The 250,423-nt window shown below is 40.2% G+C and overlaps 15 protein-coding genes across 28 annotated transcripts in view; 8 read left to right on the forward strand and 7 right to left on the reverse strand.

The window, feature by feature from the left end:
- Positions 1-17,066, reverse strand: part of gpc5c (glypican 5c) — a 112,840-nt gene extending 95,774 nt beyond the window's left edge. The window contains exons 1-2 of the mRNA XM_059344104.1: positions 16,628-17,066; positions 6,931-7,092 (exon numbers count right to left, since the gene is read on the reverse strand). Of these exons, the coding sequence (XP_059200087.1) occupies positions 6,931-7,092; positions 16,628-16,805 (340 nt within the window). The 5' untranslated portion in view covers positions 16,806-17,066. The remainder of the gene's footprint in view (positions 1-6,930; positions 7,093-16,627) is intronic.
- Positions 17,067-22,400: 5,334 nt separating this feature from the next.
- Positions 22,401-49,497, forward strand: nyap2b (neuronal tyrosine-phosphorylated phosphoinositide-3-kinase adaptor 2b). Its single transcript, XM_059344487.1, has 7 exons — positions 22,401-22,441; positions 31,566-31,767; positions 36,046-36,362; positions 40,264-41,328; positions 44,612-45,874; positions 45,981-46,084; positions 47,169-49,497. Exons 2-7 carry the CDS (start codon positions 31,589-31,591, stop codon positions 47,454-47,456), a joined length of 3,216 nt encoding a protein of 1,071 aa, XP_059200470.1. The 5' UTR covers positions 22,401-22,441; positions 31,566-31,588; the 3' UTR covers positions 47,457-49,497.
- Positions 49,498-49,585: 88 nt separating this feature from the next.
- On the reverse strand, positions 49,586-61,712 carry LOC131980270 (collagen alpha-4(IV) chain-like). Its single transcript, XM_059344488.1, has 33 exons — positions 61,635-61,712; positions 61,489-61,533; positions 61,334-61,405; positions 61,215-61,256; positions 61,081-61,134; positions 60,747-60,810; positions 60,369-60,473; positions 60,063-60,221; positions 59,402-59,553; positions 58,065-58,171; positions 57,767-57,960; positions 57,604-57,675; positions 57,297-57,404; positions 56,922-57,140; positions 56,602-56,766; positions 56,229-56,396; positions 55,901-56,022; positions 54,867-55,045; positions 54,684-54,738; positions 54,514-54,577; positions 54,170-54,244; positions 53,939-54,046; positions 53,446-53,553; positions 53,193-53,264; positions 52,726-52,854; positions 52,475-52,582; positions 52,166-52,321; positions 51,958-52,065; positions 51,702-51,839; positions 51,484-51,600; positions 51,132-51,320; positions 50,748-51,031; positions 49,586-50,660 (listed from the first exon to the last, which is right to left on the reverse strand). The coding sequence occupies exons 3-33, from the start codon at positions 61,373-61,375 to the stop codon at positions 50,400-50,402; spliced, it is 3,924 nt and encodes a 1,307-aa protein (XP_059200471.1). The 5' UTR covers positions 61,376-61,405; positions 61,489-61,533; positions 61,635-61,712; the 3' UTR covers positions 49,586-50,399.
- A 3,327-nt stretch (positions 61,713-65,039) lies between these two features.
- On the reverse strand, positions 65,040-69,171 carry LOC131980271 (collagen alpha-4(IV) chain-like). Its single transcript, XM_059344489.1, has 6 exons — positions 69,031-69,171; positions 68,711-68,803; positions 67,808-67,850; positions 65,984-66,055; positions 65,673-65,807; positions 65,040-65,111 (listed from the first exon to the last, which is right to left on the reverse strand). Exons 2-6 carry the CDS (start codon positions 68,749-68,751, stop codon positions 65,040-65,042), a joined length of 363 nt encoding a protein of 120 aa, XP_059200472.1. The 5' UTR covers positions 68,752-68,803; positions 69,031-69,171.
- A 99-nt stretch (positions 69,172-69,270) lies between these two features.
- Positions 69,271-99,849, forward strand: LOC131980003 (collagen alpha-5(IV) chain-like). The gene is made up of 52 exons (XM_059344123.1): positions 69,271-69,506; positions 71,275-71,328; positions 72,176-72,265; positions 72,482-72,526; positions 72,630-72,674; positions 72,771-72,833; positions 72,953-73,006; positions 73,156-73,182; positions 75,266-75,334; positions 75,531-75,593; positions 75,691-75,726; positions 76,158-76,202; positions 76,376-76,453; positions 77,032-77,085; positions 77,200-77,265; positions 78,520-78,561; positions 78,645-78,695; positions 78,792-78,833; positions 78,993-79,077; positions 79,188-79,223; positions 79,394-79,570; positions 80,083-80,172; positions 80,418-80,501; positions 80,661-80,731; positions 80,815-81,003; positions 81,119-81,290; positions 81,383-81,472; positions 81,586-81,693; positions 87,747-87,841; positions 88,445-88,595; positions 88,752-88,865; positions 89,097-89,261; positions 89,422-89,508; positions 89,836-89,979; positions 90,235-90,333; positions 90,421-90,519; positions 90,795-90,934; positions 91,110-91,236; positions 91,340-91,420; positions 91,641-91,739; positions 91,866-91,913; positions 94,064-94,246; positions 94,492-94,622; positions 94,942-95,014; positions 95,218-95,292; positions 95,477-95,602; positions 96,263-96,358; positions 96,669-96,878; positions 96,988-97,165; positions 97,861-97,975; positions 98,072-98,244; positions 99,257-99,849. Exons 1-52 carry the CDS (start codon positions 69,435-69,437, stop codon positions 99,369-99,371), a joined length of 5,022 nt encoding a protein of 1,673 aa, XP_059200106.1. The 5' UTR covers positions 69,271-69,434; the 3' UTR covers positions 99,372-99,849.
- Positions 99,850-109,453: 9,604 nt separating this feature from the next.
- On the forward strand, positions 109,454-172,492 carry parla (presenilin associated, rhomboid-like a). Of its 3 annotated transcripts, XR_009395166.1 has the most exons (13): positions 109,454-109,699; positions 138,770-138,943; positions 163,136-163,327; positions 165,067-165,250; positions 165,353-165,457; positions 165,567-165,699; positions 165,792-165,887; positions 167,030-167,179; positions 167,911-167,981; positions 168,067-168,168; positions 168,363-168,424; positions 168,529-168,626; positions 171,259-171,301. XR_009395166.1 is itself a non-coding variant. In XM_059344107.1 (12 exons), the coding sequence occupies exons 3-12, from the start codon at positions 163,248-163,250 to the stop codon at positions 171,413-171,415; spliced, it is 1,167 nt and encodes a 388-aa protein (XP_059200090.1). In that variant the 5' UTR covers positions 109,468-109,699; positions 138,770-138,943; positions 163,136-163,247; the 3' UTR covers positions 171,416-172,492. The 3 variants fall into 3 exon arrangements, 2 of the variants coding, with proteins under 2 accessions (XP_059200090.1, XP_059200089.1); XM_059344107.1 differs by lacking the exon at positions 167,911-167,981 and having other exon boundaries at positions 109,468-109,699; positions 171,259-172,492; XM_059344106.1 differs by lacking the exon at positions 168,363-168,424 and having other exon boundaries at positions 109,469-109,699; positions 171,259-172,492.
- fgf12a (fibroblast growth factor 12a) lies at positions 115,476-148,180 on the reverse strand. Of its 5 annotated transcripts, none has more exons than XM_059344119.1 (6): positions 141,281-142,417; positions 139,948-139,995; positions 136,192-136,302; positions 129,967-130,070; positions 118,022-118,217; positions 115,476-115,832 (listed from the first exon to the last, which is right to left on the reverse strand). In XM_059344119.1, exons 1-6 carry the CDS (start codon positions 141,474-141,476, stop codon positions 115,717-115,719), a joined length of 771 nt encoding a protein of 256 aa, XP_059200102.1. In that variant the 5' UTR covers positions 141,477-142,417; the 3' UTR covers positions 115,476-115,716. The 5 variants fall into 5 exon arrangements, with proteins under 5 accessions (XP_059200102.1, XP_059200101.1, XP_059200104.1 ...); XM_059344118.1 differs by having other exon boundaries at positions 118,022-118,220; XM_059344121.1 differs by lacking the exons at positions 139,948-139,995; positions 141,281-142,417 and adding an exon at positions 147,877-148,180 and having other exon boundaries at positions 118,022-118,220.
- A 738-nt stretch (positions 172,493-173,230) lies between the features above and the next one.
- Positions 173,231-176,524, reverse strand: extl2 (exostosin-like glycosyltransferase 2). 3 transcript variants are annotated; one of them, XM_059344110.1, is made up of 7 exons: positions 176,507-176,524; positions 176,268-176,337; positions 174,968-175,419; positions 174,802-174,872; positions 174,531-174,646; positions 173,826-174,432; positions 173,231-173,726 (listed from the first exon to the last, which is right to left on the reverse strand). In XM_059344110.1, exons 2-6 carry the CDS (start codon positions 176,270-176,272, stop codon positions 174,033-174,035), a joined length of 1,044 nt encoding a protein of 347 aa, XP_059200093.1. In that variant the 5' UTR covers positions 176,273-176,337; positions 176,507-176,524; the 3' UTR covers positions 173,231-173,726; positions 173,826-174,032. The 3 variants fall into 3 exon arrangements, with proteins under 3 accessions (XP_059200093.1, XP_059200094.1, XP_059200092.1); XM_059344111.1 differs by lacking the exon at positions 176,507-176,524 and having other exon boundaries at positions 173,973-174,432; positions 176,268-176,356; XM_059344109.1 differs by lacking the exon at positions 176,507-176,524 and having other exon boundaries at positions 176,268-176,356.
- On the forward strand, positions 175,523-181,141 carry zgc:110366 (uncharacterized protein LOC550476 homolog). 5 transcript variants are annotated; one of them, XM_059344116.1, is made up of 9 exons: positions 175,523-175,602; positions 176,609-176,712; positions 176,902-177,002; positions 177,722-177,970; positions 178,152-178,253; positions 178,349-178,440; positions 179,393-179,575; positions 179,675-179,734; positions 180,432-181,140. In XM_059344116.1, the coding sequence occupies exons 3-9, from the start codon at positions 176,927-176,929 to the stop codon at positions 180,525-180,527; spliced, it is 858 nt and encodes a 285-aa protein (XP_059200099.1). In that variant the 5' UTR covers positions 175,523-175,602; positions 176,609-176,712; positions 176,902-176,926; the 3' UTR covers positions 180,528-181,140. The 5 variants fall into 5 exon arrangements, with proteins under 5 accessions (XP_059200099.1, XP_059200097.1, XP_059200096.1 ...); XM_059344114.1 differs by lacking the exon at positions 175,523-175,602 and adding an exon at positions 176,269-176,381 and having other exon boundaries at positions 180,432-181,139; XM_059344113.1 differs by lacking the exon at positions 175,523-175,602 and adding an exon at positions 176,348-176,381 and having other exon boundaries at positions 176,531-176,712; positions 180,432-181,139.
- A 4,565-nt stretch (positions 181,142-185,706) lies between these two features.
- rc3h1b (ring finger and CCCH-type domains 1b) lies at positions 185,707-202,489 on the reverse strand. Of its 2 annotated transcripts, none has more exons than XM_059344102.1 (20): positions 202,331-202,489; positions 200,257-200,675; positions 198,441-198,561; positions 197,323-197,562; positions 197,019-197,194; positions 196,666-196,866; positions 196,402-196,534; positions 195,858-195,976; positions 195,586-195,698; positions 195,209-195,454; positions 194,577-194,791; positions 194,050-194,459; positions 193,775-193,933; positions 193,520-193,675; positions 191,863-192,085; positions 191,433-191,520; positions 191,173-191,269; positions 190,632-190,856; positions 189,928-190,031; positions 185,707-189,650 (listed from the first exon to the last, which is right to left on the reverse strand). In XM_059344102.1, the coding sequence occupies exons 2-20, from the start codon at positions 200,485-200,487 to the stop codon at positions 189,494-189,496; spliced, it is 3,414 nt and encodes a 1,137-aa protein (XP_059200085.1). In that variant the 5' UTR covers positions 200,488-200,675; positions 202,331-202,489; the 3' UTR covers positions 185,707-189,493. The 2 variants fall into 2 exon arrangements, with proteins under 2 accessions (XP_059200085.1, XP_059200084.1); XM_059344101.1 differs by having other exon boundaries at positions 191,433-191,523.
- A 2,160-nt stretch (positions 202,490-204,649) lies between these two features.
- On the forward strand, positions 204,650-215,795 carry si:ch211-13f8.1 (uncharacterized). The gene is made up of 10 exons (XM_059344490.1): positions 204,650-204,690; positions 204,831-205,228; positions 206,858-206,933; positions 207,964-208,110; positions 209,430-210,601; positions 211,647-211,794; positions 213,276-213,495; positions 214,021-214,133; positions 214,238-214,428; positions 214,631-215,795. The coding sequence occupies exons 1-10, from the start codon at positions 204,650-204,652 to the stop codon at positions 214,822-214,824; spliced, it is 2,700 nt and encodes an 899-aa protein (XP_059200473.1). The 3' UTR covers positions 214,825-215,795.
- A 1,366-nt stretch (positions 215,796-217,161) lies between these two features.
- Positions 217,162-221,804, forward strand: tal1 (T-cell acute lymphocytic leukemia 1). Its single transcript, XM_059344108.1, has 4 exons — positions 217,162-217,320; positions 218,596-219,144; positions 219,491-219,609; positions 220,488-221,804. The coding sequence occupies exons 2-4, from the start codon at positions 218,633-218,635 to the stop codon at positions 221,015-221,017; spliced, it is 1,161 nt and encodes a 386-aa protein (XP_059200091.1). The 5' UTR covers positions 217,162-217,320; positions 218,596-218,632; the 3' UTR covers positions 221,018-221,804.
- Positions 221,805-227,947: 6,143 nt separating this feature from the next.
- Positions 227,948-230,975, reverse strand: otol1a (otolin 1a). The gene is made up of 5 exons (XM_059344105.1): positions 230,461-230,975; positions 229,908-230,362; positions 229,743-229,832; positions 229,524-229,595; positions 227,948-229,048 (listed from the first exon to the last, which is right to left on the reverse strand). Exons 1-5 carry the CDS (start codon positions 230,790-230,792, stop codon positions 228,189-228,191), a joined length of 1,809 nt encoding a protein of 602 aa, XP_059200088.1. The 5' UTR covers positions 230,793-230,975; the 3' UTR covers positions 227,948-228,188.
- Positions 230,976-232,934: 1,959 nt separating this feature from the next.
- On the forward strand, positions 232,935-243,470 carry ppm1la (protein phosphatase, Mg2+/Mn2+ dependent, 1La). Its single transcript, XM_059344846.1, has 4 exons — positions 232,935-233,843; positions 237,933-238,107; positions 240,160-240,321; positions 240,640-243,470. The coding sequence occupies exons 1-4, from the start codon at positions 233,445-233,447 to the stop codon at positions 240,993-240,995; spliced, it is 1,092 nt and encodes a 363-aa protein (XP_059200829.1). The 5' UTR covers positions 232,935-233,444; the 3' UTR covers positions 240,996-243,470.
- A 3,610-nt stretch (positions 243,471-247,080) lies between these two features.
- LOC131980863 (ADP-ribosylation factor-like protein 14) lies at positions 247,081-247,943 on the forward strand. The gene has a single exon (XM_059345172.1). The coding sequence runs from the start codon at positions 247,272-247,274 to the stop codon at positions 247,800-247,802; it is 531 nt and encodes a 176-aa protein (XP_059201155.1). The 5' UTR covers positions 247,081-247,271; the 3' UTR covers positions 247,803-247,943.
- Positions 247,944-250,423: the final 2,480 nt, after the last annotated feature.

Genomic DNA, 250,423 nt, shown 5'->3' on the forward strand with positions numbered 1-250,423 from the left:
CCTCATATTATTTTAGGCTTTGGATGTAATATTGGGGAGCATGGGTGGTTGCTGAGGAACACTGAGGCTGTTGGGGAGTGAAATAATAATGACAAAGAAAAATGTAAAGAGACTTTTTGGGGTGAAGAAGAAGATGGAGAAGACTTTGTGTTTATGGTATTCGTTCTGTGGAGCGCACTCTTGGCAGCTGGGTTATCTTTGAGACATGAGGGTTCCCTGCAGCGCACATGCCAGCACGCAAGCTGTTGGCATGGGGCCCACATGGACCCAGCATGCTCTTGTTCAGCAACCAATGCTGGCAAAGCATGGACCACAGACAGAGAGAGACACCCAGGAGGAAAGAGGGGGGGTTGTCAGAGAGAAGAAGTGAGTCTACAGGGCAAAAACCTGTTGATTCAACTTTCTTTACAGGCAGGCCGCGCTACACACACCTGATAGGACCACATTCAAACACACCTGCGTACACTTTCACTGAAACCACTCATTTTTTCTGTTCTCACTCTCTCTTGGCCCAAATCCCGACTCCTCTGCGGTCTCGTATATTCATTCTGAGGTGAGAGGGGCAGATGAAAAGCTGAGGTAATTAGGGAAGCTTTGAGTGTGACTTTATGACTGCGAGAGGCTTTGAGCTTTTCCCCTTTCTCCTCCCTCCTTCTCTTTGTTCTTTCCCCCCCATTCCCCCAGCGAGCCTGCAAACTCTGAGGGATACACATCCTGCCCTTATGTGTCATGTCTGCTCAGGAGACTAGAGAGGCGTAGATAAAACACAAACATGCTTAGGATACGCACGCACATACACACTACACACTCAAATACGCAATATATTCGCTCCCACTATTAGGTCCATAAACACGTTTCCCCTCCGCCCTGTATGATTAAATGAGACGTGTAGGGATGGATTCCGGATATCCTCCCTAATTTGAGCATGAGCTCATGGTGCAGTGCAATGTCATCCCGTGTCCAAGCATCAGCCTCTAGAGCAATAACCCTGTCGGTCAAAACATCTGCAGAGAAAAATACATGCAGACGTGAAGTGAGAGAAGTGAAAAAAATGTATGATGTGAGAGAGGACGGGCTAAAAAAGATCACAAGCAAAATGAGTGAGAGAACTTTCAGACAAATAACAGAGAGATTGCAATATAGATAGAGGGATTTGTGACTGATGAAAGAATGAAGATAGGCCGCCGCAGCCAAGTGATTCATCATTCCTATCACTTGCGCAAAACACATGCCCATGCAAACACACATAAACCACCGCTATTTAATAAATAAGACAGTTGCCTTTGCTTCGGGTGTCTTGTTTAAGCCACCCAGGGTGATCCTGACAGTAAAAGTGAGAACAGAAATTTTCATCTGGGTTGGCTTATAGACAATGAGGCTGTAGGCAAGATGTCTGTGTCTAAATGAGAGACATTCAGTGGTAGGGGCGCAAAGATCAACAGACATGGAGAATACCGTCTACTGTATCCAAGCAGGCAATCAGGAAGGCTGCAAATTCCCAGGGGGCAAAGAGACAATTACAGTAAGTTGAAATCAGCCACCTGTGAAAGCCTGGGGGGGCAAACACAGGAGGGAGATGCACCAGCAAAACATAGAGCCAGTGTTTATGTCTTTCTTTGTTAATTCTCCTTTTATTCTGCCACTAACGGCCGAAGCCTTCAAATATCCCTGTGTCTCAGGTTATTGTTTTCATCACTTTGTCTCCCAAGATGGGGGGGTCTGGAGAGTTCCTGGATGATGAGACAACGATCGGCTAATTATGTCGCCTCAATGAGGAAAAGCGCCGTCCTTGCCACGGCCTCTTTCTCTCCTCTGTCTTGCTTTCCTCTATGTCACTCTTTCTCCAATGAACTCCTTGTCCCTTCATTGAAGGGCACATAAAGTTTTAAATGCGATGTACTCTCATTGATGATAGAGAGCTATCTAGGCCAGCAGAATACATTTCTCTGCAAAGCATTTGTCAACTCCTGCGAGGACAACTTGAGCCCCGAGGTGGTCATGATGACTTGCAAGGGTGGTAAATATTGTACATGCTCACATGTCTTTGGTACACATGTATGCACACACATACACAATGATCAAGATGTACAAAATGCTCAAACACCCACATTACGCACACACAGACACACAAACACAGATGTCATGGCCTTTAGCTGTGGGCCAGGTTCCCCTCATATCGGTGACACTAGTGATCAAAGGTGTCAGCATTTTCTTGACATCTGCTCCCCAGCAGTGTGAGTATATAGTATACCCAGATACTTACTCTCCTGCTCATCATTGCCAGCTGTCATGCACACACACACACACATTGGATTGCCTTCACAACAATTTTTCCAACATGAGATTGCTTCATATTGGACTTAACAAGTAATTTATATGAGGGTTTCTTCTCTAAACCAACAGATCTACTGAGTTACTACTTGCATGGGCAAACAAGAAAAAGATTCTAGTGGACAATCCATCTGTTCAACTTCTCTCAGCCAATCAGGAAGCAACAGAGAGGTTTCCGGCCAGTCAGATTACTCCAGATCTGATTGGCTGATTGGCCTGACAGGCCAAAGCTCTTGATGCCTAAGCCAGCCCAGCTTAGACTAGGGTGTTTGGTTGACACCTACACACCATTAAGCCTGATTTCCACCGGGCGCGTTACTGCAGCGTCAGGTCAGCGTTGCGTACGCCGTTGCAAATAGGTAACACTCTAATCAATGAGAGCATTTCCACCGGGCGCGCTGCGTAACGTTACAGCAGCGTCACGTTACAGCAGCGTCACGTCAGCGTCTCTAAGCGAGCATTAGGTAGGACAGAGCACATCGCACCAGACAGGAAGTCCGACTCAGAATCAGCGTAAAACACTTCCGCCCCTTTCAAAATAAAACACAATACGCAGTTCATGCAGCCTAAAACTACTTCACATGTTATGACCGGGGCACCAGATGAGCAATCAATCAATCAAAGGGTCTCAGAGGATCGGCGACACGGACGACAAGAGACTGATTGTTGAAGTGGAACATCATACAATCATTTATTACATAACATATTGTTTTTATAAGGATAGATGGTCAGATCAACAGATCTTTCACATCAGAGAAGCAAAGTAAGTTGGTTGTTGTTGTTGTTGTTTACTTTATACACACAGTTTATCCATAGACTGTATAAATAGAGTTTAGAGTTTATCACGGGATCTTGCGGTCTCCCGTATGGTTAGGATTATCGCGTGATCTCGTTATCTCGCGTGTATACTACCGGCTCGCTAAGCTGACGTGACGCTGCTGTAACGCGCCCGGTGTGAATTGACGCCGGGCAGAAGACGCAGCAAAACCGCGGTGGAGACGTGCTGCTGCTGTAATGCGCCCGGTGGAAATCCCCAGTTAGGCCCCGTTACCTATCAACTACAGCATGGATTAGGAGTGTGTGAGTTTTGGGTGATACAGGGGACCTGGGGGGGAGTGGCGTGGCTGCGACTGTTTGTAAGTATTTGGAAAATTCAGTTGTGGGAGGGAAGATGAACAAGACGATACCAAGGGAGAAGGAAGACGATACATGAAAAGATGTAGCCTGCCTGCTTGCATGATTGCAGGACCTAACACCGGCCTTGGCCAACATCGTGCCAACGTTTAGCATCTGTGGCCCCAATTTTTGAGGTGTGTCCCACCCGGTTGGCACTAGTCAGCCCTTGTCAATGACTCAGCCTTTTGTTGGTAGATTCTTTGGCAATTGAGCATGCTGAATTGGCGATAGAGCCCATCAGTGAGAAATCACTCTGATTGGCTGTTCAGCTTTAGCGAATCAGTGCATGAGAAGAGAAACAGAAGGGAGGAAGGCAAGCGAATGACTCAAGTCATGAGAGCAACACAGAAGGCTCTTGTCATATTTAATCTTCATCTAATCTGATTATTTGTAGACACTAATATTTTCACAACAATATTACAATTTTGAAACTGTCCAGGTTCACCTCCTTCTTTGATGTCGGTTTTGGTGTGTCTTGGCCTTTGAGACGTGGCAGTCACGGGTTAAAAGTGGACGGCAAAATCCAAAAAGGTTATTGGGTCTGGTTGCAAACAACTGAACCTGTTCCTTCAAATTCATAAACTACCAGAAACATTTGCAAAAAACAAAAAAAACCTTTTCGCATTCATAAATTTGGTCTGCGTTTATGGGGTCATACTCATGACATGACAACTCCCACACATGACAAAGCACAGTAGGGCCTTTAGGGCTGTCAAAACAAAGGCGGGCCAACAAAAACACTCAGACACACACAATCACACGCAGACACACTCCTTACACACACATCATCTCCTTTCTAATGGGCTTGTCCTTTTGGCTAAACTTTAGCAATCAGCAGGAGTGATTTTGAGTTGAATCAATAAAAAAAAACTAAAAAACTTGCACACATAGAACTTGTCGTTATAAGATTTACGGCATGACTGGAATGATAGACAGATGTAGAGCTGTAGAGAAAATAGTGGCCACATCATGAAAGAATTATCAAATAAACAGATTAACAGCAGAAGAGCAGAGTTTTTAGCCAACAGACAACTGGCTCCATGGTGAACTGCATGTGGTGCAATCGGATAGATACGGTACAAACAAAAAGGAGTAGGAGAAGAAAGCTACCCACAAACAATTTTCCACCATCCAGCGTGTGAATAACAGTACCAGGGGTATCAGCCAAAATCATATTCTCATTACTTCATGCGGTATATGAGCCACTTGCTACTTCACATTCCACTTGAGGCACTCAGACAGCACAGAGACTGTCCTTAGAAGGCCTTGTAAATTGAGGGCTAGTGACATCATCATTTTCGGCAGCACCATACTCCAGTTTCTATTGTTATTCCATTGTTATTTTCCATCTTGACCTTTTCTGGATATGTGGAACACCTGATCTTCATTCCCCAAACAGCCTCAGACATGAGGTAAGAAGGGAAAGATCTTAATGATGATGAAAAGGACAAATACCAGAAACACTATTAAAACATGGTTACTTCTATTCATGTGCCTGCAACACAAATGCAAGCTCCTATCTCCAGCACTCTCCATATACATAGTAATACTATGTTTGAAGGGACTGGAATTTCATATCTTGGTGGTAATGTAGTCAGTGAACACTATGTGACAGATATTTATGTGTCCTTATGAAACTTTTTCCACTTCATGGTATGGATCGACTCGACTTAACTCACTTGTGGTACCAGGTCTTTCTCTCTATTTTGTTTTCCACTGCGGATAGTACCGCCTCAGTGTAGGCAGGAGTCTTAGCTGATCGCCAAGTGACGCTGCGTGAGACTGCTGTGACATCATCTTCAACATGGCACTCGCTGAATCCTTTCATAGCAAGTCAAACTGTGGAACGTCTGCACTCTGTCAATTGTATAGCACAGTGTATAGCAAAGTGTGGCAAAGTTTTTATGGGATGCCATTTTTTAAAATCAGGGTCAACTTAAAATAAAAAAATGTTGTCACTATTGACGGAAGCTTGGCTATTTCTTGTTTTTTGTGCAGACTGTCCAGAGCTGCACAGTTGACAATTCGAGGGAGTATTCTCTCTAACCAATCAGTGGTCTGCAGTGTTGTAACTCCACCTTCTAGTATCGGCTCAGCGTGCCAGGTACCAGGTATTATCCACAACTTTTGCTAAAAGAAAACCAGAAAAAAGTGAGTTGAGTTGAGTTGAGTAGAACTGTGTTGTACCATGCAGTGGAAAAGTGACCAGTTAACCGTCACAGTAAGCATTTCCATGACAGCAATGTCTGAAAATAATACATTCTCCATGAATGTTCCCAATGCGTTTCATTCTCCATTACACCATTTGTTCACATTTGATATGAGTTGGACAACAAGCCCGGCAGCTTACATCCATCATAAAATAGGCCTTGGCCAACATGGCGTCCAACCAATCCATTGTCTTATAAAACTAATTGCATGGTACGGAAATGCCTGTAACACTAAAAACATCCAGAGCATGTCTCCCACCCTGTGGGATTATGTTTGGAGGTTTTGGGGAGGAAAAGCTTGGTCTATTTCGGAAATGTTAAAGTTTAAATGACACAGCAATCACTAGAGGAAGAGGAAGGACAAGCTTGGGCAACTAGTGCACTGCTTAATTCAGTTGGGCGTAGTACAAAACCCCTTGGCAGGCAATGCCCAGCAGAAACAGGCGCTGTATCTACAGCAGGGCCTTGTTTATCCGGAACTCAGACATCTGAACTGACCGGGCTAAGAGGCATCGCAACCAAAAAAGATACATCCGAAAATATACACCAAACAAACAAACAAAAATAATTACCATGCACAGATTGTTTCACTCTCTCAAACTACTGTAATTTGTTCAAGGGTTCCAGTAAATGTCGTCCTGAGAGCAGAATCAGATAATGACAAAGAAGACCATCTTCCATCAAACACCAAAGGCTGAGAAAAAGGCCTCTATACCCTCTTTTACCCCGATTACCCTCAGTGATCCCTCTCTAAATTTCTGTTGCTGCCAAACACACAGAAGAAGAGAGGAGGAGGGGGGAGTGAAGCCAAGCCCATTTTCTGAGTTGCACATTTGCCTGCACGTCAGCTATCATGACCCTGGGGAACTGGGTAAAAACTTTATTTACCAAATACTGGACAAATAAATATTCTTTGGAAGCAAGAAAACAAACAAGGTTATTTTGTTTTTATTGCTGCATTTGGATTCTAATAAAGGAGCATAAGTTTATTTTCAGGTCAACATGAAGCTGGGTCAAGTTTTTTTTAAATTAAATACTTTGCAGAAGCTAGCATTCTAAGGTATCAGCCCCATGCTGTGATGGGTACGGTCTGTACCAGATAGCCAACTGACATCTCACCAACCACTCAATCCCAAAATCTTTTTCCCATCAATCAACAACAACCCAGTATCTCAGGCCAAACACACCCAACCCCCTTCGCCCCAGTACTTACCCTGGAAGGCATCCGAGTGGCCAGAAATGAGGTGTTCAAGCTCATAGCTGTACGACTGAATGTTGTGGAGGGTTTCTCTTTTAACAGCCAACTGGTAGCTCTCCTCCATCTTCCGGGTGCAGCAGGACGGGCCCTGGTGCTTACAAACCGACAGATCCATATCTAGGAAAGAAAAGGACAAATGTTTCTTTAATCAACATGCTTTTTATTTTTTTATTTTCATGTCAGTGGTACCACCTAAAGCAAATAATAGGAAAGGGTAGTGCAGGAAAACTCCCAGTTTGGATGAGACGAGACGTCTTCTATCCTGTGACATAGATATATGATTCTGCTGTGTAAATATGTGAGTATATGCATAGTGTCCTGAGTATGCACATAGACAGACAGGCCATAACTCCATTGGGAGACTGAGGAGGCACCACGGGAGGGTGAGAAAGTAGACCAAGAATTCATCCACGTTTCCTGCTAAAAATACTGTCTCTGCTAAATATATAAATATCTTTGTCTCATAATGTACACATGTCGTTAAGACATACATTTGTACATGCATGTATAATGTATGTCCCATAAAATATAAAAATACATGCATGTACTTGCATTGTGCAATGTGAACAAGCTAAACTAGCGTCACTCACGCAAATGCATGCACACACAGTAATCTGTGTGAAATCACCTCTAGAACTAGACAGTGATTAGCTATAATACTGCAGTTCAGAACAACCACATGAAGCCAATGACCTAACTACAAATACTGTGATCCAAAGAACAGCTCAATCAGGCACAATTACATCAGCGGAAACAGAGTCCACCCAGTCCTGCCAGTGTCACCTGCTTCTCACCATTGCTACACATATAAACACTAATGACATCACTGAGACTGGCCACAATTAGCATGGGCTATTAAAATTGTCCTTTCCCACACATTTCCTTGCGCAGGGACATTTCCATAATGTAGAAGTCTGATATGATAACTCATTTTACAGGGGGAACGGCTGGACGGGGGTGGCTGGAGGCAGGTGTTGTAACCAGAGCCTAAAGCATGGCCTTAGGAGAGACCGCAAGACCAGTGCCTCACTGTCCAAATCCCTCCATGAAACACAATAGGGTTGCATTCTCAATCCCTCTTTCCCTTTCTGGTCCCTCTCTCCCATTTGCCTGGCATATCCTAGTGAGGCCTGGGTGTCTCTTAATTACCCAGTGAGGCTCCATTTGTTCCCATCCCAAAGCCAGACGAGTGAAGTCATAACTGGCTGTCCTGCCCCTTACAGCTCATTATCTTCATCTCTATAGCAGTTCCCTCTTTTTATGTTGACACTGTCTCACTGTTGACACTGTTCCTGCAAAGTCCTATCCTGTTTTTTGCGTCATACTATTCTTTCTGTTTTGCTACTTCTCAATGTACGTCCTACCAGGCTGAATAGTGCTCTTTTCCAAGTTTGACAAAACCAAGTGACAACCGCCAAGCCTGAAAAGTGAAGTGTGTTAAAACTGCATTCTTTCTAATGGCCAGCAGGGGGCGACTCCACTTTTTGCAAAAAGAAGTCTGCTTGTATAGATGTCTATAATAAAATGGCCCCACTTCACACTTCATTTATTACCTCAGTAAACATTTTACTCTTGAGTTTAGGATCTGAGTTGTGGGTCTTATTTAAGACAGCATGATGTGTATTTTGTAAATAAGTAGCCTGTAGCTAACCAAGCTAGTTAACTAGCACTAGCATTATGCACTAGTAATTTGTGTCCTCTTCCCCAGATCCATCCTCCCGTCCAAATATGGTCTTCTCGTTCCAGAAGCCTAAATGGAGATGCCGACATGTGGCTTTGCATCGGGAGATTTCATCCTGATGCATGACCAAACAATTGAGTAATAACAAAAAAAGTGTCAGTTCTAATTCTACATGTTTGGTCTAAGTTATGAAGAAATAATAACGTGTGGCTTTCAATGTCATGATATTTTGGCTTTAGTGACACCAACCTTATTAATTTGACTTTCAAGAACACATTTCAACTACTTTTTACTGGGTAAGTGCAACTGTGCAGCACTGATTAGATACAAGGTGATGACTGTCTGGGTAGTATTACATGCAACAACCATTCAAATAAGTCTTTTAAAACAATTAATAAACTAAGGGCATTGGTTTGTCAATCACTTAATAGTATTAGTGTCAGCACACAGGTGGGACCTCATTGTTCTTTGAGTAAGCAGATTTATGAAACACAGATTTTCCCTTGGGAAAGTGATTAAGTCTTAATATGAAACTCTTAGCTCAAAACATTAAGCATCATTTATTAGTGGCCTTAGTAAAACAAAACTCCTTCAAAGCTGTAGGCAACATGGGAAACGTGTGCCACTTGTCAAGTATTTGTTGCCTGCTGAAAGCATGATATATTGTTTTAATTCTGTTTTAAGGTCACCATTTCACCATATTTGGTGCGTGTCCTCTCTCCCCTTCTGTCCCTGACCCTGTTCTCCTCATTGGCTGGCTCTTTCTCTCCTTTGTGTTTGTGTGTTATCTGTGATATGAAACTAATATCCAGGGACTCACAGTGGAATCCAGCCTGGCCTCTCCGTCCCTTGTGAGTAGCTGCATGGAGTAAGTGATACTCAGAAAGACTTTGGCTGCTAAAGCCACCACAGCAGTCAGGACAGGCTGACTGTGTCACGAATATACCATGCCACTATCTGGAATCATTAGAAGCCCTGTCACTATTTGTATGTCTAACAGCAAACATATTGCTGAGTCTGCTGTTATTATTTTACCCACAGTATATCAACAAAGTGCAATTTAGTGGCTTCTGCCTGAAGGGTAAACTAAAATATGTATTGAGGACTCAGTGCAACAGTCTTCCAAGGACTCTCAGAGTCATTGAAGTGTACAATGTAGGACATATCTATTAATATCTCACTGCCATGTGTATTAATGTTTAAACATACTACATTTACATTACAAAGTATACAAAATACACACCATACAAACTTGAAAAATATGTTGACTTATCCAAAAAGTCCTATGTTGCCTAATGAAAGTTTCAGATGGCATTTAATGTCAATGCAAAAAAAATGTTTTCATTCAAACATCTTTGGTAACACTAACAGTTGAACATCTGGGCAATTTTTCCATTATTCTTTGCAAAACTATTCAAGCTCTGTTAAATTGCTTGGGGACCATGACTCAACAACAATTTTCAAATGTTTGATTGGGTGGATCGGAATGGCCTCTGACTTGACTCTGACGCTGAGATCAACATTGTTGCTTTTAAGAAGTTCCTGCACAGATTTTGCGTCATGTTTGGATTTGTTATCTTGCTGGGAAAATACGACAAAATGTCATTTGAGTTTATGTGACCTTCACTTTATTTTACTTTGCCACTCTGCCATAAATGTATTGAATGTTTCTCCAATCTCACCCACAGATATGTCTTCATGGCCTCACTCATTACTCAAACAGACGTCTGTGGCATAGTTTTAAATGTATTTATTTAAGTTGACCTGAAAGTTTTCGCATCCATCACATAACTGGTATTTTTTAACAATCTTGTTGTGGAGTTTGTCTCCATGCTGTAGGTTTTGCAAAAAAAAAAATACTAATTAGTTGTTGGACCTTTGTTGGACACTGGTGCATTTTACTAATACCACACCTTAATCACTTTACAACTATTACGTCTAACAGCAGTCAGCTGTGCCGGCGACGATGAAGCGGTGTCATTATATAAATACTTAAGCAATAACTATATTTTGTGAGATAACATACAGCAAGACAGCCAGCTGAGCTCTGATGTGGTCCCAAAATATCTGTCCACATTGGAGGTGCACTGGTTAAAATAATCATGTTTTTGATATATTGAAAACTTGTGAGAACAGGTTAATTGCACTGTCAGGGACATCACATATGCAGAATATTGGGGTTGTAGTAGCATGTGTGTCAGTAATTTTATTTTATTCCACAAATTTCAAAGTTTCTCAAAAGTTATTATTTTGTCCATTAGCTATAGCTATTATCATCTGACATGATGGCTTTAATATTGATTGAATATGGACTCAAACAGGCCAAGAGCACTGAACTCTACAGGTTGTTTGTAATTAGTGCCCAATGTGTATGCTATTCATTCTGCCTGGCTAAACCTTAACACACTTTGCTCTCCAGTCTGGATGTCAACTCTGAATCCTAATTCCCTTAATCGTCCTCAGGTGACAAATACCTCTGGAGTAATTTGGCGTATTAAAGCCATGGCTCAGGGGTCTCGACTTGCTAGTCACAATCCCTTAAGCAACACCTCAGTGCCCTTCATTGCACAAGTCAAAACTCCTGAGTGAAGAAACTCTACCACTGTATAATTGCCCTGCTAACTCACATACCATTCTCAATATGTGGTATTACAGTAGCAAGGCTGAATACAGTATGCTGCTGAGAAGATGGTTATGGTATAACCACCCTTTTTAAAACACACGTGCATGAACTCCTGCACTCATTAAATGATTTATATGCAGCTCACAACTCCTCAATATGATATGGAAATGTTGTTATGATTTGGACTGCGTTGATGACCGTGAGGGTTGCGGTTTCCTGCTGCTGCTGTTTTGAAATTTTCCGGAGAACAAGAATAACTTTGTTAAAAAGTAAGCAATTAATGCAGTTACCCTTCTCCTGCCTCAGGAAGCCAGCTCCTTTTGAAGTTCCCAGATCCACTGAACATACAGGATATTTACTCTATACAGATTTGCTGTGTTTTGGATGGACCGTGTTGAATCAAAACACATCTCAAAGGGTCTTTGCCGCATACCTGCATTTTTGGACAACCTTGAAACTCAACTGGAATGTTTAGCTTTCCCAGACCCCGAGCTGGAACTGCCTACAGTGATTGGCACGGAGTCCAAAGCCACGCCAGAGGGCAGAGGTTGTACAGACAGAGCTAAAAGAGAGAAGTGGAGGGCTGGTGGGCAGATAGATGCAGACCTGATGAAGCAGCATTATATCAGAGGGTTGCTGGGCCACAGACTGGCAGAGTAATTACGTTAACATTTAAAATAATCTGTTAAACACTCCCGCTCAATAACCAGCTCACCTCTCATGTACTATTTCTATCCCTTGAGCACAAGAAGGTTCATCTTTTCTAAATGCTTATTTATTGGAGAAGCAGATGATATACTTGGCAGTCTACTAACCTCATAAAATCATATCAGCCTCTACCGCAGTAGCAAGCCAGAAGGATAAGGTAGCGCACAATCAACTGAAACGCAAGATAGACTTAGACAGAAATCCAATAAGAGGTGTTGTCCAGAGGACGACTTAGACAGAGTAATCAGCTTCAGACTGGGGTAAAACTGGTAAGGCTGGAGTGTTTGGGGTGGGCTGGAGAAAGAGCATCTGAGGTGCTTGTCAGTTCAATAATCTGTAGTATCTTTTTTACCTGAAGACATTCTAAGAGATGGTGAAATGGTAGCAAGATTGCTGTTTTAAACACCTGAAGTGACAATTATGAACTGGGCCTTCCCGGCTCACAATCACGTGGGTTGTCTACAAATTACAGTGCAATACTATTTGTGGGTTTTACTACGAACAGTTAATGAGAACAGCTCAGAATTTCACTTTACAGTAAAGGAGGTACGGCCAGGAAAGGAAAACACAGATGCCCAATGGTTATAAGTGGAGTACAGTAGGTGTGCACCATGTGTATGCTCTCTCAGTGAGAAAGGCCAAGTTAAAAGGGGGAATCAAGAATAACTCCAGCCAATCAAAGAACATGTTGAGCTTTGAGAGCTTGCCAAAGCTTTTGACGCTGTAACTGGTTAAGGATGTGGCGACATGTGATAACACGCTGTGTTCCCATTCCCTTGCTATTAACACATGACCCTGCCTGCCGTGTATTTGACATATAATGCACTCCTTTTTCATTCTAAAATAGCTGATAATGACTCAGTAAATCAGAGAATGGCAGTAGAGTAATAAGTTGAACAAAGTAGTCTGTGTGTGGTATGATCACAATCAGATAAGCTCAGCTCAATCAGATAGTTTTAACAGAGCTGGAAAATAGGTTGATCATATCTGAAGACATTATCTAAGAAGCCAGCTGTAGAATTAGTGTGTCAGTGAGCAGCGCTGCTAGCTGTCTACTTTCCAAATGATCTATCTCCAAAGGGCTATATCAGCACCCTGTGGTAATCTCAATATGGAGCTTTTGGCTGTGTACCACAGTACCAAAGTGGTCATAACTCTTCAAAATAATCACAGGATAAGCAACTTCATGTCACTGATTATCTAAGTTGCCTTGATGCTGAATCTGGCATGGAGATAAAGCCACTCTTTATCAAGTGTGGCCCAGGGAACACACATTTAATGCCCAGAAAGCAAATATTTTGGTCTGAAATAATTTACTAGAAGGACATACAGTATTAAGAAAATACTCTAAAGTCTTTTGATGATCTCTCATCCATTCATGATTAGACTTTTATCAATTATTGATAATTTGCACAAAGTATTTTATAGACCAACAATATGCAAGTACCAGGTTAAGCTTTTTATTGTTTTCTCTTATGTTTTATGTTGTTTTTTATTTTAATTTATTTCATATTGATTATATTTTAGATATTTTATTTAGCCTATGTGTGCATATATATATATATATATATATATATATATATATAAAGAGAGAGAGAGAGAGAGAGAGAGAGAGAGCATAGGTTATATATATATATATATATATATATATATATATATATATATATAAATATTCTCTATCTTGTAAGTGTTCCTTGGCTGAAAATAAATGGGAACCTATGCTTTAAAGAATACTTATATACTGGCTAAATAACTAATAGTAGGATGGAGTCAATTTAGGCAGGACTTTCAGTTGTACTAAGTAATATTATTGCTACATGTCAGTATTCTCCTACTTGCTTAAGTAAAGAATCTGAGTGCTTGTCAACATATTACATTGCTCTTCATCATCATAAGGCACTGCCACCACATATTGCACTTCATGTTTTCATTTGATAAGGGAATAAAAATCTAAGAAGTATTGCATAAAATATGTGTACCGTGAAAGTGCGATTCTTTTTCATATAGGATCGTATCCAACTGGCCGGCCCTGAAGCTCCCTGCTGCCACACTCCTGGCGCTTAGTGAGAAATCAGTTCACCACACATGAATGAAATGCAGCACTGTATCCTAAAACAAACATCAGACTGTGAAAAGGGCTGAAGTTTTGCCACTTCAAATTTCAAGAGTTGCTTTTATTGGCATTTGATCTGAGACCTGAAGCAGAGTAGCATAATTGTGTACACACACACATCTACACCAAATCTCCCACTGCCGACACCCCCTTCCATTGGTGAGCGCTTTGAAGACAGGTTTGCGCCTGACCCAAAGCAACCTCTCTAGGACAAGTACAAATAAAAAAGCAAAATCAGATAGAAGCCCAAAATGTACTTGTGAAGCTGCAGCAATGTTTGATTAGCTGTGAAGGGATGGGACAGCACAGAGGTGGTGGAGTGTAAATGCACAAAAATGCACTTCACCACACCTTTTAAACAAAAACAAATATTTATATCAATTAATAGTCCAGACCAAAGGGCCGCAGCTTGTATCTGGATTATATCAGCCCCGGGGTGTGTCTAAGAAATAATAAAATCCAGAGGTGGGGAAAGCAAAGCCATTAAAAGGAGAGACTTCTGCTGCTGATTGCTCACTATCAGGTACAATACTCATCAACAGCTGCGATTGCAGGCTGGGATTGTCTCATGTAGCTTCTGCCAATGCACTGCAGACTGTAAAATGTTGTCACGCAAGCCTCGCTCCAGACTGCTGACATCCTCGGAAGATCAAGGTCCTTCCGTTGTCTTTAAGAGCTAACCCAAAACTACTGCTTGCAATGAAATTGACATTCTCTGTTGCTAGTAGTGACACCCTGCTAAACAAACATATCGAGTGGTTTGGATGCACCTCGAGGTATGTTTCCCACTCAGCTATCTATTGCTCTTCTCCCTGTTACAGCTTACACACTCAGACTGGGTGATACCTAAGCTGCCACCAACCTGCATGTGACACTTTGGCTGCAAGGATTCCTGTCTGGAGTCACATACTGTAGATCGTTGTGCATTCATCTGCTGGTATTTGAGTATTTGCCAGGAAAAATGCACTTAAATCTTAGACATCCCAGGACTAAAAGGCTCACAATAAAGGAAAGGGATTTATAGCAACTTAGACTACAGTAAAAACCTACTGATAAATCACACTGAATAGCCCTTTTCTTTTGTATTTAAATATATACGACAATTGAAATGGCCTCACAAAGAAGAAAGATGACATAATTACTTAAAAGTGATGAAGTCTCTTACTATGCTTGCAGTTTAACTTCCAAGTCAATCCAGCATAGTTGAACTAAAGCCTAAACCCGCTCAAAATGCATTTTGCCTCCAAAACAGATTTGGAACCAATGTTTATTCTCATAAAATAACTTTTCCTCAGTTAGCAGGAGGAAAGCACAAACCACAAAAACCTTCAAGGCATTCGAGGGTGCTTTTTAAACATTGCTCTGACAAAAATATGAAAAAATGTATTAAAAAAAGTATAGAAACTATGACAACAGAGGTGCCAAAAGACTTTATAGGTCTGTCATATGAGTCTAGACGATATATTTTTTGTGGCTCCTGAGCTCAAGGCATGTACACGTAAGGGCCTATGCCACCCAAAGTGTCGACACACACATGGCCAAAAGAGTTGGTGGGTGACTTCTGCCAGTCAATCTGAAAATTGCCAATCAATCACTCGCCCTATTGTGGACACAGTATTCTAGCCGCTTTATTCAAGGAGATTAAACCATAAGACCTCTGCATCACACTTGACTTGTTCTAGCTCAAAAAAACCCTGTCTCAGCAGCTTCTGAATGTGCCCAGCAGCTTCTCTGCCAAAGGAAATTTGCAAAATAATTGTTTAATCTCTCCCAACAGCCTGCGTGTATGATAAGCAGCTGGGTGGCATGTGAGGCTGCAAAACTGTGGAGAAAATCACAAGGCTCTGATGCTTTAAAACCGGCTGATCAGATGTTGCCTATATACTGAGTGACTTCAACATGTAATATTACCAATACCAATGTTATTCAAATACACAGATACATATTTTTGGGATGTTCAGAAATTGCAAGGATGAAACCTGGAACATTTTTCTTTTAAAAGGGACGCACAAATATGTTAAGACAAACTTCACTTATTTTAAAATCATTTCACTTCAAGATCAGCCTCCCCATAAAAACATCCCAAATATTTTATGTTCAAACCTTTTAAAATGCCTCACAAACTAACATGACTAATATGAGGAGAGACATTATGACAAAAGTGGAGACAGAAAGAAATATCTGTTCTGTCTCTCAATATCCTGCTGCTGTCACTTAAGTGGGCTTACTTTTGCCTTAGGGAGACCACTCAGTGCGTGTGTACGGACCCACGTGTACTTTTGACAGAAGTACAGAGTAGTAAGAGGCATTAAATAAAGGCTCTCTTTAAAAAAATAGTTAGTCATAACTGTTAAACAAATTTACACATTTGCACATGCTAGCCTATTTGCTCAAATCGCTATGACTGTAGTTTAAGCTAAAACTGTGAGTTCTCTCAGCGCTGCCATTAAAAAAAAACTCTATGATGTTTGCAGTGCGCTTTAGCCAAAGTGCTCTTCACCATGAGGTGCCAAACCCACTGGCTCACCTGCGACAGGTGTCTCCGGTACGCGCTGCAGCGGCCCGACCTGCCGCAGCTGGAAAGCGGTCCTCACTTCATGACAGCTGTACGCGTCCACGTCGATCACGTTCACCGCAAATACGACCGCCGACAAAATCCAAAAGGATCCGCAAGAGTTCACGCGTGGGCATATTCCTCGGGACATTGCCGCATCTCACACCAGGTATCCTTGTGGATAGCCTACTGTAGCCTGGCTGCAAACTGTGTGACAGGGTTGAAAAGAGACGGCACTCAAGTACAATGAAGCGACGATGAGTTTAAACATCTGACAAACGTTTCCGTCTGATTTTCACATTATTGGTTGGGATGAGTGTGAGCGCCTCACAGCAGAGGGTTTGGGCTCTTCTCTTGGACAGAGGAAGAGCGGTGTGGGCTAAAGCCAGTCCGTCCCGCGCTCAACACTTTGCAGTGGTCGGCTGTCTGCATGCCTGTTTCCTAAAGCCTTGCGCACACTCCCCTCCCTTTCTGTTTACTTCAGCTAAGTGCCCCAACTAAAACTGACTACAATATCCCTATAGGGACTTGCACTGTCAGTAGCCTTGGAACATTTTAAATCCCCACAGCTAAACAATCCCCCGTTCTATAATAAAAACAAACATAAAAAGTGCATTTTAACCACTGCATTTCCATAACCGAATTGAATTTTGCTGCCACGTTTTATGCCCCTTTCTAACAACTGAATAATATAAAACAAAACATCATTACACAAATATCATATCACAACCTCAGCTTTACCATACATTTTTTATTTTTTTATTATTTTTTTTATCGTTTTGTTTCAATTTAAAACTAAGGAACATAACTCCTACATGTAAGGGACTGTATTAAAAATATTGGAGGTAAATACTAAGTTGCTATCTGGTCCCTCCTCTATTTTATGAATACATAAGATAACGAGTATGGATTGTAGGTCAATATACTTTGATAGCTACAAGATTAATAATTAAATATGTTTGTGGGGTGAGATGGGGTAAAACAGGAGAGGACATTTCATTTAGTTTTCAGAGAATGGTGATTGTTGCAAGTGATTCTCCCTCCAACAGGGAGAACCCTGGGCTTAATGTTGCTGAAGCTGTATATGTACTTGTATATTCATTTCGCTGCCATCTACTGGTGAAAATGTTTAGTAAAAAAACATATATATTTTTTCCAGACTGATTGACCTGTAACAGTATTAAGCTTTGCAGGTCTCAAGTTTTATCCACTGTCTATTTATGGTATATCATGTTAGAGGTCTTGAATAGTTACATTAATAAAAAATATGTTATAATGAGGTGCTTTTCAGATTTAGTGATCAATCAGCCTTCTTAAAATTCAAAATGTAGCCAATTCCCTCCAGAGAAAAAGCCTTGGAGGGCATACCTCTTGTGAGAATTTACATCTGCACATTATGATATTAAGAGCAGACACATATTACCAACTATGTATACCAGACATTATAAACATGTATTTGGCCAACATTGTATTATTTTCCAACAAATGGTGTTATTTCATGCAGCATAGCAGGTCAATATTAGGTGTGCAACACATTTAAGAGTTTTGCATTCATTTTGAAAGTTTGTCACCACTTATTTAAATGTACAGTCCTGCTCCTTTTACATGTTTTAGGTTAAATACTACCCTCTCCTGGACATACACGGTACTACAAGTGGTGTGGTCTGCCAAAATGCTTTATAATCTACCTCTTTCACATCAGACATGATGGCTGCATCCCACTTAGGGTTGGTCCTGGTATGTGCTTGCTGGCTCACTGAAATAACTTACTGGGACACTTAATGGAGCCGAGACATCGCTAACATTCTTAATGTAACCTGTGCTTTTGCTGTTATGACAAGGAAAATGTCTGCTGTAAAAAGGGTCTATAAACTACATTTTTGCAATGTCGCTTTAACAAATTTGCTATATAAATAAAGCATTACGTTGTTATTCAGTTATATTAATTAATTATCTAATGGGATGCCTGTTGTAGTTAGTTTGCAGGCCTGCTACAGCAAAGATTTCCTTTTCTACTGATCTACTGGGAACAAAGAACCAGTCATCCCATGGCCCCCATCACACACAAACAGCTGCTGCTACAGACACTTTAAGGTCTTAAACAGGGCAAAGACTGACAATAGCACTATGCTCTTCTTTCAGTGGTTTAAAAGCAAAAGCAGTAAGACTTGAGAGCCGGGCTGCAGTCAAATTGTTAAAAAAAAAACAAACACAAACAAAAAAAAAACCATTCCAAGGCCAAGTCTTTTCCTTACCACTTTTCTTTGACCTTGATGGAAAACATCATGACATCAAGGAAATATGAGTTACAATATGTGTTAGAGAATTCATAAAGATTTAAAGACAACTTCTTAGATACTTTCCCCTTGTGCTTTCTAACCATAATGTTCCATCCTATAATAACGTGCACAACCCAGAGAAAATATTAGGATACATTATCACCAAGGTTGGTATGGAAATAAAAAAGGAATATAGGCTACCAGTCACAAAGTGAAACAAAATGGTTTTTACATTAAGAAAAAAGCTGCTCATGCTCAGCCCAATGTCAACTCATATTTATCAACATAAATCCCAATGTGATTGTCTGAAAAGAGCTGTTAAATTTATGCAAGACAGGCATTACTTGTTCAGCTTTTTTATAATGCACAGCCAGTTGGTGCATTGCTTAAAATGTTGCTGGAGCAGCATTATCGCCTTTTCTTTCATAAAAGATGGCTCAGTGTACCCTATGCTCCAGGAGATAAGAGAGGAAGCACTGAAGCACCTTTCCTTAGCATTAGAGAATTCGACCGGCTCTTATCAAGGCTGCCACTTAGATATTTCCAGGTCATTTCACTCAGTGAACCTTCCAAATCAAAAAAGACGATTCGACTGCAGCCCTGGGAATAAATGTGGTTTAAGGTCACATAGGGACACCAAACCAATCAGTAGTACCACAAATACGACATACAAGGCACCATGGTCACCAGAGCTCACTTTGTGGCAGCAAGAACAAAGTCTGAGAATACAGGTTGCCTCCTCAGGTTTGTCTAGGCCAGTGGTATACAGGTGCATCTCAATAAATTAGACTATCATAGAAAGTGGAAATAACACATTGTATAGATCCATTACACACAGAATGAAACATTTCATGTCTTAATTTATTTAATTTCTTCTAATTATAATGATTTTGGCTTACATTTAATGAAGACCTAAAATTCAGTGTCTCAAAAAAAATGTAATTTTACAGAAGACCAATTTTAAAAAGTATGTTTAATATGGAAATGTTGGCCTCTGAAAAGTATGTCCATCTATATACACTCAGTACTTGGTTGGGGCTATTTGACTTGAACTACTGGAAATCGACTTTTCCATCATGGGGCGGCTGTGGCTGTCGCAGTGTGTAGTGTGAAGCGCTTTGGATAAAATCGCTATATAAGTGCAGTCCATTTCCATTCCCATGATATTCTAATTTATTGAGATGCACCTGTAAATGGTGTGGACCACGTTGCCTCAAGAATAGCCATGTCACCTGTAAGGACACCTGTAATACCTACAACACAGACTAAATGAAGTTATCCATTCATTATCCTTATCTGAACTTTAACCTGAGCTGCATGTCTTTGGACTGTGGGAGGAAGCTGGAAAACACAGCAAGGACCACCGCTGATACGGGGAGAACATGCAAACTCCACACAGAAGAGCAGCAAGCTAAATTTATGGTCTTTAAATCTACAACAAAGTTCTTATAAAGACTGAAAAGCTTATATGTGTCTATTAGATGTCTGTAAATAGACAGGCAGCTTCCTCACTGTACTGCCTGCACACATTGAAGAGTTATTATCTACTAATTTAAAGCATTCCAGTAGAGGTTGCTCTTGAGTTAAGTATAGTCTAAATGTTGGCCTGGTAACAGGTGAGAGTCTGATTCACACAAGTGATTCTTTTAGTGCAGAGGTAAAATCGTTTTTAGATAATGTGGGTGGGGAGGCCATGTGACCCCTTGTGACAGAAGATCTAGGCTCTGTGGAAGAGGCCAAAGCATTCAGTCAGTATGTCTGTGTTGATACCATATCCTCCCTGGATAGTTTAGAGGCAGGAGCAGCAAAAGCTCCTCTTGCCTGTTTTATGTACCATCATCAAGAAAAGCAGATCGAAGGCTACTTGGACAGGTACATGCTAGAGCATGTTGACTCAAAAGCTGATGAGCAAGTGGTAGACCTTAAAGGTGCAGCTATGATTCTGAGGTAAACAGGTTCTCCTCCCAGATGATGTATTACCTCCAGGCTTAGCCTTTGCTTACCTGAAGGAGGCCCTCAGCAAAAGCTAAAGCACATTAAAGTTGCATGCAGTACACCATGCTCACACATTTTTCTTCCATTTCTGGAAGGAAAATATGTTCTTTATTAGTCTCAACATGTGTGAACATCTATGAAGCATCAAAAAATCTAGTGAATTTATAAGATCTAGTCAGGCTCAGCAGGCCCTGAAAGTGGGGGGCCAGCATCAGAACTGCCTATTGTGTCTCTGAAAATCATCAGTCAAAATCATTGCTTGACCTGGGATGGTACCCGCTGTTATGAAGAATATGCACTCCATAAGATTTGTAGTTTTTATAGGTGACATTTGTCTATAGGAGTACTGTTAACTTATTACAGTGTACAATTCATTCATCTCTATTAACAGACATCTGCATATGAATGCAGAATCTATAGGCAATGGGACTAGATTTTGGCATCAGAAGCATTGTGGTCACCGTTTGTAGTCTGAGTAGTATTGACCAAACGTGCTTGAGCAGGCCTTAGTGGCATGCAAGTAAACAGTGGAGAGTAAAAGAGGCAAAGTACATTGGCCCAATGCAACATTTGCATGTGCACATTTTATTTTAGGTAATGGGCTAGATTTTTGCTTTTGTAGTCAAAGCAATTCCAAAGACATCTGCAAGGTGCAATATGAGAGAGCTGCTAGATAAGGTCACACTTCTGTCTTAACCTCCACAATTGGTTAATCAACTGCCATTGCCAAGCACTGAGGGTCAGTCAGAAGGGCTGTGGCTGGCTAACTTGGTTTAAGGGGCTTATATAAACTTGCCTGAAATTCCAGACCTGAAGTTGCTGTCAGATTAAAGAGCTTCATCTGAACTAGCGAGATGAAAATGTATGCAGCTGTGTATGGAGACAAAGCTGTTGCTAGCCATTTTCAGGACTATGGTCATAGGTTATTAAACAATCATGCCAAAAATAGGCATAAAACAACTACATAAATGACTCATTGCTTTTGATAATGTTGTTGGTGCACTATAAAGTCCAGAGTGAAAATCTAGGTATTGAATGTCTACTGTGTTAGACAGGGAAAATGAAACAGGTGTCACAATTTATCTGGTTCTAAATTTACACAAACTAAAATTAGTTTCTCACCTGGTATTCACATTCTCAGATGTTTTCATCCTTGTGATCTTCATCATAGTTACTCAAAATTCACTTCTCCATTCTTCCTCAGGACAGACAGGCCACATTCTGCCTCCTGTCAGATGGAGAAGAAAAGAATTTGGTGTTTGAAGTTTAGGAGACATTACGTAACTGTATAAAGTGTAAGACACTTGTGCTGGGACATGAATGCCATTGTTGTTTGATTGTATATTTTCAGCTATGTTGTACAACAAGGTTAGTTAGCATATGACACAAAGCATTATACATAGCAAAACAACAACGAGTGCTATTGACTCAAACTAACGCTAGCTAGTAGGTAAGTCTAACTTACCTTAGAGCTTACTACTGGCTTACCTGAGATGAACTGCGTGGGACAAAGGTAAGAAGCTTTAATGAGACCATGCTGGCAAACTATACCAATCTTTTTTAAATTAAACAGTCGACATGGGAGATTTAGAAAAGGTCTTAATTCTGCGAGAGACCACCACCACTTACAGTCCTGTTAGCTAGCTAACTGCTTGTCCCAGTTTGTTGCCTGCCACGATATATTATCGTTAATACAGTAAACGTTACAGCTACAGGTGTTTGCAACTTAACTTAACTTAACGTTTCCTACAAAAATAAGCCGTGTGGTGTACACAGGTATCTAGTTTAATAAGGGTGGACATCTACCTGTAGCTCATGAAGAGGCCTTGGTTTCAGAAATTCCTAGCTATTGTATGACAGACATGTGACTCAAGTCATATGGTCCTAGTGCAAAACAAGTCCCAAGTCAATCTGTCTGGGGCAAGTAAAATGACAGGTTATGCCAAGTTAAGTCGAGTCCTTAGTTAAGGTAAGTCAAGTCCCAAGAGAAGTCACATATATGTCACTCATATAAGGCTATAATGTGCAAACATTAGCCCTTAAAGACTCTTGTTGATCTGAACGAGTCTTTAAATCATTAATAAAGTTTGGTGTTAAGTTAACAGGTAACAGACACTTGTAATGTTTTATTAACAACATTAAACATTTATTATTTAATATTTAAACTAAAAACATGACAAGTCATTCGACTTATTATGTCTAAGTCAAGTCAGGAGTCTTTAATTTCTAAGTCATGTCTTAAGTAATTTATTTTCTGTCAGGTCAAGTTGAAGACATCAAAACTGAGACTTGAGTCAACTCAAGTCCAAGTCACAATGACTCAAGTCCACATCTCTCATGTCGGCCTAAAAGCGTCTCAACAAAATGTTAAAATAACAACATTTAGCCTATGGCGAAGTTATTGCAGGGATTCTGCATTCATTTGAATTTGGGTCGTCTTTTGTTTTTTCCAGTAATCTCATCTAGTCGCCCTTCCTTTCTGGCGTTTCTATCTTCTAAGGCTCTCAATGCAAATATAGCTTTTTCATGTAATGCATTTGACTTATGATAGCAGGAAAAGCACAGGTGGGATTAATAACGTAAATGAGGGCTCAATTCCATTGTCCCATTACACTTTACAGCACACCCAATTCCAGGAATTCCCCTTAGTGGAACGCAGTCATCGTTAAAGTTATTAAATACACCTGTGCTTTTTCTGCCATCACATGTCAAAATGTCTGCATGGAAAAAAATCATCATTGATATTAAAGAAACCACAAGTCATCATAAATTGTCCACAGCAAATAATAACATATTTCAAATCCCAAATGCAACTGTCAACATCAGTGGCTACAACTATGTATGTATACATGATATAAGGCAAGCTACACATTTCAGTCATTTCAATATATCCACTAGGCCTACATTGTCTGTGTGTTTTAGGATACTATTGGCCATTCATATCTCAACTCTGTATGACCATTATCCCAATTATGGACTTGATAACGGAATGCTGAAAATGTGGAATTTGCGGATTCTGTTTGCATTTAGTAAATTTTGCTACTAGGACCTGTCTGTCAGGACGCAGTTGGATATTTTATAGGAACAACAGTGATATCTCTCTTTCCGAAGAGAGATTTGCAGGCTTCAGTAGACACTGATGCTGCTGCTTTAGGTAATGCCTTTTTATGCCATTTAGATACCCTGTGAGGGAAGACAAAAGAGATTTGTTAATATGATGTATCTGAAATAGATGCACTTAAGTGTTGGAAAACTTGGTCAGCAGATGGCGCCAGTAACCCTTGTTTTCACATTGCTCACTCAGACATCCTTGATGCTCATATATGCAGGTTAAGTTTCTGTACAGTGTATGATTGACATAGTCCAAAATAAGATTAGTAGAAGATGACAACATGTTTTCTGTCATTTCTGTCATGCCATTGGTTGGCATTAGGTCATCAGTCACCCATAATATCCTTACAGTCTGGATAAAAACATTCACTCAACAGCAATGTGTTATCCCTGGAGAACAATATTTATCAGTATTTACACCATAATCAGAACCCTCTCTGCATTGTCATACTGACCTTTTTTAACCAATATGATCATATTATAATAAACATCACTGTGGAACTACTGATGCCAATTAAGCCCATCCAATCCTTTGACTAGGACTACGGGGGGATGAAGTGGCTGCTGTAATCACGGCAGGGGATCCTTCATTTGTGTCCTCATGCTGTGTCTGAGTCCAGTAGTTAGTAGACAATCTCTGGAGGCTTTAGCCCATCAGTTCTGGCCCTCTAAACTGGGTATTTAAGGGGCTTACAGAGGGTTAAACCCCTAAGATTGGAGCCCTCACCCGCCTGTTTGAGAGATTACGCTCTTCAGTCTCCTATTTTCACCTCTCTGTCTTGGTGGAACAGTGGGAAGTGTGAAGGGTGGTTGTTAGAGACATGCCTCAGCTTGACATCTATGGAGGGAGGAAGTGGTGATAAATGAGTTTGGAGAAGCTTGATGAAGTAGAACATTACCGCATGCTGTGCAGCTGGTTTCTAAGGAATTTGTGGATAAGATTTCAGTTAAAAAAAATCTCTCCAAGTGATGGAGCACCTTGCATTCAGAAATTCGGGAAGGTGGTGCTCACATTTACAGTAAGCGCAAGCATGCATGAAACACAGAGTGGTCAAATGTCTGCATAGTGCTGGTCAGAGCGGGAACCTTATGCTCCATTTCTCTCGGGTGGAGATGTGAGGAGTGGAAGTACGCCGTGCTGCATCTTTAATGAGAGTCTGACATCTCCAGTGCCACTGTCTCACTATCTGTCCTGCTAGTGCCTTCTTCATCCTCACCTGCATGGCACTCCCAGGGAGGAAAGAAAACAGAAAATGGCACTAAGCCTAACAGATGATTTCAAAAATCTGAATGCCATCCTTAGAAGCAGATACCTTTTACAGTCACAGCATGCAGCCAGAAATCACACTTCACAAAACCTTGTGAAGCACAGTCTGCTCTATTTATAATGCCTCTATTTTCTCAGTGGCATTTAATTGATTGGTATAATGGTTTTCATAGACTCTTCATTAGCCTGTTACAGCAGTGGATCAATACAACATCATTACATGCTTGATTGAATCAAGTACCAGGCATCCGCTGCAGAGCACATTGGTTTGTATTTGTAAACAGTCATTACTGTGACAACGGCCCACTACATACTGTACATGAACTGACAAGCTTATGTTACTGCCAGTATATGTCAGTAAATTTATGAGGTTTACTGGGGTTTAGCTGCCAGTCAAAATGAGCTAATAAACAAATATATTGTTGACACAGCCAAATTGGAGCAAAAATGTAATGTGCAAGCACTCTGTTTAATCAGCTTTAAAGCAACAATGAACTTTATTTTGTGTAATTTTTCTGGCCCCTGTGGACAAAAGTAGCATGAGCACCACTGCCTCCTGTCGTAAAAGATGTTGATCTGGCCGGGCATACATCTATTTTGCAAGCAAAAATAAAGAAGTAGCACCTAGTTTTTAATACTATTTTTATTTTTTAGACACAGCTATTTCCAGGATGCATAGTGATGAGGTAATGTATCTAATTTTTGCAATATAACTGTATAAGTGTTTTCGTCCGTGCTCCATCACTGTCCCTTTTTTTTGTTCCTTCTGTCAATATTTTTTCTTATTGCTATCCTGCCCCAGTATCAGTCATAGCCACAATATATAAGGTAAAAAAGTAAAATTCTGTGCTTCCTTTAAATTGGCTGTTGTACCACTCACAGTGAAGCTTTGCATGGGAACATGTAAACGAAGGCTCTTCTGCTTTGCATGCCATAAAATGTTTTGTCTGATTTCACAGGGAATCACTTCTGGTGACAGGCATTTAGAATAACTTTATAGAGAAATATATATTGTTTTGTTGTTAAAACTCCTCGTAGTTGCTTTAATATAACATATGCAACACAAAAACAATGATTTAATTATCTATCTCCAGCTACAAATGAATTTGAATACAGTGAACATGCTTTGCATAATGTATTCAGGCAGTTTGGATGCCTTTCTTTTTGTATGCAAGTCTTTATGCGTCTGTAAGCGTGTGTGAACTGGAAAGTTACAGCCATTGTATCTTATTTCACCCTCCATTCTGTCCCTGAGGGAGCGTCCTCCACTGTTCACAAAACAAAGTACTGTTGTGCACATAGGTGGAAAAATTTGTTTAACCCATTCACCCCTGAGATTTACTCACTTTCTGTGTTCATTGAACTCTGATGGGATCTAAATACTTCCTTTGATATTGCACACATGGGCTGTGCACCAAGGTCAGAGGGGGCCCTTGTGTATATGTGCATGTGCATGGGTGCGTGTGCTGAGTTGGTCTGGATAGAGTGACTTGCTTTGTGTTTGTCCAGTCGACCACATTCCTCACAATAGGCAGAAAAAGGGGGTGACTAACTTTTGACAGAGCATTTTATCTCAGTGAGATCATAGCAATTGTCTATTTATGGCATGTGGCATGCTGTTATGAGAGGAGTGTTTGAACTGGGTGCAGAGAAATGCTGCTTAACTTCACCCTATTTTACCTTTCCCACCCTCCTAAAAACAGCTGCATTTTTTGATAACCATATGCAATCCAGCACAGTGGTTCATCCCTCTCTCTTCCTGCTGAACTCACCAGTGTGTTGTTGCTCTTTTTGGTTCCCCCTCCCGTTGCTTTATTTTTAACACCCCATTATCCCCTTCTCTCCTCTAAACTGACCAACACATGTTTGTGAAAACTGTTTTTGGTGCCTCCGACCTCCTACTCCAGCACCCCCCACCCCACCCCACCCTGCACTGTGCGAGACAGGACCAGGGATAGAGGGAGGGGGAAAGTGAGGGGGGTTAAGAGAAATGGAGGGAAGGGTTGATGAAAACAACAGATCTCTGCTCCCTAATCCTTTTGTGTCGACGGTGTTAATCCACCCGAGCAAACCCACCCCCCCACCCCCTCGGCCCGCACAACTCACCCTCCCTCCACCCCTGCTTCTGCACCATATACCAGGCGCTCCCAATACATAAACAACCGACAGCACCAATGAAACCAATACTCCTCCCCCAGACAGTCAGGCAAAAGCGCACAGCAGCCGCAGTAGCCCCCCTGACAAACACGCAACTCAAGCTCAACTCTGTCCCTGCTTTCATCCTGCTCATCTTTGTGGCCACTGGGAACATGTCTCTATTCTGTATAGCCTGCTTTTTGTTTGCCTGTGCAAACATATTTTAATCTTGCATCAGCATGTAAATGTGTGTGTATTGGAAATTGCAAAGTATTGTTTTCCCTTTTTGTGTGTTTTGCTCTCATACATTTGCTCCTCTTTGTTTTGCTCTGCTTTGTTTTGGCTACTGTACATGTAATGAATGCACTTGAAAGCAACACGGTGTATTCACTGCAAGTGTTTTGTGTCGTGGTCTTGTTTACGAGCTGTAAGAGAGAGGGGAGGGTGGAGTGGGGGTGTCGGGGAAGGGGCAGCGCAGTGGTTGCCGGGGGAAGAGGAGGTTGTGTCTAATGAGGTCACACCCTGGCAACCCGGTGACTCCTCCCCCCCCACATCTCTCAACTTGGCCCTCTCTGAGTGTGCCCACCCACTCAAGCCCCCCCTTCCCCCCTTCACCCTCTGACAGAGAGAACTCTCCGTGGTGCTGAAAGCAGAAAAACACATTCAGGCTCCAGTTACAGTGTAGCTGCATAGGAAAGGCAGGCGAGACATATGAGACAGAAACAACTAAAAAAAAGGGACTAAGTGGAGAAAGAGACTAGGGTATGAGTGCTTATTAAAGATGAGTTGAAAAGCACACAGCAAGAGAGATAGGAGAGTAGGAAGGAGAGAGAGAGAGAGAGAGAGAGAGAGAGAGAGATCGGATGACGCTCTAGTAGAAGGTGGCTACAGTAGGCAGTGGGCGTGTTCTTGTTGTTGTGATCTATAGTTGGGAAGCCCGGTGTCATCTGCTTAAGCACAGAGCCACTGTACAGACCTGTGCGGACGAGCAGCGGCAGAGGGAGCCGGCAGGGAATGCTATACCTGGAAACACACACCACTCTGCTTTACCTGGATCTCAACCTTCAGGTCACTGTGGATGACGACTTTGTTCACCCGTGCAACACTCTGAGACATTTTGTGCGTTTGGACATATTAAAGCAAAAGGAAAGACATTCTGGGAAAGAAGCATCAGAAAGACTGTGAGTGCCTGGTCTGCAGCTGCAAGGGGAGTTTGATGTGAGAGTGTTTGAGAGTGTGTATTTGTGTCATGCTTGTGGCTGCGGGTGCGGTCTGTTGCTACGCTGCGTCTTCCTTCTGTTTCTAGCATGTGCAGATGTGTGGAGCAGTGAAGCTGGCACCTGGCTAGGAGTTTGGCACCATCTGGACTGGAGGGGTCGCATCTCCCTTTTCTGCCCAGGGGAGGGAGCATTGGGCTGGTCACCCAATGGCCCTGCTCCCCTCTAGCACCAGCCTTATCCTGGGTCACAGGGACTCCTTTTAGCAAGTCAATCAGTGGGACCATACAATGGATGGGAGTCTATGTGGATTTAAGTGGAATTGTGCACGGGTGCTCCAGCATAGGTCAGAGTTCACGAGCGTGCACTGGACTTATCAGGGGAAGACAGAAGACACGTTGGTCCACAAACCAGCAGGGACACAGCCCCATTGTAAGTATGCATTGTAACACTTTTACACAGTATTGTCCCTTAAATTAACTAAGATGTATGCAAAAAAAACTTCATGCTGCAATGCACACAAAATTGTTTGTTTCTTGACTCATATCTACATACAATTCCCAATAGCCCAAAAATGTCAAGTGTTGCACCTGTGTGTGCCTGACTTTCACCTTAACGTTACTGTCCGCTGTACTGCATTGATGTGCAGTGTGTGTGTGTGTATGTGTGTGTGTGTGTGTGTGTGTGTGTGTGTGTGTTTGCATGCATGAGCGCCCACACATGCTGTCACCACTATTGGCCCTGCAATCTTTTTGATATTGTGTCTCAAGAATATCCATGCTGCCCTTCTCCTATGACATGGTTGCCTGGAAACAGCAATGGTGTGCCACTTTAATTTACTTTAAGAGCAAAGTGCACCTCTGTGTTCCAACTGTTGCAGCCCATGTCATCTGGGGCAAAGACAGAGAGAGAAGAGAGGAGATGCAGAATGTGCATAAAGTGAAGGGGAAAGGGTGAGAATGGAGAGGAAAATAAAGCTTTGTTGGAAAAAAAAAATGGGTCACTCAATTGACAGGTTTTATAGAGATTAGCAAATAAGAATAGCATTTTACATCGATGAATTATGGCAGGACAATCCAATGTGAAAGGCTTGGTTGGTAAAAACAGTGTGATAAACAAGCTGATTCTAGTGCAGAGTGCTGCTGCAGGCTTACAGGGATTAGGCAGGCAGGCTTAATTCAGCTCAAACACTGTTTGAACTGTGCCTTCCTATTGCTGCACCCTTAACACATCGAACTGGTGCACCTCATTTCTGTTCAGAAACCAAGATTTATTTCCTTTGTACGGCTCTAGATCTCTGGCCATGCCTGTGTACCAGCGATAAGACCTAACAATCAGGGGGGAAAAAATCTCTACACCACTTGACACCAGGATTCTGTGTCCTAGTTTGAACTCTGTAACAAGATGGTGATTCCATCTGCTCTGTTGGCTCTTATCAATCCTCTGCTCGTGCCCATGTTAAACCTATGCTTAGGATTGTTGAGAATGCATCATAGGGAGGGAAAGACAAATCCATTGACCTAGGCACCAAGCTAGACATATTGATAGACAGACACAAGTTAGAGGGATGCTGAGGATGGCCAGACAATGGCCGGTCTCTCAGTTGGCCATGCAGTCTCCATCTGGCAAGCTCCCGACCACCCCCCACCACCCCCCATCGTTGCCCTTGCCTCCCTACACACAAACATACATACAGTTATCACAAGCCCCCTCCCCCTCCCCACGCACACTCACACTCAGTGCTTCTCTCACACGTAAACAAGCATGAGTCTTAGGCTGATCTGAAAACATTGACCTACATAAAAGCATGCACTGTCTTCTTCCCTTCCACCACTGGCCTTTCCAAATTCACATGCGGCTTTTGAACATCGTCCATACTACGTTGCATGCAGTTGCAAAGGCTTTACGGCAAATGTACATGCATGCATGTTGAATCACACCAGTAGCCGCTCCATGGCACTTTAAAATTATTCACATTTAGGAGAAGCACATCATAGTATGATTGCACTCATGAGGATGTTTCATTGACAAGGTTTTTCCTCACAGAAACATCCACACTCTCTCTCATGACAGTGATGCTGTCTTAGGCTTTTTACAGAATCAAACGGCAGCAAGGAACAACGCAAGAGGAGACTAATTTTAGATCTTAAACACAAGATTGATGATGAAATCCTTATATGCAAAACCATGCATCACAGTCTAGTAAGAGTGGTTCATTTAATCTGTGTGGTTGGTCCCAAGAGTGCTATATTTTCACATCTGAGCCCAGCACATATTGCAACTGCAGAAGATGAAAGCCCCTTTTCAGTTTCATTCAGACACTCACTTGGTTAAAGCCAATAATTTCAGCCAGAAAATGTGTAAACCCAACTGAGAAAATGAACAGCCGCTACTGATCCACAGCCAATAAGAAAACTGAAACTAAAGGTTATGAGAAACTGTAGCTGGATAGTGATTCTCTCGGCTGTTCGCATATTTACATGTGCATGTGAGCTTTGTGTGTGCATGTTTGTGTATGTATTATGTGTGCACAATAAACGATAGAGAAAGATGTTGCAAGCCTTCAGGGAAAACGTTTACTCTGTGGACACATGACGCAATCTGTGAATCTTTCCTGGGCCATGAACTCCACAGCATCCGTCAGAGACATTAAAAACAACAGCAACATCACACAAACTCAATAGTGTGACGTTATTTTGGTGCTGATGCAATCTTGCTTCATGAGTTTCTCACCTCACCGAGGCTGACCTTGAAAAATGAAGCTTGAGAGAATGATTACTGACACAACAGCATGCTTGTTTTGCCTAGAGACCATATGATGATCTATGATGCAGAATATTAGGAGTAGTATTCTGTGCATCTATCTCTTTAAGTCATTGCTAACATTTTCTATATGTCATTACCAGAATGCTGTGGAAACACTTGAAGAATGATGAGCTCCAAAGAGGAAGAAACTCTCCGTTTTTTCCAGTATGTTGAGGAGAATGGGCTGAGAGCCTACAACGGCCTGGTAGCTCAGAACTTGGACCACGCCAGGAATGAGAGAAATAGGACATACCTGCAGGAGAAAAACGACAAGAAGAGAAAACAGGAGGAAGCCATAAGGAGGTAAGATGAAACCTAACAAAAAGTGCTTCATAAAAAAGGAAAAACAGACCCATTGACAAAGGTTTTGCACTATATATAAGCTAAAATACACACACACAACATTGCTACAGCTCACCAGTGGGATTCCTCTGTGTGTGTAAGAATTGGGACAAGTGGCCAGAGGGTCCCTGTGGCAATGGCAGGTTGCTATATTTCGGGGGTTGCCAGTGTGGACTGGTGCGCCCCGTGATCTATAGAGGATAATTAATTTTTCACTTTTAGACTTATTTGGGACTTGTCCTTGGATGGAGGTCACCGCTGCTCCATTTTTGAGATGGAGAGCGTTTAGAATTAAGAAGGACCGGAGTGGTGTGACAGAAACTGTGTTAGGATGAGAGTGTTCACAGACAGAAGAAAGTTATCCAACTGTGTAGAAAGTTGTATCATTGTCAAGAAGTTGTTGCAGAATGTCACATGTGCTGCGCTGCACCCTGCTTCACATGTTGTGATGAGCAAGCAGTTCCAGCTGTGCCACCGTGCACAGCAACGCCGCTGTGTGGCATCCCGAAACTTGAGCGAATAAGAGGCACGCACTCACAACGTGACTAGCATGTGGACACGGCGTGCTTGTGTTGTGGGGTAGAACAGGGAGCACTGAGTCACAGAGGCTTTGGGATATATGGGACATTGCAAAAGGGTTTCGTGATGTGTTTTTGTGCAAAGACGTGGACATAATAATGTGTCGCCTTGTTCTCCAAAAACACATGAGAGCAGCATGACATGACCCCTCTTTTTTGGGAATTTTTGTTTTGTTTTTAGTTTAATTCTTTTCATGGTAACCAGTGACTTTGGCTTTGCTACAAAAGCAATGAACCAAAGTTAAAAACCTGCTCCAATTGTTGTTTTTGTTCTCTAAAGTGGAAAATATCACTTTTCATTCAGTTTTAGGGCTTCTGAGTCAAGAAAAAACATTTATTTTAAATTACAACCATGCTGTCTTTTAATAGTAAACAGTATTCACATTACAGCATTACAACTGCTGTCAAATTTTTAAAGAGGACATCCATCAAGTGGATGTATATTTCATCTGAGAGAGACCCCATGAAATAGTAGAAAACATTTATTTTCCACTTTATGATCAAATAATTAATCTAACAATGCAATGATCAGTTTGCAGTGGAAATGCTTAAGGGAAATGCTGTCCAATGTTGTCATGGACTCTAAATACCATCTCTGTTCGGCCAGACACGGTACAAGGTATTTAAGCAGCTGTTGAGAGTTTTAGCTGCGCATCAGATAATTACACTGATGTGGTTTTGAGGGCTGTGTATTTATATGTGACCAGATGTGGTTCAGTGTAACACTTTGAACCCTGTAACATTCTATCAAAGCTCCTGTGAATTCAAAAAGTGGTATTTCTCCACTGCCACTTTGAGAGTGCATTGTACCGTATACATACTGGAAATCACTTGCATGATCAAAGCTGACTTAGAGTTCAACTTTATACCTCAGGCATCAGAAAGACAGCCAAGAGATACAAAAATCCCTCTAAAATCTATCTCGGACTTTCTTTTATTACTTGCCAGCAAAATGTCCCTGCTTCTATAGTTATTTAGCAGTTTGAAACAGGCCTGTAAAGCAGCTCGCTGAATGGGACAGGGCAATGCCTGAGGAAAGTGGCATCTACTGTCCTGCTATCCTTCCACTGTCTCTCAGCTGTTGCCAAAGCTAAAATATTAATACACAGTCACTGGAGGAAGAGTCTAAAAAATAACTGGATTTTTCATGAGGCCTATAAGTAGGTCAATGAGACGACCCATTTTTACAGTAACTGACTGAGAGTGTGAGGATTCTGTGTGCACGCTTACATGTGCGTGCGTGCAAGCACGTGTTTGTGTACATGTGCATGCATGGACGTGAAAAAGAGGAAAATAGAATATATCAGTGTGAGAGAAAGAACTAACGGCCTCTGTTTTTGTGCGAGGGTGAAAGAGCTTGTTAGAGCAAATGTATTTAAGAGTGAGGGGAAAAGAAAAAAAAACCTGTTAGCGAGAGATTAAGTGTGAGCTCAGTTGCAGGAGATGTGTTCTGCCTGGTGACAGCTGGAACAGCAATGGGCCAATCAGATCAGCGTGTTAGGTTTGAGTGAGGCGGGCCTTCCTGCCTGCTGCTATCTCACTCTGGGTTTCTTATATTGAATTTCATCAGAAGAAGTTACTCACACAAAAACACACAGTTGCACACAAATTTACTTAAACGTGCAAGCGTATTCGCACACACACACACACACACACACACACACACACACACAAAACCACACAGTGACATTTACTTATATTTACATATGCTTGCAAATTTCAAACGTCTGCTTTGTCTTTGTTTACCCTTTGTGCACGCATTCACGTATGGACATCTTTTTTTCCCAATCTTTTATTTCCCCTCAAGATCTCTTTAGTGTTTTGTTTGTTTCTGTCATGTTGTTTTTCATGTCGCATGGTGTCACAGTGAGAGAGCCAGAGCTGCCCTACGACAAGTCAACTCCAACTGGTCCAAGTGCACCTGTGGTCTGTCCTGTAGCCAATCACTGGGCAAATATCCTATAAATAATCCAGTCACCACTACTCCAGTCACACCCACCCACCCATACACACAAACCATGTATATGGGCGTGTATGTACACAATCACAGCAAATACACGCACAAAACATATGAGAAGAAAAGACTTTTGATACCTGTGGCTGAATGCCATGGAAGAGTTTCTCCCTTTTTTCAGAGCCCAAACATGGATGCTTCAGAATATGTGTTAATAACAACTAAACGTGATTTATGTTAACTTTTCCCCCATTTGCTCCCTTTCATATAACACTGAGAATGTGGCTCTACAGATTGCAGCAGGCAGCCTTTTCTTGTATCACCACTGTCATCTAAACAAAATGTGATGTGGTTATGTTGTGCACATGATGTGCACGTGTGCTTTATTATTAACTTGTGCAGTAGCTGGTTTTGTGTCTGGTTTCTATGGGTACCCTGTTGCTAGGCAAGTTAAGCCCCTGACCAATGAACCCACCCCACCAAGCACCTTCTGTTCAGCAGCTGGCCGGGAGGGAGTCAGAGTCAGCAAAGTCACACACTGAGGGGTCACAAACACACGCATATATACACTCCCACATGCATGCACACACACACATTTGTGAAGACACACATGCAAATTAATTTCGTTTCATGCCATTTTTTTAAACATTTACATCTCTGACTTTAAGCTTAATTTTCAATCTAATGTGAGTGTAAATAAATGTGGGTATAGATTGCATATTTATTGTGTCTTTTGTACAAAGCATTTTCCCTGAATAGAGTCAGATCTTGAGCTCATTTGCAACACACACACACACACACACACACACACACACACACACACACACACACACACACAGCCCTCCTTTTCCCCCATTACCACACAACACTCAGACATCATTAACGCTCCATTCAGGCCAATCATCCATTTATAGGGATTGATTGTGTACAGGCGGGGGGACTTCCATGCCGTCATTATGTGTGTGGTTGTGTGAGCAGCGCCAGTCATATCCAGGGTTAAACTCAAATCAATGCTTTGGCCTGAAACAGTCCCTGTATTCAGTGGCACTCACATGCCTGTTATTGTTGAGTTAGCACTTTCCTCATTTAAAGCACTTGCCCAGAATGCAGTTCACATACTCACACACAGACACACACACATATGTTCATACAGATGGAGACATGCCATGATGACTCTGTATGTCAGGGTATATTGTGTGTTATTTTTGTTGTCTCCTGACAAGAATAGCTTCCAGGGGATGATATGTCAAGATTTTTGTCTCTTTTTTTCAGCCCCAGTAGGCATGGATGGATTACTGAACAGGCCTACTGGAAACAGGCCAAGGGGTCAAAGTGCCTGGCCACAAAGTGACCAAATTAATTCTAAAGTGACATAAAGAAATACTCCAAAGGAACTTTACCACAAGGGGACACAAAACAACAAATAGTGGCTAAACAACTATAAAGTGTGTGTCTTGCTATGTATGAAAGATAAAGGCGCTTTTTTTGCATGTCTGTGCGCAGGGGCCCATTGTCAGCCCATGCCAATAGTGTATACTAATGTGATATCTAGTATTTCCAAGATCATTTCATTCTTTGCATAATACATAATTTTTACAAATGTATTTCTGTTTCTTTGACCCTTTATTTGTCCTCTCTACCCTCATACCAACCCCCCCCCCCCCCTCTCTCTCTCTCTCTCTCTCGCTTCCTTGCTTTGTGTTTTAGGACAGGTGAGGACATCGCAACTGAAGGCAAGCACTTACGTATGGGCTCCATTACCATGCCTGACCCCCAGGAACGCATGCCCATGCCCCACCCGCATGCCCTCGCCTGTGGGCAGGGCTTCTCCGTACGATCCCAGTCCCTCCACTCTGTCGGCGGTGGGAACAGCGGGGGTGGAGGAGAGGAGGAAGTGGGAAGCCCGACCTCGAGGAAGCTGCCCCCACCCAAGCCCAGGAGGGACCCGGCCACCAAGCTGAGCATGTCGTCTGAGGCGGTGGACCACAGTCCCACGTCCACCTGCCGCGGGGAGAGATGTGACGGTGAGTGGTGGTGGCACTTCACACCAAACTGCTGCGCTATATATAGCTGCTCTCTGCAGTGCCCTCCTCAACAGTTTCTCCTACAATGACATGACATCTAGCTATTCACTGCATACTTCACTCTAAGTGCCATTGTGGCAAACTGATATTAAAAAAGGAAAGAGCTTTAAGTACAATGAGGTTAAATCATGGTTAACACATTTGGGTGCACTAGACAACAATAAAAATGTGATAACTTACTGTTCGTTGAACTATGTATGATGTAATGCCTAACAGACAAGATTTGTGCTGCACTACACTGACTAGCCTTGTTAGCAAAAACTACTACAAATACAACACCTGCAGATGCCAAATTTTAAAAAGAGCGGTTGGAAAACTATGGATACTTAATTTTGCCTTTCATTGTGCTTTTTTTTCTTTCATGTAAACAAATTTAAAGGTAATTTGTTTATTTTCCTTTGCCTGGCAAATGAAAAAAGTACAAGATACAGAATCAAGCTATATGTTGAGCCAGGAGTTGTAGTAAAAACATTTGGACTTTGAAAAATGTAGGCTCCTACATTATGTTGTGTTTTTTTTAGTAGGTAGAGTCAATTTGGAGACTCTTGAAGAGTAAAAAAAAAAAGATGGGGCTTGTTAATTTTTCTCAGCAGGAACAAATATTTGTAAATTTAAAGGCATACTATGCAGGAATTGGTGCTTACTGTTTGTTAACGTAACAGGTGGCAGGATCTCTGCAAATAGAGACACCGCCACACACTTTCAGTGCGTCATGTCAAGTGATGATAGAGAGGGATTATTTTTGTATCAGTCTATACAATTTTGTTGCTAAGGTGTTATATATCCACTATGTCTCTCAATCAGTAGGCTTTGAATATTGTCAGAGTTTCTATTGCTGATAGTAATGTCCTGAAATCTTTCATAAACAATTTTCAGTTGTCCAGGCTGTTGATGAAGAAGGCGGAAAGAAGTGTCTTGACAGTTTAATTACGACATTTAAACCTGACTTATATTTTCCTGCAAGCCAAGTTTCCAATAAAGGCCAAACAATTTTCCTTCCAGTTTAAACTGACAAGGTCAAAACTGAGCGATGCCTTGATCGAAATCCAGTAGAAGCACCCTGCAGCAATTTCAGTCAGTTATCTGAAGCAAAATAAACAATATGCCTGTTTGGCCACAGATGAAAAAGAGGGCATAATTACAGTACATCAACTCCGTAAGAGATTTAATGAATAGGACTGGAATTAATTGAGCAAAAGTAATGTTTCCCTAAACGAGGCACAGATACAATCGCTGTTGTAGCAAATGCACACAGCTAAACAGTTTTATTATGTGTGCTGAGCATAAAGAAAAACTAACAAGCATTGCAATATTAAACTGACATTCAGACATAATAATAGTTTTTGAGGCAGGTGTCTGTGAGAGCAGAAAGATTTAGAGGTTGCAGGAGGCTTTGACTCCATTTCATTTTGGATGCTTCGTTGCCAACATGATGTTTAGGGAGTCGCCCAGCCTGGCTCAGATTGGTGGGGATCTCTCTATGTGCACACAGATCTTCCTGGGCACCACGGCAACCATCCCACAGAAACAAGACCCCCTGCAGCCCAGCCAATCACAGAATCACTGAGCAGCTCGAGCCAATGGGGCTCTAGAGATGCTGAAGTCTGAGGCTTCGAAGCCAATCAGAGTGCGAGTGTGGGGGTGTCCCTGGCTGAGGGGAGGGTTGCGTGCTCTGTAGCTGGCGCTGTAGCGGGAAGGGGAGGAGCTTGTCAGAGTAGAATTCATTCAGGAGGAGCGATTGACCTAGATTCATTTTCCCCAGGAGGAGAGGGAGGGGGGAGGGGGTTTGCGGGTAAACACATCCGCTGCAGGGGGGAGGGGGAGAAGAGGGAGAGATAAAGAGAGGAGAGAAGAGGAGAAGGGACAGGGAGTAAGAGATGCTTGGAGGGACGGATTTATCATCTGTGCTGAAAGAGATCTCAAGGTCCGAGCAACCTGTTAGTGTAACATTGCATTTGTAAATCAAAGCAGGCATAGTTACACTACAGACTCGCACAAAGAAAGAGAGAGAGAGTACGCATGAGTATACTCATGTGAGTATCATGTCAGTCCAATTAAACACATACCAGGAACACATCTGGGTTGAACAAAATCTTCTATTAACACCCTTTTTTATGTTGATTTACTAATTAAAATGTGATCAAAAATGATATTAAAAAACAAACACCATGTATGCACCCTTCCATATCCAGGCATGTAATAATATAAGGGGATGAGTTTTGTATCGTATCGTAATACAAAGATATACATGATATATACATAGACACATAGATATTAATGAACAAATAATGTTAAAATTAGTTAAAATAAACACAATACATTAACTCAATGTTTCATCCTCAAAGTTCTGTTTTTCTCTGGTTTTGGTCGTAGTTTAAATAAAATACTCTTATCTATCTATCTATACCGGTCTAATTGTATGCAACATATTCTACAAAGCTATACATTCAGATGCAACGGAAAACAAGGACAGACAGGCGCCTACACAGTCCCATTTTCTGGAAAGATTGACTTAGTTTGTGCGGTAGAAAATGTGTACATGCTTGTCCTAATTTCCCTCTCTGAATGCGTAGGCATGTGGAGTGTGTTTCTGTGTGTATGTGCGTGCATACATGCGGGCGTGCATGCAGGGATGGTGGTGAGTCATACAGTTAAAGGAAGTATGCGTGTGTCTGAACCATCTGGCATCTGAATTATTGAAGGTGTAAAATCTGCAGTTTTAAGATTTCAGGCATGGTCCGTCTCTTAACTACACTTATCTCCCCCTGCCTATCAGAGAAAGGGACACTCCTATCCAAACATCTCAGTGTCTGACCTAGAAAGACACTGTGAGCATCTTAGTAGTAAAAAAAAAAAGAGCGCTGCCTACTGTGAGTAAACTAGCATTAGGACCGCACCGTACAGTAGTATCTCGTTGACGTAAACCACTGTACCATAGCCTCACTGCACCACATCTAAAGAGATTCACACTGCAATGCTACGTCACCACTATCAGAACGAAGTTCCACAGTGTGTGTGACCCAGATACAATACTCACATACTGCTCCATCGCCGTATATGTGACCTAGAAACATGCATATGCCTCAACTATTCCCACATATCTGATTCAAGATACTGCTCTCAGCTATAAACGATGACCTACATTTGACCCACAAAACTGCAGCATGCTTTATATTAATAGAATAGAATAGAATAGAATAGAATAGTTATTATAAACATATGATAATGATTCACTTAATGATGAATGATTAATGATCAAGGATAATGAAGGACTCGACAGTAACTGTTGCTAGATTGCCATTGGCAAACATTTTGAGAAACTGGTATCCAATTCAATATTAGATACATAATACATTTTTAACATTTGTTGCATTGGTGATATTTATATATTGCTGTAAAAGTTAGAACCGAAACCAGACAATTCTGCACATGCATTACTGCGTTTATTGACGTGCACACAGGAGTCTGTTTCAGAGACAATAACCAACCAAGTTAAGTTGTTTGACTGTGGTGTGAAAAGTTCAACTTATCCGTCAACATCACAAATTAATTTGCAAATTGATTCAATGAGCAAATAATTCATTATTAAGCTGACCTATATTTGGCTAATAAGGTGATTGAAATTGGCACCCGAAAGCTGATGCTTGGTAGTCAGCCTGGCCACCCTTTTGAAAGTTAGTGTTAAGCCCTAGTAATGGGATCAGTCAGAAGTTAAGAAAACAATTAATAAACCAGAAGACAATAGCTAATACTGGATTCAGTATATTTTCTGTCATCAGGTACTGCTTGTGAATGTGATTCTTTGCTATGATTTGTGACCTTCTTTCTCTCTATCCTTTAGCAGCTCAAGGATGCAGTGAGGACTGCAGGAGGGTGCCACCACCCAAGCCTAAGAGGAACCCCAACACACAGCTGAGCGTTTCCTTTGACGAGTCCTACATCAAGAGCCACGGAGGCGGCTCCAGACCCATCCACCATGTCACCTCCCCCTGCGAACGCAACCCGTCGCCTCCACAGAGCGACGAGAGCCCTACAGACGACTGTGAGGACGAACCTGTCTACATAGAGATGGGCGGGATTGATGTCGGAGCACGAGAACCCCTGAAGAGTGAGGACGAGGAGCCAGGAGAGTCTGTGTACGAGGAGATGAAGTACCCAGCTCTGGATGATATGGAGTACCGCACTGACCCTGTGGGGTGCCGCTCCGCGTGCCCCACCCCGGCACCCTATGACCCCGAACCTCTCAGCCGCTGCTCCACACCTCGAAACATTCCACTCTGTGACATTCCTGCACCCTTTCCCAACTTACTCACCCATCGGCCTCCGCTGCTGGTGTTCCCGCCGGCGCCGGCCCAGTGCTCGCCCAACTCGGACGAGTCTCCCCTCACCCCGCTGGATGTAGCCAAGTTGCCCATGCTGGAGAACCAATCCTACAGCAAATCTCCAACATCCTCCACCGAGCCACCCTCTTCTGCACACATCCGCAGGGAGCTCACTGCCACCCCAACACTCACCGTCTCTGGCCGCTCCTCTGCACCTCCTCTACCCTGTACCCTCTACAAATCCTCCTCCTCATCCTCCTATCAGCGCAGCCACTCTGCATGCCCATCGCCAGTCAGCATGGGTCGCTGTCTCACCCCTCTCAGCCTCATGCGTACACCTCCCTTTGATGCTCCAATGCCATTCCCGGGGGGTCTACCACGGAGCGCCTCTGCCACCCCTCACGGCAAAGGCTCGCCACCTCAAGACGGCGTAGGTCGACTACATGGCTCTATGCAGAATGTGTCAACAGGGCGTTCACGGACACCCACCAGCCCACTGGACGAACTGACCAACCTGTTCACAACTGGCAGGAACATGCTGAAGAAAAATTCCAGTGGCAGGAAGTCTAAAGAGCCTGGAGAGAGTGAGTTATTTCACACCTTTGTGTCCTCATTTTAGAACGTAGTGGAGCAAAGGGCACAAAAACATGTCCTCATATTTATTTATGTCTCTTTGATTCCTGAAGAGTGTAGACATCTTATAACTGCATCTCCTTTTATAAATTCCACCGAAGTTCAGTCCGTATTCTTGTTTTGCAAGAGAGACTGGCTTCAGACAGTTAATGAAAAAGCAACCCTACTAACAGTAGAGACGAGAGACAAGTCTCAGAATAACAAGCAGGAGTAACATTCAAGAGTGTCTATAGATGACATGTGTTGAAATGCTTTGGCTGAACTAATTTTAGGGGCAAACACTAATGAGTCTTTAGTCCCGTAATCAGTGTAATGTATCCCTGTTTTGGGTTCACAAGTTTAACCCTGCTAAATTAGGTGGCCGTTCAAAGAAAGCACCACTTTTACAGTTGCATACATGATGTTTGTGACGCTCTCTGCAACCCTCCATTTATTTAATCTAGGCCCAGCGAGCCAAGTCTGATACAGATCGTATGATTTAATCTGAGGGGATTAGAGACTAAAGCGGACAGCAGGTCCCTCAAACCTACTCATGGCATTAGGCCATCAGGCAGCATTACTTTAAATATGTAAACATCATGTTTAAATACAGATAACCATGCCGCACTCAAGACCCTGCCAAAATTAATACAAGAAGGCAAATCTAATTTTCTCATGCTGATATAAGTACACAAGTTGCTTTAAATCTAAGAAATGATTTAAAAACTCTAAATAGCTAACGTCACTTTATATGGCGTCATATGGTGAGTCTGGTGCCAGCAGAATTAGCAGACCAACACTCTCATTCTCATGCATAATTCAACCATTATTTGTTGTGCAAATAGCTATGCAAATTTAAAATGTATTTTTAAATATAATGTGAATTGTTTTTTCTGTCACAATATCATATTGTCACTACACAGGTATCGCGGCCAAAATTATTTACAATAAAAACATTACCATGATGTCTATAGTAAAAAAAATGCTGTCATTTAGATTAATCTTTAACTTTATTTATCTGCATTTTGTCTTTTTTTGTCAAATTAATTACTCTCAAAACACAAGTGTAGCAAAGTGGATAGATTTTGTAACCATAACTATGCAAAAGCGTACAAAGAGAACAGGCAACTAACCCTAACCCTAATAGAGTTTATTTTTCACTCAATCTGGAGTGAAAAATCAACTCTATTAAAGAGGCAATGGACACAATATAATCATAAGTATATTATAATCATATCAGTTTCTTAATTTATTAAACATTCCAGTTATTGCCATTATACACGCCATCCCTACAATGAATAAAAGGTTAATAATGCAGGCATTAAACCAAACTAAATAAGCAAGAGGTTATTTTATAAATGCACGTAGGATTGTGTAGTTCATGTAAGGCATGTCATGCATTATTTGAAAGGGGTCACTAATAAATTAATCTAAGGATTTAGAGTGGTTTGACGTGAAATTTAACCCTATAGTGGACATATAGCTCTTCAGGGCTGAGCTGCACAATGTGAACGAATATTTAAAAAATGAAACTAAAACCCTTCATTAACTGCTCCAAATCATTCAAGTGCATTTTGCACATAAATCATAAAATAACTACAAAGAGTCAACACATCCATCCTTACTCAACGCTCTTAGCAACTACAACATGGCAACAGTGGAAGGAGGAGAAATCCCTGTTTCTTATTTGCAGATTCCCTCCCCATGGGTAACACAGCCAATCACGGCTCAGGGCATGCCGGTCTACAACTGAGCAATGAGCTCCTGATGGGGATAGCTGTGGCTCTGAACTCAAATCTGCACCTGATCAGAGGATTTCAGATTCTCTTTTCTGTCCAATCAGCACATACTCCACTCATGATTGAGCCAATCGGGTAGCTGTGGCAGCTGGGCAGATGGGGGATAGAGGGAGCTGAAATGATTTCTTGCTATTTTGACTTCAATCTTCCTGTTGGTGCATACATGAGCCAATTGGTGCGCGTTTGCATGTGATTTTTATGCACGGCCTTGAATATATGTGTCAAATTAGCGGCGTGCATTAAGTTATGGTTGGATAGCCAAGGGATGCATTCAGGTGCCAGGAAGTCCCAGTGATGTCTTAGCAATGAGCAGTATTCAACAGTATTTTGTTCTCTATCCCCATATGGTTTGTAAACAGTTTGCATATGCTTTCTATACATCGAGGGTGGGCTGTGCTGACAGGTCTTTTTAAATTATTAATCTTTTTATCCCAACACCTGCACAAGCGCCACATGGGGCTAAAGGACTGACAGGTTGTGTGTTGCTCTGTTACTGGCTGCACACACGGTGTAATGAACACGCAAACCTAATGCCGTGAATGGAGGTTGACTTTTTTTTTTCCCTCCTCTCTCCCTTTCTGAGGCGATAGAGGCAGCAACAGCTATTCTGACCCACTTACCAAATGGTTAATCGCCACGCTCCTTCTATCACATACACACACATGCATGCACACACAATAAAGCCATGTATGACACATAACATGACAAGCTATGGGCATGATAAGAGATGCTCGTGTATGGTACTGTATGTTAAAGCCCATATAGAATCCATATAGTGGCACAGTCTACATGGAAATCAATGATGCACATATATTTTTCATTGTGCTGTAATGATCTATATAATGTCTTTATTGAGACTTGAATCAGTGACATACATACAGATTCATATTAGCATTATCTATGCACAACTCTAGAGTATTATATGTATGCTAAAGAAGAACACACAAGGTAGTTAAGCATAAAGAACTTGAAAAGTTACACACAGACACATCTAATGGCAGTGGTTAATTTTTTTTATTGGTAACTATGGTTATTTTATTCAACTGTCATGTATTATTTTGTAGATTTCAGGATGAAGAAAAGTGTGAAAAAATTACCTACAATTTGGATTAATAGAATAAGTGGGGGAAACAACTGCAAAAGACATAATGATAGTGTGTATTTTTACATACCATGATGAACATAATTCTAATGCCTGTTAGCCCACATACTGACTCATCTTACTCCAGTTACTGCAGCTGCCTCAGTGGGTAGTGAGTGACACCTAGAGGATTTATCATGGAAGTGCAGAAAAAAAAATTCTATATAGTTTCTTTCAAAATGTAATTGACAATTTAGATTTAAACATTTTCTTTTATATATTTCCAATGGATTATCAGCTACAGCAGAAGAAGCTTGGATTTACAGTCTTTTAAGCTTTTGTCGTCTGATTTTTTTTTTCACTGTTCTTTTACAGCCGAGTCCAAAAGCAAGTCTCACAGCGAGTCCAAGCGTGAGGGCAAGGAGCGCCACAGCCACAGCAAGGAGTCCAAGCGAGACTCCAAGGATCGCCACAGCAAAGAGTCTCACCGGAGAGACAGAGATAAAGACAAAGACAGAGACAAAGACAAGGACAAAGACAAAGATAAAGAAAGAGGGATCAGCAATGTAGAGCCACCTTCCCACAGGCGTAACAGTAAAGACCGTACTTATAGCGGTCCAGATGCACCACCTGTTCGCAGGGATAGCAGGGATCAGGGCTGCAGCAGTGTAGAGCCCATCCCATTGATAAGAAGAGACTCAAAGGACAGAGGGCTTGGCAATGGTGAACTGATGGTAAGGAGAGACAGCAAAGATCGGGGAGGGGGACATGGAATGGAGTCTTTGTTGAGACAGGACAGCAAAGACAGAGAGAGACTCCTAGATCAGCCACCTGAGCTCTTACCAAGACAAGACAGCAAGGAAAGAGCAAGAAACGGTGTAGACTCTAGACATGAAAGCAGAGAGAGACTGCTGGATCAGCCACCTGAGCTCTTACCACGACAGGATAGCAAAGAGAGAGCCAGGAATGGTGTGGACTCAAAGCATGAAAGCAGAGACAGGGCACCTGAGCTTCTCCCCCGACAAGACAGCAAAGAACGAGCAAGAAGTGGAGCAGAATATAGGCATGATAGCAAAGACCACCGTCCTGACTTGTTACCCCAACAGGATAGCAAAGAGAGAGCAAGAAATGACATAGAACATAGACATGAAGGTAGAATTGACCAGCCACCTGAGATCCTCCCCCGACAGGAAACAACCAGAAGCAGTAATAGCAAGGACAAGGTTGGCTATAACTCTGAATCCAAGCATGAGGGAAGAGATCGGAGCTGCCACAACGGCGGAGATCTCCCTCCTCCTCCTCTGCCCAGGCAGGACAGTAAAGATCTGAGCAGAACTGGACTCGAAGTGAGACGGGACAGCAAGGACAGAAGTCTGAATGGCTCAGAGCAGCATCATTATGATGTCAAGAGCACCAAGAGCCCTTCTGCAATGGAGTATAGGTGCGATAGCAAAGAACGAGGATACAGATCAGATGGCACGCCCAGACGAGATAACAGAGCAAATTACAGCACTGACCAATCAAAAGCACAAGAGAGAAATGGCAGCACAGTGTCAGGGCAGCATTCATCCACCACGACACCTACTCACCACGGGAGATCATCTGGTAGCCCTCCAATGAACATGGTAACAGGAAATGGTAAGGGGTTAAAACCTCAATTCATATAAAAAATACCCTTTGTAAACTTAGCAAAAAGCATTCTTATAACATATGACCAAACATGTGATTTCCCCTCCCTTTGTAGATCTGAAAGCAGCTCAGAAGTATGGCCGCTCACCTTCCATGCCTGCTAACCCTTCCCCAATGGGAACTCCACAAAGGAAAGCAGCAGAGACACATCAAAGTCAGGTACACAGATTTTTTTCCCCTTACTTCTCTCATCTATCTATTTTAGATCTATATATTTTAGAAAGAAGTGATGTCACATCTTTATGTGCAACAATCAGAAATTAGCTATATTTAAATCAGAGTCTGATCACAGTTGGAGGTTTGTTTGGTTACTGCCAGTCAAATCTACATCAACGCAGGTTCAATCATAGACTGTTTTGAAGACAATTGCCATATGTTGTTTTTTTGGCTCCAGAACTTAACATATTTTGCCAATAGGGTGAATAGGGTTCTTCTTTTTCTTTTTCTTCTTCTTCTTCTTCTTCTTCTTCTTCTTCTTCTTCTTCTTCTTCTTCTTCTACTACTACTTCTTTTCTTTTACTTTATACTTTTTCTACTTCGTATTTGGTCATTTGTCCACCGTGCAAAACACAATGCCATACATTCCTCTATATTTATTTATCTATATCCATCCTCCATACAGTTATCTACATATATATATATGATGTTTTTTCACTTATTTACTTAAATAGTGTATTGTTTTTTGTTTACTGTTGATTGTTTACTTTAATTGCATTTGGTATTTGTATGCTACTGGAACTTCAGTTTCCTTGAGGAAGTCATCCCAAAGGGATCAATAAAGTGCAGTCTAAGTCTAAGACTTTAATAAGAAACCCATATGCTAAGTTATCAGCTTGCTAGTTAGTGGCTAGCTTGGTTGGCATCCATAATTCACATAAATGTGAGAGTAATTAGGATCACCTTGCTGTTTTGCAAAAAAACTTGAAACTAGTGACTGAGACCATAATGTCATTAGGAAAGTGTTTACAGATATAGTAAATCAAGTGAGAAGTAGGGTCATTTTCTCATAGACTTCTATCCAATCGATTTAAGGATGTTTAAGGAAATTCCGCACTGACCGAAATGCTTTTATACAGTCTGCAGTCTTGCAGTGTTAAGCTCTCAACAAACAAAGTAAAATGTATTTATTTTACTTATTAATTGTTGAAATAATATGAAAAACTTTTTAGGTGATTTAAAGTTTGCAACTAACTTTGAAGTCAAGCTGTGTTTGCGTCACTTAAGCATTGACTCTACTCTTCAGATGCCTCAGATGCCATGGATCTGTGGAGACACCACCATGCTAGAACAGATCGAGAGAAAACGCACCCTCTGCATGGAGATCCGCTCCAGACAGCATCCACACCTGCAGAGGTCTCTGGAGAGACCTCCTCCTCCGGACAGGAACGAGGATCGGCACCAGGAGCGGAGCCAGTGCAAGCAAGAAAGTGCGTCTGTCCTCCCAGGCTGGGGAAAAAGCAGCGGGGCCAAAAAGATCCGTCCTCCCCCTTACCCTACACAGAAAACCGTATTCTGGGACACGGCAATCTGACATTTACAACACACTTAACACCTCCCTGCCACACAACCCCCAATTACCCACTCCCTGTTTCCTCTGCGCTGTGCTGGTTCCTCCCTGCAACATCAGGGGCGTCAGGATGGCCAATAAGAGCACCAGGGGGATGATACTCGCTGATGTCAAAGGACAATGGTGGTACCATAGCAATATTTCTGCTCGTTCAGGTTGTCATGTTTTCTTAACATCACTGGTGATATTTGATATTTTTCTATTTCCTGTGACTGGATTCTTGTAATATAATTAGTAGAATAGATATTTGATGAATAGATATTTTCTAAATGAGATGGGGATTAAAAAGCATCTTAAATTATGTATAGTAGATGTAGATGCAATCTAATGTTTGTTTTTATGTTATTTTTGTTTTGGTTATTTTACATTTGAAAGCATAATCTATCAATACTTGTACTGTAGTAGCATAATTTTCTTATGCCCAACTCTTTTTTTGTGCTCAACAGCACTTAACTGAATGGACTATTCAATTCTGTCTATATATACTTTACATTTTCACTGTTGTATTGTAAGTTGAGGAGTTAACGTCAACGTGCTTTAGATTCCAGCGCCCTCCATGCCTGGTCCAGTAACAGTTTGTTCTAGAATGTACAACAGTTGGTCCTAGAACAAAAACAGGAAACTTTGTGTGCTTCAGTTTGTATATTACAGTAAGAAACTGTGTAGTCACTACGTCAAAGCCTTTTGGAAACGGTTGAATCGTTTTATAGGAAAACCTGTTGGCTGGCATGTTGTGGAGAACGGAGAAAGTGTGAAACGCTGTAGTCTAAGATACACTATGAGGGTGGGTTGGGGAGGTAGTAAATTAGAACATACATTATTAACAATATAATTTCCAAAACCAGCCAAAGCCTGTTAAAGCGAGATATGGGTGTGGTTGCACTTTGGACGGGTGGTTATTTGAAATGGGGTTGGTGGCAATAGCTGGCGAGTAGCAGCGCTTTTACTTTGCCATGCACACTGCGAGCACCATGACACAGTGTAAATACTTGATGCCAACAACCGGCCCGTACAATCAACACCTGAGCTTTTAGAACATTTCTTAATTTTACTGCAGATTATAATAGCCATATGCACTTGCTTAAGAAATAACTTTCAAGATTATGCTTATATATATATTTTTGAAAATGTTAAAAAAGTAGCTGTGCCATGTAAGTTTTTAATTTATTGACGGAGAGGTAAAGCCTCAGGAGGCTGGCTGTGTGTGACACACAGCAATCTGTGATTGGTTGTCTCTGATAATATTCCCAATTTGATTGGCTGGCAACCATTTTAGAGATCAAAACGTTTAAGGACCTAGAACATGGCAACAGCTCTACCCAGTCAAGCAGACAGGGGTTGCACAACGGCCTACAAATCTTTGAGGCTTTGTAAAGAAAGAAAAATCTGCACTACCCATCATATTCCATCACATTTAATCAGGCTGATGACATACATGTCCCTCTCCCCCTGCTCTCTCCCTCTACCTCAACCTCCTACTTACATCATCTAAATGGGTTCTCTTTAGCACATTCAAATGCAATGTCGACATTGCCAAAACAGTGTGGGCTTGACAAATGAGCGAGCCCTCAGAGCGCAAGTGCAGTACCCCGTCAATGCTACAGAGGTCCCTCTGTGTTGTACCTGTATGTGTGTGTGAGGGAGAGAGCTGTGTGTGTGTTTGTGTCTGTGTGCCAAGCTACACTGTATGCAAGTTGAATCTTTGAAAATGATTGTTTTAAGACATTCACTTTGCCCTATCCATGATGTTGGTGGGTGGAGGTTGGAAATGTAATAATGATGATGTACAATCTTTTTGTGTGTATAAACGTGCACTGTGAAAAGGTAGAGAGAGCACCGCACTGTCAGAGTCCTCTGTCTTATTGCACTGAGTGTTCTCTTGTTTTGCGTAATAAAAAAGAAAAGGAAAAAACATGTTTGAGGAAAAAAAGTACTGTATTCTGATTGTCACTTGGGTTTGTTGAGAGAAATAAATAAATATGAACTTGAAACCCGCTATGGAAAACTGCATCCTGTTGAAATTATTAATTTTCTCTCATTTGCATGTAGGTTGTTTTTCCAACTTTTGAAGCTATTGAACTCTGAATGTCTGGTAGTGTTAAAAAATGTTTAGATATTTTAATTGGGGAGCACATAGAGTGAGAATATTTATCCTAAAGCCTGAAAAGGTGCATTATTATAAAACCTTCAGTTACAGCAGCAAGATGATCTTGAAATCTCAAACAATTTCATTATTAGAAATAGCACTTCATTGAAAATGACAGAGAAAGCATAAAGTGGAAAAGCATTGTATAAAAAAAAGTCCTTCAAATAAAGGTAACAATTTTTAACAACAATTTTAAATTGTCACCAAATGTCATGAAATGCAAGCTATCTATGGATCTGAGAGGTATTCGGAATTAGATTTTGAAAATGTAATTGCTTAAAAAATAAATGTTTCAGCCAAGGCCCTGTTCACACCTGGCATTATAATGCATCTCAAGTGATCACTTGTCATTGGATCTAACATCCAAATAAACACGTACATAATTTCTGTTTTCCTTTCAGATTGACGGGTCTGCTGGAAATCAAAAGAAGAAGACATTAAAACAGTAACGGTTAATTCAATTCCATGATGTGTTTCAGGAAAAGCATATCGCATATTTTAGACATATCGGAAAAAGCCAACTTACACAGTTATATGCATTAATATAACGCCGTTGCTGCCCGAATAAATATGCATTTCTGCTTATGCAAACGTCATTTGAGTAGGCGGTCCTTCTGTGTGGTCCAGGACACATTCACATTCACACAAATTAAGTGTCTTGGGTGCTTTCACACCTGTACTTAGACTGTACCCACTTGTGATCAGATAACCCAAGACACATGTTAATGCCAGGTGTGAACAGGGCCTCCAATAAGCTGCCTTTATAGTCCTCTTAGGCAGACATGACACTGACTGGCCTTGCGTCGCTGTTGGTCAGCTGCCTTGATGGTGCCAGGCCTCGGGGTGATAAACTGCTCTGTTGTACCAACAGTAGTCAGCCAAAAACTATAGAGGTTGGCAAAGTAGTGGCAGGAACCGCGTGCACCCTGGCACTCTATGAAGGGGTGGGTTCGGAAATCCTTCAAGCAGCTACCAGAAGAAGTCAAAGACTGGCCACCACCCTCATCACCTGCCCCTGTATGCTGAAGAGAAAAGAGCAGCATGTACACATTAGCTTAGTTGATAGCATTTCTCTTTCATACACAAGCAGAGCTTTTTATCGCACTCACCAGGAGGAAAGAGTACCCCGTCCACAGACTCCTCCAGCCAGGTGGGCATACAGGGACTGTGTGATCCTGGCCGTGGAAAGCCACTGCAGGAGAAACTGTCTCACACACCACACAGCGGCTGATGTGGGAGTTAATCTCTTGGCCAAAGAGGGGCATCATGGGGATGGGAGCGGTGGTGGAGAGCCAATAGGATTTGTCGTTGCGACTAGAATAGTGGCAGGCAGCTTTGTTGCAGTAGGAGAAAGGCATGGTGGAGAAAACTCGGAGGCAAGAACCGGCCTGGCCTACAAGGAGAGGGGGTAAAAGGGGAGGAAACCGTATAAACTCATGGACTGGTGTATAAAACCAATTTCCAATAGAGTAGCACTTTATGCAGATCCTTACCCAGATCTTGAGTGTGAGCCTTTTCTTGTCCCTCCAAGTAGACCAGACTATAGCCCACCCAAAGCTGACTGCTGCCTTCAGGGCACTGTGGCACCTGAACTGACTGGCTATGGACAACCAAAAGGAAGCCTGACCTCAATGCCCCCCTATGGCCTGGTAAACCTGGATCACCGGGTGGGCCTGAGATACCTGAAAGGCGGATAAGAGCAAGAGTAATTGGTAATTTATTTATTACTATATTTTATCTTTGGCCTTGAGTGAAAGACCAAAAATCCAGTCTTACAAAAATCCTTATCCAAAATTAAACAGTTCAATGATTGGGCTTGTTACATAACTGCATCTGCCTATTTACCTTGAGGTCCAATAAATCCAAGCTGACCAGCATCTCCTGGGTCTCCAACAGGACCTTCATGACCAGCAGGACCTGGTCTGCCAGGGGGGCCTATCGACCCTCTAGAGCCCTTCTGTCCTAAACATACACCAGCGGATGAAAAACACACAATGCAGATTTATTCAGACACAGACCAGATTGTGTACACATTACACACAGTATGTATTAGGCTGTCTTGCCTTTACGTCCTGGAGTCCCAGGAGGACCAGCATCGCCACGATACCCCACAGGTCCTGAGTAACCATGTGGTCCTGGGGGTCCAGGGGGAGCTTTGCCTGGGACTCCGTTGATGGAATCACCACGAGCACCTTTGGCACCTTGGGAAAAAAATACAATACAGTGATTACCAGATGTACTTTATTCAAATGTACGATTACTGTCAGTAGTGTTGAATAAATGAGAATCAATTCTAATGAAAGAATCCTAGCCTCTCACCTGTGTCTCCAGCTGGGCCAATTACTCCCTTGCGGCCCCAAGGCCCTGGGACCCCAATCTGACCTTTGGGTCCTGAAGGACCTCTGGACCCATCAGGACCTCTCACACCTGTTAAAGTGCAGCAACATTTAGAGTGCATGCAAATGGATGGAAACACTGTAAACACTTACAGCTGTCTGTCATACAGCTCTCTTGCACTGTAATGTACCTTTTGGCCCTATTAAGCCTGGGTAGCCAGTAGAGCCAGGAGGCCCTGAGGGGCCCCTGTCTCCTTTTCGACCTGGTAACCCATGGAGACCAATTGGACCTGGGTCTCCTTTGGAGGAAATGCTACCGCCTGGAGGGCCCAGCTCCCCAGGAGGACCTAAGAAGCCAACACAAAATCCTAGTTGTTCACAAATGGAAAAAAGGCAGAAATACCCACAACTGAACATGAACATTCACATTTTTTATTCTTAAAGGTGGCCACACAAAAATGGACATAAACATAGACTAACAGACACACAGACACACACACCTAGGGGTCCTGGAGGTCCTTCATATCCTACATCACCGTAGGGTCCTGGTGCAGATGTCCAGCATTCTCTGCCAGAATTCCCTGGGAAACCTGGGAAACCTGGAAGACCTTAGGGAAGAAACGCAGAAAAGTTATAATAAAATTTCAGAGCATATATGGTGTAAATGGAACAGTAGTTACACTTAACACAAGTAGAATGGGAAACAGAAAAGTAGCAGTAGATACACTATTTATAATAATAGATACGATACCTGTGCTGCCAGGTGGGCCCCTCTGGCCTTTGGGCCCAGGAAAAATGGCTCCTGGAGGACCTTGCGGGCCCTTAAGACCTTTGACTCCAGGAAAACCATCTGGTCCTGGAGTTCCAAGGATACCCACGCCTTGACGTAATAAATGAGTGCATTTAATTGTCAATTTTAAAACATGACAAAATATGACATGTCCTTGCACATTTCTGTTTAAAGGCTCAGCAGGTTACCATTTTAAAAATAACTTTTTGTCAAACTTGCTCAAACTGTCACTATATCTTAACAGTAGTACATAAGACAGATGGCTAATGTGAAACAACTGGAAACAATCAGGTTCCTCTGTCTCCTCCTCATGCTCCTAATTGCATTTGCAAGATTAAAAAAATGGACACCAACAGACAAATCAGAAAACAAATACAAAGAAATTATTGATAAACCATATTGAATATCATGATAAACCTCAATCTTACCACTTGTTCCTTTCATCCCTTTTGGACCTCTCAGCCCATTCAGTCCATCCAGACCGGGTGGTCCAGGGGGCCCTAACATAAAATCATAGTACAATATAAGAATAATCTCTTATTGGCAGCCACATCTTTTATGTCTTAAAAGAAGTCCTTTGGCACAGAATACAAGCCAATTGATAACCAATAGAAGCCGACACAAATAACTTCCAATGTTTTTACCCAAAAATTGAAAAATCAGCTAAAATGATGGTAGTACCTTGAGAACCATATGGTCCCGGTGGACCTTGTGGGCCCTGACCTCCATGATTGCCTGGAAGACCGGGAAAACCTGGACGACCTGGTGGGCCACGAGGCCCAGGGAAGCCTGTAGAGACGCACGCATAAAAGAGCTCAGACCAACATGTAAACATAAAGCACAAGATTCACATTATTTAAGGAAATAAACAGTATAAAATGTAACATTTAGGACCTGATTCATATTGTTTTAGGAGCAAATGAGAATTTGTATAAATTAGAATTCAAAATCTGAAGATAGTTAAAAACTGGAGCTAAGGTATTGTCATTTAATCACACTTTATGCGCATTTCTATCTGAATGTAAGTGAGCTTTAAATTGTGTGTGGCTGTGAAAACTTGATCTTGGTCACTGCTATGATGTCCTTACACTTTATTTACTTTTAATTTTTTTGTTTTGTTCTGACATTATTGCTCCACTACATGAGTTATCTGATTCAAGTCTTTGCTGGTCACCTTGTCCTCCTTGTCTTCCTGGTTCCCCGGCTGTGCCTAGTTGTCCAGGTTGTCCTGACCTTCCCTGAGGTCCTGCGTCTCCTGGGTCTCCCGGACTCCCTCTGGGTGCTGAAGGGAATGATTTTGTGGATATGAATTTATTTTTCAGTTAGATCTTCTTGTTTTTCTAGTCCCTCCTTATAATTAATTTCATGTATGCATTCTGTTCAGTGTGGTATTTCCTTAACTCACCACTGGGTCCATCTTCCCCTGGCAATCCTTTGGGCCCAGGAGGACCGGGATTTCCATAAGACAGTCCTGGCTCACCTGGAACAGATTTGGATCACTTTCATAAGGTTCAATTCAAATGAAAGATATCATTTAGAAATCCTGTGAGATTTCATTCCGCTTTATTTTCTTACACAATTTACTGAATTTATTATGACAATATACCAAAATGTATTTTAAGAACCAAACAAAAATGTTAATCATCCAATCGTCCATGGATTCCCATCCGGTTGTATAAACTTTTTCTCCATTATTTAAAATTATCTACTTCAGAATCAAACAATCATTATCTTTCTTTTTTGACTAACCCTTTGCTCCTGGAAATCCTGGTACCCCTGGAACACCCGGTTGTCCCCTCGGCCCTGTATCTCCCTTTAACAGACATCAACACATTGAAACAATTTAACATCACTTCTGAGACGAACATATAATAAATGACGTACCATAAAGATACAAATATTAACATGTAGATGATAACATTCATGCTGTAGTCATCCCAGAACATAATATAAGTGTCCTGACACACATTGGCTCTACATTACAGACAGGAATGATATGCTGCTGGTACAATATGTGACTATGGTCTATTGTTTTTTCAGAGCATGGACACAGAAAGCTGACTCTAAAGTTATTAAGGCAATAAATTAGGTTAATTGTGTACCGGATCTCCACTATGTCCAGAATATCCCCGTGGACCAGGGAAACCTTTAATGCCAAGGTACCCAGGAGGTCCTGGTAACCCTGCCCTGCCTGGGGCACCAGTGTTGCCTTTAAACCCTGATGAACCTGGCCAACCGTTAGGCCCTGGGTCACCTGGCACTCCCCTTGGGCCCTTTGAGCCTGTAAGTGACAAAACAAAATGAAATGATGTAACTCTGTTCCTTTTATTGCATCTTTAGTAAGTTTTTGTAGGTAACTGACAGTCAGTACGTTTACATGACACTAAAAACATGAAAACAGAATTATTGCCTTAATCCGACTATAACTGGACAACTGAAGTGCATGTCGGTCACAGTAGCCAGTAGCATTATCCGGTCACATTACTCGATTGCATTAGCCGGTCACATTAGCCGGTCACATCAGCCGGTAGCAGTAGCCGGTGGCAGTAGCTGGTCATATTAGCCGGTGGCAGTAGCCAGTCAGTAGCGACAGCACAAAGTGTCAAACTGAGGTCAACCGGAAAGGGGACAATATTAACCCGCTGAAACTACGCATATCGCTACCAGTTTTGAGGAGGAGGACACTTTCCCGTCAGTTATTCGATTTTCTCAGTTGCATGTAAACTGGGACAAGGACAGAAGTCCGATAAGACGCCAAAATCGATTTTAAAGCTTAGCTCTACTGAACTACTATTAAACTGTGCATGTAAATGCACTTTGTGAATTCAAGATGATTCAAAGATGATCTTTTGAAAAATAAAAAGTGAAAGTTAAGTGACAGCTCCATTACCTTCAGGTCCTGGTTGCCCTGCTTTCCCCCTCCACCCTGGAAGTCCTGGTGGGCCTTTTGTTACATTTGTCACAAGCACTGATGGTCCTGGAGGTCCTGGTAGACCCTGTTCACCTGAGAGATGGGATGAAATGATTAACAAACAAGTTAACAAACAAGTGTCACCCATCCTAATCTAGTGTAGTAGTGGTATGTCCACTACTATAGCTATTTACAAGCTGTGAAATGGTCTAAAGAGAGACTTACCTTTATTACCAGGTCGTCCTGGGTATCCAGTGTCACCGGTTCCACCGTTAAAGCCTCTCTCTCCCTGTTTACCTCTAGGTCCTGGAGGTCCAGGACGACCTGGTAGACCTCTGGCCCCAGGCCTGCCAGAGTACCCCCTTTCACCTATGATGGAGTGAAAGGAAGGCCCCTTTTCAATCAGGTCAAACTATTTCACCAAAATATAGCATTGTTGATAAAATGTTGACCTTTTTAAAAAAAATTATTTATAGGTTTTACATGATTTTACACGCTCTGGTAAAATAATGCTTTTCATTCAAGTTCCTTATCAAGACAAGCCGAGGTTCACCTTTCTGTCCTGAAAAGCCATCAATCCCAGGATCTCCTGAGGGGCCAGTGATGCCTCTTGGTCCAGCTGGGCCTGGCAAACCGAGAGGGCCAGGAAAACCTTTTGGACCTCTCTGTCCATTACCAGGAGGACCTATATCTCCATTAAAACCCTTTTCACCATGGTAGCCTATGCAACATTATAAAATTAAATTAGACAAACATGGTCATGGATGATTAGACAAACATGGTCATGGATGGTTATATGGTGACTTCACAGCTAAATATTCATCAATGTACTCTGCAATTAATCTTGATATTTAAGGGACATTCAGATGGACATCAAGAGTGAAAGAAATACATAACTTTGTTTGCTGTTGTTGCTCTTTGCTCACCTGGTATTCCTCTCCCCCCAGAGTTTCCTGGAGGTCCTGGAGGTCCTGGAGGTCCATGTATCTCACACACAGTGCAGGATGGAGCTGTAGGACCAGTAGCTCCAGGGTCGCCAGTTACTCCTGGCTCTCCTTTCCTACCTGGTTGTCCAGGCTGGCCTTGGGTTCCTGTAAATACGGGGCATGATGGTCAACCAATTCCAATGGAAAGGAAAGAATGGAAATTATGCTGTAAATTGAGTAAATCTTGGATTTGTTTTCTGTGATATGGGCCACATAAGTTATTTTGTGATTCATACACCAAATATATACATAAAACTTACCTGGAGACCCTGGGTTTCCAGGAATACCATGGATTCCTTTTGGCCCCACATTCCCAGGGCGGCCAGGTGGGCCAGGAGCACCTGGCCTGGCAGATAGGACATCTCCTGGGGCACCCTTCCTACCTTGGGGTCCTTCTAATCCAGGAGAACCTGGAGGGCCATCCAGGCTAATTCCACTGGGACCAGGGTCACCTGGATCCCCATTAAAACCTGGAAGTCCTTTTACAAATAAGAGAGATCTACAGTATAGGCATACAAACAATCCTCCTTACTGCAGTGTGGAATTTTAATGGCTGGAAGCCTGTGGATCATCTTGACCCTCCAATGAAGAAAGATATCTAAAGTCAATATGACAACAACTTAGAGCGGCGTTACCTGGCGGTCCAATCCCTCCAATGTCACTGTCATCTCCTTTCATGCCTTTCAGGCCTAGGTGTCCTGGAGTACCCGGCAGACCATCTCTTCCTGGGTCACCTGGAGTCCCTACAAGCCCCCAAAAAAGGCAAAGAAAATGAACCATCACCAACATTGTTTCAAGGGTCATAAATCTTATTTCTTTGATGACATATTCTTTAAGAATGACAATATTTCAACTTTGGACAGCAATTCCATCACCTGTTACCACTACAGGCATTCTCTGCCAGCCACACCTAATTTTACCATCCTGTAGCATAAGACTTACCTGGTGAACCTGGCTCCCCCTTTTGACCAGGTGATCCTATCCCATCTTCATGACAGCAAGGCTCAGTTTCACCTGGTAACACAAATACAACATGTCCTTAGAGCCCATGATGCCTGACTTAATGTGGGAAGGGGTGTATTAACACCAACTGAGAATCTCTGACCTGGAGGGCCTGGGCGTCCAGGAATTCCAGGGGGGCCAGGAGGTCCTTGATAACCTTTAGGTCCAAGTAGCCCCTTGGGGCCTGGAAAGCCAGGACCTGGTGGGCCTACAAGCCCTGGAAACCCTTTGGGTCCAGCAGTACCAGGGTCACCTTTGGGACCAGGTAATCCTGTATATCCAGAACCCTGCAAAAACCTTACCGGTCACCATAAATGCTGAACCAAAACAGTGTAGCAAAATGGAACATTTCTTTCTGTTTCATAAATTATATTGACAGCACTTAAAATGTGCACACTCACTGGTGTTCCACGGTCTCCTGCAGGTCCAGGGGGGGCATCCTGTCCTGGCCTACCTGTTGCTCCAGAAGAACCAGGGGGTCCAGAAAGCCCTTGGTTACCCTTGGCACCTTTCAACAACAACAAGAAACTATAGATGATAGGCTGTTAGTGTTAAATAACCCTTGATATATGGGGCGGCTGTGACTCAGTTGGTAGAGTGGCTGCCCATTGATCAGAAGGGCGATGGTTCTAAGCCTCGAAAAGTGCTGTACAAGTGTAGTCCATTTACCAGTCCATTTGATGTAGGCATTTATCTGACATTTCTTATCTGACTGAAAATACAAAGTAAACAACAAACAAATTCAACCTACTTTTTTGTCAAGCTCCTGCAGACTATGTAGAGTACAGTGCACTGTGGTTGCCTTACTGTAGTGTTGTAGTGGTGAATATAAATAATTGAATAAATAAAATAATAATAACTTTAATTATATAGCACCTTTTAAAAACAGCAGTTTACAAAGTGCTTCGACAGAGAGCAGTTAATCACAACGAGAATGATGCCATAAGGCTAAAAACTATTCTTACATTAAAAGCAAAACAATAAGAGATAGAGGAGGAACAATCACAAAACATTCTCAGATACACAGAAAATAAAAGGTAAAAGGAGTAAAAAAGTAAAAAGTGAAGAAGTAAAAAGGAGTGGTAAGATAGACAGCATTACATATAAAAGCAAGTCTATAAAAGTGGGTTTTAAGGAGTGATTTAGAAGAAGTTACTGACTCTTCACGCCTTATCTCCTCGGACAGCCCGTTCCAAAGTCGGGGCGCTCAGGTGGAGAAAGCCCGGTCACGTTTGGTTTTTAGTTTTGACTTTGGAACAGTCAGAAGGGCGCCACCCGAGGATCTAAGGACGCGGGTCAGCTCGTATGGAGTTAGTAATTCTTTTAAATAGCTAGGAGCCAGACCAATCAGTAAAAACTTAAAATCAACCTAAAACGAACATGGAGCCAGTGCAAAGAAGCTAAAATTGGGGTGATGTGATGTTGTCTGATAAAACCGGTAAGAAGCAAAATATTGAGCCGATGTTGTAATACCTATGCACTTATAATATGCTGTGTATAGCACAGATTTGATGCTAACAGGTGCTCACCTTTAATATCCACCGTAAAAAAGTGACCTTTCTGACCCTTCTGTCCTTTTATACCATGAGTTCCTTGAAAGCCCTGCAAGAAAATACAAAGTGAAATACAAAGCTATGTTTTTGTGGCTATTACAAGACACAAACTTGTACACATGTTTTAGACATGTTGCATTAAATTGCATTTAATTATTAGTTTGTTTGTGTCCTGTTGTCCTTACTTGTGGTCCTCTTGGACCCTCATTTCCTCTCAGTCCTGGGTCTCCTTTGACTCCCGTAGTTCCAGGTAGCCCTGGAGGTCCTGGATAACCAGGAAGACCTGGGGGTCCTTGGTTTCCTGCACCAGACCTACAATTACATTCTCCTGGACAACCTGTAGGAGGCACGGATGATAAAAAAATGTATCACCATGATGCAGCATGTTCATAAACTGCACGTTCATCACGACTCGTGATTTTTGTTTGTGGGCTCAATTAAAACATATCAGATCACCTTTAATTCCACCGAGCCCTTTTTTTCCGTGAGATCCTTTAGGTCCATTGTCACCAGGGTCCCCTGGATAACCAGGCTCGCAGTAATAATCTGTAGATGAGCCAACCACATATTTCAACCAAAATAAGATACAAACTTCAGCAAGTAGATTAAATGCATGAATTAGTGGATTTCTTAATTCAGAAGTAATTGAGAACTCACCTCCACATCCTGATCAAGTTTACCACATACAGAGATACAAACGCACACACAAGCCAGAAGGTAAATAAACTTCAAATGAATATAACGAAACATGAGTAGAATTGATCAATCAATGAAAATGCTGTTGTGAGATGATCTCACACATATAAAAAAACTCTTGTTCTTAATGTGAAGGATGTACTAATATACCTGGAGGGCCTGGTGGGCCTGTGACACCTTTAGGTCCTTGGGATCCTTTGGTTCCCTTTGGTGCTGGAAATGGATTTTCAAAGTTGTTATACCTTCCTGGTTCTCCTTTGTAGCCCTTTGGACCGAGAGGCCCTGGTAAACCAGGCAGACCCGGCTCTTCTAGAAAGGTGTGAGAGGCGATACGGAATTTCAAATAAGGTAGGATCAAGTTTGAGGGATTTAACAGTAGGTCAAATGTCAATGATATACAGTACATGAAGAGTCAGGAATAACCTGAGAGTTAAAGAACCAGAGACAAACTCGGACCTGCTATAAGCAACCCTGGTGGGCCAGGAGGTCCATGCATGCCCATGTCCCCAAGGTCACCGGGGGGTCCAGGCATTCCAAGATACCCACGGTCACCTTTAGCACCTGAGCCACACAAACACAGATACATAGAAAAGTAATTTCTGCTTGATTGTTCTCATACAGAAATTATGGTTTTTAACCAAGGGTTAAGGATTTCAGCCATCAAATTAATTTAAAGTTATTTTATCCCAAAAAATATGACTACTGAGAACCCAAATTAACTTAAAACTATTGGGCCTAAATTCAAGAAATCTTATTTCAAATACCAGTACAACAGTGCTACCAGTGGTAGTAGCTCAAACAATGAGGAGAGGGTAGCTACTGTTATGGTCTTACCTCTGACATAGCTTCCATTGAGAAAGTTCAAGGGACCGGGGGGACCTGGATCTCCTGGGTAACCCTGTTGGACACAAATAAAGAAAACAGGAACAGAAAAGGCCACTGATGTACATTATAATTCCAAAGATAAAAAGAGTGATCAAAGACCACCAACAGTGCTCAGTAAATGAGACAATCCCACCGAACAACCACTAGAGGGCAGTAGGCAGTTAATTTTTCTTCACTTTGTTCCCTTGTTTAGTTTCCTTCCCAGAATAACTTTATGGTGATATTTCACAGACTATAATTGCCTTCTGTTTGCAGCTAACACAAGCTGAAAATGACAGCTCACCTTGCTTCCCTTTCTTCCATTGAGACCTGGAAATCCTCTGTCTCCACTGATACCCTAAAATATAGAAATGTATTTAACCTCAAAATGCCTATATATAGGAACATGAATGCTTAGGCCTCATAAAACAAGTGTACCTGAGGTCCTGTTCCATGTGTACCAGGAAATCCTGGATGACCCTAGGGACGGAAATTATGAGGTGAATATTGCATGTGTCTATTGAAAAGCATGTTGCAGTCTGATTTAAGTCACCTACTCTAACTCCAGGAAAACCAGAGATTCCTTTCTCTCCTTTCATTCCTTGAAAATAGTAGTCTCCTCTCCCACCCTGTTAAAGAGGAAAATACAAATAAAATATAATTCTCTTTCTCTTGGACATACCTGCATGATAAAATACAGGTTGAAACTCACACTTAAGCCCTTTGGTCCACATGGTCCAGGAAGACCTTGGTCTCCCTGCGAAGCAGTATAGAAAAAATTTAAAAATATATTCAGATATATGGAGTAGATAAAAATCTGCAATCTTGTGTAGATACAAATGAGAGCTTTGCCTTCACCTTGTAACCTTTGGGTGGTAGAAAGTCTGGAGGAAATTCTACGACCTCTTCTGGTCCTTGTGGGCCAGGTGGGCCTTGCTCACCCTAGAAAAATAAAGAATTAAAGGCTTGAGGATGTTTGCTGGGGTTGTAAACACACACCAAAAATCTCAAAGCAAAACTGTCAAAGGCCAAAGTGGTTTCTTACATCGTCACCTTTAGCTCCTACCAGTGATCCTCCGGGGTCGCCCTACACAACAAATACAAGTTTAGTATGGTTTTATATATAAATGTGTGTGTGTGTGTGTGTGTGTGTGTGTGTGTGTGTGTGTGTGTGTGTGTGTGTGTGTGTTCTTGTACTTCCTACATAGTGAGGACCAGAACACATTTTTAACCAACAGAGTGAGGACATTTTTCTGAAGTGAGGATATTTTGGCTGGTCCTCACTTCTTTAAAGGCTTATTTGAGAGTTTAGACTTTGTTTTAGGGTTGAGGTTACAATTAGGTTTGTGTTAGGGTTAGGGTTGGGCATTTAGTTGTGATGGTGAAGGAGTAAGGGAATTCATTATTCCAATGAGGGTCCTCACAAAGATAGAAGTACAAGGATGTGTGTGTCTGTACTGGTTTGGTTGTGAAACAGGTGACTCACTGGTGGTCCTCTCACACCTTTAGATCCTTCCAAGCCCTAAATGGAATCACACACATGTATACATTTTGGTATATAGGGACTGCATTTGTTATATAATAATAAATTCATATAAATATGAATATTTCTGCATACTGTGCATGTATAGTAATAAAACAATCTTAATTACAACCTATACTAAAGAAAAGATATAAAAGAAAAATAAATAAAAAGCCTGAAGACGTTTAATACCTGAAGTCCAAGAGGGCCAGGAGGGCCAGTGTAGCCTTTTGGCCCAGTGTTTCCTTTTCTTCCCTGAGTTGTTTTTTTTAAAAAGCACAATGTTAAAGAAAGTAAACATGTAGTTAAGTCAACCAGCACAAAGAAATTCCTGAGCAAAACTGCTTTATTGTCAGAATAAAAAAAGGAAAACATACAGGTTGACCGTGTTGTCCATCTCTACCACGCTCCCCCTGTAAGATAACATGAAACCAAGATGAGAATGATGAGAATATTAACAGACACTGTAAATTCCAAATAATTATGAAAATGCTCAAACAGAAATGGGTTCTGGTTAAGCCATCTTCACCATAATCTGAGCCTCTCCAAACTAGGGGAACTTACCGGAAGTCCTTGAAGGGTAGAACCATACAAAGGTTCTCCTTTAGATCCTTTAGATCCAGGTAATCCCTGTTACGGCACAGTAAATGCTTACATTAGACATACTATAAGTAATAGCTAGCGCAAGAGCAGCTGTAGTGTGCTATATATATTTTTATAACATTGGGGTAATACAAAGTTGATACTGGACTGCGAAAAAGAGGCAAAATCTTGAATTATTCAATGAGAATATTTGTTATATACATTATCTGTATACTGCATCAGATGTAATAGACAAATAGTGATTTTAAGGGAAAGATCATTGTGGTTCAGTGTTAAAAAGCTAACTGCTGGTAGGAGCATAGACTGTATAAAGGAGTTGACTAAGCCAACTAAAGTCCTGTGTAAATATCTATTTTACTCTAAATCAATCAAAAAAATCAAATCAAATCAATCAAAATTACTTCATTCATCCCCAAGGGGAAATTCAGTTAGTCTGGTAACTCTGTTAGAATGAGACAGTCTGATGGCTGTAGGAGCGAAAGATCTTTTAAATCTCTACGTCCTGCAACGGAGAGAGAGGAGCCGTCCACTGCTGTTTTTTTGGTCCATAAAGGTTTTGTGCAGCGGATGATCCAGGTATTTCAAGATGGCCTCGAACATCTTAACAGTGAATCTCTCCACCACCTCCTCCAGTGTGTCCAACCTGGCTCCAATCACAGAACCAGCTCTTTAGACCAGTCTGTCCAACCACCTTGCATCTCTGTGTCTCATGCTGCCTCCCCAGCAGACTGCAGCATTAAACAACACACTACCACCACAGACTGATAAAACATCTGCAGCATCTTACTACAGATGTCAAGAGATCTGAGACACAATTTAAAAAAAATAATATCATGGTGTATTGAAGAAAGCTTGAAACTAGTGATTGAGACCATAAAGTCTGAAGTGAAGTGAATGTCTCACCGATTAATGATTACTAACTGAATAATGGCAGTAACAGGAACATTATAGCAGGAGTTGTACTTACCGGAGGCCCATGGAGACCATCCAAACCAGGATGACCAGAGACTCCTGGTCGACCCCTCGTCCCATTACAGCCATCCACTCCGAGCGAACCAGGCTCGCCACCTGCTCCAGGGTGGCCCTGAACAATATAGTACAATTACAGTGCTGATGTGTATTTGTACGGTATTAGAAGCCACAGTTACGGCCTCTTTGAGTTGATAGTGATTCATAGATTATGATTCAAAACATTCATGGCTATGTTTTATCTTTAATGTTTCATAATTACATGGTGGTTAAGATGATTTATGAAACGCAAACACTTAAGTAGTGAAGAGGCAGCTGCATAAGCCAAAAAGGAAAACCAGGCCCACATCTACAGTATGCCAGGATGTGTCCACTAGAGGGCATACCAGATGCATACTTTAAATCACTGCACCATTTATTGAGCACTCTCCAATGTTAAATGCATCATACATTATTTATGAACCGGGCAGTTACACAGCTGGGAATACCACATGACATATGCACAGTTGAAAAAGTGTCTAGTATTATTATTAATATGGATTCTAAATTCCTTCAGGGAGAAAAAGAAGGGAGAAGTATGTCAGCCACATATTGAGCTGGTGGAATCCCCTCAGAGGGGGACTCTCCTCTGTGGGATTATTACTGTCAGTGTGAGGTGTATGTGTCTTTTTGTGGTTTGTAGACAAAAATGTAAAACAACAATGGTTTACTCACTGGTGAGCCATCATTACCAGGAAATCCAGGAGGACCAGTCTTGCCCTGAAATAAAATGTAAAAAAGAACATTTATTCATTACAGAGTTAGACTGCATTATTAACCCCCAACCCAACCAGATATTTTCCCCTGCACTGCAAAAAAGCCAACTTGTATTTTTTGGCCTGATTTAAGTTGGTAAAACTTGGAAATATAAATTATTGACATTTAGGGCAATAATGTAAGTTAGCACAACAAAGCAAGCCAGTTGTATGCCCAAAAACAAGTTGGTGAGTTGTTGTTACTTATATCTTTACGTTGGGGTTCAAAACAAGAGACAATAGTTCTGCTAACTCTTATTTCTTTGTTGTGAAATGCGGGAAAGCCAACTTTCCGAGTTGGTAATGCACTTGAAGTCTCATTGTGGATGTGCTGCCTGAGCTTGACTCCACACAGGTAAGCAACCCTTAATTAAATTAAGATGATACGGGAATTTTATTCTGAGTGGTGTTGTGCAGTGTTGTACATCTTTTGTTGGAGAAGAGAACCTACACATTTAACATTTAAACACAAACAGGTTTTCGGTCATTAGCGAAAGCTAGCGGCTAACTGATGCTAGCCGCGCTGCTTGTTACAGCTACAAGAGTAGTCATTAGCGTATAAAAGCTAACTCAAAATTGTGGTCGCAACATTAGCTGACATTTCATAGCAGCGTTACAAAAGTGGCAATTCAGCACATTGCAGAAGTAAGGATTAAAAGTTATTACAATATAAAATTATAAGTTAGTACAACTTACAGTTGAGTTGAGCAAACTCAAAAACAAAACTTAAAATATTTAGTTTAATTGTCCAACTTAAAATTTTATCGAAGTTTGTTGCCTTGAAATTTTGAGTTCACCCAACTTTTCTTTTTTTGCAGTGTGTCAGTGGCAATACATATTTATTTACATACATACACATTTTGCATATGTTTAATAATGTAGACCTTTTGGGATGATTGGCTGTACTTGCATGCAGTATCTGCCTTGCTCTCTGTCAGCTTCTATCTTAAGCAATGCGCACACACACACACACACACACACACACAAACACACAACATGCATGCTCACACGGTCTCCTTTGGGCCCCTCTGGACCATGTGATCCCTCTGCTCCCCTCCTGCCTTTCTCTCCAGGTGACCCTTCACGTCCCCATGGTCCCATCTGTCCCCTTGGGCCTTGCTGGCCTGGCTTCCCTGGAGCACCCTACAAGGAAAGACATCACATTTTAACTGTTGTTGTGAGTTACACTCTTAGGATTGAGATTTTTATTGTGTTATATCATTTGGAAAATTAACTACAATTCAAACTATCCACCCTACAATGGGAGAGAAATTAAGGATAACTTGCAACAATATAACATGAGATGAAAGAGGTCTTACCCGTGCACCTTTGGCAGGAAGACACTGACATACAGAGCAGTCTCTGCCTTGACAAGGGCCCTCAATTTCCCCCTGAAACAACAAACAGACAAACCATAGGACTTAACTACATTAAGACTAATCATTACTGTGTTTAGGAGAGATATGGAGACTGTCTGAGGCTTTGTGCATATCTAAGCAGAGCAGAAGATAGTAAGAGGTCAGCAGACATCGGCGGGCACATCCGATAAGGACGTGGTTTGGGCATATCAGACATTCCTGAATATTTTACAGCTTTGAGAATTAGCCTAGAGAATGAACACACTCCCCTGTGGAGACTGGACGGTGGACAGGCCTGATTAGAAAGCTTTAAACAAATCAATGTTCTCACATAGACTTGGGTAAATAATGAGCGCTCTGACCTTGACAAGAAAAAAGCTCACACTGCCTCAGCACTCTCCTAATGCACCGACATCTTGCTAAAAACTAACCTGTCATTCCACACCCCAGATGCTAAGTATTCCCACCATTGTATGCATGTGTGTGTATGTGTGTGTGTTACAAACATTTAGTAGTGTTTTCTCAAAGCTTACTAAATATTTGGAGTTTATGCTGTTCCACTTTCTCTTTCAGTCCAAACATTGAGGGGTATCTCCCACATCAGTCACAAGAAATAACAACAGTTGGCTATTTCTTGGACAGGCCATTAGGATTCAGTGCATTAGCCAAATTGGGAACACATAGTGAGAAGGTAAAACACTGGCAGCTACATGACATACTGTAGCAGCTGAATAACAAATAAGGTTAAGCTAGTCCAGTCCATCTTCAGCAGAATCTGAAACCTAAAGGACGAGTGTGGCGGACTTAGTGACATCTAACGGTGAGAATAAGACCCCTACCCTCAACCTCCCTTTCCAAGCATGTAGAGATAGAGTGGTCTTCAGGTACCATAAAAACATGAAAGGAGCCAGTGGTTTGTCCAGTCTAGACTACTGTGGAATGGATATAAAGAGACATAGATACAGCATTGGAAGTGGGGCCCCATTCATTCCTATAAAAGCTGCTCAGTGTCCAATGAAGGCAAAATTACTTCTAAAATGACCTGAAAATTATATCACCATGATCATCATGGGCACTAGAGACTTCAACCAGCCGAGCCGGCACACTTCAGACATATTTTTGAATATACAGGTGCGTACGCCCAGAGACAGGAAGTGCATTGAAAAGGTCAGATTGAGAAATATCTTGGCATGGTGTTGATAGCAAAGTGTGTTTGTTGTTGTTGACAGGCCAAAACTACATTCCTGGCTACTGTAGCAGCAGCTGCTGCAGTGTTTACAAAATTGAAGTTGTAATCAAACTTCACATGATGGATTTCAGTGCAATACGACAACCTCACAAAGTTTTAACAAAAGTGGTATGTGCACGTTTCACCCAGTGTACTTCTAAAGCATGTTTGAGCTATTGAGGCACTAAATAATTTAAATGTGTGCTATGTAAGTTTGATCTGGTTGGATCAGTGCATATGTTGCTGATTTTGATGCTATTTTCTTACAATGTATTGGATGTCTGAATGTGGGAGGAATGCACATGCATATTGGTTATACTCTGCATGATCACATTTTGCCCTGCCATTATATATCTATATATGACGCAGGACGTTCTTAGCACCACCGTAGCCAATACATGCAAAGTCAATGTGGAGAGCATCAAAACGAATAAATAAATAAACGACATAAATTACTTCCCCCAGATAAAATGGTTGTAGTTGGCCCCCAGTGGACTTCTGTAGCAAGATTAGCAAGATTGAAATGTTTTGGATGTTTATATAGTAGAAAGTCTTACTGCATTGAGCTGCTGCAAAAAGACGACCAGGACAAGGATCCACCTGTGAATAAAACAGTGGTGATAGATAAAAAGAAGTCTCATTCAACCCCAGCGACTGAATGTCTGTTCTCAACCATAAATTACTGCCACATAAACTGTGAGACAAAAGGACACCACAACAATAAAAGTAACAATGCTTGCTGGTTGCTTCATAGGTAACTCTAGTCTGCTGCTAACATATTAAAAAACCCTGGAGAATTTGAGGAAAAACATTTATTCATCTGAAAAAGAAAAAAAGAGCGCTTGCTAAATTATGGCACATTATCTTAAAATGTGTTGCTCTTGTGTGCAGGAAAACTTCCCTCAGAGAAGGAACGCAACATAAATGTTTTCCATCTAAACTCTCATCACACTGCAGGTGACACCTGAAGTGTAGAGGAGGTCACTTTTCACATTGGAATGCAAGTATGCAGATCTGTTTAATATATGAGTAAACAAGGGAGAAGTGTGTTTGTCTTCAGGTAAATAGGTTTACAAAGTACTGTATGTGAATTCCATCAAACTAAATGAGACATAAATCCTTATGTTTACTGTATCAGGGCTCAGATGTTCTGCAGATGAAGGTATTTTTTAAAAGAGAAAACCCAGACTTTGACAAAAAAAAATTATATAAGCAGTGCGTTGACTGCTAAAATATTCTCAAACAACTTTTATTTAACAGAAAATTAAATGTTGAATGATAAAAAGATATGTGATCTACATTTTCTGGTGTGGGAATGTGCATCACGATTCAGTCACAGTAATATATTAGATATCATCATCAGATATGGGTGCTGCTAGAGAAACCAAAATTGCAAAATGCATGTCATATTACTCCTATTTCTAATAAGTAATTCTTAATATTGTTGCATTAAGACTCACCTAAGAGGGCACAGAGTCACACCAAAAACTGAGGATCCCATCTCCCATGTGATCAGTCTGCTAACAGGTGAGTGTTGGCCTCAGTGCTGCCCCCTGTGGTGGATAAAGGGAAGCAAGGCCTGCTGATGTTATGTGGCAGTAAATATTAACTTCCTTTGAGATAAAATGTAGTACATCCACTTGACTATTAAGTGTAAATATGCTACTAATGAAGGCGTTGCTGGTGCTGCCCAGGTAATATCCTTTATGCATAAAAGTTTACAGCCCATGTAGTATAGGTAGCAGTCCATCATGCACATAAAACAACATTCACAACTTACCCAAATTCAGACGCTCAAATCAATCTTCATGAATGCTTCAGTGCATCCTAAGCAGGATAATCTCCGACAAGATTCAAACTAATCTCCTGCCTCCGTATTAGTGAAAACCAAACAGAGTAGCTGCCACCGTTTGTAAGTGTCGGGGATGAGACGAGGAGAAGGATGATGATTGGGGTTGACCGCATCAGTAAGTTCAGACCGCCTCCCTCTTCAGGATCAAGTTTAACAACTTCTCTGGGCTGTCCCGTCTATCAAGACAGAGAACTTTAATTTAACTGAAGCCGTGACCTAACATCACCCATAGTACAGCAGAGGATGGGTGTAATGTGAAGGGTAGTTGCTGAGGAGGACGCTAGAAAAGACATTTATCACCCCTTGGGGTGTCTGTGATTACTCCTGGAGCCATGGGAAGGCTGGTGTTTGAAGTTCCTCTGATCCTGTTTGTTGTGATGCTGATGGGCACTGAGGCCAAAAATGTAAGATATTTAATTTTTCCTTACAGATATAGCACTGTAGAAAAACCTGATTTGATTTATGTCCACCTATGTGGACAAGTATTGAAACAAAAACACTGCTGGCTGTTTTTTCAATTTTGCTTTTATTTTATACTGTGTACACTAGGGATGCAGTCTTATTTGTAAACCTGTCAGGATCATACTGTTGCTTTTATATCTTTCCTATTAGACTGCAGAGTTTGTGTTAGTTCCTGAGCTACAATGGTTGATTTGTGAGCAAGAAAAACTTTGTCTTTACCACCCAGCTTTTATCACAGCTGTGTCAACTTGCCCCTTTAAGCAATTTTTTAGATAGAAGATAATTATTAATGATTTTTAGCATTACTATACCTTTCTCGTAGTGAAACTCTCCAACACAAAAGTCTGTTTAAAGAAGAACAGCCTCGTTCTGTTTCCTGTTGTTTACAATGTTACTACCATTCATTCTTCACAGTTTTCACTCTGATATACAACGCTGCAGTGTGTTTGTAACTGTAGCGCCTGTGCTTCACTTCAAACATCTTGTATCCTGAAGTGATGCAGGTTTTCTGCAGTCTGTTTGCTCATTTTCCTTGGTTGTGTACAGTATTCACGTCACCCCACTGTTGGTGGGCCTTTTTATGGAAGGTCATGGAAAAGGGGAACAGGATACGATGGAAGGAAAATAAGCAAAAACAGGCATCAAGCATTAGACTGAAAGAAATATTTATATATTAGTAAACATACTTTTTTCTATGAGCATTGTACACATCACTAACGTTATAGCCAAGACCAAAGTCATCTCCCAGCCTTATATGACATAGATACTAATGTCCAATTATTCTCATCCTTATGATAATTTAATGCTCACAAGGAAATAATTAATTAATTCATTACAGTAAAAGGGAACTAATGAGCCAATTTAAAGGTGTAGGAGAAACAGTTTCAGACCCAGCATTCCCCCATTTTTATCTATGAGCAGTGTACTCTGGTAAATGGCTGGATCTCCACAAGGCTATATGGATAATGGTTCATTATATCAATAGCTTATAACCTACAGCTGACCTGTTACTTAGCCTTCAAACCACTGTGCATTATACTTTATTTTATTGCTGTAGCTAGCTCCATATTCTTAGTCTGTTAGCTTCACTGAACCTTTTTTCTGCTGATAAGCAGTAATTTACAGCCTTCACATTAGAGGTCTCTGTGTTGTACAGGGCCACAAGAGATGTTAGCCCTCAGCAGCTGAGAGTTATGAATGTTGTTTTGGCAAATTACTTTCATTAATCCTTCCCAAATCCTCACAAAGTAAACTCTCTCACTGTGTGATACACATAATGTTTGTGAAAATTGTAATTGATTGTGCATCAATTTGGAAAACTCATCTGCTGCCTAGTGGTTCTCAAGGTGTGGGGTTGGATCCTTCTGGGGGCATAGAGCTGCTAGTGGGCGTTAAATGACTGTGGGTTGTTGTATTAGATACTAAATGAATTTAATAGAACAAGAAAGAAAACAGGAGTGATTTCACACTAGAAAGACTGTTGAGATTCAGGTGAAATTACTTATATAGCTCACATTCAGCTTGACTTGATTTGTAAACAGTTTCTGCAATATGGTTAGCGGTTGACAGATAGAAAATTGAATTAGAGTGGTATGGGCATGGTATTCTTCAAAGAACCACTGCTTTATAAATAGATATAAGATCAAATTAATTTGATGTTGTTTTCCATTTACAAAACTCATATTGAACAATGTTGCTGTTTATTTTCAGTGTTTGTGCAATGGAAAATCAAGGTGCCACTGTGAAGGAGTAAAAGGCAGCAGGGTGAGTGGATCGTCTGTTTAAAACACTTATCAAATTCACAGTGCTGGGGTGCACTATGACGTTTGTTTCAGCTTCTTGTCACAGTTACTGCATTCGCAGCTATGATTTAAGTACATTACATAAAAGATCAAGTACATCTACTGTGCTAGCTCAGTGTCATTCATTTAACATTTTTGGAGCAGTTCTCACTTATTTTTTTTTTTTTAAAAAGCTTTTGAAACAGACGGCAGAGGACCAGTACTGTCAGGCCTCACCAATGCTATCAAAATCAAAACGCTCCAGGTGCAGTTGTACAGTGCTACCCAAGTCAGATTAGGTGAAGTGCATAAATAGCTTCTTCTTAAATGTGTTCCAACATCCTTCATACTTATTTCAGCCTTGTCAAGAGAGACCAGCTGTTTCAATTTAAATCAACTTGCAGTGAGCTCCAAGCAGAGAGAGCAAAATACATGACACCTCTTTAGTCTAAACAGTTCAGCCTCAGCATTGGTCTGCAAAAAACTCCTGTGACTATAGACTGTATATTTGAAATTCATGGCAAAGCGTTTAAGCATAACTTTGTTATATTTTCAACCATGATCAGCTAAAAAACGCAAAAAATGATGAGTTTACATCTGTAAATCAAAGTAATCAATGTAAGCATAAATATACATGGTCACTGGACTTTGTAGCTGACATGCAGATATTTTATTTGTCAGGCATCAATCTCATAGTATCCAAGATCCAGGGAAACTCTGAATTATTATTGTCAAATGCATATATGTAAAAGTGAAATTTCTATTTGTGTTTTGAGTCGTTTGTGGACTGTCTTTTCCCTTGTCCCTTTTTCTCTATCCTTCAATTACAGGGAGACAAAGGTTTTCCAGGACTTCTAGGTCCCCCAGGGTCAGAGGGCCATCCAGGAAGAGATGGTCATCCTGGGCCTTCGGGACCAAAGGTAAAACTTCAGCCTCGCTCTTGTGGCTCCTTCACTCTTGTATTCTCTACATCTCCAAATCCAATACTGTTGTCAGAGGTCAACCTTGACTCACATTGTGTACAGTCTGTGATGAATTACACGTTCTCCTTGTGTACCTAGACATCACTTTTAGTTGTGCTTATACTGCATCTTACCAGATCACTAAGATTAATTATAGGTTGCTATCTTTGACAGGGCAACACTGGGCCCGATGGACCTGCAGGACCAAAAGGCGATCCGGTAACATAACTGTGTTGTCCAAGCTTGTGTCTGTTCGTTTCTCAGAGTGTAAAATTTTAGTTATGTTTGGATAGACTTATATGTTTTTTTGCTGTCATTACAGGGATCTGATGGCAAAGAAGGATTTGCTGGGTCTCATGGTTTACCGGTGAGCTATCTTACTCCCTGATTTATGTATTGTGTAAGTGCATGTTTCTGTATCTGTATATAGACTTTTTTAACTTCTGCTCATATTCTCTTGAAGGGTGTTCCAGGTTTACAGGGGCCTCCAGGACCCTCAGGGGCCCACGGCTGCAATGGAACAGATGTATGAAAATATTACATATTAACAGTGCTATGGTAGCATGTTTGTCATGCAATAGTTTTAGAGCATTGAGTAGAGAGCTTTCAATCACACATGAACCACTTTATTTTAATTACTTTTAGGGAGAAGATGGATTCCCTGGTATTCCCGGGGCTTCTGGCATTGATGGTTATGCAGTAAGTTATTTAGGTCATGTTATATATTATGTCAGTGTTCTTATGTGTTACACTTCTCTCCAACTTCATCTTTTGTTTAGCGCTGTCGTTTAAATTAACCATCAATGATTTGTTTACTGTCTGAAATTTGCTTTGTCTTTACTTTACAGGGTCCACCTGGCCTGCCTGGACCTAAGGTAATAAAGTGTATATTGTGCCACCCACAGTCAGTTGTTAAGTGCCTTTTTGTATTTAGGAAAAGTGAAGCTGCATAATTGCTCAGCAATTACTGCCTTTGAAGAAGTTTATTAGCAGGATCTTGATGCACCAAGATAAACATGACGCTGCACAAGCAGGCGCCCTTTCTGCCTCCCCGAGCTCCCCGAGCTCATTTTGTACCTGGTCCTTGTGAGACCAATAACTTGTTTAAAGATTTTTCTTTGTTTTGTTCATTCTATCAAGTCCAGCTTTCTGCTTTTATTTTGCAGCAGAAAATGTTTTTATTCTCAAATCAAATTTTCAGAACAAAAACTGTTCATGTTGATTTGCATTCAGAAAAATGACAGCAAAAATGTTAAGAGTAGGCCTATACATTATAGATCTGCTACATCAGAAAGTAAGTTTTCTTGTGAGCATTATAACTGGAGTGTACATTTACAGTATAGATTGCATTGAACTTTGCACTATTTGCAAAACTCCAAGAGGAGTTTGCAGAAGTATTTGGGTCCCATCCATTCCAGTACAAAAAGGACAACACTATGGTTTCAATTGCTAGTAAAAATCTTCTTCAAGACAATATGATGTTAAGTGTGCAAATCATGGTCCCATTTAGAAGAAAATAGAAGATAAAAAATCGTATGATTTGGGGCGTGTCTACCTTTGATTGACAGGTTGCCAGTGTAGAGCGGTTTGTAGTGCAGTGTCTTTAGAACCCTCTCGCTCCTCCACAGTCCAAATATGGTCTGCTCCCTGTTTCCGAATACAAGATGGCGACGAGTGTAACGCCAAACGGGCAGTCCACAAACTAATGGGTGACGTCACGGTGACTACGTCCATTATTTATAAAGTCTACGGTGTCAAAAGACTGCACTCTGCCACTTTTTCAGTTTTGACTATGACCCCTACTGGTGGGATCTGCCCAGCTGGGACAGACTGGCAGCAGTGATTGTTACAGAGACATATGACCACATGCTAGCGATGGCCCAACAGCTGACAACTTGCCATCTGGTACAGTTCTCCCAGTAGTGGTGACACTGCTGTGGTCTAACATGGTGGATGGACAATCTGCTATTACCGGGATACTACCCCTGCTGCTTGGAAAATACAGAACACGATGTGAATGAGACATCTCAAAATCTGCACCTACTGTACACACAGGAAGAAACCACTCCACGTGTTTAGTCTGAAGGAACAAGATTCATCGAGTTTACCATGAAAGACCAGATGTTGCTTTTTCTGTGGTTCCCAAAGTAAAATACAGACAGGTGCATGTCCTCCAAGTAAATCAGTTTGTCTTGCTGGATAATCTTCCACATTTGTGATTTCAAGCTGCAGGATATTCTTCAGTTCTGTGTGCCAGGGATAAGCATACAAGTACATTAAGCTTCTCCCTAATCTTTACACATTTTCACTGTGTAGACACATCGTTCAAATCGTTCTTCTCCTGGGCCTGGGAATTTCTTGGATGTTTTACCTGAATGATGATATTCTTGCAGTCAAAAGTAATCAGTAATCAATCATACTGTACCTTGAATACTGGTGAACAAATCCTGGCAGAATAAACATTACTTGGAAGCAAGTGTTCAAAGACACTCAGTCTTGTTCTTTGTACTCGTGAGTGTGATTGAGAGTCCACTTGTCAGCATTTATGCTTCTAATGCAGTGTTGTCATGGCAGTGGATGCTTTTAACTAGCTGAGCTTCTTATGCCTGTTGAAACCCTTTAGAAGGAAAAGCCTGTTTGAAAGAAGTTGTCATTTGTTACCCTTGTTGTATAAGCACTAGTTGCTAAATTGGTTATGAGAGGTAAGGGTTTATGCGGTTGTTTCATAGAGGCAACCCCTCATTCTTATTCTAAGCACAGGCATGCATGTCAAGTGAACAGATACATAAAGATGAGTGATGAGGGCTGCAGAGCCCAGCTGTGAACTAGAGTAACAATATGCAACTATGAAGTGTTATTACATCTCCCATGCAGTATTACTACATAACTTTAATTATCTGGTATTTAAACACTAAATTCTGACTAATGCGAGATAAACTTACCTGCTCTATTTCCCAGGGTGAATCATTGGTGTCACTATATGCAATACCAGGCCCACCAGGGCCACCTGGGAGGGACGGAGAGCCGGTAACTCTTTAAATTGACTTAATAATAATAATAATAATAATAATAATAATAATGATAATAGAGTTCTGTTTGTGAATGATTTTACATTACAGTTAAAGACATTTCCCATAAAAATAAAGATATAAAAAGTAGTACTAGATTAAATTTTTTCCTACATTTATATTAATATTAAGAGGAAATTTTGATTGCATTTCAGGGAAATCCAGGTTTCCCTGGAGAGCATGGACTACCAGGGGACCCCGGACCACGGGGCTCTGTTGTGAGTAAAGTTTTTCAGTTGCCTTGCAGAGTACAGTTTCCTACAGATTACTCTGGAAAAATTGTTTGATATAACTGTCTGTGTTCTTTGTAAACAGGGGTTTCTTGGCCGCCCTGGTGCTCTAGGATCTAAGGTAACGCTAATAAATATTGATGAATATTTGGGATATGTGTGTGACAGCTTATACCTGTGATAACGAGTGTGAGTATTTACTGAGCATCTAAGTGGCACGGAGGAAAAACCGCAGCTGCAAGGTTTTTGTTTTGCCATGGTTCTCAAATTATCTATCTCAATAGACGTGTTCACACCAACTGGGAAAGTGAAAACATTTCCTAGCTGTTGAGGAAAGCTTTAGCTTTAGTCTCCACAGTGTCTGTTGTTAGGCAGGCAGTATCTTGTAATGTAGTGTGAACATCTTCATGTGATACTATCTATTCACACAGTGCTGGGATATAGGGTATTTGGTAAACGTGGGAACCTGACCACAACCAAACTGGGAGAAAACTTTTAGTTTTGGAGAAAGACCTGACTATTTATATAAACAATTACTTTCTCATCCTCCAGGGTCAAGAAGGCATAGGAGGGTTCCCAGGACCCCGTGGACCACAGGTAATTTATTTTTTAAATATACTGTTATGATATAAAAGAGGAGAGCATTGCATTGATAGCACAACAATGCATCATCATTTTTTTCTTTATATCTGACCATTTCTGTGGCATACATACAGTGTGTGCATTATGTTTTTTTCTTGTTTATGTTAACTTCTGTTTGTTTGATGTAGGGGAGAACTGGGCCACCAGGACCACCAGGGCAACCAGGTCGGATCAAGGAGTTTTTGACAGGGAGTCTCATAATAAAGGTACAGTAACAAAGTGAGGTCAAATAGTAATAATATCTCCTACAGAGTGGGGTTTCCTGTATGAACACTAGTATTGCAATATACTTTTTTTATGGGTTGAAACTGTCCTGAATGACAGCACCCATAAAGTCCATTTGAGACACTTCTTAACATTACATTTTGTAGGCACTGCTGGACAGCAGGTTTCAAAACAATAGCTGGATGAAAGTACTAATTTCTCTTTAATTTACATGGAGTTGAAAGGGGAAAAGGATAAGATCAGTTGATAGGGATGCTTTTGACATGGTGACTTGAAAGAAGCAGACAAAGACTTATCCTCTCAGTGTGCTTAGTAATTTTGATTCTCATCTTTTAATCATAGTTTGATCATTCTTGTGGGGATGACCTCATTGTAGCACTAGAGGAAATAAAGAGGAAATATTAGTATTCCTCCTCAGGGGACTATGCATGTCCATAGCAAATGTATTGCAAATTGACCACATTTAAATATCTTGGTTTATTTTGGACCAAAATGTTGGACAGACAGACTTCTGTTGTCATTGTAACCAACCATAACTGGAGGTTTATGTCTTATTCAGGGTGAAAAAGGAGACAAAGGAGATGGAGGGGAGAAAGGCTGCAAGGGTCAACTTGTAAGTATATATATTTAAAATGATCTTCAAACATCCAGCCTGATGTTTGCTCTGTCTTGTTAATGCCATATATCCATCCCTATGATCCCTGTCTTTCTTTAAATCTGTTGTCAGGGAGACCCTGGGTATGACATTTCCACTAAAGGACAAAAGGGAGACAAAGGACCGGACGGTCAAGAAGTAAGTTACTACATGCAATTATTCCATTCACCCTCATCTTTATGCTTCCCTTTCTTATTGTACATACATATTATCGTGATGTCCTAAAACAAAACATTTACAGTGTTATTTGACTTTCTCCCTCCAAACAGATATGTTTAATTACTTTACTTACATATCTTATAGTAAGAAAAAGGATGATCAGCAGAGGGCAGTAACGTAGCATTAAATACAATGTGATTTGCCACATTGCCAAACAGGAAAAGAAAAGAATAGAACAGAATATAAAGAAGACCCTTTTTATGTATTATTAGCAAATCCTGGATGATAGACAAAAGTCTTGAAAGGTACTCAGATAACTGCAGTTTTTCACCAATTATTCTTATTATTCACCAATATTATTTTCACCAATGATTTTGCTTGTAAGTATGGAACGTAAGATGTGTTATTTGTCATTAATGCTTTAGAGAGAATGGCTTTCTGGCTGTGTGTGCAGGTGTGTAATTTTCTCGTGTGTAATTGTGTTTGATTTTGATGCAGCAGTAATGGACCTAATTGGACATGTTCTCCCATAGGGGACAATGAAAGTAATCTTAACCCCATCATCATTCTATATACACCATTCCATCATAATTCTGTTGCTCAGTCCCAGTAACAGTGCACAGTATTACCACTACCCCTTATAGCTCTGTCTCTGAAGGCCCACTCTAAAACACAAAAGCTACAATAGCGCCAAATAAGAGGGTTAAGCTCAAATTTTGGGACTAAATCTCAGTCTGATTCCACATTAAGCTGGGTGCAGCTTTGCCAAGCCTTGGCATTTAAAAAAAAACAAAACATTGAGAGCACCCCTAATGGGACCAACACGGTCCTTAGCTGCAGTTAGTTTGACTTCATTGGATCTGAATGTATCTGATATTTTTTAGGAATCACTGCATCAAAGCCACCCAACATGACTGAGAATTTTCAAATCTGAGCCTGACCTGAATTTCTTTGTGCTACGCATAGCCAGATATAGCCAGATTTTTCTTTTTTTTCTTTTTTAACATGAAGATAACTGGGACATCTCAGCTGCAGGCTCAAAACTGTTGTCATTTGGGTTTTTTAGTTAAGGCCTCCCCTAAATCCTAACTGTTGTGATTGATTTCATGATTACTGCCCTTTAATTGAAAATTACATGCATGAAAGGATGCTTGAGGCTGTGTGTAAACTTTTTTTTTTGATTGAAAGCTAAACCAAACAACTCCTCACTGTTGTCCTCGATTGTCCTGACAGGGGAAGTCAGGGAAGGATGGTGATCCTGGACAATCAATACGGGTACTGTTCTACAATGCTATGAGTGAAGAGTAATCATTTTATCCTAAGTATGTAACTTTTAAAAACAACAAACTTTTCTTTAGGGGCGGCCTGGCCCCAGAGGTGAACCAGGATATCCAGGGGCACCAGGATTGGTTAGTGATCTGTTCGTGTCAGAAACAATAATCAGTCTTTCAGTAAGCTGTTATGCTTTGTATCCTCATTCTTTGATTGTATACTTTAATGTTTAGAGTGAAAAGGGAGATAGAGGCCCCCCTGGTCCACCTGGAGATGTGAGTACCCCTGACCTTTGTGATGTTTTGAAACCAGTTTCCATTGCTTTTTTAAGTTGTTATGAGAAATTATTATTGATTAAAAGCATGCTATATATGGCATTAGTAAAAACAGCTGTTCTTATTATTCCAACATGCCCCTTGTGGTTTTGTTAACAGATATTAGGGCCTGTGACTGAGCCACTCAAAGGATACCCTGGAGACCCTGGTTTCCCAGGCTCACCTGGGCTCCCTGGGCGTCCAGGTAGAGGAAAATATCATATGTAATTAGCAGATTGAAACATAGTGAGATGGATGGGAAAAAAAAGAGTCTGTGCCTAAACAGAAATAACACAAGTTACTATTATTTTTTAGGTGTGGTAGGATTTCCAGGGCCTGATGGACCTCCAGGTTTGTAGTGAAGCCTATAAAATTTTCTCTCTCTCTCTCTCTCTCTCTCTCTCTCTCTCTCTCTCTCTCTCTCTCTCTATCTCTCTCTCTCACTCTGTACTGTATATACTGGAGGTATGTTTTTCTTTTTCCTAAATATAATGTTTATCATCTCACTTTATATTACACAGGCCAATCTTCTGGGGTTTATGTGCCAGGCCCACGTGGTCTCATTGGCTTTCCAGGCCCCAAAGGGGACCCTGGGGAGCCTGGGGATATTTATCCGGGACTACCAGGTGCAGATGGGGATGATGGTGATCCTGGGCCTCATGGGGATCCAGGCCCACCTGGACCTCCTGAAGACAGAAGTATGTGGGATTTAATCTAAACTACTATAACTTCTGCCACAACTGCTAATAGTACTACTTGCTTTAAAATAGCTTGATTCACTGATAATTTATGATTTACTGTATATTTTCAGTTACAGTGTGTAAACCTTTCATTTTTTAAGTCTTTTGTCTCAATGTGTCTACGGTGTGGCAGTGAGCTAAAGAATGTCTATATGCGATTGTTATGCATCTTTTCAGAGATGCAGTTCTTTTACAGTAATGTGCACAAACATTACCTTTACATAATTGGAAAATCATGGCAGCCTTGTGTTTAACAAATGAGCCAACATTCATCTAGACTACATGGTGAAAGATGTTCAAGGTTGGGTTCAAATTCAAACTGTTGCAGTTACGGTGTGTATATTTATGAGTTGATCATTTTTATTACTCAAGTACCAACAAAAATGTGATTATAACTAATGATATTTGGCATAAATGCAGCAATTCTGTGAAACCATAACTAGTGGACTGATTGTATCTATTGCTTGTAGCTAATAGGATTACCAAAGGTCTCCCAGGACCGAAGGGAATGAGGGGTCCACCTGGACCTTTTGGATATGATGGGACATATGGAATGAAAGGTGGGAAACAAAGTGTCATTTAGAGATGAATTGTTACCATTTCATTTTTTTCTTATTGACCTGCTCATTACCATTCATTAATAAGCTATGTTGACAGACTAACATGCAGTTGTTGCCACACAGCAGATTATGGAGCCCTTTAAGGTACTGGAGAGATTCAAAAGAGAAAACATTAGAATGAGGAAAACATAACAGAAATGTGACTCACTAATAAAATGCCCTTGGTTATTTTTTTTATTATTCAGGAGAGAAGGGGGAACCCTGTTATGACTGTATTGGATCAGGAATCCTAGGACCACCGGGTCCCCGTGGCCCACCTGGCGTCCCTGGTAAAAACATTCACTGCATGAAAACACAGATTCTAAAATAATAATTCTAAATCTGTACTTATTCTACATTCAAGTCGATTTTTAAGTTTTACTAATAATATTGGAAAGTGTGAAGTGTTTAAAACTGGAAAAGATATTCAATATATTTCCGGCACTCAGGGTATAACCAAGGACCAGGTGCTAAAGGTGATTCAGGCTTCCCTGGACTTGATGGTTTACCTGGAAGACCAGTAAGAAATCATGTCTTATTTGTTGTTGTTTTGTGTTGCTTTTTTTAAGACAAACATTTGTAAACACTAGTTATTATCTGAAGGGTCCTGTTGGTGACATGGGATTTCCAGGCCCACCAGGACAAAAGGGAGACTCATCTTCCTACAGAGTTCCAGGGACAAAGGGAGCGGAAGGCGACCCAGGACAGCCTGGTAGGCCAGGTGCAGATGGTCTCCCTGGGTATCCTGGGTCAGGAGGTCGCAAAGGAGATAAAGGGCCTCCGGGGGATTCGGTGAGACAACATGTTTATGTTTAAGTTCTTAAATTCTTAGCCATGAGAAAAAACTCAGCCAACAGAAAATTTAATTTTCGTGGTAATTGGTTCAAATTCTCTGTCCACTCTCTAGTATCCCTCCACTGGTGCAGGGGGAGATCGTGGTTTCCCAGGTCCTCCAGGGCCTTTGGGCAGACCCGGACCAGTTGGCTACCCCGGGCCAGTGGGATATGGGCTGTCTGGACTTCCAGGAAGTCCAGGAGATGTTGGGGTACCTGGCCTGCCAGGGCATCATGGAATCCCAGGTTAAGAAAAAAAACTGGCCGATATACAATTTGTAAGTTTGTAAGTAGATCAATAGAAATATTCCTTTGTTCCTTCTCTCCTTCATCGTTAGGCCAGAAAGGCGAACCTAGCCACATCCATGCAATAGGACTTCCTGGACCACCTGGATATAAAGGTCAACCTGGTTCACATGGAAGACCAGGTAAGCATGGCTGAATGACAGATGGACGGATGGATGAATTGATAGATGGGTGGATGGCCTCTATGTTACCAGATGATGGAAGAGTCTTTCATAGTAAACAAACAAACATCTAGGTAATCCAGGACAACCAGGTCTCCCAGGAACACCAGGTTTTCAAGGACAGAAAGGAGAAAGCGGTGATGTGTCGTTTCCTGGAAGGCCAGGGATCCCAGGACTGAAAGGTAATCCATTTGCTATTCAGCTTGAGCTAAAAGAAAAAGGCTGCTTAGATAACAGATTAATGATTCCACAAGGTGTATTACTGTATTATAGTTGAAGTTACATTGGACGTTTTTTTTTTGGTTTTTTTTAGACTTACATTTTTTATTTTGTTTTACAAGACAAACAAAAGCGAACCAATACAGTTCCAACCATATGACAAATTAAGGAGGCTGTGGGCCAGATGACCCGACAGTAACAACAACAACACAACACAACAAACCAAACCAAACCAAAACAAAACAAAACAAAACAAAACAAAACAAAACAAAACAAAACAAGGAGCCCAAGGCAGCGTTGGTGTGTCCAAAGTAAAACTTCAGCATAGAGATCTGACCGGTAACCACTGTACCATTGGCATATGAGGAATCACAATAAAAGAGTAGTGTCCATATTATAATGTCCACGTGATTACTTCTGAAGCGCCCTCACCACCTTCATCCTACCTCTATAGTACAAAAAAAAGAAAGAAAAAAAAAAGAGAGAAAAAGTGATAGGTCTAAAACAGAATAGATTAAAAATAAAATAGTATACATTCATATACACACATGCAGTCACACATGCATATACATATAATGCTAGTACAGATAATTTGTCAAGACAGAGGTTGGCACAGGTAGATGGAATACAACTTAACAACAGTAAGGTAGGAGAAACAAAACCAAAGAGTCTGGAAAAGCGTCCGTTAAGTCACCGGTAATGAGTGAAATTGCAAAAACTTTCCCCATTTTTCCTTGTACTTCTCCACCTCATTCACCAGACTGTACGATATTTTCTCAAATGCTGCCACCTTACCCAGTTCTGAGACCCATTCCTGAAATAGCGGGCCTGTAGCATCTTTCCACTTTCTCATTATTATCTGTTTGCCAATCATGAAGCTCGTCTGAACCCAGTTAGCTAGGGGTTTTACCATGTGGCTGATAACTTTAGGGTTCCCTAGTATGTAGAGTTCAGGACAGAGTTTGTAGTCCGTCCCCGCTATCTCTGAGATATAATTATGAATCCTGGTCCAAAAAGCCTGTACCTTTGGGCATGACCACAATGCATGAACTAAGTCCCCTAACAGCCTGTTACACCTCCAACAATCTGAGGAGTCTTTCAGCCCTAGTCTAAATAACCTGCTGGGGTACCAGTAATATCGATGAAGAATCTTGAACTGTATTAATCTTATTCTGATATCTCTGGAGACATGTTTAGTAATACCAATAATTTTATCCCATTCCTTTTCTTCAATAGAGACGCCCAAATCTTTTTCCCATGTTGCTTTTAGTGCTGTGGTGATATCATGGCCAGAAGTGTTTAAAAGCATAGAATAAAACTGGGAAGCCTCGTGTCCTGCCTCTGCAATGCGTAAGACTGAATTTAAAAGGTCCAGGCCCTGGGGAGAGGCTTGTGGTGAGCCAAAGATGCTAACCAGGAGATGTCTTAATTGAAGGTACCTCCAAAATTGATTATTGGACAGACCGAACTGCTCAACCAGGATGCCAAAAGACTTAAGTATGCCTCCTTCATATAAATGACTCAGAGTAAGAATCCCTTTATTCACCCACTCTTTCCAAATTACTGAGGATTTGCCGATAAGGAGTTTAGGATTGTCCCAAATCCCAGAAGACATAGCTAAATATGGGTTTATTTTAGTAATACGAGCTATTCTCCTCCAGATTTCCTGTAAATGTGATATGATGGGATGAGATCGAGCGTCTGGTGGCATTCTGGCAGACAAGAACAACAGTGGGGGAAACGATGTGCAGATTGACTGTTCTATTGAGTACCATGGAGGAGCTCTTTCTGGGGGAAGCGCCCAGTGTGCCAGGTGTCTCAGGCTAAAGGCATAATAATAAAACAGCATATTTGGAAGACCCAAACCACCTTTTTCTATCGGTTTTTGAAGTTTTCTCAGATGTATTCTAGGTTTTTTGCCGTTCCAAAAAAACTTTTTACAAAGTACATCAAATTGTTTAAAGTACTTGGTAGGGATATCCAAGGGAAGGGACTGAAGAATATAATTTATTTTGGGAGCACAGTTCATCTTGATAACATTGACCTTGCCCCACAGAGAGAGTTAAAGCGGAGACCACCTCTGCATATCTGTGTTGATTTTTTCTAGGAGCGGTTCCAAATTACATTTCACTATATCGCTGAGTTTTCTGGGAAAAAGTATTCCTAAGTATTTAATTCCCTCAAGAGGCCACTGGAAAGAGCCGGCTTGGAATAACGATTTAGGGCAATATGAGGTCAGGGGGAGGGCCTCCGACTTTGTCCAATTCACCCGATAGCCAGAAAAGCTTGAGAATACCTTTATAATTCGGAGTAGAGCAGGAACAGATCTGTCTGGGTTTGTAATAAAGACTGGAGTATCATCAGCATAGAGCAGGAGTTTATGTGTATAGCCTCCAATAGTAATACCAGGGATATCAGTGCCCTTACGGATTGCTGCAGCCAGGGGTTCTATTGCTAGGCAAAATAATAGGGGAGAAAGTGGTGAACCTTGCTGGGTCCCGCGGCCGAGTCTGAAATAAGAGGAGGCCACTCCATTAGTTTGAACGGCTGCCTGAGGTGCATTGTATAATAGTTTCACCCACTTCATAAAAGTCTGCCCAAAGCCCAAAATCTCCAACATCTGAAAAAGATAGCGCCATTCTACACAATCAAAAGCTTTTTCTGCGTCAAGGGAAACAGTTGCTATTGGTGAGTCATTGTTCCTGACTGTCCACATTACATTTATCAATCGCCGAATATTGTCAGAAGCAAATCTATTGCAAATAAATCCTACTTGGTCAGGGTGTATAAGTGTGGAAATTACTCTATTAAGGCGATTTGCGAGTATTTTAGAGAGTATTTTGATATCCAGTGATATTAGAGAGATTGGACGATAGTTTTTACAGTCAGTAGGATCCTTGCCTTTTTTTAATATAAGGGTTATCAGGGCCTGACACAAGGTAGGGGGCAGTCTTCCCAGGCTAAAGGCTTCATTATACATTTGCAGCAAAAGTGGAGTGACCTCCTCTGGAAAACATTTGATAAACTCAGCAGTGAGACCGTCAGGACCTGGGGCTTTGCCTGCTTTTAAAGTCCTAATGACCTCCAATATTTCATCTGGTGTAATTGGGGCATCCAGTCCATTACGCTGATCAGAATTTAGTGTGGGGAGATCCAGCCCCTCCAAGAATTTAATAGTTTCATCTTGTGTATCGGATGCAGATGATGTATACAATTTCATGTAGAATTTTTTAAATGCTTCATTTATATCAGCTGACTTTGTCAAGAGAGCTCCTCCCTCTGATTGAACAGCGGTTATTGTGGCCATGGACTCTTGTTGCTTGATATAGCGGGCTAATAGCTTCCCCACCTTATCCCCAGATTCAAAGTATTTTTGCCTGACTCTGAAGAGTCCAAATTCCACCTTTTGTGAAAGTATATTATTATACTCATACTTCAGTTTTGTAAGCTCTCTCAATTTCTGTGGGGTGAAGTTCTGCTTCAATTGTTGTTCAGCCTCTTTCACTTTTTTCTCCAGAACTGCCATTGCTCTCATATTTTGTCTCTTCTTATGGGATGAAAACTGAATTACATGACCCCTTATGAAAGCTTTGAAGGCTTCCCAAGTTGTACCTGCTGACGGGGAGGAGGGAACATTTATATCAATAAAAAGGTCAATTTGAGTTTTCAACATGGCTTTAAAGGCATCATCTTGCAGAAGAGATGAGTTGAATCTCCATCTAGTTGATTTTTTAACTTTGTCAGCAGGAACCAAATTGAGCGACACCATGGCATGGTCGGATACTAATATGTTCCCAATAATGCACGACACTGTAAATGGGAGCATTTCTTTAGAAATAAAGAAATAATCAATCCTGGTGAACACACCGTGCATTGCTGAGAGAAATGTATAATCCCTCCCAGTAGGGTTAAACAGCCGCCATACATCCACGAGACCAAGAGCAGAGCACAATTTTTTAACAACACTTAGCGACTTAGGTGGTCTAGCTTTGCTGGGGCTACTCCTGTCAAGGACTGCGTCCATTACCATGTTCATGTCCCCTGCCCATATGATTGGATAGCTGCCCATATCAATCAATTTACATTCCAAATTGGCAAAGAATCCAGGGGTATCATTGTTTGGGGCATATGTGTTTGCTAATATCAATGTTCTCCCCTGTATATCAGCTAGGATAATAAGCATCCTCCCCTCTATGTCCTTAATTTCCTTTAAGCATTTAAATTGTAAATGTTTATTTACTAAAGTAATGACACCTCTACTTTGACTTGTGCCAGCACTACAAAAAACCTTCCCCACCCATCCTTTACACAATTTATTTGCATCTTTTAAAGACAAGTGACACTCCTGTAGAAACACAATATCATATCTGACCGATTTCAGAATGTGAAGTACCTTATTCCTCTTTTTGGGGTTCCCCAGACCGTTCACATTCCATGTGGCTAGGGGCAAATTACTATCAACCGTAGACATAGTAGTAAAGTGTGGACAAATGGGTCAGTGGTACCAGGACTGTGATATACCTTGGGTGAGCTCTATAAGAACATAACTTTAAGCACATAGCTCTTACATTAGAAAATAAAAACTGTGCAAAACTCTGAACACAGCGCATCTTAAAACCCTTCAGGTCCGTGATCTGTCAGTAAAGTAACTCTGACCAACCAGGCCCATTAGCAGTGTTTTTATGAAAACTGCGGCACCTTTAACGTGTGACTGAGTTTTTACCTTGTTATCAAACAAACGGCCGGTGAGCTGAGTGGTGTAAAAAAAGAAAAAAGAAAAAAGAGAAACAGTTCAATCATCATACCCCTGTAACAAAAGTTGTCCGTCCCTCACGTTGTAAAGGAAAAGAAAGCCATATCCGTTGTACAGAGATGAGTGGTCAGTCAGCTTCTACGGGTGGCGAGTGCAGCTCGTTCCTGATGAAGTCCATGGCTGTCCTCGGGTTCATGAAGCGGCGCGGTCCCTCTTTTGTGTCGATTTTGAGCGTGGCTGGGTACTGTAGAGCAAACTTCACCCCGCGTTGGTGAAGCATCTTTTTGCACTCCCTGAAGGCATCACGTTTGGTTACGGTTCCCCTGGAGAAGTCCGGGAAAATCATGACTCGTTTCCCTTCCCACCGAATTTCGCCTTTCTCCTGGGATGCGCGTAGGATGCGGTCTCTGTCCCCCGACCGCATAAACTTTGCAATCAAAGTCCGACCATTAACGTTGCTCCGGGCAGCCGAGGTCCGGGGGCCGAGTCTGTGTGCGCGTTCAATAAACCAGCCCCGTGACGGTTTAGTAATATCCAACATGTCAGGCAACGATTTCTCCAGGAATGCGATTGTGTCCCCGGCTTCACAGCCTTCGGGAAAGCCAACAAAACGCAGATTATTACGCCTGCTCCAGTCTTCCATGTCGTCTATCCTATCACGAAGAGCTTCAAGCTCGGATCCAGTGGCTAGCGGATTAGCCTTCCGCTCGGTTTCTGCCTCCTCCAGGAACCCAAGTCTCCCTTCCACGTCGCTGATTCTCGCCACGATAGTTGATAGTTTCTCTTCCATTGATGACGTTGCTTTGCGTATTTCTCCCAGACTTTGCATCTCACCAGAAATATGTTTCAGGACTGAAAAAATGCTTGCAATGTCCTCCGCTATGTTTCCTGACGGCTTGTCGCTGTCTTCATTCTGGCACGTTGGTGAGCCGACGTTAGCGCCTTTGCTAGCACTCGCTTGGCCCCCTGCAACGTGCCTTGTGTTTGGTCGATTTGTATTCTTTTGCGTGCCCGACATTGCAGCCAAGTATATCGCCTACAGTCTGACTTGTAATTCAAGGAGATGTGCCGACTCAGAACGTGAATATCGGATAAAAATAATAGACACTGCGGAGCAGGGCTCGGTTAGGCAGCCATCCGCTTCACCGCGTCACGTGACTCCTCATTGGACGTTTTTTTGATACCTCCTTTAGAGAATGGACAACAGCCAGACATATAATTAATGTCTCATTCATGTTTCTGTTGTCTGTGTGTGTTGTTCAGGTGACAAGGGGCAGCCAGGCCTTCCAGGCTTTCCAGGCAGGGGCTTTCCTGGTCGACCAGGTTCACAAGGCCTTCCTGGTCCTGCAGGATTGAAGGTCAGTGTGTACTGTGTAAAGAAAAAGTGAGGGCTTTATTGGAACCTTCTATTTAGAGCCGTGCAGAATAAAGTCATGGGGCTACACTTGTGTGGAGTTTGCATGTTCTCTCCATGTCAGCATGGATTCTCTCCGGGTCCTCTGGCTTCTTCCCACCATTCAAAGACATGCAGCTTAGGTTTAATTGGTGACTCTTAATTGCCCCTAGATGTGAATGAGAGTGTGAAAGGATATCTGTCTCTATGTGTCAGCCCTGCATTAGTCTGTTGACTTATCAAGGGTGTACCTCGCCTCTCACCCAATGTCAGCTGGGAGTGGCTAAAGCTTTTTTCCAGCTTTTTTCTGCTCTAACTTGTGTAGGGAAAATAATAAAAGTTTCACCCTGAAAGGAATTTAATTTTTTGTTCAATGTTAAGACTCTTCAGCAGGAACAGTCCCACTGACCCCTATGCAGATATTAGTTTCTCTGTGTGTTTTACTGCAAAGTAAAAAGTCATGATGAATGACAAATAGCAAGGCAATGTACCAATGCCATGCTGCAAGAATATTAAAATATGTGAATATGAATAAATAAATAATGCGCTGTACATTTGTGATCATCAGGGTGATGGTGGCCCTGGATATCCTGGTCCCCCAGGACCCCCGGGTTCTCCAGGAGACGATGGAACACAGGGGTTTATAGGAGAGCCTGGGATCCCTGGCCTACCTGGGAACCCAGGACTAAATGGCAATCCTGGTTTTCTAGGAGAAAAGGGTACAGTGTTCATATATCAAATATAGAACTAGCTCACAGACAGAAAGAAATAGGGCATAAGATATAATAATGATTCAAACAGACACATTTGCAATCAAAAAAATATTTTAAAAAACACATATCCATCTATTGACTGCCTTATTCTATGTTACACAGGAAGTAAAGGTTCTGTAGGGCCCCCAGGACTACCAGGTAATAAAGATGCATGTAAAGGTGGTTTGCCTGGACCAAGGGGACCACAAGGACCAGATGGTTATCCAGGACTATCAGGTCAGTGAATGTCGAAGTCATGTGACGTACTTAACTGTCAACTCCAGAGGGATAATGAATTCAGAAGGTGAAAGATAAAAGCTGATTAATTGTGGACTATCTTTCTCATAATTCAACACTGTCCAACATTTTTTTTACAGTTTATTCCTAAAATGAAATACTTAACCATCTCTTTATGGTTTATATTTTCCAATTTAATTTTGTTCTCCTTCTCTGTCTCCACTCTCCCAGGACCTAATGGCTCCCCCGGTGAGAAGGGGGACCCAGGTTTGCCAGGGTTTGGTCGTGCTGGCATCCGTGGTGAACCTGGTTTCATTGGGCCATCAGTGCCAGGTTCACTTGGGCTTCCTGGACAGAAAGGGATCAAGGGACAAAACGGTGTGCCTGGTCTACCAGGTATAGCATTGTTTCTCTGTTGGCTTAAATATTCATTTGATAACATTTTTTTTTTAATACATGACAGATGAGAAGAGAAGGTTTTATTTTTTGCATTCACTGCCAAGCATATTATATTATTTTGAGCTTGTTTTCACATGCTCCACTTACATTTCTTCAGGACTGAGAGGAGACCCTGGACCAGACGGGTTACCAGGATATGGACCAGATGGGTTGCCTGGACTTATAGGACAACCAGGCCAGATAGGTAGCACACACTTGCACACACACACACACGCACACACACACACACACACACACACACACACACACACACACACACACACACACTCCTTCACAGCCAAGTTGATCAATGTACAATGTATATCAACTACCCGATTAAAAGGATAGTTTATATTTCTTGAGGTGGGGTCATATGAGGTTCTTATCCATAGTCTATAGAATGTGGACACTACGCCCCCAGTTTTGAGAAGCTGGCAGAAATCTTCCATCAGATCTCAAATGATGTCTGGTGATTTGGCGATTCGGCGTTTCACAGTTATGATGGCGTTAACACATCTGTGACTGTTTACAGGTGACCAAGGCCCAGATGGAGCCAGAGGTCCCCCGGGTCCCCCGGGTCCACCAGGCATGAATGGCGAGCCAGGATCTAGGGGTCCCCCAGGCCTTACACCACCAAATGAATTTTTTGGGTCCCAAGGGGACCCTGGCAATCCAGGTAAGCTTTACAGTAAATTATTCAATTGCTTACAGTTGTTTCACAACAACATAAACTTATTTTAAATTTTTTTCCCTTTTTTTAATTATTGTTTTTTTAAACTTCACTTTAGATTCCGTTACCACAGGACATTTCATCGTACTGCAAGAGTAACTGTGAAGTCATAAATGCAATCTTTGAAAGTCTTAGTGTTATAATGTTTAGTATCACCTATGAGATGGTGATAATGTTCTATCTCTACCTGTACTCTGTCAGGTCACCCTGGTCTAAATGGTGCCTATGGAGATACTGGAAATATTGGACCAAAAGGGCAAACAGGGTTACATGGAGCACCAGGGGCTTCTGGACAAAGAGGTTTGAAATTAGCTTCACTTTTGGAATCATGAATCTGTCCAAATCAGCATCAAACTGCATCTGTGCTGTGTGCCTATTTTTGTCCAGGCCCTCCAGGTGATCCAGGTGTTGATGGATCAGTGCTCTTAGAAGGAAGTCGAGGACCTGCTGGCGCTCCAGGAGACCCAGGAGTCAGAGGACCTCCAGGTAAAACCTAAAAAATAGTTTAAACATACACACTGATTGCTTTTGTACAAATTCACTTCTTTAATCTCATAAATTAAAGTGCAGTACTATTAAATAGCTCTTCAATTACAGATTTACAACCAATCTACAGTTTGACTTAAAATATTAAAGAGTCACAATATAGGTATAAAGTCATTTTTTGAATGATGTAACTGTACCCTGTGTAGTTCTACATCTGTAGGTGTCAAGGTTTAGTGAATGCTTCTTAGAATAATTGTTCTATTTAACCCTCATAGGCCCAAAGGGAAGTAGGGGAGATGAAGGAATCCCTGGAGTGCCAGGTCCAAATGGAGCACCAGGTCCAACTGGAAACAAAGGAGTTAATGGAGAGCCAAATTACTATGGATATGGATCACCTGGACCAGTAGGACAAAAGGTACCGATGATATAAAAAGTCTTTGTCACTGAGGCAGCAGAGCAGATTACAACCTAGTAAAATACTAAACTGTGTATAGATTTTTTTTTTTTTTAAACAACAACATATGTGATAATTTTTAAATAATGATGATTTATCTTTCTCTTTTTGTTGTTATTGTTCTCCCTTTTGTCAGGGTGAACCAGGATTAACCAGTACTCATGTAATGAAGGGCCAGAAAGGTGAACCTGGTTATATTGGACCTCCTGGTTTAGCAGGAAACCGTGGAGCCAAGGGAAACCCCGGACCTGTTGGACAAAATGGTTACTACTGATCACGAAAATAAGGCAGTTTCTAATTATTGTATGTTTTGCTGACACTTGTTTGACCTCCCACCCCTCTCCTATACTTACCCTGCTATTTCAGGTTCACCAGGATATCAAGGGCCTAAAGGTTCAGATGGGCCACCAGGAAGCAAAGGACTGCTAGGACCCAATGGACCACCAGGTAAAGTCCTTTGAAGCACTTTTTCTTAATACTATACCATAAAAGAAAACCTTAATTTCACTAAATAAATGAATCATACATTATAAAAGTGATGCATACACTGTAACCTTTACTGAAGTCCCTTTTGTAAGGCAAGGAACTCGAATGTATTTCACTGGTTTATTTAATTCGTATTATATTTTAAAGTAAACCTTGGCCTTGTTCGTTCTGTTTGCCCCAGGTGACCCAGGTTGGCCAGGTGTAAATGGTTATGCTGGTCCTAAAGGCAACCAGGGACAGGATGGGATCCCTGGACCACCAGGGCAGAAAGGAGACACTAGTAAGAGAATATCCGGCATGAAAAATCATGTACTGTATATTGTGCATTGTGTAAAAATATAGCATAAAAATTTTAAATCCATGGATGCAGCAAAAAATCACCTATTCCTCCTCCTCTCCTCTGTAGACATAATAGGAGGGGTACCTGGTAGGCGGGGTGACACAGGTCAACAAGGTGAGTCTCAGGTAAATGACATCATCCTTTTCGTGACTATTACAAATATGCCACTTGTATCTATAAGCAAAAACAGAGATATATCATACTAGACCCATTTGGCATTTTTTTGCATTTTTTATTAATTAATTTTTTTTATCAAAAATGTCTGACTTTCCTTTGAAAGTTGTATGCATTTGGTGAAAGACGTGAATGCACTGATCTAGAAACACGCTCTTATTTTCTTACTGTATACATCATCATATACACTATACACAACAGGCCAAAAGTTTGGAAGCAAGATCAGATCTGTATAAAAAGTTCAAATCATAGTTTCATTGGTATACTTTGCAACAAAATAAACATGATTAGTATGTAAAGAATCACTTAACAGAACACATTTTACCTATAATTATCGGGTATTTGGGGTTTTTCTTGCTTAGACTTTGCTTTCTTCAAAGTAGCTCCTCTGACTTTAACAACAGCATGACATATACGAGGCATTTGTTCCTCAAGTTTTTCAAAGTATGTGCCATGAATTGCATTCCAAGCTTTCTTAAGTTCATCAATGAGAGACTGCTGATTAGTTGGGTGCACTTTTATGACTCAATAGGAGAGAGGTCTGGAGACTGGGGGGAGACTGTTCTTTTTAGTCTAGGTAACCCTGACAGAGCTTGGAAGAATGCTTTGGGTCATTATCTTGCTTTAAAACAAAAATTTCCACCCACAAGTTGTTGGGAATTAAGGATGCCTCTTTCATGAATAAATGATGACCTTGCACAGGGCGTCAAATATGTACATAAAAGGACGTTATCATAAATGCTATCCCTCCCATAAGGATATCCAATACTTGTAAATGGTAAATGGACCTGCACTTCTATATCGTTTTTCTAGTCGCTTTGCGACCACTCAAATCGCTTTACACTACAGACTGCGCTCATTCACCCGTTCACACACACATTCATACTGGTGGCAGAGGCTACCCTAAACAGTGCCACCTGCCACCATTGGGAATTCATTCTCACACCGATGAACGCAGCATCGGGAGCAATTTGCGACTTGTGTGGATCTCACAGTTCAAAAGTCTATAAGAATTATTAATAATTATCATAAATAATTATTAATTATAAGAAATTATATGACTTGATTTGCTCTAAGTCAGCTCGTTGGGGCACAAAAATATAGCCAATTCACCTAAATCAGTCCCATAAAGTTACTAAACTATCAATTTGGAACACTGATTATTAATTATAAACAAAATTATAATCAAATTACCTTATTAATATTTAGTAATGGTTGAAGGAACCGTGAATTCTTTACAGAGCAGAGGCCAGCATATTGTTCATAATGTACAACATTAAATAGACAACTTTTGTAATCAAAAGGTATTTATTCTAAATAACAAGTAAAGCAAATAAAAACACACATCTATAAACTATAGAGTTCTAACAAGTCTAGTCTTAGAAAAGAGAAGAAAGGTATAAAGCAAGATTACACACATATAAACCAAAACATTAATTACAGGTCAAATCTCTTGTATTTAAAGTCCTTGCTGATTGCTTGTCTAAGCCCAGTACATTACTTACGATCCAGTTGAAAAGGGGGAGAAATCATTTTTCGATGTTTTCAGTTTGTCAGAGATATGAACACAGTTGAGATTTATTGGGATTTTTTATTGGCAAACTCTCAAAAGCCAGAGAGCTTAAGTGAATAATGCAAACTTTTTGTTAATTTAATCGATTTTTTACTTTTTGCACTGAAGTTGTGACTCTTGCAAATCTTCTCAACTCTAAAACTAAGCCCTTCTTCTCTCTTTTTTTTTTTTTTTTTACATTATTCAGCAATGGTCTGGTTACATCAATGTATACATAAAGATACATTTGAGGAAAATTGTTCAATTTAATGAAACTAAACTCTGACCATGCAGTAGACACATCCAAAAATCCAAAGAATTCATACTGGTTTTTAAAAAAAGTCATTGTGAACAGAAAATTGAAGTTGTTTGGCCTGTATTGTCCTTGCTTCCAAACTTTTGGCCTGTAGTGTAAATATGGTGTGAATATAGATAGAGACTACATATTTTTTATTTTTATATATTCTTTACTGCTGATGACTACTGCTACTACTGTTAAGTTAACATTAGTGCATGTCTATGTGTTTCTGCACTGTAGGTCCCCCCGGGAACCCTGGTCCTCCTGGCTTATCTGCTACGGGGGGTCCTGGACCAGTAGGAGACAGTGGATTCCCAGGTTCACCTGGAGCCCCGGGTCCAAAAGGACTACCAGGAAGAGAAGGGCCTTGTGCTCCTGGGCCAAAAGGAGACCGTGGCCGTCCTGGCAATCCTGGTAGCCCAGGTGAGGATGCACTCAAGGAGGAAGTGAGAGTAAATCAGAACACAGTCTCAAGACTCATGATCTCATTGTGCATGATAGAACACTTCTTAGGTATATGAGCAGTATTATTTAGCCTGATATTCAGGTGTAGCTTTATTTCAAATGTAAGTGTAAATGTCCAAAAGACATTTTGACCTATAAGTCCCTTGGGTCTCAGTTGTAATGTATATGTTTTCATCACTCTCTCCTCCCTACTGTTTATGTAGGCTATCGCGGTTTACCTGGTCGTCCAGGTCCGACAGTACCTGGGTTAAAAGGAGACAGCGGGGACCCAGGTCCTACAGGAGCCCCAAGCTATAGTGGACCCCAAGGAGATCCAGGCCCTCAAGGACCACCTGTAAGTGAGCCTGACAATGGCGGACAAAAAAACTTGACAAAAGGAAAATGAAGACTTCTGCATTCATGTTTGTATTTAACAAAGTAGGTGTGATTTTCTTTTCATGCAAAGAAAATGTAAAATAAATAAATAAATGCACTCAGCACACAATAAAAATAACAGACTGAACAGTGTGCCTTTTTTTCCCCAGAAGACAAGATGAGATTTATTTTAAGCATCATCTGCAGTTGCATCACAAGTCGCAACTGAAGTCTTCAAAAATCTTGCTGCGCTATTAAATCTAATCTTTGACCTTTTACTGTTTTATTTTCCTCCTCAGGGTCCAAGAGGAGGGCCTGGAGGCTCGGGACCAAGAGGTGATTCTGGTCCTCCTGGAAGCCATGGGCCCCCTGGTAATCTATCATTTCAATTTTAGCCTATAGATTCCATTTTCGCCTTGAATTTTTCCCCAGACAATGGCGGATCTGTCACCACTGAAGAGGTTTAGTCCACAATTGATTTATGTCCCCACAACTGAGGGGAAATATAAATGGGACAGAGAAAAATACGATTTATGAGGATTTGTTCAATTTTTTATCTATGATCTGTGTTTTAGGTGCAAAGGGAGATCCTGGATACATCCCAGGCCCTCCTGGTCCACCTGGGCCGAAAGGCTTTACTGGACGACCTGGTGCGGCTTGTTTGTTTTACTACTGTTCAAAAATAACCAAGAATGATCTCGAGCCCTGTTTATATGTTCCAGACTTATTCTAACAGATAATCATGTATCACCAATCCTGAAGATCAGCCATGGCTCACAAGTACAATACAATTTGGGAAATACTTTTCTTAACGCTCATGCTCTGTGACTACAGGGTTCAAAGGTCAACCAGCATTTGGCAAGGTGATAAAAGAACCAGGAGACCCTGGCTTACCTGGTCCCTCTGGTAATCGAGGAGCCCCAGGAAGCACTGGACCATCAGGACCACCAGGCCAACCAGGTCCAAAAGTTGATCTTGTGTAGTCTAAGCATTTATTTTTTAAGATTTGCTACTATTTTGCCAAGGATACTGCACCTGCTTTTATCAGTTTAATACCATGTGATGAAAGGAATACTTCACCCTTAAAATAAAATATGTATATCAAGCACTCACAACATACTCCATGGCCTTGAATTCATGAAGAAAACTGTGTTTTTCTGGCATGCTTCCATGGTGAATGAAAATTAAAAAACACAGCCACCAAACTGTATCTAGCTACTCCTCCTCATATACATTTGTGTGGGCAGGAGATAGTTGTGGCGGTAGAGTTTTAAATTGTAAGATTTTAGCAAAAATGCATGTGTTTGGGAACTACTGACCACATGGCTGGATAAATGAGATTTTGATTATACTGTGTGTTGTGTGTTATGTGAGAGTTTGTAAACTGATGTTATATATAGTTTTACTGTTTAACATGAAAAACAAACTTTTCTTCAAGAATACAAAAAATGTGCATGATATAAAAAAAAAAAGGTGAAGTATTTCTTCAACTTTTTAATGTCATATCTATTGTGTCTGTTTGCTGAGAAAAAATATTTCTTGCTTATTAAAACTATATCATTCCACTTCCACCAAGTTGCTTCTCTTTGCATCATGTGACACTGCATTTTTCTGTCCCAGGTCAGCCAGGCGTCAAGGGACAGCGTGGTTCCAGCCCAGACGGCCAGTCTGGATTTACTGGCCGCAAAGGAGACAAAGGAAGAGCTGGAGAGACAGGTGCGGACATGTGTGTGGGTTAAAAGGTGTGTTTGGGTGTGCAGTGGCAAAAACACTTGACCCAAGTTCAACTCTCGACAGCAGTGCATCTGGCTGGGTTATTCACTTTGTGAGTGGGAAGCCACTTAGGGATTAAGTGGAAATCTGTCGGTATATGAATTGCATATTAAAAACACACTCTTCAGTCAAGTGTGAGACAGTGAGAGTTAGCAGGGACAAAGTTGATAGTTACAGTCCCCTACACCAGAAAACTGCAAACAAAATTGCACTAAAGTTTTATTTTTTAATTAATAATATGTTTCCTCTGCAGGTCCAGATGGTGGTGTTGGAGACCCAGGCAAAAAGGGTCCTCCAGGGTTGCCAGGCAGTGGTGGTCCAGGTTATGTTGACAGTTTCTTGATAGCGAGACACAGTCAGAGCACCAGTGTCCCTGACTGCCCTCGTGGCGCCAGCCCCATTTACTCTGGTTATTCCTTCCTCTTCATCAACGGAAATGAGAGAGCTCATGGCCAGGACCTCGGTAAGAGCACGGAATCCTTCATGAAAAGAAATTCTGTGCAGCCTCTGCATTTTAAAAGATACTGTCTTTGCTTGGGTCATTTTATGACACTTCTAACACTGTCCCTCAGGCACCACGGGAAGCTGTCTCCCTCGTTTCTCCACCATGCCTTTCATGTTCTGTGACACAGAATCAAACTGCCGTTATGCTTCTCGTAACGACTACTCCTACTGGTTGTCCACTGACACTCCAATGCCCGCCAACATGGTCTCCATTACAGGGGATCAACTGGCCTCCTACATCAGCAGGTGGGACAGGAGCATGCACACATGCACACAGACTTGTATGTTACTGTGTATTTCCAAGTTCTCCAACATAAACAGCAGAAGAGGTCATGTGTCAGTACCACAAATTACAGCACTTAGGTACGTATCGCAGCTCACGTTTCACGGAACATATGTACATATCGCGGCACCGAACGCAGCTCGCAGTACAATGGCGCGTTCTAAAAATAGCACACACGTACGGTCTGCGGTTGTCAAAAAAGGCTGCAGTTTTTGTGGATTTATGTTGTAAAACCACTGACCTTAGGTTTAGGGCAAAACACTTCTTGGTAAGGCGATATAAAAGACAGTTTAAACAGTATATAAATGTACGTTAATGCCGGAAGTTAAGTAGTTACACCCCTGCCGCTTGTTTGACCCATCCATCATCCCTGCCTCCTGATTGTGGGAATGCGCCCTTTTAAACTTCGCTTGGCTGTCAATCACTACTACATCAGCAAGATGGCGGCAGACGCATTACAGCAGATGGTGAAATACTGAGACATAGCTTGTTTTTCGCTGCCTGTACACACAACCTATACTGACATTTTTGACAGGAGAACAGGCTGGTACTTTCTAAGCACAATACTGCACCTTTTCTTTGATTGAAATATACATTTTATAAATAAACGACCTGGGACCAATTTTAATATGTATGCCTGTATACACTTGTGGTTTAGGTGCTCAGTCTGTGAAATCACCTCCAATGTCATAGCCGTCCACAGCCAGACAACTCTGATACCTCAATGTCCCCAAGGCTGGGAGTCACTATGGTCTGGATACTCATTTGTCATGGTAAGGAAGTCTGTGGTTTTTTTCTCCAGAGTCCCCAGATCTTCTCCAATCGTGTTTTCCATATAATTTTCTTCCTTCGACTTTCATCCATTCTAGCAAACAGGTGCTGGAGCAGAGGGCTCCTCCCAGCCCCTGATTTCTCCTGGCTCATGTCTGGAAAGTTTCCGCCAAGTGCCCTTCATCGAGTGTCACGGCAGGGGAACGTGTAACTACTACCCTGATTCCTACAGCTACTGGCTGGCTTCCCTAGACTCCAACAGCATGTTCAGGTAAACTCCTCTCTTCTATGTTACAATCATGCATGCATGACATTGGGGAAGCCTGTTTTTTGCGGTTTAAATCACATCATTCACAGGGTCAAGTGTTTTCATGATGACATAAACCACTGGCTCCCAACTTAGAGGTCCCACCCCTCTCTTGGGGTCGCCAAAGCTTCTCAGGGGTGGTGAAAGCCTTCTTGATTTTAAAGGGTGAAAGACAACCTTTAAAACTTTAAAAAACTTTAAAAAGAATCTCACAGGATGAAGGCACAGTGAGGACATGGACGAGCTATACTCACAGAGCCTTCCCTCTCTGCTGAACAACCTCATCCTGCATTAACTATGCAGTTGAAACAACCAAAGAGCTAATACAACAATAGCCAAGAGTGAATTATTAAAAAAAGAAGCTTATTAAAAATGTATAATTGGTATGAATAAAAAATACACAATACAAGAAATGGTATTGTATTCAAAGTTACAAAAAATAACAGGAAATCTCACTGATGCATTATTCGCATGAAATATTCTGCTCAAAATTCATAAAAATCACTCTTTTGACACAAACTTCCTGCAGTTTTTGTGTTACTTTTTTGAATAATTCCAACTCTGTCCGTTGTTCTTTACTATTTTTTTAATGCATTGAATACATTATATAAAATATCTTTAAAATATGTCAGGGGGTGATCAGAAAGGGTTCATGTCAGGAACATTTTTGGAAACCACTGACACAAATAGCTGCTAATTGCAACAGATTTTTTTTTGCATCGTTTTTTCTTGGGTTTTGCGTATGTTGGCTATGATATTTATTCTTCCATTTCAAAATAAAGTGCTAATCCTCTTTTAGAAAGGACATGTTTTTTGTTATTTGGTTATGGACAATGTACCATTTAACCACAATACTTTGAATTAGGCCATTAATACAAAACTCTAATTAGAATAAACTACATTTTTAACTTTTGTGTGTGTGTGTGTGTGTGTGTGTGTGTGTGTGTGTGTGTGTGTGTGTTGTTCTCTCCTATAGTAAACCTGTTTCTCAGACAGTGAAGGGACCTTCTCTACAAAGTATCATCAGCCGTTGTCGAGTCTGCAGGAAGCAACCTGCAGTCCCGCCAGATGAAAGACGTGGGGACAATTGAAAAATGTGAGAAAATAAAGATTCTTGGTAGTTGATAATGTATGTATATCTGTTTTTTAAACTGGTGCTTTCAAGTTGCAAATCGATGTTTATGAGACAAGCTAATTGTCAATCATCTGTAATGACAGGTGTTATATAAGCTCTGATAACAATGTACATTAAAATTAATGACACATATAGTGAGTCATTATATCTTATAGAGGCTGTAGAGTGCCACCAGTGTATAATTACTCCGATGATACACTGCAGCCTCAATAACAGCTAGTAATATCAGTGATAAAGGTACTATTAGTTGTAATACTAGAAATATGCCCAATTCAATTTTTACATGCTTTTTTTAACTCCAAGTTATTCTGTTTTACTTTAAATGCTTGACTTGCCTTGTCAGTGAAATGCTGTAATTAAGCCATATGTGACCTATATGAGCCAAGATTGTGACAATGTAAACTTTCATTATTGATAAAAAAGGACAATGACCACTCTGCCTATGTCTTGGATAAAAGCATTCACCAAAGGAGCCAGGAAGACTACAGATGAATAATTAACCTATCTATACAGTGCTGATGTTAATGAAAGAATGAGGTCACAACAGATGACGCACATATTCCTATGACATCTGGAGAGGTAGCTGCTACCTGGTAACATGTTGTAAAAGTGACTCTCTTGCGTTGCTGTTTTCATACACAGAGTCATTTGTGCCCTCACTCTGGAAGCATTTCTTTGAATTTCAGCATGTTAAATGATGCATGGAAAAGATTAAGCCTTATGACTCATACAGCCTGCAACTTTCTCCAATCCCTTTCTAAATAATCTGTCAGGAGGCTGTCTCTGTGGCCTCGGGACAAAAAAAATGCACATTAAGATCTTGAGAGGATATATTTTGGAAGGATTTCTTTCACTTACCATCTTTCTTGTTTTGGTTCGTCATTTGGAGGAAAATATATTAAAATAAAGATATATATATATATATATATATATATATATATATATATATATATATATATATATATATAAGAGAAATAATTATTTTTTATAATGGGATGTTAATCTGTCTGTTCGTTCCAAATATGACCAGTGGTTTAAAATAAGCTGTATTAAAATAATCCAGCTAATTTTCCATCTGGAATAGCTTCATTCCTTCAACATTTATTTATTTCCCTGCACTTTTCACTCAGTAGAGTAATGCTTCCCTCAGGAGCAGTCATTCAAGCTTGCTCATCCATATCTGTCACTGGGATCAATAGATGCAAACTCCCCTATAGCCAGATGCAAAAAAGGTACGATAATGTCCTTAAACAACACTGTGTTGAAAATACTGTTGCTTTTTGGCACGCAGATATCCCAACATCGATTGCTCCGAGTCAGAAATAACAAGCAGCCTCATCTGCTTATGTAAGGGAGGCAGCTAACACAAGTAACAACTGAAGAGGAGCTGAACCCTCTTATGGGAATTAAAAACATCTGATGAAGTATCACACTGATTATCTCATTAATTTTTGACATTTTTGGAGCAAAATCTCAACTCATTAAAAGTAGAGTTCCCTACACATCTGAAAAAAAAAGTCCTGATATAACAAGCAGCCACTCCTTGAATGCCACCTTAAATTAAATAAGTCTTACATGGCCTGGTGCAGACAGTTGTCAGCATGGATAGAAACACTCTTGCTGTAAAGTGCTCTCAGTAGCCTTCTTAACAGGATTATTCTGCTCCCGACAGTGCACTTACTAATTGTTTAGGCAGCTATATTAGGCTTCTACACCTCTATAATTGGGTTAGAATGGCGATTTGTTGAAAGGTTGATACGCTTCAAGGTTGTCTCCTATGTGAGAAGGACGTGTCCTTTTAGTTTCCTCCACACATGAGCCTTACATGGAGTCTAATAACATCTGTTCATGTTATTATAGGTTAGCTTCATGTGTTGAAGGGGAAATACTTGCTGAATACTGAATTTTAAAGATGGTATTTTATAGAAAAATGTATAAAACACATTTTGGTTCCATTACAAGCCCCTTTTTTACCCTTTGTTCCTGTCAGACTACAGTCGATAAGCAAAGTCATTAATTTTCATACAAACTGTTACATTGGCTGTTACACAAACAGTGGTTATTAGGTTGTTGTTTTGTTTTTCCCTTTTTGTAGACATTTTGTGTACAAAGAGTCTTTTTGTGGTCTTCTTGAGTATCTTTGTAGTTGTTGTGTGTCTCTTTGTAGTCATTTTTCATCTCTTTCAAGTTATTTGAGTCTCTTTGTTGTTTCTTTGTGTCTCTTTTTGGTGGTTCTGCCAGAAACATTACCTGTTACACAAACAGTGGTTTTTAGGTTGTTTTGTTTTTAGACATTGAAATTGTATTTATTATTAACATAACAACTTCAATCAGTCATTTTAAAGGCAGCCACAATGTAATATATTTAGATATACACATACACACATATACAGCATATTCATACATACATACATACTATACAAATCCTGTCCACTAGTACCCCAAATTCTCCCTCACATCTTTAATGTAAGCTTGAAAATGTGCTATTGGTCTGTTGTTTACCCTGGCCATCATATTTTCAATGGCAGCAGTCTCTCTCTAAGTTTACTCTGGCCTATGTGGGCTCTTCCAGTTGTGTAGAATAAGCCTGGATTCTCCAATAAAACCTGTAACTGACAGTCTAAACTCTGCTTTAGAAATGCCCAGTGGTGCAAGAGATTGTTTTTTAGCCAGTCTGAAAAAAATATCACAATCAGTGAAATTGACAAAGCTGAATTTTTTTTTTTTCTAAGCTTCTATCTTTTACCTGATATTTCAAGTTCACATTCATATTACCAGCAGCTATTGCAGCTAAAATAGTGCGTACGACTAGTCCGAAGAGGGAATGAGGTGCATGCATTCTCACATCACATAATCCTCTATAAAGATCTGTAAAGTTTATATGTGGGAAAAGGTGTGCTTATGGCTTCTGTACATAAACATCTTTTTCCATCAGGCCCCAGGAACAGATGTAAAATGATCACAAAGAGACAGAAAAAGACACACAAAACAACTAAAAAGAGTCACAAATTGACCACAAAACTTTCTGTAAAGGCTACAAAGAGACATAAAACAACTAAAAACAGTCATAGAATGACCGCAAAGCAATCAGCAAGACTACAAAGAAACACAAAACAACTAAAAACAGTCACAAATTGACCACAAAGCAATCTGTAAAGGCTATAAAGAGACATAAACAACAACAAAAATAGGCCCAGGTGGTGGGACCTTTTGCATGTCTGTGGCCAGGGAAAAGTGTCTCATAATCTGCCCATGCCTGAACTGAACCACAGTGTAGTTTTTGTTGTTCCAATACTCCCGCTATTAAGTTTTTACATTTAGTGGTTTTGGCTTGTGCTGATTTTGAGGTATTTATTTTTATTAATGTGGTAACAGAAGGAGCCATTCAGTGTATGTACATCTGCTTTCCCATTTTGCTTCTAAACTGAATTCATATTTTTAGCTTTTTGACCCACTTTGCCTTTAACGTTGTCTAAATAAAAGGCACTAACTTAATAACCCATGCATATAGTTGATAAACATTAAAGCAGGATGATTTAAAAAGGGTTATTAAATCTTCAGCCCGCATAATGAAGTTGCATATTTACAGCATGTGCCATTACAAAATCATTATATCCTGTGACAAATGTGCCTTAATTCAAATGCATTAGAACTGTTAAGTGAAACAGAGCAGAAATCTCATTAAAGAGATGAACAGAACAAACTCACAAGGGTGTAACAAATGATAAGTTGACCTTTATGGCCTCTGGATATCCCAGTGTCTGTGCTGCCCGTTGATTCAACTTTTACAGCACAGCAGGGTTAATGAAATCATTGTTTCCACCATGTCAGCGTCATTAATGTTTTAGTTTACATGAGTGCACATTGCACTTCCCTTACAGAGGTTTGCTTTTAAACAAGGGGGCAGAAGGGATCCTTCACATTTGCAAATGTTCACCCAATGACAGCATCAAGATGACCTTCACTTCAACTAGATTACAGTGTGTTTATGTAAATGACGACAGGATGGAGGAAATGTCCTTATTTAGACCTTTTGTCTCTCCTAATGACTGCTGTAAATTACAGAGTACATGCTTCAGTGCATTGATGGGGGACAAACACAAAATTTAGGATGGTCCTTACGCAAATAACCTGCACACTCCTCCCTCCTTTTTGGGCCTAGGTACCACTTTAAAAACAGACGTCTCACTGTGGCAGAAACATCAGAAGAATTCTTTCATCCAGAAGCCTACAAGCAAGATTTCTGAACTAACGATGGCGCAGATCTTATGCATTTTGGCCCTTTTTTGCTTTGCATTGTGTGTTGCAGAAAATACTGAGACTGAGCAAGGAAATAAAGACCTTCAACTTCAGGAAAACTCATTGCCATGGCTCGACAAATTACAAGACGAACAGGTGAGAAGTCTTTATTTCTCTTAATGACATTCTCCTTAGTACAACACAAAAAAACCTTCTTACTCCCAGTGGTTGAAGCTCGGCCCCAAGTCCCGGCTATGATTACACTGCAGGCATCAGGATATCCCGCCGACAGTGTTTCAGTGTATAAAATATGTCCGTCCTTCTGCACACACATTTTATTTATCTGTTAAAAGGGTAATTTTAGCCCCAGTGAGTCGTCCGGGATGCTGTCAGAGCTACCTGCCCGATTACTGTCATTTTATTATCCGCAGAGTTGCACCTCCATGAAATTGAAGATTACAGATTAGAGTACTAACACAAGTTTGCATTTCCATTTCTGTCTGTGAGCAAAAATGCAAAAAGTTCTGTACGATAAAATGATTTACAGTTTAGTAGAAATTCCCATTTCCCTGAAGAACAAGCGTGGTGCAGTGAAGTTTAATATTTACTGACATCTAAAAGCCTGTTAAATTTTAGAATGCTATAACATTTACAATATGTCAATATTTTTCTCCGCAGGAAACCACAAAGAATTTAATAGACTTGCTTTATAAACTCTTCAAAATTCAAAATGGAAATAACCTCAAAGGACCCACAAACGCAGATAAACCGGAGAAGAGTCGACGTGGACTGACTACTCGCAGAGCCGGCTGCAGGTACTTCTTCTGGAAATCCTGGACTGCCTGCTAACTTTGCTCTGACTGAAGTGGCCGACAAACCATGAAATGGATATTTCACTCTTGTCTCTTTTTATAGCAAAGATGTAGTTTTCTCTTGACATACCCAATGTATTGCTGCTTTAAGATCTCATACAATCATCCAACTGCATTAAGCCTCCAGGTTAAAAAAAGAAGTGCTTCATGCTGTTCATGCTCACATAAATGTTTTATGTTGAAAGGACACCAAATTACTTTGCAATTTCACAGAATGATATGCCAACTTTAATCAGGTTCAATCTCACATCAAACTACCTGTGAATAATGCATCACTGTTGCAAACTGTGTGAATGTATATGATTGCTACATACACAGCCTTCCTTTCTTTAAATAAACCTCCAGTATTTGAGCCATTACTTCACTAAACAATTAAAAATAACAACTTCTGCATAAATCTTGGACTGGCTTGTTAGCATTCTTCCATATATCTTTAAATAAAGGAATTGACAGTCAAGTATTGTTTCGTAATTCTTAGTACATGTGACACAATTTAGTGCGATGAGTCTATGCTCTGATTATGAGACTTAGGCCCCTGGGAAAATAGGAGCAAGACACTCAGTCTCTTTGTGGTCATTTAGTTGTTTTTGGTAATACATTTTTCTCACTTTGTAATTATTTTTGGTCTTTTTGTAATAATTTGTTCTGTGTTTCTTTATAGTCAATTTGTATCTCTTTGTTATCATTTTGAGTCTTTTTGTAGTAGTTTTGTGTCTCTGTTGTTTTTTGTGTCTCTTTGTAGTCATTTTGCATCTCTTTTAAGTCATTTGGGTCTCTTTGTAGTCATTTGAGTATATTTGTAGTTGTTGTGTGTCTCTTTGCTGTCATTTTGCATCTCTTTCAAGTTATCTTAGTCTCTTTGTTGTTGCTTTTTATTTTCTTTGTGATAATTTTGAATCGCTCCCAGGTTGCTTTTATGGTGAAGGCCAGGGGTGGCCCTGACACTTTGGGCCTGTGCCCAGTATGCCTGTTCAGTAATTCATCCATGGGTGGACCTCAACACAATGGCTAAATCCATTTCTGCAACATTGATATCTACTTAAAAGCACCTCAGCCCCTTCTCACTCTTGTAGTTGAACAATGCTTGACCCTCTAGGTCCTGCATGCCTGCATTATTTACAGTGAACCTGACAGTCTGGAGGAGGTGTACACAATGAAGTAGCCACTGAATATTTGATGATCAGTAAATGAGCTGCAAAACCCCGCTCAAGTTAAAAGAGCTCTGCAGAGAGCCGAAAAACTCTGCAGGCTTCACTGACGACCAGCTTTACTTCACTGGCCTGTTAAAATTACTGTTTTGTTTGACAGTGTTGTATTTCAGATCAATCAAGATCACTCACATTTATTCATTCATCACACATCAAAGTATTTATGTCTTTATGGGCCCTTTTTGTTGGCTGGTTTCTCTCCGTCACATTATTTTCACTCCAGCAGAGGAGGCTGTTCTTCTCTTTGTTAAATCCGGATCGACTTTAAAATGTCATGAATGTCTGCAGTGTGTTTGATGTTTCCCAGTGATCTTCATGGTCGATCAGCAAAGCACTAAACTAAACACAGCTTTACAGACTGCCATCAATCTTCTATATCTTTGATGTGCCTTCAATTGTTACGCCAATGAATGAGGAAAATCTTTTCCTATTCCTGTATATTTGGAATGCAATCTGTAATTAGACAAAAGACGCTGTGTGTGGCATTTATGCATGCATCTGTGTGCAGTTCATATATTGCATTTGCATACTGATACATGCGTGTGTGTGCATGAAAAAAGTCTTGTAACGTCATGTATTAACACACTGATGTGCAGGCATTTTAGTAGCACAGCAGCAATTCATATCCCAAAGGCCTTTCTGTTGAAAAACGCATCAGTTTCAACCATGTATGCATTATGCATGTAGAACTGTGAGGCGATTTTGGTGAGAATCACATGAACTCATTAACCTCAAACAAGTAGAGAAGACCAGGTGGGGCACAGAGATTTGGGGTGCAGAAAAAGAAGACTAGATTGAGGAGAAATGTATCAAATTGGATAGAGAGGTGGAGAGGGAATAGAGATTAGGAAAGTGAGGAAGTAGAAGAAGGGTGGGAAAGAGAGGTGCAAAGAGGATGAGAGAGAAAATTATTAAAGTAGCAGTGTTGGAGCATAACTGCAGTCAAAGCTTGGCTTAGTATCCTTTCTGTCCCTGGGCTATTGGGATTCAACAGAACAGCTTCCCTCTGTAACAGGAACCACTGCCAGCACATTAACATGCTCATACTGCAGAGCTTCTTCAATAAAGTGATAGAGTGTGTGAGAGTAACAAATACAAAGTGTGTGAGTGGGTGTGTGGGCGGTCTGGCTGGGCGAGTGGGTTGGCGGTGTGTGTGGGTGCATGTGTGCACTGTGCATGAACTTTTATGTGTCTTATGTCTCTTAAGTATGAGTGAGCGTGCTCGCTTGCAGTATTCCTCGCTGTATTCATCTGCAAACATTTGAGGCCAAAAGCAGCAAATCACAGAGAAAGCGAGGCAGCGAGAAGATAAAGTCATCTGTTTTTATCGTCTCGGGACAGCGGACTGTCTCACAGCACAAGCTTGAAGGTTTGAATTTAGTCTCTTTAGCCATCAGACGTCATTTCATTCAAACATGTATAATCACTCCCAAGCAGCGCCTCTTCCCCCTTCCCCCCATCGTCCGGAAGTAAACACATTAGAACCAATTACCCAATGCTTTTGCCAACTCTGAGCAGTTGATTTGGATGTAAAAGACGCAGATAAGAAACACCGAGCCAGCTAGATCAAAGGAGCATCACTGAGCCTTAATTGAACAGAGACCAATTATTTTTAATGAGTAGAACTGAACGCCCCACTTCTGAGTAGGAGTTCCCTCATTCTCTCCCTGGGAGGACGAGAAAAGAGAAACAAGCGGAGTCCCAGTGGCACAGGCCCGTATCAAAACAACAGGACACAAAGAGGTAGACGGAGAGGGAAGAAAAGATGCCTGGGATGCTAGATCAAGAATATATTTACTCTTGTGCGCTCATGAGTCTGCAAAAGACAAACAAAGTCATGTACAGGTCTGTATAAATAACTGTACAGGCCATAAATAGACATCTGTGTTGGTGACCTGTGTGAAAGCTCTCCATAAGAAACACCTTTATAATGACATTATAACTTTTATGATTTGACAGCAGATACTGGGAACACGGAGAATGTAAGTACTGACGCTCAAGACACAGAGAAAGGGAATTTTTGTAAAGCAGAGATGTTCTAAACTGTGCCAGCTGTGACCTTTAAAATGCAATAAAAGACATTCAGTCTTCTGCTGCATGTTCATGCAGATGGTTTGAGAGAGAATAATGAAATTATGTGATACCACAGGAGGAGAATTTTGGAAAATACACTCGCTGGTATTTAAGCAGTCAAAACTAATTTAGTGCCAACCGCCACCTGTTTTGTCTATAAAGGAACAATTTAAGAGATCAAAGCGTCAAACGGTTTATTTCAGGTGCACAGTGTGTTCCAGTATTTACAAGGCAGCATGCTGGGATAATCAAATTTCACAGCTATTGTATCTGAAACTAAGATGTGAGACAAGCAAACCTGAGGGTGGCACACACAGTGGAAAAAGTTCATCCTCAGGGGTCTGGGGAAAATGAAGGCAATAATCTAAGATTCTCATATTTCTTGTGTGCAATCTGTCTGTCAGTTGGGCTGCCATTTTGGTCAAGACTGAAACATGAGTGAAATGTCTCGACCACTATTGGATACAGTGCGATGACATTTGGTACAGAAATTCACGGCTCCCTCAGGAGGGCTTGTAATAACTTTGGAGATTCCTCTAGCACATCTTGTCAAAACTTTAATTTGTCCAATACTTTGGTTTATGACCAAATACTGGCAAAACTAATGAAACTGGGCAGAGTTGCATGTCCAGAGAGGTGACACTGCACTCAGCTGATGTTCTGTAAAACAGTGATACTCAAAGTGGGGTCTGTCGAATCTAATAAATAAAAAACAAATGGAAACAATAAAACCAAATAAATAACTCTAATCTAACAAATATTCAATACATGTCAGATAAAAGATTTAAAAAGATAAAAGATGTTAAATATGTGGTATTACTGGTTGTACAATGCCTTATATAGTTATACAGATGCATCTCAATACATTAGAATATCATTGAAAAATCCATTTCCAGGAGTTCAAGTCAAATAGCCCCAACCAAGTACTGAGTGTATATAGATGGACATACTTTTCAGAGGGCAACATTTCCATATTAAACATTCTTTTTAAAATTGGTCTTTTGTAATATTCAAATGTTTTGACACTGAAGGTCTTCATTAAATGTAAGCCAGAATCATTATAATTAGAAGAAATTAAATAAATTAAGACATTAAATGTTTCATTCTGTGTGTAATGGATCTACTGTCATGGAAAAAAACATTAGACCATTATTTTCTTAAATTTCTCGTTCATTTTAATGCCTGTACAACTGAAGGTACATTTGTTTGGACAAATATAATGTTTGGACAAATATAATGAAAAAAAAAGCATAAAAGTTTAATTAAAGAGCTAATATCTAGCTTTGTTTTTGTTGTTGATAATAACCAAAATCATTATCAAGAAAACCATGGAAAATGATGATATCAGCTCTTATATTAAACTCTAGCTAATTTTCTTGTTATTATTATATTTACCCAAACAAATGTACCTTCAGTTGTACCAGGCATTAACATGAACAAGAAATTGGTGGTCTAATAACTTTTTTCATGACTGTACATAATGTGTTATTTCCACTTTTTTAATTGAATTACTGACATGAATAAACTTTCTATGATTTTCTAATTCATTGAGATGCCCCTGTATATAGGTTAAAATCCTACAAGATTCACTGATTTAATACACCACCCATTGAGCATGCTCAGTAACCCCAAATCAATCACACTCACAGGTGCATGCTGGGTGCTCTAGCTGTCGTGGTGGATCCTCCAGCGGTGTCTTTTACTTTCCTTAGTAACTTCTACACTCAGTGAGTTATTTCAGACCCTCCTGCTGTTTCTGACAATAATCCCCAGTGTGACTGCAGAGCCTCAGAACTTTTCGGAGTTCATGTTTTATCTTTGAGAATGAACGAACAGAGAAATTGGAGCAGATTGTGGAGGGGTACATGACTCACAGAATGACGTTCACACAGGTGAGTACAACAACACTTATTCACAGAGGAGGTTAAAATGTTATTGTCTCTGTTCGCTTTCATGTTTTTGTCTGTTGAATGACTCGGTGAGACTTTATTCTTCTCTTCCGTTACACCCGCAGTGCTGTCAACATCTGCTTGTTGTTGGTATTTTTTTTGTCCCCTTTCTGGTCAATAAGGTGGTCCTATATTTATAATTAAAAGAAAGCTGTATACACAGGCTGCAAATTGCTTTTTAAACCGCTATGGGACAATAATGTACAGTTTGAAAACACCCAGGAGGGAACAGTGTGACGTTTTTCCACTTAACATGATAATGCATCTTTTTTTTAGTCTATTAGTTTTCGTTTATTGGTTTTTAATTTATAGTAGGCTACATTGTAGCTTACCAAACGTTTACCTTTATCTGAGTACATTTTTTACACAGTACTTTTACTAGTACTTGAATAAAATTAGCTAAAATTTGCGGCTAGTGATTAAATGTTAGCATGCTAATATGCTAAACTGAGATGTGTTAGTTCAACAGACTCTTGTTGGTTGAGATATGAGTGTTTTTTTTTGCTGGTATTAAAATGATATATATTTTAAACTTAAAACAGCACAACATAATGTCAGATATTAACTGCCACTTTGAGTGGTTTGCACTAAAATATCAAATATAATATTTATTTTATTCCAATACCCCTGCATCAAAGTCCAAGCAACTGTTTTCTCCACTGATTTATGATGTTGACCCATTTTATATCCCCCTATGTGTTATGTAAACAAATGTTTCCAAACAAAATTAACAAGCTGTTCCCTCAACATTTAGTTACCTATGTCACTTTGAGTTTGCTGTGAAGCTTTGGGTATTGGCCAGTTTGTTGGCTAAAACTTATTCCTGGCTATGTGATCACATTAAAATCAAAGTAATTTTAATTTCGGCATACTGTATACCTCCATGCAAAATTTGCATTGTCAAGCTTAACCTCACAGAGAGTATTTGAAGGTTGCTATCTGAAAGTTAATAATGTAGTAGATTCAGTATTTTATAATGCTAATTCTAGTTGTGTTCCAGCATGTAATTGACGTGTTAATAATTAAAATAATACACATGGGTAAAGTTTTAAGGCACAGCAATGATATTGCGGTTATTATGAACATTTAAGTAGCAGCCATCAAGTACAAGGTTGCCTCTTCCTCACAGGAGGAGAGGAGGGAAGGTGGGGGAGGACAGGTGGATGTGAGAGGAGTGGCAGAGGCCACAGTCAGAGCTGTAGCTGAGAGGAGAGGAGAGTGGAGCCGCCTTCAAGCTGTTTGCAGCCCTTGCCCTCCCTATGTGTATCCAAACAGATGACCCTGTTTGGACTGCCAAGTCCCGTGGGTGTGTGTATAGCTGACCTTGACTTGTTTCTGCCCTCAGTGAAAGTTAATCATGGATACAGTAGACAAGACAGTGTATTGATTACGATAAAACCTGTTTTTACTCAACGTTACATTTGGATTGAAGTTAAATGCCGTGTCTGAACCATGTCAGACATTTGTCTTTCCCTTCTTGTGCCTTAGGTGTACCTTTAGTGTAGTTCTTAGTTTGCTAACACACTTGTAGTGAAAGTGTAATCTGCCAACATCAACATGCTGACTTTTAAGCAGGTATTCATGCTTACATGAGTATTGAGTTGTATTGAGCTGTGCCTAAGCTTCAAAGAGCTGCAAGCATGGCTGCAGACTTGTGTTCAATTATTTGTTGCAGCTTTCTTTGAAGTGAAGAGTACTATGATGAAAAAAAATGATTTACTGATACAGAAGAAGAACTGTATTGGAATGGCAACAAGTGTGCACATGACAAAATATGTTGGGTGTTGTGAGTGAATGTGTGTAAATGAATGGAGGGAACAAGATAGAGAAGATTTAAGTGAAATGCTCTAAACCTAATTCTTTCCCCATTTTAATTTGTCTTTTAAAGGGATAATTTAGATTTTTTTTGTGGGACTGTATGAACTACTTAACATATTTAAGCCACCTAAAAAAAAACAGTTTAAGTGTAGAATATTTTTACCGCTTTACTTTGCTGTCGGACAGCCCTTTCTGACAGGAAACTGAAGTTATTTTATCCATTCATGCTCTCTCTAAAGCCACCAAACTCCTTTAACAAAAACAGTAATTTTACCTTGTTGCATACAAGAGTTGCTGTTCAACCGCTGCCTTAATCAGTTAGTTTTTTTGTGATATTGTGTGACTTTAGTGAATCTAAAGTAACCCTTTAAAACACCAAAGTCGCACAATTACAAAGGAGTCTGATCGGCTTCAAAGATAACGCAGATAACCACCAGATAACTTCCCTGTAAACTTATACAGGTCAGTCCGACGGCAATGGAAAGTCATAAAAATGCTCTTAATATAGCATACACTTATTGCAACTGTTATTTTTTTTTTTGCTGCTGCCCCTGTCCACAGCAGTACATTGCTTAGCTTACGTGTAGGGACTCCTGCACGCTTCTCCACACTGAAGAGTTTCCTGCCATCTACTGTAGGTAATACAGACTGTGGATTAGTACCTCAATACAACCCCACTTCCATAAATCTGAACTATCCCTTTAACCTTCTCATCTTCTTGCTCTTCTTTTCACCCTGTCTTTCTCTACCTGATTACGAGTACCTTTAAATATGCTCTCCTCAGTTGTTTGCTGTATCTAAAGGAAACACAGAAATAGAAAAAAGAGAACATACTAGCCCCCCACCCCCTGTCCTCCAACTCTGCCGTTCTCTGTGCTGCAGCCATCACGCAGGAGAGAAGACAAGCCACGTCCTGAAAGTCAGGGGAGCCTTCATCCTCCTCCTCCTCATTCTCCTTGCAGACGGCACGGAAGGTCTGTTTCCATGACAACGAGAGAATTAAGGGCGAAGGAGCGCCATCCCAAAATGACACATCGGATTTAGGGGCTTGTGAGAAGATAAATCACCCCCGGTGAATTGATAGAGGAAGCGGATTGGATTTTCTGAATTTGAACCGCATAAAAACCCCCGTTGATGGATTTATTTTGTTTGCTAATCCCGCTGCTTCTCTTGTTGTTGCAAAAAGTGACATTACTAAAATAAAAAAAAGATGCACATAACAGCTGTCAGTCATGATCAACAACACATTGAATCAATCACTGAGTATAGTTGAAAGTTTTTGATAACATAGTCTTTATTCTTAAACAATCACTAACTTCATTCTGATTTTTATTATCAATGCATATTTTTTTATTTCATCTCACAATTCATAATGCATAAATGAGCGTGTTCCAATGCAGTGAAATCATCTGCAAACATAAAATAATAAATTATACTTAATATCACATACAACCAAAGCCTTTGCTCACCCTTTCATACATCAGTAACCCCCCCCGAAAAGTGCTCTCCTTTACCGCTCTCTCACATCACCTATTTTTACCTCCTTGCTGTATTCATCCCTTTCTCAAATCCTCTCATTCTGCTGTCAACAGTTGACATCGAGTACATCCAATTTCATGCATTGCTTTAAGTCCACATGTATCACATTTGCACCAATATAAACCTCTATAAAAAGATACTTCTATATGCTGGTCTTGCCTGTTGACTTTCAGTGTCACGTCTAATGTTCTGTATGTATCCGTGTTATGCTGTAGGTGCTGTGGGGGTTGAACTAATCTACCGTTAGCTCTCGCGGGTAAATTGCACCAGCTATGAACCCGGGCCCCAGGTAGAACACCAGACCCATGATAGTATACCACTGCGGTTTGCTCTGTGCAACTGAATGTGTGCTATTTGCTGTACATACCACCAACTTAGCATATGTTTTTTAACCAGATATATGAGAGATGTATAAACTCTCGCTAAAATACTGATCAAAACATTGCATAAAAAAGTTTTGGACCTATCCTCCCCAAATTTCAAACAATCTTTTATTAGCTCTCGCCTTATATTCAAACCAAGCTTACATCAACTTTTACAGTCATGCGATGTTCATGCTTTCTCCTGTAATTCCTTTTTCAAGCTCCTAACCTAGCTAGGCTCAGCTGTACACAACCTTTTTTAATGATAAAAACACCATCAAACGCCATCCCGACTTCTTTAAACACCACACCAGTGGCCAGGCTTTGTGCAACGGGTGCTGGACAATGAGCAGCCAGCCTTTTTTAACATCTGCCCCCATTCACAGAACAATTGTAGGACTTCCTGAGTTAGACAAACTAATTGGGGATTAGGAATGAGCTATGTAGCGTACACTGTGTATGCCGTGTACCAGTCAATTCACCTTGTTTATGCAGCCCTGTCAGCATGTTGATTTATGAAGAGAAGCTTTCCTCCACAATGCAGCAAATGGCTCATTTCATGGGTCATGAAACCAGGGGGGTGGAGACTGTATGGGTCGGAGAAAATAAACTGTGAATTACTCTTACCGATGGTAAGACATACTCCCCGAACCTGGCTAAATCCAGACAAGCTGGTTCCTCAATGAGACATTCTGCTTCCATTGTGATGGGAAAGTCTTAATGATTGAGACCTGTGACCAGGTTATTAAACAGTCAATGCACCCTGTCCACCAGTGTTGAGAAATCTCTAATGCTTTCACAATAAAAGTAACAGAAATAGTCTTGAAAACTAGTCAACACATATCCTCACTGCCAGGCCTGCCAAAACAACTTTCATTCTTTTTCTTGATTAGAAAAAAAATCCCCAGCAGAAATATTTTGTCCATATAGTTGAAAGGCATGAATACTGTTATATAGTTATATTTTTTAGCCTATAGCTTACAGCAGAGAAACGGGTCTGTGTTGCTTGAGGTGTAAATGTAAAGTGACCATTTCTTTTGGCCATGGCTCATAGTGCTGCAGATGCTGGTCGTTATCTTCCCCTTGGCTTTTGGAGAGAATACTATTGTTTATCATTTTTGACAAGTTTGGATATCTCTTGACTTAAAACCTAATAAACCTTGCAAAGAGTATATTGAAGCGGTATCAAAACATTTTTCCTTTGACTCAGACTTAGTTGTACAACTTTCTTTGTCAGTCTTCTCTGCCGACAAACACCGACTACAGGGGTGTGTTGTCAGATTGTTATTACTATTATTTAGAGACTTACTAGACTGCTCTCTATTATATTGCTTGAATCAGTCTTGCAGAACAATATAGGGAAATTCATTATTCGAGTATATGAAACAGCCCTATTTGTCCGTTTAGTCACACTTGCAGTTCACACCTGAGTAAATTACATCCCACCCATTAAGCACTCTGTTTCCATTGGAGTCCAACACAGAGAACTATCAATTACATTCAGTCTTACCCTCACACCAGAGCAGGTAGTGTGACAGTGCATTCAAGATCAAACTATGACAGAGAAAAATAATTGAAAAAAATACTTTCTTTAGTCTCACAAACAAAAGAAAGCCAGAATAACCATGATACTAACTGTGATGTAAAGATACAACAGATTAGTAATGATGAGGATGTTCATAGTAATTACTGACAACAATAACACAACAGTAAAGCATATGAGAAGAGTGCAATAGCATTTTAACAAAGAAAACCAATGTATGAAAATTGAACATGTATTAAAGCTTGTTTTTCACAGCATAAATTGGAAATGATAGATATTTGTTTTGGGTGAAGAGAGACCACCATTCCTTTGTTTGTTTATCACAGCTTTTTCTCTTTTTTGCATAAAATGTTGGTCAAGTCCTGATTGAAAATGTTTTTTTTCATATATATATATATTTATATATATATATATATATATATATATATATATATATATATATATATATATATATATATATATATATATCTTCTGGTTTCATATTAATTCATCTAAAAGGTTTTCACAGGCAAGAGTTCAGTTTTATTTTTGTTGACTTGGGTGTACAGTAATAGCTCCTCGTCGTCGCAACGCCCTCCTTTTTTTTCAGAGGGGATGGTGGTGCGTATTTTGAGGGGGGGCGGTGAGTTTTCCTATGGCCCCTCCCCCTGAGTCAGGATGAGGCCACTCCCCCCTGCTGGAAGCCCCTCCCCCCGCTGCTATGTGGAGTCCTGATTGACAGCTTTCCCTCCGTTCATGGTGGGAGTCCCTGAGCTCTTCCTGGAGCGGTGCTTGTCCTCTATCTCATGCATTGACGGCTCCCTGTACATACAAACTGTGGCGGAGATGTAAAGAGAGGACAGGAGAAGGAGGGAGGGGAGAGGAGAGGAGACGACAGGACAAAGAGAGGAGGAGCTCAGAAAGGGGACAATGGAGAGTAGATTGAAGAGATGGATGTGCAGACAGAGACAAGGTCAGGTGTGAGGCTGGAGGGACAATTATATCAAGCAGGGAATTAGGGCCATGTAAGCACTTTTTTTTTATTACATTGCTTGACAAGTTTTCATGATAACACTACTCTCAGTAGAAACATGTTAGAGGTGGCATTGAAAAAATTGCAAAATGGAAAAAGGTTTTCTTAACTTATTGAGTCCGACTGTCAAAACAATGGACTTTTTAAGAAATATTCCAGCAAATACTGGAAATTATTCAATTTGCTTTTCTTTGCTGAGAGTAAGTTGAGAATTTCTAACATGTCTATGCTAAATGTTAAGCTACAGCTTTTAGTCAATTAGCGTAGCTTAGCATAGTCTGGAGACAGGGAGAAGCTTGCCAGGCTCTTTAAACAAATCGACCTACCAGCACTAGGGATGGGTACCTTTCACATTTGAACCGATACGGTACCGATACCCGGTACCAGGGAATCGGTACCGGTACTCAACGGTACCAATTTTCGGTACTTTTGCGTTTGTTTATGGGGTAATAAATGTTAATTTGTTTAATAATAAAATCTATTTTTTTTCAATTCAACATATTTATTTCTCAAAATATAAACTTTAAAAAATATATCAAAACAATATAAAATCCACGATGAGCAGTGCTTTATTGTTGAGTGAACGTGCATTTTGTAACATAAAGGTTGCAGTGTTATCAAAGAATGCAGAGGAGCGCTCTCAGGTGGCAAGTGCACGGAGGAGGAAAAAACAAAGGTTGCAAGTGCACGTGTGATTTGTTGTGATGACGTCGTAGCTGTGCGGCGCAGCACCGGTCAGACAGTATTGTGGCCATAGCATGGTTGGAATAAACAAAGTTGAGTCGGGCTGCTCTGTGCACATATCGAGGATGACGCAGGAGTCCGAGGGATTTAATTTCAGCGAGGCAGTTTGGAGTAAATTGGCAGGTAATATTCCTGAGTTGAAGAGCGGAGTATTAGCGGAGGACCAGAGATGCAGCAGCTAGCTGCTAGCTGCTAATGACTGGTCTACAGAAGAATGGAGAGAGCAAACGGAGTAAGGCCAAGCCCGGGTAGAGACATTGGAGAGATAGCAGCTGGCGGCTAGCAGGCCTAGAGCCGGCTGTTCGCCTCTGCGCCGGGTTGGAAGAGGGCAGCAGCTAGTGGCTAGTGGCCTCGGTGAGCAGGCAGGACCGGACGAGGAGGTAAATAAAAAATAAAAAAATAGCGCGATCGTCAGCACGCTTGTTAATCAAAGACGTTAAATGAAAACAGGTTGAAATCAATGATAGTTTAAAGTTAACGCCGTTAAGGTACCGAAACATGGTACCGTTTGATTTTACATGAATCGGTTATCGGTAGTACCGACGGAATTCGGTTGGTACCTATAAAAGTACCGAATTCGGTACCCATCCCTAACCAGCACCCAAATATAACTAATTAAGCCATTAATACCTACTTCATTCCAGTATTATTGAAGTATTATTTTGTACATATTAAACATATGAATTTAATCAAGAGCCTTTTAAGCCTATTACCTGCAAATGCATATACTGAAATTACTGCCAGACATAAACCATAAATTGTTTTTTCTTTCTATTTTCAGAGCACCCACTGTACACGCTTTAAATAATCTCTCTCAGATACATTAAAACTTGCAACAGATAGGTAATCCATCACAGTACATGCACAAAGTGTCAATGCAAGATAATTTGTTGAGAGAAATCTCCCCTTGTTGCTAAAGGATGATATTTGAAACTACATACTGCCACACCAAAACATTTTGAATGCAAGAACTGAACAGTTTCAGTGTCTTTGATTGTTTTCTGAGCTTGGTTTAATACATTGTTTCATATGATGCACTTTTAGTTTTTAAAACCACTAACTGAATAAATTGTTTGCATAACTCATTGTTGCGTAATGAGAATACATTTAAAATTGCTCTCTTAAGAAACGTCCAGCATAGTATATCCAGTTCATAGTAAATGGTACCACAAAAAAATGACAAACCAAACATTGAAAAGATAGCTTAAAAAGCTTTCCAAAACACATTTTTGGCCAAGTTTTCATACCTTCGATGGGCCTGGGCACAAAGTGTGACGAGGGCTTAGTCTTCTTGACCCGGTTTCCCTTCATGACTTGTCCCTCCTTGGTGAGGCCGAGGAACCAGGCCCGACCCGACTCTTGCTGCCGGTACACAGTGGACGAGTAGATCACATAGTAGTTTTCGAAAACAGACTCCTTGAACTTGCACTCCGGTGTAAACATCTCCTGCAAAAAAAAAAGAAAGAGACTGAAGGATAAAGTGTATATACAGTACGTGTGGTATGTGGGGTAGCACCTTAAAGTAGACATACAGTACATATGAATCAATGCATGCACAAACACACAAAATACATAAAATCTTCATATCCAGATAAATATCACATGCAGGCATTACCAGCAGCAAAAGTGACGGATCATTTTAATGAAGTCTCATTTCAGGAAAAAAAGGAAAGCTGTGTCTGTTTCACTCTGCCAATATTGGCTCTCATCACTAGCATGTGAGCATTGCCAAGGTCAGTAAACATACTGTATTCACACTCACACTCACTCACACACAAACACATATCCTTGGAGTCTAAGTAATGATAGTCTTATTAGAATAATGGTGAACAATACAAGATTGTTATCTCGCTGCTTCATCATCAAAGCAGCAAGTCAAGGAGAAAGTCAAGGGGACACACGGGAGGTGGAGAGGAGCGACAGGAAAAATGGAACGAGCCAGATATTGGATACACTGTCAGGACTGAGAACGGTGCCAGATTATTGCCATGACAGTTTAGGAGACGGAAACAATGCCCTAACTGTCTCACCCCTAAGATGCATTCATTTGTGAATTAAATGAGGAAATGGTGGCACTGACCTTATTAAATAGCGAGGAAGATGTTTGTCTTTTACTTTTTCAAACTAAATCTATAAATATAGAGCTGATTAACATGCGCTGACAAGGTGGATGCCAACCCTCATCACCTTTAGCCCTCATCTCTGCTCTATTCATCTGAATGCTTCCTGACTACACAGGGCTAAATTAAAAACTAACACCAGTCAGTTTGAAGGGCGGGGAAGTCGTGTGTGTCAAAAATAGATGCGGGTGATGTGGAACAGCTGGCTTGGTGGAATTTGTGCCGTCTCAGTTTAGGCATTGTACTGTGTGTGTGTGTGTGTGTGTGTGTTTCGGTTTCGGTGCTGTATTTCATTCATTAATATCTCCTACAGGGTTCTTTGCCCTTTTAAGGTTGTCCAGTTGACTGACAGCCCAATTCTGCTTCCCGCTGGAGGTGACTGTCTACCTGTTTGTGTGAGAGAGATAGAGAATAGGAGAGATAAAAAATGAAATACAGACTTCATCCAAATTACAAAAAATATATATTTCTCTGTTACCTCATGCTCTGTGCCCATGCAGATAGTTTTGTTATTATGTACCCTGTTTGTTTTTGTTTTGATCAATCTGAGTTTTCTGCTTCCATTCCAAAGCAATCAGAGCAAAAGTAATTTGGCTTGTGATAATCATATAAAACATTACATTAGTCTTCACTATGTAGGGTTTTCAGCTACTACTTTCTTTGGAGGAAATTGTACCTGAACCATGAGAACTTCGCAGTGAGGTCTGTGGATTATCAACAGTAAAAGGTTATACTGATTTTGAAAAGAGTTGCTGTTGTTAAAAAAAATGTCACATTCAATGCTTTAAGACTGTCAAAAATAACATTAATCCACTGGAGGCAGACATCTTGGAGATCAATATATCTCAGATTTGAAGCTTATCTATCTACATAGTTAGATACTTCTAGATTGCAGTACCCACATTGTACAGTACACCAGGGGTCAACAGATTATTGTCTGTGAAAAAATTGTTTTTTTTCTTTGTATTTATCCGATTGGGACAGTTAATGTTGGAGCAGACTAATCATTATTACTTTCCCTCTTGCTGTTAGTGCTCCCTGTATCTTCCACCCTCTCCTTCCCCTTGTGATCCGCTGATCAGCAGTAACCTTTATGAGCACTGATCTCTCATGGAGGTGCAGCCCAGGTAGTGCGCAGTGCAGAGAGGCAGCAATTGGCTGGCCAGTGGGAACACTATTGCTGTTGTTGGCTTGCAGTTATGGCTCAGCCACCTCCATATTTGCTTGTCGCGTCAGAGGCAAAAGCCATGTGCAGCCTTTCCCGTCCCAGACTCTGAATGTTAATCAAACTTTAGCAAGAACTGTGTGGAGGCAATCTCAGCTCAGAGTGATTTCCAGTATTTCGAATGCAGCACCTTTTAGGTTGGGGTTGGGAAAAAAAGTTATTTTCTGGGGCATTTAATTAAACCTAATGCTAAAAGTTTTTTGAATGGTTTGTGTGTTATTTTATATTTTGACACTAATATTTTTATCTTTATTGCATGTATTTGAAGGCAATATTACAAATATCAGATTGTTCTCCTTGATTACTAATAATCAATATGAGCCCTGAAAATAAATTAGCAGTTGACCTCTAGAGCTAACAACTCTTAAACATTTTGAACATATTGATTTTTTTTTACGCTGGAGGGCAGTTTTTAAACAAAACATTAACATATTACTGACTTCTACAGTTATTAAGGCCAACCTCCAACTGGTCACTATCTTAGTCTGCTGTTTGGTGCCTGGCAGGTAGTGCAAAGTCAGTTTATCAGAGCTTTTTTTAATTGAAAACCAGCTGCCTTTTGCAACTAGAAACAGGCTGATGAGAGTGAATCAGAGCACTTTTAATCCCTAAAACCAAAACAATGACTTGAAAGATGTTAAATAACTCAGTAGAGTTGAGAAAAACTCCATTTAGGTAGTAATTCTTAGTGGGGTTGTCACTAGAAGCAACACTTTTCACATTATGAATAGTAATTTGACCTATTATTCATGTAAATATATTGATTAGTGCAGCTTTGAATGCCCAACTACAATCAATGCTATTTAAAGAGTCTGTATATATGTGTCTTACTCTCTCTCTTAAGCTAAATGATTCACAGTGTGTGTGACTGCTCATTTATAAGACACAGCAGTGTGTGCGTAGCAGGTTGTGTAAAGGACTCCGGGAAGGTGAGGTCACATGGTCGGCTGTGCGGAAACGTCTAGCTGGTCAGCAGGTGGGAGGACGAGCTCTGTGGAAAGCTGGCGGCGGACTTTATCTGGGCCTGCTGACACACTGTCAAGCAGCAGACGTCTCTCTCTCGGTCGGGGCTCCCGGGGTCACGTCGAGGCTGTCTGGCCGCGTGTGTGTTTATGTGTGAACATATGTGTTTGAGTGGGCAGGGGGCAGACAGTGATACATTACACACCAGCAGGCTTTGTCCCTTCTTCATCTGTTTGGAGCCAAAATCAGGCTGAGCTCACACACATACACACCCACACAAACACGTAAGTGCGCTCTTCTATCCTACCCTTCACAATCAGTCACTTTGCTTTGCTGACACGCTGTAGAATCCCCTCCAAATTCATCGACAAGGACAACGCTCTGTTACTGTCTATGAAAAGGCTAGGAGCAGTTTAGAAAGCGCCCTGGCTGTGGCTTGGGAATGATAGGGGTGGAATGTAAGTGACTTTGAAGTCTTTGACATAGTACCTTGTTTGTGGATGACTGAGTGGAAATATGAGGTGAAGAGACGGGGTTGAAGTCGCTCGTGATTAATGGGATCTCCTTAATGGACACGCGTGAACCGCAAAACCACAGAGGGAAGGAAAAGCACAGAAATACACGCTGGCCAACGGCCACATGTGCACGCAATGTAACACACGTGCTGTCACTCATTAAGATGCATGCCAACAGGTTTGTGCAGTCACTTCCTCTGCCAGGAATACATAATCAACCAAAAAATGTTACCCCCCACAAAACAAGCAAAATAAAAAAATAATGTGTGCCACATTTCAGCGCTAACAGGCTGTGCTTATTGATAGTAAACCATATACAAGGACACCTATTTATATTCTGTTGTGATCTGAAGGGGAAAGGCGAAGGACTTGCTAGTGAAACTGGGCACGGGATACGGCTCACTCGCCACCATTAGGGAGCTGAGGATAAATAAACACAGAGGTCCACCTGAGACCCAGTGAACAAACACCATGACACATTCGGGACAGAATACAAATGTTTCAGCAGTTTCAGCGAATAAAAATGAACATCATTTCGTACCAAAGACTGCCAGCTGAATTAACAACATTACTAGTTTGGAATGGACACATGCCTTCCTACAGACACAGATATTAAACAGGGAATTATTTTAAAGGTACTCTGTAGAGTTTTTGACCACCAGCACACATGGGCATGAAAAGCCTCTTTCACACAAAGTTCCCAGTACATTACTTGGAAAACCTTTCAGGCCATGTTGGTCATTTCACTATTGTTAATACAGCAAAAACAAAATTACTCTTCAAATGTTTGTTTTTTTACATCAAAAACCGTTGGAGAAAAAAAGCTTTTTATAGAGCATGTTGCTCATGTTCCGAGAATTTAAATTAAATGCCTTGACGTTGATCAATCAAATCAAACATGTAAATATAGACTTGATACGTGTTATTGGGGGATCGCAAACTTTTAATATGTTAGGTCAATTAAAGCAATTTGGCTTGGTTAATATTTTTTTTGCTGTCATTTAACCATCAGAAAAATACATATTAATATGAATTTTCCATTATCAGTCAGTAATTAATCTGTCCGGTATATAGTGCATCCCTAGTAAACAATCGAGATACAACTTTTCCAGCTACAACAGTAAAATGTATATTAATGTATTAGTAATTACAATTCAATAATATACATGATTCTTAAATGGGCCACTCATTGCACATATTAATTAGTACCTAACTTTTGGTTCGTAAGTATATTTTAAATATAGTACTTTTACTTATAAAAGTATTTCTACACTATGGTACTGCTACTTTTACTCCAGTAGAATATTTGACTACTGCCACCACTAGGTGATGTAATACACAGATGTGCTGACTGCACAGAAATGCAAATGTGTAGTTAATGCAAGTCATGAAACAGGAAAGGAAAGACAAACAGGTGAAACGAGAGGCAGAGAAAAAGTAGCGAACACATTTAGGGGCATCTTAACATAATTCATAGATATAAATGCACATCAGATCAAATATTGTGATGGTAACAGGAAATTACTTCAACAAAGCCAAGTCTATAAAATTGTGTGCAATGAGAGATGCCGGAGAACGTGAATTATCTGAGCTAATCTGAATATGGCTGTAAAAGATGCAGGCTTCAAAATATTCCAAAAGGCAAAAAAATAAGTGTTATGAGGATGAAAAAAGCATCTAACACATTTATGAGGCCTTAGCAAGATACCAGAAATGTTGATGAGAAACACTGTGGGTGGGTGTCGTCTGTTTTTCTGGATTTCCGGATATATTAAGTCTGGAGGCTGTTGCCGCACGATGTCAAACACAACAAACAACAACCAAAATCTAAGATGATTCAGTGCGTTCAGACAGTTACAAGCGAGGTGACGCCTTTGTTTGACTGTTGGAAGCTTGTGGAAGGTGGCGGTGCGCAGGTGTAGGTAAGTGTAACATGAAACGCAAAGTAAGAGAGCAAGATGTAATGGATATGAAACTGGGCTGCCAACAGAACTGGGTTGAACGCAGCCTGAATCCAAAGCAGGTACTGGCTCCATCTGAGCTCTCTGGCTCTGCATTAAGGAGCCCTGCTGCTTCTGCCGACAGCCGTCCTTTGACTGTGGATAAAAATGCGGAGGATATGGGGGGGACCTCGATCTAAATATGGGCCTGAGCCACTGGTGTAAGAGAGAGATTTGGCCTCAGTGAGAATCCCGGGCCTGCCACGGAACTCCCGGCGAGCTCATTATTATTCTGGGAGAGATTCAGGTCGAGGATTGTCTAGACATTACTTAAACTGAAAAACTCTCTTTCTCACTGTTTCTATGGCTCGCCTCCCCTCCCTGTTTATCTTTTTCTCCGTCTCACTCTCAAAGTCAATCACTCTCAAACAACGTCCTGTTCTGTCCTTCCTTTAACTTTGTCCAGACAGGACATTGATGGTTAATGGCCAAAATCTGCAAACTGCAAACACATACTAATGCTCCCACCGTCTGATTTACTGAACCTCTCTACTTAACCTTTTGTTTTTGTTTTGTTTACCTCCAGAGAGCACTGTAATTCATGACGTGTCATTAGCAACACATATTGACCATGCAACTTTGTAAAGTGCATGCACAACCCCCAACATTTCGATCATGGATTTGCTGTTGAGCTCATTATTCAAGCAAAAATAAAGAGTATTGGCTGTTAGCAGTGCCTCTAATACAATCTCAAGACTCATTCACTCATTTTTTAAGTTTTGTGACATTTTATACACCAGACCATTAAGTAGCAACTGAAAAAAGAATATACAGATTAATCAGCAATGAATCTAATCTTTAATTGCAGCCCAATCATGGAACTCATCGGCTTTCAGGCAGATGAAGATTCAACTTCTGGGGGCAACAGTTACTATTTCTGGGGTTCTGGTTTACCCAGCAGATACATGGATTACAGCTATCTGGGCCAAAACTTCCTCTTCTTTGGGCCGGCCATTGTTAACACTCCGATTAGCAATTTAAGACACAAGAATGGAGTTGGATTGAAGTGACGACATCTACAGCTGGATTATTTCTTTGGATAAGAATGCAGATAAATTCAAAACATGCTAATAAAAAGCGGTGTCATTAGACAATAGCTGATGGTTTCCGAGATTTAATGTTGGCCAATGCATTCTGCCTCTTCTGCCCTCTGCACGGACTGTAAATCTGCATCAGACAAAAACTAAAACATGATTGGTCAAAACTACTTGGACTGCAAACGGAAACCAGAGGGCTTAAGATTCTGCATTCATATGCAGATATCTGTTTATACAGATCGGTTGTAGCGCTGAGAACACAGAAAGACTTCACTTAAGTTTTTAATTCAACGCTCCTCCTTGTAACTCCTTGACTATTTTTGTTCTAGACAGAAAAACATCAAGACGTGGGGAGGGAGGGGACAGAGACTACTCACAAAATGGCCATTATCATTTATCACCCAAAACAAAATCTGAAGCTCTCCCTGACCTTCCACTCAAACTTTCTCTCAATCGTCCCTCAGGGACTTCAGTGAAGGTTTTACTGCAACGCATTTTTTTTTCTGTGACATAAATAAGGAGCAGTAAAATAAGTATCTGATACAAAGAAAGGGCAAGAACAGTTCAGAGGCCATTGCATGTGTGTTTGTAGATCGTCTGTGTGTGCAACTATGGAAACTATGGACGAATATGTTTGTTTGTGAAACAGATAGATCAGTAAGATAGACAGAAAGCACAGAGAGAACAGTTGTTACTGCTGTGCAGTAAACTAGGTCATATTGAGAAGTGTTATAAATAATGGAAGGGAGCTCTTCATTGTAGATGCTCAGCCCCCACGCACTTCATCGCTAAACACTCCACACAAGCATTATCACCCTGCTCACCCATGGCTACATCAGCTTCCAATCAGCAACAGCCTCAACAGTGAGCTCTGCACCCCAGGCAAGAAAAACCAATCAGCGACCAGCATGTACGCAACCACTTAATTGAGCAACGCTAACAGTAATCTGAGACACCTGACACCTCGATGAAAGACGGAGAGAAAGGTTTCTCAAAAGTTGCAACACAACAACTCCTGAGAATGATCTCATCCAGAAGCTTGTCGCATTCCCTCACTAACAAGACAGTGCAAAAGCAGCAGGGAAAGAAAAAGAAAAACGACAGAGTGTCAGAGAGGTAGAAGGATATCCCTCAGTAATTATCTCCCAGGGGGGGTAGAGGGAGAGAAAGCTGTGCATCTCGACTTAGATGCTAGGAAGACAAAACAAGACAACAAAACAAGCAGGGAGAAACTTTATAGAGGCAAAAGAGTGTAACGGAGACGAAATGGAGAAAAACAATAAGAGAGAAAGGTGGGGCAAAAAGATAGACCTGGACAAATAATAGTAAAAGTAAATGCGTAAGTAAGTATGAGAAGATGAAAGTGAAGGACTTATTTTAAAGCTGTGATTTCACCACGAGAGCTCTCATAAAAGTGTGAACAGAGAACAGAAATGTTCCCCTTTACAGTTCTCTCGCAGCACACTGTCTATCACAAACATAATCTGTATTGGTAAATTAAACGGGTAAATAATGGGAGATAGAGAGAAGGAGAAACAGAGGCTATCTGAGCTCTGCATGTTAATTTAGCCTCTTTACGAGCACTCCGAGGCTCTTCAAGGCTTATAAGCCTTCCTGTGATCCAGCCCACCACCCGCATTCTGCTTACAAATGCATGCTAATTTCCTATGCTTCACATCTGAGAAACCGGACCTCCTCCATATGGCCAGAGAGTGCATTCACTGCATGGCTTTAATTAAAACGTCCGTTCAGCGGTTACTGCAAAAATTGTCTTGCCTCCTGACACCTCCTTCTCCCTGTGATAGAAAGGTCAAAACTATGTTCCCCCGCCCTTAAAAATGATGATTAAAATGATATACGGTAAGTCATGTTTGTCGTACTAAAAGCTGCAGTGTGACACTGAGGTCCCAAATGACTCGTAATTAACAATAATCATGTACTATGATGTAAATGATGATTTCATCAACTGTGTGTGTGTGTGTGTGTGTGTGGGGGGGGGGGGGGTCATTCTGTGTCCTCAACTTGGAGTCAATTCAGTAAATTAAAGGATTGCTGCCTGGGCACGATTAAGCTTTAATTAGACGTAGATATGTGGGTGCAGGGTCATTATATGCTTTATAGTAGGGCTGTGAATTGTGCATTTTGTTTATGAGCCTTTAGTTATGAATGAATTTGTCTACCTGGGTGAGTCATAACAGCCTGCACATTTATTGTATGTCCTTCTCTGAACTTGCGAGTGCTCATACATCTGTCAAGGCCATGAGTTGTGCTGAGCGAGGATGCTTGCTCTTCTGAAATAATGCCGCTGAATTGACTACATTTTTTTTTTTTATAAGTGCAGCATGTACACCATTTATGTGGTCTATCTCAAAATGTCTCTATCGCAGTAAAGCGGCTCCCTTATCAATAAATGCAAGCTGCAAAATAGCAGATATTGGCATCACTGTGTCCTTCACAGATTTTATGACTATTCTGAGAAAAGAAAAAGTTGATGGGCAGTTTGTGACTTCCAGCTCTTGCCATTTATCATCATGTCTGGCCATCGGACAGACACCACAGTGTCTCTCAGCAGAGGTTTTCTGTAACACAGCCCTCCCATCTTCTTCTTTCCACTGCACCACTATCTTCAACTGGATTAGGAACCATGAAACTGATGGTTACATAACCATGCGAACTGGATATCTCCTCGACTCTGTATTTCTGCCTGTGCCCGCACATCTCTCTCTCTCTCTCTCTCTCTCTCTCTCTCTCTCTCTCTCTCTCTCTCTCATACACACACACACACACACTCTCACACTGCAACTCATTCTCAAAAACGGGCCCCAGAAGTATGTTTTCAGCATCATTGCCACAGCTAAGTCTCAATTTTTTCAGGCTGTGACTGGGTTCACCCCCACCTGTGCATCTGTTCCCCACACTAGCCTGTGTGCTTCTCTTTTTACACTGCAAATAAGATATAATCTGTCATCACAATATTTACTTCCTAACTGAAATTATTATTTTGTTTTATTTTTTCATTTAGGAGGAGTATTTTTGCCTATGTGGTGTAGAGCATGAATACCAGACAGAACCTAAAGGCCTGGGTCAAATGAAAATGTTGTTTCAGTTCAGCCGGAACAACTGGAACAACTTGACATGGTGCTTCATGTTTTTTCTTTGTGTTTTTTGAAAATATAGTGTCTGACTGCTTCTCCCCAGACAACACATTCTCATGAACAGCTTCGTAGGATTTCTTCTAAAATCTTTGCAACATGTTTTGTGTAATATCTAAAGAAATGGTTGCAGTTTACACCCATTATGATAAGGAACTACTTAAGGTTAGGCAACTAAACCACTTGTTGAAGGTTGTTTAGGGTTAGGATTAAAATCATTGAACTACTTGGCGCTGTTACATTGGTGACCTAGAACATGAAGAGGTTTTCAACGGGACATGAACGTCAGTCTCCTGGGTCAAAGCAAAGGGTTTATGCAGGGCTTTTGGGTGCATGACTCCCCTGGAGAACATTTTTCCTGTAAAAGCTTTAATTTGGTGGCCTCTTGAACATTCTAATGCCACAAATCAATCAAATACACTTATCTTAATCATTTAATATTTTGATGAGTTTGCCTACCTGAGTGCAAACATGTAGGGACTTATTGTAAAGGAGAATAAGGCTTCTTGCCCATGCTAATTCATGACTGTTCAGAACTTTTGTAATAAGAATCATTAGACCTTATTTATTGTTTTTAATTTATTTATTGACATATTCACTGTTAGGTTTACCATGTCAAGACACTGTCATTCCATCAATGTGTTGTTTTACAGAAACATAAATTCACTTTTATTCAATAAACGTTAACAAGGTTGTTATTTATAAAATAAACCTTGCCAAAAACTCTAAACTGTAAAGTAACAAAACAATGTGACTGACTTTTATCATTTATATAATTCTAGGTCAGTGGCTTAACCGCACTGTCATGCTGTAACTAATGCATTCCATAGGATGTGAGTAGCTACTGTATGTAGAGTGAGATGAAAATTGGAGGAAACTCGAATAATTTCAACACTAATGCACTAGGAAGTGCTAATGCAGTGCACCTGAGGTGCATGGATGCATTTTGGATTTTACTCTATCCATTACTTTACTCTATCCATTGCTAAATTATCGATAAAGATAAGGTGGTTTGCCAACTTTGTATGAAGCCAGTCCCTTACAGTAATGTGACCAACAATGGACAGAGTCACCTGTTAGCTCATCACCCAAGCAAGGTAAAGGAATCACCAAACCGACACTTAACAACCTCGGAATGTCTATATCACTTTGAATAGGTTTGAACTTGATTTTGGGTAAAAAGTGACAGCCTCAGTTTGCTATGTGTCTTACAGATGGCTTCGCTTTAAATACAGCAATGTAAATAAGACATTTCATTATTTTGTGCATTCATTAAGCCCATAAAGGACTGTGTGGCGTACTGTTGGCCTATGGAAAATAAATCGCTGACACACACACACACACACACACACACAAGAAAATAATATAACCTAATACAGTAGCCAGTGCTTATGGAAAGCTCTGTTTATGCTATCCACCTCCCCTTCTGCCTGACCCCTGTATGCAACACAAATTGTCAATATTTAATGGGATAGCTATAAAATTCACTGCTTTTTAATTTTTTTTTTTATGAGAACAGCCTTGTAGAGAAGGTATGGTGCTTCCACTAACATTAACCATGTTTGGCCCTGGTTGGGTTTGGATATAATTTTAAAAATTCCACTGTAAAGTGGTAAGATATGACTGAAAAAAAGTTTTACTTCAGAAGGAAGTGAAAACTTTTCAAACATCAGATTACATTGATATAAAAAGGATTTTTTTTTGCAGTGTAATATCCTTTCAAGTCAATAAGAACCCTGAATCCAAATTAGGGTAAAAAAGTTAATCAAAGCAACAAAATCCACATCATAAGCACAAAAAAATTCAGTGGCATTTCTGTTTACAGCTGCTACATAACAAGCCTCCGTTAGTAGCCAGTAAAAGAAGAAGAGGCAATTTTTTAAAAAGGGCTGAGCACTGAACTTGATGTCAAATTAAATGTAAAACATGCGCGGTGCTGCTTCAACAACAAAGAGTGGGGGGGGGGTGTAAGTGCTGCATCGCAACACAAAGGCACATCTGAAGAGCCCTCGAATAGAGCGGAGATGAAAGGGTTTGGAAGAGTCTTTGCTGCAGTGGGATATTAAAAGAGACAACAAACGGAACAAAACACAACATGTGTAATTAAACAAATGCACATGCTGGTGACGCACACACGTGCACAACCTAACTACATATTTGTGCATGGGGTTGTATCTTACCGAGCTGTAGAGCATGCCCTCGCCATTCATGGCAATGTAGAAGCCACTCTTTACTCCCTGGATGGCCACCACTCTCAGACCCACAGGAATAAGATTAAACAGGGCTGCAGAACAGAGAGAGAGAGAGTGAAGGAGAGAAGGACAGACGGACAGATACAAAGAGGCAGAGACAAAAGAGAGACATCAGACAGAAAGGACAGAATAGGACAATTGAGTTTTCACTTAACTCTTGTAGAAACGACAGCCTGTGATCTCTGTTCTTTGGCTATCTGTCAGCAGTAAAGTGGACAGGACATGGACAATAGGAACACTGATGCACCTCATTGTGACAGTGAAGCATTAACATTAACGGACAGTTCACCTCAAAATCAGAAATGCATATTTTTCCTTTTACCTGTAGTGCAATTATCAAATGCATTGTTTTGGCGTAAGTTGCAGAGTGCTGAAGATATTAACTTTCACAACGTCGATCTTTTGAATATAATGGAACTAGATGGCACTCGGCTTGTAAAATACATTTAAAAAACATATTTTTTATACATTGACAGGTTTAGTTCGGTAGAAAGAAAATATTTCCTAAATCAAACTACCCAGGGTCTGGATTATCTTAAGTAACCATGTCATGATTACATTTCCAAGTTCGCTGTTTTTTTAATGTAGTTTTATTAATTGTTATGAAATGCTGATCGGTGCATAGTGCTGATTAGTGCAACATAACCTTTAAAAACAGTAACATGAGCACAGATAAAACAGCAGACAGAAGTCTCAGATGCGAAATAACCCCTCATAAAAATGCTACTTTGGCAGAAAATTATTGTGGATCACATCATTCATACCATTAAGCTGATTGAGAATGTTTGTTTTTTAGGGTCTTTAACACCATGCAAATGACACCGCATTATATTTCAAAAAGGTATCTCTAGAGCAAGGGACAGAACCAAATATTTTTTTTAATTCTCCAGTCAAACAATACCAGCAATTGGAAAAAAAATACTATTTGTATAACTTCACTTCTACAGAAGAGTATTAGGGCCAGGTAGGAGGAAAAAAATTAAGCATTATTAAGTTATAAAAAAAAGTAGAAATGACGAGCATAAAGTTGAAGTACAATCTCGAGGAAAAAAAGTCGAAATACAATGTTGAGAAAATAGTTGAAATACAATGTTGAGAAAATACGTATAATAGATAATATAATTCAATATATGTCTAAAAAAAATCACATACATTACATAAAAACAGTTTTCCCCAAAAAAATAGTGATTGTAACCTTCTAGCTCATTTGTGTGTAGGGAGATTTTAGTACGACTACACCCTTAAATATTGTACTTATTGCTCATTTTATGACATTGATGAATATCAGGTTGTAGCTTGCAGTCTACATAACTGTTCTGAAAGACGAGCCATTTCTCTAAAAAAAATGTTACTCTGATGACTTATTGACACAGGAACAACAAATAAACTAACAACAAAATATCTTCAACTCCTCTTTCAACTTTCTTCTCGACATTTTGACTTTATTCTCGTCATTTCAACTATTTTCTCTTAATACATAATGGGGGAAAAAAAAAACTCATTATTTTTGTCTCTTACCTGGCCCCAATCCTCTTCCAAACACCTCGCATCCAATCACTGCAAGCGTTCTCTGATTTAATATGATGTCTGTTTGGTCCACTACTACAGCAGCTAAAACCCCTACAGTCTTTGGTGTTTTGCAGTTGAGCACGGTGAGTTGGCAGTTCAGCATGTAATGTATTCATGTAAAAGTAATTGGGTTGGGGAGGAGTCGTGGTGGTATTTTATGCACGCAAATGCTTTTATTCACATGATGAGTATTGGAAAAAATAGAGAAAAAGCTATCGAATGAAGTCAGTTTCATTGTCACTTTATGGGAAATAGTATTGGTATTGGTATTGTATTTTTTTAAACGATAACAAGGCCTAGTTATCTCTGTGGGTCAGCTTTATTGGATTCTGAGGACTGTGACTTTCATGGGCTTTGGTTTGCTGAAGGTGTTGGGACACTCTTTACTCCCTGTATTGTTGGGATGATTGTTGTGCAGGTGGCGACGGGGACTATCAGATAAAGCTGGCAGGGACGCGCGGAGACGTGCCAACATGGGTCTGTCCTCCGAGCAGATTCAATTTCACTCAATAAATATCGATGTGCTGCTTTCGCCTGCCAATGGTTTAACTCTGCCCTCAGGCCACTGGTATGGCTGATACACACCGGCCACTCTTACTCTTATGCATGCCCTTGAGGGGCCAGATTTTTGGGGTACTCTGGCAGAATGTGAGTCCATTAGCACCTTAAATGTTGTTTTCTAAGGCTTCTCAATCTCTTTTTTTCATCACTTTTCTGTCATAAGTCTTTCCTTCCCCTCTGTCTGTTCTTTCGCTCCCCTATCCATTTGCCTTTCATGGCTGCTGCTTTTGTCGCTCCGATGACTGGCAGTGTCCCTCAAAGGCACCATCCACAGTCCGACCACTAAAACCCAGAAGTGTTCCACCCCGGAGCACCTCCACCTTTCAAAACATATTCTAGCTTTTTCTGAGCTGTCATACTTGCGCTAGGGCCCTCAAAGGATTCACCATAATAGCTTAGCTTGAGAAGTGGGAGGAAAAGAGGCATAGAAGTCCACTATTTTGCTATAATTATGATCTGCTGTCCCTGCTCTCATTTGCTTGCCAAATGATTACACAACTGACAGGAGCTGTCATTAAGCTACCTTCTAAATGTCCGGCTTTTCTATTTGCAGCTCCAGCGGCTGATGGATTCCATAATTACTACTGTTAGAGTACCTGATGACTATTCTGCAGGCGTTGCCTCTTCCTTAATAACCTAAAACCTATCTCTCACTGTGAAAGGGGAGCGGCTCAGATGGTGCTGGCATGGTGCAGGGGCAGAGTTAAGAGATTTCCAGGGATCTTCTATCGTCAAAGGGCCAGACAAAATGGGTTCAAACAACCCAATAAAGCGAAATCCTTGAAATGGCAGCTCCTCCAGTGGAGCGATAATCGGCTACAAGCAAATCCTACAGGTAGGCTAAAGGAAGTGCATTTGATGTGAGGAATACTGGAACAGCGGGAAATAAACCCTGCAGGAAAGGTTTTAGAGAAACAGTGAGCCAAACTTCACATGCCAAGGGCACGATTCCAAATCCTGAGAGAAATGCAAATCCAAATACTGAAGAGCTGGTTTCTAATGCACAGGTGTGTTAGTCTGTTTTCTTAAAGCTTGTTTGCGATCGAGTGACTATTATGATGCGTGAAATTCAGATGGAGGGCAGGAAGTCATAAATCCATATACTGCGCAAATAGGAAATTGAGGAACGTGACTGCATAAAAGGGTTGGATGAACATGCACACAGCAGGTATCTTCAAGTGAAAATTCATACCGGAGCGATTTTCTCAGTGTGGACGTGATGAGGTCATTTCAAATGACCTCGTCCTACACGACCAGCCAGAGTCTTAACCAAAGGACTATGTAGCGTGTGGTGGGGTCCAAGACCTCGGAACCAAAGTACCCTTGAATGACTGCAGGGTGGGAAAATATGCGTGAGAATGACTTTCTTTTTATATTGCTATTTCAAGTCCAATACTGTCTAGCTTAGATAACTTTAGTTACTATTTTCTGCTATTTTGGCTGTTGTACCAAACGATTCCCAGAGGTTTAAAAACCTTGATCATGGCTAAAAAAAACAGAAAAATGTCATAGTTCATTTAAATTGCATGGCAATACCAACTCAATGCATTATGACAATGCTTTAACATTTACGATAGTTGACTCTGCTCTTTTCTGAACTCTGAAAGTCACAAAATATTCATTGGAACAGCTGTAAAAAGAGCAAATCATTTTGCAGTCAACGTCAAACTGCCTCCAGTTTCCTGCCCTCCATCTGGAAAGTGCACCGATGTATGACGTTGCATGCAAAGAAACTGTAACCAGTCTTTAATAGTGTCTGTAATTATATTATGATGACACCAGAGTTGATAAAGTACTTGAAATTAGTGATTTGGTCTTCGACTAATAGAAAAAGTCTTGCTTCATCCCATCCATCAACCAGGAGCCTCTGAGACAGCTGGAGTGTGAACGCCTGATACTGCAGGTGTCTCATAACCAGCAATATCTGTCTAGAGCTGCAGTGTGTGCAGGCAATTACTGCAGGCGATCAACTGATGACAATCAAATTAATAACTGCTCAAATTCGAACATGGCTGTTAATTAATTGAATGGTGTTTCACAGTCCTTGCAGTTAGTTAAGCGTAGCTCTGCCAGTCATGCTTACCACTAAAGCTGTTTTACATACTGCAGTTACGCTCCACTCTGTTACTTTTCACAATATACTTTTCTCATGATTTTATTAAAGCAGAATACAGTTTATTTTTCTCCAGCTAAGTCTATTTACTGTTCGGCTGTGCCCTTGTCTCAGCACTTGTTGTCATTCAGCGCAGAAATATAGCAAATAATAAAAAATGGAATTGAAATGCACTCCAGGCTCAGGTCGCACCTAGTATGCAGGCACCGTCATGCTTCTCAATCCCATCGGTTCCAGTGAACCTCCCCTTGAAAGTAAATTACTGTATTCCATCTGCTGCTGCTGCTGAAGATGCTGCAGGTCAGAGGGCGGTGCAGTTCAAGGGTGGTGGTAATCTATTATTCTGATAATCCAGCCGGGCAATCGATAGTTCAGCGCAACACCTGAATGCCAAATCTTCTTGGTCCATTTCTTTCTCAATCACTTTTTTCTGCCCCTTTCTAAACATTTCACATTCCTATCACTGCACCTCCTGCTCTCCTCTGCTCTCTTTCTGTGTCTTCCTTCGGACCGTGTCTCTGAGCTCGAGGCATCTCATATAGAGAATTATTCATTGGGTACAAACGGTGGAAGGGTGGTATTTTTAGTTTCCTCTGGCTGAATTATTCACCGCATTCCTCCATCCCTGGGCCAGCGGGACTGCTTAACAAGAGGATTACCTAGAGTTGGGGAAACCCTCACGTACAACAAAAACCTCATCAGGCAAAACCTTTATAACACAATGGCTGCTCCAAAAAAACAGCAATGTGTTAAAGGGGCACAGAGGGAATGCATTACATGTTTCCTTTTCTGTGCAGTAATCCTTTTTGTTCTGAAGACCCTTTCTTCATGCTATAAGCACCGAAGATCTATCTCCTCATAAAATATAAATCGACGAGTGACAGAGAGAGACCGTTCTTTTCACCGCATGACTGCTACGGTCCAGCAGCTTTGGCTCTGGCATCCTTTAAGATTGGCAGGATGTTTTAGAGAAGAAAGGTCATGATTGGTTTCCTGTCTGGCTTCACTCCAGACTGGGAGTGTCGTCATTATCGCTTTGACGACCATTCTCCGCTGACATATATCTCTTCCTTGATCCTCTTCCCATAGGAAACTGTACAGTATGTTTTAATATATAGAAGAATCTCAAGGCTCTACTGGTTTTCCCTTTTTCTGTTCCTGTGAGACCAAGAGGGGGTGTGATAGCTTTAGGGGGATATTCCCTGGAGTCTATTCATCCACTGGTAGGCCACTATGGGAAGTCGATCGGTAGTGAAATATTGTAAAGAAGTGGCTCAAGAAAGGATCTTTGTGAATAGAATTGAAGCTGTGGGGCTACTGTTGTTTCAGGCAATGGGTTTGTTTTTTTTCCTTCCAGGAAAGAATTTCTGCTGTGATAAACACACACGCTTCAGAGCCGAATCAATCAAAACAATGTGACACATACAATCATGGAGTGTACACAGCAGAAATGGTTTACTTAGAGAGTCTGGGACAGGGATATGGGAATTAATTTAACTTGGGAATAGAATTTTGAATAGAAGATGCTTCATAAATATTGTATTTACTTACCGTGGAAGGTATTCTCTTGGATAGGAATTCATAAACCATCCGAGTAGGTTTTGACACATTTATGTCTACAGTGATGTCTCATGCATACTATTACATAACCAGATGCAGAAATGAGGGCACTCTGCCTTGTGGAATTTGGTGAATAATTCCCTTTTGTATGTTTTTTCCTATTGATAATCCAATTCAACAAGGGCATCTGAAACTAATTTTGGAGTGCTTTAAGCTGGCATCAGTTATGTAAGAATTAAAAATGATAAAGCACAGCTTCTAAAATGTGGTAAAATATTATATAACCGACTGACTCATTGCCATTGGATGTTTTATGCTGGAAACTGTATCTTCCATAACGCTCCACTCACTGTTGTCGCTGTTCTCGTCCTTGCTGCCATCGATGGTTCCATCCGGCTGCATCTGCAGGTAGAAGCCCTGCTGGCTGAACAGTCGTGTCACGATGCCTTTCAGCTGCGGCTCTGGAACACACACATGCACGCGGCACACACAAATACACACGCACACCGTCGGCCAAGCCACAGCCCCATCCCCACCAAGAATATGTCAGAACGGCATTCCCATAGTTGTGACAGAAACACACAAAAGAGTTGATGCCTCTGCATTTAGCTAAGTGTTTGCACACTCACATCTCTCCATATCAAGCAGTTTAAAATGCTGAAATGTTTTACAACACACATGTTTCACAAACATAAAATGTACAGTGTTTAAATAATTAAAGTTGGCTGTGGAAAATGGAGAGCACCGGCAGAACAATTATCGACTATTTAAATTGCTTAAAGCATTAAAAAAAAAACAATTATTACTGTGTTTTTATGTCAGATAAATTCAAGCCTCTAAATGGTGTTTTGAAATTGCATGATTAAAAATTAATTGAATTACTTTATGAAGCAAATCTCTATAAATCTATCAATTTTATAATTATAATTAACCATTTAAAAAGTCTTATTGTTCTTGCAGCACAATCCAGCCTCCACTGCTGCCTGCTGACAAACAAACTTAAACTTACAGCACTAGATCCACTTCAGCCCTTTATTTAACAGCTTTTAATATCAATATGATTATGATGGACAGTTTGTAATGAGTCATCTGTTGTACCATATAATCCCCCAAAAGCGGCTGTTTAACAGGAAAGCCTTTACAATGAGAACACTGTGACAGAAAATAAATGAGAATGTTCTTACTTCTTCTTATCTAGTACATAAAAAAATGACTTTTGCATCATTTGGAAACCCTTTTAAAATCACTTTTTTAATGTACACTGACATGCTAATGGTTTCTTTATTTGGTATGAAGCAACTGTGCATTTTTGGGTAGATATCACTGATATTCAATGAGAGAGATTTAGAGTTTTTACAGGCAACAGGTTCACCCCAAAGGACTCTTAACGCTTGACCTAAAGAAACTGACCTAAAGTTTCTTAGAATTTTTATCATTGCAGTAACCCAGAACAGACCTCAAACTTTGAGGCCATGACATCTGGCAGCTGGCCATGGCGCTGCTCTAGGCGCTCAACACTTCAGGGGAGCAGGTGGAAACGAGGATTAGCTCGGGGCAAAGAAAGACTCTCGGCCTCAGGCAATGCCAGGGAAAAAATAGATGTGTAAAAAATGAGTTTATCTGAGGAGAAATGTAAGCATGGTCGCTGCGGTCTGAGTAATATTGGACAGGTCTTTTGACTTTGTGCAGAAGCTGTAGTCGGAGTCAGATGACACCATTAGCATAAACACAACTTGGGTTGTTGCTTTTGACAAGAAAACACTGGAGGGCTAAAAAAGTTTGTTTGATAAAAGAAAAATATAGAGTATGTGTATGTCACAAATACATTTATTTTTTTTCTTGAGCTTTATTGTAGATAATGAAACACTACAGCTGAACAGTAATGCATTTGTTTTTGCAAAGACAAGCTCCATTGAAATCAGACATTAAGTCAAATGCTGGATGTTACTAATCCTTTGTTTATTCTCCGCCTGACAAAAGAAACAAATTACGCATTTTGTCACAATCAAATCGGTGCTCAGTTTCATTTTATGTGCCTTAATACACATACGGCAAGTAAAAATGTTTGCTTCGCAGGGCTCACAACATGTTGCGAAATCATGAAGTATGTGATTGCAATAAGGAAATATAAGGGAGTCTGACTGTCCTCCAAGGTCATAACAACACTTTGAGAATACAATTGAGTCATACAGTTCAGTGCAGTCCAGTCGGGTGGATATGACTCCAAATGGTTTAGCAAAACAAAACATTTTTTCAAACTTTGTATCAGGAGAGAGAGAAAAACAAAATCAAAGCCAGATCTGTCTTAAACTGTAACAACAGCATGTTAAGTCTGTACTTGATGCCTGATCAGTTGCCTGATATCAGACACAATTTTCAATTCTTTATACTCTTTAAAGTCTGACATTTTCTCCACTTTTACAGATTGCCTTGGGGAGGGGGATTTTAGTTTTCCTAATAAGTCATTTCCACCAGCTGAACCAACTCACTTCCAGTTTAGCCTCATAATTGGAATGGGGATAAATCAATTCAATTTTGGGCTTTTCTAGACCTTTTCAGTTGAACTTGGACCAGATTGAGTATGCTGCATTAGAGCGAGTTAAACTAACTTGGTTGTGATTGGCCAGTGTCAGAAAACACACACAGCATGGGAGACAGGGTAAAAAACTCTATGGGTTTTTGGACGGTCATCAGGGATTTCTACCAGTATACCAGATGGCCAGTACACCACCGGAGCAAAGTAAAAACAAACTATGATGTCTGGCACTATTTACAAGACATGCCGTCTATGTAAAGGCATTTCTAGATCTTTAACCGAGAAACTGCTGTTTCATGTCATGATACCAGACAACAGTGGAGTAGGCATATTCAAAAGTTTGGACCCAGGCATTAATTACTAATGCATTTTTTTCTTTTTCTTCTTTACAGAAGTCAAGTTAATGGATAAGAGAGCCGTAGGAGACTATGCCGAACGATGACCCCTAACTAGAGCGGGTTCACCTCAACTGTACATCATCCTGACCATCAGTCCCCAACTCACCTACCCCTGGGATGGGGCCATCAATTCCAGGGACAGGCCCTTCATCATCCATCACAGGCACGGTGAGGAGAGTGTGTGTGTGTGTGTGTGTGTGTGTGTATGCTTGCTTAAGTGTGTGTGAAAGTACATGGGAGTGTACACATCAGTAAATCACATGTGATAACTACACTTTCATAAATTAGGGCCTCAACATGGGCGCTGACGGCTCATCAGTTCCAATCATTTAGCAGAGAGTGTGTGTGTGTGTGTGTGTGTGTGTGTGTGTGTGGTGTGTGTGGTGTGTGTGTGTGTGTGTGTGTGTGTGTGTGTGTGTGTGTGTGTGAACAGACTTCAAGCCAAACTGCAGAGTTTACAACATGTGTTGTGCATGAAAAATGCCTTTCAGTAGCAACATACAGCAAATCACCCTCTGTGTGTGTGTACGGGCCATCAAAACGTCATTAAATTTACTTCATACCAATACAGAAGGACAAAAACATTTAGGTACGTTGACAAATGGCATCATGACCATGAAATGGTGAATGATCACCTGTTCTGATATAGTGTTTGACGGGGAGAAACACAACATATCCATATACACTAAAGTACACTATAGGAACCTCTACACAGCGGTACTTGACACATATTTACAGACACAGAACAAGTAGCGAGGATAAGGACTGATCCGACATTGACTGACGAAGAGAATGAGACAGAAACAAAATGAGAAGAGGCAGAGCCAAAGACAAAAAGATAGAGGAGAGACAGAGGAGCAACAAACGACTGGCTATAGGAGAGCTTTAGTTACGAGAAAAAGAAACATATAGTAAAGTAAGCTTAAAAAATCCAAGAAAGCCACACAGAAGGAGGGATGAAAGAAAAAAGATCAGCAAGGGAGAGGGTCGTCGGCTGTCAGACAGGTGTTGAAGCCCCCCGCCCCTCCCTCCTGCTCTGTCCCTCCCCAAAACCCACCCCCCTTCCCCACCTCCCCCCCTCCCTGGCCGAGGGGGAAGTCGACATGGGCGCGAGATGGGGGTGGAGACGAGAAGAAAACACAGCACACACGGATGGAGGCTGAGCTACTGACCTAGCCTGCAGCCCTTATGGGACACCTGTGGAGGTTTCGAGGGTGCATCTTACGAAGGGGGGGAATAGAAGGAAAAACAACAGTCTTTTAAACAGGCAGAATTCATAAATCCTCCAGTGTATCGGCTATTTATATGCAAATATATGGCAAGGCATCAGTGGAAAGATAAGGATGATCATTTAGAGGAAATACAGCATCTGTCTGTCTGTCTCTCTGTCTGTCTATCTGGCCTAGGTGTTACTGTACCTACCTGCCCAACAGTGTCCTGAGGCCTGACTGGCTTTCTGTCTGTCTGTCTGTCTGTCTGTCTTTCTGCTTGTGTGTCTTTTCAGTCATTTTGTGGCATTTGTTTTAGCGCTGACATTTGTTTGTCTGTCTGATGAGGCTGCGCGACGACACGGTTTTAATTTAGTCTGTCTGGCTGTCTGTCTCCATTTTCCTCCATTTTAAAAAAATGAAGTCTGTCTGTCCTCCTGCCTCATCCCTCACCAGTCTGTCTGTGAGTGTACCTGACTGTTGTTCATCAAACACAGAACTATCTGGATTCAGGGAGGGCTGGATATGTGCACCAGGACGGAGCGAGGGGAATAAAGAAACAGAAGGCTATATCATGCTATGGAGTGTAGTAGGCACGGAGCCTATGTCTATCAATACAGCCAGAGTAGCTCTTAATCACTAAGGCTATACCTCCCTTCACTGCAGTAAAGCTCCCTCTCTGCAATAAACATTTACCATTAAAACATTTAATCTCAAAAGAGCCTTGGTGCACTGCGGTGCAACTTATCTCCCCTCTGTACCCCAATCTGCAGTAATATTGAATTAAAGCAGCCTTTTTGAGTGTATTCAAGTTGTGTGTGTTTGGAGGGGAGGGAAGGGGAGGGGGGTTGCAAAAATTAAGTGTGCAAAATTGAAGCCTTAAATACATTTTATAGCTGTTGGAATAAAAGCTAGTAAAGCTGTGACTGGAATACAGTTTTGTTCCAGAGTAATTGATTATTCTGATCAGAGCAGTATCACAGTAAATTAAGGGGGTAACGTCACAAGATTTAGATCACATACATTGAGGCTGCTCTTGTTCGATAGGCTATATGGGGGAGGGTTGTTTCGAGCGGTGGATCGACAGACAACAAGAAGACCTAATGGAACAGGTGGATTTTTCGCACCGCGGAGAAAATCTACCTTCTCCTCCGGTTCAGATTGGAGCCCTTGACTGCAGTATAATGCTCCAAAGAGGGGCGGGGTGGGGGTGGTGGGGGCTGTGGAAAACCGCTTCCATAAGCACACATAACACACATCAGTAAAAAAAAAAAAAAAAAAAATCTACAGCACTGACCTGGTCGCCGCCGAACGGGTCTTTTCTTTCCGCTGCAGAAACGGACTTTGCTGAAGACCCCCAAGAAATGCCTCTCACACAGAGAGCGGGGGTCTTTGCTGGGGCTGGGGCGACGTTTCGAAGTAGAAACCCGGTCGCTGTTCGACTCCCTCGCCTGGCGTTTCTGCCGGATCAGGGAGCTGGCGATCGCGGCCATCTCCCCGAACCGAGTCTTAAAAGCCGAGAGTCTAGTTCGGCAGAGGTCGGATCTTGGTGCAGCTTCTTAGCGCAATAAAAAAAGAAAGGGGGAAAAAAAAGAGTTGATTCTGGGTTTTCGCGAGTTTATTTCAACCAAATGTCATCCTGATGAGAAAATCCTCCCGAGTCCCGGGCATCATTGCGCTTCAGCCAGCATCCTCTGGAGGGGACAGTAGCGTGTGATTCAGCTGCTGCGAGTTTCTGGCACTCAGGGCTTCGAATCAACAGCAACCGATGTGATATAAATCATACATCTACGGGCTGGGCCACAGGGGCCGACATGTCAGCCGTGCAAACATGCAACAGTGTTGATAAGTTGGTGTAGCAGCGTGTCATTGGAGAGCTTCAGGTATTCCAGGTGCCGCGTCTGACGAGCACGACTTGGTTTATCCTCATCTGCACACCAGCCTCTCCTCTGGCTCCCCGACGCCTTTTTAATCATTCGCATCAACCCAAATCCATGCACGAGACGCTCGTGCGTGGCAGGGGAAATGAACTTTTTTTCGCCTCCTCCCCTCTTCCTAATTATTTACTCCATACACATCAATGAATGAGACCGTCTGCTGGCGGTCCTGGAGGTGCTGTGCAGGTCGCTGAGCCCAGTCAGTCTCTGGTTCTGTCGATGGCACCTCGAAATGCAGCCAGAAAAATGGAATCGGCAGCAGAGGCTACTCTGCAAGGATGCTGCAGAGATGTAATTTAAGCCTGCAGGGAGGGATTCTCGTCAAAAAAAAGCAACAATTAGTTGAGGCGAACACACGCCAGAGTGCTTTTTGTTGTAGCGCACAAATAATAAAGTAGCCGGAGCATTATTTCCTGTGCGTCCCGAATTGATGCTGTCGGTGTCGCCGACAGCGAGAGTGGACGGTCTCGGCCCATAGCCTCTCTCTCTCTCTCTCTCTCTCTCTCTCTCTCTCTCTCTCTCTCTCTCTCCCCCCTTCAACTCTTTTAACGCAATCATACGTGATTGAGGTTCGTATTAGAAATTCTCCAAGGGGTATACAAGAGATAGATGATCTCCATGCGGAAGAGATGTGAATAAAAGATTGAAAAGGGGGCACATCCTTCTGTTTGTGCAGGGAGAATGTGGCTGCTTAGCCATTTGGGATAATGTGCACTAATTTTTTTTTAAAGGGGACGGGTGTGATCTCCCCATTGTCTCGCTGAATTTAATTTAAAATCCAAAGTTGCACACCAGTTTCCAAATGGTGGCCACATCGGTCAGCAGGAGGCTGCATTAAACAGTGGAGGCAGTGTGCATGAAGTAAGCTTTGGGTGATACTACACTGCATTCTTATCCTCATAGCTTATACTTAAGGGACATAAGCAGGCATTTTATTTTCTAAATCCCTGTGGACACACATGCCATAAAGGACATATTAGATGTGGCTAAAAGGATTACCTGCAACAGGTTTCAGCACACAGAGAATGAACCCAAAACAGAAATGGTACACTGAAGACACAGACAGTGACAAAACACGTGGATAAATATGATTTAGAACCCCCAAAAATTACAAATAACATTGCCAGCAAGAGCACAATAGTCCTTATCATGACGAAAAAATACGGAAACATCAAAGCTTTAAAAACTGAGAGAGAGCATAAAAATATGTGCATATATAAGAGGATAATGTATTCTGCATGTGTTTTTATCATAGACACCTGGGCAGAAATGCAAAGCAATTGATTGTTTTTACTGCAGTTGTTTTCAACACACTGTTAAATGGTTCAGTGGTATTTGATTTCAGCAAATGTGGTTAATGATAAGCTGTAAATCAATGCAAAGTCCCCCCCAAAATGTCCTGCAAATGTGTCTGTGTGCATGTGAGCATGCCTCTGGTTTCATGTCTATTATTGCATGGGCTGAGGAGCACACATGCCACACACACACACTGTGGGAGGAAGAACACGTGAGTCCTCAGCAGCAGAGCAAACCTCTCTCTCTTCCCCGTGATGAAACAGCATGAAACATTTAGAGGCTTTTTCTGGGACTCGGTTTGACATTCTCTCTCCAAACCGAGCCCTCAGAGACATCGAGAGAAAGAGAGAGAGACGATTTTCTTTTGACTACCTCTGTCTGCCCCCCCCCCTTACGTAAGATTTCGGATGTAATGGATGAAAGTGTGGAATGTGAAGCACTGGTACCTTTGTATGTTTTCACGTGTGTGAGAGCGAGAGAGACAGAAAGAGAGTGAGATGGAGGGCAGCTACTATCTTCTCCCAGAGAAAGACAGATAAACGGACAGAATACAGATAGCAAAATAAAAGTTTGTAAGAGTCTAAATCAAAATCTGCAATCTATATTGGTATTGAGTTGCCAGTGCATGGAAGAGATGAATATATCACTGCAGCATAAAGAAATATCAATAAGAAGTCCAATATATCATTCATCACTCTAACAGATATGCAGGAGCATGATATACATTTCTTAGAAGAAAAAAACCCAGCTGGTGGTTTGGAATATATGGAGTGAGCTTTCTCAGAAATGGGAGGGACTTTGTGGTGTGGAGGGCTATGGAGACATGGGACATATATCTTTGTCAGGAAAAGATAAAGTATTCCCTAATGAGGATCTGCTAGGCTTCCCCCCTCTACCACAGACAATTGATGTTCACCTCATTCCAGCGGAGATATGTTCTACCAGCAATAAAACACTGTCGCCAAGAAATTCACTGCAGACCATATATTGCAATCATTTGAATTGTCAAGTAAAATGATTTGACTCGGTAAAGGTTTTCTAGTTTATTTATAGAAAATAAAGTGTGGTGTCAACATTCTCTTTGCGCAAATTCTGGTATTTGTCTTTGTAGTATAAAAATTTTGTACGTATTGAGAAAAATGAAGCAAACATTGAGAGAGCAGATGGTGTGTTTTCACTTCATCAGACAGTGCTACTACTTGGTTTTGTATGAACTGTGATGCATTCAATGTACACTGCAGCATAGGAGCTAAATGTCTCTGAAAACGAAAAGTAATAAACCCCAGTGTCCCTGTGGCCCTCATTCAGGTGGCACCACAGGAGTAACATGCATTTCAGAGTGATTTCTTTATACCTGCTGCCCCCTTGTGGAAAAATAATGAACCACAGGTGTTCAGAGTGAGAGAGAGAGAGCGAGCGAGAGAGAGAGAGAGAGAGAGAGAGAGAGAGAGAGAGAGCTGCATGTGTGGTTCCACTCTCCCAAGTTCATCACTCCAGTGTGTCCTTGAGATACCTCACAGATTTGTTGACTCACAATAGCTGGAGCTAGTTCTCATCGTGTAGTGTCTGCTAAACTGTCTTTGCCAAGTCTCCAGGAGGCAAAGAGGAGAGATGTGTGAGTGTGATGTTGTGGCTCACAATTGCTTACTACTACACTTGCACTAATGACACAAATTACAGCTTGATTATAGTAAGTATTATATGTTTGTAATATAACTGCACAAAGTTGGATGGGTGGACAAAAGCAAAGAGATTCTTATTTTCATTCAATTTAAAGATGTGAGGCCAAGATAACATCCCTGCATTACAAACAATATAATTTTAGATTGATGATAACCATGTTTAAATAATTAAATATTGGCATCATGTTAATAATACACATATGATAATATGATGTAAATAATCAAGCACCTCTGAATGATTTCTGTTTCTTCTTTTTGTATTCATTTGAACAGTTGTGGTTACAGACTCTCTCGACCTGCCTACACTGTTATTTTCTGGTGTTTTGAATCTTACACTCTCCATTTAAATATTTCCACTTTCAATAGCTTACATTTCACACACTGCCTCAAACTGTGCCCACCTAACAAGCAACTAATACGTTAGAAAATACTACTTGGAGAAAGCTTCTAGTCACATGGTGACTCTTTAATCAATTACTTTTAGGTAAAGTTAGTGGTTTTCTTATACAACTTGCAACTGCTTTTTTTCTGTGCAGCTCTCAATTCTATGCTGGCTTCCTTAATTGGCTCTATGTCATAAAAGTGTTCAGCCCCCATAGTGTAATTAAATTATTAAATAAAATAAAAACCCACAATAATTAGTTTACACAATAAACGATAAATATGAATTTGACCAACAGCCTTTTTTTTTCTTCAGATATAGAAACCATGATAATATCACTATTGTGAATTAATTTGGTCAACATAACAATATGGTGAAAGTCTAATATCATGAGAGCCCCATTCTGGTTACTTTAATAATGTGTATATACATACTAGATTAAAAACTATATCAGCAATTTATCTTAGTGTTCTTACTCATAAGTAAAAAGTCACTAAACCAGACAGACACAAGCAGAGAGATAACCACCAACTGATGATTAACCTATCTTTCACTAGAATATTCTATGGAGAAAAAAATTGAAATACTTCCTAATAATACAGTTTGAACAACATATTATTGAAGTGGTCTCTCTGTATTTGTTCCCAAAGTAACTGACAAAAAGACAGAAAACAAGTATTCCCACTGGTGATGACAACGTTTTGTCTCTGCTTGTTTCCCCGTTATGCCACCCACAATACAAGCCTCCTGCCATCCAGACACCCTGACTATTGTATTTAACTTAAACACAAGAAAAGCCAGGTGCAGTCTTGACACTACAAAGGAAAGCAGGTGCAAACATTTAAGCCAGCTCAGAGACATCTTTCACCTAAAATCCCTGCAAGGTGATTTTGGCATAGAGCCTGAATCTGGAGAGCGAAACACTTTCTGCTCTTTACATGATCTTATGCAGTCAGATTACCAGCTGAAGTTAAGTATGTCATCCCTCTCTGTCTCATGAGACAATAATGTATATAACTGCTGAAATATAATATACATACAAAATCCAAATAGCACAGTGTCATCATTTTGTAGCTCGCAAAAGAACCACGACAAGTCAAAAACAGTGAAACAAATAGAAAAAAATATTAGTAACAAACTTAAAAGTCTTCACCTGTCACGTCAAAGAAACTTTAACTTTGCATCCATTTGTGTCTGCACCTGTGAGCTGACTCTGATTGAGGTCGCAAGGTTCATCTAACAGTGAGCAGAGATGCAGGGATAAGGACTGATGGTGCTTTATATCCGAGCCCTACGGATCCCAGTGTGCACGCTGCTTTTGGTCCAACTTCCTCAGAGGAATCAACTGTGCTTAATGGAGTTTCTAATTGTCTGCCCTGAATTTGAGAGCCGCTGCGAGCTGAAGCTACCGGAGATCCTTACGTACTGCAAGTGACTAGAGGAGGAGACGGTGAAGGAGAAGGTGTTGCGTTTAGTCTTACCATGGAAATACTGTAGCATGTTTTTTGTTTTTTTTATTACTTATAAACAGCAGCAATGCAGTGGATTGCTGAGATATGACTATAGAGGACATGGCAGGCATCTTAGGCTTATTTCCAAATACTGTTGAGTGGGGGTTGAGTATGAGTGTGTGTAATTGTGTGACAAATTAAGTCACTATTAAAAGTATTTTTTTATAAATGCAGAGCTGCTCTGACATTATGTTCTGCTTTTAAACATGCATTAACCTCTTAAAATCCTCCTGACCGCCAGCAGGAGGTATAGGGTTTGGGTTGCAACCAAAAAAAACTTTTTGTTTGTTTGAACTGATGCAGTTTCTGCTGTGTTTTAGCCACATGCTAAACAAGCACATTTGCAAAAACTGGAGGGTGTTAGCTTTAAAGGGAGGCCTTGTTTATGCACTTTGGCCCTACAGTTCTCTTGTTATAAGCTTTGGCACGAAATTCCTTCTTGAACATTCCCCTGCAGGTTAGTTTTAAGAGGTTAAAGTAGTAAAAGTAGAGACAGTTTGGAAGGTTTAAATGTATGTCCTGTCGAATTGGAATATTTGGAGAAATGATAATCAATGTGGAGTTTAATATAAATGTATTGAAAGAAAGCCTTACATTAAAAGTTTGGGAGCCCCTGCTCTGGGGTACTCCTGCTATGGCGCTATCCGTGGTGCTGAAACCGCTCTGCTTGTTTGGGGCCCTAAAAAAAAAGCTGCCTCTCCAGGCCCCTGAAGTTTAATGACTTGATCCCTGCATTGTCCATTTTTTGGCCCGCTTCAGATGCAGCACTGGAACACGCTCGTCTGCAAATCTATCTCTCTGGGTCTGGTAAAGTATCAGGAGCCCTCTCTGTGGCTGGACTGCCAGCAGCTGCACAATACAAAACTCGGGACAGATGCGAGGAGCACAAGGAGAGGCTCTCTCTTTACTGCAGACTCGAAAGATTTTTACTCACACACTCGAGTGGCCAATGAAACCAACTCACCCCCCTCCTTCCTCTCTTACCTCTCTCTATATCTCCCCCCTTTTTTTCTTCATCACTCAAGAGAGAAAGCATGCAAAGCGAAGGTAGCAAATAAAGCTATGGTGCTATGTTTGTCTCTCACCGTTGGTGATAGTGGTCGACTTCGATCGTTGTCCACAGAAACACTGCAGCATATGCGCTCCTTTCTGAAGGAATGGCCTCAGAATCCTCATTGATTTGGGTTGATGGGAGCCTTCCTCAATCCAAACAATCGGACAACGCTATCACAACACAGCAGGGTCAGGCAGCATAGCGTAGCCAGCCAGCCTCTCTCTATAGGCTCACAGCAGCCCTCAAAACGCCGGAAGGGCACAGTCTGCAGGACAAATTACGCTAAAACGAGGCATCTTGAGTGATTCCCCCCCTCTCTCTCTTTCTCCCTATCTCTCTCTCTCTCTCTGTCTATCCTCTTCTCGTCCACCGACGGTCATTCGCGTTCACGGCACACTCCTCTTCCGCCACGGCAGGCAACGCAAGGACGTTACAATGTGCTCTTAATTGTACATCCCACCCCCCCCACCTCCTCCTGTCTCCGCGTCTTTACCAGCAGCGGACGTAATAGCAGGAAAGGAGAGAGGAGAGCAGAGGAGAGGGAGGGAGAGAGGGAGAGAGAGAGAGCATGCACGCCAAAGTTAAACTGCAGGGGTAAAGTGGCAGGCTGGCCACGAGTGAGGTAATGCGGAGCTGACAGTTAAGGCGACGATCTGACGCGGCATGGCTGCACAGATGTTGGAACCCAGGAGCCAATAGTTTTTCTTTTATTTATTTATTTCTTCTCTTTTTTTGCCCTCAGATCCCTCTGGGAACAAGTGGGCAACGCAGAGTCTACGTCAGCTGCAGCCCACCTCTTTAAAAACAAAGGTGTTTTCTACCACATACTACCAGAAAGTTTTTTTTTTTTTTTTTTTGCTTCAGTCACCGCATTATGAAAAGCCCAGGTGGTCACCTCAGTCAGGCCAGTGCCGCAGCTGGGCCTTTATCAACAGGGTATTGACAGGAAAGGAAAAGGAAATCTAATCCCATGTGCACCTATGCATAAAGTAGTCATGTAATATGAGTAAATAAAGTTAACCAGGACCTTATTCTTTCGAACAAGCAATATAGAGGTTGTCACTTGTTGAAAGTGCATGTACAGAAGAATTATGTATTTGCATTAGATCCTTTACTGAAGTAAAAGTAGAAATACCACACTAGAAATACTACAAGAAAATGGACATACTTCTAAAATAAAGCATTGTATTATAGACAAAATGTACTTAAAGTAATAAAAGTAGTTCAGAAAAAAAGCCTCTGTGACTGCTATAGGAAGAGTATTATCTCTGATGCTGCATTGATTCACCAGTAGGGAACAAGTATACATCATATAAGAAAACATCATCATATGTTTTGTATGTTTAATCTTAATTTGTTTGGTAACTTAAGCTGTGTTATAAATGTTGTGGAATTAAAAATGTCCAGTATTTCCATCTGAACTGTGCTGGAACAGAAGCATAAAGTAGAACATGTAAGAAATTTCTATTGAGAGTTTTAAGAAACAGCTCAAAACATAGTTTGTGTTTGATTAACTACAACATGATTGTGCTTATTTTATATTTCTTTTACTTAGCATTAACATTATTTTAAGTACAAGTACTTAAAAATTGCACTTGCACTATAACATTCCATCACTGTCTGCTCTATCTGCTGGACATTTCTGAGGAAGTATGCAAGAACCTTTCAAAATAAAAGCATATACAAGAACAACAAAAAATAAATAAAACAAAACTGGCTTAATTTCACCCTAGACATTTATCTTATGATTATTCTTAGCTACTATGTAAAAGTAATAAGCCACTTTGGTCACACAGCATGAGCTGCTCTTACAAAACTGTTATATAAAGTATGGCTTAATAGGACTAAACGGAATCAACAATAAGACAAGAATTGTTGGAGCATCATAGAGAAAACATGTTACACAATATTTGCAAACTCAAATAACTACAACCGTCTTATTTCTAATTTATAAAGTGCACAAATTTGTTTTACCTTCCATCTCCATCCATCCTTTTAATTAATTCTCGAGAATCCTTTTTTGGTTAACTTATCATGATACAAAATACAAAATCAAAAATCTCATTATGCAGGATAAAGAGCGTTGCACTAAGTTGTCATAAATCCAGAACTATGTGCAACTTTCTACTCTAGGGGGTGCCATAACACAAAGCACTCGGATTAAAATAACATGCAGAGAAACTGAAATTTGACCATGAAGCAGAGAGAGAGAGAAAGTAAGTAGCATCACTATACTTTTGTGTGTTCAGATTCACTAAAGACAAAACAGAAATGTTGAATTTGCTGTGTGCATCGACATTTTCTGTACTTAAGGCTATAGTACAGTGACAAAAGCTAATCTGCAGCCTTGATTTAAAGCACTGTATTTTACTGTATATGTAATATTTTATTGTGCTCATATAACCTTGCATCACAAGGACAACAAATATGGCACCAGCTACCTTGGGAACATGCCCTCATGATGTGTAATATATACGATGTACATAAAAGGACGTTTTAGGTCAGCAAAATGCCTCAACAACAGCATCCATGCAAATAAGGAAAGGTCAGAGAGGTGTAAAGAGAGAATGGGTGGAGGGAATGAATGAGGGAGGGAGGGAGGGAGCTGGCACCAGACCCAGAGTCACAGATATGGTGATGGTGCTGTATATTCAGCTCCCACTACACTGTCCCACTGCAGAGCCAATCACCACTATATGCAGAGAGAGACAGAGAGAGACAGAGCATGAGGAGGAAAAAAGAGGAAAAGGCAGCAGAGGGCACAGATAGGGAACAATAGGCTACAATGGAATTAAAATATATCTGAGATCAAATTCATGAACCAGACATAATGTATTTTAAATCATTGTGGACATTAACTGACACAATAGTTTCACTTTACAGCATTTAACCCTTGAGCCTCACTAATGATATTTTTGGCATTTTTTTATTTTTAATTTTGGCCTTGTCAATGTATATGGCATACATTTTGGCAAGGGTGTGAGGTTTTTTTATCTTTTAATTTTGAAAGTACATCAGCACCTATAATAAATCTATAACTAACTGCAGCCAAAACACAGAAAATCAGCCCTTTAAGGACAAAAATGTCCAAATTGAAACCCATTAAAAACCACAATATTTTATCACACAGCCACATCTATATTTATTTTTCATCATTATCGAATATAACAGGCTTTCAATCTGGAGCCCTGGCTTCTTAACTGTAGTTTTTGCTATTTTCCAACAGTCATTTTCTCATGTTAACAAACAACCATTTAAAGGGTTAGAATAAAGAAATAAAAAAATAAATATCAGAATGCGATTTAGTTATGATCAGGGCTGATGCTGATTAAGAAATGTACCTTTGTGAAAGTGGAAAATAATACTAATATATCATTTTAGGGCAATGTTTTGACCCAAACTGTTTTTGTAAGGGTCAAAAAACATAAGAGCAACTTTTTTTTAAGTGAGGCACAAGGGTTAAGGATACAACCTATTTTTGTGTATGTATATTCAAAGTATTATTAGCTCGTCAGCTGTCTGAAATAGTGGTTACTTAAAACCAAGTCTTTCCCTTTTACTTGTATTGCCATAGTACTTTATCAATCTAGACCAGGGATGGGCAACTGGAGGCCCGGGGGCCGCATACGGCCCGCACCCTCACTTGAAGTGGCCCTCAGTACAACATGCATTTGAGCATGAAATCTTAAAAGTGCAGTGTAAAAATGCACAAAATTACTTCTTGCATTTAATGTTGGTCTGCTGTTCTTGCATTGAAAAAAAGGAAATCACAATAAGTGGTTATTTTTTTGGTTATTTGCTTCAAACCTTTTGTATTCCTATTTATACTGTTATACATGCATTGAGCATGAAATATGTTAAGTTACTGCACTGTAAACATATTTAAAATTGCAGTTTCATCATATCTGGTTAAGTGCACTGTCCTATATGTGGCCCTGTGATAGTGTTGATGAAAAATTGTGGCCCCCTCCAGCATTTAAGTTGCCCATCCCTGATCTAGACTGTTTGTGTGTGAGTTGCAGTGTAGGAGATACAATAATCTAATATTATAGAACTAGATTACACTTTGCTTGTGGTGCTCAAAATTTTTTTAAAAAAATCAACACCTAACGATTAGAAAAACTCAACAGCAAAGTCTCTCTCCATCATGACCCGGTTACTCCACAGAGCTTGTTGTAAGCTGTTTTATGTCTTTCTAGAGGTGTGAATCAGCAGAGGCCCCACCATACGTTTTTATTCAGATATTTGAGTCATGATACGATATTATTGCGATTTTAAGAATTTTGCAACATGGTGAGTATTATGATACAATATATTGTGATTTAACTGTTTTAGTGCATTTTGTGTCCACAAAATTAAATTCAATCAAGAATTGTTTTGTCAAATAAGAGAAAATTCTCAGTCTATTCATCTTACTTCAGTCTTTTTATTTCTCCACCATGAGAGTCAAACCCACAGACTGACCAACAAAGTATTCAGTCAAACTGAACTTAACTGATATCAAACATGTATGAACGACAACAACTGCAGCATTTTTTCAAACTTTCCTCAACTTTAAGCTACACTGCTCTTAAATTTTTTGGAATTAAACAAAAAAATACCCTAACTTTGCAACGTTATTTCGACAACTTCCCGGCAAAATATCACACAGCATGGTGCCTATAGGTTCCTTAGATCTTCTAGTTTCTATATGATGCTCTATAGATCTCCAGTATATTTCTTAAAGTGAACCAGCCACAGCCTCCAGGAAAAAACAAAAATGGCAAACATACTGACGGGCTGCCAGAACACTAAATGTCAATACTTGGCGGCCATGAATCGATATAATATCGCCACACAAAATATCATGATACTAAGCTGTATCGATTTTTTCTCCACCTCTACTACGTTCTTTCTCACAAAATACATCGGCTAACCGTATCACTCCAAATTAATGTTCTCACTAATAGTTTGATGATGCTAGATGATCTGAGTGAGCTAATGTTACAGCTTAGCCAAGAAGGATGCGAGTAATAGTTTACATCTTGAACTGTCACAAGCATTAGCCTTTCTTCTGAGCAGTGACGTGATTGGCGGGTAAATTTCAGTTGAAATAGTTCCTACATTAAACTGCTTACAACAAGACACGGGGGTTATGTTGAGTCCTTTTTTCGGCGATTTAAGCACCATAAGTCAAGTGCCGCATATATTCAAGTTCCATTATATTCAAGAGTATCTCAATCACACCAAAATAATCTAGATGAGCAAATGGCACTGTAGGTAGGAGAAAAAATATGTATTTTTGATCTGATGGATTATTGATGGATAACGTTTTTGCATCTTTACTACAAATAGTGCTGTTTGTGCTCCTCTCTTCGTCTTCTACATCTGCACTGCAGAGAATCAGCTTGAAACATTAAAAATGATGGCGTTGGAAACGAGCCGGACCACCATTCCTACTATAAATTACGCCCTTGGGAGTATTAATTTCAGATATAAAATTCCACTTCCTTCTATCACACATTTAACTCAACTTCAGACCCCAAATAACACCTCATAGATGACCCATCTTCATTCACTCTGCATGTGTTGTAACTTTACCATGTCCAAAATAAGACATGTCCTGTCTGCAACTGAGCTTACTCAGATCTGTCTGTGATGACACTGTGGAAAGATGCGAGACAAGTCAACTCTCATATCACCCTCCTATATACTGTATGTCAACAGAAGCGAGGTTAAATTGTTCACCTTGTAAGGTGATACCAGCTTTGAATGGAACTGCAACTAAAATGTATGCTGTAGAAATGTGTTGCGATTATGCCGGTCAAATGTTAGAAGAAGAAAAACTAGATGTCCAATTTAGTTTATTTATAGAGCTTATAGAGCACATAGTAATTTAGCAAAGTAGTAGATCATTCTATTTAAAAGATCATTCTATTTAAAATAAAAAATGTGTGCTTTTAGTTTAATAGTTTAGTTTATTATTTCTCAATATGAGGGTTGTTTGTTTGTTTTTGCAGTGGAAAGGAAAACTATTTAAAGATTATTTAACCTCAAACTATTCAACCTAACAATGCTTTGATGGCTCCATCATTACAAATTCATGCTGTGCAGCCAAGCATTGATCAAACATCATAACACACAAGTATTTAAAAAACAATGCACGACTAGAATTTTCCATTTGACACATTTTTACTGAGTTTTATTTAGATTCAATAAGTATTAAAACAAGCATAAGTATGATACACAACATATACAGTACAGTGGCATTGTGAGTTTGTCAGCACTGTGGAATTGTTTTTATTTAACATTACATTGAAAGAGGGATTTTAAACAGCATTTATTTATAACAAACTGTGAAAGCTAGTCCAAGTGTAAAATTACTGTGAGGATGATTCAGTTGATTGTAAGTGTTTACAGCAGAGCTGCCCAGAGCGGGGCACACTGGATGAGAACAATAGGTCATAACAAAACATGAAAAAGCATCTTACTCATTTAAAACCTGATGTATAATGGTCATGTTATGCAAAAGTATTTGTTTATCAAATATTTAGGTGTCTACTATGGTGATATTCAATTTTTAATTTTACGTCGTATTTCTGATGCAATTTGACAGTGTTTTAATGTAATTTCTACAAACATCTTTTACAGTGTATACTTCAGCTTTATTTTTATTTTATTATTTTTTTTACAATTTTAGTATTATTTAATTTATTGTTCACGATTACATTCTATAAAGTACCATACTAGTGTTACCATCGCGACTTTTTTATTTTTTCGGCAAAATTATATTATTGTAGGTTAATGCAGTGCAGACAACAATCCGTTCTACAGCAACAGCTATATTGCCTTGTACCAGTATATTTGAAAACATGCAGACACAATTGCGTATCAAAACTAATTTTAAAGTTTCTACAAAATGACACAAAGTGGGAAAAAAGACAATGAATAATCTAAAACTTTGCCACCGTATTTGAAAATGATTAGCAACAATAATTTAGCTGGAGCTAAAACATGTAAAAACATTGACCTTTAAAGTGCTTACAACATTCAAATTTCTGCATATGTGAAAATGTATTGGCATCCATTTCTCCAAATTCAATAAGCATTGGTTTCAGCTTCAACAGCATATGAAGAGAAGAAAAAGAAGACCTTTGATTCGGTAGAAGCGAGTAACATAAACATACACTGTGTTGTACAACAGCACTGAGTCACTGAGTGCTGATGGGAACTACCATTTGCTGAAATGTCAGAAAGCATTCTCATATTCTGCTAAGCTAAAGCAATGTCTGCATTGCTAAAATCAGCAAACCTGTTAGTGGTTGCATTAAGAAAAGCTGCCAAAAATCTCTTGCAAACTGACAAGTGTGCAAACTTGAGGTTAGGGGCTCAATATGAGTACAAAACACAGCAACAAGATACTTGTCACAGATAATGTATTGGCATCATCATATAAAACTTGCAACTAGGATTGTGTTTTATTTTTTTCAGAGGGTGCTGTGTATTTATGGAGAGAGTAAGGAAAAGAGGGAAAAAGAAAAATCTTAAAACCTCGTGATAGCGAAGACTGAACATATTTGGGGGAAAGGAAAAGAGAGGTTAAGAGGTTGCTGTCGTGTGCATGACGGAGAAAGAGGGGATTTAAAAAGATGAGGAGAGTGAAGTGGGGTAGAGAGACGTAAGAAATGAATCAGCACCACTAAACAGCTGTGTGTTCATGTTTGTGAAGAGCTTTCCATCCTTTCTTACGTAAAGAGGAGCGCATAAGAAAGACACCTGGGTCAGTGAGGAATGTCACATTGCACAGAAACACTGACTGAGAAATTTGCTTTATCCTGACGTGGGGGAACCATTCCTCCCTCTATTAGTGCTCTCTGTCCAGTATTCCTATGCTGGAATATTATATAAGGCATCACTTTAAAACAGCTTTTGACGCAGGGGACCTTTTTTTTTTTTTTAAAGCAAGGCTTCAAAATCGGGATAAAACAAAAGCCACCTTAAGGCCCTGTCAGCTGAGGCTCTCGTGGTGCATTATCAAACAAAATTAAAATTAATCAAATTGCTCCACATTGAACCTGTGTTTTTAGTTCATGTGCCAGGCAAGCAGTTCTCTTTTAAATTAATCTTTGGGTCTGGTATCATCAGCCATAGAAAACAATAGTATACATCAGTGTAGCTAGCTTGCCACACTACTAACTGATGCACTTAAAACCTTATAAAGAAAGCAAGAATTACATATGAAATAAATTAGTATATAATAAATTAGCCTTGCTGTCATCATACAAGAGCCAGAGAGACATAAATAGGGAGTGTAAACTATGACTTAGTCTTAGACAGACTTTATTGTTATTTAGCTAAACATAAAAAAATAGGCACATGAACGAAATTCTGTTGCATTGGCTCACAGTGATTGTTCTCTGAAATGTCATAAATAGAGTATAAATATAGAATATAAAACTATAAGAAATAGAATATTTAAATTGCACAGAAGTGTAGCAGCAGAAAGTGTTTTTGTACATATACAATAGACTTCAAAATTATAAAAACGAGTTCACAGTGCAGTAAAATGCAAACTGTCATGTCATACTTCAGGTCAAACCGATGTACTCTATTGAGCTAGTGCTTTTTTATGGTGAAGATCAGCCGTGATTTCACTGACTTGTGTTTTCATAATTTTCCTGGAATTCTTATACGTTTAATGTTTCAGCAGTTAAAGTGCATGTGTGGCATTAAAAAAGTTTTAACAGAGATAAAGAAAAGACCCACAAAGCCCATTGAGATAAATCTGAATGAATCATAAAGCTACTTTACACTCCTGAAATACAGTATAAGAATGCAAACACTGAGCTCTGGTGGGCAGTATTAATAACAATAGAAGATAGACTTTACGCATTACAATAAAGCATAAGGCATTTCATATTTATGGCCGTGAACATTTCATTTTCCCTTTGTGGGATCAATGAATGACACCATAAACTCTGCAGATGTCAAAGTGGATTTAAGAAGGGTGAAAGTCAGCCTAGAAGACGTAGGCAAGCCCCTCCCCAGTTACTTTGTCATAAACTGTGTACCCCATGACTTTATATTCTGCTTTACTGCGGCTTTACTGTAAACTCTGGGTAAAACAGATCAGGGTGACCATGAACAAGAAGGTTACCCTACTTAAACAAGGTCAGGCTGTCCCTTCTCCAAATATATTTTAAGAGGGGGAATGTGCTGTTTTGTGCTTTAACCCCCATAAATCATTAAACTGCCACTGCAAAACACTGCCACAACAACACATTTTACAGTGAGTCACATACTGTATTTTAATGTGTGCAAGCATCTCGTTTTTTCAGACTCTAAATAACAGCCTCTATAGCCCATTACTGACAGAGTTGAAAAGCTTTGTCAACAACACGCATGCTGATCGTTCAGGCCACACCGCCGCCGCTGCACGGGGAACAGCAGCACATTCATCTCACCGAAAAAAGTGGAGAGGCAGCAGTTTTTGTCTAAATCAGCTGACAGCACCGATAGAGTAAATGAAAGCTCCGGCAGGGAGACTCAAGCCGTTTACCATGCGCCACCCTGGGGCTGAAAACAGTCTAATACAGGCCTAATATTTGCACAAGTTGCATCTCAGATACAATTCAGATGCTTTTCATACATGTGGATTAAATATGATGATATATCTTAATTACAGGGAGGCGTAATAAAGGGGAGAGCAAACTAGTCGAGGCGGTAGATTGAGCTATAAAACCGGGGTACAGCAGCAGCAGCAGCAGCACCGCGCTGCAGCACTGGAGCATGTGCTGATCTGTGACTGGTTAATGCACACAGACAGTATCATGCGCATCCTCCGCTTCAAAGTTGCATCCCAGGCTGTCAAAGTGCATCCCCACTCTATTACATGTGGTGTCCTGCTGCACATAGCATAATAAAGTTGAGGCTGCTCTGTTCCGCAGTCTGTGCTCAGCAGCAAAGACCACAAAAAAAAAAAAAAACCCACTAAACAACAACAAAATCAGCTCGTAACTTATTCATATGCAAGCACGTGGAAGTTTCTTACCGGCGTTTTTATCACCCATGTCCCCTTGCGGTGCAGAAGTTGATTATACTGCCGACGTAGGCTGGCTGGAGGGATGCGCTGGGAGCTGGTGCGCGCTCGCTTCTTCAGTCGGGACAGCCGGGGCAGAGCGGAGAGAAGAGGAGCGAGAGGCAAGTTGCTTGTTTCGAGTAATAAACTGCAAATTGAGCTCCTTCTGGGACCCCCTCTGCAGCGCGCGAGAGCCACACCGGATGCAGAACTCTTGTTCAGTGAGCTCGTGCTTACCCCTTCGTGTTTGCAAGAGTTTGTGAGTGAGGTGGACCGAGGAGGGCTCAGGTAAAGAAGGAGGGAGGGGTGTGTGTGTGTGTGTGTGTGTGTGTGTGTGTGTGTGTGTGTGTGTGTGTGTGTGTGTGTGTTGCAGGGTAGAGCGGATGCAGGGTGTGCATTGTGTCTTGGAGCAGGAGTAACAGCAGGTTATAGATGTTTTTATCAGGAGCTGTTCTGCCACTGTGGTGGTGAAACACTGAAACAAAACATGTCAGATGCCGAAACTGTTCTGTTTTATAGGAGGTCACTTATTATTTTTATTATGGCTTATTGACAATACTCTTCTTGAAAAACGCCAGTTTATAAAAGTCCAATTTGCAGTCTCTAAAAGTCGTGTTATGTCAGACAAAAGCAGGATATATTCATACAGTCATGGAAAAAATTATTAGACAACCCTTGTTTTCTCCCTGCTTTCTTGTTATTTTAATGCCTGGTACAACTAAAGGTACATTTGTTTGATAATAACCAAAATCATTATCTATTAAACCGTGGAAAATGGCTAGATGTCAGCCCTTAAATTAAACTCTTGAGAGCTATTTTTGTTGTTATCATTATATTTGTCCAAACAAATGTTTAGTTGTACAAGGCATTACAATGAACAACAAACAAGGAAACAATGGTCTAATATTTTTTCCATGACTGTTTATGAAGGGCTGAAAGCAGAACTTTCTTACATTTTTGCATGTAAAATTACTTTAACATTCATCGTTTGACAAAAAAGCTAGCATTTTTTTGTATTGATTGAGTGATCGAATAGTTGACTTAGCATTGTTTAGGGTTTATCTATATAATAGATCTGCAAAGATGTTTTTCCAATTCACATTTCTTTAATTCAAATTTGTATATGTATATATATATATATATATATATATGTATATATTTATGTATGTATATATATATGTATGTTTATATATATGTGTATATATATGTATATGTATGTATATGTATATGTATGTATATATGTATATGTATGTATATATGTATGTATATATGTGTATATATGTATGTATATGTGTATATATGTATGTATATGTGTATATATGTATGTATAAATGTGTATATGTATGTATATATGTGTGTATATATATGTATGTATATATGTTTATATATATGTATGTATATATGTATATATATGTATGTATATATGTTTATATATGTAGGCCTATGTATATATATATATATTTATATGTATATATATAATATATTTATATGTATATATATGTCTGTGTGTGTGTGTGTGTGTGTGGATATATATATACATATATACATATATACATATATATACCCTCACCAGCCACTTTATTATGTACACCTTTTCAACTGCTTGTTAACGTAAATATTTAATCAGGCAATCACATGGCAGCAAATCAATGCATCTAGTCATGTAGACATGGTGAAGACAAGCTGCTGAAGTTCAAAGCAAGCATCAGAATAGAGAAGAAAGGGGATTTAAGTGACTTTAAACGTGGCATGGTTGCTGGTGCGAGAAGGGCTGGTCTTAGTATTTCAGAAACTGCTGATCTACCAACCATCTCTAGAGTTTACACACACACATACACACACACACACACACACACACACACACACACACACACACATATATATATAATTAAATGTTAATTAATTATTAAATGTTATAACTGTATTATTAAATACAGTGATGAGCTCCGTCCTTACACACCTGCTGATCGCATACTGTACCATGTTGCTTTGCCGTTCTGCAAAGGCAGATAATATTTTGCTGAGTTACATTAATATTTTATGAATAAATCACAGATCAATAGTTGTGTCCTGAGCATCTGACTCGTGCCTGTTATTTGATTATACTGCAGTAGAATTCTGACAGACATTATGTACAGTATACACAGAGACTGCACTGTGCATTCAGAATGAGCTGGCTGTTTCGTTGTAATGGGTTTGTGCAAAAAGCTCTTGAGGAAGTTGCCATTGTTGAGTAATGAAGTCAGTGTGAACTGCCAGTGCAGATTTGTACACAAAGGTACAGTGTGCTGCTTTCCTATTTATACAAGCGCAACTCTAATTTTTGTATTGTTTGTTGTGCACTTAATCAATTAGAATTATGAGAGGTTGATGCTGTTCTCTGTGGTATTTTGGGCAAAATAAACAAGACCTTGCGGTGGAGGGGTTATCTAAAACCCCACTTAGTGTCCAGCTGATTCCCAAACAAAACGACAATCACACAGTGACCACCGAGTCTGAAAATCTATGGAGGAAAAACACAACAAAAAACAAGTCCCAGTGTGGTATTATCTAACAGGTCCATTGATCAGTGTCTTAGAAATCTCACCGTCAGCATTCTGATAGGACGCAATGATAACAGCTAGAGTTTCCTCTGATGGTATAAAAAGACTGCGCTGCTGGTATAAGATGTTTCGAGCCTTTGGGCTGAAATAGAAGCCTCAAGGCCAAATGACGTTCAGCCTCGTGCGTCTGCCTGTGGATCAAAATCAAGGCACAAGTATGGCAACTGGACATCTTATTTACTATATATCTACATATAGATGCAGTAAAATTAGTGATTGTCCTACATGAATGACAAGTTGCTGTGATTTCAGACACTTCCTGTCACATGACCGAGGCCTAGCTGCCCTGTTGCAGACACAGGCGAATCCTTGCTGGCGTCGGTTCACAGCAAATCGATGAGAGGACCTGAAAGAGGACACCTCGGCTGCTGCATTGATCAGAAAGGAACCTATAGTCCTCTACAGATTCAGAGAGAGATGAATGTGTTGTGTGAGGCTGCAGCATTTTGCTGCTCATTCACCAAAATCCAAACAGCTTTTACCTAAATTAACTTATATGGCCGCTTAAATATTTATAATTCTCACCCTCTTTTCGTCCGCTCTCCTCCCTTTCTGCTCCCCTCTTTAGCCTCCCCACCTTAATCCGTCCTGTGCTTGCTCCTATCACTGTCATCCCTCCCATCCTTTCTCTGCTCGCTTCATCCCTCTTCTTCCCCTCCCTCATCTCCCTGTCCTCCCCTGCCCCAGACCTGCACCCAAAGGATATCATCTAACTTGGCAGTGTGTCCTTGGTTCCCTACAGTGGCAAAGGCATATTGCTCTTCTTTCTTTCACACTGTATCTTTGCCCTGAAACCTCTACACTTTCCTATATAACTATATAATTGTCTCACAGAAGTGAGATTGTATTATAATGTCCCCACAGGATGCATTGTCTGCAAGTTCAGATTAATTACCCACCTACTCCGGAACTTGTTTTATTCTTTTCTAGCTCTATTGTGTCATTTTTCTGTGCATTGTTGTCTATAGCTAAAGTAGCCCAGCAAGTCAAGTGCAGATATTGCATTGGAGGGGAGCCCTAGTTACTCTGCAGTCACTGCAGTGCAGCCTTCTCACTGTAAATTCTACCTTCTTCACCTATTTCTGGAGTCGCTGGCAAGCTTGTGAGGAGTTTGTGGAACTTGTCCAGATGCCAATAGCAACACCTAGTGCCATCAATACTGTTTAGTCCCAGGCTTCCACCGCTTGCTCTCTTGTTTTCATAAAAACTCATTTCAGTGTGCTCATCAAATGTTTTAATATGAAGAAGAAGAAGAAAAAAGAAGAGCCAGTTATTATATTTCTTACTAATATTTTGACATTTTGATGAATATATCATATATTTGTGTGTGTGTCTCTGTGTATCTTTACGGTGCTCTCCCTTGTTATTGTTATCTATGCTCAAATGTTTTACAACCATGTATTTATTTTCTTACCTTTATTTTGGTAATCTATCTTTTCAGCAGTGAAATAAGCATTTTTTCAAGTACAGGTCGTGTTCAAAATGTTACTCAAGTAATACTATTAACAGATATGTGCGGAAAGTATAAAAAATAAATACTTTTTATGCAGAACTCTCTTTGACATTATGTTATTAATGTATTGGATTGACGCAGTAATGTGAAATTCTAGCTGCTCTGTATACTACTTGGTAGTTTAAGCTACAAAGTTAGGACTTTCTCTAAAATGTAAGAAAAACAAAATTTGATAATTTACTAATCCTAATAATTTACATATATTCAATTGATAACAGTGCAAAGACAACTTGTTTTATGTTCAGACTGATTTGGTTTTTATAAATATACATTCTGAATTCCACATTTATTTACAGTTTCTACCGTGTCCAAACTTCAACAAAAGCGAAAAAAGCGATCATTTGTTCTGCAATATCACAGAGTGTCAGTACAATACAGTACAATATTTCCCTCTGAAATATAGTTCAGTGGATGTATAAAATGTTATAAAATTGAAAGGCAGTTGTAAGTAAGTTCATTACTTCAGTAAATGTACTTTCCACCACTGTGACTTCACTGGCGAGAGACCTCCAGAATGTGACAAATTTGCACTTTAATACGCCACTAGAGGGAAGTGAGGTGCTGCCTATGTAAAAACAAAAACATGTGCAACTGCACAGGCCTTCACTTTTTGCTGCATTTAAGTTCTCTCTCTCTCTCTCTCTCTCTCTCTCTCTCTCTCTCTCTCTCTCTCTCTCTCTCTCTCTCTCTCTCAAAGTTATACTGTGACCTCTGTGTACATATTTACAAATGAATAAGTGTGCCAAGAATGATGGTATAATATTGCATTGGTTATGTTGTCTTTAAGTTAGGCTACTTTAGGTACAGTGTACCTTTACTTGTATGTACAGTATGAACAACCTGCTTAGACTTGACAATTTATTATATATACGTCACATACAATACAATGCATATAACAGTATATACAATTTACAATGTAGTATACACTTAATAACAGTTAAGATAAACAGTATAACCAAAATATTTAAGTGTGAGAATGAAATCATTATCGAAAAGATAAATGCATTGCAGTTGCATCAACAAAATAAATAAAAAAACAATGTTTTTTAATTATATATATTTAAATAAATAAAGACCTTCCACCCATTCTCAAAAGTAGGCTACTTTTTTGTTACAGTAAGAGCTGTAAGAGTGGCGGTGAGAAGTCGGAGCTTTTAGACGAGTCCTTGAACGCAGCCTGAGCTCTATTCGGGCAGTGGGAGGGCTTCCGGCGGGAGGTCATCACAAACATGGCGTGGAGAGGATATGTAATGAAATTGACCAAATCAGAGTTGATCAGAACCACTAACACGACTCCACGAAGCTACAGGTGAGCAAGTGTAAAGCTCTGCAGGTCGCAGGTTTGTCAAAGCAAGAATAACGTTGACAGGGCGAGAGTGTGTGTTTGTGCCTCGACCAGCAGTGCGTGATTACCTAACTGTTCCGACTGTCGTTGTACAGGATCGTTTGTTTACTGTAAAAATGTACAAGACCAGCGTCCACCCTCTGGAGTCCATCTATTTATTGAAAATACACGTTTTATTTACAGTAATAACTTTCTTTATATATGATATGTAGACAAGCTGAGGAAGCCGGTTAAAGTTCAATCATAGGAGCTTTCACAGTGTGCCATTTATGCTTCTAGATCATTATTAAAATGTGAATTTTCTTTCTACAATGAAAACTATTACTATTTTCAATTTACATGCAAATAGGCTGTTTTGTAATTTTATCAATTATTATATTTTCTGCTGTTTTTGTGTGTATAAATGGTAAAAAAATAAAATAATAATAATTAAAAATAATAATGGTACATTTCAATAGACAACTGTGTCTTTTGTTTGTATGTTTGTTTGGGTTCGTGGCAGCTTTATACTTTGTTAATTAAAATAAAATGAAAAATCTGACTGATAGCAAAGTTTGTGTTGAGAAAAAGGAGCCATGCATGTGATGTAAGGACAGACTGAAAGATGGTAAACACAGACAAAAAATGAATGCTAGGAAGTTGACAAATTTGAACCAAAACTCCTGGACTTCAGAGGTTTAACTGTCTTTTGCTGATTTTTACTGAGTGAAGCTGTTCGGGCAGCGTAATAACCGTCCCCGTTCTCCTACTGCCTGTAAGCTATTATAAAGCCTGAATAATAAATTGCTGTGCTTTTCACCAATTGAGACATTCAATATAAAGTCTGCTGAGACCTCTTGCTACTTACCTACAGTAGCTACAATTATAAATTTAAACAGATGCTACTTTAATAAATTATAAAGACTTTGTCGGTCATAGCGATAATAACATAGTACATTAAAAATAATAATAACCGATTGGTAAGTATGTCTTTTTTTTTTTAAACAAGAAAGCAGATAGGCTTATATTGTTTTAATAATGATAATAATAATGAGCTTTATTTATTGTTTATTACAAAATACTTCACATAGTATAACTAGGAATAAAACATTTCAGGACTTAGACAAAAAAATAAATCAGACAATTAAAGTGATGCAGAAATAAAATATATCTATTTTCAAAGACCATCAATAAAGATTAATGCCAAAAATAAAATGGGTAAGCAATGTTGGCAATAAAACTGCCCTGATCACTGAACTGAGGCAAATAAAATTAAATAATTAAAATACTACTACTACTACTACTACTACTACTACTAATAATAATAATAATAATAATAATAATAATAATAATATACCCAATAATAATATAAGTTCATTTTAATAATAATAAACAGATAAGACATCTTTTAAATTAATACAATTTTTTAAAAAAGATTATGAGGTTTGATAATGTTCCATTTGATTTATTTTTTTCTAAATATGTTTTATGTAGTTTTAGACTGTTAGTCTGACAAAATAGGTAATTTGAAGACATCATTGTGAGCTCTTGGATATTGTGTGTAATTTTTCACTTGTTTTGACATTTCAGAAGTCAAACAAGGATGATAATCAAAATAATAATTGGTTTGAAGAAATCTTGAACACTACAAGTTGTTCACAGCTGTTATGTTGCTTGTTTTCCTTATGTCATAAGGTTTTAATTCTGTGGGGGTTTTTTGGCAGACTGAACCCACACAACCAACAGAGGTGCGGTTTCCGTCGGGAAGCCAAAAGGCCAGATACGAAGAAAGAAAATGTCATCCAAGAAACCAAAGTTTCGCCCTCTGAGGCTAGTACACCAGCTCCTCCACCTCCTCCCAAAGCCCCCAGGCCAACACTGTTCAAACCGCTGATGTTCACAGTTGGGGTAGGTCCTTTCATTATTCTATTCAAATGAGACAATAGATGTGTACAGTGCTTACGTTTGGGATGGTGTGCTGCCGTTGGTTGTTGTCTAACATAATGTCAGTTTACAGGCTGCTCCTTTGGTGCAGCAGCAATTCTGCAGTATGAGACTCTGAAGGCAAGAGTTCAGACTGCAAAAGATGAAGAGGAGTCAGAAAAACTGTTACAGGTGAGGTTTTAATGAAAAAATCTGCTCAGCTGGTTCTCTCCTCCACTAAATATAGTATATTACCCTCTAACAGGGCACTTACAGCTATTCTGTGATCATATGTTACCAGGGGCCTCAGGACATGAAGTACTGGCATGACTGGTGGAAACAGCTGTCAGGCTTCCAGAAGCAGCTCATCCTGCTCATGTCCATGGCAGATGACTTCTGGAGCAGCCTCACAGAGGGACAGAGGACCGTCACCGGTAACACAGACTCATTCTGTCCCTGTGTTTCTTCAGCTTTAATGTCCAGCGTCTTTACATGTGTTTTATATTATATTCCCACATTTATCCAGGCATCATTGCAGTAAATGCTGTCGTCCTGTGTTGCTGGCGGATCCCTGCAATGCAAAGAAGCATGGTTAAGTACTTCACGTCCAACCCAGCCTCCAGTGAGTATGTTTTCGCATGTGTCAGATTTGCAGCTTTGAACATTATGGCTTGCATGAATTTTCAATAATAATTGTTGGAAGTCAAAAAACATTAAATAAAACAATTACTGTACCGCATTCCATTTTACAATGTTACACTTTTTTTTCATGTGTTATAAATCATCTTTTTTTCCTTTACATTACACAAATATGTATTTCTATATTTTATTTCAGTTACTATTTATTTTATAAAATGTCTATTAACTCTATGGAGTCTTGGACTATTTTGTCCATTTTTGAATCATTTTCATCCTGCCTGTATACATCACTTAAAAAATGTTTAAATGCTATGTTGGTATTTTTTTTTTCAGCACAACCTCACCTATATGACCTAATAATAATTGATTTTTTTATTCTGACTTACTGGATCAACATTTTGAACCAAAAAGAAACAAGGAAAAACCAACATAAATGTGATTTTGTGATTGTGTGTGATCCTGTCATCCAACTCTGGTTTTTATTCTAGCGTTACTGTATTTTATTTGTGTCTTGTGTGTTTAGCGTAACAATTTTAGTCATTTTGTGTATTTTCTAGTCATTTTGTGTCTTTGTAAGTCATTTTGTGTCTTTGTCGGTCATTTTGTGTCTTTTTTGGTCATTTTGTGACTTTTTAGTCATTTTGTGTCTTTTTTTTTAGTCCTTTAGTCCAACATCAAATGTGATTTTGAATCTTTTTTTACTTTCAAAACACAATCATGCTCAATAAAGAATTTTAAAGGTTGCAGATATAACATATAAGAGGGTTACACCCAGTTCTATCATTTTATACTAAATATATTTGCCCTTGTCTCCAGTTTTATTTGGTATATCATCATCAAACTGAAACTGGCCTCATGGAGTTTACAGCCAGAACTTTAGAGGTAAATTTACAGTAGGGCTCCACGCTGCTTTGTTTTCTAGTCTGGATGTGATGAAGAAGTCATGCTAAGGCGCTTTTGGAGACTCCAGAGGGTTAACTAGAATTTATTTATTTATTTATTTATTTACATTCAATAATACATGGTGTTTTGAAAGTCAATGACTAATCATGTTAAATAATCACAATCTAATTATTGGCCATGATCAAGTTCTTCGTTTCTCTCCATTTTTCTGCCCCCCTGCAGAAACACGGTACCTTCCGATGGTGCTGTCCTCCTTCAGCCACTACTCCATCATCCACATGGTGACCAACATGTATGTCCTGTGGACATTCTCATCAGGAATTGTCTCTCTGTTAGGAAAGGAGCAGTTTCTTGCAGTCTACCTGTCTGCCGGTGAGTCAAATGAAGAATAGGACTGGGGTCTGATAACACTGAATTGATTATAAATCCAGTATTGAAACAGCACTGAATATATCAAAACCAAATCCCCTTTAATCTGTTACATACTCTAATTGGAATCACTTTTCAATGTTTAAAATAATACAAGTTCAACCTTTAAGACATAAAATCAATCGACAGACATTTAAACAACTAAAAATACTGTACAGATTCATCAATCAATTTCTTGAGTTGGGGCATTATATTTTATTTTTATTTTGTTGTTTCTGTATGTTATTGCTCAAAGCATTTAAACAACACATTGATAGTTGTTTCACTATTTGTGTGATGACAAAGAGCAAAAGAAATTTATTAGGTGAGCCATTGAAACGTGACCAGGAACGATTTTTTCAACAATCGCAATTGCAACACAAAGGCCCTCTTTCACAAGTTTAACGACAGTGAAGACTAATTAGTGTATCTGCCCCGTGATTCGGAACCACTCCAGGATTTAAAGGATACTTCCTTGGCCGATGCTACACCCCTCCACCACATTTAAAGAAAATCGTTCCAGCAGTTTTTCTGTAATCCTGCTGACAGACAGAAAAAACATAACCTCCTTGGTGGAGGTAATTATATATTATTTCTTACCGACAGAATGGGAAATTAAGGTTAAAAAAAACAGTAATTAAGTCCTTTAAGGGGAGAAAAAGTGGTGTATCAATCATAATGTGTATTTTCTTAAGGTGTGATTTCCACAATGTTCAGCTACGTACATAAAACTGGCACTGGACGTCTCGGTCCAACATTAGGAGCGGTGAGATTTTCTTTCAAATCTTCATACAGTTTAACACAAAAGAAAAGAAGTCACCCTAATTTTTTTAACTGTCTTTGTTCCACAGTCGGGTGCTGTCATGGCCGTACTGGCTGCAGTCTGTGTGAAGGTGCCAGAGGCCAAACTAGGCATAATCTTCCTCCCCATGATCACTTTTACAGCAGGAAATGTAAGTGACACAGAGTATGTGTGTGTGTTTGTGTGCACTGCACCGCCTGCCTTATGTGTGCATTATGTATGGTTTGAACAAAAGTTGTTTTGTGATGTAGATACACACCTCAGAGGGACAATGTGAAAAAAATTGTTTGGTAATTCATCCATTAATTAGGTTGTCGACATCACCATGTTATGTTTTCGCTGCAGGGAAGAGATGTAAATCTGTGCATGAACAAAACGGACAAAGTCCAGTGTGTGTGAGTGAATGTGTAAGTATGCCTGTCTGAATGCATGGTAGTTGTTACATAGTTGTTGATGATTTATCGGGCACATTGTGTGTAACGCAGGGTTCTTGTCATTGGTCTGCCTTTAGGCTCTGATAGGACTCGTCGCCACAGATTTAGTAGGGCTTTATTTTGGATGGCAGCTGCTTGACCATGCAGCTCACCTTGGAGGAGCCCTCTTTGGAATGTGAGTGGTCAATGTTTCTTTTTCACTGAAAAGAATGATGTTGTATTAATGACTTTTGTAGCAACAAAGAAGCTGGTTGTTTTCAGTGAGGTTCGGTGGATTCTTGCAAAAAAAAAAAACAACTTTATTTATATGGCACCTTTTAAAAACAACAGTTTACAAAGTGCTTTGACAGAGAGCAGTTAATTACACAGAGAATGATGCCATAAGGCTAAAAACAATTCTTAAGTTAGAAGAAAAACAATAGGAGACAGAGCAGGAACAATCACAAGAAATTCTCAGAAACACAGGAAATAAAGGTAAAAGGAGTAAAAAAGTAAAAAGTGAAAAAGAAAAAAAAATTGGTAAGATAGAAAGCATTACATAAAAGCAAGTCTATAAAAGTGGGTTTTAAGAAGGTTAGTTACTGAAATGCCATAAGGAGCACTTTGAGGAGCCAGAGGAACCAGCTTTTTTGACATAGAACAAGATATAGTGGCAGTTTCAGCAAATATAACACAAAGTGTTATATAAATGTTACCTCCTGAACAGACAAAATGTTTGAACTTAAGCCCAGATTTTGAGAAATACAGTGAAAGAGTAAAACGTCTTATTGTAGCTGAGCTTCAGAGTTTATTCTTAGCTGCAGGTGAGACAGCAATCGCACCACAAGGTCCATTTAGTAGGTGCGCTGGAGCTTTCGATCATATCACGTGACCTTCACCGGCTTAAAATGTGAGGTTTAAAGTATTTTAATTGCTTAGGAAAAAAATGAAGATATGTAACTCAACAAGGACAAACTCCATCTGCTGATAAATATAATGTGATTCAATTGAAAGCTCGTAGTTTGAGAATTTGAACTCAAGGTCCACTTAGTAGCCTTTTCAGGAGCTTTCTAACACATCCGCCAGTTGATGGCTGAGTTGGTCTCACTTGAATGAAGTATGGGATTTCTGTCATTTGATGAAAGCTGATTAACTATCCTGTTATATATAACATATATCAAATCTGAAAAACGGTTTACTGTATTTTTTCATAAAAAGACAAAAATTTTAAAAAGTAAAAAAAAAATCAATGTCATGTAAAAACCATTGTATTTTATATGTAGTTATTTCCAATGTACATTAAAAAAAGTTTTAACATGCTTTTTTTAATGAAAAACAAATGAATTAACCTCATTGAATTATGATCTGTGAGAGGTAAAGAACACCATTGCACTAAATATTGATTGGAGTGGTTGGTGATTGTGTGGTTTTTTTGTGTGTTTTTCTATACCACCCCTATGAATTTCATTGCCTTAAGTGTTATAGTGTGGCCACGGTACCAAATCTGAAATTAGACTGCCACCACAGTGCCACCTAGGGGCCGATCAATAAAACGTTAAAAGGTCATCCTCAGGAGGGCATTGACAATAACTGTACCAAGTTTTGTATAATAATGCACAAACTATCCCTTTAATCCTCATACAGTGTCTAAAGGAGGACTCTAACCGATATGTATAAGTTAGAAGAGGCAGGTAGCAATGGTGGAAAGTAACTGTACATTTACTCAAATACTGGACTTAAAGTAAAAATTTGAGGTACTTTTATGTACATTTTATGTAACTTTATATACTTTATATAACTTTATATTTTTGAGACATATATTGTATTTTTTGCTCCTCTACATTTAGCTGACAGCTTTAGTTACTTTTCAGGTCAAGATTGAAAATGAAAAACATGATACATTTAAAATGATTCCCCATTTTATATAAATTAAACCACTTAAAAGTTTATTAGGTAGTTAAAATGAGCGGAGTGGAGTCATTTCACAATGTGGTATTAGTACTTTTACTGAAGTAAAGGATCTGAATACTTCTTCCACCACTGTCCTTTTTACGTGTTTACTTTTTTTGACTTTTTTTTTTTAACTTCTTTTGCCTTTTTAAACTTTTTTTTATTTATTTGTATTTTTATTTTATTTTTTTTAAATATATTTTTTTCAGAAAAGCTGCGCATGCGCAGAAGCGCGGTCGGGCTTAAAAAAATTAAAAAATTAAAAATTAAAAAATTACAAATATTTAATAAAAAAAATTTTAATACATTTTTTTTAGAAAAAGAGGCAAAAAAAAAAAAAAGGCAAAAGAAGTAAAAAAAACATTTCAAAAAAAGTAAAGACGTAAAAAGGACAGTGGTGGAAGAAGTATTCAGATCCTTTACTTCAGTAAAAGTACTAATACCACACTGTGAAATGACTCCACTCCGCTCATTTTAACTACTTTTAAGTGGTTTCATTTATAAAAATGGGTAATCATTTTAAATGTATCATGTTTTTCATTTTGATTTTTTTTGTTTTTCATGTTTTTCATTTTTTTCATTTGACCTGAAAAAAGGAGAGGAGTAAAAAGTACAATATATGTCTCAAAATGTAGTGGAGTATAAAGTTATATAAAGTATATAAAGTTACATAAAATGTACATAAAAGTACCTCAAAATTTTACTTTATTTCCAGTACTTGAGTAAATGTACAGTTACTAAAGAAATGAATAACTTGACACAAATATTATGCCATCTATGAATCAAGTATTCAGTAAAGCCATGTAGTAATGTGGTTTGGTAATATCCTGTCCTGCAGTCAGTACATGTGAACTGTTTCATTGTGTCTTATCCTACAGATGGTATGTGGAATATGGTCACAAACTGATTTGGAGCAAGAGGCAGCCTCTTTTGAAGCTGTGGCACGACATGCGTTCTCCTGGTGGATCCAGGCCAGGAGGTGGGCCTGGGGTCAGTGGAGCTGGTGCTGGTGGTAGAGGACCTGGGCCACAATGAGAATAAATAAGCTCTCTCTGATCCTCATTGAAAGAACTGGACTCTGCAGATACCCAACATATGCAAGGACACTATCTACCACAAAGGAGGAGTTGGGTTTTATTGTTTATTAAGAAATATAGTTTTTCATTCAAGGTTAGTAATAAGTATAAGTGGATTTAACGGAAGACAGAAACCTGAAATTTGAGAAACAGGTGATGTAATCCAGATGTTTATTGTGTAGAATGATTACATCTGCTGTCCTACAAGTGATCCCTTCAAGCTCCCTTCAACACTATGGTGTACGCTTGGGCAGAAAAAAAAACAGGTTTTGATACAATTCAGTGAACAAATACTGAACTCATAGTAATATGCAGTCAGTCAATAGGCTGGTCTTATGATGCTATTAAAACTGGAGTTTCAACAATCTTTTTTTTTGTTTGTTTAATGAAAGGGGGATTTGTCCTCATTGAAATAATAATAAAAATACCTCATATTTTTTTCTAGTGGGAACTTGATTCTGTTTCTGTCATAAAAATGATGCATCAGTGTCAGTAATTCAGATAAAATAAGATAGAACATTATTAATCCCGAAGGAAATTCTGGTTCCAGATTGCCCCAAAGACAAAAACAATTACAAAAACAATCACAGTATAGGATAGTATAAGAAAATCAATGAACAAAATAGGTAACAATATAAAATATATATATAACTATATAAAAAGAAAGAAAACTGTTGGAGTAAAGTGAGTAGAGTACAGATGATATGGCAGGATGCAACTTATAGATATATTGCACATGATAATGACCATAATATGGTGGTGTTGAAAATGGTATTGCACATGATCTTAATAATATTCAGTGCGATGTATTAGCTTTCGGAGTTTTACAGTTTGATGGCCACAGGTAGAAAAGACCTCCTGTGGCGTTCTGCTGTGATTTTTAGTAACCTCATTCTACGGCTGAGGGTGCTCTTGTAGGACTCCAGAGTGACGTGCAGGGGGTGAGTGGTGTTGTTAATGTTGCTGAGCAGTTTCCTTAGCATCCTCCTCTCTGACACCTCCACAAAAGACTCCAGTTCAACTTATTCAGTTGAAAGCTCTGAAAACTAAGGTAGGCTTTTGCTTAAATTTTGAAGCAAAGACACCACACACTCCTGGATGCTGCACCATCACGGCCCAGTTGTTCAAAATCTGCTTGAATCAGAATTACCCAGACTTGAAAAATCCAAGATTCTGCTTTCTTTTGTTCCTGTTTTTTGTTTTTTTTGGATTGAGTCACACAGAAACTGATCCAAGCGGTTCAAGATGACCAAATCTGGACAAACAGTCCTCTAAATGGGACTACATATCACAGTGTAGGCTACTATGTACATAAATACTTTTTGTTTGATAGTGACAGTTATTTAGGGGCTAAATGTGTAGCCTTATGTTTATTATATCACTGCAACAGTTAAACAATTCAAGAGCCAAATATGAATAAAAATGTATATGTTTTATAACGTTGTGATCCTGAAATCCACCCTACTGCAGGGATCAGGATAATCCCAGTATTTTTGGCTCAAATGCATCCCAATCCTTTGAAAAAGTTTTGACTCATACTGGAGGTTTGCTCCAAATCAAACAAAAACTGGATAACATGATCTAAACTTATTACAGAATATTTTTTCTTTTGAACAACCCATTTTCAAGATTTGATCCAATCAATCTGATCAGATTACTTCTGAACAACTGGTCCGTTCTTAAAGCATTCAATAAATCTCAGGATCTTCACCTTTTTTCATGCTTAACTGCTAGTTACTGATATCATAATTATAAATTCATTCGCAGATTCTGGTTAGGGGAAAAGTGTTTTCTTTATTTAACTAAATCACATGATATAGTCTTGCAAGCTTGACATTTGTACACACTTTTAAAAAATGATTGTCAATGCATGCATAGTACTGTACATAATACCTGCAATAATTCTGTTTTATTCAGAGATTCAGACTTTGGTGCAAACTCTCTTTTTTTGGCATTTTCAGAATACCTACATTTTCAACATAAATTTTAAATTTGTGGGGATTGTACACAAGATCACCAAAAAAGTGGCACGTTCCATAAACAACTATAGATGTAGTAAAACTAAACTTCTAACAAGACAGCAGTTACAAACAAGGCAAACTGTCAAACCAGATCTAAGACTGACACCTGCTGGCTGTAAAGTAACCATTATAATCCAGAGTTCATACTGAAAGAAAGGCAGCTTTGGTAACGATGTTCGGATCAAATATGAAAGCTTCCTCACGGGGCCATGTGTAGAAAATTCTGATTGTCCAAAATCCATGATGGTCCTGCAGATGCAATGATGAAACAGTTTAGTTTCACATAACACAAAGAATAAAACACTGAGCAAGTACATTTTAAGAAAAAAAAAAGCTACATTTTTATACCATTTTATTTCAGCCACCAAATCATTACTGTCTTTTGCAGTTATGTTATTGAAACTTTTTCCAAGATGTTGTCTGCGAAATATGAAATTTCGCTTCCTACGCATGCAGGGATCAACGGTGTCAACATAATCCTGAGCCGAGATTTACCAGACTGCTTCTCGAGTCTGTCTTCTTTCAATCCAAAACAGTCAGCGGTGTGGCAGCTCCTCAGCCTCTACTCTTATGGTTGGCGTAGCTTGGGAAGCCAAACTGGGAGACCATCAGGTTGGAGAAGCAGAGTGGCATGAAGCCGTAAATCTGTGTCAGTCTGTTCAGACAGTACGATCTTTGAAGAAGGTGTTCAGGACGATGCCACATGCCCTGGTACCCGCTGCTGGCGTCCTTTTCCAGGTTACGGAGGTCCACAGGTTTGACAAAGACCCCAGAGGGTTTGGTAACGCTGCCGATAGAGTGTTTTCTCAAATAAAGTGCTACAGCAAAGTTCATGGCGATATCATCACAATTCTGTGTTTCATCCACTAGCGCATGCACTGCTTGGGGTTGGTCCTGGAAGAGCTGCAGGTAGCGGCGGTGGAAGAAGGCGGCGCCAATTAACACCATGGAGTATCTGCAGGGAGTGGATCAAGTACAAAGAAACAGCCATTTCAAATTAAAGTAAGACCAACCCAACAAGATAAGAAACAATGCAAGAAACACACCACTTACTTGTCACCTCCAGCTGCTTCTGGATCTTGCAGTTCAAAGCTGCCATAACTGTACACTCCTCCTGGTGTGGAGACATGTTTTCGTGGGACAAACCCAACAATTTGGTCTGAAAATTGCTGCAGAACCAAAGACAAAACAACTTATGCTGGATGTTGGATGGTGCAGTACCACATGATGTTGATGCACACAATCAATTATCAAGTTAAACCCAAATATTATTTAGATTTAGATGTCAATTACTGCCATCTAGAGTGTCCTTAAAGCTTAATACCTTCCAGACAGAGAAAGCAAAACTGAGGTCAGGAACGCTGACCAGGGTGTCGTCATCCAGCATCAGCACAGCTGTGGATCAAATCAAAAAAATTAATTCAAATGTTCAAGAGAGACATAATATAAATAATTTGAATAGCACTGATTTAACTGATAGATATACTGACCATCAGTATCAATCTCAGGGAACGGTTGTAGTCGGTTGCGCATTTGATTGCTTGTCTGCTCCTTGAGGACCACAGGGACCGGATGAGGCCCCAAAGAGTTCCATAACTGTAAAGGAGTCTGCTCTCCAATGTTGTTCCAGACTATGATAATCTGCTGAAGATGAGGCACTGCCTGGTAATGGTTTAGGAGTTTGAGTAAAATGTCTGTGCGGTTGTAAGTTTGGATGATGATGGTGAACTTCTGCTCCTCCTCCTCTTTGTCTTCATGGTTGCCCTGTGCAGGACGATTCTCCTTTTGTGATGTTGCCCTGCGAAGCACTCCCAGGACACCAGCGCCTCCTTGGTCCTCAGCAGGGGGAAGCAGAGCGGCCAGGGCTGCACCAACCAGGAGAAGCAGCAGAACTGGCCAAATCAAATAGGCTCGTCGGAGCCCCATGCCGCATCGGGGAACCCTGCATCATAGGAGGCAGACAGATGGACAGGACATCCTGTTATGATGAACTGCAGGTTTTATCCCTGCCAGTTAAGATATGTCAGAACAGCAGCTTTTAAAATAGCCTAAGAATTACTAAGAATTAGGGCTATATCGGTTTGTTAATTCGTTCACAGCAACTGCTAAAGTCATTTTTCACAGTGTAAGAGATGCTCTTCTGTTGTATAACCTACTGTGACCTATAGCCTTTAGGGAAGGTGTTCGGTGGACAAAATAATACCTTGGTTCCCTGAAAGAGGATTTTGTCTGTCTGTGACACATGCCCTACTGTTCGAAAATAATTTAAGAGAAATGTATCCTAATGAGTTTGTTTTTTTCCACCCACTGTAACTTGTATCGAACCGTGATTTTTAAACCGAACTATGATTTTTGTGTTCTGTTATACTCCTACTAAGGACAGGCATTGAAACATGCTTCCACTGGACTTAAAAGGATAGCATGTCAATTAAATGTCAATATTCTGGTGCAAATAAACAGTGTTGCCACTAGGTCAACTGCTGAAGACGGCTAACAAAAATCAGCAACATTGGGTTGTTTTGCGTTAAATGAATACTAAAATAATTTTCCTTGAGGGCTCCTGAAGTTCTTGCCTCCAACGTCAACACTGACATTTTTTTGTAAACAAATCAACTTAAATGTTAGCTTAACCCACAGCAGCATGCAATCATTGTTTATGTTTAACATTGAGCTGTCATAGGCCAGTATTTTTCCTGAAAATACGCCATAACGTCAGTCTACTAAACTGCCACGTGATAGCGCTATTCGTTTTCATTAATCATAGTAAACGTGATGTTTTACAAAACTCACCTCATTTTGTTGGCACTGCACAAAGTCTGTCTGCTTTACATGGTCGCCATGTTGGCTGACTCCAAAGATCCTGAAAGAAGAGAGGACTGACAAGCTAACATTAGCCTCAACATAGTAAGAGTGGGCTCATAGCTCAGAAAAAGGGACAAGTAGAAGAGTTGTGTTGTTGTTTGAAACATGAAATGTATTATAAACTGTATGATTACAGTTTATACGTTACAGTATGAGATTCCACTCACTTGAACATATTTCGTACTTTTTAGAAACTGACGCCATCTTTGTTGTGCTACACTAACGAATGTTATGCTCTTTCATTGGTGGCACATCTCCATCCACTCCAGAGATGCTAACACCATCGGCTCGAATAGAAAACGGGAAATCTGTTCCAGGAAAACTTCACAGAACCTGAAATTTGGAAAATCATACTGCGTACAGTAAAACACAGGTACGTGGTTAGTGGTGCATTGCTTTAAATGTTTGTATTTGGTTTGTATTGTTAACATAAATTAGTATTTTTGGAAAACTGCAGTTACTCGTGAAGTACAGCAGATGTGCAATAACGGGCAAGGAGGCAAAGACACAGATTTTTTTTCAACGTGAGCGGAGCAAAGATTAAAACGTCCGTGTATTTCAGATTGCGCAGCACTGCACAGAGGAAGATGCAGTTCACACCAGAGCTGAGCTGTCCTGCAGTCAAACTTTCCAATGGTCTGCAGATTCCAATACTTGGATTAGGCAAGTGAGGTCCATGTTTTTTCTGTTATTTTTAACCTTCTGTGGGATGCATGACTTTATTAATGTATTAATTTATTTTTTTTATTTTTTAAATATGCCATTCTGGGTAGAATTGGAAATGATATGTAATATGATTATATTAGTAGTCATTGCTTACTCACAAACATTTCCATTGACTTTTTTTTCTTGTCAAATACATTTAGTTGCGTGTGTGTGTGTGTGTGTGTGTGTATATATACACACACGCGTGTGTGTGTGTGTGTGTGTATATATATACACACACACACACACGCAAATATATATATATATATATGTATATATATATGTATGTATATACACACACACACCAGGCACATCACATCAGCTCTTAATTTTAACTTTTATAAGCTATTTTTGTTGTTATTGTTATATTTGTCCAAACAAATGTACCAAGGGTGGTCTAATAATTTTTTCCATGGCTGTATATATACATATCTGTCTGTCTGTCTGTCTGTCTGTCTGTCTGTCTGTCTGTCTGTCTGTCTGTCTGTCTGTCTGTCTGTCTGTCTGTCTGTCCGTCCGTCCGTCCGTCCGTCCGTCCGTCTTCATTAACAATGTTCTATACAGTACATTTCATGTTCAGAAAACTTGGCAAAATAACCCCAACAACCATTGAACTGAACTGAACTGATATTGCTTTTGGCTGCCTGTATTAAATCATTTTTTTCTCTCTAAACCAGGCACATCACATGATGGTGGATACTCCCATGATGCCGTTGTGTATGCACTCACTGAGTGCGGCGTGCGCCACATTGACACAGCAAAACGGTACGGCTGTGAGGAGGAGCTGGGTGAGGCTATCAGAGAAAGTGGGATACCACGAAGCGATCTGTGGGTCACCAACAAGCTGTGGCCCGGGGACTACGGATACAAAGCTGCAAAGAAAGCATGCCTTGACTCCCGCTCACAGATGGGAGTGGAATATTTTGGTATGGGTAATGATTGACAAAGACATGTTGATAAGAAACTTGCTAGAGCTGTATGTGTTATCATAACCTGCAGCCTGAACAATGATTGCTCTTTGGTTCTCTGTCATTGAGCACATCTTCAACAATCCCAGACTCTGTAATGAATTTAATGTCTAATGTCATGACCTGCCCCCACTCTCAGATCTGTTCCTGATGCACTGGCCAGAGTCATCACGACCTGGTTGCTCCAACAGGGAGATGAGAGCTGAGACCTGGAGAGCTTTAGAGGAACTCTATAAAGAAGGTACAGAAAGCAGAAAGTATGCCATACATTAGTAATATAGTACTGATAGAGTAGGGTATTTCATAGAGCATAAGTATCCCTGTATGTTACTATAGGTGCGTGTCGTGCTATTGGAGTGAGCAACTTTCTGGTCCACCACCTGGATGAGTTAAAGGAAGACTGTAGTGTTGTGCCACATGTTAACCAGGTATGTTTTTTTTTCTACAGAAAAGAAAAATACAAAGGCCCTGAGAGGCAAGTGATGAATAAAATTCTGGTTATCCATTTTCTAAGTCTGATCTAAGTTGTTTTCTCTCCTGTGTTTATAACTGAAGAACTTGTCAAAGGGTAATCTTCCAAACTTCATTTGAAACTATAAAGAAAAAAAAATGGCAGGGATTTTTTATTGTCAGGTTAATTTTTAAAAGCACTAAAAGCATTCATGGTTTCTTCCAGGTGAGTTTTAAATTCTCCATGCACTACTCCTGTTTAAATAATGAGATAGGGGGGCAAGTCAGCCTTGTTTGGCTGAAATGAGTATTACAACAAAAATCTGTTTTTCAGTTGTTGAGTTTTCAGATCCCTTACTTAAGTAAAAGTACTAACACCACAGTCTGAATGGGTCCATTCTGCATAACGAGTACTTTTACTTTTGATAATTTAAGTTCATTTTGATGCTGATACTTTTGTACTTTTACTTTAAGCAAGTTTTGAATGCGGGACTTCTACTTTCAAAGTGTAAAAAATCACTTTCAATTGATCATACATTTCATGTTAAATCTTGACCTGTAAAGTAACTAAAGCAGCAACTAAATGAAGTACAATATTTTCCTTAGAAATGTAGTGGTGTAGAAGTAAAAAGTTACACAAAATGGAAAGTACCTCAAAATTGTACTTAAGTACAGTACTTGAGTAAATGTAGGTACTTTGCACCACTGCAGTTTTTTCACTTTTTCTTCACCTGTTCTTAAGTCATAAAGACAGGTGAGAAAACGATTTAGATCAGACTTTTAAAAAATGGATCACCAAAATTGTTTTTCTCACTTGCCTCCTAACTCTCAATTTGATGCGTTCTCTTTTCACATAGCGTCCCAACTTCTTTGGGTTATACAGACAATAACATGCCTATAATGCCTCTTGAAATTAATTTTCCCCACCAGGTGGAGTACCATCCTTTCCAACAGCCCAAGCAGCTGATAAAGTACTGTCGTCAGGAGGGGATTGTGTTTGAAGGGTACAGTCCTCTGGCTAAGGGTCAAGTCTTCAGCAACCCAACTGTTCTCCAGATAGCAGAAAAATACCAACGCACACCTGCTCAGATCTGCATCCGCTGGAGTATTCAGGTTGTCCCATTGTTCAGATACTGTCTTTCCAAAGTTGAATCGGCATAATCTTGTCTTTTTTATTACCCACAATGCAATGGTTTCTCTTCTTTTTCTTAGAATGGAGTTGTTACTATACCAAAATCCATCAAAAAGAAGAGGATTCAAGAAAACTGTCAAGTGAGTAAAAAATGCATTGCAAGGCTTTATTGCTTGAAATTTTATAGATTACGGAAACCACAATTTATGATCCCACACTCATTGAAAGCATAAAATCATCCTATCAGGATTTCAATCTAGAGTCCTGGCTTCAAAATTGTAATGTTTACTTTTATCATGTTTGGCTTATGGAAAAAGTTAATAAACTGAAATAAACTGGTATTTATGTTGGTTAAAAAATAACTAATTACTAACACTAAAAAATAAACTGCATGAAGAGACTGACCTTTTCCTCCTGAATGCTTTTTCCTGTTTGTTTTTTTTCCTACACTAATATATGGCCTATGTTACCAATATCTATGTACTATTATTCTTCCTTTTTTAGTTTTAATCTGAAAAACACAAATAAAAAGAAAGTTACAAAAAACAACTTTAAAGTAACAAATAGGACCCCCCCCCCCCCCAATTTGACAGTGCAGAAAAACAAAATGCATTAAAATCAATGGTGTTGCTGATCAATAACGACATCAGACAGACAAATTAGGCAGGCTTGATGACACAGATTCATAAAAAGAGAGAGGAACACAGCAAGAGGTTGACACACATAATAAGGAAAAAGGATGCCTCCTGAGCTAATTCTTACATAAAATCTCAACTGTCACAGCCATTCATTTTCTAATTTCACCCGTCACCTCTTCCTTTTCTCTCAAACATGAAGGTGTTTGGGTTCCAGCTGGAGCAGTCAGACATGGCCACTTTGGATAGCTTGCATGATGGGAGACATGTGACCTGGGATCCAACAAACGTGGAGTAAAAATGTGAGAAAACTCAGTGTGTTTGTCTTGGATCTTGAAAACTTGATATCTTGAAATTGTAATATAATAAGTACTTTATAATTAGTACTCTATTCATTAGCAGTGTGTCACAGTTTGAGAGACTTTTTAAGTGCCAAACTTTATATAAATATCTACTTAATTATTTTTAATAATGCAAGAGTGAACAGATGTTACAATCATAGATAATTTTAACAGAAAGAATCCTTTGTAAATACTGAATATTTGCCTTGGTTGAAATAAAGTTGTCACAGTGTGATGGCACGGAACAATAAATCTTGCAGTATTTCGAATTATTTTTTTTTTCTTCTTCCCAAATGATCGCATTTTTCACTGTCTGAACATACCCCAAAACTCATGAAACTTTAAATATAAGTCACACCTGGCGAAATTTTTTATAATCTATTGTCATCCTGAATTTCCACCACTAGGTGGCGCTATATTAAAGGAAAGTGCATTTTGGCTAATAACTCTCACATACTTTATCACACATTCAAAAACCTTATATCCACGCGTTCACTGAGTTGTGCTGAATCTCGTGATATAGGCCACGCCTAGAGTTTTTTTTGCAATTTCGCGAAATGTCGTAAACCTACTTTTTGGAACTCCTCCTAGGCAATTTCATGGTTTTGCACCAAACTTTGCACGCAGCATCTATGGACCCTCATAACAAAAAGTTATTAAAATAATTTTGATAACCCAAAGAATACTCAAGTTATTAAATAACAACTTCCTGCAGGTGGCGCTATTTTCAACACAAAAAACGAAGTGTTGCATATCTCCACATTGGTGTGTCTGAATGACATGAAACTCAAGATCCTACTTCCCCATGAGCCCCTGAGGCTCTGTGTAAAATTTTGGCCGATGACCACTAGGTGGTGCTCTTTAAATTGAAGTATTTTATATCTCCAAATCGGTTGGTCGTTTTAACACTAAACTTGGTATACTTATTGTCAATGCCCTCCTGAATTGAACCAGTAATGCGCTGTAATTGTTTTGTGTACAAGGTCTCCACATTGAGCTGTGGCTCACCAATCGGTCTGCTAGACCACTTTACCATTTGGTTGACTGAGTTTTTATTTTTCAATGAGAGGTTGCCGTAGGGATGTGTGCGTTACAGGGGCCAGTCTATACCACCCCTATGAATTTCATTGCCTTAAGTGTTATAGTGTTATAATTTTGAGGTACTTTTATGTACATTTTATGTAACTTTCTACTTCTACTCCACTACATTTTGAGGCAAATATTGTACTTTTTACTCATTTACATTTAGCTGACAGCTTTAGTTACTTTTCAGGTCAAGATTTAAAATGAAAAAAATGATACATTTAAAATGATTACCCGTTTTTCTAAATTAAACCACTTAAAAGTTTATTAGGTAGTTAAAATGAGCAGAGTGGAGTCATTTCACAGTGTGGTATTAGTACTTTTACTGAAGTAAAGGATCTGAATACTTCTTCCACCACTGTCATTTTTTGTAACTTTTTTTTTTAACTTATTTTTTAAAACTTTTTTTTTTTAATTTTAAACTTATTTTTTTTTACTTTTTTGAAAAACTTTTTTTTAAACTTTATTTTTTTTACTTTATTTTTTTTACTTTTCAGGTCGAGTACTGCGCATGCGCGGGCCCGCTGTTTACTGCGCATGCGCGGGCCCGCTGTTTACTGCGCATGCGCGGCTTTTCAGCGTACTGCGCATGTGTGGCCTCGCAGTGTACTGAGCATGCGCGGCCCCGTAGTTTACTGTGCATGCGCGGCTTTTCAGCGTACTGCGCACGGCAGCCCCGCTGTTTACTGCGCATGCGCAGCATGGCCGCGCATGCGCAGTACGCTGAAAAAGCCGCGCATGCGCAGTAAACTACGGGGCCGCGCATGCTCAGTACACTGCGAGGCCACGCATGCGCAGTACGCTGAAAAGCCGCGCATGCGCAGTAAACAGCGGGGCCGCGCATGTGCAGTACGCTGAAAAGCCGCACATGCGCAGTAAACAGTGGGGCCGCGCATGCGCAGTACGCTGAAAAGCCGCGCATGCGCAATAAACAGCGGGCCCGCGCATGCGCAGTAAACAGCGGGCCCGCTCATGCGCAGGAAACAGCGGGGCCGCGCATGCGCAGTACTCGACCTGAAAAGTAAAAAAAAAAAAAGTAAAAAAAATAAAGTTTAAAAAAAAGTTACAAAAAATGAATTAAAAAAAAAAGGAAAAAAAAAGTAGGAGATAAAAAGGACAGTGGTGGAAGAAGTATTCAGATCCTTTACTTCAGTAAAAGTACTATACCACACTGTGAAATGACTCCACTCTGCTCATTTTAACTACCTAATAAACTTTTAAGTGGTTTAATTTAGAAAAATGGGTAATCATTTTAAATGTATCATGTTTTTCATTTTCAATCTTGACCTGAAAAGTAACTAAAGCTGTCAGCTAAATGTAGAGGAGCAAAAAGTACAATATATGCCTCAAAATGTAGTGGAGTAGAAGTAGAAAGTTACATAAAATGTACATAAAAGTACCTCAAAATTTTACTTAAAGTCCAGTACTTGAGTAAATGTACAGTTACTTTCCACCATTGCTACCTGCCTCTTCTAACTTATACATATCATTTAAGAGTCCTCCTTCAGACACTGTATGTAGGATAACCCTTTAAGGTTTTATTGATCGGCCCCTAGGTGGCACTGTGGTGTCTAATTTCATATTTGGTACCGTGGCCACACTATAACACTTAAGGCAATGAAATTCATAGGGGTGGTATAGACTGGCCCCTGTAACGCACACATCCCGACGGCAGCATGCCCCGACATGCATATACTGCGAGGGCCCATTCAGTACTGCTTGCAGTCCTAGTTATTATTATTATTATCATTATTAAAAGCTGATTAGAGGCTTAACCCTCCTGTTATGTTCGTTTTTTTCAGGAACAGCATTAACCTGGGGCATGTTTAATTATTAAAAAGTGTCCGAAACTAAAAAAAACAACAATTTTTTCATTAAAAAAAGCAAGATAAAACTTTTTTTTAATGTACATTGGAAATACCTACATATAAAATACAATGGTTTTACATGACTTTTTTTTTTTACTTTTTAAAATGTTTGTCTTTTTATGAAAAAAATACGGTAAACTGTTTTTTTCCCCAGATTTGATATATGTTATATATAACAGGATAGTTAATCAGCTTTCATCAAATGACAGAAATCCCATACTTCATTCAAGTGAGACCAACTCAGCCATCAACTGGCGGATGTGTTAGAAAACTCCTGAAAAGGCTCCTAAGTGGACCTTGAGTTCAAATTCTCAAACTACGAGCTTTCAATTGAATCACATTATATTTATCAGCAGATGGAGTTTGTCCTTGTTGAGTTACATATCTTAATTTTTTTTCCTAAGCAATTAAAATACTTTAAACCTCACATTTTAAGCCGGTGAAGGTCACGTGATATCGAAAGCTCCAGTGCACCTACTAAATGGACTTTGTGGTGCGATTGCTGTCTCACCTGCAGCTAAGAATAAACTCTGAAGCTCAGCTACAATAAGACGTTTTACTCTTTCACTGTATTTCTCAAAATCTGGGCTGAAGCTCAAACATTTTGTCTGTTCAGGAGGTAAAATTCATATAACACTTTGTGTTATATTTGCTGAAACTGCCACTATATCTTGTTCTACTCCACTCCGCTCATTTTAACTACCTAATAAACTTTTAAGTGGTTTAATTTATAAAAATGGGTAATAATTTTAAATGTATCATGCTTTTCATTTCAAATATTGACCTGACCTTAAACAATTTTCTTGTTAACTGACCCATGGAGCGTGTTCATGCCAATTTTCACGCTTGTATCATAAATTGAACAATTCTGCCAAAATGAGCACTTAGCCGCTCCACTATTTACTGTCCTCAGCATCACTTACCAGTATTATGTACGATAGTTGCGGATGTATTGACATAAGTTGCTTTGTAGCTTAGTGACTACAATAGCAAATGTTCTACCATCTGAGCAACAGCCACCTTGCCTTTTAGCTCAAATGATGGCCAGACTATTGCCACATTGTCAGTGCAGACCATCATAGGTTCTTCTGGTTTCACCACCAACCCACCCAGTGTCGCTGATCCTGGCACCCCACAGTTTTTTCCACAAGTAGCATTTCAGTTTCTCTCCAAATTTCTGTGATTGTGATACAATGACACATCAGTCATGTGAAAGTAGAAGTAATGGGGGAAAAAAGAAATCAAGCTAACAGTGGGTGAGCCAATTATATAAAAATGGTCATGGTCACTTTTATGACATACTACACTATGAAATCTTTAGTTTTTTTTAAACATACTATACAATGACAATTTAATGACATACTGTACTATGACTTTTTTTGACATGCTGTACTTTTTTATATTTTGATGTCATAAAAGTATGTTGATTTTTGTTAAAAATTGTCAAATTTTTAAATAGCTAAAAAATGACTTATTGTAGTCTGTTGATACATATTAGAGCATGCTTTTTCCATAAATCACAGAAAAACACCTTATGAGATGTTGAAAAATTGGACAGTCATACTATACTATGCTGATTTTTGTCAAAAATGGTCAAAATTTTAAATTGCTACTAATGACTATTGTAGTCTGTTGATAGATATTAGAGCAGTTTTTCCATAAATGACAAAAACACCTTATTATGGGATGTTGATTTTTTAAAAAGTCATTATATGCCATCTTTTATCTATATTTTTTGAAATATTTTGTTATACTATTCAACATTTTTTTTAAATTAGATTTTTATGACATACTATACTATGACATTTTTGTAACACACTTAACTATGATTTAAAAAAATATATTTTTTGACATACTGACATTTTTAATTTTTTTCCTGGCATACTACAAAAATATAAAATGAAACCTTTGATCCTGGTACTTTTACCTTCCTCTGTCCTTATATCTGAATATGTGTAGACATGGCCTTAATTTTCAATTAATGTCATATGAAAAAGCAGCAACTTTTTGTGATCAAAAGTTAAAATCTGTTGCATTGATGTCAAGGTGTACTGCAGACACCCCAAACGCACATCACATCATTACAGAATGTAACTGGAAGCCTGGGGGGAAAAAAGAAGACTACAGCTTAAGTTGTCCTTTAAATTGTCGAATTCTGTTAAAAATAAAAACAATGACACAAACATTCAGAGTTAGCAATATCATTTAATCTTTCCCCCTCAGCTTAGAATCACTGTTGTACATAAGTTACACTTTGTTTTCTCAATTTCACAGGTTCATTTTTTTCTCTCTTCAAACTTCCAGTTTGACCTCCCTCTCGTATCAAACGAAAAAAAAAGCAGATTGTATTATACAAAAATGCAAACCAATTTTCACACAGTGAATTCTCTTACAAAGTCATAAAATGGCGTAATAATGGCTACATCCACATTGGAGGAAGATAATTCTAGACATTCCTTAATGGAGTATAATATACATATAAAAACTTCTTTTTTCTTGCTGAAATCAAACCTGTACCTTAATTTAAGAGATATTTTACAAGGGAGTAATCATATAAAATAGCCATTTGCGAATTTCCCCAGAAAGTCAGGGAATAAAATGTGAGCCTCAAACAGCAGTAACAGAGTTCAGTGGTCAAGGGTGGGAGTGGAGGGGTTAACTGGTTATGTAAATGAGGGGTCGAGGCAGCAGTTCCACTCAGAAACAAAAACACACAGGTGATTGAAATGAACATCTTTGCTATTTACTATATAGTAAACCACCCCATACGTCATTGTAGGTCAGTTCTGCTAAGCTAAAGGTGTTTTAGGCTCATTTAGACCTGCAGGGACCCATCAGGTAGAATCAGCATTGTGACAGTTTTGGTTGACTTGCACTTAGAAAGAGTGAGAAACAACATATTGAATGAACACCATGTGTTGCAATTTCATGGCATTATAACAGCGGAACTAAGCCGGTGGGTCAATTTCTTGCAAATTCTTGTCAAAGAAAAACAAAACTATTGTGTGAATGTCACTCAGATACTCTAAGCTGTTGACTACACATCAGGTCAGATGATGCATTAAAGACTGTAAGACTTGCAGGTCAGTAAATTCACTCAACTATTGCAGAAACGAAAACAAAAAAAGAGAGAAAGAGAAAAGAACTACAAACCGAGCTAGGTAAACAACATTTCCTTAAAAAATAATAAAACACATTTTGCTTCAAATCTTGAGCGATTTGCATTATTGCATGTTGCCGTTTTACATGACATTTTCAAAAGGGAGGGGGGGGATCTTATAGAGTCCATCTGTTTGACTCTAATTCATGCCAATTCTGTGTTCATTTTGAAATCATCTCATGCTCCTAAAGCAGACAAAGTAATGGAGCATTCAAGAGGATTTAAGGCCAACCTATCATCGGAGACTTCCTGAATGTCCTCTGTGGGGCAAGGGTGGGAAAAAACCCACCAACACTTTTCTAATACCTTAAAACTATCACCCAGTATAGCACACTTTGAGGGGAGCAAAAAAAAAAATTAAGGGTACATTTTCTACAATACAATCTAGCACACACAAAACGTCTCCATAAATTTTCCAAAGATACAGAATTTTTGTCTTCTTCGGAAGCATAGTCTATAAAGAACATCTTTGTTTGAACACAAAAGATTAAGTGAACACACATCAATGCGCACAGAAGTCCTTCGTCTGGGAAAGGATAAAGTCTGTGTTGGCAACCAGTGGACAGAAAACAAATCAAAACAACAAAAAGAAAAACAATTTGCTGATTCTAAGTAGAGATCATTTAATATAAATGCTGAGCGAGTAAAATAACAGGTGGCACATTAATAGTGCTTTAGTATATTAATGTATGTATACATACTCATATGTATAAGTGAGCTGTGTACCTAAACAATAAATGTAGCGAGGAGCAGCCAGAGGCTTGAAGTGTGGTAGGAAAATTTGTAAAAAAGCAAAACCCAAACATCCACTATCATGGCGCTGACATTTTGGAAGAGATGCCCATCAAACAGCCAAGATGAGAGACACAAAACATTTGTGCCTTTATTTGTTTGACTCATCAGTTATCAGGGATTTGTCAAACTGTCAGTTTCTCAGTACCCCTCGTCTGACCAAAACGAAGGCTCGATGTTAAACGACTTCACCCAGAGCGTCTCCGCTATCCTTCAACCGTTTGAACACAAGGACTCACTCGCTCTCTGCAGAGCTGTAAAACTGTAGCTGATCATGCTAATTGTTTACAAAAGGCAAAGAGCTCTGTGTTGAGCATCAGCAGTAAACAATTTACATGATGGAGAAAGAGCAACAATAGTGGTAATGGTGGTGATGTAGACATTGAGGTGTGAAAACAAAAATGTGATAATACTCACCAGTAAAACATGCTTAAATAAACTCAATGTGATACATTAACTTATCAAATCTGCTGACGTTGGTTGTGTTTACTCCTCAGAAAACAACACTAATATCCTCAGCTGTAAACATGATTTCAAATGTACTGTGTAGCTAAAAACGCTACAACAGCAACCTTTTCTAAGAGTACAAACGATACGTTTTGCTTGGAATTCAATCATTATATGACAGAGAGGAGGATGCGCGTTCAGCTAAGATCTATAAAGCCTTCACTCGGTTAAGGCACTCACCCCAAATCGTAACAACGCAAAGCATGAAAAAATAAAACAAATTTGAAAAAAAAACAACACAAGGGAAGGCAACTTCATAGAAGTTAGGAGAACAAATGACAAGATAATCCCAATGGGGAGGCCTTCTGTGTGGCCAGACGAGAAGCTCGGAGGAGGGAAATCCTTGTTTGTTTATCCTCAATAGTTGTAAAGACACTTATTCACCTGACTCCTAGGGCAGAAAGATGTACTCTCTCTCATCCTATTCATGTGCATTCACCACAAAAAAAGAAAGAAAAAATTTCAGAGCATGCTGTGAAAAATCTCACAACATAATCGACTAGGACTGAATGCAGCCCTACGGAGCACAGGCGCACGGCACTGCAACCAAACCACATCAGGTCACACCACATCCAAGAGAAGCACATAGTAGACTCCCTTATAGAAAACATGAGAATAGCTCATTATCAAAAAGACTCGTTGCAATCTTTAAAACAGAATGCTTCAATTAAATTTATAATATACTGCTTTCAAGTATGAAACAGACATATGATGTGTTCATAAAATGCACTAATAAAATCATACTTCTTGTGGCAGGTGACGACGTGCATGTGGTGCAAAAGTGATTTCTGAAACACCTTGCATCTCCGTTTCAGCTGAATACTGGTGGAATATTGTGCTGATTTTCCCTCCTCAGACCATCTACATCTAGGCAACCACTTTTTTTTTTTTCTTTTTTACGTTTCTGGGGTTGAGTACCAAGTGATGCACTTCTGCTGTTTCCTACTATACCCTCATAGATCATCAGATTGCAGAATTTCCTCAGAGTGCATGTGATAGTGCTTGTTTATCTGCTCCTCTGTATCTAACCGTTCATCAACACGTATGCTGGTACAACAAAACCAAAAAACTTCTATGGGGAGGATCAATCAAATACTGGACTGTATTAATGTGTTTGTGAAGGATGGAATAGGCCTAGCCTCTTTGAATGAAATTACAACACCGCTGTCAACATCACCACCATTTTCTCTTCCTGATATATCTGTTGTGAGCCTTGTTAATCTATAATCCCAGTACAAAAAAAAAAAGAAAAAAATTAACACACACGAGAAATGTTATCATATGCTCTGGTTTCCAGGCAAGGAAAGTCATTAAAAAAAGCTCATTCACAGAACAAAAAGAAAGAAAATTCATATCACGGCAGATACTGCTCATCTTCTAAATAGAATGGGTGTATGTGTGCCTGTGCATGCTTTTCAATTGAGCATTTTGAGTGTGTGCATGTGTGTGTGTGTGTGTATGTATATGTGTATGTGTGTGTGTGTGTGTGTGTGTGTGTGTGTGTGTGTACTGCCTAAGAGCAGGAATGGACGACGCCATTCTTCTGCATCTCTGAACCAGTGGCACCTGGATCAGAGCACAAGCTCAACGAAGATGTCTTATTGGTCAGTGACAGCATGGACCCGCCCACTGCACTTTCTTGCAGACTGCTGGAGCCGTTTGATACTTCGCTGAATTAAGGACAGAGAAAAAAAATGAGAACGATGAATACTGGGAAGAGGTTAGCTTGATAATAGCCCCTTTCACACAGAGATTCAGCAATACTGCCGTACAGAAGATCAGCCGTTATGCCAGCTTTGCTTTGACACACTGAGCCAAACTACAGTGGACAGACAGTGCAACATTCCTGCCTTCAACAGACTGTGTGAAGGGGGCTAATAAAACACATGCACAATTAAAGAATATACACATCAATGTTGAATAGCCAATATTTATGTGTTTACTCACCCAAGAGCCAGGGAGATTTCATCCAACTGAGTCTTGTGCTCTGGTTGTCCATTCTCTGCAGGTTTCATCTTGTACTGCTGAACATCATGGGCTACTTGGTTTTCCTGGTTTGGAGATGGACAGAACATACTCATTTGCTGGAAATACACCGAGTTACATATTCATTTTTTTACAAGTTGTTGGACTTATTTGATCCAAATGGACCCTAATCGTTTATTATCAAATAAGACTTGAGCTTATATGACCCCTAGTATGTGGCATTTGTCCTGTTGCATGGTTCGATAGCAAAGCTTCTACTAGGAGAAGCTGAAGGGATTCTTAAAGGGGACATATTATGCTCATTTTCAGGATATACTTGGAATGTGTAGTATAATGTCTGTAGGTGTGACATCACCTTACAGCAGTCCTTGAAGCTTGTTTAAAAGCATAGCGTCTGAATATTGCCTGTGTGCATTCCTCTGTGGATTGAGCATTTTGACACTTTCATAGTATTTACCAAGCATCTAGACCTTCTTTAGAATCAAAAAAGACATAAATCTAATTTTCAATATGGCATCTTTAAAGAAAACTGAATTTGAATATGTACTGTCCAGAGGTTGTGATATAATACATTGAGTGTTTTTTTTTTGTTTGTTTTTTTATCAAAATCCCCTCATATCCCAACTTCTCTCCTAATTGTTGCTCAACAGTCCACCCTCCCTTACCAAAGCCATCTCACGAGTCCTCTTGCCGATCTCTCTCTCCACCTGGTGGAGCTCCAGACTTAGCTGCTCACTGGAGACCGCTGTTGTACTTGCTCCCCCTGCTGGCCACTTGGGCTGTTGCTGCTGCTGCTGAGCTGCTGCTGCTGCTGCCTGGCTCTGGCCAGGCTGCACCGGTTGGCCTGCCAGTGCACTGGCCTCCCTCTGCAGCATTAAAGAGTTACTAGCCTGTAATAGTGAGACAGAAAGTAAGGAGGATGCAATCAGAAAATTTCTGGCAATAATCAAAAGAATTACAACGTGAAATGGGAAAACCTGTTTTCGGAGACAAGATATTTCAGTGTTGACTTTAATTTGGTACCGACTAGACAGCATGGCTGCCAACTGCTTGTATCGTTTACCATATCAATTGTCATGTTCAAACAAAAGCTGGTATACAAAATACCTGCTCTGAAATTAAGAGACAAATTCATGCTTATTTAAATATTTCAGAATCTTGTAGAATCTATCAAACTAATATCTAGGAGTTAGAGAGCATACACACCTCGATGCTTCGCATCTGGGTCTGTTGGTTGATCTGATGGGTGACCTGCTGCAGCTCAATCTTTAACTGTTCTCGGTCTTGAGCCGCCATGGGTAGGCTGTGAACATAAAATACAGTAAGAAATTTACACAAACTGGTTTACAATTACCTTTATAAACCACATACTTTCATACATGCATGTCTAAGTTTTTTTTCAAAGCATGATTGGTATTATCATATGGACATTTAAAGGATGACAGAAAAACAAACACAGGCCTTACCGCTCACTGAAGTGTCCCTGAGTGGAGGAGGCAGCCTGGTGGGAGGGGTATGAAGCTCCACCCCATCCTCCATGGCTATATGTGTATTCTGCTGTAGGTTCAGTGGTAAAAATGGTTGTCAGAATTGTTTTCATGCCAGACAGTACGATAATTACACACCACAATTATGTGAAATGACAATGCTACTAAATGTCAGTTTAAGTGAGAGGTCAGTGTCGACAAAATGAGAATAGCTTAATCCGTAGGTTAAGTTCACTGGATTACAAAAAAATATATATTGATGCAAATGTATATGTATGTACAACAAATACAATGTTCTACGTTTTTTTTAATAATTCCTTTTGATATAGTTTAGTATTCATTTATCAGAGGTCAGTCTCTAAATATTAACAGGATATTGATCTGTTGTTTTACACATGGCCTCTCTTACCTGGCATTGCCATATGTTTAGAGCTTGGATTCTGGGGAGTGGAGGCCATAGCCTGCACAGGGCCTGTGGTCTGGTAGCCTGTCTTTGAGGTGCGGGAGATGGCCCCGAAGCGCGATACAGTTGGCTGGGGGCCAAATGGGATGATGGGGTCATCGTCTTTGACTTCTGCACCCCTCCGAGGAGCCTCCAGTGATGGATCCCTCAGACCCTTAGCCTCTGCATTCTGTCAAACACAGGGAGAGAGAAGGGGATAGAGAGGATAGGTTAGGGTATGGAGAGATCTGAGGAAGAGGCTTGGTTTTGTGCATCAATAGCCGTGTTTAGTAGCCAGCTTTGCTAATTATGCACAGCGTCTCCACTGATCATAAACATAGTGATCGTGAATTAACGGGCATAGATAACTGTGCACAGAGTGTACGTGCTTGTTGTAAACAGAGATTGCTAATTGATAACCTCCTGTAGCAGCAGCACTTACACACTGTACTGCTACAGAGCTAACTGTTAGCCTATTAGCAATTTGCAGACTGGATGCTAAGGGGTTACATTCCCTCTGGCTCTGCAGCTGGGAGACTGCTAAAGCAGGACTGTGCCGCTTCGACTTGTTCCAACTCCTCTTGACGAGCCGCTACCTCCCACGGCTCGTTAAGAAGAGCCGCTGACCCCCGCGTCTCGTTAAGAAGAGCCGCCGACCCCCGCAGCTCGTTAAGAAGAGCCACCGGCACCCGCAGCTCGTTAAGAAGAGCCGCCGACCCACACAGCTCGTTGAGAAGAGCCGCCAACCCCCGCGGCTTGTTAGGAAGAGTAAGAAGGAGTCTCAAATAACACCAGAAAATGTCGCTGGATTTGTCTCCAGTCGCTTTCTTGAAAAATAGTTGCTAAGGGGGACTGAAAAGTCGCTAAATATAGCAACAAAGTCGCTAAGTTGGCGACACTGCTTCGCAGGCTTTTACAAATGGCGTGTGTTGTTGTCGTGTAGAGTATTACGTCACATCCAATCAGTAACTGGGCTTTTTTCAGGGGAGAAAAAAGGCCCTGTTCTTCGACAGAGTTGAAAAAAAGTCCAGACAAAAAGTCCTGCTCCGGACAGCTCATATTCAAATTAGGGCCGTTTCAGCGAATGAGACCCACCTCATTCGGGGTATTGGGTGGTAGTGGAAACAGCCCAAATGCTGAATACTTCAGGACAGAAACACATTTCATTTGCCCACCACAATACTGATATGCAGGGTTTGTTCAGCTTTTAAGAGTAAAATGAAGGCCATTTTCTAGTATTTCGAAGGTAACCCCCATCAATTAATGTAGAATATTTTGCCAATTTTGTTTACTGTACCAGCTGTCCACATAGACTTTGACCGTATGTTTTAATTGTGTTTATGTAATGCCCACACCAGTCAAATAAGGCCCAGTCCTCCCCATGTCTGGTGTGGGATTATTTTATTTCAAATATCAAAATACTGTTGGTTTACGTGGGTGAATTGTGTAAATTAAAACTCGATTGCTAAAAATCAAGTATTTATCAAGAAGTATCTTCAACTTCAAGCATATTCCTAACCTTGAAACCACAAGGGTAATAAAGGAAACTTTTCTAAACTTTGCAGACTTTGTACATTGTACAGATCCCCGGATATGGTTAACAGAGTAATCCATTTGAACTCACCATCATGTCCATGGAACCAGGAACCATAACATCTTTGGGTTTGGCATCCTTTGAGCCAATGTAGGAGCCAATGGTTTCACAAGACCATGGAGAGTACTGCCCTGCATAATCAGGTTCTCTACATTTCGCCATGGTTTTGGAGCTCTCTTCGCCATACTGCAGACACAGAACATACAGAGAGAGTGTTGTCACTGATACATGTTCTTACAGTTCTTTAATCTTTTTATGTCTCAAATCTTACAGTCTAGTACTAACCTCTGGAGGGTAGTCGCTGGGGAAGGGATGAGGAAGAGTGGGGGAGGCAGCAAATGGTGGAGGGGAAATGACTTTCCTTTCCTCCAGCTGGGATAACAGCTCCTGCCGACGTCGATGCAGGTAGTCCAGGCTATGCTGTGAGCCACTATATGACGGACCCTAATACACACACACACACAAATATTGCTGCTTAAGTACTAGCATTTATTTTAGGTTGGCATCACAGAGTGTTTAAGGCAAATGGTTAAAAAGAAGAGCAATCCAAACAAACTCACCCTGACATAAGCCCTCATCGGTGGAGGCTGGGCACCCTGTGTATAGTAGCCATCTGGAGGGTATCTATCACGGCCACTGGGCTCCTGGTGGTAAAGAGAGTTAGCCTGTCCTGCTGATGGTGGGGGCATATCCAGAGGCGCTGGACTCATTCTGACCAGGCCATCCCTCTGTGGTGGGTAAGGCTGTGGGGGAGGTGGTGGGCCTGTGTAGGTCCCGTGGCGTCCTCGGTCATGGTGTGGAGGGTGAGGATAAGAGAAAGGTGGACCAGAGTGAGGGGCCTGGTAGGGGCGCTCTGGCGGGCCGTAGCCAGGGTAGGGCTCCTGGTAAGGGGGTCCTGACTCACTGGGGGGAGGAGGGTTACGCATGTAATCCCGAGAGACATACTGTGGTGGCTGTTGGTATTGATACCCTGGGAAATAAAAAGCAGACAATTATTAACAACACTTTTCTAAATTATGTCTATGTATAAAGTAAAAAAATATAGCAATTTTTTATCAGTCACACGCACAGAAACCCATTGACCTACCTGTTGGATATTGTGGGGGATCATACTGGGAAGCAGAGGGTGGTGGGCGAGTGTCGTAGCACATCTCAGGGAGAGGTGGCTGAGAATACACTGGTGAACCTCTGGCTACCACTGGCATGTGCTTCACCCCAGAGAGGTGGTCTACTGGCATCCTTGGGTGGCCCATGGCATGAGGTGGCAGAGGCATACCAGGTTTTGGCAGCACAGGGTCCAGGCTACAGGAATAAATGCCAGAAGTCCGTTTATTAAAGTAAACTATGTGTCAGTGAGTGCCCAGAGTCTTCAGTGTTACTAACGGAGAAATTGTCAACCTGCTGAGGTGTTTTATTCTGCCCTAAACCTATTATTCAGATATTATTCTATCCAAGATAATGCATCCTTTCAATAAAGTAGATAACAAAAAGTAAGGAGTATATTTTTAAACATTTATAACAACCTATGCATTCAAAGACAATATTCTAATTTTCAATGACTATTGAAAATTTCATGTATTTAAATTTTACTTTAATTATGAGAATGCAAAGTTTGTCCAATATAGCTGGTGTCCATCAGCAGAAAAATCTGCAAAGTTGACGGCATGTGGCAGTCTATGGCTGCCAATTAATTCAATGTAGAGGGAATGCTATACTCACACGTCAGGTGGTGATCCTGGGGCACTGTTACTTCCTCCATCCATCTTCATGGGTTTACGCAACAGCTCATATGGGACATTGTCGGTGCCACGGGCAATGAGCTGGGGCAAAGAGGGTCCGCCGCTACCATTGGTGAGGGGTGAAGGCTTCCGGGTCACTGCTACATCAAGAGGAAGGCCCTCATCTGGCATGAGCCCTCCCGAGCCAGGGATGCGAGCTGCCAAACGCTTATTCATTTTGCGATACCTGACAAACATACAACACAGAACAAAATGTATAAGAAACACTGGGTGGTGTGAAAATGTTTTCATTATGGCTACAATTTCAATTCAACTAATTTTGAAAACTTTTGAAAAAAGTGTTGATGTCAGACTCACTTCTCCAGTTCATCCTGAGAATGGGCAAAGGTGCAGCTGGCTCCACGAGGACAACCTCCTTTCTGCTTCATGTCACGACACATGTATGTCTTATACTTGCTGTGCTGAGGAGGCTAAAGAGAGACATCAAGTTGTTGAAATAGAGAAATAATGTTATGTTCTAATTATGGTTGATGCTGGGCTATAATCTCCTATGGGTGAAGCTTGGGTTAATTAAGCAACATAAAAGGGATGGGGCTGTGCTCCTATCACGGTTCAATGGATAGACTGACCTGTTGAGGGTCGGCTCCTTTCTTGCTGTGGTTCTGGATGAAGTCCACCAGGCCATGCACCACTGTTTTTACTGCTACCAACCCTTTCTCAAGCTGCTCCCATGTGGGAGGCGGTGCATCTGGGAAAAAGAATAAAGGTTAGAAAAACAGACTTTAATGCAAATACTTTCATAGGATCTCATCAGCAAGTCTTCCTGGGGTCCACACAAAACCAAAACATGAATACACACTTGCAGACAAAACAAACAATAATTTGAATTGCAATCTTATTCATATAGACTTATGTAAATTGATAAACACAATGCTCTTTAGCATATATCTATACATTGGTTCTGGCCAAGATATTAACTAAAATGTTCTCGCAGCTGCTTGTTTTAACACAAATTATTAGCCAAGTTACACTGGAATAACACAAAAGGTGAGAGAGAGAGGACTGAGAAGAAGCAAAGGTCAATGTTTGGATTCCAGCTTGTGAAACTGCAGATAATTGATTCACTCCTTACATCACTACAAAACCAAGATTATTGAAGTGCTTGTTTCTTACCAGGACTGGGATCAATGTTAGCCAGTAGTTCCAGGTGGGGCCGCAGCCTGTTGAGGTTGGCTGGGTCTCCGGTCCTCTGCAGCGCAATCGTCAGCTCCTGGACACTCTGAGCAAAAGACGCTGGGGTTTGCAGCTATGCCGGAAGCAGTAAAAACAGGGAGTTAATGCTTCACGGCAAACACAGAAATAATCTATGAAATATGCTGTATTGACACATGACACATTTACACAAATACAAACAAAACAAACACATTTCACACACACCTTATCTATGATAGACTGCATGTGGGACTTGTGAGATTGATCTCCATATAACAGAGAAGACCACTGGTCAGGTGCGATGCGCAGCCCACCCTCCATTGCAATCTGAACTATCTGAGAGTCATGCTCGCGCCGCAGAGCCTCGTAAGTACGGAATTCCTCTTTCAGCTGCATCAAGGATGAATCTTCATCACGTTTGGTCACCTATGTAGCCACAGAGGAGGAAGAAGGTAAGAGTGATTTGAATGTTTTTGGTTTGTTTTTCTCCTCTGTTGAGCAGCACCACATGACATACACTATTTGTCACAAAAAATAAATGCATGAATTTTTCATCTTGTTTTCAATAAGTGACATACCTTGAAGCAGGAGGCCCTGTAGAGGAGCTGCACCACATGGCCTATGCTAGTCTTAGAGGCCTGTGGGAAGCGTGGCTCAAGCCTCTGGACTACAAAGAGAACCAACACCTTCCTGGACAGAGCAGAGCCATCCTCTAGAGCCAGAAGGACCAACTTTAGAGCTTCCTCCTGCATGGCTGGGGGAGGAAAACCACAAAAATAAAGATGAGCATGCCAAAAGCAAACACTTAGAGGATATACAGACTGGTTTTTCTCAAAAATGGAATGTGCCTGTCTCCCTTTGCAGGTATTGAAATTAACTTACCTGGACCTAGAAACTGGCATCCCCGCGCACGCACAGCAGCCCACAGGTTGGAGGAGAGCTGCTGGGGATTCTGGTGCTGTAAGATGAGTTCAGTGACAGTTCGCTCACCTAGTGAGCGGGCGGCTCTCATAGCTCTAACGCGGCCCTCCTCCTCAACCAGCTGGCAGTGGACCAGAGTCACCAGTTTCCTCTGCATGGGCCGACTCAGCATGCTCTGGGCCGTGCTGCTCAGGCCCACACCTGGTGGGAGAATACACATGACAACTGGTAAACCAAGAGAATATACACTTAAGTCTAATACACACTCAGTCCCGCAATAAATACTATACTTTTTTTAGGTTTGTTTTAGGTTTATTATTTTAGAGAGCTGCTGATTCAACTTTATGATAATTTGGGAGGATGCAGTTGCACCTCCAACATCGAAAGAGGGCTACTTCCCATTTTATAATTCCTCTCTTGCAGTAACATTTCTCGCAAATCTGATTGGCTACATTTTCATCAACAGGGAATAGTGTGAAAAACCTGAACATACAACATAGATACACTCTAAAAGACTTGTCAGATCATTACGTTATTTATAAGCCAGTGTTTCCTTTATATTCATTCAGCAGGAGCACACTGCCGCTTCAGAAAGTATGAGCGTATTAGTATTTATTATGCTTTTGGCTGATAAGTCACAAATTTAAACTAGCCAAGGTGATGTTATGTAGAACTGTTTTTAGAGTCAATTTACTGACCTAGTGATGCCATATCAACTTTGCAAGTGGAAATTTTCATAGAGTTCAAAGTTCGTGGGTTGCAACATGAGTTTGTTTTTAAAAAAGTTAGGCCCTTTCGAAATTAATGATTATTTTTTATAGTAAGTTTTGTTTGCTACTTTTTTGTTCCGTTCATGACAATGACATGCAAAACATCTCACAAACTTTTTGAAAAGGGAACAAGGCCACATCCATTATCAGTCACCAAGCAGCAATATTCTCACATGTAGTACTAGACTTCCCATGTTGAAAACCACCTCCAGTTACATTTAAAGGCAGCAAAAGCATGTCAACTGATTATTATAAAGGCACAATACACTATAAAAGGTAACAAGCATGTGTTTATATTTGTAAAAGTACCTCTGGTGTTGCTGAGAGGTTTGAGGTAGAGGGCCAGCTCCTCAACACACTGCCTGGCCTCCTCATAATGCTGCGAGTCCTCTGGACTGGTAATCAAGGCCACTGGCTGAGCCTTAGGAACCTGCAGCAGGAAACAGAGAGGGATGCAAAGAATTAGGAAAACCCACAGCAAACCCTGCTTTTCAGTACAATCATATCTCAATGATTGATACAGAATGTGCAGAGGAACACACACAGTCATAATTTACGTTTAATTTTCTAATGTATTGGCTAAAGCAGCTTAACACATCTGATTGTGCCAATCCATATCAAAGTGTGTCTTTGTGTGTGTGCATGCAAGTATATTTGGCAGAAATAACAATAAAGCCAATTTTCATACTGACTTGTCAAGAATAATGAAAAATGTCATGCAACTGCCCAGCATTCTAATGCATCCTTTCTACTGCATGATATGGCATAGCTCTACTCAACTTAAACTGCTCTTTTTCTGTTCTTGCTTTGCAAAAGCTGTGGAAAGTACTTTAAAGGACCCTGCATCCACCCATGATTGTTAAATAGCAAAGATGCTCATAGCAAAATATTTTTTTTGTATCAATTTGCCCCAGATTTAAAAAAAATAGCAGCCCACAACACACGAGTGTCGCATCACGTTACAGATGATGTCACGGCAGTTTCATGCAGCGTCACTATGAAGATCAACTTAGAATCCCGCATACATTGAGGTAGTACTATGTGCAGTGGAAAATGAAACAGAGAAAAGCAACTGGTACCAAAAGTAAGTTGAGTCGAGGCATGCAGTGGAAACAAGGCATTAAAAGCTCTGTTTTTAGGAACCCCCTTGCTATCTTATTGGAAACATGGTGAGGTGACTACTAGGTTATGCTCAGAAAATTAAAAATTCACATTTTGAGAATGGGGCATTTTACTTTTGCTCCATTCTCTGCATGTCATGGCTTTTGAACTGCACCTTACCCCATATTGACAATACAAATAAACAATATTTAAGATAAAGCTAAAACATTGGACAGAAGCATTTTCTATCAAGTTTGTATGTTCATGTTTAGGCTGTGCAGGCAAACTTTCAAAGCTTTGCTATGGCCAATTTAACAAATGAAAATAAAAAATTTTGATACTGACCAAAACGACCAGCAGCTCTGGGGCATTTCATGTGCATAAACTAGGTTATTTGTATGAACGACAAGGGTACAGAACAATCATGACAACTTCCATTTCTATCAGAGCATATTAATTTGATTGAACATTGTACCCTTCTAATTTGTAGGAGCACTGATATGCAACACACTCAGCTTATAGACAAGACATCACAGTCGTAACTATATCAGACACAACAGACTTATAGTCGATACACTGACGTCATCCATTATTATACAGTGTATACGCATATGGAAACTTGGCCAACAAAGCCAAAACACCATTAGCTGTGCCTCACCCTGTTGGTCAAACACACCTCAGAGGAATATAGCTTCACTGATTATGCCAGCACTCAGTACACCAACAGAATTAAAGTCATTGCTCAATGACTGGAGTATGACTCATAAAGGAATCTCCAAGCTATGTGCATCATGTAATAACCCACGTGTAACACTTTAGCATAATCCACAAACAGTAATTACAGAAAACATAAAACAGTCATGGTAAAGATGGGGCCTTAAACTTTTCCACTACTAAAATACACCCAGGAGCTGTTATCATTCATTACAAGGTAGAAACATCAAGGGCTCTGCATAAATATTGTAAACACAGTATCTTTGTCAGAAATTGACAAACAACTAAACAAATAAAACACAAGACTTACCTGGCCTCCCACCAGCTGCAACAGGGCTGTGTTGACAGGTAGCTGCTCGATGTCTGTGCTAATGGCTGTCTGGTCAAAGGGACAGGCCTTACGGTGCAACTTGTTCAGGCACATCTTGCAGACAGTATGTCCACAGCCCAAGCTTATGGGCCGGCGAACAGTCTCCTCAAATGTTTGTGTGCAGATCGGGCACAGCAGGAACTCCGTCCATTGTGGTGCTTGCACTGGCATGGTTATATGTTGATGGGACGAGTGTGTGTAAATGTATATAAGCTTTAACACAGAGAAAAAAATCTAATAATAATATATATATATATATATGAAAGATTCCACTGGAATCAAATTTTTTTCTTCCGAACTCAATTGTTCTTAAATGTTCTCACACATTGTGGATTTTGGATCACATCGCGTGATGAATACTGTAAAAGAGAAAGACAAAAATAATTAAAATTAGGAAGTTTACTAATCGTTTTATTCTTATATTCTAATGGTATGTAGGTATATTGAGAAAGGGTTCCTACACCTTTTCCATAGCCAAATTCAAGCAATTTTAAAGCATTTTCAAAGTACATTTTAAAGCTTTTCCAACTCCATATAGTTGTGACAACCTACATATTTGTATATAGTGCATACAGTTTAGTAATTATTCCACTTCTCCAACACATTGAATTAGATGTTATAAATTATGAAGCATTCTGTGACCATTCTTCAGAAGATTGAAAAATTAAAACAGACCAAAATGTTATGTTTCAAAATGTGTCACCTGTTTAAGTACATTTGGCATCCTGCATAGGCTACATTTCAAGCAGCTTCAAGCACTTTATCTAGAATCAAAGCACTTTTCAAACCTTAAAACGCCATATTAAAGTTCAAGTTGTTTTAGAAGAATCCCACCACCAGTAGAAACCATGACGAACAAAACATGGTTGTGTTGTGTATGAGAAATTAGTTAAAGAGCAGTGGGATGACAATGTACGTTTCTCGTGGGACTAACGTTACTGATAGATAAATGTCTACACTACAAAGCAAAAATACACACGCGAAAGTCCGTCTGGTTACGATTACTGTGCGGTACGCGGTGTTCAGTCGTAACGCAAAACCGATAAAAACAAATTAAAAGGAGTTGACACAACATATATTTGTTAAATAGAGAAGAAACATGCGACGGAGAGGGATCAAAACAAGTGCCGTGTGGCCTAGTTAGGAGAGCTGGTAACCACTATGACTATGGACAAAGGGTCCTGAAGAGGCTAACAACCGAGTCTCTCTGCGCTATCTAACTTGTTGTAAGGCTAACGTTTGCTAATTTAGTTGAGAAACATTGTGCCACAAACATTTCTTATTATGTTCAGCGAGTTTGCCATCTATACTTATAACCATTTTAAGGTGTTGTAATACACACATTAATGTTTTATCGGAGACGAGACAAGCTAACGTCATTTGTAGGTAACGTTAGCTTACTGTTAGCGTGCTAAGCTATGGGTGGCTAGTTTGCAAACGTCGTCCGACTGAAAAAATACTGACAAATGTATTATGTATCATTAGTTGGTAGTGATACGGCGATTATTCGAAATGTAGCTGTGGTGATTAATCCATTACATCGCGAAGAACATTAGTTACCATCTCGGTTAATGGCCAGAGAAACGATCATTAGAGAAGAACCACAGTGACACTGGAAAGTGGAGCCATTTGACTTGCAACGGCGATTATGTAACGCTAGCATCCGAGACTACCCAGCAACCCAAACCTCTTTAAAATGTATTTAATTTCACCAGATACGTTAATTTACTTGAGTTCAGAATGTCCAGGACCATACTAGGATTGTGTTTTCATCACATCTGAGGAAGCAGCTAACACAAATACTCTTGTTGTAGTGGGCTGAGAGCACAGAAGGCTAACAGCTACTCCTCCCTCTATAGCAGTTAGCTCATTAGCTAGCTAGCTAGCTAGCTACCATCCGTGTTAGCAACAACTAACCATAGCTATGCGTCATAAATGTTGTAAAACAAAATACGCTCCTTCTATGCTTACTTTCCATCAGGATATATAGACAATCACTAACGGTACTACTCACTCATTCCAAAAGACTTGGAAGATTTTCATCTTTTTTTAGGAAAATGTTGCGATATTTTCTTGCCATGTCGACTGTGCAGCTTAGCTGCTCCCGAGGTTTGGGGAGGGTGTCAACTCGACAACAGAATCGCTAGCCGGTTACAGCTAGCTGGGCAAGATGTGTGTATGTGCGTGCGTGCGTGTGTGTGTGTGTCTGGCTATGTGCTAATGGCGCCCTCTGCTGGTGTTAGACCGCAATCACAAAGCCACAACACAAAACTGAGCAGCATTTGCCAGAGGCTGATCACATCTGGGGATTGTGACAACTGGCAAGTAGAACATTGTCCCAATTAGGGTGAACGTGCACGAGAGCCTGTGTGTGAGTGTGTGTGTACACGCACGTGTGAAATCAGAGAGAGATAGAAAGAGAGAGAGAGAAAGAGAGACAGAGAGGGAGGGAGAGAGAGAGGGAGAGGGCTGGGATGAACTGAGATAGAGGGAGGGCTCAGCTGTATTGACAAATACGAATCAGCCGACAGTTGTTTTTGCGATGCAAAATTAGGCTATATTCTCCAAAACACACCATATCCTGCATCCTTTTATTAAAGCCATCGACATATCACAGGAATGATAAGAAATTGGGGGTATATCATTTAGACTGAAGCCTATTAAGGCATTTTGTTTTATTTTTCTTCTTTTTCATTGGCTCATTATGCAGGGAGTCGGTGTGTGTGCTCTGTACTTACGCAACAGAGAGCTTCACTCAGCAACGGGTTCGCGAGGCAAGGGCGAAATTAAAGCAGGCATTTTTTTGTATTCCATTTTTGTCTAATCCCACTGATTTCTGAAGGGATTACCGGACCAATCATGATTGAGAGGCCGCTGGCTCGCCTGACACTGCCTGGACCGGGAGCAGTGTAGACAGTGAGTGGAAGCACAGCACATGGATCTGCAGGAACACTGAGAGATGGTATCTGTTTTCCTTTTTTTATCTGGAGATGAAAGTTGCTCCGTCTTCTCGTTTATGTTGGCGACTGACCTGAAGATGCGCGCTGCAGTATCTTGCACGTTTGGCGCAGGTTTTTAGAATGGATAGTAACTTACATTTGTGCATTTGCACCAGAATTTACGCTAACTTTTTCATGGTGGTCGACGCTGGAATTGTGTTTTAAAGGACACCATCTTCACTAAATATCAAGGTATACTATTCACTGGTAATTTATATAACTACATCTGGTTCAAGTGAATGTGATGTTTGTTTATAATGTAAATTATATTTGTTAAATTGGCCTTCTGCAGGGCGTTATTCACATGTTCTACAATACATATAACAAAATCTTTAAATATATATGTTTTAATTTGCTTTCTCTTTGCTTTTTCATTGAATAGGTTACTCATTTAATGTGAATTTCTTATTTATTTTATGGTATATTGTTGCTTTTTCTTTACAACATACATTCATAATATTGTTTATTCGTGCAGGGGCTCAGTTGCAGGCAGCAGTTGCTTATTCTCATTCTAAAGGATTATCCTGTGCACTGCAAAGTAATCAGAGGATAAGTCAACGTGACTGAGTCCACATTACATATCTCCTCACCAGGCAGATCAGATACAAAATAGCCAGTAACAGAGATTTTGAACAAGATGTAAGAGACATAGTTTTGTCCACATATGTATAAAAATGTCTCTTTCATCTGTAGGATCATTCTGGACCTTTCTTCACATGACCGGCCAATGGAGGAAGAGAAGGCCGTTGATAATATCCAAACAAAATCCACTTCCCCTTTACCGACTGGGGTTCCAATTAACTGGGCACTCATCACTGGCCCTGTCCCTGAACCTGTGTTCCCAGCACCCTCTTTGAGCACCCAACTTCCTCCTGCTCAGAGTTCAGCTGTGCACGCACTACAGACGAAGGTAAAATCCCTCACACAGAGGAGGACAAGAGGGAGAGATCGAGAGAAAGAAAGAGAGAGGTTAGACACAGAGGTGTTAGCGAGCAGTCCTGCTGGGCAGATTTCATCTCAAGTCCTTATTAGACAGAGGCCCAGAGGAAAGGGTCCAATACCTATGCCTGCTCCTTCCTGGCGATCAGGTGCTGCAAAGAACTTGAGCAGTAGTGATGAAGAGGAAGAGGTAGAGGTGCAAGTCAGTTTTGAGATCCACAGTCCTCCAGCTGAAGGGCGAGGACAGCAGGTGTTAGAGGAAGGAGAGGAAAGTGAAGACAAGGGGTCAGAGAAAAGTGAGGACCAGGTTAGTTTTCTGACAGACCAGCTGTGTGGGCTTGGGGAGGGGACCAGTCTCGAGAGTCTTCTGTCTGATAACTCAAGCAGCAGTAAGGATGACCCATCCCCTCAACACAAGGATCCTCCTCCTCTACCCGTGCTCTCCTCCTTACCAGCCACATCCTCTGCTTCCACAACATCTTCCACTTCTTCCACCACGACAACTAGACACTGGGCACCACCCAAGGGCTTCTGGAGAGTTGCGCGCCCTGAAACATTGCTCCTAAATGGCGTTAGCCCAAACAACACACCTGTGAAGGACCATACTCAGACAGAAGCAGTGGCAGAGCCTCAAAGGAAGTCTAAACAAGCTGAAACAGGCACCAGGAGCGAGGTGGATGCAAGTGAGGCATCCTCAGAATTCAAACACTCGGACAGCGTGGAGTGCTACCTGGACAGGTGTGAGCAGAAGGAGGCAGACGACCTAGCCAAAGGAGTGTGCAGTTCAGACAGCTGGGAGAGCATGTCTTCACAAAGTGGGATACTCTCAGGTGCAGAAGAGAAATTAAAGGTGAAACAGAGAGCTTATGCAAAGTTAAGGCAAAAACAACAAAACTGCAGGGAGGAGAGAGAGCACAGTGGAGAAGAAAGTCCCGGCTATTATGGAGACATGTCATGCAAAATGGATTATAAAGGTAGGTCTGTTGAGAAAAATGCCATGTGCTAATGTGTAGTTTTCTTTAATACAAAATGCAGCTTTTACAATCCACACTAGTACTTATAAGCTCATTTACCATAATTGGACACCGATATTTAGTTTTCCATAATTTCAAGTAAACATGACCTCAATAATAGTTCCATCCATTAAGTAGGACGAGGTTAAGGGAAAATCTAAACACTTTGTAAGTTTATTGAGGCTTGTCTTAAGGGTTTGAGAGTCCAACTTTGGGTCAATTCACAGATAAGACCCCCCCACCCCCCCACACCCATTATTTTTAGTTTGATGATTAAAGGATTATATTACATAGAAGGTGTCAAGTGTTGTAAAGCTCCGACTGTGACATTAAACTGGCTTTCTCTAAGTTATTATATTTGCTGTCTCGTCTATAAAATGTCCCAGCAAAATCCAAGGTGGTGTCAGTATATTCAATTTAATATGATATAAAACCGAGAAAAGCAGGAAACCAACATTTTCTGCCATTTTAGTATGAAAAACTACTTAAAAAAAACAATTAATCCATAATCAAAATAGATGTCAGTTATTTCTCTGTTGATCAACTAGCACCTGCAACAGACAGACCGGTATAATAATATACTAGTTTAAACAACAGTCCACAAAGGTTGAATGAGCTCATTCAATGAGAAGTCATAGTTTGTTTGACTTCTTTTGTCAGTGTAGTGAGTGCTGTTAGCTGTTGCTATTTCAAGAAAAAAAAATCAGTTCTATAGAAATAATACTTCCCTCTAAAACATTATAAAGCTTTTTATGATGGAAAGAACCATTTAAACTCCCTCACACAAGCCTTTGTCTGTCTCCTGATGATGTTGTATAGGAATGCATGTAACCTGGCTGGTTTCCAGTGTGTTGAACAGATGTCAGATGTGCAGATGTGCAGATGTGCAGGACGGTGTTGCTATTATTAGCAGTCAGAGCGTTGGGGGGGGGGGGGGGGGGGGGGGGGAGTGGTCCTGCTTTTATATTTCTGTCTGTGTACTGACTGTACTACTTTGTAGTGATGTATAGTGAGAGATTACATATATTCCCATGCTGCGCATTTGTGATACTGTATATGTGTCCTGTGTGTGCGTGTGTCAATCTCAATACAATCAGTGCAATCTGTAAATCCATGATGATCAGGTGATTTTTCCATCTTGTCTCTGGGAAATCTGCCTTTATCTGTTGTTGTTGCATAAACCGTGTTCTTTTTGTGATGGACATCAAAGATCAGTCAGGGATAACCTATCACTGATTCTTATGGCATGAAGGTTTATGAAAATCCTTATGATCATACAAAAAGCCAATTATTATAATACCCACATGTCCCTGTAGGTCATATTTTGGCTGATGGCTCTCTTGGCAGAAGTGTTCCCCTAGCCAACACAGCCCAATACACTGTATGATACACTGTATTATGTTGTGTTTAGAAGACTCCCTAAATTAGAATAATACACGATATATGAATTTTACACTAGGTTAAACAAATGTAGAGGGGAAAAAGATAGGAAGTTGATAAATAAAACCTTTGGATACTTTTAAATCAACATTATAGTCTGACTATAGATCTGCTGTAAAATGTGATTATGTTCTCTTTTTTTTTTAACAGTCACAGGCGCCCATGGGGTTTTGGACAGCTCAGACTCAGACACCATTCTTGCTCAGGAACTTGAACCCTACCTGAGGTGAGCAATGCAAAGCTTCTTTATGTACTTGGCAGGGGCAGTGACATACAACTCCTATGTACTATTTATATCCTGGCCTTATAAGTTCCCCTCTGACGGCACCACTTGCTGGGAATTAAGAGTCTAATTTTCCCTTGGATATATATATATATATATATATATATATATATATATATTAAAAAGTAAAGTAAAATATGAAATGATAGCCTTATTTGTGAGATATATGTGATACTTAGAGGGAGATAAAGGCTTAAAACTGTGTAATCATTGTGGATGAGATAGCCAACAAAAACGCTGTGCAAGTGAGCAATAAAAACATATTTTCCCCCCAATTTATTTAACTTACTCAACTCATATGATCCACTCTGCAGTTGATTTTACAGCCATCATTTTTGTGAGTGCATTCTGGTCATTATGATTATAAACTGCAGAGTCAAACAGCTCCACATGGGGTACAATAACAGACTGCTAATTACACCATTTTTGTCAGTGTTGGGATAAAGAAGTAAGATGACAAACTGTAATCTAGTGAAACAGAATATGTTCTCATCTTGACACCAGGGAGAGAATGAATCACACTCCAGTCCATTACAAGGATAATCCACATGGCTGGTGTATCATGCTATCTTTATCACTGGGGCAAGGGATAAAGACTAGTACGGACGATGAAGCACAATGCAGAGCAGCTTAGCTGCAGGGCATAAGGATGGATGGGAGGATGACGTTTCTCTCTGCTGCTCACCACCAGTACCACACCCCGGTCTATCCATCTGATATTACATAAAACAGCTTAGGAAGACGCAGCTTGATTCACTCAACCACGTTAAGTCAATCTGCGGGAATATGATGTTGCTGGATATGTCACAACACACAATAAGCTTTGCACATTTTATGACTTTATTGAATATTTCATTTAACTCCAACAGCTGGCAATATAGCCTAGTTTCATAACATTCAACATCCCCTTGCTGTTTTCATCATCTAAATTTTTCATGTCTTTTCTAATATGCATCTTTCTCTTGATTGTCAGGTCACTTCTTGTACTCACTGATGAGCTTCCACTGAGCCCAAGACACGAGCAAGCCAAGCTTCTTCTGGAGCGAGCGCGACTCAAGGCTCGCTCCAATCACGCTAAAGGCGACCGCAGACGCTCACATTCTGATCAGAGATCCACCGTGTAAGTTTGCTACATCTTCCTAAATGGGCTATGACCTCTTTTGCATCGTCACAACTTAGATATCCGACACTGTGAATGTCCCACTTGTGTTTGTGGGGATTTGCATGCATGGGTATGAATCAGTTGCATAATAACAAGTTCCATTTTGTGACAAGCTACCTCTGTCTCTTTCTTTTAGTTTCCTGTATCTGTTTATCAATCAGTTTCCCATCCTTATGTCTACCATATTGTCCCCTCTGCTTTGTTTATCCTTCTCTTGCTTGTTTTGGCAGAAGCTAATGTTGCATAACTGAAATTAAGTTCAAGCTTAGGAACCTGACACAGAGCTGACAATGATGAGAAAATGATTAATTGATGTCAGGCTGTTCATATAAGGGTCTATAAGATACACAGTTTTGTTTGCTGAAATCCACTTATATCGGCAAGAAACATTCAATTAATTTGGTATAAGGGTCATTTGCATTGGACTCTTCATGCAAGACTGCACTGCAAACCTTCCTACAGTCACTACATCTACTGCAATGTACTGTGACATTATTTATTGAACCCTTGTGCATCAGTGGGGAGCTTTTTAGCTGTGTTAATGAATATGGTAGACATTTATCATCATTTTTTATTAATCAGCTGTGTGTCCAAATACACTCAGACCCTTAAGGACAAAAATGTCTGATCCCATGGCCATTTCAGCATAAAATCATGCATTCTATTACACCAAGCTTACAAGGTAGAGCTATCTATTGCAGCCAATTTATTTTCCAACAGATTGAGACATTTTCTCATTTGTGCCCTATGGGACAAATGCATGCTATTTTCCTGGTTTCCACCTGGGTTATTTCTATTTTGGTTGATGCAATGCAACAAAATCAATGCTGTTCCTGATAATTGACATATCCCAGACTACAAAGAAAACCTAGTATTTAATATACAGAAAATAATTCACATTTTTAATGTATTTTTCAACAATAGTATTATGTAAATAAACTGCCATTTAAAGGGTTAAAATTAAATAGTTATGATCAGGATTGAACTTAAAAGATTGAACTCAGTGAAAATGGAAAATAATATTAATTTTATCATATAAAATATACAATGAAAATATACAATTGTCAGTTTTTGACACTAAAGTAACATGAGGAAAATGTTTAAAGGTTAATCACTAAACATTTCTTCTTTTAAATGGTTATTTTTCCTCCAGGTCTGTTGCTGAAAATTGCAGTTTCATGTTCTTGTTTATTTTTTCTGCACTTTCATAAGATATTAGCTTTCAAATTAGTTCATCACTCACAGACTTTAATATACACTTCTGCTATTTCTTGCAGAAAGAAGCAACAAGTTGAGTCACCTAATCCATCACCGGTGCAGAAAGCTGTTCAAACCAAAGAGGATCAAGCCGCTCAAACAGTATCAGGTCCCCTCCTCATCCCTGATCAAAGAGACATGTCCCCCGGTGACCAAGGTGGTCGATCCAGACGGTATGGTTGTTCACCAACACGCGTGCGCTTCGAGGATGAATCAGAGAAAGAAGCAGAGTCTCGGTACTTGGATAGAGTGAGACAGCGTAACAGGCCTGGGGCGTCCAAGTCCAAGAGCAAAGACAGCAATACGGATTCTAGCAGCAGTGGTTCAGAGAGGAGCAGAGGCCATCGCAGTGTCTCCATGCCTCCTCAGCAGAAGAAAGAAGTTGTGGATGTCAGTGGTGAACCCACAACAGTAATTAAAGAGATAATAGTGCTGGTGAAGAAATGTGAGGCATGTGGCTCTGTAGTGAGGGAGCCTCAGTCAGCCTCATCACCATCAGAGTTAAAGAATGCTGAGCCACAGCAGCCAGAGGATCCACGGGAAAAAGCAGCTCCTCGCTGTGTGTCTCAGAACAAACCAGAAGCAAGTACTCGTCCGAAAGCACCTCTAACTGTCACTTTTGCCGGAGCTTATGTGTTGGGGGAAAATAAAGAGAGCAGCTCAGGGTGGAAACCATCAGGGTTTGGTAAACTTAGGAGAAGGAGCAGGAAAGGAGAGAGTCGGCTGGAGTCCGGCCATGGCCCTTACGGCCCTTCCTGGGCTCAGCGTCGCAACTCAAATCCCAGGAACAGGGTCAACCTGAGCAGAGCTGTTTCTTTCGCCCCAGATAGCCCCGTCGCTCTTGAGCCCCATTTGCTGGAGGCATCTGATGGATTAAGGGAATCACCTCCCCCATCGCTGCCTATAAAGTCAGCCCTGAAGTCCAGTTCAAGAAATCGCTCTGCTGCAGGTCAGTCCACGGTTCAGTTCCAGGTTACCTCAAATCAGGGAGGTGAGGGAGGATCCCAGCATTCTGTTCTCCTGGACTCTCCGGAGGCAAGAAGGGAGTGTGTAGTGGCTTTAACCCAAGGGGCCACTGCAACAACCAACCCAGTGCCCTGTATCAGGCCCTCCACCCTGAGGTACTCCCCAGTTCGGATCACTACCGACCTTCCAGCTGCTGAACTCTGGGACTCCACTCCAGATGGAGCTGGTGAGTGATTTCACTACTAAAAAATATTACTTAAACTGATCATGATCCCATTTCATACTTTGCATAGTAGAAAATATCTATCATATATATCATATCATATATAATCTAGTGTAATAGAGTAGAGTAGAGTAGAGTAGAATAAACTAAACTAAACCTTTCAAACCTGTAATGCTCGCCTAAAAAGTTGTCTCCGATACTGCACCCACCTACTTGAACGCCCTGATTCAGGCATATGCTACCTCACGACCGTTGCGCTCTTCCAATGAACAGCGCCTGGCTCTGCCACCAATTCGTCCAAGGCAATCCAAACTCTTTGAGTTTCTTGTTCCCTCCCTTTCTTACACTACCAGTTCCTACCAGAGCAGGGACGTTCCTCTCTACCTTTTAAAAAAACTCCTGGAGACCCAGCTCTTCAGAGATCACCTTCTCTTCTAGCACCACATGCTAATTCTACTCCTTAAAGAAATGTCACTAGGAATTATTACTGCACTAATGGCTCTTATTGCACTACACCTGGATTGTTTCCCTTTTTTCGGTAAGTCACTTTGGATAAAAGCGTCTGCTAAATGACTAAATGTAAATGTAAGAAAAAACAGAATAGAGCAAACAGAACATAATAAAACAGAATATAATTCAACAGAAGTAATTAAAAATAGAACAGAACAGAATAAAACAGAATAGAATAGATAAAATAGAATAAATCAGAACAGACAAATAGAAGGGAACAGAATAGAATATAACAACATAAAACAGGATAGAACAGAACAAAACAGAAGACAATAAGACAGAACAAAATAAAACAGAATAGAACAAAACAGAGCAGAATAAAACAGTACAAAATGATATATGTGTTTATGGAATACGCATCATCTTATTTAAAACTTTGCATAATAGAGTACAGAATAATAGAACATATCCAATATGACACAACAGAACATAACAGAATAGGAAACGATGAATAAGAATTGGGTACAATAGAACAGAAAACATTATTAAATACAATGACTCTTTGACATCCACTCAGTACATCCTTTTCTACCAGCAGGTCTGAGCGACCCCGGTTCTGGTCCTGAGTGTCGTCCTGCTCTGCGCGGCCTGGCTATGTCTCGGGCTGAGGACCTCAGAGCGGAGCTGTTGAGAGCAGAACATCTGAAAGCTGAGGCCATATGGGAGGAAACCTCTGACGGGTCCAGGTAAGCCAAGATAACAACGCTATTGACGTAGCTTAGACAATAAATCCTTTGCCCCCACCATGCTGTACCCAAAACGGCTTGAGCGTGCCAGACTGCTCGCAGTTAGGAGATTAAAACCTGACCTACAGTCCACGGGATGTTGTTATGAAAAAATATTCTGTGGACATAAAGACAATCCTGCCCTCTTCTGGTAATGAATGATAATTTTTAACTAATAAATAGCACCTTGAAACTTAGTTAAACCAGTTAATTAGTGACATTAAGACAATTATTCGTTGTATTGTATACGTTTCCTGAAATTTTAGGTTTAAATATGTAAATCAGGCAACATCTTATTAAATATGTGCAAATTTGCATACATTTACAGATCAGAAATCTGAAAGATTGAAGCCAGGTTCAAAACACTCGTTTCATTTTGTTGATATACAACCCCAATTCCCAAAATGTTTGGATGCTAAACACAATTAAAACAGGATGCAATGTTTTTGCAAATCCTTTGAGACCTACATTCAGTTGAACACAGCACAATAAGAAGATATTTAATGCTCAAACTGTGAAACTTTTTTTTTGTAAATATACACTCATTCTGAGTTTGATGCATTCTGTTTTTATTAACATTTGACACAGCGCCTCAACCTAAATAAATGATACAGAATGCAATAATCATTTCTGACATATGTTCAATTGAAAACTGTGTAAAGACAATATATTTTGTCTCTGAACTGATATGTTTTTAACTTTTGTTTTTGTTTGAACTTTTGTTTTTGTTCAACTCACAGGTTTTTTACAGAGGGAATTTTGTATATCTCTTTTTTTTAAAATAAAAATAAGAAACACTGAAACAGCCATAAAAATGGCCTTGTTTTTAGGAATAAAATGTTAAATGTAAATCAGATTATGAATGACATATGAACACACTCCTCTGTTAAACCCATCAGAATATAGATAATTAAATTAAAAAGTTTGATGAATGCAAGTAATACTGAAGTGGAGACTTCTGGCTCAGATCAAGTCATTTTGAGAAAATGGCCTAGATTTTTGTTGTAAAATTCCATACATTATGCAAGAGGTGATTACTGATGAATAGGATAAAAAAAGAAGTAATTCACATCTGCATGAAACATCTCCTGTTGATTACGTACATTAAGAAAATTGTGTTTTGTATTACAGGTATTCTGAAATGTTATGTTTAAATCAGGCATTATCTAATACTAACTTCTGAAAATGCAAAGAGACATAGACACAATTGACACCTAAATGTGTACATTTTGTTTCCACCAGTCTAAAAGAAGACATGTTATGGGAGCAAAAATCTTAAAATTGACTGTAGTGTCTCACCTTAAAAATCTCTATCTCTGGCTTGTTGATTGGTTGTTTTGTTTGGGAAATAACTGAGTCTATATTAATACATTTTGAGCCTATATTATTGTCTAGTAAAAAAAACCATTAATACATATAAAACTATAACTTCACTTTTACAGAAAGCTCGATGGCAGGCCGAAGCTTTTCCTACGCCGCTTCTTTTCCTCCATTGGTCTGAACAGCGTTGGCAGGCTGGTGAAAGGAGGTCGATCCAGCAGCATGGAACAGCTCAGTTTACCCACTCCCCCCCGGGCCAGCTCCACTTCCCCGAGCCCTACCCGCAGACCACAGCCCACCATCCGCATGCAGAGGACACCCTCCCTACAAACCCTGCACACGGTGAGCAATAGCAGCAAACATTTCAGTTCAGGACGGCTGCGTTGCTCTGCCATCGTCTTTTGTTTTATTTCACCACATCAAACAGATGGAATTTTTTACCTCAAAACCCAAGGCCACAGGGAGAAAACATCTTATTTACATGTCTTTAAACTTCCTGTTCCGCTTTGAAGTACCTTTCACTACTTATTTGCCACAGTGGACCAACCAGGGCTTTGAAGTATTACCAACCTTTCTGCCCGACACTGGGAGCTCAGATAATGCATTCCAGGTTATCCGTGTTTCCTTCCACTTTCTGTGGTAGCCATCCTTGTTGTCCTCTTGACAGCTGTAAGAGTACACGAAACACATGTAAACAACTTTCTATTCCAGCCAATCACAGCCTCTGTTTGCATAATGTGTGCGTGTGATGCCAAACTCACATTTGTAAGTTTTAGAGGGGTGTTAGAGCCACAAAAAAAGCCAATCTGGTGAATTTTGCCAATATGAAAAACACAATTTGTTACAGTGCCATTTCTTTGCCACTAGGTGCTGCCACTGGCCCAACTGCGCAAAGCCTCCTCTGTGCAGAGTTTAGAGAGGAGAACAGAACGTTCAACAATCCTGGGAGAGGTGCAGATACCGTACGGCCTAGCACCCAGGTAAGTGGAAAAGAAACGTAGAGAGAAAGACACACATGGGATTAAACCACATCCTACTTATTTACTTAATTCTAATGACTAGAGGTGAATTTCTGCTGTTACAGCCCAGACAGCCCTCAGATCGAGCTGCACAGAGCCCTGAGTGTTGAAGATGTACTTGCCTCCAGAATCGCACGTCCAGTGGGCCGAGTCACCCAGGCTTTCCCTGATGGGACCCTACTCCTGGAGCTCGTCAGACCCCCAAATGGTCCCTTTGGTTTCGTCATATCTAGGGGCAAAGGTCGACCAGACACAGGTATTGATGATATGTTGTTTATCTTAAAAACAGAAGAGAAAGACTTGAAATGTCATTGTTCTAATATAAGCAGATACTTTATTTTGCTTACACATGTGTCTATTAAAAACTTCCACTTCCCCTCACACACTACAACCATTTACTCACCTTTATTTCATCTGTCTTCCTTCTCCCTCTTCTCCTCTTATTGTTTGCATCCCAGGTGTGTATGTAGAGAAGGTAGGTGACGGTGGTGGCGAGGGCCCCTACACGGGTCTCCTCAGCATCGGTGATGAAATTCTGCAGGTGAATGGCGAGGCTGTGGCTGGACTCAGTCTGGACCACGTCACTCGGCTCATGACCCGGGAAAGCACCGCTTCTCTTCGGATCATGCCGTCCCGACGCAACCCGCGCTGACTGGGAAGATCGGCATGGCACAGAGCCATTCCTCCTGCAGCCATGGATTATACTTCACCACTGCAAACACAACTGGTGGACTGTAACTCATGGTTGATAGTCAGTTCAGTGCAGTTTTACGTATCAAAATGGTTGCATGAAATAACAGTGTTAGAGAGTGTTCATTTTCTATTTGTGCAAAATATTGCTCAACAATATGACACTGGGGTACAAGGGGACCTGGATTACAACGACAAATCCATAAAATAACCAAATGACCAAACTAAAACCAAATAAATCCAGTAGTAGAGATTACTATGTAAGATAGAAGCTTTCAGAGTATATATTGTGATACTAATAAATAAGTTATGACTATAATTATGATTCAAATCCAGCACTGCTTGTTTTTTTATGGTCAGATGTAGTTATATAGAGATAATTTAAATCATAAAGTGTGTGAATTTTAACCTCGTCTTATAATGTTTACAAACTCTTTTCAAAATATAAAAAAATGGGTGACTACATTTAATTTCAATATTAAATATTTATTAAATATTATATGACAATCAAAGAAAAAAGCGTCTCAATTTTTCTCATGTTCAAATTGTGTTTATTTTTATTTTACCACCCTAAATGCGTAGTGAGTGGAACCATATTTTGTCACATTTAAATTTTTCCCATTAATCTCATTGATTATTTCAGATGATTGACTTGTGGGCCACAAATGTATTGTTAGCCCATGAGAACCTCGAACTAAAGAGCTATTTTTTTTAGAAAGAAGAAAAAAGTGCCCTCCACTGGATTGCAACTGCAAATTATGTCTAAACAAAAAAGCAATTAATTATCCTCCTCTCTCTTCATTGGATCATATTTCCCTGGGGCTCTGCAGGATCCCTTCATTTCACTCGTGCTGTATCACCTACTGCTTCAGGAAATTGATACTTGTTTGCTTTTAAATAAAAATGTTTTATTTTGTCAAACTTTTGTAACAGTCATTATGCACATGAGTATTAAAAGTATATTTACATCTGTTTATATAGATGCATGGATATATTTGAACCATTTAAATTTAGAGTATGCTATCATATGAATTAGTAACACAAATTGTTTTCTTCTATTGTAAGGCAAAACCCCTTAAGCTTAAATAAAGCTCAATTAAATAAATTAAATATATTGATTTGCATGTTTTAGATTATTTATTTGGACCCATAGCAGTGTTGAGGGCTCCTCAACAACAAATATCTTGGCACAACTGGGGTTTCCTTGGAAAAAAAAAGTTTAAAGGGATTGTGTAAGACTGTGTTGTTATTTAAACACAGGATGTGGGATGCTTGTCGTGACTTCTGCTTCAACAGGTCTGTTTAAAGGTCGTGACTAATTCTGAGGCTCGCTATTGTTTTCTTAAACATTAGGCTTAAAAAAGGAAACATTATCCACATTTTCCATCTATTTATCTATCTAATGACGCGGCTATATGCTCTTATTTCGACATGTCACGAGTTTATTTGAGCAAATGTATGCCATTATTTAAATTCATACATGTATTTGACTCAAAGAAGTAAATGAAAGCGGTGTGAAAAATCCGTTATTAGGATGTACTTGCTACCATTACGGCTGTCCTGACTATGCTCTGATAGCGCGAGTCTCGTTTTATCAGATGCGACCAGGAGCCCGATACGCTTTTATCTCCCCGAGCCATGAGTCCCCCCCTCACCCCCCATGGGCCCCGGGGGAACCGTCGTCCAAGGCCCCTGCATCACAAACAGTGACATACAGCAGCACATTTATTTATTTATTTTTTTATATTTATTGATTAGTTAATTGATAGAGAATTGTGTCCCATTGTTATCATAATTACACCCTCGTCAGTCTATTATATCATCCTTCCTCGAGGCGCACAAATGGATTATTGGATATACTCTTTTTTTAGGATAAAATGAAAAAAAAATTAATAAAAAAAGAAGACCTTGTGCTATCATCAGTTATCTTATTGCAGGATAAATTGGCTTAGCAAAAAATCCCTTTGTTGAGAATATAAATAGGTCAACAGCTTAACCTGCAGCTTTTGTTTCTTTCATCAAAAAAAATTAAAACACCTCCACTATAGCTACAGTATACTACCTCACGTTGTTACAGGCCTGTGCCTGTTTGCTTTTTTTTTTAATGCTTTGCCCTCCACAAGCCTATATAGCCCACGACAGCCAAATAATAATGAATCATTTCATAAATAATGGGTTTAGGGGCTTATCGGGAATGAAGAGGCCGCTGCCGTGCGCTTATCTCACTCGGCCACATTGCGGCCTGTGTTCCGCTCCCCATACTGAGGGAGCGCACTGGATGCGGCGAGGAATAACTCAGCTACACACACACACACACACACACACATACACACACACACACACACACACACACACACTGCTCCACAACTGGCAGAAAAAAAGAAAAACCTCAGACATGGATGACCCACTCACAAAATGGCTCCACTTACACAGTAACATCAACAACACGGCTGGAGCGGTAAGTGCAACAAAATACACCTCTTTATTTAAAGCAGCGTGTTCGTTATTCCTTAATGCTGGAAGTGGGTTGCGATCGTGTGGATTTTATTGCTTTTACGTGCGAAATATTTAGCCTATATTTCCAGCTATTGTCCGCTCGGATGGTTGTACGGGATGTAGGCTAATAACGGATACGAGGCCTATTGGAGGATTCCCAGAAATAAAAAGTGCGCTTTTTATTTAATTAGCTGTTCGTTTAGAATAATATTCCTGGATGTTTATCGGGTTAATAAGCCACTAAAAGACCTGATGTGTAGTGTATTTAATATGACAAGCCTTTGATGTTCGATACAACAACAGCACCATGGCCTACATCGTCATAGAATAAAAAAATCCACCACCTACTCCATGGAAATGATCAAGTGTTTTTGATGGATATTTGTGGATTTGCTGAGGAATTCATTTTTATATAATTCGACGAGTAAGAAGCTTTCTGTGGTCCTAGCATGTAAAATCTCTCTTTAAGACGACCATTTCTCCTCTAAATAAACTGCAGCCGATAATAGTTTTTTATTTTATTCGGATGCGACTATACGCAGAGCTCAAATGTCGGTTTAATACATTGAGATATCAGCTGAACGTTATGAACTGTGCTGAAGGCCAGGCAAGCTTCAGATAAGACATTCATAGAAAAGAAAAAAATATTCCGATGCAGAAAAAAACAAGATAAATCTCGTTGTAAATATGATAATATTAAAAACATATCAATTTATATTAAAAACGTTTAACTGAGGGAAATTCATAATTGTATGAGGATCCCAGCCGGTTTAACTTACAAATAAATAAATAAATATAAAAAGCTCTCAAACCTTCAGCAGATCACAAAAAATAATAGAATCCTCGACAGTTAAAATATTTTTTAAATTTAGTTATGTAGCTTTTGTGTTATTAAGCTTTTGGCAACAAATATATATATATATATATATATATATATATATATATATATATATATTTCCCCCCCTAAAAATATTGACTAAAATGTAGGCTATCATTAAGAAAAATATATCCAGCAAGCAACCGTCTTTTTTTTTTTGCACTGTTTGCAAGAAATGTTAGGCTAAGTCTTCAACTGATAATGATAATTCTAATAATAATATTAATATTACAAAATCATAATTTTAATGCCATGGATTTCAGGCTTCAATAAGGCAAAAGCTTAGCAATTTATCTGGTATATTAATACTGTCACATTTTGTTCTGAGCAATAAATTAATCGAGGAAAAATCTTATTTAGGACGTAGTGGACTCGAGCGAGTGGTGACGGAATAAAAATGATGGAAAAACGGCAACCGGAGCTTCGTCCTGGAAGTCCTGATGCGGAGTCTGGTCCTGGAAAGCGGGAGGACTCCTCCATCATCTCCAGACTGAACGGATGCAAGGGGGAAGAGGAGCCGAGGCGAGAGGAGGGGGAGAAGGAGAGGGGAGGGAGCTTCAAGGGGGTTGAGGAGACGGATGACGTTCCTCTGCAGAACTCGAGCAACGGGACCAGCATCAGCATCATCATCAACGGCGTTGCCAAGGAAACTGCCTCTCACAACGCCCTTGACCTGAAAAGGGAAGTGCCGGTGATCGAGCTCTCCAGGAGGGACGCTATAAAAGCGGTGGAGCAGAGGACTGAGAGCCATTTGGTGCCGATCACGGAACTTCGCAGACCTCCACCGCTGCCGCTGCCGCCGCCGCAACGAGACGACGCTCGAATGGTCCAACTGAGCCCAAACGCGTTTCCTGTCCCGGCCCGGGCGATGCTCTACAACCTGGCGCAGCCTCTCGCCGCCATCAACAGGTAAAAGCAGGTGGAGGCAGAAAAGATTAAAAAAAAAAAAAAATCAGTTTCATGAATGCACGTTTTCATTTGATCATGATTGCACCATAAGTTTGAAGACTGTTAGATGTTGGCCTTTTATGGAACTGAAGTGTGAAAATATGCTTGTAGTGTATACATTATGTGCATGAATGACAGTGAGAAAAAGCCTATAAATGTGTGTTTGTGTGTGTGTGTTTCTGAGTGTGTCCCTGGTAAAAAAGAGTGTGTGTGTGTGTGTGTGGGGGGGGGGGGGGGGGGGGGTTATGCTGAAACTCATGTTTTCTGAGATACCTGTGCACCTTTTGTCTGCTTTCTGTTGCTGTAGTCTCGGAGGGGAGTCGGAGCAGTACAGCATGTACCCCAGCAACAGGGTAAAGCGCCGCCCGGCGCCTTATGAGGTTGAACTCGACGAGGGTAGGCGCATTTTAGATCTTTATAAGTATGGTAAGATGCACTTTTGCTGTGTCCTCCTTCTGCCAGTATAGTCTCCTAACCGTCCCCTCCTCATCTCCATTGCCATTCATCCACTGATCTGACTGTTGCAGAAGATAGGCCTAAGTTCTAATAAATAAATTAAGTGTTTAAGAGGAATATCATAATTCATGGCGTAAATGAATGCTGCTAATCTGAATGTCAAATACATGTACCTGCATGCCATTGAAGTAAGCTCTTTTCGGGCGGATTTGGGGGTTTATTTCATTTGAAACATCCTTTCCATCGCTGCCCACACACTGCCATATACAGGGGTGGAGGATGGGGGTGCTGCTGCCTCCATGCCAAGGTTTTACTGCAGAGTGGGCTGAAGGATTAAGATAGACTGGGTGTGTTCCAAGGGCGACAATAGCTTGGAAGACACCATTGTTGAGGGCGGGAGGATGTGACTACCTGCAGTGGGGCATTTTATCATACCTAAATAAATAAAAAGTATGTTGAAAATGAAACAGGGAGCACACAGTCTCCCCAGCACCCTTTCCTGAGGTTTGGCGTGCCACACCAGTCATTTCTCTTGCATCGCATTTACACAGTATTTGGCACATGGCATATTGTTTCTAATTTTTTGCTTCTTCTCCATCATCTAAATATTCACGGCTGTAGGGAGGACGATTTATGCAGCTTGTTTTTTTAGTATTATTAAACTTGTTTTTCCAAATCTTATGTGCATCTGTTCTCCTGCAGCTACTTTTTCCTTTTATTATTATTGCTCGCTTTACCCTTTTACAGACTGCATGATCCGTTTCAGCTCTGCACTGCATGTTATTTATGTTATCCCATCAATGCCTCTTCTTCTTATGTCTTTTTTCCCCTACCTATTTCTCTGCTAGCTGGCCAGCCAAAGATTGTACGTCGTATCTTCACTAACAGCCGTGAACGTTGGCGGCAGCAGAACGTGAACGGGGCGTTTGCGGAGCTACGCAAACTCATCCCGACTCACCCCCCAGACAAGAAGCTGAGCAAGAATGAGATCTTGCGGCTTGCTATGAAGTACATCAGCTTCCTCTCCAACCTCCTGGAGGACCAGGATGGAGGGAGGAATGTTGGCAGCACAACCGATGGGGAAACAGGGCTTCTGGTTGGGGTCGGGGCCCACGAAGGGGGCCCTCAGGGTGGACCACATCAGGACACAGTGGTGGGCTTGGCCAGGGACGATCTTCTGGAGACAATGTCACCGGGCTCTAGTTGTGGAAGCCTGCCTGATGATGATGCCGAGGGCAGTCCTGAAAGCTTTATGGAGGACCAGGACTCGCCTCCGGCTCCAAGGACTCTAACGGCTTCACGCGGACCCCCACTGCATCTAGCTGGTAGAGATCTGAGGCGCAATGGCCGCCCTTCAGATGGCTCCAGTCGCCGATGATGCCGATGCCAATAGACCACGGACACATAACCTGAGACTGAGAGAGAACAATGAGAGGGACTAAGAAAGAGATGGATATGCTCAGGACCCTTTACCCTTGAGTCAGTGTAGGAAAGAGAATCAAGCGCCAAGTAGTGAGATAGTGGAGTACGATGCTGTCTCCACACTACATCTGAGGCAGCACTGATAAAAAGCTTTGTTTGACTGGTGATCGAATTTGATCCAACAAAAGACTTGTAAATTCTGCATGTCTCATGTCTTTGACTGACCTGCGGATTCTAACTTTATGTGTTTTGAAAGTCCAAAGACTGGATGCTCTTAAATCATTTTTAAAAACACACAAAAAAAGAAAAACCAAACAAAAGATCAATCAAGACACTAAGCAAAGATGTGTTACATTGAAATTTGAACCAATACTTCACTTATAATACTATTGATTTCAGTATGGTGCAGCTGCAAGTACACGGCTCTAAAACATAAATTATTAAACCCTGGAAATTTATGCCCAACAAATCTAATGTGTTAAAACAATGACACAAAAGTTTGCCTCATTTGGAGGCCGTAAGTGAACCGACTGCACTCTAATGTACCCATGCAGTTACGTATGTATTGTAAATAGCATTATATTTCCACTGCACAATGTAACAACAGTGACTCAAGTTCAAGTCATGTGGTTTAAGATGTACTGTAGCGTGTTTGTCAATGGGTTTACTAGCAAAATGGTCTTTTGGGAGACATGAAAAAAGGAGAGAAGAGACGAGATGAACTCGAAATGTAAAGCACGCAACGGAACGTAGTACATCAAATGTGGTACCATTTACTTCTGTTACACTTTGGTTGTGAGAAAATGACACCAAATACGGCAACAGACAGTTAAACAATTTCACTGCCGGGGATGAATATATCTATTTGAATTTGCTGTGGAGGTACAAGACATGCAGTGCTTCTTAAAGTGTACAAAATATGAGTCAGATGATATTGCGACATGACTCATGCAGTCCTTTTGATATGAATGTTTCAGTGTTTTTTTTTTTAAAACTGTAATGCAGTTGTAGTTTAGTAAGGTACACAAATAAATCCCTTCATTGCCGCATTTCACATATACATACACACACACGCACACACACACACACACAGGCACACTCACATAAACACAGTGTTAATATCATAACAACACCAGCAGTTTTCTGATTAATACAGTAAAGTATTGCTCACTGTTGTTGGTTATTCTGCTTTTTCAGCAGAACCTTGTAGCCTATATTGGTACCTTTGGTAACTATGGTATTTTATGAATTGCAGTAAAGGGACATTGTACGTTTGGTAATGACATATTTGTTGTATGATAGTTGTATCTATAAATATATCCAATGTTAAATCGATGAATTTTATACAAAACCCCTGAATAAAACATGCAGAGAAAAAGCCTTGTATTTGATCTCACTTGTGGGTCTTAATTTAGGATTTAATTTAATTGAATGTAATTAAATTAATTTACTTCAATGTTAAAGAAACTAAAAATAACGGTTCCAACAAGTCCTCCAAACCACACAGTTTAATTTAGACATATGATTGTATAATTTAGGCAACAAAAGTACATCCTTAAGGTTAGGGCAAAAAGGTACATAGTAAGGCATTACACAGAATAGAATTGATAAAACGTAAAAAAATAAATAAAAAAAATGCATGGAACTGTTGGAAGTGAGGTCATTTTGTTGGTGACAAAAAAGTGATGCACAGGAGTAAATTTACTGTTTTTTTTTTTTTTTTAAAGAGAAATGATCATCGGTCTCCTGGATGAAAGTCATGTGTTTGTTTGACCCGTCTACCTCCCCTCCTGCCCTCCGAAAGCAGATCATTTTGTGCTTTATACTCAGTTTCTTCACTTATTTCTTTACTTTGTAATGTAATTTATAACCTATATTGCTACTACAGGGCGCCACTAACTACAAATTTAAATATGGGTCATATAAAATAAGCTGCTGTACAAATTAAACTAAGGGTCGTATTTTGGGGTAGAATGGTCTCAACAGTACATAGCTTACAAAAACGTTGTAATAAATATGTTGTATTTAACATTGTGAAATTATGGCTGTTTCAAAGATGAGGTTAACATGTTGAAAGGGAACTACTCGGTTAGGTTTAGGCACCTAAACGACCTGGGTAAAGTAAAACAAAAAGAAAAAATAGGTAATTATCAGGTTAATTTAATATATAACATGGTTGACTTTTGATTTCAAAAGGGACATACTAGTCTCCTGGGTCAAAGTCCTGTCCCAAACAAACATTTTTTGGTCTTCCTTACAAATTCTTCCCGTCATAATTACTATTACCACCAGAAGTCTTTGCCTTGAAACAAACGTCAATAATGTGTGCAATAAGCTGCACCTCCTGGCTCATGATTACTTTGGATATCTGTGAATTAGAGAGAGATTTATTGCAGGAATAACTGTAAATAGTTAATGAGAACACCCTGAAAAATATATATTTTTTGCTACATTTCATCATATATGGCTAATTCATACCTTTTCCTTATCACTTTTTCATAATTGCATACCCTAATTGACAAATTCCTACAGGCAGGCAACGGCATAATGTTCCATGCAACTGTCTCACACCTTATCTGTACAGAGTGTATAGCTGAAACCACAACCTCCTCTTGAAACTCCCCCCAATGGACGCTGGAATCCTCACTTCCTCCCAACAAGTGACAACTTCCTGTCGGGGTTAACGTGGCTCGGTGACCTGCAGGATATCCTGCCATTGTGAAAGTGGTTTTGACAGCCTCTGCTGCACTCGTTTGCATGCTGTTGTGTCTGAACACATTGTGAAACAGCCGCACTGGTTGCTACTTCCACCGCCTCGAAGTTATTCACTTACGCAATCGAAAAGTAATGTTCAACCAACCTGTGGTCATTAATAAGAAATTGGCAGCGGTTGTAGCTTTGCCACATAAATGCTACTTTTCTGAAGTCTACTTCCATAACTCCACACGACAGACTTTGCCACCACTACAGCAGCATCCAGCTCTTAGACATTTCTCAAAAGTAAAATTGCTTCCAGAGAGCATCAGAGACATCCAGGTGTTTGGGGACCTCTCCCTTGCTCCGCTCTGGCTGTGATGGGACTCCACTGACGGGCCTTCTGGGTTAATGCTTGCCAAACATTTACCTGCTTCAGTGTTCCTGACTCTCCAAAAACACAGACTCACAAAAAGAGAGGGATACAGGGAGTGTATATGAGGGATTTAAAGGGAGGGGATGAGAGGAGGCTTGTGTATGTGTGTGTACATGTTTGTGAGAGGAGGCTTGTGTGTGTGTGCTTGTGTGTGTGTGCGTGCTCTGCATAGATCTGTGTGTGTGTGTGTGTGTGTGTGTGACAGAGAGAGAGGAGGCATGTGTGTGTGTTTATCAGCTCAGTGCAGATGGGTGGCAGAGTGGCTCTTGCAGCCAAATGATTCAGTATGCTAATGAGTTGTTATCTGTGGTGCTGCAGGAACAATATACTGTCTTTCTCACAGTGGGATTCCAGCCTGCTGGGAGCAGATTACACTGCACACACCGCCAAGGTAGTTATTTATATTTTCACACAGAGTAGTAGAAAATACATAAATGCACACATACACACATCCACGGATAGGCCTATAAACAAACAAGCAAAATAACATTTTAACACACACACACACACACACACACACACACCGCCACCACCACCACCACTATCACCAGCAGCAGCAGCAGCAACATAAATAACGTGGAAATTTGAGGTAAATTTATGTCCTCCACCAGTAGATGGAGATGCCATCCTGGGATTTACATTTTAACAGTATACTTCATTCAATATTACATATGTCTTTATTTAAGTTATCTTTCAGTTTCTCCAGTTGAGAGACATTTATTAGCTTAAAACACTCAAACTCATCTTACAAGTCATTCCAAAGTAGCACTTTTAATTCTATGCACAAATCACATATCACTGGATACTCTTCTTTTGATCTCAGACCCAAACTAAATTCTATAGGGCTGGGAGTAATAATTATCTTCAATACTGATTAATTTCCCAATTATTTTCACTATTAATTGTTTGGTCTGTAAAATGTCAGAAATTGTGGAAAATATCTATCCCATGTGATGTCTTTACCGTCTTGTTTTGTCAATCCAAAACCCCCAAATAGTAATTTTAATAAGATAAACTGCATTAATAGAATCTCCACATTTAAGAGGCTGAAAACAGAATTAAAAAAGAAAAAAAAAGAAAAAGTTATTTAATAATAAATCAATTATCAAAGTAGTTGGCAGTATTTTTCTGTCAATGGATTAATTGATTAGTCGACTAACTGTTGCAGCTCTATTCCACTCGAACACTAATTTTGCTTTTGAAATATCACTTCAGAAAAGGCACAAATGAAAAAAAAATACAGGCTGTTTGATGATGTTCATTTGGACATAATTAAAATTGTCGTTCCCTAATGTTTATTATGCCACAATAATTCATTTTATAGTAATTGTCTATTCGCTTGTAGCCTCTGGCTATAATCTTGGTTGAGTGTACACTCTAGACAATGTATTTCCTTTAGAAACAGCCGTAATACTGTATATATTATACAGGGCCATGCAGAGAAATTTTGATTGGCATGTGCTCAAAGTTAGAAAAGAATAAAATGGCACATGGTAGAATATCTTAAAACTCACCAAAATGTCAAACTTTTGCTTTAACAGTAAAGTGCTTCTTCGTGTTTATAAATGTTTTACATTACTTAATACCATCACATCCCGTTCACTGCTCTGCCCTCTGGTGGCATAAAAGATGCAGTACGCCAAATAGGGAATAACTGAAAATATTAGTTAGTTTGATATAATTAGAGGTCTCTACCCAGTACATGCACCAGATCTATAGATTAACAAATCAACTCAGTTAAAGAGACACTGGAAAAAAGTGAATAATTGAATTACTGATTTAAATTATTTAAAGCTGAAAACCTGATCTCAGATATTGTACTGTATTCTCTTTAGTCAACTATATATAAAACAAATAACATGCGAAAATAAAGTTTGACATCAGTGTGGAAAACAACAGAACAGATTAATTAGAAAATGCTAAAATGGTTTATCATACGATGCACATATCATAGACACATGACTTAGTTTTTAAAATATATACAGTAGCCCACTACAAAACTGAGAGTTACAGATAAGTACTAAATACTGAAAACAACAACAACACAAAAGTTGGTTTTCTTAGCGCTAATGACTCATTTTACAGCATAATTTAACTTTAATCCAGAAAAGTCCTGCACAGACTTATTCAACTCACACAAATGCAAAGTTCTCCAGGCTCTGTCTCTGCTCACTGTAACATCAGCAACAACTCAACAGACACACCGAGCTATAACACCGACAACTGCACAGCGAGGAGTTAAATAGGCCTACATGTGAACTTTTCACCAGAAAAACCGGCATTCGGGACCAACATTATGTTGAATAATGAAGCTGCGTAACGCAAAACCTATCAATAAAACGTGATAACCACTCACACAAACTCACTATCCAAACGTTCCCGCGTCCTGCGTCACAAGTGTACGTTAGCAAAACAGAGGTGACGTCACATGATGACCTTTCACCTGCCGCAGGTGATCATGTAAATATAAATAAAATAAAATAAAATATGCATTGATAAAAAGGCACTTTGGGCATCAAGGGAAAGGTTTCTGGATTTGGGGAATTTTGATGCCCCCACTAACCTGTTCATTTTTTAAAAATATTTATATAATAATGGTAGTTACACCAATCTGCTCAAAATATGACATTAGCTTTAACCAACGTTGACAATAGCTCTTGTTATAGAATATATATTTTCAAAAGAATATTTATTTTCCAATTAATGAAGACAGATATTGGAGTTTAAGATAATCATAACTACAAAATTAAACATATCAGAACTGGGTAACACACTGTTTCCTTACTGTTTTTTTTTTTTTTTACAAAGACATCACAACACAGAAATGTGTCGGTTACCTCTAGGAGAAATAAACTACTACATGTAATTCATCCTCCAGATTGATTGCTGTTGTGTCCAGGAAAATGAGGTCTTGACTGTTTAGAGCCTAATGATATATAGGATTTGTAAAAGTCAATGCTATTTTTCATTGTACAATGTGAGTACACCAGAATATCATTTATAGTGCTTTCATTCTCTCTCTCTTTCTTTGCTGCAGAGGGTTATCCTCCTTGTTTGGTGCCCGGGCAGCTAATCTGTCATTATTGGTATGTAATGTTAACGATGCATTCTTTTTTACTTGTTTCTGCTTCTGGGTGATGCTTTTATAAACCCGTATCAGTCTTCTGTGTTCCTGTGGGTGTGATGCACCTTCACCCCTGCTTTCAATCTGCTTTTAATTTGTAGGATTTCACTCTTTCTTTACTGTATTACCTTACGGGCCTTGTAAATTCACCAAATTTAACAGAAACAGAGCTGTGGTGAATGGTGAGAGTCTGCAATGATTATCTTTACCATCCTGCTGTGTGAATGGCATCTGCATTAAAGGCTTAAGTATTTATCTCTTGTTGTTTTGCCTTCAGTAAATGGACAAGAACAAGCTGAGTCTTAATCTGTTTTGTTTTTTGTGTGATTTTAAATGCTTTCTGTTGGAACACCCCATTCTCATTCATTGTCTGCAACCTTTTTATTACTTTCTCTGCATTTCACCATCCTCCCCAGTACCTCTCCACAGAACTTGGACACCTTACACCCTCTAGTGGGAAACGAATGCAATTATGGGTTATTTACTTTAATTGTTTCCAAATTTGTATTGGCCTCACTGACACAGAGCTTATCTATTCAAATTGGAATGACTAATGGCTTATAAATTAGCTTCTCGTTCTGGTTCGAAATAAATAAAGCTCAAGGGTCATCCATTTCAAGCGTCGTCATTTTTAATGCATTGTTGCAAAGAACTGAAGTGTTGCATACAGCAGTATAATCAAGCCTCATCCATCTCCACATTTAGCAAGGCAAGCAAAGCATTTGGTTTGATTAGACAGCAGCGAGCGGATACTGAAGCAGCAGCATTTAGCTGAATCACAGAATAATTTGACAGAGCAGTGCAATAGGCTGAAGGTGGTGCAGAGTCTACAAGAAGTTACTATCAGGGCTCATTTAAGGTCAAAGGTTGCATTCACACATTTTCTATAGCTGTAGGTTTGTCCTTTGGATCTGGGTAAAGCAGGAAACCAGAGAAAGTGCTGTCATCCTCACTGCTGGAGTAAACTCCGTTCCAGTCTCTCAGCGTCTCCAGCCACACCTGGTCGCCCACAATCAGGTGCATGAGAGCGAGGTTGGACGCCTGATCGATGTCCTGGCCGTACAGAGAGTCCCGAGTCCGCAGCTTCCTTACCCCATTAACCACTAAGGCAGCACGCACGGGCCGGTTGCGCACAGTGATGTGGTAACTGAATAGGTAGACCCCCGAGTAGGTGACGTTGAACTTGTTGAGATTTGGGTCCCAGTGCCCCTCCCCGTTGTAAAACACCTTGTCAAACTTGACAGGCAGGCTAGGCGGAGGGAAGGACCTGCTGGGGAACAAGCCCACACTGAAGGCAGAGCGAATCAGCTCCACATTCTCACCTGGTGGGCCTTTAGGGCCCCGAGGGCCACGGCCACCTTTAGCTCCCCTCTCCCCCCTCATCCCTGCAATGCCCCTTATTCCTGGAAGTCCTGGGGGCCCTCTTGCACCAGTATCCCCCTTCACTCCCGGAGGCCCTGGATCTCCCTTTGCACCATCAGTTCCATTAACTCCTCTCATACCAGGGGGCCCACGCTCACCCACATCACCTTTCTCGCCTGGTAAACACTCGCCTGTTAGTCCCTGTTCACCTTTCTGACCCTTTGTCCCTGCTACCCCAGGGGGACCCATAGGCCCCTCTCGCCCAATGTTCCCCTTAGTCCCATTCAGGCCGGGCTCTCCTCTTTCTCCCGGGTCTCCTTTCAGACCGCTGAAGCCACGTTCACCTTTCTCCCCTCTGAGGCCCGGATCACCTATAGTACATAGAGAAGTTATATTCACATAGCAAGGTGTTTTAATAAGAATGCTTTAATTTTTTCAATATTACAGCATACATTTACGCTTGATGACAGAATATATAATATATCAGCCAAGCTGTTCATTTACTTTAGGATTAATAGGTATAATTAAAGAGGGAATTAATTAAAATAATTCCCTTAAATATGTTGCTCTAAAAGGTTTTTCACACTCTCCGTGGTAAAAACATGGAATTAACTTCCATGCTGATTTGTGATTATTTCCTAAATTATTTTATGTTGAGTATACTGTATATATTGTGGTATTGTTTTGTTGTATGGTTTGTTTTGTTGTAGTTGGAGAGTCTGTTGTAAAGGGATTATATTCTGTATCAGAAAATTTAATTTATAGGGTGTGCTGATATTTAAATTTAACCTAATTAAGTATGATTAAAAGAGATGATGTAATACAATTTCTCCTGAGACTACACACCTTTTTCTCCTGGTTTTCCTGGGATCCCAGGGGCACCAGGAAGACCCACCGGTCCTTGATCACCTTTGTCACCTGTGGTAGTTTTGATAGATAAAGCGTAGAAAATGACATCTAAAAAGTACTTATACAGGACAGCTTTTTGCAAAAAATGAGAGAGCGGTAGAGAGAGAGAAACGGAGAGGCAGTGTAAAAGTCTCCTGCTGTTAAGCACCGTTGTACCTATGTCGCCATTGAGTCCGTTGGCTCCAGGTAGTCCTGCAGGTCCTGGAGGTCCCCTGGGGCCTATTTCTCCTTTCTCTCCTGGTAACCCTGGAAAAGAAAGAAGAGCATGAAGAATTTTGACGTTCAAAAGGTAATTTTCCTGAAAATGATAATCCATCTTACCTATAGAGCCTCTCTCTCCTTGTGGTCCCGGTGGCCCCCTCTCCCCCATGGGCCCTACGGGGCCTTTCTCTGGCGGACAGCACTCACAAAAATTGAAGAAGCATTCATTGTAGTCAAGTGTGTAGTTTCCAAGGGTGTTCCCAGGGGGCACAATGGCATCGGTGTGGAAATCAGTGGGGTAAGTGTCACTAGAGTAGGTGGTGCTGTCTGTAGGGGACAGGGAGTACGCGTCCATTGTGACCTCAGTTGTCTCATCTGTGTGCATGTTGCTGGATGTCGTTGTGGTGGTGGTCCGTCCGAATCCTCCACCCCCTCGAGGAGGCTTCTTGGTGGTCTGAGGTTTGGGCCAGCGTGTAGTTCTGGCACTGGAGGTCAGAACGGCCATCAGAACCACAAGGAGAGTGGTCAGGAAGACGAGGCGAATGGAAGGCATACTGAGGGCTTGACACAATACGCTGTAAGGGAGAAGAGAGGAAGTTGAGCAGAAGGTGCAGCACTTCTTTCTAATTCATCACAGCGCATTATCGGAAAAAAAGCAACAAGTGCATCTTACCTGCTGATGTAAATGGTGTTCACTCCATCCCATCTGACTACTGATTCATGTAGGCTGCCGTCTTCCTTATATTGCCCCGGTAGCCCAAAGAGAGAACAAGGGACTGAACACCGGGGGTTATTATGAGGTAGGTGGGCTGGCAAGAACAGATTACATGACTCCTGAGGGATATGAAATAAAGCAGGTTGTATACAAGGCAAGACTTTATTCTTTGTGATATGGGATATGATTCCAGGGCCCATGAGTGCACACACTGCTAAAGTGTAGTTCACACACATGCTTGCTTTGTACACAAACAGCAGAAATATAAGCTTACACACAAAGATACACATTCGCAGAACACGTGTACGTACAGTATACACACACAAACTCGCACATTGTTGGTGATGAATAGCATATCATATGAGTGCAACACCTCGTAGTGATCACACCCTTTGGCGGCACCTCAAAGCAGAAAATGGATCACCATGCACCCATTGGGAGAGGGATCAATGTCTCAAAACAGACGGCGTAGCTACATTGATCCAACAGCCCACCTCCTTGATAAAACCAACCCAAAGAGCCCAGTAAACCCAGTAAGCTTCATGGAAACCTGGCCCTGCTGAACCAAGCTTTACATGTCTCTGAATGTGTGTTTGTGTGTGTGTGTGTGTGTGTGTGTGTGTGTGTGTGTGTGTGTGTAGGATGTAGTTTCAAAGCTCTGACATTAACTTTGAGTGATTCCAAGGTTGCACACAAAATCTGATGAGGAGCCATGTGATACTGTATGTGGCCAAATAATAGATGAACAACTCAAAAGAGCAAAAAAGCAGAGAAGGTCAATATAGACATATATGGATGTGCTTTTAAATCATCTGTGCTGGGGAAAAAAGTTTGAGAGGACAATATATTCGTATTTCATACACTTTAATACTACAATTTAGTAAGTGCAGCATTGCAGGCAGGTTGTCCTGGATAATCTTCTCTGGAAAATCTCATTAAAAAACTGAAAAATTCAAAATAGATCCTTAGACTAAAACATACAGACTTTGTTGCACCTTTCAAAAAGAGAAAAAAGAACACCTGAGTCTTAATTTATACGGCCTGTCCGAATCATTTAACATATGGGGGGGGAAGAACCTAAATTCCTTTAAAGTGATCTAATTCCTTTAAAGTCCTATTTTGTTACACTATCAGTATTATTTGTGACCGCTTTAATTTATTTAGTGTGTGTATGTGAATTACCTTGTGACGTTGATAGGACTACCAGAGGTGTATTGCTCCACACAGCCACCAGGGGGTGGTGTTAGGTCAATGCAATGACTGCTGTAACAACATGTCTCGTCTCACACAACAATAAGAAACAGTGTAAATGTATACATTCAAACATTCAAATATGAGGCAACCGCAGGTGACAGGGTAAGAAACTAGATAAAAATATATACATATATATAATAGTTATAATAATCAAATAAACAAAAACATTCTCTACACTGTATTTGTAAAATGGTATAGGCGTATACTTAAGAGGTTTTAATGGCATTTTTATTCATAATATTTCACATTTTTTATGTACTGCTCAAGCTATGTAAAATTACTAACAAGGAGTCTTTGGTTTTCAAATTCACACTTATGTATGCAGAACTTGGTCAGCAGAATTTGGGATATATGTCTTTTGATCAAAATTTCTGTCACTGGTAAAGAATCTGAATATAAAATGGTCATAGAATAATGCAAAATCTTTGTACAGATTAGGAAACATCCCTCCATATTATAAGACAATGTTGAAAAAGTACAAAACAAAAACAACATTTATATGTATTAACTGTCATATAATTTTTAATTGAATCCATATTTTGCTGAAAATTTATGTATGCTATGTGTGCGCATACAGACCTACAGATTTTATTGTAGTGTATTGTACTGTATTATCATATTGTATTTTATTCAATTCTATTCTTCGTTATATCATGGAGGCTAAATTAACGTCCAGTTGCTCATAAAAAGTCAGGCACAAGGTGTTCCGTGATGAATAGGAGATAATACTAGTGTAAAAATCGATATTTGATATCAGTATGATATGTCATCTTATACAGGATGACATCATTATTTCATTCCGCAGCCACCGCCATTGGATCCAATGTTTTGTTTGGCCAGTGTATGAGCCTGCAGCTGCGCACTCTTGTCAAAGCCGATGCACTTAAAGAATGAACCCGTGTCAAGTTGACCACTATTAAAAAACCCCACTTCCGCTACAAATTTTCAAAATAAAGCACCGAATTTAAAGAAATCCATTGTGTACTCCAGTACAGCTTCTGCTAATTTGTGCTAAAATAACCACGATCGACTTCCGTTCTTATGCTCACTCTCCTCGGTGGTTTGACGCAGCTCAATACTGGAGGTGTGTTTTGTGTGTGTGTGTGTGTGTGTGTGTGTGTGTGTGTGTGTGTGTGTGTGTGTGTGTGTGTGTGTGTGTGTGTGTGTGTGTGTGTGTGTGTGTGTGTGTGAAAAATGTGTTGATGCGGAGACTGAACAGACACATATCCGAGAGGAGAAACGGGGTCAGCGGCGGAAAAAGAGGACACCTCCAAGACACATCGTCGACTCTCGCCCCCTCCCCGGTGACTCCCATGTCTCTCGTCGGGGTGGGTCTCACCCAAAATATCCGTCATCCTACAATGGGCTGTGGGAGCTCGGCTCAACTCGGAGAATCCTCTTGCAGCTGTTTAGAGAGCCGAAGATAGGACCAAAACATCGGACCGAGTCAATGACGGCGTCCTGCCCGCTTTTGTCCTGCGCTTCCCGGCCCGGTGTCTGGCAGTCTGCCGTGCACAGTGCGTAAATGCGGAGAAGAGAAGACAGGCCTCCGAGGAACACTGTAAATGTTGAAATTCAAGTCTTTGTCAGACATCGTGGTAGAGAATCGATTTCTTCATAGTTCCGCCGAGCGGATGGAGTGAATTGTGCAAAGGGGAGAGAGACAGACCGCAGTTTGGTTGCGTGTGATGATAGGAGACACAATGACGCTCTTGTCTCTTCTGGGTCGGATTATGCGTTATTTTCTCCTCAGGCCGGAGACATTGTTTCTGCTGTGCATAAGCCTGGCGCTGTGGAGTTATTTCTTCCACACGGACGAGGTGAAAACCATCGTCAAGTCCAGCCGGGACGCCGTGAAGATGGTAAAGGGGAAAGTGGCGGAGATGATGCAGAATGACCGGCTGGGAGGCCTCAGTGTCCTGGATGCAGAGTTCTCCAAAACCTGGGAGTTCAAGAACAACAACGTAGCCGTGTACTCCATACAGGGGAGGCGAGATCACATGGAGGACCGCTTCGAGGTGCTCACCGACATCACCAACAAGAGCCACCCGTCCATATTCGCAATATTTGATGGTCACGGTGGAGAGGTAAGGCTGCTGGGAGGGAAAGGTTACACAGGCCATTGTTATAGTCATTAAGCATTGGACTCATGCAGACCCAAAGACATGCAGCTGCACGTTAATAAGTTAGCATCATTTGGATTCGGAGCAGGTAGACAGGAAGTTCTTTGGAGAAAGCAAGCTAATAATTGCTACTTTTTGTGCATACTCAACAAGACCTATTACAGAAAAATCTATGACAAATAAATTATTCTGAGAGGGGCATTTAATTGATATTATAAGAGACGGACAATAAATACTTGGACAAGGCCAATTATTTGTTTAGCATCATAGAGAGTCCAGGTACTGTACAGACATAACCCCCCCCCCCCCCCCCCCCCCCCCCCACATTTTTAAACAGAACAACCCCCCTTCCCTCCCCATCATTGTTTTCTTTTGTGTGAACACCTCCATCCCACTGCCAGTCAGAGAGTTGACTTAAGATTCATCACAAAGACCTTGAGTGTGTGTGTGTGGATGGATGGGGGTTAGTGATGTGTGTGTAAAGGTTTTCTCTGTCTTTCCCTCACTCCCCTTGTGGTCAAGGGTCACTGGTTTCTCATGGCTGCCTTCAGACCACGTGTCCTGGCCACCATCTGTCACAGCACCACTCCCGTCCCCCAGAGGTTCCAGTGTATGACATATTTCACTGACTGATGGTTAAGTTTATAATCATTTAGAGCCAAGTCTTCCTGTTTCATAGCTCTTATTTTTCATTAACACAACACAAGAACAAATCTTTAGATTGCAAGCAAATGTAAGAGAAGTATGAAGAAGTTTAAATTGTCCTTAATACTTTTCTAAATCCCAAGGGCACATCACTAAATGGTAAATGGTAAATGGACCTGCACTTATATAGCGCTTTTCTAGTCGCTTTGCGACCACTCAAAGCGCTTTACACTACAGACTGTGTTCATTCACCCTTTCACACACATTCATACTGGTGGCAGAGACTACCCTAAACGGTCCCACCTGCCACCATTGGGAATCACTAGAATGCTTGTTTTATCTGACCAAAAATCCAAACCCAGAATATACTAAATAACAGGGTCCTTGCATGTGCTGAGAATCGAGTTTTCAAGGTTTGAGAAGTGCTTAAATTTTGAATAAAATGCTCAAACGTCCTTGAAATTTGGGTTTTATAAGATGCCAAGTACAAACAGGAAACAGGTTTGCATTGACTTCAGGTGTGTTAGTCTCATGCAAATAAAATCCCTGCAGTTGAGCTAGTACATGTTTTATAATTTGAATCCAGGTCTACCACTAATTTAAATCAATATTTAAACACACATCCGTCGCTGTATCTAAGAATTGGGCCTACTTTTTAGGTTTCATAATTTAAATATGTTATAAAAATGATGAATGGCACGAGCAAGCACATTTATTTAGAAGTAAACTAGTTCAATAGAGGTTCCTCTTAATTGTATTATGTACGTCTGTGTTTAGTTTTATTCTATCTATGGAATAAACAAACATTTATGTGTGAACCTGATAGCAGTTTGAGTGTGCATTGATGCTTCCAAACCAAATGTTCTCCTTCTGGTTAAACATCAGGTCACACCAAAACATAAATCTTTGAGTCTGACATGCTGTGCATCTATACATATGTATATATTTATTTGAATACAGAAAAATACTAAGGGAACTGCATGTTCTCTCTTTTTTTCTTAAAGATTAGTTGCAAGAGTTACTGTGAGACAACAAACAGAGTGTAGAGGCTGTTTGCCCATCCGGATCGCTCATCTATTCCTGTCTCAAACAAATATTTATCTTTCCTGCCCGTCTGAACATATCTCACTCTTTCTCCCTCAGTTTTCCTCCCTTTCTTTATTCAAACTTGTATCTTTATGCATATACGTGTTCGTATGTGTTTGCTTGTTTGTAACCTCTTTTTTACATTTATTTTATTTCTTAGTAGTCAAAGGGTTTGGACCAAAAAGGAACGGGTCACTCTGACATGGACCTCAGCTGTAGGGTCATTGGCATCAATACACAGCTCTCGTCCTGAGATATATAGACATGCATGTCCCAGTCTAAAAACTAAGCACTTACAGTAAAAGCATATAGTAAATCAATGGGGATTAGTCTAATGTTAAGGGCCATTTGGAAAAGTTGTGTTTACCTTCTGGGACTCCAAATGCTAATGATGTTGTCTGGAAAGTTCGGATATCCTAGAATATTTATTAGCTAGTGCATTTATATGCTGTTTGGCACAAATGTAAACACACTCAAATACACACACACACCAGCCATATTAAATGCAGTGATGCCGCCAAGCCAAATACGGGCTGATAGAGCAGGCTGTCTCTGGTAGTGTTGTGTGTTCTGGCTCTGAAAACATGCAGGAAATTTCTCAAACACGTCCCTGTTTTTCCCCCCTGTATTTTTATCAACGCGGTGAGTTATGGCCCAGAATTATAAAAGTCAGCACAAGCTGCTGCTCCCCTTTTAACATGATTTACTGGGATTGTTTGCTGCTGAAGCAGGAGCTCTGACTAGTTTACAGCTTTAACAGGCTTTCACACTACTTTGCTGCATAAAACCTAATTTATAGTCATACACTGACACCAAGGGCAAATAGGGGCAGTGATGTCAATAAGAGAGCCGTAATGCTTATTAATCAACCTTTTATGAAGTTGGTCCAATATTTTACACACATTAAATTCTCAGGGAGTAAAATCTTTGAGTGATTTATGAAGTCTGTCCCTGCACTGGCTTTGGCATTTCAGCTGGTTGGGATGAATGGACATCTACACTGAAGCTTTCCTGATTGAGACTCACAGGGCGCCTCTCTTTCAAATAAATTAAATTAATTAATCATTACACCCATCAAGCAAAAAGAAAAGAGAGAGGAGGGAAGGGGGGCAATAGGAAGAGATGGTCAAAATTTGAATAAAACTGAACAGTCTGATACTTGTGCTGTCGAACTGCTATCGCACATCATCAGAAAGCGAAGCAGTAAAGCGTGTATATTGAATGGCCCAAAGTGCCTTCATTTCCACAAGAGCTGCAAAAATGAAATATGTACTCTCTATTAACGGGGACTTTAAGATGGTATAAAAATCTCCCATTTTAGATTCGATTCGACAGCATTAGCATAATGGAAATCTTGGCAGAGAAAATGAGGGAAGAAGCAGATAAGTAAAGGCAGAAAGCGGAGGTGGAGGTGGAGGAGGAGGGTAAGTGGCCTGGAGGTTGAGGAGGTTCTTCAATAATTCAGCACAGAGCACCTGCTGTACGGGACAAAAAAAGAGCTTCCTATTTGCACACCTAGACTGACTGTATATAAAGTTGTTTGTCACCCGATAGTCTTGACTCTCCTTTTAGCTCTGTTTTAGTCTCCACCTTTCTTGTGTCTAAATGCTTCACTATGGTCACCAGCTAGTTACTAACGGTGTCTGTTAGAATTGGGAATCAGCAGAGGCCCAACAACACTATTTTATCAGTCACAATACAATATCGCGATTTTAAGCATTTTGCAATATGGTGAGTATTGCGATACAAAATATTGCGATTTAACTATTTAACTGCATTTTGTTTCAACAAAATTAAATTCAATCAAGACTTGTTTTGTCAAATAAGAGTCAAACCCACAGTCTGACCAACAAAGTATTCAGTCAACTGACAACAACTGCAGCATTTTCTTAAACTTTCAACTTTAAGCTTCACTGCTCTGAATTTTTTTTTAATAAAACACAAAAACTAACTTTGCAGCATTATTTCGACAACTTCTCAATGCGAAATCCTGACGCACATGGTGCCTTTAGATTCCTTAGATCTTCTAGTTTCATATGAAAAAAACAGTGAAAATACTCACGGCCCACTGGCCATCGGAACACTAAATATCGATACTGCTGGGCAAGAATAGTACAGTGGGTTTATCCAAGCTTTAAGTCGAGCTGGGGCTGTGAAAAAGTAAAAGTTAAGTCATGAACTTAAAAGTCCACACCATGAGCTGCAAGGTGCTTTACTTTATGTAGAGCTGAATCGGAGGAACATCACTCTGCTTTGCTTTTACGCTTCCACCTACGGCTGTCTAACCCTCTGCTTGTCCTGCCTCTCCCCCCTCCCTCCCAGGCTGCAGCTGACTATGTGAAAGCCCACCTGCCAGAGTCCCTGAAGCAGCAGCTGCAGGCCTTTGAGAGAGAGAAGAGAGAGAGCTCTCTCTCCTACAGCAGCATCCTCGAGCAGCGCATCCTGAGTGTGGATCGTGAGATGCTGGACAAGCTCTCTGCCAACCACGATGAAGCAGGTCAGGAGGGGGAGGAGAGTGGTGGGAAGTGAATATATACTGTATATGTGTGTGTTTGGGCTGGGGGGGGTAGTTAATGAGCCAACAGAGAGAAAGACAAAATATTTGTTGGAAAGCTGGATGAGTGTTTTGGGAATGGTTATAACCAGCTGAGATGTACAGATGTAAAGATACAGCCCTAATTCCATACACATGCAAACAAGTATGTGACGAAATGTTAGCAGGCTTGTCCCTTGGGTGTGATACATTTTAATCTAAAACATTTGCTAGAATTGCTCTGCACCCTAAAGCGGAGATGTTAAAATGATGTCTGTGATTCGGCCTTCACGCTGTTTGCCTCAAACTAGACACGACGTGTCACAGCACCTCTGCTATCAAACACAATCTTACAATTTCCTGTATAATATCCTCTCAGCACAATGCCTCCCAGCTGACATTTACCTCTTTGATAGCTTCCCTTCGTACACTCCACTTGCAATACTGACTGAGAAAAGTGAGACTGCTGTGATGTAACGTTATGCTGCTGATTGATCAGTTGGTGGCATTTGATACATCTACCTCAACAAAGGGTTGTTTTTGGCATATTGTTTTTCATTGTTGATTGTTAATGTACCGGTCTATCGGGCACAGGCCCAGTGGCCCAAAGTATCAAGGGGCCCTCATGGCCTACACCTAAAACATGTCACTTAAAGAGACACATACCAACCTTGAAGACACTAAAAACTACAAAGTGACTACAAAGAGATGAAAAATAGCTGCAGTTAGAAACAAATATACCATAAAGAGACTCACAACAGCAAAACAACTGCAAAGAGAAATAAAGCAACTACAGAGAGACACAAAACCGCTACAAGGAGATGCAAAATTACAAAAAGAATTGTTATTTTTTAGCATTTGCAGGAGGAAAATATTAAGAGGGGGCTCCTCTAAGTCAAACAAGAACTTTAATGCATCAATTTGTGCCTTTTCTTCATCAATCTATGTTCGGAATGTCACAGTACCCCCTCCCTACCAACACTATTACTGTATCACCTTATCATTTGCAGTTTGCACCACTTATTTAATACCTTTATCTTCCACAAATCTGTAGATCAGATTTTAAAGGTCAAACATTCCTATATGTCATTAAAGGTACGTGTTCTGTCAGGCCTGGGGATTAAGTGAAGTCAAATCCTTTTAAATCACTGTATTTATTATAGTGTGGAACCTCAGTGAAAATATAATAGCGGCAGATATTATCATTCCAGTGGTCTCTTGACATTTTCAGGCCTGTAGATATATTTACTGACATTTTGGACTTTGTCCAAGAGTGTTGTAAGATTCAGTGTTATCTTAGCCGTCTGTTACCACAGTTAAATATTACATTACCAAACACTGATTTTCGTTTTTAAACACATTGCCAGTGTGATAGCAGAAAATGTTGAAAACAATTTATTGCAACAAACAAAAGGCATATGATGTGGTCAATTGTCTAACATCCGTTTCTACCAATGTTTTTGATTCTGTTATATTTGAATAATTATAAGAAGGCAGATAGCCAATGTGTTTTTCTCCACTGTAGCGTTCATCTTTCTCTCACAGACAGACCTGAAACAGCGTGTTCTCACAGTATGTTATCTTGTTTAGGCTTTGTAGTTCATAGATACGCGCCTGTAAGAACAACGCGCACACACATTTCGTATCACAATCTTCGAACGAGACTTGAACAGCTGTTGGCCTGTCCATGTCATAGGTATCTGGCTAATAGATTCTGTTGTGTGTAAGTCCAACTTCTGAAGAGGATTAAATTGTGAATTATTACAAAAATCGGGGCATATTCTGACTGGAATCCTGCGAGAGCTGTGTCAGTCTGAGTCCAGCACTGCATAACTTTACCTGTGACCTGAATAAAAAGCCTGCATTGAGACCAGTCTTTTTTCTCTGGTGTGTGTTTACCCTTGGGCTTCTAATCAACGAACATGAGACCTTAATAATTCCTAATTGTTATTGCAACATTAAGACTCTTGACTATTTCCTCTTATTCTTGTCTTTTTCTCTCTATCTCCTGCACAGGAACGACATGTCTGGTAGCGCTGCTGTCAGACAGAGAACTCACAGTGGCAAACGTTGGAGACTCTCGCGGTGTGTTGTGTGACAAAGATGGGAACGCAGTTGCACTGTCACATGACCACAAGCCATACCAGCTCAAAGAGCGCAAGAGGATCAAGAGGGCAGGTACATGATCAGAGGAACAACCCTGTAATATTCAACTGAATGCAACTGTACTGCACACTCATGTGGATTAATATAGGGCCCTCTGTTGCCATCTGTTGGCGTATTTAAGTACAGCGTTGTGTTAAACAAAGCATAGGCTCAGGGGTAGATGTAAGAGATACCTAAGATGTGTGATTAACGTTTTTTTCAGTCAAGCTTAGCTTTTTATAAGCTCAGTTTGGTTTACTGTCCCACTGAGTCACGAGTTTGATTACTATAGTTGTACAACGTCCACATAAACAGATCAGACCAGTGAATGTTTTTCATTCTCATTTCCAGGTGGTTTCATCAGTTTTAATGGATCCTGGAGGGTCCAGGGAATCCTGGCGATGTCCCGCTCTCTAGGGGACTACCCGCTTAAGAACCTCAATGTAGTCATCCCCGACCCCGATATCATGACCTTTGACATGGACAAGCTGCAGCCAGAGTTCATGATCCTGGCTTCAGATGGCCTGTGGGATGCTTTCAGCAACGAGGAGGCCGTTCGGTTCGTTCGCGAGCGTCTGGACGAGCCTCACTTCGGCGCCAAGAGCATCGTCCTCCAGTCCTTCTACCGCGGCTGCCCCGACAACATCACCGTCATGGTGGTTAAGTTTAAAAGTGGAGCTGGTGGGAGCAGCAAGACGGGGGAGTAGGTCGGGTTTAGAGCTCACATTGTGATCAACGTTTTCAATGATTTTCCACATCTTCTGGATGGAGCAGCAAGTATGGTATTGAAAGAGGACCGGAGGAAGTTAAATTTTGGACCCTGAGAACTTTACAAGTGCACACACATACAGACATATGCACTCGTGCAAAAACACATAAAGCGCACACTAAAGTTAGGTTTTGTTTGAAGTTTTCTGATTGAGATAAGGGCATTTTAAACACAACACAGATCCATAACTATCTGCCAACTTAATAGTAAATACATCAAAATACTGAAGTTCTCCAACAGTGGAGATGCATATATGCAGACAGATCAAACATGTCCCCTTAAAGTTACTTCTCCAAACAACCAAACTGCATTTTCAATTACATTTCGTGGGAAATGTATTTTCTCCTGGATTACGGTTGCAGCTTTAACATGTAGGTAAAGTTGTACTTGTGAATAGAAACTAAACAACTTGGTTTGGTTAAGGAAAATATCTTGGTTACTTAACTTAATCCAGGTCAATTCAAGTTTTCCCTCTAAACATAATGGAGAATGCAGTTCCATTGTATAGGGGCGTAATTTTCAGGAGACTGGGCTGGACAGACATCAGATGGGATTTTCTCTTAACCAGCACACATTAGACTGTGATTGATTTACTACTGTTTTCTGTACATGCACGTGATTGGTACAGTTCCACTGGAGGCTTCTTCAGAGGAGGCTTCAACTAGTGCCTATCCAAAATTTACTGTGCAACTACAGGAAGCTACTGAAAATGTTTCTGCGAAAAACCTGCTTGCTGCATTTTGATGATGCTCTCAAGTAATGTATGCATCTGTTACATGTTTGACCTGGAAAATGTTATCAAATATAAAAAGACCAATGGATCAACACCTTTATTTTAACTTGAAGTGCTGCACCTAAATCTAGCTTTTGAGTATCAAACACTTGCAGTCTGTGTATTAGCAGGACTCTGACCAATCACTACTATTGCCTTTTGGCTTGGATTTCAATAAACTTTGAGGTGCTTATACACCCTTACATTGGTAACTTTATAGTGTTGTATACTTAGGCAGAATAAGCTAAGATAGACCTGGTTGTCCCTGCGAGAAATTGTATTGAACATCACAATGTCTGCACTATAAATTTACAGGAAAACAGTTGAAAAGACAATATATACATTAATAATAAATAAAGAAACACATGAATTGTGAGATGGAATATGAAAGACAGACACATGAGTAACTGGAATAATGAAAAGTTACTTTAATAAGCCTTTATAAAAATGATGTAATTGCGTTTTAAAATGTAATAACCATATCATAATGTTAAGCTGAAAAAAAGAATCAGAATTATTAACTGGTTAATTTATTTTATCTTTTTATTTTTTATTTTAAAGGGAGTCTAATGATTAAGCTAATCTGCTTTTGATGTCTGCTTTTTCTTTATTTAAACAATTCATCAATTGTTTATAATTATACAGAGACAAAATAAATCTCTGGATTTAAATGTAAACAACATTAGGAAGGAAGCTGAAGCAATGAAAGAGCTGAAGGTGGTTCATCAGGACACTCTTTTCATTCAAGGCCAAAACTGCAAAATAACTTTTCCACTTTTCACGTCTGCGGAGGGTTAGTGATACTCAGAAGATAGATTTTTGGTTGAGTGTTACTTTAACATATACAACACATATACACACAAACACACAGTCATGTAAAAATTGCACTTTTCAGATGTTTATTTTTTTTGGAATGGTAAACTTACATATCAGCCAATGTAAACACTGTATATCCTCAGTAATACAAGAGGGTTTTAATGTATGTAGAGCCTGGTTTAGTTCCTGACATTCACCTCTTGTTATGGAGCTAATGTAAACTGTTCCAGCAGATTTGTTTTATACCATCTGTATCAGGGCATGTGCTTCGGCTTATCCATGTTCGTAAACAAATTACATACAGTATGTCTCCATGGACACTGGTGGCTGCCTTTGACCCCGGTAAGCACACGAAACAGGACACATCCGCACGTCTGCTGTCATGAGAAACTGGCTAACAGACGACACATCATGAACTGTACGGCTGGAATACTTGTAGCTAGAAACATGAGATGCTCCCCAAGCAATACAGCAACAACCTGTCAAGGAGGTTACAGTAAACCATACTTGATTTACTACTGTTTTACCACTGTGTTTCATAAGCTCTCTGCATCAGCTGAGAGAAGCCTTTTTTATTTAAGTTTACCTAATGCCTTATTTATTGTTGACCTTTTGGGTGTTTCTGGCGGATTGCCAAATCAGTATACTGTATTCTGTTCTTTTTTTGTCCTTCTGTACATGAGCAGAAGTTTACAATAAATGACCCATTTCACTTTAATTTGAGAAGCAGTCCATGATTCACACATGTTGGCTGAAAAAAAAGAAAACGGTGTAAAAGAAACTGTATGTAAACTATCAGTATTAAACTGTTTCATCTTGAATGTATTCACCGTCAGTCTTTATGATCTCAAAGGCCTTCTGGCTGGCATCCACTGTGCAGCAGATTTATCAGTGCAATCACTACAAACAAGGTTTGGTAGTATCAGATTACATGTAGTAATCAGATGACAAAATATAAATTACACTTACACTGAAGACATTACAGGATTACTTGATTACATTATTTATTTTAAAAGGTTGCCAGTTTTTTTAATAGTGACTTATCTAGTATGTTTTTTCAGGATGATTTATGGTTAATGGAGTTTCTTTAATTTCCATTAAAAATTGAAGATCAGCATTTTGCATTACAAGAGCAATGCTGATGCTGAATATGCAAAATGGATTTTATTTGCATTGAAAATGTTTGAATGTTGAAAAAAGGGAATATTTATTGAACTTACATTTTTGTGTCTGCTTTTATTTTTAAAAAGATAAAATCAACCATTAGTTTACAGATTAGATATATTTTTTGTAATGCAATGGATTACATTACTATTTTTTTTAAATGTAAGTTGTATTCAGGCAAGTCTTCGTTTTCAAGGGTCCTTTTAAAATACATTTTGCTTACATTAGCTGTTATTTCAAAATTACATTAATTTATTTTCTATCAATTATTAATTATGATATGTTATATGTATTAAGTTTAAGCAGTTGAGTTGTAAGTACCTTGCTCAAGGGCACAACCAAAATAGATGAAGAGGAGAGAGGAAAGTCATGAGTAATATTCTTTATCACCTCTCCAGGAATTTGACTCAGTTCTGTTCTAGTTCTCAAGAAGCCGTTTGTTGTAAATCATGTTGCGTTCAACAATCACAGAAGAATGAGGTGCTGAGATCAGAGTGAGTTTGGGGGGAAAACACGTGACGTGCCCCGAGTGCCTCTGTTGGACCACAAATAGCTCCTAACACTGCGCTGCTCCCTGCACGGCAACTCAACCCCGCTGCAGCCCTCAGGAGGCGCGCACACAGCTCGGAAGAACTCCATGATGCCAAGTTTCGTGACGGTCTTTACCAGGTGGAGGGACTCAAAATAGCTCGGACATGGACTCATGCAAATACCAAAGAGCTGCGTTGCAGCATTCAGACGTCTAATATCCATAAAGTCAAGTGCGTCACCCAACAGCATTACGGGAACTCGCTGCCGTGTTTGATATAGATTTGGCACTTTATAAGTGAGATCAGTACGCGCAGGCAGCTAAAGACGCTTGACAGTCAGCCAACTCAGACACAAGCACGAATTAGACAATTCCGTTTTGATTTAAAGGAGTGTTTTGAAATTAGTTACATTATGGGACAACAAGGCTCCAAATCCTCCATAGAAGCGCGCGTGATTTTCCAGCGCGTTGGCGCAGTGGACACGTATCAGAGAATCGACGCGTGCTCTACTCCAGCCTCCGTTGTCCGCATTCAGAAGAAGGTGACCAGTCCTCGGTCTTCCCCCCGGCCGATGGAGAAGTCGGGATCCCATTCTTGGACCCAGAGCGGCTGTGACGCCGGGGGGCTGGTGTACGTGATGGACAATCCAACCGGGGGCGTGTGGCTGAAACCAGGAGAGCAATGGACCAGATCATGAAGATAAAATCTCCATGTGAAAAGCAGAAGTAGTGCTGGATGGAATGAAGTGACCGGATGCACTCTGGGTGTCTTCCGAGCAGCAGGATGCCGCTGATTTGGGTTGCTGCGCTGAAATGCGCCTCCAATGCGCATCCACACTAATGCGCGTGGATTTAAGGTGGATTTTCAGCGACATGGAAGAGTTGGCTGATCACTGTAATTTATTGATTTAGTCTACATGAGACATTCATATGTTCAGTGTCAGACTGTACGAGAGGAAGATGTTGAGGGGGGGTGAAGAGTGCCATGTCATGTGCCCGGTTTTCTTTGGAAGTGTCATTGACCTGGTTCCAACATGACTGAGATATTGTCTCTGTTTTAGTGAGTGAGAATGACGCGCGAGTCTTTTTCTTTTACATTTCAGAAGAATGTGATCAACTTAAAGAAGGGAGTCTGGGGGAGGTCAGCACTGAGAGTTGCTTCTCTTGGGTGAAAATGCATTGTGCAACTGTGATGTCTAAATTGGCAAGAGCGGTTTGTAAACAGTGCACTATGGCCAACCTGTCAAGGCCTACCAATGGCTGACCTAACCTCATTTATTTTCCTCCTTTTTTGTTTGAATGTATCCTGTTTTTTTATATGTATAATGTATTTGTTTATATAATATCACAGTATAAAAAAAGTCTTAAATGTTTTTATCAATATATATTGATGGTAGTTTGAATGTAATGAGGTCAATGCTGACCCACTTTGACATTAAGGACTGGATGTTTGTCCAAAAGGGTATCACAGCAGCATTATGTCTCTTAAAGGACTTTAAATTTACTTTTGTTTTTGAGAATCTGTGGAAACTTTGAGAAAGTTTGAGGAAAGTGAAGAATAAAAGAATCCACTTGACATTTCACATTCCTGTCAAGAGGATATCAGACTGTGTGGACTGTGTTTGACCTGTATAGCATGTTGAAATGAAAGATTTAAAGACTTAAAGTGCAATATTATTTTCTTTATTTTACCTTAAGGAGAAAGGTAACACTGAACTTGATAAGAAACTGCTTTTCTTTCTTTGGCAGGTGTAGTGTGGATATTGTTCCTAATGTTCACCAGTTGATTGTCACTGTGCACCATGGTCCTTTATAAAAACTTGAACAAATGACTCATTTTGCTTTAATTAGGGTCACGGGGCAGTGCTTGGCGAGAACTTTGTGATTTTAGCCTGTCGTGGGTGTGGTCCTTGTATATTATATAGTATCATAACATTACTAGTATTAATTGTTTGAAATCTCTGAAGAATCTCATCATAGTGTACACACGCCCCGTGGCCCTCTCAGAATTCCCCACGAGGAAATGTTCTAGTTTTGATTAGTAAACATAATTCTTTAAGTGCAAAGCCTGTCTCCGTCAACAAGGTTTTTTAGCCCAAACTCGATGAATGGCTTGGACAAACAAACAGCAGAAGTATTAACTACAGCCAGCAAAGAGCATTTTTTTCAGACATAACTTACAAGTATAGGGCCTGGCCGAAATGGGATTTTGAGATTGGTAGCCTAACAATATTCGGGGGGTAAATACACAGATTGTTGATATAATGAATACTTGATATGAATAGACCTGTCCTGTGTGGATTACGCATCAATTTGAAAGCTGCTTTCTTAAATAACTTTATTAAAGAACACTTAACATTAAACATTATTGTATACATACCATGAACTAACTGAGACAATAAGGAATTAATTAATAAATTAAAGAGCCATACAAACACCAGTTATGTGTGCAGTATCAGTCAATTACTGAAAACGTTTTTGTATTTCAAAACTTGAGTGAGTCTTATTCTCAGAAATCATATTTACAGCAACATACTTTCCCAGAAACAAGCAACAGCAATAAAAAAAACTTTTGATAAGAATGTATCTGATAATTCTCTCAATGCACCTTCAGACTATGAATTTAAGTAGCAGAATGTCTTCCAGACTTAGGATGACCTTTTAGTGACCTACGAGATCAGCACGTCGTCCATGCACAACACGCATATGAACAATATTGTTGTTACAGTTGCAATAACTTTGCATAACTTTTACTGCGCATATAAACACGGTACAAACTTTGCCCCAGCTGCGGCGTCTTATCGGTGAGTTATAGTCAGCAATGGCTTATCTATTAAACTCCAGGCAACGCACTAAGCAAACACTGCGTCAAAAGAGCATTGTAAGTGGAAGATGTGCCTATCCCACTTGACGTGACTGTCTTTATATCCGCCATGGGGCTGCGAGGATCTAAACAACCAGAAGCCCAAGTTCTCCTCCTGGGCCTGGACAACGCTGGGAAATCCACTCTCCTCTACAAACTCAAACACAACGCGTGTGTGAGCACGGTGCCAACCATCGGATTCAACGTGGAAATGTTCGAGGCGAGGAAGAACAGGAAGAACCTCGCCGTAACCATGTGGGACGTCGGTGGTCAGGGGAAGATGCGCGAACACTGGACGAGTTTCCACCACGACGCGGCGGCGGTGGTGTTCGTGGTGGACAGCTCGAGCAGGGAGCGTCTGGAGGAGGCGCGCAGGGAGCTGGAGAAAACGCTGAGGAGCGAGCAGCTGCGGGGCCGACCGCTGATTCTCCTCGCCAACAAACAGGACGTGAACGGAGCTCTGACCGTCACTGAACTCAAAGACACATTGAACCTGAAGAAGATCTGCTCAGGCCGGGACTGGTTCGTGCAGCCTTGTTCCGCGTCGACGGGAGTTGGAGTTGAAGAGGCTTTCAGTCGGGTGGTCCAAATGGTCAAATAAAACAGCTGGATTTATTTATGTGAGATGTATAGTTTCCAAATCATTGACAATATGGCGAAATCATTTTCAAATGAGTTTGTAAATCTGAATTCCTTTATAGCAACAACAAATAATTTGTAATTAAAGAGGTCACACCTTTTAGTTCTTTATTGCGCATGTGTATTATCTGAATGCAGAATTTTTCAAGCTGAAAATATTACGTTCTTTCATATGACACTGTTATGAATACTGCAGGGAACACAAGATACCATGAAGTCTGTGTGTATTAGAACCAACGCTGAGCACCACAAATACACAATAAGTTACTGTAGAAATGATTTCAGCTTAAACATAATTCCTTCATCTTACTGAGCCTTTAACATTAAACGCTTGGGTTTATAGAGGCAACTCGCTGATACATCAATATCAGCAGATAAGAATGTGATAAAGACATTGCTGTAGGAAGTTTGGCTCGTGCTTTATGTAGTTATAAATGTTGATAAATCATGATCATGAGTCAATAATCCGCCCAGTCTGTGGTGGTAAATGCTAAACTGTTAATGTTGTGTTTATTTCAAGATAATTGTGAGGATATAAAAAGCTATAAAGCAAGAAATAAAAACGATTTTTACGATATGGCAACCCCAAAGTTGTTGTTAATGATGATTTATAACTCATTTATAAAGTATTACTATAGATAATTTTTAATACTAGCAAAGCCATTTATTAATGCCCCATTAGAAAATATATTCAAACTTGAGCACTTGCCGATATATTCCTTGGAACAAATGGAGCAATGGGAGATTAAATCGTTTGCCAGTGTACATTATGTTCTTGCACAGAGGCACATAGTTGAGGCAGCAGCAGCAGCAGCGTCCTGAGATCCATTCTAACGACATGAAACACAGCCTCAAGTGTTGAAAGTCATTCAGTGAGACCCCTTTTCATCCAGCTGGCGTCCTTGTCATGTAGCTTGTCCCCTGCTGGATTCCGGCCATCCTCTGCTCCCATGATCCCGCACTGTTTCCTCATATGTAGGCAGGCGTTTGCACTCCTCGTATGAAGGCAGCTGAGCAGCAGGAGCCGGATCTCTCAGGCTGTCCGGTGTGGTGCTCTCCATGAGCGGCTCCTGTGATGTGGTAACGGTCGGGTGTCCACCGTTAGGCGGGGTGAGCTGCCGGGATCTGGAACACAACATACGCTGCACAAAGTATCCCACAGCGAAGAGTAGCAGCATTATAAGCACCCCGGAAAGTTTCCGGGTGACCATAGCGATGTTGTAGTAGGTCTTGTCCACGAACTGCTTGCAACAGGTGACGGCGATGGTGTTGTTTCCCTGCGCGCAGCAGACCTGGTCATCGTGACAAATGTCTTGGCCACATTTTCGGATGGAATAAACGACTGTGCGAACAAGAAAGCAAACCGTGAACGCCGTCACTGTTTGGCATCTGTAGAAAAGCATCGCTGTGGCTTTTAAAATGGGAGAAATGATCCTGTGAAACTCGATGGTCAAGCTTTGGAGAAAAAAGGGTGCAGGCCAGAGCAATTCACTTAATACGCTGAAAGATGCGTTGGCTGAAACGTTGATGCACAGCCATCATCAACATACCCAGAAAAACTCCCCAAAAAGACGGGATCTGAAACAAAACGATACGTCCAAATGTTCATGGAATAGTCAGCACTCAGCGGAGGACAATTGGGACTACGCAGACAGCCGGATGCCTCTCTGCAACATATGAATATGCTAATGAGCTAGAAATTAACTCCTAAGTGTACTTCAACGTGCCCTTGATTTATTATGCACTTAGTGGGTCTATTGATGCCGTCCAGCAACTCGTAATCTTGCATAAAGTAGCTTTTTCATTGGACGTGGAAGTAAACAGGCGCCCAGGAGATCGACCAGCCCTGTCTGCAGCGCTGACAGGTAACCCTGTGATATATCATGCAGGTGGGAGGGGACAGTGAAGCCACAGGAGACGTTTCAGAACCGTGGACAGCGCTCAACACGCCCACTGACGGAGACAATGAGGGGCGCTGTCCGAGGTGCTGACACAACCAAACCTAAATAACTAAATGTTTTCGTTGGCAAGGGCGCAGAGAATTTCCATTTGCAATATTAATACTCATGTACATTAAGAGGTCGAGTCAGGTCTTCATTTAAAAGGCTGCAATGCTTTGGTTGATGTCCATTTAGGCTGATTAGTATTCTGTAAGTGCAAGGCATCAGTCATTTTCTGACCATTTAAATAAAGAATAAAACATATAGATCAGTGAATGTTCAGTATCAGTCAATTCCTGCCCTTGTAAAAAATGTAAAAAAAAAAAAAAAAAAAGGGTTTAGACTTGGATATCTGCATGTATTGGGCAAAACAATACTGATGTTTGTGATAGAATATCAGACATATGGCTGTTAAGTGACTGAAAGTGTTAAAAAAAAAAAAAAAAAAAAATCACAAGATGGACTAATTGTTTTACTGGATGTGGCAGGCACAGCCAACATTTTATATTGCAGCATTTCCCCCTTACAATGATGGATCAATAATGTGACTACATGATGAGTAGGCTGTGGGTAGTAATGGAGGAAAGTGCTCCCTAATAGCATGTCTGCTTTTCTCCTCAGAAAAATAGCTGGTATTATGTTA

The sequence above is a fragment of the Centropristis striata genome, chromosome 11, assembly GCF_030273125.1.
Source record: "Centropristis striata isolate RG_2023a ecotype Rhode Island chromosome 11, C.striata_1.0, whole genome shotgun sequence".
Classification (NCBI taxonomy): domain Eukaryota; kingdom Metazoa; phylum Chordata; class Actinopteri; order Perciformes; family Serranidae; genus Centropristis; species Centropristis striata.

Bases quoted from the DNA above. Each gene is read 5' to 3' on its own strand.
- extl2 (XM_059344110.1), bottom strand. The intron at 174,647-174,801 runs GTATTAAGCTTT...TTGGTTCTGCAG, and splicing joins TTGCTTTCTCTGTCTGGAAG to CAATTTTCAGACCAAATTGT. The intron at 174,433-174,530 runs GTAAGTGGTGTG...CACTCCCTGCAG, and splicing joins GAAGCAGCTGGAGGTGACAA to ATACTCCATGGTGTTAATTG.
- parla (XM_059344106.1), top strand. From the start codon at position 163,248: ATGGCGTGGAGAGGATATGTAATGAAATTGACCAAATCAGAGTTGATC. The intron at 167,180-167,910 runs GTGAGTCAAATG...TATTTTCTTAAG, and splicing joins TGCAGTCTACCTGTCTGCCG to GTGTGATTTCCACAATGTTC. The intron at 167,982-168,066 runs GTGAGATTTTCT...TTTGTTCCACAG, and splicing joins TCGGTCCAACATTAGGAGCG to TCGGGTGCTGTCATGGCCGT.
- rc3h1b (XM_059344101.1), bottom strand. From the start codon at position 200,487: ATGCCAGTGCAAGCACCACAATGGACGGAGTTCCTGCTGTGCCCGATC. The intron at 197,563-198,440 runs GTACTTTTACAA...TTCTCCCACCAG, and splicing joins ACCTCTCAGCAACACCAGAG to GTGTGGGCCTGAGCAGCACG. The intron at 195,977-196,401 runs GTAAGAAACAAG...TCTTTTTCCCAG, and splicing joins TAACATTGATCCCAGTCCTG to ATGCACCGCCTCCCACATGG.
- zgc:110366 (XM_059344116.1), top strand. From the start codon at position 176,927: ATGCAGTTCACACCAGAGCTGAGCTGTCCTGCAGTCAAACTTTCCAAT. The intron at 178,441-179,392 runs GTATGTTTTTTT...TTTCCCCACCAG, and splicing joins TTGTGCCACATGTTAACCAG to GTGGAGTACCATCCTTTCCA. The intron at 179,576-179,674 runs GTTGTCCCATTG...TCTTTTTCTTAG, and splicing joins GCATCCGCTGGAGTATTCAG to AATGGAGTTGTTACTATACC.
- ppm1la (XM_059344846.1), top strand. From the start codon at position 233,445: ATGATAGGAGACACAATGACGCTCTTGTCTCTTCTGGGTCGGATTATG. The intron at 238,108-240,159 runs GTCAGGAGGGGG...TCTCCTGCACAG, and splicing joins TGCCAACCACGATGAAGCAG to GAACGACATGTCTGGTAGCG. The intron at 240,322-240,639 runs GTACATGATCAG...TCTCATTTCCAG, and splicing joins CAAGAGGATCAAGAGGGCAG to GTGGTTTCATCAGTTTTAAT.
- otol1a (XM_059344105.1), bottom strand. From the start codon at position 230,792: ATGTGTATCTTTGTGTGTAAGCTTATATTTCTGCTGTTTGTGTACAAA. The intron at 229,833-229,907 runs GTAAGATGGATT...TTTCTTTTCCAG, and splicing joins AGGAGAGAGAGGCTCTATAG to GGTTACCAGGAGAGAAAGGA. The intron at 229,596-229,742 runs GTACAACGGTGC...AAACTACCACAG, and splicing joins CGGACTCAATGGCGACATAG to GTGACAAAGGTGATCAAGGA.
- si:ch211-13f8.1 (XM_059344490.1), top strand. From the start codon at position 204,650: ATGACCCATCCCCTCAACACAAGGATCCTCCTCCTCTACCC. The intron at 204,691-204,830 runs GTGCTCTCCTCC...AAATGGCGTTAG, and splicing joins AGGATCCTCCTCCTCTACCC to CCCAAACAACACACCTGTGA. The intron at 211,795-213,275 runs GTAAGCCAAGAT...TCACTTTTACAG, and splicing joins GAAACCTCTGACGGGTCCAG to AAAGCTCGATGGCAGGCCGA.
- tal1 (XM_059344108.1), top strand. From the start codon at position 218,633: ATGATGGAAAAACGGCAACCGGAGCTTCGTCCTGGAAGTCCTGATGCG. The intron at 219,145-219,490 runs GTAAAAGCAGGT...CTGTTGCTGTAG, and splicing joins CCTCTCGCCGCCATCAACAG to TCTCGGAGGGGAGTCGGAGC. The intron at 219,610-220,487 runs GTAAGATGCACT...TTTCTCTGCTAG, and splicing joins TTTAGATCTTTATAAGTATG to CTGGCCAGCCAAAGATTGTA.
- LOC131980003 (XM_059344123.1), top strand. From the start codon at position 69,435: ATGGGAAGGCTGGTGTTTGAAGTTCCTCTGATCCTGTTTGTTGTGATG. The intron at 72,527-72,629 runs GTAACATAACTG...CTGTCATTACAG, and splicing joins CAGGACCAAAAGGCGATCCG to GGATCTGATGGCAAAGAAGG. The intron at 75,727-76,157 runs GTAACGCTAATA...CTCATCCTCCAG, and splicing joins CTGGTGCTCTAGGATCTAAG to GGTCAAGAAGGCATAGGAGG.
- nyap2b (XM_059344487.1), top strand. From the start codon at position 31,589: ATGATGAGCTCCAAAGAGGAAGAAACTCTCCGTTTTTTCCAGTATGTT. The intron at 36,363-40,263 runs GTGAGTGGTGGT...TCTATCCTTTAG, and splicing joins CCGCGGGGAGAGATGTGACG to CAGCTCAAGGATGCAGTGAG. The intron at 46,085-47,168 runs GTACACAGATTT...TCTACTCTTCAG, and splicing joins CAGAGACACATCAAAGTCAG to ATGCCTCAGATGCCATGGAT.
- LOC131980863 (XM_059345172.1), top strand. From the start codon at position 247,272: ATGGGGCTGCGAGGATCTAAACAACCAGAAGCCCAAGTTCTCCTCCTG.
- LOC131980270 (XM_059344488.1), bottom strand. From the start codon at position 61,375: ATGAAAGGAGAGAAAGGAATCTCTGGTTTTCCTGGAGTTAGA. The intron at 57,405-57,603 runs GTAAGTCTTATG...GGGGGCTTGTAG, and splicing joins GGGGGAGCCAGGTTCACCAG to GGACTCCAGGTGACCCAGGA. The intron at 56,397-56,601 runs GTGAGCAAAGAG...AATGTTGCATAG, and splicing joins TGGGGGGAGAGGAATACCAG to GCTACCATGGTGAAAAGGGT.
- fgf12a (XM_059344118.1), bottom strand. From the start codon at position 141,476: ATGGCCGCGATCGCCAGCTCCCTGATCCGGCAGAAACGCCAGGCGAGG. The intron at 136,303-139,947 runs GTCAGTAGCTCA...TGTGTGTTCCAG, and splicing joins CCATAAGGGCTGCAGGCTAG to AGCCGCAGCTGAAAGGCATC. The intron at 130,071-136,191 runs GTGAGTGGAGCG...TCTGTTCTGCAG, and splicing joins GGACGAGAACAGCGACAACA to CCCTGTTTAATCTTATTCCT.
- LOC131980271 (XM_059344489.1), bottom strand. From the start codon at position 68,751: ATGGGATCCTCAGTTTTTGGTGTGACTCTGTGCCCTCTTAG. The intron at 67,851-68,710 runs GTGAGTCTTAAT...TTTTATTCACAG, and splicing joins GTGACTCTGTGCCCTCTTAG to GTGGATCCTTGTCCTGGTCG. The intron at 65,112-65,672 runs GTGAGCATGCAT...TTAAATGTGTAG, and splicing joins AGGGGCCCAAAGGAGACCGT to GTTCTCTTCTCCAACAAAAG.